Raw genomic sequence first — 276,310 nt, 5'->3', positions numbered from 1 at the left:
TCTCTCTCAAAAAGAAAACATTTAAAAAAATACACAGTGGGAAAGGATCGTCTCTTCAAATGATGTTGGGAAAAATGGATATCCACATGCAAAAGAATGAGATTGCACACTTACTTTACACACACACACACAAATCAACTCAAAATGGACGAGCGACTTAAACGCAAGACCCCAAACCACACAGTTCCTAAAGAAAACATAAGGGAAAACTTGATGACATTGGTCTCAGCAATGACTTCATGAATGTGACACCAAAAGCACAGGCAACGGAAATGAAAATCAACGAGTGGGACTACATCAAACTAAGAAGTTTCTGCCCAGCAAAGGAAACCGTCAACACAATGGAAAGGCAACCTACCCAATGGGAGACAATACTTTCAAACCACGTATCAGATGAGGGGTTAATATGCAACATATATAAGGAACTCCTACAACCAGATGGTAAAGACAGACAAACAAACAAGCAAACAAACAAATAACTTGATTTTAAATGGGCTGAAGACTTGAATAGACCTTTCTCCAATGGCGAGAGGGTATAAGAAAAAAGTGAAATGCAAATCAAAACCACAATAGGATGTTACTACACACTTGTTAGAATGGCTATTATTAAAAAAAAAAAAAAAAAGACGGGGCACCTGGGTGACTCAGTCAGTTGAGCGTCCAACTCTTGATTTCAGCTCAGGTCATGATTTCAGGGTTGTGAGATCGAGCCCCTTGGGTTCTGTGCTAGATGTGAAGCCCGTTTAGGATTCTCTCTCTCTCCCTCTCTCTCTCTCTCTCCCCCTCTGCCCCTCTCCCCAGCTCTCTCTCTCTCTCTCTCAAATAAATAAACGTAAGAAATCTCTGTTAAAAAAAAGACAAGCGTTGGTGAGGACTGTTGAGAAATTGGAACGCTTGCACACTGTTCGTGGGAATGCAGAATGGTGCGGCCACTATGGAAACCCGTATGAAGGGTCCTCAGAAAATTAAGCATAGAACTATCATACGACCCAGCAATCCCACTTCTGGCTATTTTCTCCAAAAGAACTGAAATCGAGATCTCGAGAAGCTATTAGCACACCTGGGCTCCCTGCAGCCCTCTTCACAATAGCCAAGCCGTGGAAACAAGCTGGGTGTCCATCGACAGATGAATGGTTGAGGAAAATGTAGCGCATACATATAATGGAACGCTACTAAGAGGCTAGAGCTCATAGGGAGTGTAAAAAAAAAAGAGAATAAAGATAAAAGAAAATGAAAAACGTTTTCACGGTCAAAACCAAAACTAACACCACACCAAGATGCCACTTCACATACGTTAGATGGGCTAAGAAAATTAGACTGTCCACGCCAAGTGTTGCTGAGGATATGGGGCACCTGGACCTCTCATTCACTGCTAAGTGAGAAGTAAAATTAAAGTAAAATGAAAAGTAAGAAGTAAAAATTAAAAATAAGACAGCAGGGGCGCCTCGGTGGCTCAGTTGGTTAGGTGTCTGACCTCGGCTTAGGTCATGATCTCACGGTTCGTGGGTTCGAGCCCTGCATCGGGCTCTGTGCTGATGGCTCAGAGCCTGGAGCCTGCTTCAGATTCTCTGTCTCCCTCTCTCTCTGCCCCTCCCCCACTGACGCTCTGTCTCCCTCTCTCTCAAAAATAAATAAACATTAAAAAAATTTAAAAAAAAGAAATAAAAGTAAGACAGCAAAATTAAAAAGTAAAAGCAACTACTTTGGAAAACAGTGTGCCACATTCCTTAAAAAATTAAACACGTGATCACCCGCCGCACCCCTAGGTGGATCTCTAAAGAACAGAAATGGAAGCACACGCCCATTTCAAGGACGTCGGGATGGCTCTGAGCCTCATACTTCGGCTCAGATCACGATCTCACGGTTCATGAGTTCGAGCCCCATGTCCAGCTGTCTGCAGTCAGCACAGAGCCCACTTCAGACCAACCCTCCCCCTCTCTCCCTGCCCCTCCCCCTCCCTCTCAAAAATAAACATTTTATTTTATTTTTTTTAATTTATGTATGTTTACTCTTTACCCTTATTTTTTCATTACATGTAGAATTACATAAACTATTTATAGACACACACATATTTTGCTTAAAGTATGGTTGCAAATGCAAAACAGTTACAAAAAGTTTAAAGAGAAAAGTTAGCAAAACAGTAGAATGGTTAACTAAAGGATTTATAGGATTATCAGATTTTCTCTTGGAATTCAGTTTTGTAAGTTGTATTTTTCTAGTGATTTGTCCATTTCAAATTTGGCATATAGTTGTTTATAACATTCCGTCATTACCTTTAAATGTCTGATGTTTTCATATTGGCTAGTTGTGACTTCTCTCTCTCTCTCTCTCTCTCTCTGTTTTTTAAATTTACATCCAAGTTAGTTAGCATATAGTGCAATAATGATTTCAGGAGTAGACTCCAGCGATTCATCCCCTATGTATGATACCCAGTGCTCATCCCAACAAGTGTCCTCCTTAATGCCCCTCACCCATTTAGCCCACCCTCCACCCATAAGCCCTCCAGCAACCCTCAGTTTGTTCTCTGTATTTAAGAATCTCTTATGTTTTGTCCCCCTCCCTCTCCCTGTGTTTATATTATTATTGCTTCCTTCCCTTTTGTTCATTGGTTTTGTATCTTAAATTCCACATATGAGTAAAGTCATATGATACTTGTCTTTCTCTGACTGACTAATTTCGCTTAGCATAATACACTCTAGTTCCATCCATGCTGTTGCCAATGGCAAGATTTTATTCTTTTTGATTGCCAAATAGTACTCCAATATATATATATACATATATATATACACTATACATATATACACTATACACACACACACACACACACACACCCCACATCTTCTTTACCCATTCATCTGTCAATGGACATTTGGGCTCTTTCCATACTTTGGCTATTGTTGATAGCGCTGCGATAAACATTGGGGTGCATGTGCCCCTTCGAAACAGCATACCTGGATCCCTTGGATATATACCTAGCAGAGCAATTGCTGGCTTGTAGGGTAGTTCTATTTTTAATGTTTTGAGGCACCTCCGCACTGTTTTCCAGAATGGCTGCACCACCGTGCAAGAGGGTTCCTGGTTCTCCGTATCCTCACCAACATCTGTTGCTGCCTGAGTTGTTAATTTTAGCCATTCTGACTGGTGTGAGGTGGTATCTCAGTGTGGTTTTGATTTGTATTCCCCTGACGATGAGTGATGTGGAGCATTTTTTCAGGTGTCTATTTGCCACCTGGATGTCTTCTTTGGAGAAGTGTCTATTCACGTCTTTTGCCCATTTCTTCACTGGATTATTCATTTTTTGAGTGTTGAGTTTGATAAGTTCTTTATAGATTTTGGATACTAACCCTTTATCTGATATGTCATTTGCAGATATCTTCTCCCATTCCATCCGTTGCCTTTTAGTTTTGCTGATTGTTTCCTTCACTGTGCATACGTCTTTTATTTTGATGAGGTCCCAATAGTTCATTTTTGCTTTTGTTTCTCTTGCCTCTGGAGACGTGTTGAGTAAGAAGTTGCTGCGGCCAATGTCAAAGAGGTTTTTGCCTGCTCTCTCCTCAAGGGTTTTGATGGCTTCCTAGCTTACGTTTAGGTCTTTCATTCATTTTGAGTTTATTTTGGGGTCTGGTGTAAGAAAGTGGTCCAGGTTCATTCTTCTGCATGTCCAGTTTTCCCAGCGCCATTTGCTGAAGAGACTGTCTTTATTCCACTGGATAGATAAACATTTTGAAAAACTATTTTAAAAAACCCACGCTGCGTAAAGAAACAAACCCCTGCCCCAAACCATATTGTATGATTCAACTTTTAAAAGTTCTAAAACATGCCAACTAATTTATAACAACAAAAGCCAACATAAGGTTTCATGGGACATGGGGAAGGAGGGAGAGAGAGGGGCTGAATGAAGAGAATAAAGAGGGCATGAGGAGATTTTTGAGAGTAAGGGACACATTCACTATGTGCATGTAAGAGGGATTTCTCTGGTGCATACATATGGCAAAGCTTATGAAGTTGCATACTTTAATTTTTTTTTAAGAGAGAGCGCACGGGGTGGGGGAGGGGCGGGGAGACAGGGAAACACAGAATCAGAAGCAGGGTCCGGGCTCTGAGCTGTCAGCACACAGCCCTACCCCGGGGCTCAAACTCAGGGCCAGCTCAAGTCCGACACACAAGGAACTGAGACACCAGGCGCCCCCCCCCCTTTTTCTTATACTTTCAACATGTGGAATTTCTTATATGTCAACTATAACACAATAAGGTCGCTAAAAATTGTATCTACATACGTGAAATATTACTTAAAGTATACTTTAAAAATACAGAACTCAAGCAGGACGTTTTCTTCCACATTTTCCGCATGGTGCAGCAGAGGGCGGCAGAGAAACCCCGCAGCCTGGAGCCTTGGGTAGGGTGGGGGCGGAGGGGGGGCGGCGCTGCTGATGCCCCTTGGCACGCCCACTCCCCAGCAGGGTCTGACCCTCCCAGCCTCACCCAGTCACAGTCCTCCTCGCTCTCCAGGCTCCCCACGCTGACCTCCGTCAGCCCCTCCGGCCAGTCGGGTGTCTGCCCGCTGAGACAGGTCCCTCTGTAGGCAGCTCAGCCCCCCACACCCTCTGTCCTTCGAGGGGCAAAGGCCCACTCACACTTCCGGTCTCAGCCAAAGATTACTTTGTCAGGGGTGCTGACGTGACCCCAGGCCAGCTGAGACCCCGTTACTTGCTCCTGTCACACTAGACGCTTTCCCTTCACGGCTCTTTTCTCCATTTTATTGTACTTTATTTTCAATCTTATTTAAAAAAATTTTTTGATGTTCACTTAAGAGAAAGACAGCCGTGAGCAGGGGAGGGTCAGAGAGACAGGGAGACACAGACTCCAAAGCAGGCTCCAGGCTCTGAGCTGTCAGCACAGAACCTGACGCAGGGCTCGAACCCACGAACCATGAGATCAAGACCTGAGCCAAAGTGGAACACTTTACTCAACTGAGCCAACCAGGTGCCCCTTTTTCCACTTTACAGAGAGAGAGAGAGACAGAGAGAGAGAGAGAGAGAGAGAGAGAGAGAGAGAGAGAAAGTGGTAGAGAGGCAGAGGGAGAGAGAGAGAATCCACGCAGGCTCCACACTCAGCGGGCAGCCGACAAGAGGCTCAATCTCACCGCAGAGAGATCATGACCTGAGCCAAAATCAAGAGTCGGACATTAAATCAACTGAGCGACCGAGGCTCCCCACCTTCCCTCCATTTTAAGTGTGTCCTCAAAGCCATGGTTTTCTCTGGGTGCCTGTGGCCCTGTTTCAGGATCCGTGTCTGTCCTGTTCTCTTTGGAGTCCCCAGGACCCAGCCCCGTGCCTGACACGTAAATACTCGTTATATGCAAGAGGGACACCACACAATGGACGCATGTCACCCTGACATGTGGATCCTGGGGTTAGAGCCTCTTCTCTGTAGACCCAGGGGGACTAGCGTCAGCAGGGAGGAGGCCAGCAAGTGCCCCAGGCTGTCCCTTTAAGGTGGTTGGGCCTTTACCCCTCCTAGATTCAGGAGGGAGGACAGGGGCCTCCTACAGTGAGGGGTTGGACACCCATTCGTTCCCAGAAAACTGACACCCCCTCGCATCTCTACCTTGTGAATGACCTCTCCCCAGAGGGCTGGGTGGGCAGACTGTGTCCCTCCTCTTCTCTCAGAGATCTGACCTGGCACAAATTCTGGTCACCCCAGGCGGAGTGACCATCACAGGAGTTCAGAGACCTACCCTGACCTCAAAAGAAATCGGGAGGCGACTCCTCATCCTGAGGGCCCCTGGGCTGTGGGGACAGACATCTGCTATGGCTCCCTGAAGATTTCTCACCTGCCCAAGGGGTCCTGGGAAGGAGGGGAACTTCCTGTGCAGGATGGGACAGGAGAACCCAGGATCTACGTTTGTTTCCATCTCAGAGGGGCTGAGGGTCTCCTCCCCTGTAACAGAGGAAGCCCTGGGAACCCTCAGCTGAGTCTCCAGGTGGGCTCTGTGGGAGGCCTAGAGCAAAAGCAGGGACACAGATGACACGGATGCATTCCCCCCCCCCCTGCCCCGTGCTGTGATGAGGAAACAGGACATTGTGGTGTCCAGCCCCCTCCCCCCAAGCCAGTGCCTCTTCCAAAGTCTCAAGAGACTCTACTGGGTCATTCCTTGAAACCTCAAGGACAGAGAGTTCCTCCTAAGGGAGCACATCTCTCTGGGCGGACAATTCTCCTGACTCACGATCAGGAATCTTCTGGATGGTGCCTGTCCACTCCCTGGGCTCACCCTACCCTGAAATGGAGTCAGGCAACCCAGGACCCACAGGGACCAGGACCCAGGCTGCCCAGGGCTCAGGGCCCACGCATCCTTTGGAGCCCGGTCAGGATCCCTCACCCAGCATTGCCTCCAGGGGGCGACATAGGAAAACTCGGGCAACAAACAGGAATTAAAATGTGAAGCTGGCTTTGTTTGCCTAAGGAGGTAGAGGAGCCTGATTTCCATCTCTTTCTCCAAGAGACCCTTCTGAGTCCCTCCCATGTGGCTGTTCTGTCCTGCCCATTCCTTCTAGGGGCCGAGGAGCACCCTGATTTGTCAGGGGTCCCTGTGCAGCCCCCACTCCTTGCCTGGCACCAGCCACGGGGGAGGCAGGGTGACCCCAGGAAAGTCCCCCTGGCAGAGCACACGGGCTGCCCAGGAAGTTCAGTAGCACACGGTCGGCCTCTCGGCCACAGTGCAGCAAGCAGACAGGTAGAGGAAGGGTCTCCTTACGATCTTCCCTCGAGGATCAGGGAACCTCCCGCCATCGGACCTCCCCCCACCTCTTCTCTTCCCGGGACACACAGGAAACCGCCTGCACACCTGGAACCTGAGCTCCTGAGACACTTGGTCCCGGGTCTCGGTCCCTGGAAGCAGAGGCCGGGCTGGGGACACCCAGGGATGGAGAGTGGGTCCCTCACCAGTCATCACCCTGCTTGCCCTCTTCTCACCCTCAGAACATTACTGTGACCTTGCTGCCAGGAGTCAATGCAACTTCCCCAGAGCATTTGACAACACTGGGGGGACCCGGTGCCCCGCTGGGCTTCTCTGATACAGATGGAAAGAATCCCCTGGGTTTGGGGCCCCTGGGGCTCTGTGTGCAGTGCTGACAGACTGGAGGCCAGGACTCAGCAGAGGCCACCTCGGAGTAGGGAGGAGGCTCGTCCTCTGAGAGAACCAGGTCCCCGTCAGCCTGGCTATTCAAAGTGTGCCTGGCCCAGGACAACCAGCCTCACCTGAGAGCTTGTTAGATGCGGACTCTCAGGTCCACACCACACTGCTGAGTCAGAATGTGCATTTTACAGGATCTGCAGACCCTCTGTGGGTGCAGGAAAGAAGGAGGTGGCCCCACTCCCACATCCTGGGGTCTCAGCCTGGCTGGCCATCTGCTGAAGCAGCATTTCTAGGGGTCACCAGGGCATTCGCGATCTTTAGAAAGATCCACAGGTGATTCCGATGCCCGGTGGGGGTAACATCCCTGTGACGAGAGTTCCTGGGGTAGCCCCTCGGGCTCCTGCTCTGAAGAGAAAAGCCACATGGGGAGGAGAGAGGGCTGCAGGGGGCTGACTGTGCGCCCCGACCCTGAGCTGCGGGGAGAGCCCAGGACACCAATGCCACAGGCTTGTGCTTGTCCACACAAGGGCATTGTGTGCGCACTCGCATATGGTGGGAAATCCCAGCTGAAGAGGGAGAGGCCTCAGCAGTTCGCAGGGAACCCAAAGATAGACGAAATGAAAGGGGAAGGAGACCAGGAGGGCAGGAGTGAGGGGAGGGGAGGGCAAGGAAGGGGAGGGGGAGGGACCGGGCAGAGACCCCGCCCCCGCCCACGTGACCCGGCCAAGCGCTCCTGCCCCCAGGGGCGGTTCAGCACAGAGGGAGGAAGGACCACAGAGCCAACTTGTCGTGACAGCGGTGCTCCTGAGCATTTCTGGAGCCGAAGCTCTCCTCACAGAGGGAAGGACAGAGCAGGCAGCAGGCGGCATGGAGCCCCCCTCGGCCCTTCCCCGAGGAGGGCGTGTTCCCTGGCAGGAGCTCCTGCTGGCAGGTGAGAGGGACGATCCCCTGGGTTAAGGGTGAAGGGAAGAGAGAGGCTGGCTGCGGTCTCCCAGGGGAGGATGGGGCGCCGAGAGGGGACATGGGAACAGAGCAGGGCAGGGCAGGGCAGGAGAGGGGCTTCCCGGCTCAGCAACAGGAAAATCTCATGATCTGGAAGAGGCGAGCGAGCGACGTGCTGTGTCCCAAGTTACTCATCACTGAGGGCTGAATTTTGGACAGGATGTGAGCAAGCAGGGACCCTAAACGCTGCCCCTCCCACCAACCTGAGATATTGCCAGATCAATGCTGGGCCCTGGGAACACTCATTCATTCATCCACAGGTATTTGCAGCCGGCCCCACCACTGGGGCACAACACAGATCAGAGTCCCTGCCCTCCCTGAGCACACTTCTCTGGGGAGGAAGACAGACAAGCAAAGACACAGAATGGGAGGTCGGGCATTGACAGGCCATGAAGGGAACAGAGCAGGGAAAGGTCAGAATGTGAAGACAGAGGGTCTTTAGAGGAGGCGGTGTGGGCAGGCCTCTCCCAAGGACCCCGTGAGTGTGAGCAGGTACCTGAGGGCAGTGAGGGAGTGAGCCCACGGACATCTGAGGGAGAGTATTGGAAACAGAGGAAATCACAAGTTCAGAAGCGCTGAAGCCATGGCGGTCGTGCCCTGACCTTGACCGGTAGGACGCGTGCGCGCACTCTCACACACACACACACACACACACACACACACACACACGCTCACCCCTGGGCCCAAGGCTGAGCGATTAGGACCTGCTCAGTCTCCAGGGCCCCATCTTTCCGTCCCAATACATAGGCCAAATATTGATCCAGGTCTTCTCTCTTCCCTCCTAGTCTCACTCCTAACCTTCTGGAACCCTCCCACCACTGCCCAAGTCACTGTTGAATCGGTGCCGCCCAATGCTGCCGAAGGGAAGGACGTTCTTCTGCGTGTCCACAATCTGCCTGCCAATCTTATAGGCTTTGGCTGGTTCAAAGGGGAAACTGTTGAGCCCCGTAGTGAAATTGTATCATATGCAGCAGACTCACAAGAAATTACCCCAGGATATGCACACAGTGGCAGAGAGACATTATATCTCAATGGATCCCTGCTGTTCCAGAACATCAACCTGGAGGACACGGGATACTACACTGTACGAATCTTAAAGAGAAATTTTCAAATTGAAATAGTAACTAGACGGCTCCGTGTATATCGTGAGTAATTCCTCTCTCACCTCTGGTGTCGGGTGGAGTGAATTCTACTTCGTACACACAGGATTGACAGGCCTGGACTGTGCCTCCCTTCCCTTCTGCATTTTGTCCCAAATGGTGTTTGAGCATTTAGTGCAGGACACACACAGTAAAGATGAATTTCCTAAGATTGCAACTCCTTTCCTGGAATCCAGACTCTATGACCATCTGAGAAAGACCATGCAGGTCACAGTCAAGGCCAGGCCCGAAGGGGCCCTGGGATCCTCACTAGAGCTCAGCCCAGAAGGCCCTTGCCCAGAACAGTGCCTTGGGGCTCCTGAGTCTCGTGACCCCGGGGACTCTGTGTCAGGGTGGGGTAGGGCTCCTGGGCAGGGCTGACAGGGAGCAATGATTTCCCAGCTGCCCGAGTCCTGAGCCTCTGAGCTGGTCACCAGCCAGCGCTCAGTCTCCTGATCTGCATCTGGAGAGAGGCATGGGCAGCACAGACATAAAAAGGCCCCAGTCCATTAGCCAACTGCTGTGGGGGACTTAGGAGACTCCAGCGGAGGGTCAGCACCCCCAGGGAGGAACAGAGCAGAGAGATGCTCTTGACGGCTCTTCCTCTCCCAAGAAGGAGGCCCAGGGAGGGAGCCTTGTCTTGTGGAGGCAAGAGTAAGAGAGGCCATTTGATTGGCCGGCCGCGATATACCATTTTAAGGCCAGGTATTTAAGGATGGTTAAAGGTTACTTCACAGGCATGGCAGGTGGAGATCATTTAGCATTATTCCTGTTGTATTAGGGGGAAACTGAGGCCCAGGGAGGTATAGTCACTGAATCAGGGTCACACAAGCTGATGGGCTGCTGGGCAGCACAGCCCCGTCCTCTCCTCCATCAGCGGGAAGGGTGCTGGTGTGGGCAGTGAGAGCAAATAGAGGCTCATTCTGTGTTCACTCTCCAACTAATGACCCCCAGCAGCAACCTGAGTCAGCATGCCCCGGCCGCCCCTCAGGTGGCCCATCCTCACCTCCTTGTGCTGGATTTGAAATCACTGAGTGTTTCCTGGTGTGTTGGTGTCACTCCCACTGGGGTAGACTTGCCTTCTCCTTCTGACTCTGCACCTGAAACCAGCACAGGGCCTTGCCTCGTCTATAACTCTGGCACTCGCCTCAATAGGTGCACAGTCAAGACTATCACAGTCTCTGGTAGGTGGATCCCTGGAGCATCTACATTAGGCACTATGGTGAAGGTCCTCCTGGTTTTCAGAAAAGAGCCGAGGTGAAGTTATTTTCACTTGTTGTGACACAGATCTGTCCCTGAACTCTCCCATCACACGTCTGCAGATGCTTCCTCCTCTTGCTCTCTGAATTCTCATCGCAGATCTTGAGATCTGAGATCTCCCAGTCCAGTCTCCAATGTGGGGAGGGGAGTCTGTCAGCTCCAGAAAACCCCACACACATATAAGGGGCCTTTGCAGATGGGGAAGAAAGAAGGGTCCTCAGGGTCAAGTTGCTTTTTGTTGTTGTTGAATTGCAGAAATGCTTTATATATTCTGGATATTAATCTCTTACCAGCTATGATTTGCAAATGTTTTCTTCCAATCTGTGCATTGCCATCACTGTTTGTTTTTTGTTTCTGTTTTTGTTTTTGGTTTTTGGTTTTGGTCTTGGTTTTGGTCGGGAAATTTAGCTGTAACATTAGTTTCAGGTTCAGAGGGATTGGACAACTCTATATGTTATGTTATGCCCACCACAATGTAGCTACCATCTGTCACCATGCAATGCTATTAAAATACCATTGACTAAGGGCACCTTGCTGACTCAGTAAGTAGAGCATGAGACTCTTGATCTTGGGGTTGTAAGTTCGAGCCCCACATTGGGTGTAGAGCTTACTTAAAAATAAAATCTTAAAAAAATTAAAAAAATCATTGACTGTGTTTCTATCTGTGCATTTCCTACCTGAGTCCTGTTCATTCCATAACTGCTACCATCACTCTCTTGATTGTGCTTTTGGTGCACAGAAGTTTTCTAACTCAATACAATCCAATTCATCTATTTTTTCTTTTGTTGTCTTTGCTTTGGGCGTCATATCTAACAAATCTTTGGGAAATACGGGTTCAGAAAGTTTTTGCTTTATGTTTTGTTCTAAGACTTTTACAGTTTTGACTCTTATGTTTAGATGTTTGATCTATTTTAAGTTAATTTTGGAGGGCAGTTATGCTCACCACTATACCACCAAAACATACTATTTTAAGGTATTTCTGTACATGATGTAAGGTCAAGGTCCAACTTTATTCATTTGCTAGGATGCCCAGTGTTCCCAATACCACTTGTTTAAAAAAATTTTTAACATTTATTTGTTTTTGAGAGGCAGAGACAGAGCATGAGCAGGGGAGGGGCAGAGAGAGAGGGAGACACAGAATCCAAAGCAGGCTCCAGGCTCTGAGCTGTCAGCACAGAACCTGATGCAGGGCTCGAACTCACAAACCGCGAGATCATGACCTGAGCCGAAGTCGAATGCTTAACCGACTGAGCCACCCAGGCAGCCCCCAATACCATTTGTTGAACAGATTTTTTTATGCATTGAATGGTCATGACAACCTTATTGAAAATCATTGAACCACATATATTCAGTTTGTTTCTGGGGTACCTACTGCATCCCATTGGCATTTCTGTGCCTATCTTTATACCAAGCCCATGTTATTTTGGTTGCTGTAGCTTTGTAGTCAGGAAGTAGGAGTCCTCCAAATTTGTTCTTTTTTCAAAATAATTTTGGCTATTTGAGGCCCCTGAGATTTCATGTGAATATTTGGAAATTTCTATTTCTGCAAAATATTTCCTTAAGAATTTGATAGGGGGGGCACCTGACTGGCTCAGTCGGTAAAGTATGCGACTCTTGATCTCTAGGTTATATGTTCAAGCCCCACGTTGGGTATAGAGATTACTTAAAAATAAAATCTTTTAAAAAAATGATTTTGATAGGGATTACATTGAATCTGTGGATCTCTTTGGGTAGTATTGTCATCTTAACAATATTAAGTCTTACTATCCATGAACATGGGATGTCTTTCCATTTGTGTCTTCTGTAATTTCCTTCAGTGATGTTTTATAGATTTCCATGTACAGTCTATTGCCTCATTAGTTCATTCCTAAGTATTTTATTCTTTTTAATGTTATTGTAAATTAAATTGTTTCCTTAATTTGGGAAGGGGTTATTTCGTTATTAGTGTATAGCAACAAAAGTGATTTTTGCATGTTGACTTTGTATCCTGCAAGTTTGTTGAAATTGTTGATTAGTTCAACAGTTTTTGTGGAATCATTAGAGTTTTATACATATCATTTCATGTCATCTACAAACAGACCTAATTGTACTTAATCCTTTCCAATTTGATTGCATTCTACTCTTTTTCTCCAAATTATTTCAGCTTGGTCTCCTATACTCTGTTGAATATGGGTGGTGAAAGTGGCATGTTTATGTACTACCTGATCTTAGAGGAAACGCTTTCCGTGTTTCACCATTGAGTATAATGCTAGCTGTAAGGGTTTCATATAAGGCCTTTATTATGTTGCAGTGGTTTTCTTCTATTTATAAGGGTGCGAGTATTCTGTATACCGTACCCGATTCTCTACAGAAGTTTTTCACCCTGAGATTCAATCCACAGATGTAGAAGTAAAAGTCTTCAGAGGGAGAAATCCTATGGATTGAAAACTCTTTGGTTCCTAAGGTGATGAAGACTGGGTGGGCTGCTCTCATTTCCTAATAAATTATAACAGTGCAAATACCTTCCCTATTTTATGTAAAGGTGCCTCAGACTCAGAGATAGAAGGCCCGCAAGCCTTCCTCCCCACCATACGCGAAAAGGTATATAAGGAGTGAGGCTTGATCTATTAAAGTCACTGAAGTTCAAGAAAAGAATCACACAGGAGTCCATGGGAAAAAATTCCACCTGCTGATGAGGATGCTGGACACATGGACTGAGAGGTGTGTGGTGCTGATACTACAGAGATGTCCAGGCAGACCAGGCAGATGACTGAGGGCCAGAGGGGGACCTGAGGGTCAGAGGGAGAGGTACAGCCCCCTCCTTATAGATCGCCACCTGAACAAAGACACTCATCCTTCTGCAGACATCAGGGCCATCCTCTAGGGCACCTTTACAGAGCCCAGTGGGGCCCTCTGAGTGGCCAAGATCTTAGAAGAAGGAGCATGGCCCCAGGCTCCCTCTCATTCTGTCACCTCCTCTGTTTCTCCACAGAGCAAGTGTCCCAGCCTACTGTCCATGCCAGCAACACCACAGCCACAGAACATAAGGACTCTGTGGTCCTGACCTGCTCCACAAATAACAAAAAGGTCTCCATCCAGTGGTTCTTCAATGGCCGGAGTATAAACCTCACAAAGAGGATGAAGCTGTCCCGGGACAACAGGGCCCTCACCATAAGCCCTGTCAGGGTGGAAGATGCCGGGAATTATCAGTGTGAGGTCTCCAACCGGGCCAGTTCCAACAGAAGTGACCCCATCAGGCTGGCTGTGAGCTGTGAGTGACCCTCGACCTCTCCCCCTTCCTCCCTGTATATTTCATGGGCAGGGGATGTGTGTGAAATAGAATACAGGTCTGGGGGAGGTGGGAGCCTCCTTCACAGCCTCTACAGCAATGTGGATGAGATCCCCGGAATTAGACTAATCTTGTTAACATCTTGGTTCTGCTTTATACCAGCTGTGGGACCTCAGACAAGACACGCAACCTCCAGAACCTAAGTTTCCTCATCTGTAAAAGTGGAAAGAAAGGCTGGCTCTTAGGGCTGTTCTGAGGGTTGTCACTATGAAGTTAATGAGATCTTAAATCCTGAGACAGCATCCTACACAGGTTCAAGGCTCAATCAAATTTAGCAGTTCTTGTTCTTTTGTCATTGACGTTGTTGTTATTAGCCGTAATGTCCCGTGGAGCTGGGATTAAGTGTTGTCTCAACTCGGTCCAGTTCTGTGACCTTCACTACTTTACTGAAGCCCTTGACACTCTCAGACCGTAATTTGCATAGTGGGGTTGACACCTGGCCGCCTCATGGAAGCTGCAGATGAGATAAACACAAAGTATTTCCCATGTGCCTGGCCCAGCGCTGACCTCGAAAGCAGTCAGCTAGTGTTATTTTCACTAATCCGTGTTGAGTGGACAAGTAGGGGCCTCCCTCTAAGACCATCAATGGTAATAGAAAGGAAGAAATGTGGAAAGAGGCATAATGTGAGAATAAGAAAGAGAGGCATTAGGAGGAAAATGAACAGGATGTGGGCACTGGCCACAGTTTTGGGCAGAGGAGGGCAACATGAAGATTCAAGTCCAAGGTTTCACTATAAGGATAGAAAGGACACAGAAGGGGGAACCTGGGCAGCTCACTCCATTAAGCATCCAACTCTTCTTTTTTTTTCTTACGTTTTTAAAAAAAGTTTATTTATTTTCAGAGACAGAGAAAGAGAGTTGGGGAAGGGCAGAGAGAGAGGGAGAGAATCTCAAGCAGGCTCTGCACTGTAGGTACAGAACCTGATGTGGGTTTGAACCTACCAACCATGAGATCGTGGCCTGAGCCAAAGACACATGTTTAACCAACTGAGCCACCCAGGTGCCTCAAGCGTTCAACTCTTGATCTCAGATCAGGCCATGATCTCATAGTTCATGGGTTCAAGCCCCTTGTTGGGTTGTGCACTGATAGTGGGGACCCTGCTTGGGAGTCTGTCTTCCCTCTTTCTCTGCCCCTTCCCTGCTCCCACTCTCTTTCTCTCTCTCTCAAAAAAAAAAAAAATACACTTAAAAAAATAAAAAAGAAATGACACAGCAGCCGAGGGGGTGGGGATGCTGTGGAGATAACACACATCATCCAGACCTCGATGGCCATTCCTTCCTCCCTAGCCAGGCCCTTCCCCCCAGCCCTCATGGCTTCAGCAGATATGACTTGGGACTCATTCCTCCTCCCTTTTGCTTCTTATTTCAGATGAAAGAAGCCCCACGGACCTCCCTGTGGGGACCAGTGTTGGCATTGCAATTGGGGTCCTGGTTGGGGTGGCACTCGTGGCCACCCTGGGGTATGTCCTGCTCCGTGTGAAGACGGGAAGGTACGATGGCATTTCCCACACACGATCCTGTCCACCGCCCCTCCCCCACCCCAGCGGACTCACCAGCAGGCAGACGCCGTCCTGACCCAGGATTCTGGGCTGGGTGTCCCAGACCTCCCAACTACCCCCTGGATTTCTCCTCTGATCACACCTGGCTCCTTCCTCACCAGCTGCTGCCCGGGGCCCTTCCTCCACAGCTGCCTCTCTGCAAAATTAGGGACAATCACAGAACAGCCCCTCAGGGTTGTCCTGGTTCGCTCGGCAACCCTATAGCAGTGCTCGGTACTAAGTGCACGGTGACCGGTACTTCCCGTGGTTTGTCAGTCCACATGCCCTAGGATGGGGATTTGCAGCCTCAGGACCGAGGGTGATCCCGGCGAAGGTCACGCAAGGGAGAGTGGAAGACCCTGACAGGCCGGGTGGGGTCGACCCCCAATATGGCACATGCGGGAACCACGGTGCCTGATGTGTGACACTGCAGACCCTGGGCCCCGTCAGGTAGAGGTCCTGGGATGATGCCCCTCGTCCATGCAGATGGAGATAGAGCATGAGCCAATGTCAGTTTTCAGCGAATTCTGGCCTGAAGACTCGAGGGTCTGGCCACAGCAGGGGCACCGCATTCAGGGATCTGACATACCTGGGGCTCCCCAAGCGTCCTGCACACGCAGCTGGCTGCCTTGACCCTTCCAGTCACTCAGACCCTCGTGTGTTTCCTTTCCTGGGCCCTTGATCCCTTTTCGGGACACTTTCTCCTAGGTGTCCGTCCGCTGCCCAGCTTCCTCTCTGGTCCGAGGATACATGTGCTCCGAAGGCCTTTTTTTATCCCTCTCCTGGGCCCTTCCCCTCCTAAATTGACTGGTGGAGAGATGGGGTCTCTAAGCCCTGCTTGGAATGAGGACCCTCCCTGTCCCCTGTTCTGACACCAGAGCTGTGACCTCTCCCTGCCCACCTCACGAAAAAGCCTGATCTTTCCTAGGGCAAGGGGCCGACGTAATCACAGAGAGATGGGGCACCCAGCCTGCACCCCTGGTGAGTATCCCTTCAGCCCAGGCAGCACAGGGAGCCCCTCGACCTGCCCCCAATGTCCACTCCTGCCAGTCACACCCTGGGGCCTCTGACCACGTCCCTGGGGCTTCAGTACAGGGGACCCCAACTGGCCATACTCCCTGACCTATGGAATCTAGGTCACGGCTCAGCACCTCCCAGACCAGCACCAGTGGGTCTCCCTGTGGGAGGTGCTCCTTCCCTGGTTCTCTGAGAGCCGATGACCTGGTACCTCCTGGGAGGGTGGACCCTGGGTGCTAATTCCTGTTTCTGTCCCCAGGTCATGGTCCAGTCAGCAGCACCACATCCCCGGTAAGCCCGCCCCCTCCCCACTGGGGTCTAGGTTGTGCGGGCGCAAGGCAGAGAACCAACGAATTCAGCAGCACAGCACACACCCTGCTTCCCCCAGAGAGCCAGGACAAGGCAGGGCCCGTTCTGCCAGGACTGGGACCGTCTTCAGGGACAGGACCACTCCCCACCCCGTCCTGAGTCTCTCCTGCCACTCTGAGCTGGCCCAAGGGGAACCCTGGAGTCTGGCCAAGGACAGAGCACTGGGAACATCAGCCAGGGGTCCTGGGCTAATAGGAGTGGGGCAGGGAGTTCAGGGAGATCGGTCTGGGTCTGGGGTGTGGGTCAACAGGCTTGGCGAAAGCTGCTCAAGAGGCAGAACGGGTCACCCCTGCAGAGAAATGACTCTCCCTCTGTCCACTGACACCCATTCTCTCCCCCTGTTCAGAGCGCCCTACCCAGCCCGAGGACAGCCGTTCCCATCTACCAGGTGAGTGTGGGCAATGAATGTTCAGGTCCCCCAAGCCCAAGGGGGCTGAGGATCTGTCCCCAGCCTGCCCTGCCTGTGCTTTCAGGTTTAGGACACAGCAGGGCAAAAGGGCACAGGGGCTAGTGGGAGGAAGGAGGGGCCTGGGGCAGAAACCTGCCACCCAGCCAGGTTCCCAGAGAGGTGGACGCAGGACCTGAAAGTCACCCAGACATGTTCTGGGAAGCCTGCGGGGTTCAGAGGCCTCTTTTTCTTTTACAGGAGTTACAACACCCTGACAGGAACATTTACTGCCAGATCAACCACAAAGGACAAGTGTCTTCTTAGTTTCCCCTTCCCCTGGGAGCTACTCCTTCCAGGGGCCTTCCTGAGACCCCAGACCCTGGGTGGGGTCAGGTGCCCCCGCCTGAGCCAGAGAACCAGCTCTAAGCCCAGAGGATATTCAGGGACATGGACCCAGGGTCCGGGCCTTCCTGATTTCTGGAAGCCCTGACAGGCTGCCACGAACCCCGGATGGGCCAGGACAAAGGCCCCCGTGTCCCAGGAAGTGGGGTTTCCCAGGGAAAGTATCCTGGGCCCTGACCCGCCAGGGACAACATGAGGGGATCTGATGAAACAGGACTCTTCCCCCTCCTTGGCCCTTTTTTGGTGAATGGTGATTTCTCTGAGCAGAAATTCACCTGAACCTCTGGGGCCCTTCTCTCCTGGGTCACACAGGGAAATGTTCCCTCTGAGTTCACCAAGCCCCCACCTTAGTCCCCTGAGATAGAGGAGGGGCGAGGGGTGTTGACATGCTGGGACCACGTTAACTAGAAAAGGAGAGATCACCAGAGCTGTGGCCAAACTATGACAGCACTCAGCGGTCCTCACCCTGCTCAGGGACCAAGGCTGGAGACACCTCCAGTGTCTGCACATGTGCACAGGGTTCTCAGGAGCACAGGACATGGGGCCTCTGATGACCACACGAGGAGGAGCTCGGAAGGAGCAGCCATGGGCAGGCACACATCCCAGGTGGGACCCCTTCATAGCCTTTTGGTGTCCTGAGCCCTTTGGTCCTCCTCACCCATCCCCAGTGGCCCTGACTGGTGGCCTTCACCAATAAACTTGCCCTGTCCCCAGATCCAAGATCCAGGGCACTGAGACCTGTCTGAAGCTTTCTCCAGCCTTCGGGATGTCCTTCCTGCTGGGGTGACATAAAGGCAGGTTGTCAGAGGAACCCCAGGGTTTGGGACCCAGAATTCATGCTCTGAGCATAGCCTTCCCGGACACTGCCCATGACGTCTAGCCCAGTACCTCCCAGTATCTCCCTGAACGGGATCTTATCTTGAAACACACCTCCTCCCCATAAATAAGCATGCAGGTCAGAGGCAGAGGGCTTCCCCCACCTAACTCTCACCCAGGCTCCCATGGTGATGGGACAAAGTGTCTCTTCCACCTGGTCCACAGGCCTCGTCCTGCTGTCCCACCTGCAGCTTCCTCCACACACCTGGGCCAGCGGCTCTCAGTCCTTCCCTGAGGCCCCCAGTTGGGTGCCCATGTGGATTCGCTCGCATCAAGGTGCCCTGTTCACACAAAAGCGGTCCAAGCACCAAGGCACCGCACCCACGTTTCACAGGTGGGTTTGCCATCACCCACTTGTTTCTTAGTCATGAGATGAGAGGTAAGAAAAACAAGCTGCAAAGTATCACGTCATTTTTAGCTCTGTGATGCTCCTATCGCAATGCACACTATGTTGGATTAGACAGGGTGACGCCTCTTGTTAGTTTCCTCTTGCTGCTCTAGCAAATTATTGTAAGCTTAGTGGTGGATGTCAACACAAATCAAGGTGCCCACCTGGCTGTCTCTTCTGGAGGCTTAGGAGAGAGTCTGTTTCCTTGTTTTTCAAGCTGTGCCGTTGGAGGCTGCCCACGTTCCATGGATGTGGCCCCTTCCTTCACCTTCAAAACCAGCAGTGCAACATCTTGAAGTCTCTCTGTGTCCTGTTTCCACATCACCTCTTCTTCTCTGGTTCTGCCTCTCCTGCCTCCCCCTGTCACTTATATAAGGACCCTTGTGGGTGCCTGGATGGCTCAGTGGGTTAGACTTCCAACTTTGGCTCACGTCGTGATCTCAGAAGTTCGAGCCCTGTGTTGGGCTCTGTGCTGACAGCTCAGAGCCTGGAGCCTGTGATTCTGTGTCTTCCTCTCTCCCTCTACCTCTCTCTGTGTCAAAAATGAATAAACATTTTTTAAAAATTTAAGAAAAAAGGAAAGAACTCTTGGATTATATTGGCCCACCTGGGTAAACTACCATAATGTCACAATCACATGGTCCTTAACTTAATCTGCTAGTCCCTTTATCATTGAAATAATCACAGATTCTTGACACGAGGGATGTGGGAGTCTCTGAGAGGCCTCTGTTCTGTCTACTGCGCCCCCAAGGCCATATTCACCATAATCGTCATGACAAACTGCTGGTGGGCAGCCTGGACTTGGTCATCTGACCACGGAGTCACTGCCTGCAGGGATGTCCACAACACCATCACTGCCCTGAGCCAGTGATGAAGGCCAGTCCACACTCCCTGCAGCCTTCTCCACCTCTTCCTTGTTAGTAATGCTCCTTGTCAAGAATGCAAAGAGAGTGGACACAACTGGAAGATCACAGCTCCCAAGCCTTGGGAATAGTTCGGTGAGCATCAGCACCTTGGACAGGTGCCCCAGCCACCCTCCTCCCAGGGGTTGAGCAGGGAGGAGGCAAGAAAAAGAGACTCTGGAGAAGCTGCCTATTGCTTTTCTACATAAGAAAGATGTAATGAGGCAGAATGCTATCACGGGGATGAGCTGCTTCTGCTCTAATTTATCAGTCATAAGCGCTTTGCACATGTCTGGATGTTACTGTTGGCACGTTCATCACAATTCCCTGCGTGGCTGTTAGCTGCATCCAGAGGGTGGCCTTGGGGAGTCTGGGAGGCTGCTCCAGCCTCTTGGGGAACCTCCTGCCCCCCGAGATTCAGGCCACTGTCTTGCATACAATAAGGAAGGAATGGGGGCGCCTGGCTGGCTCAGTCAGTACAGAATGAGACCCTTGACCTCAGAGTCGTGAATTGGAGCATTGGGGGTAGAGTTTCCTCAGTAAAAGAAAAAAATGGAAAATAAAAGGAAGGAATGTTTCATGATTAGCTTCTGACCCTTAGTGCCTGACCTTGGAAACACACTCAACACCCGGCCTGGAGCACCCCCTAAGCACAGCATCCTGTTTCCAAGCCCCAGCTGAACCCCACAGGCAGCAGGGCTGAGCAGAGCCCCTGGGCTCTTCTCCAGCTCCTCCTTGCTGAGCCCTGTGCGTGGTGTCGGAGTCCTATGCCATCTGCCTGCCCTTCCCAGCAGAGCAAACATTTCACCCAGGGGACAAGGGGGGACCTGAAGATCTCCCAGGGGAGAATCCAATATCTGAGGGTTTCTGCAACTGCCTGTGACCCCTCAGGGGAAGAGATAAGACAAGGGCGCTCACAGTCACCCCCATCTTCCTTTTTCCCCATCCACATCCCACCTGCAGAACCAACTCTGATGCTACAGACCCAGTCTTGCCCTTCCATGGGCTCGGGTGCATTCTGTCCACTCACAGTGTCCAATATAAGGTCAGCTGGGTGCTCTGTCTCTATTATTTCTTTCTTTCTGCTTTTAGTTGGGTTCATTTTGCTCTTATTTTTCTGGTTCTTCTAGTAGGAACTTACATTATTGATTTGAGATATATCCTTTCTTGTAATGTAAGCATTTTGTGCTAGAAATTCCCCTCTCACTGTCGCATAAGCTGCATCCCATAGATACCCTCAGATACCTTTTCAGTCCGCACGTTTCCCTTCCACTTCTGGTACCCAGAGGGATATCCCATAGATATCCCTCAGATACCTTTTCAGTCCGCATGTTTCTCTTCCACTTCTGGTACCCAGTGGCACCGAGGTTCCATCCTTTTTTTACGGAACATAAGCAGAGGAGGGGTTTTTTTAGTATATTTAATTTAATTCTGTGTGTTTAAATGTTTTTTTTTATTTTGAGAGAGAGAGAGAAAGAGAGAGGCCATGGGTAGGGGAGAGAGGCCGAGAGAGAGAGAGAGAGAGAGAGAGAGAGAGAGAGAACCCCAAGCAGGCTCTGCACTCAGCACAGAGCCTGCCTTGGGACTCAGTCCCACGACCCTGGGATCATGACCTGCCTCAGATCAAGAGTCAGATGCTCAACCGACCAAGCCACTCAGGCATCCCAATTCTGTGTGTTTTTAAAATTTCCTTTGAAATTTGCTTTTTGAACAATAAATTATTTACAAATATGTAGCTTACTTTCCAAATCTTTTAGGGATTTTTTTCAGTTGTCTATTATTAATTTCTAGATTCATTACCATTTTCCGAGAACATACTCCGATTTCAGTATTTTACATTTATTTATTTTTGAGAGACAGAGAAAGAGCATGTGCAGGGGAGTGGCAGAGAGGGAGAGGGAGACACAGAATCCTTAGCAGGCTCCAGGCTCTGAGCTGTTCGCACAGAGCCCGATGAGGGGTTTGAACCCACGAAGCGTAAGATCGTGGCCTGAGACGAAGTCAGACGCCAAACTGACTGAGCCACCCAGGCACCTCAGATTTCAGTATTTTAAATTTGGTGTGGGGTGCCTGGTTGGCTCAGTCGGGAGAACATGTGACTCGATCTCAGGGTCGTGAGTTCAAGCCCCACGTTGGGCTTCCTGCCATCATGCAGAGCCTGCTTTGGATCCTCTGTCACCCTGTCTCTCTGCCTCTCTCTCTCTTTCTCCCTCTCCCTCTCTTCCTCCCTCTCTCAAAAATAAATAAATATTAAAAAAAAACAAAGTAAATTTGGTTAGATTTTCGATATGATACCAAACATGGGCTACAGAGAATGATGAATTATACATCTCCTTTGGCCATTCTTTAATAGTAGGTGAGCTGGCAATACATTTTCATACTCTCCCTTCATCAGGGAATTTCCTTCTTTCCCCTTCACTCCTGAAGCTAATTTTAGCAAGCGCACAATTTGAAACATGTGCCACTTCCTTCTGGCCTCCATGCTTTCAGATCAAAACCTACTGTCACTTAAATTAGTGTTCCTTAGTGCGCAAGGGTGGTTTCTCTGAGTGTCTTTAGGATTTTTGTTCTCTTGTCTTTTATTTTCAGAAGTTTGTTATGTGCCTTAGTGTGACTGCTCACCGTGTGTGGGGTTCTGACTCAGCCTCTTGGGTTGTCATTTCCTCATACCTTTTCAGTCCGCACGTTTCCCTTCCACTTCTGGTACCCAGTACACCGAGGTTCCATCCTTTTTTTACGGAACAGATCTCGGGACTCTGCTCATTTTTCTGTCTCTTTCCTCTCTCTTTTCAGGAGGAATAAATTCTATGGATTTGTCCTCCAGTTCATTGATTCTACCTTGTACATCGTCATGTTACTATGAAGTTCACCAATGAGGGTTTGGTTTTGTTTTTTTAAATATTGGTTACTGTAGTTTTCAGTTTCATCATTTCTATGTTTCTTTTTTTTTTTTTTTTGAAGACAGAGGGAGTACATGGGTGTGGGAGTGGAGGAGAGACAGAGGGAGAGAGAGGGAGAGAGAGGGAGAGAGAGGGAGAGAGAGGGAGAATCTCAAGCAGGCTCCATGCCCAGGGTGGAGTTCGACTTGGGGCCTGATCTCACCACCCTGATATCATGACCTGAGCAGAAATCAAGACTTGGACACTTAGCCAATTGAGTCACCCAGGTGCCCCTGTGTGGTTCCTTTTTATAACTTTCATTTTTTTGCTGTGGTTTTCAATTTCTTTTTTTTGACCAGCCTTGACGCCAGTGTGGCACTTGAACTCGTAACCCCTTGATCAAGAGTCATGTGCTCTAACAACTGAGTCAGCTAGGCGCCTCTCAATTTTGTTAAAGAATTTATTGTCGGTTATTGAAGTGTTCTTTTAATGATATTTACTTGTTAAATCTTCGTTGGATAATTCCACAGTCATTGGGATTGGAGTCAGTAATGATCTTTTCTCAGTCAAATGTGGTTCTCCTGGCTCTTGGTATGATGAGTGATTTTGTTTTATTGTATCCTGGATATTTTGTTATTGGCTTAGTAGATTCGATAATATTTAAATCTTCATGATAAATTTTTTTATGTCTTTATTTTATTTTGAGAGACAGAGTGAGTGTGGGGGGAGGGGCAGAGAGAAGGAGACACAGAATCAGAAGCAGGTTCCAGGCTCTGAGCTGTCAGCACACAGCCCTACCCCGGGGCTCAAACTCAGGGCCAGCCCAAGTCCGACACACAAGGAACTGAGACACCAGGCGCCCCCCCCCTCCCTTTTTCTTATACTTCCAACAGGTGGATTTTCTTATATGTCAACTATAACACAATAAGGTCGCTAAAAATTATATCTACATACATGAAATAGTACTTAAAGTATACTTTGAAAATACAGAACTCTAAAAACACAGAGCAGGACATTTTCTTCCACATTTTCCGCATGGTCCAGCAGAGGGCGGCAGAGAAACTTCGCAGCCTGGAGCTTGGGTAGGGTGGGGGCGGGGGGGGGCGCTGCTGATGCCCCTTGGCGTGCCCACTCCCCAGAGGGTCTGACCCTCCCCAGCCTCACTCAGTCACAGTTTTCCTCGCTCTCCAGGCTCCCCACACTGACCTCCGTCAGCCCCTCCGGCCAGTCGGGTGTCTGCCCACTGAGACAGGTCCCTCTGTAGACAGCTCAGCCCTCCACACCCTCTGTCCTTCGAGGGGCAAAGGCCCACCCACACTTCCGGTCTCAGCCAAAAGATCACTTTGTTATGGGTGCTGACGTGACCCCCAGGCCAGCTGAGACCCCGTTACTTGCTCCTGTCACACTAGACGCTTTCCCTTCACGGCTCTTTTCTCCATTTTATTGTACTTTATTTTCAATCTTATTTAAAAAAATTTTTTGATGTTCACTTAAGAGAAAGACAGCTGTGAGCAGGGGAGGGGCAGAGAGACAGGGAGACACAGACTCCAAAGCAGGCTCCAGGCTCTGAGCTGTCAGCACAGAACCTGACGCAAGGCTCGAACCCACGAACCATGAGATCAAGACCTGAGCCAAAGTGGAACACTTTACTCAACTGAGCCAACCAGGTGCCCCTTTTTCCACTTTACAGAGAGAGAGAGAGACAGAGAGAGAGAGAGAGAGAGAGAGAGAGAGAGAGAGAAAGTGGTAGAGAGGCAGAGGGAGAGAGAGAGAATCCATGCAGGCTCCACACTGAGCGGGCAGCCGACAAGAGGCTCAATCTCACCACAGAGAGATCATGACCTGAGCCAAAATCAAGACTCGGACATTAAATCAACTGAGCGACTGAGGCTCCCCACCTTCCCTCCATTTTAAGGGTGTCCTAAAAGCCATGGTTTTCTCTGGGTGCCTGTGGCCCTGTTTCAGGACCCATGTCTGTCCTGTTCTCTTTGGAGTCCCCACCACCCAGCCCCGTGCCCCGTGCCTGACCCTGTGCAGGATGGGACAGGAGAACCCAGGATCTACGTTTGTTTCCATCTCAGAGGGGCTGAGGGTCTCCTCCCCTGTAACAGAGGAAGCCCTGGGAACCCTCAGCTGAGTCTCCAGGTGGGCTCTGTGGGAGGCCTAGAGCAAAAGCAGGGACACAGATGACACGGATGCATTCCCCCCCCCTCCCGCCCCGTGCTGTGATGAGGAAACAGGACATTGTGGTGTCCAGCCCCCTCCCCCCAAGCCAGTGCCTCTTCCAAAGTCTCAAGAGACTCTACTGGGTCATTCCTTGAAACCTCAAGGACAGAGAGTTCCTCCTAAGGGAGCACATCTCTCTGGGCGGACAATTCTCCTGACTCACGATCAGGAATCTTCTGGATGGTGCCTGTCCACTCCCTGGGCTCACCCTACCCTGAAATGGAGTCAGGCAACCCAGGACCCACAGGGACCAGGACCCAGGCTGCCCAGGGCTCAGGGCCCACGCATCCTTTGGAGCCCGGTCAGGATCCCTCACCCAGCATTGCCTCCAGGGGGCGACATAGGAAAACTCGGGCAACAAACAGGAATTAAAATGTGAAGCTGGCTTTGTTTGCCTAAGGAGGTAGAGGAGCCTGATTTCCATCTCTTTCTCCAAGAGACCCTTCTGAGTCCCTCCCGTGTGGCTGTTCTGTCCTGCCCACTCCTTCTAGGGGCCGAGGAGCACCCTGATCTGTCAGGGGTCCCTGTGCAGCCCCCACTCCTTGCCTGGCACCAGCCACGGGGGAGGCAGGGTGACCCCAGGAAAGTCCCCCTGGCAGAGCACACGGGCTGCCCAGGAAGTTCAGTAGCACACGGTCAGCCTCTCGGCCACAGTGCAGCAAGCAGACAGGTAGAGGAAGGGTCTCCTTACGATCTTCCCTCGAGGATCAGGGAACCTCCCGCCACCGGACCTCCCCCCACCTCTTCTCTTCCCGGGACACACAGGAAACCGCCTGCACACCTGGAACCTGAGCTCCTGAGACACTTGGTCCCGGGTCTCGGTCCCTGAAAGCAGAGGCCGGGCTGGGGACACCCAGGGATGGAGAGTGGGTCCCTCACCAGTCATCACCCTGCTTGCCCTCTTCTCACCCTCAGAACATTACTGTGACCTTGCTGCCAGGAGTCAATGCAACTTCCCCAGAGCATTTGACAACACTGGGGGGACCCGGTGCCCCGCTGGGCTTCTCTGATACAGATGGAAAGAATCCCCTGGGTTTGGGGCCCCTGGGGCTCTGTGTGCAGTGCTGACAGACTGGAGGCCAGGACTCAGCAGAGGCCACCTCGGAGTAGGGAGGAGGCTCGTCCTCTGAGAGAACCAGGTCCCCGTCAGCCTGGCTATTCAAAGTGTGCCTGGCCCAGGACAACCAGCCTCACCTGAGAGCTTGTTAGATGCGGACTCTCAGGTCCACACCACACTGCTGAGTCAGAATGTGCATTTTACAGGATCTGCAGACCCTCTGTGGGTGCAGGAAAGAAGGAGGTGGCCCCACTCCCACATCCTGGGGTCTCAGCCTGGCTGGCCATCTGCTGAAGCAGCATTTCTAGGGGTCACCAGGGCATTCGCGATCTTTAGAAAGATCCACAGGTGATTCCGATGCCCGGTGGGGGTAACATCCCTGTGACGAGAGTTCCTGGGGTAGCCCCTCGGGCTCCTGCTCTGAAGAGAAAAGCCACATGGGGAGGAGAGAGGGCTGCAGGGGGCTGACTGTGCGCCCCGACCCTGAGCTGCGGGGAGAGCCCAGGACACCAATGCCACAGGCTTGTGCTTGTCCACACAAGGGCATTGTGTGCGCACTCGCATATGGTGGGAAATCCCAGCTGAAGAGGGAGAGGCCTCAGCAGTTCGCAGGGAACCCAAAGATAGACGAAATGAAAGGGGAAGGAGACCAGGAGGGCAGGAGTGAGGGGAGGGGAGGGCAAGGAAGGGGAGGGGGAGGGACCGGGCAGAGACCCCGCCCCCGCCCACGTGACCCGGCCAAGCGCTCCTGCCCCCAGGGGCGGTTCAGCACAGAGGGAGGAAGGACCACAGAGCCAACTTGTCGTGACAGCGGTGCTCCTGAGCATTTCTGGAGCCGAAGCTCTCCTCACAGAGGGAAGGACAGAGCAGGCAGCAGGCGGCATGGAGCCCCCCTCGGCCCTTCCCCGAGGAGGGCGTGTTCCCTGGCAGGAGCTCCTGCTGGCAGGTGAGAGGGACGATCCCCTGGGTTAAGGGTGAAGGGAAGAGAGAGGCTGGCTGCGGTCTCCCAGGGGAGGATGGGGCGCCGAGAGGGGACATGGGAACAGAGCAGGGCAGGGCAGGGCAGGAGAGGGGCTTCCCGGCTCAGCAACAGGAAAATCTCATGATCTGGAAGAGGCGAGCGAGCGACGTGCTGTGTCCCAAGTTACTCATCACTGAGGGCTGAATTTTGGACAGGATGTGAGCAAGCAGGGACCCTAAACGCTGCCCCTCCCACCAACCTGAGATATTGCCAGATCAATGCTGGGCCCTGGGAACACTCATTCATTCATCCACAGGTATTTGCAGCCGGCCCCACCACTGGGGCACAACACAGATCAGAGTCCCTGCCCTCCCTGAGCACACTTCTCTGGGGAGGAAGACAGACAAGCAAAGACACAGAATGGGAGGTCGGGCATTGACAGGCCATGAAGGGAACAGAGCAGGGAAAGGTCAGAATGTGAAGACAGAGGGTCTTTAGAGGAGGCGGTGTGGGCAGGCCTCTCCCAAGGACCCCGTGAGTGTGAGCAGGTACCTGAGGGCAGTGAGGGAGTGAGCCCACGGACATCTGAGGGAGAGTATTGGAAACAGAGGAAATCACAAGTTCAGAAGCGCTGAAGCCATGGCGGTCGTGCCCTGACCTTGACCGGTAGGACGCGTGCGCGCACTCTCACACACACACACACACACACGCTCACCCCTGGGCCCAAGGCTGAGCGATTAGGACCTGCTCAGTCTCCAGCGCCCCATCTTTCCGTCCCAATACATAGGCCAAATATTGATCCAGGTCTTCTCTCTTCCCTCCTAGTCTCACTCCTAACCTTCTGGAACCCTCCCACCACTGCCCAAGTCACTGTTGAATCGGTGCCGCCCAATGCTGCCGAAGGGAAGGACGTTCTTCTGCGTGTCCACAATCTGCCTGCCAATCTTATAGGCTATGGTTGGTTCAAAGGGACAACTATAGATCCCTATAGGCACATTGTATCATATGCAGCAGACTCACAAGAAATTACCCCAGGATATGCACACAGTGGCAGAGAGACATTATATCTCAATGGATCCCTGCTGTTCCAGAACATCAACCTGGAGGACACAGGATACTACACCCTACAAATCATAAAGAGGAATGTTCAAGTTGAAAGATTAACTGGACAGCTCCGTGTGTATCGTGAGTAATTCCTGTCACCTCTGATGTCAGGTGGAGTGAATTCTACTTGGTACACACAGGATTGACAGGCCTGGACTGTGCCTCCCTTCCCTTCTGCATTTTGTCCCAAATGGTGTTTGAGCATTTAGTGCAGGACACACACAGTAAAGATGAATTTCCTAAGATTGCAACTCCTTTCCTGGAATCCAGACTCTACGACCATCTGAGAAAGACCATGCAGGTCACAGTCAAGGCCAGGCCCGAAGGGGCCCTGGGATCCTCACTAGAGCTCAGCCCAGAAGGCCCTTGCCCAGAACAGTGCCTTGGGGCTCCTGAGTCTCGTGACCCCGGGGACTCTGTGTCAGGGTGGGGTAGGGCTCCTGGGCAGGGCTGACAGGGAGCAATGATTTCCCAGCTGCCCGAGTCCTGAGCCTCTGAGCTGGTTGCCAGCCAGGGCTCGGTCTCCAGATCTACATCTGGAGAGAGGCATGGGCAGCACAGACATAAAAATGCTCCAGTCCATTAGCCAACTGCTGTGGGGGACTTAGGAGACTCCAGCGGAGGGTCAGCACCCCCAGGGAGGAACAGAGCAGAGAGATGCTCTTGACGGCTCTTCCTCTCCCAAGAAGGAGGCCCAGGGAGGGAGCCTTGTCTTGTGGAGGCAAGAGTAAGAGAGGCCATTTGATTGGCCGGCCGCGATATACCATTTTAGGGCCAGGTATTTAAGGATGGTTAAAGGTTACTTCACAGGCATGGCAGGTGGAGATCATTTACCATTATTCCTGTTGTATTAGGGGGAAACTGAGGCCCAGGGAGGTATAGTCACTGAATCAGGGTCACACAGGCTGATGGGCTGCTGGGCAGCACAGCCCCGTCCTCTCCTCCATCAGCGGGAAGGGTGCTGGTGTGGGCAGTGAGAGCAAATAGAGGCTCATTCTGTGTTCACTCTCCAACTAATGACCCCCAGCAGCAACCTGAGTCAGCATGCCCCTGCCACCCCTCAGGTGGCCCATCCTCACCTCCCTGTGTTGGACTTGAAATCACTGAGTGTTTCCTGGTGTGTTGGTGTCGCTCCCACTGGGGTGGCATTGCCTTCTCCTTCTGACTCTGCACCTGAAACCAGCACAGGGTCCACGTGTAACCAACTCACTTGCTTTTGTTTAGGAGGGAAGGCGTGAGGGGCGCCTGGGTGGATCAGGTGGTTGAGTGTCCAACTTCGGCTCAGGTCCCGATCTGCTGAGATCAAGCTCTACATTGGGCTCCCTCCTGTCAGGGCAAACCTTTTGGATCCTCTGTCCTCTCTCCTTCGATGCCCCTCCCACCCCTCTCTCTGTGTCTCTCTCTGTCTCTGTCTCTCAACAATAAATGAGCCCTAAAAAAATTATTTAAAAAAAATAGGAGGGATGCAGTGAACAGTGTGGGTGCCTCTGTTGCTGGAGAAGGGCCAGGCCTCCTAGGATCCTGCACCAGGATGCCTTTCTGAAGAGATATGGTCATTCATTCGCTCATCACCCCTCCTTCCTGCTCATGCTCTGACTCTTTGCTTGATGTTGGACTCTGCTCTCCCATGTATGGGATCACTGTCTCACAGCAGTCATTATCAAAGCCCCTTCAGGCCCTGGGCCCAAGTACTGAACTGACCTCTGGGCTTGCTTCTGGTGTCCCTGGGTGTCATTTCTGCTCAGATCCCCATCCCCTGGCCAAGCCATCAGGTCTGCGAAGAACCAGGAGAGGTGACGTGTTGGGGGATTGGGGGCTGTCTCTGACTCTGTCCCGCGTCTTCCACGACAAAACTCTGCTCTGTGATTGACATTTGAGAAACTCTGTGCTTGCTCTCAGACACACAGAGCAGGGGGCTTTTCCTTCTGTGAGTCCTCAGATCCTCTCGCATTTGTCTTGAGATTCACAGATCTGCTTTATTCTTAAGGACTCGGGTTGGCAGACAGATGAGAGAAGGCAGCTCTGATTGAAGATGCCTTTGGAGGAATCACAGGTACCACACAGGGCAATGTTCTCTCTGTTGTCTACACAGCGGAGTTACCCAAACCCAACATCACAAGCAACAACTCGGACCCCGTGTAGAACGTGGATTCTGTAGTATTAACGTGTGAACCTCAGACTCAGAACACAAGCTACCTGTGGTCAGTAAACAGTAAGAGCCTCCCGGACAGCACCAGGCTGGAGCTGTCCCTGGACAACAGGACTCTCACCTTACATGGTGTCACAAGGAATGACACAGGACCTTATGAGTGTGAAACCTGGAACCCAGTCAGTGCCGGTCATAGTGACCCATTCACCCTGAATGTTCTCTGTGAGTAACTTGTATTCCTACATGGCCCAGGCTGCCAGCCCAAATCCACGCTGCCAGAGGCCAGGCCACATCTGTCCTTCTGGGGTCTGAGTACCTGACTCTCACCTAGACACCCAGGCTGGCCATGGCTTCTGACCCAACTTAGCTGGACACTGTGGCCCCTATACACACCCAGATCTTCCTCTTCCCCTTCCCTTGGATTACATCACGTGTGGCTTTATTCTGTTTGCTCCAGATGGCCCAGATGCCCCCACCATTTCCCCCACAGACTCCTATTACCGTCCAGGGGCAAACCTCAGTCTCTCCTGCCACTCAGCCTCTAACCCGCCTGCACAGTATTCTTGGATTATCAATGGGAGCCCCCAGCCATCCTCACAGGAGCTCTTTATCCCCAACATCACTGTGAATGATACTGGATCCTATGCCTGCCTTGTTTATAACCCTGGCACTCGCCTCAATAAGTTCACGGTCAAGACTATCACAGTCTCTGGTAAGTGGATCCCTGAAGCATTTACATCAAGCACTGTGGTGGAGATCTTCCTGGTTTCCAGAAAAGAGCCTAGAAGAAGTTATTTTGCATTTGCTTGTGACTCAGATCTGTCCTTGAACTCTCCCATCACATGTCTGCAGATGCTTCCTCCCTGTGCTGTCTGATTTCTCATGGCAGATCTTGAGATCTGAGATCTGAGATCTCCCAGTCCAGTCTGCAGTGTGGGGAGGGGATTCTGTCAGCTCCCCAAACCCCCACACATATAAGGCGCCTTTGCAGGTGGGGAAGAAAGAAGGGTCCTCAGGGTCAAGTTGCTTTTTGTTGTTGTTGAATTGCAGAAGTGTTTTATATATTCTGGATATTAATCTCTTACCAGCTATGATTTGCAAATGTTTTCTTCCAGTCTGTGGGTGCCATCACTTTGTTATTGTTGTTGTTGGTGGTGGTGGTGGTGGTGGTTGTTAGGGAACTTTAGCTGACACACAATGTAACACTAGTTTCATGTGCACAACATAGAGATTGGACAACTCTGTGTTATGCTATGCCTACCACAGTGTAGCTACCATCTGTCACCATGCAATGCTATTAAAATACCATTGACTAGGGGCACCTGGCTGGCTCAGTAGGTAGAGTATGTGACTCTTGATCTCGGGGTTGTGAGTTCACGCCCCACATTGGGTGTAGAGCTTATTTAATCTTAAAATCTTTAAAAAATTAAAATAATAAAATGCCATTGACTATATTTCCTATGCTGTCTATTTCCTTCCTGAGTCCTATTTATTCCTTAAGTGCTACCATCACTTTCTTGATTGTGCCTTTTGGTGCACAGAAGTTTTCTGTTTCAGTGCAATCCAGTTCATTTGTTTTTTCTTTTGTTGTCTTTGCTTTGGGTGTCATATCTAAGAAATCATCAGAAATCCAGTTTCAATAAGCTTTTGCTTTATGTTTTCTTCTAAGACTTTCACAGTTTTGACTCTTACGTTTAGATGTTTGATCTGTTTTAAGTTAGTTTTTGTGCATGATGTAAGGTCAGGATCCAACTTCATTCATTTGCATGGGTATCCAGTGTTCCCAAGACCATTTCTTGAATAGAAGTTTTTCTCCATTGAATGGTCATGACAACCGTACTGAAAATCACTGGACCATATGTATCAGGATTTGTATCTGGGGTGCCTGTTGTATCCCATCGGTCTCTATGTCTATCTATATAGCAGGCCCACATTATTTTGGTGACTGTAGCTTTGTAGTCAGGAAGTAGGAGTCCTCCAACTTTGTTCTTTTTCAAAATAATTTTGGCTATTTGAGGCCCCTGAGATTCCATGTGACTTTTTGGAAATTTCTATTTCTGCAAAATATTTCCTTAAGAATTTAACAGGGGGGGCACCTGACAGACTCAGTACAGTGGATCATGCGACTCTTGATCTCGGGGTTGTATGTCCAAGTCCCACGTTGGGTATAGAGATTCCTTAAAAATAAAATCTTAAAAGAAAAGCATTTGTTACGGATTACATTGAATCTGTGGATCTCTTTGGGTAGTATTGTCATCTTAACAATATTAAGTCTCATCATCCATGAACATGGGATGTCTTTCCCTTCATTTGTGTCTTCTGTAATTTCTTTCAGCAACGTTTTCTAGATTTCCATGTATACTCTATTGCCTCATTCTTTCATTCCTAACTATTTTATTCTTTTTAATGTTATTGTAAATGAATTTTTTTCTTGATTTTGGGAGGAAGGTATTTTTAGCGTATAGCAGCACAATTGATTTTTGCCTGTTGATTTTGTATCCTGCAAGTTTGTTGAAATTGTTTATTAGTTCAACAATTTTTGCAGAATCTTTACAGTTTTGTACATATAATTTCCATCATCTACAACCAGACCTCATTGTACTTATTCCTTTCCAATTTGATTGCATTCTATTGTTTTTCTCCTAATTATTTTGACCTGGACTCCTTTCCTCTGTTGAACATGGGTGGTGAAAGAGTCATGTTTATGTACTATCTGATCTTAGAGGAAACACTTTCCGTGTTTCACCATAGAGTATGAGGCTAGCTGGGGGTGTTTCCTATAAGGCCTTTATTCTGTTGCAATCATTTCCTTCTATTTATAAGGGTGCCAGTATTCTGTATACAGTAACCGCTTCTTTACAGAAGTTTTTAACCATGAGAGTCAATCCACAGTGGTGGAAGTAAAAGCCTTCTTCAGCCTGAGAAATCCTGTAGATTGAAACTCTTTAATTCCTAAGGTGATGAAGACTGGGTGGGCTGCTCTCATTTCCTAATAAATTATATCCGTGCAAATACCTTCCCTACTTTACACAAAGCTGCTGGGGACGCAGAGATAGAAGGCCTGCAAGCCTTCCTCCCCACCATACACACAAAGGTATATAAGGAGTGAGGCTTGATCTATTAAAGTCATAGAAGTTCAAGAAAGGAATCACACAGGAGTCCATGGGAAAAATTCCACCTGCTGATGAGGATGCTGGACATGGGCTAAGAGGTGTGTGGTGCTGATACTACAGAGATGTCCAGGCAGACCAGGCAGATGACTGAGGGCCAGAGGGGGACCTGAGGGTCAGAGGGAGAGGTACAGCCCCCTCCTTATAGATCGCCACCTGAACAAAGACACTCATCCTTCTGCAGACATCAGGGCCATCCTCTGGGGCACCTTTACAGAGCTCAGTGGGGCCCTAGGAGTGGCCGAGATCTTGGAAGAAGGAGCATGGCCCCAGGCCCCCTCTCATTCTGTCACCTCCTCTGTTTCTCCACAGAGCAAGTGTCCCAGCCTACTGTCCATGCCAGCGACACCACAGCCACAGAACATAAGGACTCTGTGGTCCTGACCTGCTCTACAAATAACACAGGGGTCTCCATCTGGTGGTTTTTCAATAACCAGAGTCTAAAGCTCTTGGAGAGGATGAAGCTGTCCCCGGACAACAGCACCCTCACCATAAGCCCTGTCAGGGTGGGGCATGCCGGGAATTATCAGTGTGAAGTTTCCAACCCAGTCAGTTCCAGGAAAAGTAACCCCGTCAGGCTGGCTGTGAGCTGTGAGTAACCCTCAACTTCTCCCCCTTCCTCCCTGTATATTTCATGGGCAGGGGATGTGTGTGAAATAGAATGCCGGTCTGGGGGAGGTGGGAGCCTCCTTCACAGCCTTTACAGCAATGTGGATGAGATCCCCGGAATTAGACTAATCTTGTTAACATCTTGGTTCTGCTTTATACCAGCTGTGGGACCTCAGACAAGACACGCAACCTCCAGAACCTAAGTTTCCTCATCTGTAAAACTGGAAAGAACGGCTGGGTCTTAGGGCTGTTCTGAGGGTTGTCACTATGACGTTAATGAGATCTTAAATCCTGAGACAGCATCCTACACAGGTTCAAGGCTCAATCAAATTTAGCAGTTCTTGTTCTTTTGTCAATGACGTTGTTGTTATTAGCCGTAACGTCCCGTGGAGCTGGGATTAAGTGTTGTCTCAACTCGGTCCAGTTCTGTGACCTTCACTACTTTACTGAAGCCCTTGACACTCTCAGACCGTAAATTGCACAGTGGGGTTGACACCTGGCCGCCTCATGGAAGCAGCAGATGAGATAAACACAAAGTATTTCCCATGTGCCTGGCCCAGCGCTGACCTCGAAAGCAGTCAGCTAGTGTTGTTTTCACTAATCTGTGTTGAGTGGACAAGTAGGGGCCTCCCTCTAAGACCATCGATAGTGATGGAAAAGAAGAAATGGGGGAAGAGGCATAATGTGAGAGGAAGAGAGAGAGGCCTTAGGAGGAAAATAAGCAGGATGTTGGCACTGACCACAGTTTTGGGCAGAGGAGGGCAACATGAAGATTCAAGTCCAAGGTTTCACTATGAGGAGTAGAAACGACACAGCAGGGGACACCTGGGTGGCTCAGTTGGTTAAGCTGGCAATTCTTGTGGGTTTTTTTAAAGTTTTTTTAAGCTTATTTATTTATTTTTAGAGAGAGAGAGAGAGAGAGAGAGAGAGAGAGAGATGGAGTTAGGGAGATGCAGACAGAGAGGCAGAAAGAATCCCAAGCAAGCTCCGTACTATCAGCACAGCATCCAATGCAGGGCCAGAACCCATGACCCATGAGGTCATGGCCTGAGCCAAAGACACATGCTTAACCAACTGAGCCACCCAAGTGCCCCAAGCGTCCAACTCTTGATCTCAGCTCAGGTAATGATCCCATGGTTCGTGGGTTAGAGCCCCTCGTTGGGGCCTGCACTGAAAGCAGACACCCTGGTTGGGATTCTGTCTCTCGCTCTCTCATGCCCCTCCCCCTTCTTGCTCTCTCTCTCTATCTCTCAATAATAAAAAAACTAAATGACACAGCAGCCAAGCGGGTTGGGATGCTGTAGGGATAACACACACCACCCAGACCTCAAAGGTCTTTCCTTCCTCCTTAACCAGGCCATTCCCCCCACCCCCAAGCCCCTCATGGCTTCAGCAGATATGACTTGGGACTCATTCCTCCTCCCTTTTGCTTCTTATTTCAGATGGAAGAAGCCCCACGGGCCTCCCTGTGGGGACCAGTGTTGGCATTGCAATTGGGGTCCTGGTTGGGGTGGCACTCGTGGCCGCCCTGGGGTATGTCCTGCTCCGTGTGAAGGCGGGAAGGTACGATGGCATTTCCCACACACGATCCTGTCCACCACCCCTCCCCCACCCCAGCGGACTCACCAGCAGGCAGACGCCGTCCTGACCCAGGATTCTGGGCTGGGTGTCCCAGACCTCCCAACTGCCCCCTGGATTTCTCCTCTGATCACACCTGGCTCCTTCCTCACCAGCTGCTGCCCGGGGCCCTTCCTCCACAGCTGCCTCTGTGCAAAATTAGGGACAATCACAGAACAGCCCCTCAGGGTTGTCCTGGTTCACTCGGCAACCCTACAGCAATGCTCGCTTCTAAGTGCACGGAGGAGACTGGTACCTCCCGTGGTTTGTCAGTCCACATGCCCTGGGACGGGGATTTGCAGCCTCAGGACCGAGGGTGGTCCTGGCCAAGGTCACGCAAGGGAGAGTGGAAGACCCTGACAGGCCGGGTAGGGTCGACCCCCAATGTGCCACATACGGGAACCACGGCGCCTGATGTGTGAGATCGCAGACCCTGGGCCCCGTCAGGTAGAGGTCCTGGGACGATGCCCCTCGTCCATGCAGATGGAGATAGAGCACGAGCCAATGTCAGTTTTCAGCGAATTCTGGCCTGAGGACTCGAGAGTCTGGCCACAGCAGGGGCACTGCATTCAGGGATCTGACATACCTGGGGCTCCCCAACCGTCCTGCACATGCAGCTGGCCGCCTTGACCCTTCCACTACTCAGACCCTCGTGTGTTTCCTTTCCTGGGCCCTTGATCCCTTTTCGGGACACTTTCTCCTAGGTGTCCGTCCGCTGCCCAGCTTCCTCTCTGGTCCGAGGATACATGTGCTCCGAAGGCCTTTTTTTATCCCTCTCCTGGGCCCTTCCCCTCCTAAATTGACTGGTGGAGAGATGGGGTCTCTAAGCCCTGCTTGGAATGAGGACCCTCCCTGTCCCCTGTTCTGACACCAGAGCTGTGACCTCTCCCTGCCCACCTCACGAAAAAGCCTGATCTTTCCTAGGGCCAGTGGCCAACGTAATCACAGAGAGATGGGGCACCCAGCCTGCACCCTTGGTGAGTATCCCTTCAGCCCAGGCAGCACAGGGAGCCCCTCGACCTGCCCCCAATGTCCACTCCTGCCAGTCACACCCTGGGGCCTCTGACCACGTCCCTGGGGCTTCAGTACAGGGGACCCCAACTGGCCATACTCCCTGACCTATGGAATCTAGGTCACGGCTCAGCACCTCCCAGACCAGCACCAGTGGGTCTCCCTGTGGGAGGTGCTCCTTCCCTGGTTCTCTGAGAGCCGATGACCTGGTACCTCCTGGGAGGGTGGACCCTGGGTGCTAATTCCTGTTTCTGTCCCCAGGTCATGGTCCAGTCAGCAGCACCACATCCCCGGTAAGCCCGCCCCCTCCCCACTGGGGTCTAGGTTGTGCGGGCGCAAGGCAGAGAACCAACGAATTCAGCAGCACAGCACACACCCTGCTTCCCCCAGAGAGCCAGGACAAGGCAGGGCCCGTTCTGCCAGGACTGGGACCGTCTTCAGGGACAGGACCACTCCCCACCCCGTCCTGAGTCTCTCCTGCCACTCTGAGCTGGCCCAAGGGGAACCCTGGAGTCTGGCCAAGGACAGAGCACTGGGAACATCAGCCAGGGGTCCTGGGCTAATAGGAGTGGGGCAGGGAGTTCAGGGAGATCGGTCTGGGTCTGGGGTGTGGGTCAACAGGCTTGGCGAAAGCTGCTCAAGAGGCAGAACGGGTCACCCCTGCAGAGAAATGACTCTCCCTCTGTCCACTGACACCCATTCTCTCCCCCTGTTCAGAGCGCCCTACCCAGCCCGAGGACAGCCGTTCCCATCTACCAGGTGAGTGTGGGCAATGAATGTTCAGGTCCCCCAAGCCCAAGGGGGCTGAGGATCTGTCCCCAGCCTGCCCTGCCTGTGCTTTCAGGTTTAGGACACAGCAGGGCAAAAGGGCACAGGGGCTAGTGGGAGGAAGGAGGGGCCTGGGGCAGAAACCTGCCACCCAGCCAGGTTCCCAGAGAGGTGGACGCAGGACCTGAAAGTCACCCAGACATGTTCTGGGAAGCCTGCGGGGTTCAGAGGCCTCTTTTTCTTTTACAGGAGTTACAACACCCTGACAGGAACATTTACTGCCAGATCAACCACAAAGGACAAGTGTCTTCTTAGTTTCCCCTTCCCCTGGGAGCTACTCCTTCCAGGGGCCTTCCTGAGACCCCAGACCCTGGGTGGGGTCAGGTACCCCCGCCTGAGCCAGAGAACCAGCTCTAAGCCCAGAGGATATTCAGGGACATGGACCCAGGGTCCGGGCCTTCCTGATTTCTGGAAGCCCTGACAGGCTGCCACGAACCCCGGATGGGCCAGGACAAAGGCCCCCGTGTCCCAGGAAGTGGGGTTTCCCAGGGAAAGTATCCTGGGCCCTGACCCGCCAGGGACAACATGAGGGGATCTGATGAAACAGGACTCTTCCCCCTCCTTGGCCCTTTTTTGGTGAATGGTGATTTCTCTGAGCAGAAATTCACCTGAACCTCTGGGGCCCTTCTCTCCTGGGTCACACAGGGAAATGTTCCCTCTGAGTTCACCAAGCCCCCACCTTAGTCCCCTGAGATAGAGGAGGGGCGAGGGGTGTTGACATGCTGGGACCACGTTAACTAGAAAAGGAGAGATCACCAGAGCTGTGGCCAAACTATGACAGCACTCAGCGGTCCTCACCCTGCTCAGGGACCAAGGCTGGAGACACCTCCAGTGTCTGCACATGTGCACAGGGTTCTCAGGAGCACAGGACATGGGGCCTCTGATGACCACACGAGGAGGAGCTCGGAAGGAGCAGCCATGGGCAGGCACACATCCCAGGTGGGACCCCTTCATAGCCTTTTGGTGTCCTGAGCCCTTTGGTCCTCCTCACCCATCCCCAGTGGCCCTGACTGGTGGCCTTCACCAATAAACTTGCCCTGTCCCCAGATCCAAGATCCAGGGCACTGAGACCTGTCTGAAGCTTTCTCCAGCCTTCGGGATGTCCTTCCTGCTGGGGTAACATAAAGGCAGGTTGTCAGAGGAACGCCAGGGTTTGGGACCCAGAATTCATGCTCTGAGCATAGCCTTCCCGGACACTGCCCATGACGTCTAGCCCAGTACCTCCCAGTATCTCCCTGAACGGGATCTTATCTTGAAACACACCTCCTCCCCATAAATAAGCATGCAGGTCAGAGGCAGAGGGCTTCCCCCACCTAACTCTCACCCAGGCTCCCATGGTGATGGGACAAAGTGTCCTTCCACCTAGTCCACAGGCCTCGTCCTGCTGTCCCACCTGCAGCCTCCTCCACACACCTGGGCCAGCGGCTCTCAGTCCTTCCCTGAGGCCCCCAGTTGGGTGCCCATGTGGATTCGCTCGCATCAAGGTGCCCTGTTCACACAAAAGCGGCCCAAGCACCAAGGCACCGCACCCACGTTTCACAGGTGGGTTTGCCATCACCCACTTGTTTCTTAGTCATGAGATGAGAGGTAAGAAAAACAAGCTGCAAAGTATCACGTCATTTTTAGCTCTGTGATGCTCCTATCACAATGCACACTATGTTGGATTAGACAGGGTGACGCCTCTTGTTAGTTTCCTCTTGCTGCTCTAGCAAATTATTGTAAGCTTAGTGGTGGATGTCAACACAAATCAAGGTGCCCACCTGGCTGTCTCTTCTGGAGGCTTAGGAGAGAGTCTGTTTCCTTGTTTTTCAAGCTGTGCCGTTGGAGGCTGCCCACGTTCCATGGATGTGGCCCCTTCCTCCACCTTCAAAACCAGCAGTGCAACATCTTGAAGTCTCTCTGTGTCCTGTTTCCACATCACCTCTTCTCTGGTTCTGCCTCTCCTGCCTCCTTCTGTCACTCCCTCTCTCATGCCTGGGTGGCTCAGTCAGTTATGTGTCCAACTTCAACTCAGGTCATGATATCACAAATTTCAGCCCTGTGTCAGACTCTGTGCTGACAGCTAGGGAGCCTGGAGCCTGCTTTGGATTCTGTGTCTGTCTTTCCCTGCCTCTCTCCCTCTCTCTCTCTGACTAAGCCCTGGGCATAGTTGGGGGACATCAGAACCTTGGACAGTGTCTCAGCCTGGGGCTGAAGAAGCTGCCCATGTCTATTCTCTGTATGAAAGGTGTAATGAGGGGTCTGTTGATTGACCTAGGCTCAGATCATGATCTCAGGGTTTGTGAGCCCAAGCTCACGTGGGCTCTCTGCTGTCAGTACGGAGCCCACTTCAGATCCTCTGTCTCCCCCTTTCTCTCCCCCTACCCCGTGCTCTCTCCTTATCTCTCTCTCTCAAAAATAATACAAACATTTAAAAAAGTGATAATAGAGGCTCCTGGGTCACTCAGTCGGTTAAGCATCCGACTTCAGCTCGGGTCATGATCTCGCAGTCCGTGAGTTCGAGCCCTGCGTCAGGCTCTGGGCTGATGATGGCCCAGAGCCTGGAGCCTGTTTCAGATTCTGTGTCTCCCTCTTTCTCTGACCCTCCCCCGTTCATGCTCTGTCTCTCTCTGTCTCAAAAATAAATAAACGTTAAAAAATTAAAAAAAAAATTTAAGTATACAATTCAATGATTTCTAGTATATAATTCACAGAATTGTTCAACTATCAGTAGAATCAATTGTGAACTATTTTTATACTTACAGCCATTAGCAGTCATGCCCTCTTTCCCCAGATGCCCACAGTCTTAGGCAACTACTAATAATCTACTTCCTGTCTCTACATCCATCTCTGGGATTCAATGGGCAGACTATGATGAGCAGAATAATGTCCTCCCAAAGATATCCAAATCCTTATTCCTGGAACCTGTAAATATACTACATTACATGGCAAAGGGGAATTAATGTAACCAATGGAATTAAGGTTGTTAATCTGCTGCCCTTAAAAAAAAATGGACACTATCCTTGATTATCTGGGATGGGCCTAACGTCGTCATGAGTCCTTAAATGTGAAAGAAGAAGACAGAAGGATCAATGTCAGAGTGAGCTGATGTGAGAAAAACTTGGTCAATTGTTCTGGACTTTGAAGATGGAAGGAGGCCACAAGTGAAGCAGTTATCAGCAGACTCCAGAAAGTGGTAAAGGCAAGAAAACTGATCCACCCCTAGAACCCAGAGAAAGGAATGTGGCCCTGCCAATATCTTTATTTTAGCCCAGCAAGATCCATGCCAGACTTCCGACCTCCAGAATTGTAAGGTAACAAATGTGTTGTTTTAAGCCACTGTGCTTCTGGTAATTTGTTACAACAGTAATAGGGCACTAATATAGATGTCATATTAGTTTACATTTTTGCATTAATATTAAATTTGGGGGGCTTGATAATAGGACTGTGGATGTATAGGAGGAAGTCCTGGTTCTGATGAGATACAGGCTGAGGTAGTTAGGGTGAAGTATTATGGTATCTATAACTTTCAAATGATTCATCAAAAAATCATATATATATATATACATATATATGTGTGTGTATATATATATATAATAAAAAATGTGTGGGTACACGTGTGCACATATTTACATCTATACATCTTACTGTGCCTAATTTATAAATTAAACTTAATTTGGGTATGTATGCATAGGAAAAAACATAGTATACATAGGGCTCAGTACTATCATGGTTTCAGGCATCTACTGGAGATGCCTGAATATATTCCCCATGGACAAGGGGGGCTACTATATAAGTTGGATAAGTGCTGAGAATCTTATGTACAACATGGTGATTTTAGTCAACGATACTGTATTGTATATTTGAAATTGTTAAGAGGGTAGATCATAAGTGATCGCACCACCAACAAAGAATGATAATTATGTGATGTGATGGAGGTGTTAGCTAACGCTGTGGTAATAATCATTTTGCAATACATAGATGAATCAAATCATCACATTGTACAGCTTATGTTGTATGTCAATTGTATGTCAATTATATTTCAGTAAATCTGGGAAAAAACTTTAAAGAACTACCAAAAAAAAGCAAGTAAACAAACAAAAAACAGCAAATATTGTGGGGTGTTTTTTTTTTTTTTGCCTTTTAAAAAAGTTTCTATTTATTTTTTAAGAGAGAGAGCAAGCAGGGAAGGTGCAGAGAGAGGGAGGCAGAATCCCGAGCAGGCTCCGCACTGCCAGCACAGAGCTGGAGGCGGGGCTCGATCTCACAAACCATGAGATCATAACCTGGGCCGTAATCAAGAACCAGAGGCTTAACCGACTAAGCCACCCAGGCACCCCAGCAAATATTGTTGATAGGGAAATGGCAGAATTACATTTAAAATCAACTCAAAGATGTCCAGCATTGTCAGTGTCCTCCTGGGATGTCCCAGACAGCACAGATCAACTGTCATCACTCATAGGTGATTATTGTCTATACAGAGAAGCCCCCAAAGCCTGTAAACATATTGGTAGAAATAATAAAAGAGTATAGCAAGATGTTTGACTTTAAGATAACATAGTGTACAAAATTTATTGCATTTCTATAAATTAGAAACAAATAGAAAATGTCCTTTTTTTCCTTTCTTAAAAATATGTATTTATTTATTTGGAGAGGGAGACAGAGAGGGCAAGAGAACAGGGGAGGGGCAGAGAGAGAGAGAGAGAGAGGGAGAGAGAGAATCCCAAGCAGGCCTCTCACAGTCAGCACAGAGCCCCATGCAGGGCTCCATCTCAGGAACCGAGAGATCATGACTTGAGACAAAAGCAAGACTCAGACGCTTAACCAACTGGGCCACACAGGTGGCTCACCATCGGAGTGCCTTGGGGGCTCAGTCCGTTGAGCGTTGGACTCTTGATCTCAGTTCAGGTCATTATCTCTCTGTTCCTGAGATTGAGCCCAGTGGGGGGCGCTAATGGTGTAGAGGCTGCCTGGGATTCTCTCTCTCCCTCTCTCTGCCCCTCCCCTGCTCTCTCGCTTTCTCGCTCTCAAAAATAAACTTTAAAAAAATAATAAAAAATGAAAAGAAACCATTTATAATAACGAACACTATAGATCATTTTGGAATAAATTAACAAAAGATGTGCAGACTCTTATGCGTAAAATTAAAAAAAAACTTTACTGAAAAATATTAGGGAAGACTTAAATGGAGAGACGTCACATGTTCATGGATAGAAAGGGTCAGCTTCATAAATACATAAAGCGTCTCCTAAATTGGCTATTATTCAATGAAGTTCAAACCAAAATCCCAACAGGGTTTTTATGGAACTTACAAGCTGAACCTAAGTTTATATGGAAAGCCAAGATCCTCCTGAAGATGAACTAGGGTAAGGGGGAAATGACTTGCGTTCTCAGGTGGAAAGATTTAGTAAAAAGTTATAAAAATTAAGACAGTGTAGGGCTGGCACAGGAGTAGATAAATTGATCCCTGGAAAAAACAGGGAGCCCAGAAACAGACTCATGCAGATGTGGAACTCTGATATACAACCAAGATGCCGGTGCAGATAAATGAGGAAAGGTGGAATTATTTCATAAAGGAGGTGGAGCAATTAGTTACCCATATTTTTAAAAATGAAAGTAGATTCCTACCTCAAAGGAGCACAAAAATCAATTCTAAATCGATTAAGAATCTAAATGTGAATGGAATATTGTCTTTTCTTCTTCTTTCCTTTTGAGACTTGCTTTGACTTGCCGCTTGATTTCTTTTTTTTTTTTAATTTTTTTTAACGTTTATTTATTTTTGAGACAGAGACAGAGCATGAACGGGGGAGGGGCAGAGAGAGGGAGACACAGAATCGGAAACAGGCTCCAGGCTCCGAGCCATCAGCCCAGAGCCCGACGCGGGGCTCGAGCTCACGGACCGCGAGATCGTGACCTGGCTGAAGTCGAACGCTTAACCGACTGAGCCACCCAGGCGCCCCCGCTGCTTGATTTCTTATTTGGCCCGTTGGCTGTGCCGTTGTGTGTTGCTTGGTATTTGCATATTAAATATTTAATATTTACATTGTAGATTTTTCAGCTGTTTTTTTTTCAATATTTATTTACTTTTGAGAGCAGGGGAAGGGCAGAGAGAGAGAGAGAGAGAGAGGGAGACAGAGGATCTGAAGCAGACTCTGCACTGGGAACAGAGAGCCCAATGCAGGACGCAAACTCAGAAACGGTGAGATGAGCCTGAGCCGAAGTTGGACACTTAACTGGCTGAGCCACCCAGGCGCCCCCCAGCTTTGTTTTATTGTTGATCTCTAGCTTTGTGCCATCGTGGTTGGCAAATATAGTTGGTATGATTTCCGTCTTCTTAAAAAAAAAAAAAGAACTGAAATGTGGAAAGCCAAACTTAACTTTTTGGAGAAAAGAGAGTATCTCTTAAGCAAGGCACGAGAAGATTTAACCGTAAAACTGGAAGACTGAGAAATTCAACATTGAAACTCTCTTCTTGAAAAGATACCATAAGAAATGAAGACAAATCATCCAACTGACAGACTATTAGCACTTAATATATAAGCATACATAAGGAACTCCTATATATCAATGAGAAAAAGATAAGGGGCACCTGGGTGGCTCAGTCAGTTAAGTGTCCGACTCTTGGTTTTGGTTCAAGTCATGATCTCATGGTTCATGAGTTAGAGCCCCACATCGTGTTCTGTGCTGACAACATGGAGCCTGCCTGGGATTCTCACTCTCCCTGTCTCTCTGCCCCTCCCCTGCTCTCTCTCTCTCTCTCTCTCAAAATAAATAGACTTTAAAAAATAAATTTAAGAAAAAGATAAAGGGGCACCTGGGTGCCTCAGTGGTTGGGCAACCAACTTCAGCTCAGGTCATGATCTCACAATTCGTGAGTTCGAGCCCCGTGTCGGGCTCTGTGCCGACAGCTCGGAGCCTGGAGCCTGCTTCAGATTCTGTGTCTCCCTCTCTCTCTCTGCCTCTCCCCCACTCGCACTCTGTCTGTCTCTCAAAAATGAATAAACATTTTTTAAAAAAGGAAAAAGATAAATAACCCTATAGAAAACAGACCAAAAAACCCCCCCTAAAATAGGCATTTTACAAAAGAAGCACAGCCAATACACCCATGAAAGGAAGCCCAGCCTGCTGAGTATTCGGGGAGACACAAATTCAGACTGCAGGGAGATGCCATTTTACAGCCGCCAGACTGGCAAGAATTAAAAAGTCAGGAAAGTCGGAGGGATGCGGGTCAAAAAGAATTCTTTACTTTGTCACTCGTAATGTATAACTGCTACCACCACTTTGGAAAACAATTTGGCATTGGCCCCTAAAGCTGAACAGACCTTACAGCCCAGCCATACCGCTCCTGGGTGTGTACCCAGGAAAAACCCCTACACATAAGCATAAGGGGGCATGTAAAGGAATATCCATAAGCAGCCACTGCTGGATCAAAACACTGCAGGGGAGGGAGACAGGAATCCAAGGATGATTGACAACAAATGCATGGTGATACAGTAGGAGGTGATACACCAGTAAAAACGGAAGAACAAAAGCATACACTGGAATATTGGAAATATGGGGGTGCCTGTCTGGTTCAGTCATTGGAGTGTGAGACTCTTGATCTCAGGGTTATGAGTTTAAGCCCCACTTTGGACGTAGAGATTACTAAAAAGGCAAACTTAAAAAAGTAAACTTGGGGAGGGCCTGAGTGGCTGTCGGTTAAGCGTCCGACCTAGGCTCGGGTCATGTTCCTGCCGTTCGTGGGTTCGAGCCCCGCATCGGGCTCTGTGCTGACCGCTCAGAGCCTGGAGCCTTCTTTGGATTCTGTATCTTCCTCTCTCTGCCCCTTCCCCGCTCACGTCCTCTCTCTCTCTCTGGCTGCTGGGCATGACATGGTCACTTTGGCGGTGATGCTCCCCACCCCCACCCATCCCCTGCTCACTTCACCGCGCACACTGCCCACCACCTGCCCCTCCCCCCACACCTCCCATGTCCCCACAACCCTCATGGACCACAGGACAAAGCAGAAAGGCAACTGTGTGACTTTACTGGGTTATGGGAAGGGGTTTGTCCAGTCCGGCCAGACTGTCAGTCCCTGAAGGCAAGCAGAAGCCCTGAGAGGATGCCCCAAGCAGGACCCCGACTGGAGGGCTCTACACCAGCAATCTGGGCCTTCTCTAAGATGTTGAGGACCTCGGTCACTCGGATGCTCCCAATATGGTGAAAATCTGCTAAAAGTTTGTGATGTCCACGAGCACAGCCCATGAGGAGGAAGGTGGTATTGAGGAGCCCTGTGAGGAAGACAGAGCAGTTAGGGACACTTTCAAGATGCAAGTGTCCCACCCCTCCTTCCAGACACGCCTCACAAACCAGAACACCCGTTCTTCCACCAAAAACTTGGGTACCAGGCACCGTATTCCTTCCCTCTTGGAGTTCACGTGCCTGCTCCCCACAGCCTCAACCCCCTCTCAGCCCTCCAGCCCCTCTGAGAGATGAGAAGGCACTAACGCAAGTTTCTCTTCTCTCACCTGCCTGAAATTTTAAGGTGGAACTGTAGCACTGAGAGGCGTCATAGGGGCAAGAATCAGTGGTGACAAAACTTGGGAGGCAGCCCTTAGAGTGTTCGCCCACACAGGTTGGGCAACCATGGGAAGAAAATGCTGTAGACCTCGGAGTGTTGGCCTTGAGTTTCACAAAAGGATCCAAGCTGGTGAGGTTGTTGCAGAGATATGACCGGCAGACGCGGCTGTAGGAGGCAACGGACAGTCCAGGCGGTGAAACGAGGTAAGAGACTTGCTGGGGGTAAGAGGAGGCTGGGCTGCAGCCCTTAAAACCCACAACTCCCCTTCTGGACCCTGAGGAGCAGATTAGAGAGCTCTGATCAGTGTCGTTGGTCGCACCCAGAGTTCCCCCTCCCACCCTGCACCCCGCTCTTCTGGCTCATTCTGTCCCATCACCAGCTGTGCTGAGGTGTTCAGCCGCACGGGGCTCAGGTCCCGGGGTCTCCATCAACCCACCCTCCCCACAGGAGCCCCTCTGCTCCTCTCTCCCCTGTGTCCCTTCCTTTTCTCCTCTCCCAGATTGCCCCTCTCCTCCTGGGATCTGCCCACCTCCTTCCTGCCCTCTTATCCAGCCCACACCACACCCCGCTGGAGCCCAGAGCCACTTCCCTTCAGCTGTCTCGATGAATACCAGCGTCTCCTCACAGCCCTCACTCAGCTTACACACCATGCTCCTCATCAGAAGCCATTTCCAGTTATGGAGAGAAACAGCTCTGAAGAGTGAGGATGTTGCTTCGTAGCACAAAAGAGCCCCAGCCCCTAAGGAGAGAATGTCCTTCCAGTCGTGTGCCACTCACGTTGCTTTCTCAGCCCCCAAACTGCCAACCAAGAACTCAGCCTCCACAGATCCTGTCCCCCCGAGGAACCCAAATATCCTGCCCTCCGTCCCCTAGTTATGTGAATCCAGCCCCCCACCCTCTGGGGGCCCCCAAAGCATCTAGCCCTGCAGGACATACGAGGCAGAGTGGAGATGGCCCCTAGAAGGCAGAGCAGATGCACAGGGCTCAAGTGCTGGGGTCCCATGGTCCTGGGTCTGGGTCTCCGGATGCTAGAGGTCAATCTGGAACCAATTTCAATCCAGGTATCAATCAAGGTCAGTTCTAGTTAGCTTCTGAATCCTCTGTTCACTTGCCTCTGGGTCACTGTTTCGAGATCAGAAAGTTGATTGTCAGTTTTTGTGACATAGGCTCCCTGAGACCTTCAGGGACACAGGTCTTCCCATCTCCATAGTCTCCCCTCCAACCTGCCCCGAACCCACCACGTTAGCTTCTCAAGTTATGACTCTCCCCTGCTTAGGTCCTCCCATTTGAGGCTGAGCAAAGATGCTGACTTAATCAGAGTCACCGTTACACAGGCTGCTCTCCAGCCAGAGACAGTGAGACCAGAACAGCAAAGGTGTGTACAGAAGCTCACTGAAATACCACTAAATAGATTTGGGTTTGAAAAGGATATTTATCAGTATTCAGGAGTGAGTAATAATGAACCTAGTACATACCACACACACACACACACACACACACACAAGTGCATGTAAAACCTGGTGAAACCTAATCAGGTCTACAGTCTAGTTAAGAGTGTTATACCAATGTCAAGTTCACGTTTGCATCCTACAGTTCTAGAAGATGTCCCTGTGGGGAAGTGAGAGGAAGTATTTACGGGTTTACAACTTTTGCAACTTCTTGTGAGCCAATAATCATTTCAAAATCAACTGGGGTTTTTTTTTTTTTTCAACTACAAGTCAAAATTTGGGACACAACTGAAGCAGTATTTAGAAGTAAATTTATAGTTTCAATACCTTTATCAGGAAACAGGATCGTTAAAAAATATGATCATGAGTTAACTTAAGAAGTTGTATAAGGAGCAACAAAGCATCCCCTGCTCCCCCCACCCCCCAAAAAAAGATAGAAATTAAGATAACGGCAGAAACCAGTGAATTAGAAAACAGCAGCAACAATAAAAATTATTGCCGGAAACTAACATTCTTTGGCAAGATCCACAAGATAATTCTCCAGCAAATCTAATTAGGAGAAAAAGGACGATGCAAATAAAATACAAAATGAAAAATAGGAAGTAACAGACAGGATGTTTTTAAAAAATAAAAGTATCATTAAGAACTCGACATTTATAAATTTGAAAACCGAGATGAAGTCGGAGTGCCTGGATGGCTCAGTCGGTAGATCACACGGCTCTTGTCATTGGGATTGTGAGTTCGAGCCCCATGTTGGGTAGAGAGATTACTTAAAAAAAAAAAAATCTTTAGAACACCCAGAGGAAGTGGATTAATTTCTAAAATAATATGAAATGTCAAGATTGGCATATGAAGAGTATACGCAATGCCTTAAAGCAATGAAAATGGCCAAGGATCTCTGGCAAATTGAAAAGAAAAAGAGAGTAACCCCAGTAGGAATATGGGCCAAGCATAGGAAGAGACAATTCTCAGAAGAGCAAACCAGAGAGGCTAAGAAATACGTGAAGACACCCGAGCTTAACAATAACCAGAGAAATGCAGTCTATCAAACTGTACATCTATCGGGCTGGCAAAGAACCAGAAAGCCGGAAGAAGATTAAGTGTTGGCAGCAATGTGGGGATGCAGGGACTTTTGTGTATTGCTGCTTGTGGGGTCGTTGGGAGGGGGACAGGACCTTCTTCTGGACCGTGAGGAATAAAGGAGTTGAGAGTTCTGATCGATGTTTCAGCCCCAAAGCAGTGTTGTGGGGAGGAGTCTGGCAATACTGAGTCAAATTAGGTTTACAAATACCCATTACGACTATATCCTAGGTATGACGTAATAAAGAGCTCCACCTTCATCTACAAAGGAATGTATACAAGGATGCAGCATTATCAGGGAGATGGTGAGTCGAGAGCACTGTGGGCATCCCTCCCTGAGACTTAGTGAGCACGCAACCTGCAGCGGATGCCAACCGTGGAATATCATGCAGCAATTAGAAGAAACTGATGAGATGTACGCATAATATGCACGTGGATGGATCAAAAAAGCACAGTGCTGATTATCTTACATAATAACACAATATCGCTTGCGTAAGTTAAAGCCACACGCAGAGGGGCATTGGCTGGCCCAGTTAGAAAAGGAGAGCATGCAACTCTTGATCTCAGGGTTGTGAATTCGAGCCCCACAATGGGTGTAGAAACTACATACATACATACATACATACACACACACTTTAAAAAACACGTGCACATAAGACAGTGCACATATTGCAAGCACACACATGAACCAAAAGATACCCAGTAGCCACCTGAAGTGAGTGCCCACAGGAGGGTTAGGGGATGAAAGTGGAGAATGATGATTACTGGAAAAACTAACGAAAACAATGTAGGTGGTACAAAGTTCATAGGCTTTGGACTCAAAGGTAGAGCAAGGTTAGAATCTTTACCCCTGCACTGACTAGCTGTGCAATCTTGCGCAAGTTGTTGAACTCATCCATAAACTGGATTAATAATACCTCTCATAAGGTACTGTTGAAAATTAGTAAGATTATTAACATAAAGTGCCAGGCAAGAACTAAGCTTTCCATAAATGTCCATTCCCCGGTCTTTCCCTGTCTCTCCACTATCTAAAGGAACAAGGCCAACATCACTAGCTGGCATTCAAGCCTCCCGCACCCCACATTCCCCACCCCAGACTGGCCCCAAACAATCTTTGCAACTTTGTCTAGTACGGCTCCCCTGCACAGCAGTCCAGCTAGAGGTCACATCAGCAACCCTTTTCTGTCCAGAATGCCTGGCACACAGGCTCTGTAACACAGGAGTCTGTGGCAAACAAAGGGACTAAGACTCACAGAAAAGATGGGACACAGGAAGGGGCGATGAAGGCTGATGAAGGAGCACACACAGGGGTTGGGCCAATCAGAAAAGATGGCACACACCAGCCTGGAATGCAAAACGACAGGACCCAAAAATCTGAGCACAGGTGGAGACACACTCAAAAAAGAGTGGAATGAAATCCTCAGGGAAAAAGGATGGAGAGGATAGAGAGGTAGTCAGAGGAGATACTATCCCTACAAAAGAGAAACCATGCAGAGGAGGAAGGGTAAACTGATGGACTGGAACCGTGCAAGGGAGTCAAGAGGTGCAGCAGAGAAAGCACAAGAGGAGAGGCAGGAAAATGAGGCCTGGGGCACAAAGATGTGGTTCTGGGGGCGGGGGGATAGGAGACAGGGCAGGATGCGCAGCGAGAAGGGGACAAAACAGAGGGTGGGAGGGAAATTGTGAGACACACCGAGAAGGCAGGCGATGATTACAGAGTGGAGCCCAGATGAAACTGATGAATTCTGGTGAAATCAGGGAGCGAGATGCACACCGGGGGTGGGTGGAGAGGATATCTATGTCTATGAAGACATAGAAAAACTACAGTGGGCGTCTCAGAAAGAAAGCGAAGGATGGGCGGGGGAGGTGGGGGTGGGGAACTGGGCCAGGCTATTTGGAAATTAAGAACGTGGAGGAAGGGGGCCCGAAAATCAGCAGGACAGACAGGCAGAGAGAAACTCCAAGAGAATGGGGAAAATAGGAGTTAGGAAAATCAACACCGAAACGGACGGTAAGAGAGACACAGAAAGGGGTGGGATAAGGGAAGGAAACGGGAAAATGACAGGAGGGGGAACACATAAAAAAGAGAAGGGTAGATCGGGAGTTGGGGCACAGGGAGAAAAGTGAAAGAAACACGAGCGTCCACACAGCGAAGAGGAAACGCCCTGTCGAAGCCAGGAACGCCAAAAGGAAGGTCGCACTGTGCAGCCCAGAGGGTGAGACTGCGCAAGCGCAGGCAGGTCCCAGTCAACGCCTGGGAGTGGGACCCAGATAGCCGTTTCTTGGGGGGCAGGGCCAGCCTCATCCTGGGAGCAGTACTCGACGCCCCATTGGCCACCTCTCCGAAAAGGGGACTAACAATCCGGGAAGGCAAGCCACAAGGGGCGGAGGAATTGGGGGGGGGGGGGGAGTGTGCCGAGACTCAACTCGACGCGCTATTGGCTGGCCTCACAGTCTGGCGCGGGGAGAAGAGGCCTGGAGGTAAGGGGCGGGCCGTCAGTGCAGGATCTTGAAGCGCACTGGTCGCTTGCCCCGGTGGCGTGAGGCGATGCTTGACGCTCATTGGTCCTTGTGAGAAGGGGCGGGAAAACCGGCGCGAGCTTAGTTCCTCACGCCGCTTCCTCACCGCGTCCTTTCGCGTCCTCCTGACTGAGTCCGACTTTGCTCGCTCGCTCGAGGCTGTGGTAACCGCGGGGCGAGGACGCGAACACGACCCCGCCCCTCCCTGCCCCTTCTCCGCCCTGTCTCTGGCGCTGGGCCCCCTCCCCCGCCTCCCCCTCGCGCTCCTCGCTCCCCTGTCCTCCCCTCCCCCACCTCACGGGGCCCCTCGGCGCGCTCCCCGTGCCCTGCCCTCTTCCTGGGACCCTGGAGCGAGGACAGGCCGAAGGCCCAGCTTCTGAAAGGGGGGTGCACGTGGGCAGCAGGCGCTCGAGGCGGTGGTGCATGCGGGGAGGTGGGCTGGGGGGGGGGGCGGTCCATGAGATGTGGTTGCTGGGAACGGGCAAAGGCGCCCCAAGCACCGGGGCAGCGATCACAGGGTTGGCGTCCGACTTTGGACGCCTGTGGGTGCAAGAGGGGACTCCGTGCCGGGAGGAGGGGGCCTGCGACCGAGATCGGGGCCTGGCACCTGGAAGGGGCTCAGTAAACGTTTGTGGAGTGGATGACAATCATTCCTGAAAGCGGGGGTGGGGGGTGGGGGGGGTACGGGGGGGTCGAGGAATCTCTAAGAAGAAAGTAATCGCGGGGTGGGGTGGGATCAAGAGAGTGTTCTGATGTAAAAGGGGGGCAAGGCGAACGTTGCCTCGCAGGACATACGTGAGGCTGAGAATTGAACGGGGAGCACAAACATTTGCAGGAACTGGATAAATGCACGAGGGAAGGATGATAGTTGCCGAAGATGATGGCAGGAAACATCATCGGATCGGGGCAGTGGGGGGAAGGGGGTATAGAATCCCTGTGGGGGGGGGGGGAGAGAGAGAAGGGGCCGTGAATGAGAATGAACGTGGGACTTGGGCGCGGGGAAAGCACAGGCGAGCAGCATAGAGTACCGTTTGCGTTGAAGGAATATGTAAGAAGGGAGTGAGAAGAGGGGCGCCTGGCAAGACGGTGAGCCTTATGGGAAGGAGGATGCTCGAGGAAGGCAGTGGGTGAAGAAGGGAGAAAGCCAGGGAAGAAGCAAGGCGAAAGCTGAGTCCACAGAGGGTAGCAATGGAAACCCCTTCAGGTGTGGCCTCCCAGGGGCAGGAGGGCTGGTCGGGAGAGGGCCCCAGGGTGTGGCCACCCTGACCTTCCAGTCCTGCCTCTAGATCCATGGAAGCCAAGGAAGTGCCTGCTGCCCACCACTGCGCCGCAGACTCTGCCACCGGGGATGAGCCCAGAGCCCTCCCGGGCACAGAGCTTATCCCCAGGAGAGCTGTCAGTCGCTCTCCAACCTGCGCCCGCTGCCGAAACCACGGCGTCACTGCGCACCTCAAGGGCCACAAGCGCCTGTGCCTCTTTCAGACTTGCGAGTGTCACAAATGTGTCCTCATCTTGTAAGTATGAAGGAGATCCAGGGAAGGGAAGATGATGGGCCTCATCTAAAGGGAGGCTAACTTTTGACTCTCACCCCCCATTTTAGGGAGCGCCGAAGGGTCATGGCTGCCCAGGTGGCCTTGCGTAGGCAACAGGAGGCACAGCTAAAGAGGCACCTGGCTCAGGGACTCATGAGGAGAGGGGCGGCCCCTCCCAAAGTTCCTAGCCATGCCAAGAAGGGAGCCACTCGACCAGGGGTCCCCTGTGAGTGTCTGGCCAGGGATGGGGTGGAAAACAGTCCCAGACCTCCCATTGGATTAGTGTGTGACCTTGGGCAAAGCGTTTCTACTCTCTGGGCCTCAGTCTCTCCAACTTTAAAATGTGATCATTGGGAGTATGTAGTGAGATCTGTGGATAGAAAAGGGTCACAGAGAGGGTCATGGGGAGATAAAAACTCAGTTTGCAGTTGGGAGTGGGATGGGGGTCAGGAAAAAGGGCTCATCAAAACTCCCCCTGGTCCTTTATAGCTGGAAAGGAGAACATAGCACCCCAGCCTCAGATGCCCCATGGGGCGGTCCCACTGGCACTGACACCCCCTGGGAAGGTAAGGAGAACCTGGGCCGTGGTGGGGAGTGACTCCTACACTAGCCCCTGCCCAGGCCCTTTCCTCTGTGCCCTCAACACTTGGGTTCTAGATTTAGCCCTGACTTGTAATATGATCTCCGGGCAAATCACTTCTCTTCTCTGGGCAAAAAATGAGAGAGTGGGATTTTACAGCCCTCCAAGTCTAAAGTTTTGAGGTCCTGCCCCCATCCTAGAGCATACTCATTCTTTCCCCAGGCTTGTACCTGAATCCAACCTGTGCTCTCTGCCCTTGCAGGATAACTCCCAGGGGCCTCTGCTGCTCAGCCGTCCCCCAGAAGCCTTGCCTTTGTCCTGGACTCCAATGCCCCCAGGCCCTTGGGCTCCTGGACACTGGCTTCCTCCAGGCCTTTCCATGCCACCCCCAGTGGTGTACCACTTGCTATACCAAGAACCTACTGTCCCTCTGCATCCCTTTTCTGGTAAGACGAATTCAACATTCAACAGATGTTTAAATGCCATTGTACCACTGTATCAGAAAGAGAAGAGGACAGGGTAGGAAGGAAGATAGAAGCCATGACCTTTAACCCCTGTACCCTCCTGCATTCTCTTACCCTCATTAGACTTTGACCCTGGCACTCCCCTCCGGCTGCCCACTCATGGACCCTGCCCAACCTGCCCAGGATCTTGCCCGATACTGATGGCTCCTCTTTCCAGAGAATCCCAAGGGCCCTCTGCCTTGCCCCGCACGTGAGTAGGAAGGGAAGAACACGTGTTTATCATATGCCTGACCCTGTTCTGGACATCACAGCAGATGATATAGAAGATAAGGTCTTAGACCTTGTGAAGAGGAGCTCTCCTAGCTCTGCCATTGCCTTACTATGAACCTTTGTACAAGTATCTTACTCTCCCTGAACCTGGTTTTCTATCAGGAAGTTGGAGACACAATAATTTTCTTTGTGGGTTGTCATGAGCATTAGTGATAATGTATGGAATGCACCTAGCACAAGCCCTGGCCTTGGACAAATAGGGGCTATTAAATCCTCTTAAACAGATAAGATGGAGTCGAGTTGCCCGCTGTAATGGGGGGTGGGGCATGATGATGAGAGCCTCAGAGGCCTAAGATAGAGGCCAGAGACCATTAGGGAAGGCTTCTTCAAGGGGTCCCAACCTGTTCCTCAAGTTCCATGGGGATTGGGGAAGGAAACTAGACTCTGGTAGGGCAGGAACAGTCATCCCAGTCCCTCCCAATGTTTGGTATGTTTTTAAAAACTGACATCAGTGATTTCCCATAATCGGCACAGTAGTGCTGGAGGAAAGAAGCTGGCAGATATTTTCATTTCATAGAAAACAAAGCAGGCCAAGCCAGGGGAAAAGACTTGCCCAAGTCCACAAAGCCTAATGACCTACCAGGCACTCAGACTCTCAGATCAGCATATGCCAAAATCCTGCCCTTTCTCCCATGTGTACATGTCTGTCCATGTGTTTAATCCCATTGGCATCTTCTCTTCTTCTTTCTAGATGCTCGACTCTGATACTCGAGCCCTGTGGCACCCCAGACCCTCTTCTGCTGCAGCCACAGGTCCTGGGACCAAAGTGGGATCCAGGACCCTGGGAGGAAGTTGAGCCAGGGGAAGGGAACATAGGGGATAGTGAAGTAACCAGGGGCTGAGAGAGCACTTGGAGGGTGGGCAGAAGTGGGGGTTCCCAGTCTGTTTCTCTCCCTTTCTTTTGCAGGCGCCTGCAGCCTCTCGCCTAGCCTGGACCTCTGCCCCCTCAGAGCGGCAGCTGCAGCGGGAGGCAGCTGAGGCTCTTGTGGGTCTGAAAGATTCTTCCCAGGCTCCCCGCCTGACCTCTTCTGTTCCTCCCAACCCTGCCTGGATCTCCCTACTCCACCCCTGTGGCCCACCAGGTAACCTGTTCCCTGAAAGGAGACGATGGGATAGAGATATTGGGAAATGGAGGTACCAGAATTAAGTAGGGACTAACCAAGGAGATCAGGGGGGTCAGCAGGTTGAACATCTTCAGACTCAGGCCCCAAGCTTCTCAACCTAGCTTCTGGAATTGCAGTTGAGAGTTGTTCAGTGGATTAGTTTTATTAGTTTCGTGCTCAAAAGCAAATGTCCAGTGCCCTGATGTCAAGGAAAATGAGGCCCTGAGAGAGGCAGGGACTTGCCCAAGGGCATGCGGCAAGACCGTGGCAGACTTCAGCCCAAGGCTCACTCTCTAGACCTATGCTGCCTGCTGTTGTCTCGAGAGGGCTGAAGAAGTAACAAGGGTCTGGCGTGGAAGGAGATCCGATAACTGCCTTCAAGGAGCTTCCGTTTTACTTGGGGAAACTGGATGCCTTCACAAAGCTCAGTGACAGAGCAGATGGCTCAGTTGGTAGAGCGTCTGACTCTTGATCTCGGGGTCATGAGTTCAAGCCCCATGTTGGGTACAGAGATCACTTAAATAAATAAAACTTAAAATCAGTGACAAACCTGGAAAGAACTAGAAAAATCTTGAGGAATGAGACTTACGGGGACAGAGAGGGAAGGCTGAAGATCTTCTGTCCAAAATGCTGAATTAGGCATGGGTACGAGTGAGGAAAGCTGCATGGAAGAAGGAGATGAAGCTGGAGAGACTTCTGATCATGGAGGTGTGGCAGGCCAGACTTGGGCATCTAGAGCAGCCACTGTGCATGAAGGGGAGCCAGGGTATGTTTCTGAGCTAGGCAGGGACATATTTAGATACCCTGAGCTTTGAAAGACAAGTCTGGTGGCTTGATGGAGGGATCGAGAGACAAAGTGGGAAAATCGGGGAGGAGGAAGTGTTTGCTATGAGCCAGGTGAACAAGGATGAGGCCTGGATTGGGTGGGGTAGAAAGAGGGGATTGCTGGGAAAGGAAATGGATGTGACTTAGTCCCACCCCCTTCCTTCTTGCTTATAGCTCCTGCTGGAGGAAGAGGATTCCAGCCTGTTGGCCCCTCTCTCCGCCCCAGCCCAGCCCCCTCCGTAGCTCTGCATATTGGGCATCTGGGCTCCATCTCCCTCCTAAGCTAGAAGCCCAGAGGTTGAGACCTCACTTGAGCAAGGGGCAAGAGCCTGCAGTCACCGCATATTTGGTATTTTGCCTCTGGATTTATGCATGGAACATAATATAGTGCCAGCTTCCGGCTTTTTTTTTTTTTTTTTTAAGCTTTATTGTGCTTTGTTAGCTTTCGGTTCCTTTTGTAGTGTGGGTATTTCCTTGACTGAAAGTGGATATCCTCTTACCCACTTGGGTCCGGGGACCTTTTTAAATACCCAACAAAGTGAGAGTTATGCAATTTAAGCTAACAAGTATCTAAATAGGTTTTTGCATGAGTTCATGTTCCAGAATATTTGACATGTGATTCTGTACGTACTTGTGCACTTATGTCTGTCTCCATGCGTGCAGAAACAGGAGGGTATTTTCATTTTGTGTCTACGTTTGGGTGAGTAACGGAAAAATAAACCTTTGTTGTTTTAAGCCACTGAGACTTAGGGAGTGTTTGTTGCCAAAGCCTAACCTAGTCTATTCTGATTGACATAAAGGACTTGTTCAGTTCACTTTTCAAATTGAAAATAGTTATCCAGTAACTACCATAGATAAATGGATTTCTTATTATGGCTCGATAAGACAGATTGGTAGAGGGAGATGGGAGATTCAGTGACTCAACAATTAAGTGTCTGCCCTGTGCCGGGCATAGATACTTTCCAGCCGTCCAGAGGGCTAAAAATTGAAATGCATGCAAGGCCAAGCCCATCACTTAAATGAGTAAAGAGGGGTGCTTGGGTGGCTCAGTAAGTTAAGTGTCCAACTTCAGCTCAGGTCATGATCCATGGTTTGTGAGTTCAAGCCTCGCGTCAGGCTCTGGGCTGACAGCTCAGAGCCTGGAGCCTGCTTCGGATTCTGTGTCTCCCTCTCCCTGCCCCTCCCCCGCTCATGCAGCTTTCCTCTCTCAAAAAAAAATTTTTTTTTAATTTAAGTGAGTACAGAAAGCTAGATGAGCCCTAGAAAACAGAATACATGCCATACCAGAGAGGGCAGCCTCCTTTGGGCCTTAGTGGATTGTTGCCAGGCAGGAATGTGACTATTGCCACAATTTCTGATTCCTTAAGAGAAGCTGGAAAACTGAATTTCTATATAAAACATATTAATTTTCAAGTGTTGGCTCAGTTTTCTTCTTTAAATTCTAGGTGAGCTGAACAAAACATATCTTCAGGCCAGTTTTGGCCAAATGGAATACCTATAATGCTAACATAATGTAACATTTTTTAAATGGGGAAACTGAGGCCAATGAGAATAGGAAGAATCAAGTTAGCCTTTTTCAAGGGCTTTATCTGAACTAGGGAGATTCATGTGTCTACATTTTGAAGGACCTATGAAAGGTAAGAGAACATTGTTACCATTTATTAAGTACCCCACTGTATGTGATTCACATACATGCTCACAGCAACTCTGTAAGCCATGCATGATTACTCCCATTTTACAAATAAAGAACACGTTTATTTTTTATTTATTTTTTTAAAGTTTATTTTGAGAGAGAGAAATAGAGCATGAGCAGGGGAGAAGCAGAGAGAGAGAGAGAGAGAGGGAGACAGAGAATCCCAAGCAGGCTCAGTGATGTCAGCACACAGTCTGATGCAGGGCTTGAACTCACAAACTATGAGATCATGACCTGAGCCGAAATCAAGAGTTGGACGCTTAACCAACTGAGCTACCCAGGTGCCCCAAGAACAACTTTAAAGAGAGAAAGTAACTTGCCCAACTATTTTAGGGAAAATTTCTAGGCAAATAAAGGAGGAAGTTTCCTTCTCCTTGCCAAGCCCTAAATCAATTAGGTAATTTTTATAAAACAGAGTGAAAGATTCAGGACTCCAGCAGACAGGCATGAGCCCAAGGGTTTTTCAGAAAGTCTTTTATTTTTCTACTCAAGGTATCCTTAGATAATAAGCAGGTCGTACCTGCATGTTCCTTTGTCCGCTGCTGTCAAGTCCTTCTCCTCGAACCATTCCACACATGAAGACCTCTTGAGCTATTCCAAAGATATGAACACCTGGAGATCCCCATCCCCGTCTCCACTCGTAGAAGCAGCAGACAGAAAGCGCAAGGGACAGGCCTGATCACTGATTCTTTTTCCTGAGGCCACTTACACTCCTCTTTTTATCCAAGATGATTGCTGGTGATGGCATTCAGTCACTGCTTGTTCTTTTGTGTCTGGAGCCTTGAAAAGATGGGCTGCTTCTACTGCCTAACATTACAGGGTAACAAATCTGCAACACTTCTCAGGACTCAACACAAGATAATCAAAGGAGGAAAGCCTGCTTCACACTTTCCTTCCCTCCCCTTGTTATAACTTAGATATATGATTGCTCCTTAATAGACCTGCCTAAGCCTTGCTGGGCCCTGCTCTCTCAAGTGACAGATGACCAAGCCCACATAGTCGCGGAGAAGGGAAGCGTTGCAACAGGAAAGATGCCTGAGACCCTGCTACTCAGGGCTGACCAAAGGTCCCAGTACACCAAGGTCACACAGCTGGGAAGAGTAAATGGGAAAGTACAATGTGGGGTTAAAGGATGACATGAGAAGGTGGGGAAAGAGAGGACTGGGCCAAGGAGCTAGGGGCAGGCCACTCTTCCCTGGCCCTTCTTATTTCTCTGCAGTCCACCTCCCCTCCCAGCCAGATCCTTAGGGCTTTTCACGCCATTGGCTAGGCCTACTTTGTCCATCACATTGTCAGGGCTTCCCCATTGGTGCCTGAGGGAGAGGGTGGAGACTCTGCAGGAGCGAGCCCTGGGGAAAAGGGCAGATTTCAGAATTGTTCCTGCTCCTCTCTGTCACTGCCTCTTTGGGTGCAGCCGTCTTCGTCTGCTGTGGTTGTAGGGAGCCAGTGGGTTCCTGGCCTGTGAGCAGCCCTTAGAGATTAGAGTCAGTGGGCTGTGAGCACTGTTCCATGTGCTGCCACTTTCCCACTTCCCATGGCAAGGCGAGGAAAGGTGCCACCCAGGTCCAATAGGGTACTGCATAATTCATCCCCCTTCTAAGCGCCTTTTGTGTACCACCCTGACGTTCTGCAGAAATAACCAATGAGGTTCCAAATCTGAGGCGCCATCCCTCTGTCCAAACAAGATTGCCCCATCCCACCAGTCACCCACGTATTACTTCAGAAGTTCATTTCACATTCTGCCTTTTGAGAATCGATGCTCCTCCCTTCACTTCAGCCCTACGTGAACCTGGTCCACACGTGACCACAGTCCTTGTTCAGTGTAGAACCGACATCTTATCACCCACCCCATCCAGTTTCTACTCAGACCCTCATTACCTGGTCCATGCAGGCCTCATTCTGCTCCCCCAGCCCCTTGTGTAGCTGGCTCTGCAGCCCCCAACATATGTTCTCAGAAACACAGTCCTATAACCCATACCCTGCCTGGGCCCTAATGACATCCTGAGCTCTCCCCAAAAGCAAGATTCCTCCTTTTCATCTGACTTAATGTCTCCTATAAACAGATCGGGCCAAGTTCCCTACATTCCTACATCCACAGGCCTGATCACCCTGAGCTGTGTCTGGCTTTGTGCCTCTATGTCTCCCCCTCTTAGTACTCTCAGGGAGCAGTACTTATTCTCAGGAACTCTCAGGGAGTTCCTCTCTGGGAACTCAGAATAAATAACTAAATACATTCTGTCTGATTCCTTAGGAATTTTTTTTTCCTACAAAGTTGATAAACTCTAATGTTGCCTCTCCCCTCACAATATGAACAACTTCCTGTCCTCAAACCAGTTTTTTTTTAACAGAGGTTTTTTTAGAACAGTTTTACGTTCACAGCAAAATTGAGCAGAATGTAAGTGTTCCTGTGGTCTCCCTGCCCCCGTACAAGCACAGCCTCCCCCACTATCACCATCCCACACCAGAGTGGTACATTTGTTAAAACTGAGGAGCCTACATTGACATGTCAGTATCACCCAAAGTCCATAGTTTACATTATGGTTTGTTCTTGGTATTGTACACTTTACGGGTTTGGACAAATGTATAATGACCCGTATCCACCATTATAGTATCAAACAGAATTGTTTCACTGCCCTAAAATTTCTCTGTACTCCACCTATCCTTATTCCCATCGTCCTTATCCCCATCGACCCCTGGCAACCAATGATCTTTTTACTGTTTCCATAATTTTGCTTTTTTCCCCCAGAATGTTGTATAGTTGGAATCATACAGTTTGCCTTTTCAGATTGCCTTGTTTCACTTAGTAATATGAATCTAAGTTTGCTCCATGCCTTTGCATGGCCTGATAGTTCCTTTCTTTTTAGCACTGAATGGCATTCTATTGTCTGAATGCACCACAACTCTGAATCATTTTTAAATTTTCTGTCTATAGAGTTATTGAAAGAGGTTAAGCAGTCACCAGTTATGGATTCAAATCCAGTTTGGGCTTTACATTTACATGAGCTTGGCCAAACTACTTGACGCTCTAAAATCCAGTTGCCTACCAACCACCTTACAGAGTTGTTAAGGTTATGAACCTGTAAAAATTAACACCAAGGACACAGTGCTGAGAAACCATGTTATCTAAAATCATAGACTGTCAGAAAGTTTGCTCTTTGAAATCATAGCAATAGTGAGAACGGGACATCTCCCTCTTGCCTGGGGGATCACTTTGACACAGAGACGTAGCCATGATTTTCACCCAGGTGCAGGGCTTCAGAGGAGGGATTTCTGGAGATAACATTGCACATTTATCTTAACCCTATAATTTCCAAACAAACAGGACCCTGTGTCTGCTTCTCAGCCAAGGTATGATGTTGACTCCATTATATAGGACCTGCTTTGCCTTGAGTCCCTCAAACCTCTGCTTAATATAAATTTTACCTACAGTTCTTCTGGAAAGCTTTTTTTAAAGAACTCTTTAGTAAATTGACTCAAGTGGACTAACCTTAAATGATTCAGCACTGATATCAGAAATGTACATCAAAAATGTATAAAAGGAGAACATAAGTTACCTAAGTATATGGACACTTATAGTTACACCTACATACAACTACATATTCATACATATTTTGATTCGGGGTGGGGGGCATGGAATTTGAGATACTAAAACTATTCTTAAGTTTTCAAGACAGTGTAAGATAGGTTTCCACACCATTCTACCTGAATGTGAAGCTCCTAATGTAAACACAAGATGTTATCATGCTAGAAACAGGGTTTGTGTTATAGACTTAGTGCTTATGTCGCCCCTCCCCCCAATTTCCTATCTTGAAACCTAGTTTCCACTTGTGATGGTATTTGGAGGTGTGCCTTTGGAAGGTGATTCACATCATGAGGGTGGAGCCCTCATGAATGGGATTAGTGTCCTAATAAAAAATTCCCCAAAGAGCTCCCTCACTCAAGTAAGGGCATGCAAAAAATAATTGTCTATGGACCTGGAAGTGGGCCCTCACCAGACACGGGATCGCCTGGCACCTTGATTTTGGACTTTTCCCAGCCTCCAAAACTATGAGAAATAAATTTCTGTTGTTTATGAGTCACCATCCATGGTATTTTGTTATAGCAGTCTGAATCAACTAAGATATTTGGTTTTAACTTTTATTTGTTTTAACAGGTATTGGTGTAACACATTGGCTTACTAATAACTAAGGCATTTTGTGTACACAGTATATCACTGTGAAAAAAATAATATTATTCGCTCTGATTTTTAAACTCTGTCTTTTCAACATAAGAAAATAGCAACACGCATTTAAATGTTTCCTTTTGCAGCAAGTTAACCATTTTATCAGACAAGTGTGTCCCTCCTGTTCTTGGTCGTTGGACGTTTCAAGGATTGAACCAAATCACGCATGTAACACTACATAACGTTTACCTGTGCCTGGCACAGAGTAGACACACAAAAAATATTTGTTGATAGAATTAACGTGATAACACCATGTACAACAAAAGGCGCAAAACGCCGGGATTTTGGTGTTTCCATCTAAATTGTGTTTGCTTTTTCTTTTTTAAAAATGTTTTTATTTTTGAGACAGAGAGAGAGCATGAGCAGGGGAGGGGCAGAGAGTGACCGAGACACAGAATCTGAAGCAGGGTCCAGGCTCCGAGCGGTCAGCACAGAGCACCCGCGTGGGGCTCGAACTCACGGACTGTGAGATCATGACCTGAACTGAAGTCAGGCGCTTAACCGGCTGAGCCACCCAGGCGCCCCTGTATTTTCTTTTTCTTAACTGAGAGTCTGAAGCCTTGAAAGGGCAAGTGGACTGCCTAAAGCCACACGGGTCAGTGAGGCAAGTGAGCAAAAGAAACCTAAAGTGCTGAGCGAACAGACTCAAGCACTAGGAGGCAGAGCTGCACTAACTTCCCCGAAGGTCCCGCCTCCACCTCTTTGTCCCTGCCCTGATCTCCTCCCCGCCTGTAGTTCCTCCTTCCCACTGCAGTCGCCTGAGCCGTGATGAAGCAGTTTCCGCCCTAAGAAGGGTGGTGCGGCTCCTTCTGCTCTCGCGAGGACTGGTGATCGACTACATTTCCTCTTTGCACTACCGCAGGGTTCCCCATCACAGTTCCGCCCTTACTACCCCCCACTTCCGGCCCGAAAAGCCACTTCCACCCACAAAGGGGGTCGTCCCGCCGGGTCCCCCTTTCCTGCCCAGCCAAATGCCCAACTTCCGCCGCCACAGTCTCCTCCGCCGCTGACGCAAACGAAGCCGTCCCACCCCACAGCTCAGGACGGGCGCTCGATTACACTCCGGGAGAGGAAAGGGCGGGCAGGACCCAGGCCTCCACCCCCGCCCCCTAAGCTTTCCCCTTTGCGTGCCCGCCTCCACACCACACGCCCTCCCAGCTCGAAGCCGCTTTCGCCCTCAGAGAGGCGGGGCGGCTCTTCTGGCCTCGCTCTCGCGAGAGCTCGCACTTCTCGCGATACCCGACGCCCGACTTGTGCGCCCGGGAAACCCCGTTGCTCCCTTTCCCCTGGCTGGCAGCGCGGAGGCCGCACGGTAAGACGGGCGCTCCTGCTCGGGCTGGGCGCGGGGCGTCAGGGGCCCGACCCCCCCAGTCGGGAGTGCGTGCCTGGGGCCCCCGGGGAGACCGTGTGGGGCCGCCCCGCCCCCTGGAGCCGCAGCCACGTGCGAGCGGCAGGCCCGGACATGCTCGCTCTGCGAGGTCCGGGGACCGAGACTGGGCCAGGCGGGCGGCGGGCATGCAAGGAGGGGGTCCCTAGAATCAGGGGCTGGGGTCATCTAGCGTCTCCACCACGGCGCCAGGCCGTGCTCGTGCGACGCGCAGAGACCGTGAGCGGCGGTGAAGTCTAGCACCCACAGGCGCCGGGGCCTTTAGGGCCCATATCTGAAGTAGGGCCTCGGGAAGGAACGGGAGAGCGGCGGCTGCGGTCGCGTGGGGGCAAGGCCCTGGCCCCTGTCAGCCGTCTCCACCAGTGCCAAGTTCACATGCTTGCTCTTTTTCTCGTAGATGCCTGGAGTTACTGTAAAAGACGTGAACCAGCAGGAGTTCGTCAGAGCTCTGGCAGCCTTCCTCAAAAAGTGAGTGTGGGGCCTCGGGCTCGGTGGATGGGGGTTGTGGTCTTTGCCTGACTCCTCCGCGGACGTTGTTTCTCTTCTCGGGTACCGGGAGGCTCGTGTGAGGTCTCCGTGTGGAGTCTGCTTTTCTGCCTGAGGCCTGGGTTTGGGTTGTGGCCGCGTTTCTGGTCTTTTTATATTCTGGGACACGTGGAGCTCCTGGTAACCTATACTTTTTGGGTTGAGCAGAGGGGATTTGGGGGCTGGAGTTTGGGGAGACTCCTGGATCGTCACTTTCTCACCGTTGGTCCCAGGTCTGGGAAGCTGAAAGTCCCTGAATGGGTGGACACTGTCAAGCTGGCCAAGCATAAAGAGCTTGCTCCCTACGATGAGAACTGGTTCTACACACGAGCTGGTGAGGAACTGGGGCCTCTGGGTAATGGGGGGGGGGGTGCTGGGTGACCCCTGGCACAAACCATACCTCCCTGTTCTCTCTGTGAGCTCTCCCAAGATTGCAAGAGGAGAGAAACTCTTTAAATTGTAGTTGATCTACAGTGTGAGACAAGCACTAGGCTATCGCTACGTGCTTGTGTGATGCTCAGTAACTTCATTTTCTGAGTCTGTTTTCGTTTGTAAGCGGTTGATGTGAGGACCTGTGGCTTCCTCTGAAACTCTAGGGAAACCCAGGGTCAAGTGAATGTTCATAGTTTACTTAGAGGAAAGCGTTTACTGACTCTTCCATGTTTGTGGAGTCAAGACTCTCCCCAGTTCAGATTTCTCTCTGCCACTTAACTGTGTGGCCTCCATCTGCCTGTTCCTCTTTGTGTCCTCTCTGAAATGAGGCTAACGACTGTTAACGCAGGATTGTAGTGGGAATCAAATGAGCTTATGACAGTTAAAACCTGTACAATACCCCTGTGGCAGAGTAGTCCTTCAAGAAACGTCAGGTGTCCCGTTTTTATCGTTCAGATCCATGGGCTGGTTTTCTCCTTGTCTTTCTAGAGAGACCATTTCTTTTAAGTGGTTGGGATCTGGCCGGGTCACTCCTTGCTCTAAATCTTAGTAAGTCCCAAGTACCCAAAACAAAGCCTTATGATCACCCTGTAACCATTTGCCAGTCCCCTCTCTTATTAGTCTACCAGTGATAAGTTGGAAGGAGTGACTTCAGTGTAGTGCCCAATGGCACAGTGCTAATTTTCACCTGTCCTTGACATTTCAAGTTTCTCCCGGCTGTCACTCCATGAAGGCCTAACTTAGGGATGGAGGGGTGGTCAGTGCTAGGTTGTTCAAGGCAGCAACCTCTGCACAGGCCTTCATTAAGGACCCTCAGCTTCTGCAATCTTTTAACCTTCAATCTCTGACCTAGGGGCTCCATCCTGGCCAAAGACTGTCTCCAGACGGGAAGTAGGTGGGAAGCACAGTTTAGAAATAAAGAAAGCTTCAGGGTGACTTTGAGAAGAGTTGGCCTTGGTACCAAGTCCCTTTGGCACTTTGGAATATGATGTATTTTGTAGATTGGTGTTGCCCTTGTGCATCAGATGTCCATGAGGTCCACTCTGTTTCAGGCCCTGGACGGGCAGAGGCCAACATGACTTGGCCACAGCCTCAGACCCCTGAGGATTAAAAGGTCAACTCACAGGTGGGTAGGGTGGGTAGCATATAGCGGGGATCCCCACTGTGCTTTTAGGAAGAAAAAAGGGCTGGGGAAGGGAAGCTGGCTTGATTCCCCCAGGCACACATTAGTGATGGGGCCTGGATGAGACCACCACCCCATCCACCCATCTTGGGAAGCAAAGCTGCCTGGTCCTGAATGTTCTTTGGCAACGCCCCAAGAATCAGTTGGTCAAGGCAGCTTTGGATCTAAGATGAGGAGAAAGTCTACTGGCTTTTCCTATGTGGTCAGGTAAATCTACATATTTTGTTTAATCTGCCCTGTTGAAAACTTCCCAGATAGTACTGGTGGTTTTCTGTTTTATGCTTGTTGTATTTTTGTAGATGGGGAGAGACTAATGTGAAATGAGATCGAGACCACCCTGGGTAGTACACCTAGATGAGCCTTAGACTTTTTCCTGGCCCCTTCTCTGACAACTCACACGGAATGTGCATCCTCTACCTGCCATCCTGATCTCCCTTACTCAAGGTTTCCAAAACTCCCTTTTTGACCTCATTTCCCCAGCTGCCTTAGTGGCATAGCATAGTGATTCTAGACCAAGGTCTGTTGTGCACATTTTTGTTGGGACACTGCCACGCCCATTTGTTTCCATGTACACCAGAGGCAGAGTTGCAATTGTGACGGACTGGTGGCCTCCAAAGCCAAAAATATTTATTTTGACCCTTTACTGGAGAAGTTTACCGGCCTAGAGTGCTCCCACCTAGTTGGGGTTAGCTCATACTCTGGGCAAGTCACTGGAGATACTCAATTACCAAAGAGGAAACAGGTACAGACAGGTGAAGTGACCCTAGGAGAGCATGACACACTGACTCCAAGCTTGGCAGACCCGAGTCTGTGCTGTATTTGCATTTTCTCCTTCCCTGCATTGTGATGTCAAGGAAAGACCACTGTAGGGCTTTGTGAGGGGAGGGGGTGTTGCCGTGTGGCCTTGGACAAGCCCCCTGGTTTCTTCATTGTCAGAAGGTCTTGCTTGGGAGGGAGGTGGGAATCCATTGTGTCTTGTCCAGCAGTGAGTGACTCCTGAATTGGGACATCTGAATGTCTCAAATGAAATCATTGTGGATGGGACCTGGTCTTCTCTGATCAGTGCATAGCGCTAGGCAGTCACATATGTTGTTATTGGAAAGATCAAGGCTTGGAGACATTGCAGGAACAAGTTAAGGGGTGACAATGTCCGGATTCTTTCCTTAGAAGCTTGGCAAAGAACAGTTACTAAGACGCTGACCTGTAGGGGCACCTGGGTGGCTCAGTTGAGCATCGAACTTCAGCTCAGGTCGTGTTCTCACAGTTAGTTCAGGCCCTGCATGCTGACAGTGCAGAGCCTGCCTGGGATTCTCCGTCTCTCTCTCTCTCTCTTTCTTTCTTTCTTTCTCTCTCTTTCTCTCTCTTTCTCTCTCTCTGTCCCCTTCTCCCTCTCTCCCTCCCCTGCCCCCCACAATATAAATAAACTTAAAAAAAAAAAAAAGATGCTGCGCTGCAAAGACATTTGTGAAACTTTGATATACCAGGTGTTCAAGAGCATTGTGACCCTCTCCGCCTGGTGGCCCCTTGGGTGGGAGGATGCTACTGGTCCCTCCTTTATACTTTGAGGTGGGGAGTGACTCCTGGACACTTGGGGCAGGATTTCCAAGAGGAACAGAAAGTCTTAGAGGGACTTGAGAAGCCATTTGTGACCACACCTGGCTTGCTGTCACCTCCTGTGCAGCGCCTAGGATGGCCTGATTTGTGATGTTAAGCTCCACTTCAGAAGGATTGGGGCCTGGGTCTCAGCAGGGTGGGGTGAGAAAAGGCCAATTATTTTGTAGAATTCTGTTATTTTGACTGTAATGCTTTCCGACTTGTAGCATTAATATTCTTTCCCTTTTAATAGGTCAGGAAAATAATTACCAAGAACTGGGGTGGGGGGTACCCTCTATCTGACACCACACCAGCTAGTTTTTTTCAGCATAGGGAAAAATTTACAGCAGCCCCTTCACCTCCTCCTTGAAGAAACTAATAGTTGGACTTTACTGGAGCTTAATCTCTGCCACTCAGTCCTCAGGATTTGAGTAGGCTTCCCCTTGAGTCCTGTGGCCCAGGCCCAGACCGCCCAAATAGGGGGTGGACTCGGCTGAGAGGAGCAGTGTTGGGATTCACACCCTGTGTTGCCAGACAGCTCAGGGGTTGGCCATATTTTTTTATACAGAGCCCGGATTGGGACTAGGCTGAGCATTGGTCCTAGCCTGACCAGGCTTCTGGGCATCTGTGTGCTTGGGACACTGACCCCTTCCTGAGGCTGTTCTGCTTTCCTGAGCCCTGGGTAGAGCCCAGGTGGGAGAGCACACCTCCACCCAGGCCAAAGCATGGCTTGGCACAGGCACAGGAGGAATGGTGGTAGCTGTTGGGCATGCGAGCTGGTCTGGAAGTCTGGACTTTTCCAGTGATATCACTGGAAGGGGAGTTTTGATCCTGGAGGTGGTGTGGAGGTAGGAAGAACCAAAGAGAACTGTTTAAAAAAAATTTTTTTTTTAATGTTTGTTTATTTTTGAGAGCATGAGTGGGGGAGGGGCAGAGAGAGGGAGACACAGAATCCGAAGCAGCCTCCAGGCTCTGAGCTGTCAGCACGGAGCCCGACGCGGGGCTCGAACTCACAGGCTGTGAGATCATGACCTGAGCCGAAGTCGGACGCTTAACCGACTGAGCCACCCAGGCGCCCCCCAAGGAGAACAGTTTCAAAGTGAGCAAAAGCTGGAAGCAGTGAAACCAGGGAGAGGTTGTACAGTGGTCCTGATAAAGGTGGTGAGGGTTTCAGCCATGCCGGGGCCCCCAGAAGCCCAGGACTGTATCTGAAGACCATCTTACAGGGCAGGAGGGGTCTGGGTGGGGACAAGTGGTGTGGAAGAACTTCTTTGGGAGGAGTAGCCCACTTTAGGTGGTAAGTTCCACCCACCCCCAGCTCAGAACCCCACAAGGTCATGGATGTGGCCTGGCACCTGGTTGTTAGGAGTAAGTAGTTACTGGAGGAAGGAATCCTGATTTTTCCCTCTGATCTGTAGGGACTAAAAGTAGTCACTTGGGCAAAACCAGTATGTACTGATCGCTGGCAGCCCTGGAATGACTTGGAGTCCTTGCATCTCAAGCCCTAGTTCCCTCAAATTTCAGTGGCCCCCTGAGATAGAAAGCCAGAACAGTCTGTCCCTCCGTGCTATGTGACATGAGGCCAGTGAGTACCTTCTGGAGCCTGTTTGCTTTTCTGTGAAGGAGAATAGCACTGGACACCCGTGCAGCTCTCAGGTGAGGGTGGGTGACTTACCGAGGCCACACACCATCAGGCCAGGTCGTAAGGCCATCTTACTGCCTCATGGGGGAGCATGAAAAGCAGATGGCACGGGGCCTGGTGGGCAAATGGCCCTGTTGAACAGAACAGTGAGGGACGGGGGACTTGTCCAAGCTGGATAAGAATCCTGTGGTTGCGGAAGGGGTGATGCCCGTTCAGGGTTGGGAACGTTACTGCATGGGGTGTCGGCTCTGACCCTGAGTTCTCCAGGGCCAAGGGGCTTAGGGAGCTGCGCTCAGGTGGCGACATATCCCTGCTTGTACTCCTGCCCCTCAGGCCTGGGTCTGGAGGTGGAAAGTCACGGCTTAAGCATTTGCCAGGCTCTGCCCATAGGACCCTGGGCCCAGGCTCATGGCATCTCAGCTGTGGCAGGCCGTCCAGTCTCCTCAGCTGGGCCCGGGGTGTAGGGCAGCTTGGCTGTGGGATAGCTGGGATGGCGGCCCAGTCGTTAGTCTGTGTATTCTCAGTTTTCCGGGCTATACAATGGGAGGAATTAGCTGCTATGCACACAGTTCATGTGTGTGACCTTGAGCGAGGCCCTTCCCTCAGCCTGCTTCAGCTGTAGAGAGGACTCTACTTTGCTTGAGAAGGATCCTCACATCTCACACACACCCCACCCAGCTTCCACAGCACGGCACCTGTACCTCCGGGGCGGCGCTGGAGTCGGCTCCATGACCAAGATCTACGGAGGACGTCAGAGAAATGGGGTCATGCCCAGCCACTTTAGCAGAGGCTCCAAGAGCGTGGCCCGCAGGGTCCTCCAAGCCCTAGAGGGGCTGAAAATGGTGGAAAAGGACCAAGATGGGTAAGCGGGGTTGGGGGGAATGGCTGGGACGGGGGTGATGGAGGAGACTTGGGGTCAGGTCACCTGTAATGAAGTTGTCTAGAGCCATCCTTCCCCCGTGTGGAGAGGTGCCAGGTCTGTCCTGCCGTCTGCACCTGCCCCTCAGGCGGGCAGGGGATTCTGCAGAAAAGCGAACAGTGAGGGGCCTCACCCCGACCTCTCTGGCTGACTACCCCAAGCTCCAGGAAGGTAATTTAGCGACTGTCCGCTTTCATTAGCCTGCTCGTTAACTTTTCCCAATTGATTTTTCGGGGCTTTTGATCTCATGCTTGCACAAACGACACCCTGGCAGCTCCCAGGGGGGCTCCCACCCCTGCCCCCAGCTCGTTAGAATGCAGCTGACTGGGGCCCTCAGTGGGACTTGGCTGGTGTCATGTGGTCCCATGGCCAGGTGCCTTCTTGGGAAGCCTGGCTTACATCCAGGGTGGGCCTGGCAGTGACATGGTTGAGAGCCTTCACTCATGGGGGGCTGCATGACCCTTCTCCCGCAGGGGACGCAAACTGACACCTCAGGGACAGAGAGATCTGGACAGAATCGCCGGACAGGTGAGGTCTGGGTGTGGGCCAGGACTGGGTCTCTTAGTCACTGCCTGGGCGTTTCCAGAGCCTGGGATTTGTCAGGTCAGAATTTCCTACCCTAGAGGGCACAGCCCAGGCTGGTGGGGTCAGGGGCAGGAGAACATTTCTGACTGACTTCCTGCTAGAGCTGGTTAGAAATGTGGGTGTCGGGACCCCAGGCCTGGCGTGCAGCTGGAATTGTTTCTCCTGCAGGACAGGTTTCTGCACACAACTCCCCTTTGCCCAGTCAGCCTTCTCAGGACTCTAGCTGCAGTGTTTCCTCATTCTTCATGCTCACTGACATCAGCCGGGATGGCTGTGGAGAGCGTGGGGGAGGCAAGCCAGCTCAGAACAAGGGTCTCCATCCACATCCCTGACTGGCTGGACACCTTGGGGCAGAGTCTGTTCGCCTGGAGCCATTCCCATCTGTAGAATGGTCTACTCTTGCCAGCCTCCATAGGGTAGCGGTGAGGGCTCAGTGGGCTACAGCAAGGGGGAGCCCCCAGGGCCAGGCATGAACCCATTGTTGGGTTTTTTCTTTCTGTGTCATTGACTTAGGTCTCCTAGGAGCCTTGGAGGGCTCAATCACTTAGTCAAGTGTCAAAAAAGAGTAGAAGGTGTCAGCCCCCTGGGAGTCCGCGGGTTGCCTGGAAGGAGCCGGTGATCTTTTCTGCGCAGGGCAGGGCATCGACAGTGTGGATAGCAGAGCAGTGGGCAGGTGTTGGAATCCTGCCCCGCCACTCCCTTTCTTTTAGTCCCCATTGACACTTCTGTAAAATGGGGAAATGCCCGAGGCTGTAAGGATTAGATTGGATGAACACCTGTCAGACCACAAATCCAGGTGCCTGGCGTCCCTCGGGTGGGGGGTAGCTGCTCCAAAGCGCCGGAACACAGACCCCACGGCCGATCTTAATTACTCTCCCGTCTTTTCCCACAGGTGGCAGCTGCCAACAAGAAGCATTAGAACAAATGCTGGGTTAATAAATTGCCTCATTCGTAATCCTGGTCCGAGTCTCTTGATTGGCTGCTGTTGCTCTTCCCTTTGGGGGCATGAGGGAGGCGCATTGAGCTTCCCTTCCCTCGTGAAAGGGGGACTAGGGATCCCTAGTGACTGATACCAACAGCCACTAAAGCCTGAGGCCCGGCCCTCCCGGTTCAAGCAGTTCCATCCCCGGTGGGCCTGGTGCCCTAGCTGGACTGGTGGTTGGGTGGGGCCAGGACTAGAGGCCCTTGCACCTCCCCCACATCCTGCCTTTGCAATTCTCAGTAAGATGAGAAACTGAAGAGGAGTGGCTTTCAGGCAGTGGCCCCAGCTGGGGCCTGGGCTACAGAGACTGCATTCTGTCCCTTCCTGCAACAAGGCAGGGCTGGGGCAGCCGGCCTTCATTCCTGGTGACTCCTTGCGTGCCTCCAGACCAAGGTGACTTGGTGTGCACCATTCGTTGGCAAACAGACCACTGACCCTGCCTGAACCTTTGCTCTCTAGAGCTCTATTGCCTTGGGCCCTTCTGGAGTTGGTCGTACCTGCCCCAGAGTTGGGACCCGGTGCCCTTTCCCACCCGCACCCACCATCCTCCTAGTGGAGAGGTGCGAGAGGCACCTGAGCAGAGGTAGAGGGGCACTGCCTCTCCAGTCCTGCAAGGTGACTGGCTCTCAGGCATGAATGGGGCAGGAGCCTGCCCGTGATTGGGCCCCTGGTAGGGGCAGGGGATATGAAGGGCACCAAGTGGGTATGTGCCAGGCCCCAGAAAACAGCCTGGAAAAGTGGCCCCTGTGGGACCAAACCCACTTCCTACCTGGGGAGTGCTAAGATGCTGAGCCTGAGCTGGCTTTGGAAGAGACAGTGCGAATGGGGAAGGGGCAGAGAGGGAGACCATTAGAAGCAGGCTCCAAGCTGTCAACACAGAGCCCAATGCGGGCTCCAACTCACAGGCCACAAGTTCATGACCTGAGTCGAAGTCGGACGCCCAACAGACTGAGCCACCCCGGTGCCCCAACTTAGTTTCTTATTCTTGAGGGATCTGGGGAGGTACCATATAGGTAGATTGTGCCATGGCTCAGAACATCACACCAAGCAGACAACCAGTTACCAGAGAACAGCAAGGCAGAGTCCCTCACCGGGTGGGAAATGAAGCTGGCCTCCCTCCCAGCTTAGAAGTCAGTGCTGGGGGTGCCTGGGGGGCTCGGTTAAGCGTCCGACTTCAGCTCAGGTCATGATCTCACGGTCTGTGAGTTCGAGCCCCACGTCGGGCTCTGTGCTGACAGCTCAGGGCCTGGAGCCTGCTTCAGATTCCGTGTCTCCCTCTCTGTCCCTCCTCTGCTCACGCTCTGTCTCGGTCTTTCAATAATAAACATTTAAAAAAAAAAAAGTGCTGGAAGACTTGTACTGAATAAACAGCCTACCACATGCAAAGGCACTTTGTATCACCTAACACACAAGGCAACCTGCTGAAGGTGCCCAAAAGCCCCCACATTTTAGATCTAGTGAGAGTAAGTCACAGGGTGGGTAATTTGCCTATGTACTATAGGGGGGTGGCAAAGCCGGAATTTGAACCCGGGCAGCTGGGCTCCAGCCACTACGGTGCATTGCCCACCTCAGAAGTACAGGAAATGGGGCAACGAGGTAAGCGGGGTGTGGACGTGCCCGAACAGTCCAGTTCGGCCTCAAAGGCCTGCAATCCAGCAGCTGCACCTCTCCAGCCGCTGGGGGGCAGTCGAGGGCCTGGAAACTGCCTCAGCAGATGCAGGAGGTGAATTACAGGGCTGCAGCTTCTGCCCAGGTTTCTTGAGGGGGGGGCGGGGGGGGGGGCGAGGATCATAAGGAGGAGCTAAAGCAGAGAGGGGCTGGTGACCTGCTACACAGCGAGGGTCACAGCAGAACACCTGGGTCCCTGGAGGGAAGGGGGAGGGCCCCAGGCCAGAGAAGCGGAACTGTGTCCTAGGAACTGTGATAAGCTCACTGTAGTATTCTTGTAGCCTCACAAGGGGGACAAGCGGGGTGATTACAGGGGAAGAAACTGAGGTTCAGACCACCAGTCAGTTGGCAGAGCTGAGATTGAAACAGAACTGAGATTCAAACATGAACTCCGGAGGCCCATGCTCTGTGTGGGTGACAATTGCACTTTCATTTATAAATTATGAAATGCTTCAAGCAATCAAAACAGTATACCTATTAGTGTAAGAAAGACCCACGTACCCCCTACCCAGCTTAAGAAGTAACACAAGACCTAAAACTGGGACAGACAAAGCCTCTGTACCAGCCCTCTGAGGTCACAGCCCTCCTCGCTTGCCCCAAAGGGAACCCCCTCTCAGGAACTGGGTGTCACTCACCTGCATGGGTTCCCTAATTGACTACAGATGCATGTGCCCCTAACAGCACCCAGTGTTGCTTCACCTTTTGAAAACAAGTCAACTGTTTCATGCTACACGTTGTCATTTTCATGTCATTTCTGAGACGCAGCCGTGTTGACAAGCAGAGCTCTGCCTTTTCTCCTGCTGAGTATTACTCTACCGGCTGCCTACACCACAATGTATGCGTCCCATTCTCCTGTAAATGGGCTTTCTGTTTCCCAGTTTCTGCTACCAAAAATCTCCCTGCAATAAATGTTTTCCCTATGTGTCTCCTTAGGTGCATGTGTGACTGTCCCCTAACGGCTCACAAACATCTCAACAACCTCCTGTAATTCCCCACCCCCACTCCTCAGACCTCATTTTCCTTCCACATGACCTAAAATGATGCTCAAAGGTATGTGGGCCCACATAAGTGACTTTGAATTTCTGCTCCACTACTCCCAAATTGTACTACACTGGGTAAGTGATGGCATCTCCTCTCTGGGCCTCAGTTTTCTCCTCTGTAAAATGGGGGGGGGGTGACCTACCTTACCTACTTGTGGGGAGGCTGACTCATGTCGAGAGCCCATCATGGCTCTAACTCCTTGGGTGCTGGGGACATCAGCTCATCTCACAACAGCAGGGAGATATTCTTGTTCTAATTGCTGAGATTAAAAACACCAAGGCTGGGGCTGTCGGCCGGCTCTGTCAATAGAGCATGCAACTCTTGATCTCAGGGTTGTGAGTTCGAGCCCCATCAAGTTGGATGTAGAGATTACTTTAAAAAAAAAATTGTTTTAAATGCCAAGGCCCAGGGGGCACCTGGCTGGCTCAGTCGGTTAAGCATCCGACTTCAGCTCAGGTCATTATCTTGTAGTTTGTGGGTTGGGGCCCCACATCAGGCTCTGTGCTGACAGCTCAGAGCCTGGAGCCTGCTTCATATTCTGTGCCTCCCTCTCTCTCTGCCTCTCCCCTGCTCGAGCTCTGACTCTCTCTCTGTCTCAAAAATAAATAACCATTAAAAAAATTTTTTTTTGCTTTTAATGCCAAGGCTTAGAAAGCCACCACCTAGTCGTAGAGCCGATCAGCCTGCCCCCATTTATTTTCATGAACATTAAGAGCAACCAACATCTACTGAGCACCTGCTATGGGCTAGGCCCTATGTTCAGAGCTGTGCATGCACAGCCCCTTTAAATCCTGGATTCCAACCTCAAGAGGTAAAGACGTGGAGGCTCAAAGAGAGGCTCAGCTTTGCCTAAGGCCAGTGACTGAACGGAGACCGGGCTCAGAACCACCACCCCGACAGGACAGACCTGTGCCTGCACACAGCAGGCACCTCAAACTCTGACTCCCTCAGGCTTCCTTCCCAGGGCTGGCCAGTGGCCGAGCCAGGCTGTGAACTGGTCTCTTTCCCCAACCCAGCAGCCTCCCCTCGGGGGAATTGCGGCCACAGGTGCAGGGAGCGGTTTCTCTCCACTCGGGGCCTGAAGCACACCGGCAGGGGCTGCCCCTGGGCCCACAGCCGAAGGGCCCAGCAGTGGGGCCATTGGAGCCCATCTCCGGCGGGGCTGGGCAGGAAGTGGGGCGGGGCTTGGGGCCAGTGAGGTGGAATCTGGTACCCCAGGACTGCTGCAGCCCAGACTAACCAACCCACTGGGAGAGATGCCTGGGGGTCCCGGAGTCCCCCAAGTGCCGTGTGCTACTATCTTTCTCCTCTTCCTAATCTCCGCTGTTGGTCTGGGTACGTGGCTAACAGGCTGGTGCTGGGGGGCCGGGGGAGGACTGGAGGCTGGAGAGAGGGCTCGGGCAGAGAGAAGGACACTAGGAGTGGGGGGAGAGGAACCGGCAGGTGGGGGGGGGGGGCAGTGCTGGGAAGGCCCCTAAAGAAACTGCATCTGTCTGCTTGACTGTCCCAAGCAGGCCGCAGGTCCGAGGGGAGGCCGGAGGGGGCTCGGCGAAGTTGAAGGGCCGTCCGCGGCCACATGGAAGGAGACAGGGGCGCGAGATGACTTCCCCACCCCCTCAACTCCCCCACAGGTCAAAATAAGGAACTAAGGTCGCCCTTGACTGAGCTCCAGAGCTGGGGGCAGGAAGAGCACTTGGGGGTAGGGCTCAGCTTCAGGGGGGAGAAACAGCTTTCTCCTTCTCTGCCTTGAGTCTCAGTCACCCCCGATGGGCTGGGAGCCCCTTTTCAATGCTAGGGGAGGGGTTCCTCGTTGACACTGTCCTCCCAGCTGTACTGCCCCCCCCCCCCGACCCCAGCAATGCCAGCTGGTGGGGCTGTGACCACCCAGGTTACACTGGGAGCCGGGCTGGGGACTGTAGCCCATGACCCTGAGGTGGCTGCCTCTTTTCCCCCCTCTTCCCCCTCCTCTCTTCCTCACCTCCCACCTCCTCCCTTCAGAAGACAGCTGTGGGCTGGCCCGTGGGGCCGGGAGCTGAGGCCGCCCCTGGCTTCCTTTTGACAACCACCGTGCTGAGTCCCTACCCTAATCCCCAGCCCAGCCATCAACTGAACTCGCTCCTGAACCTTAAGGTTGACACAGGAAAGTTACAGAGAATAATGGGTGGGCGTGAGGGTGCAGGGCAAGGCAGGCCCAAAGACTGGCAGGAAGAGGCCCGGGAGGCTCAGGCTTTAAAAACCCCAGCCACTCCCCCTCCCTGCCCTGATGATGCCAGGCAACAGATTTGCCCTCCCCGGGCCTCAGCTGTCCCACCTGTAAACTGGGATGAGAGAACCTACCTCTGAGGGTTTTGTGAAGATTACACAAGATAAAGTGGCAGGGGCGGGGCAGGGCTGGGGGGGTGGTGGAAGGAGGACCAGGAGGGCCTTCAGGAGGAGGTGATGCCCAAACTGATTCTGGAGGGAGCTGCCTGGGCAGGGGCACCTCTGCCACTAGGGAACCAAATATCCAAATGCCAGTGAATTCAGTGGGGCCAAAGCACAGAGCATGGGGAGGGGGGCAAGAGGGGTTGCTGGAGAAGTGAGTGGGGACCCGCAGGGGTGTGTCCTCCCCTCCTCCCCCAGGGTGTCCTCACCCTCCACAGGTGTGCCCTCCCTCCGCTGCCCTAGGTACAGCCTCAGTCCCCCAGCAAGCGTATTCACTCTAACCCACAGCCTTACTCCAATGACAACACCGTGTGCCCTCTTCCCACCCCACCCCACCCCACCCCCACCCTGCTGGAGTGTCCTCAAGCCCCAGGACACACACACACACACACACACACACACAGGCAGCTGCCCGCAGGGGCAGGGGCTGGGGCCTGTGTCCCCATCCACAGTCCCTGACTCCTCTGCCTCTCCGCAGGCCCCGGCTGCCAGGCCCTGTGGGTGGATGGGGGCCCACCATCAGTGACCGTGAGCCTGGGGGACACCGTCCACCTCCAGTGTCTGCACAACGGCAGCGGGCCGGACAGCACCCTCAACGTCACGTGGTGGCGTGTCCTCCAAGGCAATGCCACGTGGCCTGATATATTCTGGAGCCACGGCGAAGGCCCCAACGGCGAGCTGACCATCAGCACCGTGAACAAGAGCCACATGGGCATGTACAGGTGCCAGGTGGAGGAGAAAGTCCCCAACAGCAAAGTCCTCAACCTCCTGCAGTCCTGCGGCACCTACCTCCGCGTGCGCGGTGAGTGGCAGCCCTGGCTGGGCTCCGGGGGTCTCCCCTCCGCCCCCACCGCTGCCACCCTGCCTGGGAGGTGGGGGACGGAGCCAGTGCCCCCACCATGGGCATATCCTGGCCCGCACTGCCAGATCTCCTCATCTGTGGAGTGGGGGCTTCAGTGGTCTGGCGTTGCGGGGTGGGGGGGGCGGGGCTGGGAGGCCAGGGGTGTGGGGGCAGGGGGCAGCAGCGCTCTGAGCAGCACCCCTCCTCACAGAGCCACTCTCCAGACCTTTCCTCGACATGGGAGAGGGCACCAAGAACAACATCATCACGGCCGAGGGCATCATCCTGCTGTTCTGCGCTGTGGTACCTGGGACACTGCTGCTGTTCAGGGTGAGCCCCCTGGGGACCAGGGCCCTCTGAGTCTGAGGTCACCTGCTAAAATGGGAGACTGACAGCACCCTCACAGTGCTGAGGGGGTAAATGAATTAGTACCATGACGGGAGTTTAAAGAGTGCGGGGGCCAAGAGGGGTATCTTGCCTCAGTCTCCCCTCAGGGCTGTCCTCAACCTCCCTACCCCAGGACATTCTCAACGCCCCCTCCCCCCACCACCTCCCCAGGTGTACCTCCCTCTCCCCGCCACTTCCCCCAGTCATGGTGTCTCACTCTACCCCCACCCCCAACGGGGAGTGCAGTGGCCCTCCCTCCAGGGAAGATGGGGGCTGCGTGTTCCCCCAGGGGCCTCTCACCTGCACCAGCCCCTCTTGAGGCCATGGGCAGCCACTGCCATTTACTATGATTGCTGTTATTTGTGGAAGGACAGTGGAGACAGCCGGGACACTGGCTTGGACCCAGGGACACCTGCCACTCCCCCGCTATGTGGTTTTGGCGTGCCCCTTACCCCCTCCTGGCACCCAGGAGGGTCTGAAAACATTCTCCCACAACCCCCCCCCCCCACTGAGGCTCCCAATTATCCACCCCCACCCCCAGAAACGATGGCAGAATTTGAAGTTTGGGGTGGACGTCCAGGATGACTATGAAGACGAAAACCTTTATGAGGTGAGTGGTGGGTGGGGACAAGTTAGGGGCAGGCGCCTGGGGGTTCTCGTGGGGTCCTCCCTAGGGTCATCCGGGGGCAGGGGCTCGGCCATCAGGGCGCTGAGGCCCGCCACCATGTGTCCACCCCAGGGCCTGAACCTTGATGACTGCTCCATGTATGAGGACATCTCCCGGGGCCTCCAGGGCACCTACCAGGATGTGGGGAGCCTCCACATCGGAGACGGGGACGTCCAGCTGGAGAAGCCTTGACCCTGAGGGCTGCGCCAACCAGCTGTGCCCCCCACCCCACCCCTTCCTGTTCTCTTTTCACAAAATCTTCCCTGGGAGTGTCCTGACTCAACTTCCCCCTTGGGGGTATCCACTCTTTTTCCCTCTCGACTGTCCTCATCCCCTCCCCACACCCCAATTCAGTTCTCCCGCTGCCGCTGCCCGGCCCAGCCTCCCCCTACACCCAGCGGGTAATGAGCCCTTAATCGCTGCCTCCAGGGGAGCTGATTGTAGAGCCTCGTTAGTGTCACCTCCCCCTCCCTGCTCTGTCATGGCCACTTAGTGATAATAAATCCTTCCCAACTGCAGACCTTGGCAGGAGTCATGGATCTCATGGGGATGCCCCCCTCCTCTGGTGGGACCCAGGAGTCCAGGCCTCTGGCCTCCTCCTTCCTCAGACCCAGGATCCTGGGACCCCAGCCCCTACCCATTGTCCACACCTGGGACCAGGTAGCCAGCCTTGACTGCCAGGTGAGAGAAACAGGAAGTGTCTGGGGGAGCATCTTGCCCAGGCTACATCCCAGAGCAGGGAAGAGACACAGGAAGGAGCCAGGTGACCATATTCATTTCTGCCTATTTAAGTCTCACAAACACAGGGGCCTGTCTGGTGGGGCCGGTACCAGACTCGGACTCTGATCACAGCCAGACCGTACCTGTTCTCTGGCAGTGGAGTCCAAGCAGGGGAATTTGTAATCTGTGGCTCTGACTTGGGGATGCTGGGAGCCCCGGGGGGTGGGGGTGGGGGTGCGAATGACAGAAGCAGAGGGACACAGGGTTTCTGGGAGAGGAGAGACAGGCCGAGACACAGAGAGATAGTGATGGAGAGAGAGCAAGTGAAGAGAAAAACAAGGAGTGGACAGGGAATCAGGGAGAGGCAGAGGTACTGGGACAGAGGGAAAGCAGGGAGAGAGAGAAAGGAAAGAAGGCTCCATGAAAAAATGGACCCGGAGAGGCTGACCCCCGAGACTCTAAGGAAAGCAACAGTGGGGGAAATGACTGAGGTGGCGATGCAGAGAGATGCAGAGAGATACAGAGACCCGGAGGTGGGCAGAGAAGGGCTCTGAGGGAGAAGTGACAGAGGGGAGGGACAACGAGGGGAAGCGGTGGGGGGGGGGGGCAGGAGGGAGCGGGAGGAAAAGACCCCAACGGAGAGAAAGTGGCAGAGAGAGGCACGTAAAGAAACACGCACAGAGAGGCAAATAAAAGAGAGGAAGACCGAGAGACCCGGACGGAAAGCAGGGGAGGCGATTGCGGACACCCGGCAGGGGCGAGAAACGTGGGGCCGACGCCCTGCGGATGGACAGACGGACAAAGCCGGGAGGGGCCGGGCGGGGCCGGGGCGGGGTTGGGGCCCGCGGGTCCCCGGCCGAGGGGGGGGAAGGAGGGGCCGGGCGAGCGGCAAGAAGGGGAAGGAAGCGGAGGTGCCGGGCGGGCGCGGGGCGCGGGCAGGAAGCGGGGAGGGGCGGCGGGGCGGGGGCCTCCGGAAAAACGCCCCAACTTCCTGCCCCGCCAGAGTCAGGAAGCGGGAGCCGGGACACAGGGCCCGGGATCGCCGAGCCCGACCTCGGGCGCCCCGCCGGTCGCCTCCCCGCGCGGACACCAGGTACACCGTCCCTGGCCCCGCCCGGCCTCCCGCCCCTCGGCTGCCGGGGGAAGTGGGGAGGAGGAGGGAGGGGGCCGGGGCGCTGCCGGCAGTGGAGGGGCCTTCGCTGCGCCCCACAGAGCCAGCGGCCGCCCCTCCCCGGGCCTCAGTTTTCCCATCTGTCAAAGGGGGCAAAGAGAGGAGAGAGAGCTCATGCCTGCCGAATGCCCAGTAAGTGGGTGTGAGGGGTGCGAGGCCGGGGTCAAGGCCTCCCAATTGTGTAGCCGAGGACGGATGACCACTCCCATTGCACTGCTGGGGAAACTGAGGCTCGGGGAGCGGCACCGACTCTTCCCAGGGTACACACACCGTGAGACCGAGTGGAGTTGGGATTTGAACTTGCAGGTGTTTCAAGCACCTTCCTCCGACTCCACATGCTTTAGGGCCACTTAAAAAGAAAAACGTCCGTAACCACGCCGTAGGCCGCGATGAAGCTGAAAGTTGCAGAGCGCCGTTTGAAAGCAGTTTTGGAAAGCTCTTTTTCTGGGCCATTGGTTATACCCTGAGACATGGGTTGTAGGGGACAGAGCTAGAGACCTTCCCCCCATTGTACAGGTGGGAAGACTGAGGCTCGGGAAGAGGTAATTACTTTTTCCAGGTTACACTGGAAAGGTATCTGCGGGAGAGGTACGCTGGAACACAGGATTTTTGCATTACAGCCCCAGCAGAAAGCGTGCGGCCGGGGCGGGGGGTGGGGAGTGGGGGATGCGGGGAAAAATTAACGTACACCTTGGGAATTCAGCTGGTTCCGGAGTTAGGAAGGCAAGATAGGGTGGGGAGCCCAGTCCGGAGACTAAGGGCCACGGGTGACTCGGAGCTCTCGAATTGAGCCTTGGCCAGGGGGCTGGAACCACTTTCTAGTCGGCCTGGGGGCGGGGCAGGGTAGAGTGACAGGAGCAGTCGAGATACGGAAACGCCAGTCCTCCAAGGCAGGCCAGAGCGGCCCTGCCTGGCCAGCGTGGCGCAGTGAAGAGCTAGAGCGGCCGGCGGGAGGAGTAGAGTCGCCTGGGCAGTAGCCTGGCAGGAGCTGGGCTAGAGTGGCTGGCGGGAGGAGTGGAGCTGGAAGCAAAGGTAGCTTTGGGGACAGCTAGAGCGACTCGGAGTTGGGGGTGGGGGACCGGCGCGCCGAGACTTCGGTTCTGGCGGCTGCGGTGGATACTCCAACGACCAGGAGCAGGTGAGGGACGCGGCCCCTGTCAGGCGTCAAACCCTGACTCCGCAGGTCCGCCCCAGCATCCCTGGCCGTGCATACCGCCACGTCCCCTGTAGGATTTGGGGCCCGTATAGACCCGCCACGTCCCACATAGGATTTGGGGCTGTTATGGATCCGCCACGTTCCATATAAATTACAAGGCCCTACAGGCTCACCAGCTTTCTGCTAGCCCCCCATGGAAACTCGGCTTCTTAATAGATGTAGGCTTCTTAATAGATCAGTCATTAGTGCCTCCTAGAATCCTGGGCCCTGTAGATCCTAGGTCTTGGGACTACCACAGGCTCCTATAGAATCCTGGTTCCCTTTTTACCTTACATAGGTCCCAGGAACTGGCTATTTTACATATGGAATCATGATTGTGTGTGATCCCCAGATCCGTGTAGACCCACCATGTGTCAAATAGAATCTGGGGCCTTATACATTCCAAGGGCCCTTCATGGACTTAATTTGAATACTCTATTTTAGGTTCTTAAAGGCTCCCTCCCAGAGGTTCTTGGAGACCAGGGTCATCCATGCAATGTCTTATAGACCCCAAACCTTGCACAGAATCCAGGCGCCCATATGGTCCCCGACCCATGTCTGCTTTGCTTTAGGACCCTTATCTCTAAGAACCTTCTAAACCTTCCCCAACCAGCACCACCCCCAGTCCCATGCACGCAGCGTCCCCTCTGCTGGACCTTAGGCCTTGTCAGTTGCCTAGAGATCCATCTGACGGCTTCAACCTATAATTGCCCTTTGTGGCAGTCCCTCACCCTGTATCTCCTAAGCAGCCAACCCCTCACCTTCCCTGCCAGCGTCCTCTCTGAGCCCTAAGTCCCTGTGAAGCAGCCTCAGCAGCAGCCTGCGCTCCTGCCCGGGTCACAGTGCCCACATACCTCTGACTTTCCCAGACACCATAAAGAGACCCGATAGGTCTCAGCTTCGGTTCAGATTTTAGTTTCTTAAGGTTGGGGTGGGGTTTCCCCATGCTCTGAAGCAGCACATTCTGATAAATGCATAAACTCTGGAGCCAGACTACGTGGGTCTCAATCCTGGCGCTGTCCCTTATGAGCTGTGCCTCGGTTTCCTCTTCTGTAAAAGGGGGATAGTTATAAAACTGAACTCCAGGGGTCATTTAGGGGATTCAATGAGTTAATACCTATAAAACAGTTACGTTGTACCTGGCACATACTCAGTGGCCCTTAAGCGCAGATCAGGTGTTAGCTATTATTTCGTATTAGCGTGATGAGGAATGAAATAGGTCACGAGCATCTAGTGCATGATTCGGGGTCTGCCTGGCACTGAGCATTTGCTCACATAATGTGGGTCCTTTCCTTTGCCCTTTTGGAACCTCCCTGCCTCTGTTGAACCTTCCCCCGCCGCCCCCCCCCCCCAAGTGGGATGAGCACGGACGTTCCATGTGCGTGGTCATGTTTTCCAGCCCAGAAGTTGCAGCTGGTGGCCTGGTGAAGGTTTTCCATCTCGAACGGGAATACTAATCGCATGGGGTGCTTGTGGTTGTGAGCGTTGAGTTCGTATGTGAGAAGCACTGAGAGCGATGCCTAGCACACTGTAAGTGCTAGGTAAGTTTAGCTTTTGTCATAAATAAGCACTTTTTTTTTTCTTTTTGCCTTGGTTTACAAATTTATTTAAGTGAAGTTTAAACGGTGCTCAAATCTTAAATTAACCCAAACTTGAAGTTGGACAGATACACTCTATGGAAAAGAATAAAAACGATGCGTGCCCTGGGGAACCCACAGGACAGCACTTGAAGACTCCAGAAAGCGTCGCTGTCTGATGAGCCTAATCAAAATCATAGCCACCGTTTATTGAGTGCCAGGGAGGAGGCCTGTGGAGGAGGGAGAAGGCTGGGTCTGAGGCGACCGGGGTTATAAATAGCTTTGGGAGAGGCCCCCCCCACAGCCCTGCTGGTCCACCCCACCCTGTTTCCACAGCTCCTTCCCTCCTGACACGGGCTCGAGTGGCATTAGTCAGCCTAATTAAGGACACAGAAGATGGCGGTGGGAAGACACAGGGGAAGTGGAGACTCTAAGGGAGACAAGATGGGAGAGACAGCAAGAGATGGGAGAGAGAGAGACGAGAGACAGCATCTGACACAGTGACTCGGAGAGGACTTGGGGAGGTGGCTGCAGAGCCAGACGTGGGAAGACAGGCAGAGACACCGGGGACAGGCAGGGAGCAGCAGAAGCAGTGTTAGGGGGAGGTGGCTGACTCGGAAGGGAGGCAGAGATGGTGGGGAAGCGAGACGGGCCGGAAGGGAGGGAGGAAAGGGAGACAGGGAGAAGAGAGGCAAAGACCTGAGGCACATTCGCAGGACAGACAGCCAGGGAGAGCTGGCTGGGGCAGGAGGGCCGACCAGACAGACTGATGCGGGGTGAGGGAGACCGACACCCCTTGGGGATGGACTGGCTGAGGACTGTCCCTTGCTTTTTGGGGTTGGAAGCTGGGGAAGATACCGGGTCCCTGAGGGAAAGAAACTGCTGGGTTTGGGGAAGGAGGTTCAGTTTTGTTTTCTAATGTAGAGCGAGTTGGGGGTTGGGGGATCTGCCATTAGATTTCCTGTCACAGGAAGTGGGGCTGGTGGGTTCAGAGGCAACATCCTGCCCCAAGCCTGTCAGATGGAGGAGAGCCCCCCACACCCCAGTTATCTGCCTTCTACCTCCCTTTCAACCTTCCCAGGTCTGCTTGGCTCCAGGCCCTGCCTCCCTAGGACCCAGCCTGCAGCCCCCTCCTCCCTCAGACCCAGGAGTCCAGGCCCCCCGGCCCCTCCTCCATTAGGGACCCCAAATTACAGGCTCTCATGTCCACAGCTCTCTCATGGACCCACGCTCCTGGGCCCCCATCTCTCCCCCCCATTCCAAGGCTCCCTGTCCTTGGGCTCCCCGCCCTGGCTGGCCTCTGAAGGGCTCTTTGTCGCCACACAGAGGCCCCATTGAGCTGCGGACGCCGGGATTGGGGGTGGGGGGTGCTGTTTACTCACCTTCACACCTGGGCCAGGAATCTGTGAGTAACCGCCCTGTGCCTGTGCCGCTGCCTCCTGCGCCCCCTAACCGTGGCCCCTCCTCTTCCTCAGCCCTGTGGAGCCCATGGAGGCAGACGACATTGCCCGCGGGCTGGTGAGTGGAGAGAGCCTGGGGTGAGAGGACTGGGGGACTGAAGTGAGGAGCTCTGTGAGCTGAAGCCATCCCTCTTCCACAGGCCCCGGGACCACCGCGGCCTGGCCTGGTGCCAGTCAGCATCATCGGGGCTGAAGACGAAGATTTTGAGAATGAGCTGGAGACGGTGAGGGGTGGAAAAGCTTCTGTCCCAGTCTCCCTAGGCCCCAGCCCTCAAGTCCCATCTTCAGGGTCCCCTCCCTCCTTAGGTCCATCGTCGGATGCTGCCCCCTGCCTCCTCTCGCCGCTCGCTCCTCTTTCTCTAATCTTCTGGGTACCACCTTTGCCGTCCCCTACTACCCCATCCCTGATGCCCCATTAGAGCACAGACTTTCACCCTTTTTACTCTCACCCTGGTTTTTGTCACCATCTTCCTTAATTGCGGCACAGACCCCTACTCTGTCTCCTAATGCCTGTCCTTGTCACCCACATGCATAACATTAGATCTCATCCCCTGTCCCCGACACCAGCGCTGGCCACCACCCTTACAGCGTAGACTGCCCGTGGTGGTGTGGGTGGGGGACGGGTCAAGCCCAAGGCTCCCCTTCTCCCCACCGTCTCACCCCCATCCCCACCCTCAGAATGCAGAGGAGCAAAACAGCCAGTTCCAGAGTCTGGAGCAGGTGAAGCGGCGGCCTGCCCACCTCATGGCCTTCTTGCAGCACGTTGCCCTGCAGTTTGAGCCGGGACCCCTGGTGAGGGCAAGGCTGGGTGGGCAGAGGGAGGGGTGGGGCCGGGACAGGCCACAGCGCTCAGAGAGATGGACTAGTGAAGATGAGCTGGGAGGGTTTGGAAAACAGATCCAGAATACACAGCACAAGATCTAGAAACAGAGAGCCAGAGAACTAGCCGCATGATCCCGACAAGATTGCAGGTGCCCCGTGTCCGTCTCCGAGAGCAGCAGGTGCAGGCGGGAGAGTACACCCAGCAGGGGCACCCGGAGGGCAGCAGGGAATCCTGAAGCTGGCAGAGACCGTGCCCCACCCCCGCCTTCCCAGCCCGTGGCAGTGACCGCGACCTTTCCCACTGACCCTGCAAGTGGATCCCCCTCTGTGGCCTCGGCAGGTGCCACCAGTCATTCAGGGCCGGTGCATGGGAGAAAGCCACTAGCCTTCCCAGGTCCAGGTGGCACAGGAGGCCCCGGTCCAGAAATAAGAAGCCACCACAAGCAGCCCACGAGGCAGAGAGAATGCAGTTGATGATCCACAGATATCAGACAGAAATTACCTGGGCAGTGGTGGATGCCCAGAGAACCATGCCGTCCGGAAACATGCAGAGTCCAGAGAACCAGTGGGTGATTTAGAAAGGAAGAGGCCACCGCTTGGGCTGGAGGGGGCTCCAGGCAAGGATCTCCTCCCAAGATGACCCAGGGCAGCCCAGCACAGGCTGCAGTTAGGGGGTAGCCTAGAGCACTGGACTGCACTGGAAATGCATAGTAGGTCCCTCTGGAAACCAGAGACTGATAGAAATGCCAGGGCAGGATGCCTGGGGGATGCAGAAGGGAGGGCGCATTGACTGATCCTGTGGCTTCCGAGATCGGCAGGAATCGGGAAGGTGCCTTCTCTCCAGAAAAGTAGCTGCCCCTTGCCTGTGAATGGAGGCTCTGGCCCTCCAGGCAAGGGGGTCCCCCTACTGAACCTGAGGTTTCTAGAACCTGAGCTCTTGGAACTCAGCCCAGGGTGGTGCTGACTGCCATGGCCTTTTATAGATGTGGAAACTGAGGCCTGGCAAGGGCCAGGGGCTTGGCTGAGGTGACCCAGATGCCCCCCCCTCCCCCAGCATTTGGAATCTGTCCTCCTGCTGCTCCCTCACCTCATCAGCTGGGAAAGCGGCCAAGAAAGAGTTGCGGTCCCGTGGGCTGCTTCCTGGAGCCCCCGTGTTGCGGTCCCGTGGCCTCTCCTGGAGTTTGGGGGTGTGCAGACGCAGATTTGTTGGAAACGGTTACAGCAGAGAAATAGATTCTTGCCCCTGCTGGGGCAAGTCCTTAGCGCAGAGACCATGTCCCTTACCGGATGAGAGACCCCAGGAGTCGGGTTGGAGTTTCCAGTGCCCTGCCAGCATCACCCAGCATGGGGCTGACACACAGCCAGCCTCAGGAAAAGAGCGGTAAATGAATGAGAGAGCCCACTTGTCCACCTGTTTATTTACTCAGCCCCACTGTGCACTAGGCCTTGTCTGGGGCACAGGCGAGTCAGAACCTCACACACACACACACACACACACGCACACACGCATATGCATCCTCAAGTCTCTCGTGGTATTGTGGCTTTTTTTTTTTTAGAGCTAGAGCACCCACCAGCAGAGCAGGGGGAGGGGCAGAGTGAGAGGGAGAGAATCTCAAGCATGCTCCACACCCAGCTCACGGAGCCCCTGAGGATCATGACCTGAGCTGAAATCAAGAGCCGGATGCTTAACTGACTAAGCCCCCCGGGCACCCTGCTCATGGTGTTCCTAGGCAGTAGGGTGTAGTGGAATAGGCTGCCTGGATTCTGATCCCAACTTTGCCACTTACTAGCTGTGTGACCTTGAGCAAGCTTCTTGAGCTCAGTTTTCTTATCTGTAAAATGGGATAACATTGACCAGGTTAACGTGGTTAAAGGGTTTAGAGCAGCATCTGGTACACGCCCCTAGCTGTCTTAGTGTAGCAGGTGACGCCAGGAGACAGAACCGGAGAGAGCCATTTCACGGGACAAAAAATTAGCAAATGCTCTTCGTGGCCCCAGGGAGGCCAAGAGAGGCAAGGGCCTGAGGTGGGGGGGGAGGGGAGGGGATGATGGAAATCAGGGAGCACTAGCAGAAGGTTTGAGCCCCAGGCTTTTTGAAGGAGAATATGGTTTGGGGAGGGGGAAGAAGACGAGTGACAGTCTGTCTCCCCAGCTCTGCTGCCTGCACGCGGACATGCTGGGTTCACTTGGCCCTAAGGAGGCCAGAAAGGCCTTCCTCGACTTCTGCCACAGCTTCCTGGAAAAGACCGCGGTGAGAAACACCTTCGGGGGACCTCAGCCCCTCCCCCCCCCATTCCTTGGTCCTGGGGAGACTCTGTGCCATCCTGGCCCACCCTCCGCTGCTCCCTCCCCTCAGACCGTCGTTCCCAGTGGGCACCTGGACTGCCGTCCCGTGACCCCACCACTGCCCAGTCCTCTCCTTCATTCCGTTCTCTGTTCTCTGTCCTGAGCAGGTTTTGCGGGTGCCAGTCCCTCCCACTGTCGCCTTTGAACTTGGTAAGGAGAGAAAAGGGGACTGTGGGTAGGGGAGAGGTTGGTAGCCAGGGACTGGGGTATCTGGGGAGTCCCAGGGAGGGAGGCCGCCCTTTCTGCTCACGGGGACAGTAGAGATTCCTCCTCCCCTTCCCCCTGGTCGCTGCAGCCCAAGGGTGGGTGGAACTGGCCTCCAGCCCCCTGCCTGTGTCCCTACACAGACCGCACACGGCCCGACCTCCTCTCCGAGGACCTCCAGCGGCAGTTTGTGCAGGAGGTGGTGCAGAGCCAGCAGGCCACCGTCAGCCAGCTGCTGGAGGACTTCCGCTCCAAGAGGCTCATGGGCATGACACCCTGGGAGCATGACCTGACCCAGCTGGAGGCCTGGGTGGGGCGGGACCGTGCCAGCTTTGAGGCCCGGGAGCGGCATCTGGCCGAGCGGCTGCTGACCCACCTGGAAGAGATGCAGTGAGTGGGGCCCGTGCCCTGTCCAGCCTGGTGGCGGGGGTGGGGGGGGGGGGGTGGTCCCTGCAACTTCACGGTTCGTTCCTTAACGTTTGGGCTCTGGGTCCCCTGGCCCTGGCATTTTAATCTGTCTGGTTGTCTGGTTTTGTGTCCTCTCTTCCCAGCTTTAGGGCACCCTCCCAGTTTCCAGGTCTTTCCACAGCCTTGCGTGTGGGCCTGGCGCTTGGGTCCTGTCTTTGCAGCTCCCGGCTGCCCTTGGTGCCCTCAAAAGAGACACTCCTCCCTGCTGTGATCCTCCTTCCCCTCAGCCTTGGCACTCTCCCTCTCTGCCTCTTCTTTCTCTCCTGTCCCAGCGTCTAAGGGAACAGCAACCCAGACATTTGTGCCGGGTAGGCAGGGACCCAGGCCTAGCAAGTTTATCACAAACTTCTTTCTTCTTTTTTACAGACACACCATCTCAACTGATGAGGAAAAGAGGTGATGGAAGCAGAGAGGACAGCAGGAGAGGCATTTAGCCCCCTGGGACCCAGGGAGGAGGACCAGGGGTCTGGGGGCCTGGGCATGGAATGGCATCCCTGGCCCTGTCCTCCGGAGCCCTCTCCCCCTTCCTCAGACACTCACTTGGAAGCTGTTGTGGGGTTGGGGTGGGGAGCGAATGTGGAGGGGAAGCCTTGGGGATAGCGGTGTCCCTGCAGCCATGGGCGTGTGCGCATCTGTGCACGTGTCGGGGCCCTCACCATCCCCTTCCCACAGTGCCGCTGTGGTCAACGCCATCAGCCTGTACATGCGCCACCTTGGGGTGCGGACCAAGAGCGGGGACAAGAAGTCAGGGAGGAATTTCTTCCGCAAAAAGGTGCTTCCCTGAGCGCCCAAACCTGGCCCTTTCCTCCCCAGGGACTCCTGGGGAGCCCCGTGACTCTGGCCTCCTGGGGTCTGATTCAGCTTTGTTGAGGTCTCAGAAATGCACAGCCCCCTCTCCACTCTCCTCCTTCCCTTAGATGATAGGGAATCGGCGGTCAGATGAGCCAACCAAGACGAAGAAAGGCCTGAGCATCTTCCTGGATGCTGCCCGCTGGAATCGGGGAGAGCCTCAGGGTGAGGTGGCTGGCCCCGGCCCTCCCTGACTTCCCCCACACCGCCCCTGCCTCATGGTCCCGTCTTTTCATTTCAGCCCCAGATTTCCGACACCTCAAAGTCGAGGCTGATGGTAATGGTCCTGAAGCTAGCTGGGGGCCTCGGGGAGGGGGTGGGGGGCGGTAGAATGGAGCTGGAGCACAGGCTGCTGTGTGGGTTAGAGTCAACCGGGCTCTCATTTCCACTTTCTCCTGGATGTTTCCCCAGCTGAGAAGCCAGGCCTTACAGAAAGGAAGGGAGGCCTGGGGGTGCCCTCCCGGGACCGGAACACTGGAGCTGCCGGGCAGGACATCCCTGGAGTTTCTCTGCACCCTCTGTCTGGGGACAGCCCTGACCGGGAGCCAGGTGAGTTTCCTGGGTCTCTCAGAGAGACTGCCCCGCCCCCTGCTCCTGGTCACCAGTCTTGTTAATAAAACCACCCCCTTCCCTCAGTTCACCCATTCCACAGCTTTCCTCTCAGGCTCCCACCGCTCTCCAGGTGATGCGTTTCCCACCTGCTTGGACTACGTTTCCCATCAGCCCCCCACAGTGGCATTTCCCAGGACCCTCTCAGTACACTGTCAGTCACCCCCATGGATCTGAGACAGCTGCTTGGCTGGGCCTGGGTTCAGATCCTGGCTCTGCGGCTTAGTTGTGTTGTATCTCAGGAGTCACTCCTCTGTTGGAGACTCAGGCTCCTCGTTCCTAAATGGGACCCCCCCCCCTTCCCGTAAGTCCCGCCTGAGGCTCGGGAGAGGGAATGGACGCGGAGGCATCATGCAGAGCACCTGGTCTCCCCTGCTTCAGTGTTTTCTTCACCGCCTCCACCCCCCCGGCCCCAGCTGCCCACAGCCGTGTTCTCAGAGGCCTTTCCATTTCCATCTGTCCGTCCCCCGCTGAAGCGCAGGGCAGCCTCTGGTGTCTGGCAGGCATTGGGTGGTTTTAGCCCCCGTCCCCCATTCCCCGGGGGTCACGGAGGCCCCCAGAGCATGGGTCTTGCCACGAGGTCCTGGCAGCCAGCCTCGCTCTCCCCCGCTGCCCGCACAGGTGTTGATGCCCCACCAGAGCTGGGGGACCCGCCCCCGCAGGGCCCGGCCAGCCTGGAGCCCGTGGTGCCCCCGGAGAACACGGAGGAGGGTGCTGAGACAGAGAGGTGCCCGGGGCCGGGTGCGGGGGGAGGGGTTGCTGGGAGCAGGACCAGGCTTACCAGGCGGGGGAGGCGTGTGCCGTGTGCCGGGTCGCGCTGCCATCTGCACCTGCTGTCCCCGAACCATCTCCACTCTGCCCTGCTCCTCCCTTTTTCCATTTTCTGCCTTCTCTTTCCTTCTCCAGCTTCCTCTTTTCTCATCTCCTCCTCCCACTTCCTCTTCTTGCGCTCGGAGCCCCTTCAGGTTTTCAGCCCTTCCCTCCTCTTCTAAGCCACCGCCCAGCGCCTTGCTCCTGCCTCCCGGTGCCCTGTCCTCCATCCCCCACCCTGTGTGCTCCATGCCTGGGGGCCCTGTCCCCCTCACAGTTGGGGGGCAGGCTCTGCCCCCTGCCTGTCCTTGTGCCGCTGCTTTGGGGACCCTTTGGTGGGTGGGGGAGGTGAGTTGGGTTCCATTTGGGTCCACCTCTGACCCTGTGCCCCTCTCTCCCCAGAAAGTGGAAGAGGTGGGTGCCTGGGCCCTGGGTTGGGGGAGGGCTAGCCCCTCCCCCACTTCTCCCAGCCCCTCCCCTCTCCCCATGGGCCACCCCCTCCCCTTCACCCTGCAAGGGGTGGGTGGGGACATCACCCTCCCAGCAGAAGAGCTAAGTATTAAAACCCCCTTCCCCACCTCACTCCCAGTTCTGCCCCCACCATCCCCCTGCCTCAGGGAAGGGAGGGGTCAGTCCTGTGCTCCATACTGGGTTTCCCTCCCTACCCCTCCTGACCACCCCCACTGCCCCAGCACCCCAAAGTCCCACTGCTCCTTCTGACTCTCTCCTCTCTTCTGTTGCATGTTCAATCTCTGTCCTGGTCTCCCCTACCCCCGTCCGTCTGTCCCTGTCCTGGCCTCTCCCCTTCTGTCCCTGTCTTGGTCTCTCCCCATCTCTGTCCCTGTCTTGGTCTCTCCCTGTCTCTGTACTGGCCTCTGGCTGACTCTGTCCTTGGCCTCGGGGTCCAGGCTATCGGGGCGTCTGGGGCGCTCGGAGAGCCTGCGGGTGAGTGACCGCCGCCGGCCTTCCCGGGGCAGCCTCGGGGCTAAGGGCCGGGGTGGGGGCCGCTCCCGGAGTGACGTGGACATGGACCCCAGCTCTGCCACGGCCGTGCTTGGCCCTGCCCGACGAGCCACGTAGGTCATTCCTCCCCCCATCCACTGAGGCAGCCTGGAGAGTCAGAAGGATGGTGGGGGCGGGGTTGTTGCCAGAGTGACAGAGAACTGGGTTTTGGATGCTAAGGTCACCAAGGTCACAAGAAAGGTGTGGGACTCTTCTTTCTAGAGATCTGGGGGCATATGGGCTACTTTGGAGGCATTGAATGCCAAGGCCACAGAGGGGGGGTTGGACACTAGGAATGGAGGTCTTCTCCCTGGGATGCCCCAAGCCGGGGCCCTAACAAGGCCTCTGTCCCACAGCCCTGAGCCTGGAGATGAAGGGGACCCAGGTCGGTCTGGACTAGAGCTGGAACCAGAAGAGCCCCCTGGCTGGCGGGAGCTCGTCCCCCCAGGCACCCTGCACAGCCTGCCCAAGAGCCAGGTGAAGCGGCAGGAGGTTATCAGCGGTGAGTACCCCTCCCTGCACCCCCTGTGGCCAGCCACACAGCCCAGTTCTGCCGAAGAGACAGGCGCGGGGAGATGTCCACCCGGGGGTCAATGACAACAGGCCGAACTGCGAGCTGGCCTGTTCCCATTGAGGGCCATTCAGTATGTAAATTGTAGAACAGCCACTCGTGGAACAGGACTGTGGCTGTCAGCCTGTCAAACTGACGTTCGCAGAGAGTTTTTGGTAGTGCGGGACAGTGCAGGCAGGAGCTGGAAATGGTACAGAAAGTTGTATTTCTAGTGCAAATCCTTGTTTCCTTATTTGGGAAACACGGATAGTAATGGTCCTACCCCAAAAGACTGTCACGAAGCGGAGATGTTTCACATGATGTTTAGCGTGGGTGTGGGGCTGGGTAAGAATGTTCCGATGTGACGGTTACTACTGTGATCTTAACCGTTTAGGGGCGAAATGGGCAAGTTTCAGAAGATAATACATCAGTGCTTGCTTCTGGGCGGAGAGATGATGGGAGTATCATTTCTGTCTCGATTCTTTTCTGTGATTTCAAATTGTGCGGAGGGGGGTTTGGCAAAAGTAGAAGACCTTTTTGGAAGCTCTGGTTTGGAAGTTCATTTACAAGTTACTTAGTAAGAAGGGTACTCGTTTGGAATTTTTAGGGCAGTTAGGTGAATCCTTTTTGTATTACAGATCCTACTAGGGACGTGATCCAAACGTAAAGCAGCGCCATCTGATAGCGTTTTCCGGAATCATGAAAACACGCAACATCTGTGCTGTCCAGCATGGTTACCACCAGCCACATAATGGCTCTTAAGCCCTTGAAATGTGACCAGTACAACTGAGAAGTGAATTTTGTATTTCATCTCATTTTAATTAAATTTCGAAGGCCCATATGTGGCTAGTGGCTACCGTAGCAGACAGCACAGCACTTTCTCTAGTCAGAAAAATACGAATAATGTGGAATTGTACATTCGGTCTCCAGGAACTCCTGGGACCCCTGGAATCCAAGCATATGGTCCCTCTGGGGGCGGGGTCCCTGAATCCAAGGCTATCAGCGTGTGTTTGAGGGGTTGTTGTTGTTCCAGAAACCAAGGCTGAGAGACTCACTGGACCTTTAGACACGAAACACAGCTGCAGGCTTGCTGGTGGTGGTGTGACCACATCATCCCAGTTTGCCTGGGAGTTTCCTGGCTTTGGCACTGAAAATCCCACGCGCCGGGAAATGCATCGGTGCCAGGCAAACTGGGAGCCGTGGCCACAGCCTGGCTGGCTGCTGCAGCCGAGGAAAAGCAGTGATGGGCTAAGGAACCCTCAGTGGCTATTTCAGGGGCACATGACTGTCCAGAGAGAGTCGTCCTCATCCCCCTCTCCCAACCTGCCCTTGAGACTGCACCCTGTAGTTTGCACTCTCCCCAGCCATGCTGCCTGTTCTTTGCCCCCCACCAGAGCTGCTGGTGACCGAGGCGGCCCATGTGCGCATGCTCCGGGTGCTGCACGACCTCTTCTACCAGCCCATGGCAGAAGGAGGCTTCTTCCCCCTGGAGGAGCTACAGTACATCTTCCCCAGCCTGGACGAGCTCATCGAGGTCCATTGTGAGTGCAGGGCAGCAGCCCCACAGTGCGCCCCACCGTGGGCCCCCTCCTTCAAGGCCTTGGCGGCTAGACCTGGAGCCTAGCACGTCTCCCTGAGTCCCTACCCCGGCCAGCTTCTTTTCTAGCAGTGGGGACAGCCCCAGACCCCAGAGCTCACATTCCATGGGGCACATCAATAAGCGTGGGGGTGGGGTGGGGGTGGAGGACAGCCCGTTGGCCCCAGGGTGGGGGTGGGGGACAGCCCGTTGGCCCCAAGGATCAGGCAGACACCCTGCAGCCCAGCCACCACCGTCTCCTGACCGGCTCTGCATACAACCTTGCACCCTGACGGAGGTCCTCACAGGGCCCTGACAGAGCACCCCCTTTCCTCACCGCGCTCCACAGCCCAGTTCCTCGATCAACTGATGAAGCGGAGGCAGGATAGTGGCTACCTCATTGAGGAGATCGGAGATGTACTGCTGGCCCGGGTGAGGGTGCCCAGCCCCTGCCCCCTCTGGGAGCCCCTCCTCCCAGCCAGGGACCTGGAATCCAGGCCCGAGGAGGCCAGCTCTCAAGCCTCCCCTCCATCAAGACCCGGGGGTCTGGGCCCCTAGCCCTGTCCTCTTGTCTAGGCCGCTATTCCCACGTGAGGCCCTGCTCTCTCCAATCCTACCTGAGACACCCTCCCTGGCCTGAATCTCACTATAGTTTGATGGTGCCGAAGGCTCCTGGTTCCAGAAAATCTCCTCCCGCTTCTGCAGCCACCAGTCATTTGCCTTAGAGCAGCTCAAAGCCAAACAGCGCAAGGAGCCTCGGTTCTGCGCCTTTGTGCAGGTAAGGGGGAAGCCTGGACCCCGGGGCCCCGGAGGGGGCTGGTGTCCCAGTCCCCGAGGTGAGCCGCCTCCACGCTACTCTCCCCTCAGGAGGCCGAGAGCCGCCCACGATGCCGCCGCTTGCAGCTGAAGGACATGATCCCCACGGAGATGCAGCGCCTGACCAAGTACCCCCTGCTCCTGCAGAGCATCGGGCAGAATACAGGTACCGCGGGCCCTGCTCTCCCATCTCCCGCGTGGCTGTGGGACCCGAGCTTCTGGGGCTGGAGCTCACCGGGGCCGGTCTCTCCTCTGCCACAGAAGAGCTGGCCGAACGGGAGAAAGTGGAGCGGGCGGCTGAGTGCTGCCGGGAAATTCTGCACCACGTCAACCAAGCTGTACGCGACATGGAGGACCTGCTGGTGAGCCCGCGTGTGGCCCTGGGCCCAGGGCACTGGGACAAATGTGTGCAGAGGTTGGCCCGGCCTTTGTCTCGTCCTCCCTGGGGCCACTTCTTGGGAGGTCGGGCCCAGCCCTTGGCTTGTCCCCCTCGGGGTCACTGTCGGTCAGCCCCAGCCCTCGGGTTGTCCCCGTGACTCTCCCTTCCCTGACCCAGCGGCTCAAGGATTATCAGAAGCGCCTGGATTTGTCCCACCTGCGGCAGAGCAGCGACCCCATGCTGAACGAGTTCAAGGTGGCTCTGCCTGCCCTGGCCTCCCCTCCTCTCCTCTCCCTTGCCTTCCCCTGCCCTCAGCCAGCCCTGACCCTCTGGCCCCGGGGAGTCTCCCATAATGCACCCAGGGAGCGAGAGCCACCCCTGTGCCCTGTGCCCCTCCTCATTCCCAGCGGGTTGCCCCTCCTGATGATCCCCGACTACGACCCTGGCCCTGTGAATCATCCCGACCCTCCCCTGCCCTCGCCTGCATCGACCATGACTCCTTCCTGCCTCCAGAACCTAGATATCACCAGGAGGAAGCTGGTCCACGAGGGCCCGCTGACGTGGCGGGTGACGAAGGACAAGGCTGTAGGTGGGTGCTGGCGCCAAGTGGGGCCCAGGGGCGGGGCACTCAGAGCGGGGAGGCCGCTGAGCTCCGGCCTTGCCCTGCAGAGGTCCACGTGCTCCTGCTGGACGACCTGCTGCTATTGCTCCAGCGCCAGGACGAGCGGCTGCTGCTCAAGTCACACAGCCGGACGCTGACGCCCACCCCCGACGGCAAGACCATGCTGCGGCCCGTGCTGCGGCTCACGTCCGCCATGACCCGCGAGGTGGCCACCGGTGAGGCCTGGCCCGGCGGCCCCGGGCACACCCGCCCGTGGAATGGGAGGTGACCCTCTAGAGAGCTGGGGAACGCACGTTCTAGCACTTGGGAGGCCGCTGCGGAGGTTGAGAAGGGGGCGGTGTGAGAGGCCCCCAGCTCGCCATGGCGGGGGGCCGGGCTGGGATGTAGATCTTAGAGCTACACATGCCCGCACAGGAGCAGCCAGCTCTGACCAGCGTTCGAAAAGACACCGTGGCTGCTTCTTGGGGATGGTGGGGGAGCAGCGGTGGGGGCGGGAGCCCAGTGAGGAGGGGTTTGCACGTGTGCTGCCGGGAAGCTGCACCAGGGGCTCCGGGGGTTTGTGTGTAGAGCTAGACTGGGGACTGCCTGCCTGATGGATTAGGGGGAGTGAGAGGGAGGGACGGACTGAGCTGGGGCGTCCGAGGCCACCGCAGTCAGGGGCTTACCCAGGCTCAGGGGAGGCACAAGGTGGGGTGACCCTGGCTCCGAACCCCCCCTCCCTCTTCCTGCAGATCACAAAGCCTTCTATGTCATTTTTACCTGGGACCAAGAGGCTCAGATCTACGAGCTGGTGGCTCAGACCGTGTCGGAACGGAAGAAGTGAGGGGGTCTGGGTTCTAAGCTTGGGTGGAAGAGGAGGTCCAGGCCCCAGGTCTCCAGGGGCAGGGCTGGCGGTGGGAGGCCCTGACACAGGGTCTGGGGGGCTCTGACTGCCCCGGGGCCTGTCTCCCCAGCTGGTGTGCCCTCATCACGGAGACCGCTGGATCCTTGAAGGTCCCTGCCCCTGCCTCTCGCCCCAAACCCCGGCCCAGCCCAAGCAGGTGAGGGGCCTGGGAGGATATTGGAGGGCTGAGGAGCTAGGGGAGACCTCTTTCTGTGCCCCCAGAACCTGAGCTCTAGCCCTGTGTGTGTGTGCGCGTGTGTGTGCACGTGCGTGCACACCCACCACCCCATCACAGCCCATCTGGCTCCTCTCCAGGTCCCTCTGTCTCCATCTTCCAGCCTCAATTTCTCTTTGTCTCTGAACCTCCCTGCCCCCTCCAGGGCTGTGGGGTCACCCAGTACTTCTCCCCACAGCACCCGGGAACCCCTGCTCAGCAGCTCGGACAATGGCAACTGTGGTGGCCGAGAGATGCCCCCAGCTGACGGTGAGCCTTTTCGGGGGGTGCTGGAAGGGGGCAGGATTGCCGAGGATACCCGGCCGGAACTGAGCACCCTCCCTGCTCCCCCACCCAGGCCGCATGGAGAGAATCTTCAGCACCCTCCTGCCCTACTGCAGACCTGGCCCTGAAGGCCAGCTGGCAGCCAAGGCCCTTGAGAAAGGTAGCCCTGTGCCGTCCTGCTGCCAGCCCGGCTTTCCAGCTCACCTCCTGCCCGGGCCTGCATGCCAGGCCTATACCACCACCCTCAGGGGGCCGAGCCCCTCCTTCTGCAGCCTCTGTCCCTTCCTTGACCTTTCAATTCAACCTCTCCCAGGACGCCCTCTTCCATGCCCTCCCACCCTGCCCCAGCTCTAGCCACAGGCTCACCTCTGCACCCCACCCCCCCTCTTTGCCAGTCCTGCCTCTGACTCTGTCCTCTTGTCCCTGGCCAGTGCTGTCCCTGAAGCAACTCCTGTTTCCCTCGGAGGAAGATAGTGGGGCGGGGCCTCCCCGTGAAGGGGATGGGGTCCCGGGGGGTGGCCCCCCGAGCCCGACACAGACCCAGACCCAGGAAATTCAGGAGAAGCTGCTCAGCCTGGAGGAGACCATTAAACAGCTGGAGGTGGTGGCCTGGGGGGAGGGTCAGAGTGGGGGGGAGGATGGGGCTCGGTGGAGGGACGTCACTCATTGATGACCTTTCTGCCCCTGTCCCCCCCAACCAGGAGGTGGAAGAGGAATTCTGTCGTGTACGACTCCTCCTGTCTCAGCTTGGGGAAAACCCTGTCCCCCAGCCTGGCTGTACCTGAGGCTTGCTGCCCCAGGCAGGTGAGTGGGGGAACCAGAGGCCCCAACACTGCCCACAGGGGAGGGACCAGAGTGGGCATTTCAGGGCTCCCTTGTCCACAGCCCCGTCCATCTCTCTCCCTTGGTCTCGCTGCATCTCCCCGTGCCACCTCCTGGCCATCAGTTTCTGCTTCTCGGGCTCTTCTGTCCCCTCGCTGCCCATCCTCTCCCTTCCCTCTTCTCTCTGCCCCCCACCTCTGTCCTCCCAACTCCACACCCTCCCCCCCCCATCTCCCTGCCATCTTCATCTCTCCGCTTCCCTTCTCCAGCCCCCAGGCCTTCCGCAAGACTGAGGGCCACCCGCCCCCACCGCACAGCTGCCGCAGCATCTCCAACCCCAAGGGCCTGAGGAGAGGGAGCCAGGCGTGCCTGGGGGGCCCAGCTGGGATCACTGCCTCCCCCCAACCTCCCATTGGCCTTGGCCTTCTCTCCCTCCTGCCTTCTGCTTGGGGGACTCAGGGCTTCATTCCAGGGCGGACCCACAGTGACCTCCCATTCCCCGGGCCAGCTCTGTATTGCCTGGGCTTGGGCCACCCCTCCATCCCCCCACCCCCAAGTGCCTTTGCTCTGTTTTTATACCCTGAATTGGAGGTTTATTTTTTAATATATATTACCTAAGGAGAGGTCTGTGTGTGTGAGGGTGGGGTGGGGGCTCTGGAGTGGCTTCTGGACCCTCCTGGGTTGTCTGACATCCCCTTCTTCTCCAGTTCTTCATTCATTGATTCCTGTGCTTTAACAGAGACTCCCAAGGCCACTCCTCCCACACCCTGACCCCCGCCGTCACCCATGACACTGGGCTCCCCCACATCTCACACTCCTTTCCATTCTTTTATTTTTGTAGTAAACTCTCTGGAGGTGGCTGTTGGGGGTTGTGGGGAGGGGGCCCTCCTGGGCAGGGGCTGGGGGCGGGGTTATTGCTCTGAGCTCCCTGTCCCCAGGGGGCCTGTGTGGGGAGGGTGTCAGGACTGGGGCTGGCACAAGAGCAGACATGGCCGAACGAACACGCAGGTCACAGCACAGGGGTGGGCGGGCAGGAGAGGCTGGGCGCCATATTGCACTTTCGGAGTGGGGCCAGGCGGGGAGCCCCCTCAAACTGGAGCCTGGGAAAGAGGCTGGAGACCGTTGTGTCCCCTCCCCCTCTGAAGGGGGAGGTGAGACCCCAACCCAGGGTTAGGAAAGAAGGTGGGTGACCATGTGGCCGGTCCTAGGAGGGGCCGAGGGCAGGGCCTTGGCCTTGGGCAGGACATGGAGGGCACACTGGACCAGGGCAGAGGCTGCCCCCCCCCCAAGCCCCCACCCTGGCAGAATCCTTTACCCCTCAATGGTTCAGCTGCCGATCCCCCCTTTGCTCGCCTTGGCCTTGGGGGGCACAGGGAGGCCCTCGTCGCCCTCGCTGTCAGAGCTGCAGCCGCTGACATCAGTGATCTCCAGCTCCGAGTCGCTGTCCTCCTTCCCACCCAGCGCAGCCTCTGGACCCCCAGCTCCGGGCAGTGCCAGGCGAGGGGCAGCTGCCAGGCCCGAGGGGCGCTCAGGGCCCAGGCCCTCCCCCGTCGCAGCCAGCAGGGGTGAAGCTGTGGGGCCTCCCCCTGCCCCTGCTGAGGGCAGGTGGCCCAGGGGACCGGCCAGAGGGTTGGGGTAGAAGTGTGGGGGGTAGAGAGAGGCGGGCAGCTTGGGGAAGGGGCCCGTGAGGTACGGGTTAAAGTTCCAGGGGTACTCTGGGAAGGCGCGGCCATAAGGACCCAGCAGGCCAGGGGGCTTGGAATAGCCGGTGGCACCTGGTGAGTACAGGGGACAGAGGATTAGGCCGGGCACACCTCCACTGCCGGGGCTGCCTGCAGTGTTCCACCCGGTTCTCCCCCTCTCTCCCATGTGACATCTGCCGCCCCCCACCCTGTGGTTGCCCCCAGCTCTCCCCGGGTCTCCCCATTCCTTTGGCGCCCCGAAAGCCCTTCTCCCAGGCTGTTCCCTCTCTAGTTTCCCCCCTCCCTGCCTTCCACGAATCCTCCTGTGGCTTTTAAAACGTGCACACACACAACCTCGCCCCGGGCCTCCTTCCTGCATCCTGTCTCTCCCCATCTTTGCCCATCCTTTCCCCTCAAACACGTGCGGCATCCCCCCCCTCCCCCAGCACCCGCAGGCTCTTACCGGAGCCCAGAAACGGGAAAGGGCTGTCCAGACGCAGTTTGTCTGTCTCAGGGGTGAACAGGGGCGCCCGGGCCCCTGGCTCTCCCAGGCGAGGGGCAGAGAACAGGGTCTGCAAGGTCTAGAGGGGGAGGGGGGAGGCAGCACCGCTCAGAGTGGCTGCCCCGTCCCCAGGGGTTGATGGCTGGCGAGGGGGGGCACCAGACACCCACTGCTGGGACCTCAGTGTCCCTAACTCACCTCAGGGGTAAGGGGAGGAGCATCTGGCCCAGAGGTCCCCCCAAAGGGACCAGGGGTCAGCAAGAGTGGGGAGCCCGTGGTGGCTGCTGCCACATCCAACAGCGGGTAGTTGACCAGCACGACTTTGCTGAAGTTGAACTTGTAGGTGAACCTCTTCCCTTTGGTCTTGTGAAGAATCCGCTTGTTGTAGTAGTAGCTAGAGAGAGAATGAGGGAATGCTGGGCAGGGCCCCTAACTCACGTTCTGTGCCAGGCACGGTGCACAGAACACTATAGTTTGGGGGAACGGAGGCTCACAGAAGTCCCTTCAGCAAGGTCACAAGGCAAGGAAAGGGTGAAGCAGGCTGGGACGCTGGCTTCCGGCCTTCCTCCTTGCTTCCCGTCCGCTCACAAGTAGTCACAGTAGCTACTGCGCGCTGGGATCCGAGGGATTCTGCCCCAGGAGACTGAGGGCAAGCCCCAGGGGGTGGGGGTCGAGAGGGACAGGGAGGGGAGAAGGGGCAAGGTGCCAGCCGGCCTCTCCCCACCCCTCCTCACCGCAGGGCCCGGCTCAGCTTGTCATAATTCATGTGGGGCTTGCACTTGCGGATGCCCCAGAGCCGAGCCACCTCGTCAGGGTCCTTGATGACGAATTCCCCGTAGTCCCCCTGCCAGGCGATGACACCCTGGTATTCCTCCTTCTGCAGCAGCTCCAGGATAAAGTGCCACAGCTGGATCTGCCTCGACCCAGGGGACGACTCCGGCTTGTAGGCCCAATCTGGGAAGGCAAACCCTGGGGACAGGAGGCAGGGGAGTGGCCCCGGGTCAGGACACCGAGGCCAGGGCTCCCGGTCCTACTTGGACTCCAGAACCGAGAGGCATCCGGTCTTCCCCCGACTCCCAGCCTCTGATGAACAGCTAGCTACCCACCCCTTGATGCCTTTAGGGACCCAATTCCTACTCTCTACCCCAGCTGGTGTCTAGTCCCCCATCTGGCCAAAGAGGCAAGAACTCCGTTGTCCGGGGACCCCGGGGTGGCACCTCCAGCCTCATCCTCGACCTTGGCACTTGAAGTCTGCCAGGTTCAGCGCCCCCGGGGTGGAGGTGGGAGGGATCAGTTTCCTGCGGCCTCGACCGTGGGGAGGAAACGGAGGGGGCAGCTTGCAGGGGAAGGGCACCCCCGACACGGGGACAGCCCTCCTCCCACTGCCTCCTCCAGCCCTGCCCTGAGAAGCCCCCCAGTCGCTCCTGCTCTCTGGAACACCCCTGACCCCTTGCTGCATGACCCCCTCCCTGTCCCTTGCCCCCTGCTCCATCTCTCCCTGAAGCCCTCCGCTGACCCTGCCCTGGGGCGGCCAGGCCCGTGTGCCCGTGTGTCTTTGCACCGGTCCGTGTACTTATACTCTCACGTGCCACATCCCCTCCCACACCTGGCTCTGTCGGTCCTAGAGCAGTGTGCATAAGCGTAAACCTGCAGCACGCACACAGCCGTCCCCTCACACTCCAGGGATGCCCAGCTACACCGTGGGACACAGGTGGCCCCGAGGGCGGCGCTCCTGCTGGGGCACGACACCTCGCCCACGACGTGCCACCACGGCGGACACACCAGATACCTGGCATCACACGTCCGTCCCAACACACAATCTTACGTCTCCGGCCCCTCGGAACCAAGACCCACTAACAACGCAGCCATGACGGGAGACGCACAGGACGCCAAAGGCCCAAATCACACACAGTGTGGCAGAACTGGCGGGTGCGGCATCGGGACGCGTGTGTCAGCCTGACAGGCGCACGCGGGCTGAGACCACGCCTGCAGAACGGCCTCCCAAACCCACGAGACGCAGGCACCCGCGCTCTGTAACACCCAGGGCTTGCCCCTCGGCACACGCTTCACACACACGGGTGGCCTGCACCCTACTGTCCAAATGTGCCGAATAAGCTGGATGGAAAGGGGAGGATCTCGCCCACCCCTGAATCTCCCCTCCCATCCACAAGGCCCTGAGCCCACTTCTGTGCTCAATCCTGGGCCACATCCTCTTCCTCCCTCCCTCCTCAGAGACCCGCGGGCCCAGGCCTGAGAACAGCAGGCAGGATCAGCCTACAGAGAACCAAGGTTGGGGAGGAAGACAACGCTAAGCTACCTACTTGCTGTGTTGCCCCAGGGTAGGTCCTTGCCCTCTCTGGCTTAATAGAATTTCAGCGGTAGGAGGCAAGGAGCAGCAGGGTCCCACCCAGGCTGCCTGGTGCTGGTGCGTGAGAATCGGCGCTAATGCCTTCCCGCCGAGGGCTCGGGAGGCGAGGCGGTTTCCTCCCCGAAGGGAGAATTTTTCTCTCAACCCCGTTCTGGGTCTTTCTTACTTCGGGTGATGGGGCTCAATCAGCTCGTGAGGTCCGGCCCATTCCACACCCGCTACTGCATCTCACACACACACACACACGACCCCGAGAGGACAGGGCACAACTGCCCCACACCTGTAGGTACACGACCCAGTCCGGAACCACCACGTGCCCTCAAACACATTTCCTCAGACGGACTGGATCTGTCGGGACCCACAACGCACAACTAGAGAGGACCCGCAACTTCAGCCCGCAGACACACTGTGACAGACCCCCCCCCCCCAGTTCAGTCACAGTGACCCACGGATACAAGGACTCCTCCCCCCACCGCGCACACACCGACACAGAGGCCTGGGGGGGGCACCCACCCGCCCACGCAGCCCGAAGTGCACCGAAACCTCCGTCCCGGACCATGACACGCACCGGGAAGTAATGGTCGAGAGCGCCTCACCCCCGAGGCAGGTACGTGCTTGACAAGCCCACAGACACCCCCAATCCTAAAACGCAGACATGCTGTGCCCAATGCCCCAAAGAAACCCCCCCACCCAGCCCAGAGACGCTCAGGTAGGGGTGTGTGTGTGTGTGTGTGCACGCGCACGAGCAGGCTCGCCAGCTCACACAAAGACAGACGTTGCACATACACTCTCCCAGTGCGACCACTTCTTCCAGAAGCACTGACGTGTGACGCAAGGACACACTCCGAGCCCCCAAACTAGCAGGCACAGAGTCCCAGTCTACACGCACGCACACGCGCACTCCCCATCTGTGGGGCGTGTGACTTGGGCTTAAATGCACGTCCAAGCCGGTCTTACTGTCCACATCCCCAGCTCTGAGTGTCCGCTTCTGAGCAGGCCATCCTCTGTCCCAGGGCTCCGGCTGGCTGGACCATGCTCCACGTCCCCCTGGCCAGGCAGCCCCTGTCCGTTTGCACACCCGCGCCTGGCCTGGTGCCCCCTCTGGTCCCTGCCCTGCTCCATCACTGCCCGGGCGTCTCCAGTACCTGCCTCTCTGCCCAAGGTCCTGGGTGGGAGCAGGCCGAGACCCCAGCACCTCGGATCCCAGGAGCCTACCCCTCTCGGACCCCAACACCTCCCCTACCCTCCAAAGACCCTCACATCCCAGTAGGCAGGTGACAGGGACATCTGGCTGTGAAGTTTTTGGCCAAGTTTCTCATTGGGGGTTGCATTCAGGGGACCGTGACAGACCCGGACAGAGGAGGGAGGACAGGAAGAGGTGCAGAAAGGAGGAGCCAGCTGGCTGGGAGGGGCAGGAGGTCCGGGCCAGTTACCGGGGGTCCAGAGAGCCGGCAGGGCGGGCGGGGCGAAGAGAAGGTCGGAGACGCAGCTACAGTCCATGGTGGAGCCAGCCCTGCAGAGAGGCCGGGACAGACACACGGGGACAGGCGGGGGACAGGCGGGGGACAGGCGGGGGACAGGCGGGGGACAGGCAGGAGAGACAGGGGTCAGTGGGGCGGGCGCTCCCCATGGGCCCTCCCGGCCCGCCACCCGCCACCCTCTCCACCCACATCCCACGGACCCTGCCTCCCAGCCTCTCCTCCCGCAGCCTCGCCCTCACCCTGTGCCTCAGTCACTACCCACGTCGCCCCCAGCCTCCCTCCGCGCTGCTCCCACTCGCTGGCTCACTCACACTCGCTGGCTGGCCACGCCACCCGCCCGCCCCGCACCAGCTTTGCCGCCGCCGCCGCCTCTCCGGCCGGCTCGTGCCTGACCTCTCATCCGTCTCAGCGTCTCTGGGTCTCTATCTGGCCGCCCCAGATTTGTCTCGCTCTGAACCTCACCCCCACCCCCTGGCCCGCCCAGTGGACCCCCCTCCCCCCCGGGCTGGCTCATCTAGCTCCCAAGTGGTCCCCAGCTTTCACCCGCCAGCCCAGAGAGGGCCCCCCGCCCCCGCAGAGCAGACCCCAGCACCCTGAAGGAGGGATCCCACAGATGCGCCTCCCTGATCTCAGACCCCTACCCCTACCACTTGCACCTGCCCCCCCAACCTGGACAGCCCCCTCAGACACCCCTTCCCCTTAGATCTGCCTCCCCCACCCCACAGCCCCCCTCAGATCCCCTTCCCCTTAGATCTTCCTCCCCTCACCCCACAGCCCCCCTCAGATCCCCTTCCCCTTAGATCTTCCTCCCCCACCCCACAGCCCCCCTCAGACACCCTTCCCCCAGATAGCCCCCCCAGACACCCCTTCCCCTTAGATCTGCCTCCCCCACCCCACAGCCCCCCTCAGACCCCCTTCGCCCAGACAGCCCCCCAGACACCCCTTCCCCTTAGATCTGCCTCCCCCACCCCACAGCCCCCCTCAGACCCCCTTCGCCCAGACAGCCCCCCCAGACACCCCTTCCCCTTAGATCTGCCTCCCCCACCCCACAGCCCCCCTCAGACCCCCTTCGCCCAGACAGCCCCCCCAGACACCCCTTCCCCTTAGATCTGCCTCCCCCACCCCACAGCCCCCCTCAGATCCCCTTCCCCTTAGATCTTCCTCCCCTCACCCCGCAGCCCCCCCAGACACCCCTTCCCCTTAGATCTGCCTCCCCTCACCCCACAGCCCCCCCAGACACCCCTTCCCCTTAGATCTACCTCCCCCACCCCACAGCCCCCCTCAGATCCCCCTCCCCAGACAGCCCCCCCAGAACCCCTTCTCCTTAGATCTGCCTCCCCCACCCCACAGCCCCCCTCAGACCCCCTTCCCCCAGACAGCCCCCCAGACACCCCTTCCCCTTAGATCTGCCTCCCCTCACCCCACAGCCCCCGCAGACACCCCTTCTTAGATCTGCCTCCCCCACCCCACAGCCCCCCTCAGATCCCCTTCCCCAGACAGCCCCCCCAGACACCCCTTCCCCTTAGATCTGCCTCCCCCACCCCACAGCCCCCCCCCCAGGCACCCCTTCCCTTAGATCTGCCTCCCTCCAGGAGGCCCCCCCTCAGATACCCTTCTTCCTCGGATATGCCTCCCCTCGAGACAACCCCCTTAGACACTCCTTCCCCTAAGATCTGCCTCTCCCAAACAGCACCCCTCAGATACCACTTCCTCCTTGGATATGCCTCCCCCCTCAGACACCTGTGCCCCTATCTGCCTCCTCCCTCAGACATATTTTCCCCCTTGAATATGCCTCCTCTTTCAGACACCCCTTCCTCCTTGGACATGCCTCCCCTCTCAGGTCCTCTCTCTCAGACCCCTTACTCCTTCAGATACCCCTCTCCTCAAATACCCCCTCCCCCCTCCTCACCCGTCTCTCAGAACCTTTACCCTTCTGACAGCCTCTCCCCCGCGGATACCCCACTACACAGACACCCCCCCACGCGCCCCCAGACCCTTGGACATCTGTTCCTCTCAGACACCCAGCCCTCGGGCACATCCTCCCCCTTAGATACTTTTCAGCCCCTCACCGCTCCTCCCTTTGAGACCCCACCTTTCAGAGAGAGCACTTTTCTCAGACCTCCTCGTTCAGACACCCCCCTCAAATACCCCACCCCCACGACGTGCTCTTATAAGATAGCCTTCCCCGCAGACACCGCTCTCCCCAAAGACCCCGCACGGCTGCTCTGCTCCCCACAAGCCCCACCTCACCCCTTGGACGGCAGACAAGAGTTGGCAGATGGCCCATTCCCTCCAGACCTGCCGGGTCCCCACGGGCACCCAGGCGGCCCCCCCCCCCCCGCCACCCGGTGTCCACTGCGTCTCTCCCACACGGTCCTCTCCATCACTCAGGCCCCCGGCCACCTCATCTGCCTCCTCAGGGTCCCCCCTTCCTGCGGCCACTTTGCCCCCACACCCCCATGTCCCCTGTCTTCCATCCAATCACCCCAACTTTCTCTGTTGCTCTCCCTCCCTGTCTCTTCCCCCCCCCCGCCCCCCCCCCACTCTTCTCTCTCTCCCCTTCTCTGTCTCCTCATCTCTTTTCCTTTTTTCCATCTCTCTTCTCTCTTTCCTTGTCTTCCTCAACCCAGGGGGTCTCCTCCCATCCTTTCCCACCCCCTCTCCCCAACCCCTGTGCCCCCCCCACCTCCCTCGGGTCTCTCCCATCTCTGGCTTCCCCGCACCCCATCCCCTCCGTCCCTTCTTCCGCGGGCTCTCCCCTCTCCCCAGCTGTGCCACCACCCCGGCTCGGCCCCCAGCCCGTCCCGCCTCAGTCTCCCCATCTCCCTCCCGGCTCAGGCTCCGGCTCCTCCGCACCTCGCCGGCCACCTCTCTCCCACCTCCCGCTCGCTCTGCCTCTCCGGGTCCCCCTCCCTCCTGCCTCCGCCCCCGCCCCCACCCCCACTGGCCCCTCTCATTTCCGTGTTGGTTTTGATTTCTCTTCCCGACGCTTTCAACTCCCCGCCGCCTCCTCCGGACACGTTATAACGAGGAGCCGTGGGATCGGCGCTCCGGGCCCTGCTCCCACGCTCCCCCCCGCATCTCTCACGCGTCTCTGCCGTCTCGCCATCTCTGCCTGCCCCTTCTCGGTCCCCGTCTCTGTCCGGTCAGGCCCACAGGGACTGGGTCCCTGCCCTGACGGACAGGGTCCACAGCACCACGTCTCAGGGTCCCCGTGTCTCTCTCTGGGTCCCCACGTCTCTCCACGTCTCTCCTCCCCACGTCCTTGTCTCTCCATCTCTGTCTCTGTCTCCATCTCTGTCTCCGTCCCACTGTCCGTCTCTTGGGGTCCCTTTGATCTCGCCCTGCCCCTGGCGCCCCCCTGGCCCCATTGATCGCCGATCGACCGGTGGAAGGAGCGGGGCCTGCGGGGCTGGGGCTGCAGGGCCAGGCAGGGGCCCGGTTAGGACGCTGGACAGACGGACAGCCGGCCCCAGACCCGGTAGCTGTGGAGGGGGAGCCGCTGCAAACCCCCGCCCCGCCCCGCCGGTCTGCGCCGTGCGGATGGGGACTCCGGGCCAGCTTTAATTTTTAATTTTATTTTGCTTCCTTTACCCCCCCCCGCCCCCCATCTCCACCGCCTGCAGCCACGGCACTGAATGTGTGTGTGCTTGTGCGTGTGCGTGCAGCAGTGTGGGGAGAGGGGCTGGGCAGGCAAGATGCTGCCTCTCCCCTCCTCACCAAGCGGTCACACAGACCCACAATCCGGCCCAGGCACACTTCACACAGACCCACACGGCACCCTCGGCACCCCCCCCCCCCCGTGTCATACGCAACATACAGACACGCAGGTCAAAACAGCCACACGCCCCATGACCGTCACACACACACACACACACACACACACACACAATCACGACGCTCGCAGATATTCACAGAGGAACACACGGTTGTCTAGGGATACACACACCACCTTGATCCCACCCGGAAGCAGAGACACACAACCTTGGACAGAAACACACTGACACAATCGCACGCAGACACACGAGCGCGCACGGACATGGGGCCACACCCACCCGGGACACACACACCAGCACAGCCATCCAGGGACACAAGGGACACACGCGAGGGACACAACAGCTGCACACAGTGCCACACGCACCAGCACCAGAGACCCTGTGTCACACACACGGCGACACAGACGCACACGTGGCACCGATACAGCCACCATGAGACCGCACGCACACACGCACACACACACACGGACCAGCCCACCCAGCAGCACGCTCACACCCAGAGGCCAACTGGGTGACGGGCTGTGTCGCGGCGAGGCGGTCACTCGGAGGTCAAGCCGCCGTCTGTCCGGCTGTCTGTCCACCCGCCCCCCCCACACTTCTCCAGCGCGTGTCTGCGTGTATAAAGCGGGCACTGTCTCAGGCCTACGTCTGCCTCTGTCTCTCTAGAGATGGGGCTCCCGGCCTCAGGCCCACGGGCTGGCGGGGTCCGTCTCACAGAGGTCTTTGTTGTTCCATCCCTCTGTCCGCCTGGAGCTCCAAGAGTCTCAGGGTCTGCGGTTCTTGTCTCTGTCTTAGGGCGTCTCTGTCTCTCTCTGTCTCTCCACATCTCTCCTCGCCTCTGGTCTCCTCACCCCCCCCCCCCAGCACCCCGGCCCCCTGGGCTGGGGTTTAACCAGTTGTCTTGATTTCTCTAAGCTGCTCCGGCCGCCTCGGGAGCCGCCTCGGGCCTCACCCCCCCCCCCACCGCCCCTTCATCCCTCACCCAGCACCCCCTCCCCTTAACACAATCTGCACAAGTGGAATGAAGATTGATTTTTTTTTTAAATTTCATATCTTCTCCGGGGCTCTGTCTAAAGAGGAGAGAGACGCGGCCCAAGACCCTTCTCCCGCTGCCGCCCCCGCACGCGCACACGCACACACACACCAACAGGCACACACCTCACAGCTAGACACACACGCGTATACACCCTGACCTTCCGTCTGCACCCGCGCCGGGGACACGCCCCTCCCTAGGCCACACGCCCACGCGGGACACATCAGTGCACACAGCGGACACACGGCAGACTCTCGCACCACCCTCTCCAGGCCCCCACCGGTAGGCACGCGTCGCGCACCGTGCGCCCTGTCCCCTCCGGCCGCACACGGCCCAGCCGCCCGCTGTCGCACGCTACCTGCGCGCGTGCTCGCACACGCACCTGCCCACATCTGTGCGCACACGGGCCCGAAGGCGGTCTCACCGCAGGCACCAAGGGGGCCTCTGCGGCTGTCCCGAGGAGGACTGGGCCAGGAAGGGGACGGGGGGCTTTCCTGCCTGGACTTGCCCGCCCCCCCCACCCCCAAGGTCACCCCCACTCCCACCCCTGCCCGCATCAACCAAATGCTTCAGCCTGCCCCCGCGCGGGGGCGTCTCTGCGTCTGGGGTGCGTGAGCGCACGTGTACGTACGTTCGCACACCAACACGCCGCTGGCTGCTTCTCTCCGGGCCACACGCCGTCATCCCCACAACAGGCTGGCTCATTTGAGAGCTAGCGCATCTCCACACGGGCACACGAAACGCGCAGGGACAGACGGGGCGCCTGAGCAGCTCGGTCGGTTAAGCATCTGACTTTGGCTCAGGTCATGATCTCACGGCCTGTGGGTTCGAGCCCCGCGTCAGGCTCTGTGCTGACGGCTCAGAGCCTGGAGCCTGCTTTGGATTCAGTGTCTCCCTCTCTCATGATGCCTCTCCCCTGCTTGCACTCTGTCTTTCAAAAATAAATGTTCAAAAAAAAAAATTAAAAAGTTAAAAAAAAAAAATGCTAGGGGCAGGAGCACGCAGGCCCCCATGACAGAGACCCACGGAATATACGCGACACACACAGGGCAGCGCGGAGCACACGTCTGTGCCCGCGCGTCATCACACACACAGCCTCACGCGTGCTGGGGCGTCGGCTCCCACGTGAAGAGCATACGCGCACCAGCCGGATGGGCACACGTAGACACGCAACCACAAGTGCACAGGGCCTTCGACACTCTTCGGGGCACACGCAGGATCATTTCACGTCCGGCCTCGGACTCGGACACAAGCCCACAGGCTCGGAGACACGACGGCACCTCCTTAACACAAAACGCACCGCCACACAGGCTCACACGGCCGGTTTTGACGCGGGTGGGGGTGGAGGTGGGGGTGGGCGAGTGGGAGCTGTGACCACAGCCCCTCCTTCACGGTGTCCCACACCCACACTCGCCAGCCCAGCTCCTGGGGTGGTGCCCGCTCGCCCCCCCCCCCCCCACGCCTCCCTTGGATTAAGCCTTCTGGTCTCCTGGCCTGCAGAGGCGTGGGCCGTCCTGGTCACCGAGACAGGCCAGCAGACTTCAAAAGTCCAGACTCCGCACCACTCCAGAATCGTGGGCAGTCACACCAGATGCCCGCAGAGGAGCGTCACACGCACTAGGCACGCACAGGCTCACAGACACGGCTCAGACGGCGTCTCCCAGCCCCCACGGGCTCCCGCTCCCACGCTTAGTCCCCACTGCCCTGGAACGCACAGGTCTCCGCAGGTCACGTCTGCACGCACTGCAACACTAGTCACAGCCACATGAACCGTCAAGCCCGCCCCCACCCCCCACCCCCCGCAGTGTCACACACACACACAGTTACGGTAGCTTGCGCGTGTGCACACGCATATGCACACACACCAGACTCTCTGTGTGAGACAGGAGGACGGGCGGACAGACAGACGAGGCACCGGCCTCCCGGCCCGGAGAAGGTGTGTCGGAGACGCGATTTGGGGAAGGCGAGAGGCACCAAGCCGTGGCAGCACCAGAGACCTCACACCCACCCTCTCCCCCTCTCTCCCCCTCTCTCCCCCTCTCGCTGGTGTCTCTGGGTCTGTCTCTCTGTCTCCATCTCTCTCGTTCCCTGAGTCCCAGTCTCTGCACGAACATCCCTGGGGCTCTGGCCAGCACGCGGAACCGTGTCAGTTGCGGGGGGGAGCGTCCCCGGGGAGGTGGGAGCCGCAGTGCCACGCACCCCGCCTACCAAACAGCACTGGGGGAGGGGAGGGGAGGGCGGGAGGCGCCACCGCGGATGTGGACCCAGAGCTCAGGCTGCTTCCCTACCCCCTGCCTTCCCCTTCAGAGACCCCAAGAGATGGAGGAAGAGTGGGGGGCGGGTAGAGGGAGGGGGGAGACACCCAGAGAGGGAGGGTGGGGGACAGAGACAAGCAGAAAGCAACACCTACCGGGAGACGGAGGGGGACAGAAGGGGACGAGTTAGGGAAACCTGGAAAAGGGGAGTGAGTCAGAGCCGCTTGGACAAAGTGAATTAGGGAGACAGAGGTCGGGAAGCGAGCTGTTCCAAGGAGGGACCCCGTCAGGGAGAAAGGAGAGGAGGGGCAGAGATGCGGAAAATTGAGGGATTAGGACGGAGGCAAAGGAGTGGGCAAGGAGGGCAGAGGCTGCAGGGGCTACAGGGGCAGAGGAGGCGGGAGCAAGGGGAAGGTACAAGTGTGGGCTCATGGCCAGCACAAGGCCCAGCTGTGGTCTTTGGCAGGGGGGGTCCCCAGGGGCTGACCCAGCTCCTAGCTACCACCCCAACTCCAAAACCCACCCTGCCCCTCCTCCTCACCTCCACCTGGCCAGGTCCCACCTCCTGCCTCATCCTGAACCCCAACCTCTTCCCTAGACTCCTCAGTTCCAGCTCCCTCCCCTGTCTCATCCCTACACCCCAGCACCACCCTCCCCCGCCCCCCCCCCCCCCCCCCCGCCAACTGCCTTGTATCAGAGACAGTGACAGAGGTGCAGGAGCAAGGGCTGTGATCTGGCAGTGCCGGAGGGGTGGAGGAACAGAAAGCTGAAGGCAAGTGTGGCCAGCTAATCCCAGTGGCCGAAGTCCAAGAGGGCCCCTCTGGACCGTGATGGCCAAGAGGCAGGGGTGGGGGCACCAAGTGTCCCACGTGGGGACAGCACAGGTGTCCTGTTCGTGGGGCTTGGCACCAAGTATGTGCTCAGGAAACGGGGCTTAAGTGAAACTTATATTAAAAGGAGGCAGAGAAACAGAGGGACAGACAGGGAGTCAAAGGGACAGAAAGCCAGAGACCAAGGGGCAGTGATGAAGGTGGTACAGCGAGACGTGGGGTCAGGGGCACAGAGATGGGGGGGGGGGACAGGAAGACTGAGGGATGAAGCAGGGGGACAGACAGATGGGGGACTGAGACACAGGAACAGAGGGGGACAGAGAAACAGATGAGGAACAAAAATGGGGGAGGAGTGACTGAGGGTCAGAGAAAATGAGGAACAGATAAATGGGGTCAAAGACCCAGGAAGGCAAACATAGAGGCAAAAAGGGAAGAGAGGCACAGGCGGACAGGCAACCAGGAAACAGAGGGCAGGGCCCCAGAGCCTGGGGCCAAGTGCAGGTCCTGGGCCCATGGGAGCTGGGTGCCTGGGCTGCAGGGGAATCCCACGAGGGCCAGAGAAGGGCCGGGGTCCGGCCAGGCTGGGGGAGGCTCGGGGCTCCAGGGGCATCGCACGGTGCTAATTCAGCTCCATCGATCAGACGGGATGAGAGCAATAAATTATTGTGACAAGATGCAATCCTGGCCCGCGCACTGCCGCCGAGGCGGATCGATCCCTGTCCCCAGCCCCACACCGGGTCCCATGCCCAAGCCCTGGACCGGACGCCTCTGCCCATCTCTCTCTCCGTTCCCCCACCACACATACTCCCACCAACATCCAGGTGGGGCAGCAGCCCTTGGGAAGAGATGGGAGCAGAGAGGAAGCCATGGAGGGAAGATCAGCCCCCATCTGGCCCAGGTCCTCTTGCCTCCCTCACCACCCCATCCTCACCACACGACCTGGGAGGTAGCAAGTGCCGTGATCCCCATTTCACAGATGCGGAAACTGAGGCTCAGATAGGAAAAGTAACTTGGCCAAAGTCCCACAAGGGTGAGTGGGGAGGCCTGGACTCAAACGTGGGTCAGGACTTCAAGCCCCCAAAACCTGTACTTTCGGAGGAGAGAACAAAGGAGAGGGAAAGAAGAGGTGGAAGGAGACCGAGAATGAGAAAGAGACAGAGAATGCAGGACACAGAGAACAAGAATCAGACCCTATAAAGAGAGAAGATACAGAGACACAGAGACAGACGGAGGTGCAGAAACACAGCGAACAAAGAGACAGGGAGGGAGGAAGAGACAGACAGAGATACACAGAGAGACAGAGACTCAGATTCGGGAGACAGAGAGGAAGCACACAGAGGGAGGGCGGGCAGAGAGGCACCAGGCTGGGGAAGACGGGTGTGCAGAGATGGGTAGTTCTGCAGGGCAAGGGGTGTCTGAGGAGACAGGAGCGTGTTGGGAGGAGCTGGGCTGGCTCCGGGCAGCTTCGACGGTGGGAGGGAGTGAGGATGTGAGTGACCAGCTCGGCCCCGGGGAGTGGGTGTCCGAGAGACAGGTGTACGAGCAGCGAGATGGGACACGACTGATGGCAGGAGTGGGGGGGGGGAGCGCGAGGCTGGGGAGCAGGAGGGCTGCTGGGTCACGGAGAAACAAGGGTTGCCAAAGTGACAGGGCGGACAGGTGCCTCTGTGGAGGAAGCAGGTCACCTGATAGGCAGGTGGGGGAGGTAAGGACACCTGGATGACTGAAGTCAGATGGCCTCCAAGAACTGCCAGTTTCTGAGACCTCAGAGAAACTACTCCGTTTCTCGGGGCTCAGTTTCCTTCTCCGTAAATTGGGGACAAGAATAAGGACCTGCCTCCCGGGGGGCCTCGTGAGGAGGAAACGAGACTGTGGTTAGAAAGAACGGAGAACACTGCCAGTCACGGAGACAGGCTGAATAAGCAGTGGCTGGCTGGGGCTCCTGGCTGCCTCAGTCAGTAGAGCGTGCAAGTCTTTATCTCAGGGTTGTGGGTTCGAGCCCCGTGTTGGGTGCAGAGATTAAGGTCTAAAACAAAACAAAACCAAAACGCAAAGAAACCGGGCAGGAGCTGGGAACATGTTCCGAGTAGGCAGGTGCTACTCAAGGAGCGGTCCGCGGGCCAGGAGCACCTGGAGCTTGCTAGAAATGCAGTCTCAGGCTCCACCCCAGACCTGCCGCACCAGGGTCTCTGGGGCGAGGCCCGGAGCGGTATGTGCCAGCCGCCCCTCCACGTGTTTCCCATGCACACTGAAGTCAGAGAGCCTCTGGCTTAAGGGAGTCTGTACGATGCAGAGGGCAGGTGTGGGAACCCCTGGGAACAGTGTTATGTGGTCAGCAAATGCTACAGGTGTTACTTAAGCTCATCAAGGAAGATGTTCCCTGAGGGCTAGATGGCCGGTGACATGTCCTGTGAAAAGGGACAGGTATCTCCAGAGGGGAGCAGGCTGGAGACAGGTGCGAGGGATCTGAAGGTTAGGCTCTCAAGGTGCCGGGGTGGGATGGGGGGGGGAGGGTGACAGGTCGCACGAGCAGGTAGTGAAGACGAGCACAGCTGAGACAAGGTGGCTGAGAGGTGTTGGGGTATGTACCCAATGTCTGTAAAAGTCGTGAAGGGGGGTAGCCTGGCTGGCTCAGTCAGCACAGCATAAGACTCTTGATCTCAAGGTCATGAGTTCAAGCCCCACACTGGGCATGGAGATTACTTTAAAAAAAATTTTTTTTTTTTAAAGAAAAAGCAGGGCGCCTGGGTGGCTCACTGGGTTAAGCGTCCGACTTCGGCTCAGGTCATGATCTCATGGTTCATGAGTTTGAGCCCCGCGTCGGGCTCTGTGCTGACCGCTCAGAGCCCGGAGCCTGCTTCGGATTCTGTGTCTCCCTCTCTCTCTGCCCCTCCCCCACTCATGCTCGGTCTCTCTCAAAAATAAATAAAATGTTTATTTAAATAAAAAAAGAATAAAAAAAGAAAAAGCTGTGAGGGGACAAGAGCTACGTGGACGTCAGTGAGAGGGAAGGGGACTCGAACCTGGTTCACGTCTGTGGGGCAAGAGTGTGGCCAGGAGCAGCCTGGACAGGCTTGTGGACAGGCTGCGGATGCCAGGGGTATGGCAGAGACCCACTTGAAGAGATGAAAAGCAGAGACAGATCAGGGAGGCGACAGGTGTGGAAGCCTCGGTACGTGTTTGCTGCAGGAGTGAGTGGACAGGACATTGGAGCCGGTGATGCTCTGGCAGACAGGTGAGGAAGGGGCAGGTATGGAGAGACGCTGGGGTGACCTCGTGCAGCAAGGAAGGGGGGATGTGGGAAACATGGGGAATTAGTTCTGTGGGGGAGGAAGACAAGTAGGTAGTGCCTGAGGGACGGTGTGGGGCAACAGGTAGCTGCCTGAGGCCAAGGTCAGATTCCCCGTCCAAACCTGTGTACGTATAAGGTGGTGGTGTGAGAGACAAAACAGAAGCAGAGACAGAGAGACAGAAGGAGCCAGATACAACGTGAGCAGCAAGTGTGGACGGGGGAGGGGTGACTTTCAGGACAAGGGCTCGTAGGAGACATCATGGCAGGGGGGAGGCACACGAGGAAGGGTGCCCAGGGCCCACTGCACGTGTGAGCAATCAAGCCATGCCAATTAGGAGACAGGTGCCGGTAGGTGGGTGCACCTGCCGTCTGGGGTGAGTCACCTGAACTGACAAGTGGAAAAGACAGCGGGAAGTAGGTATCTTTGGGCCAAAGGATGGGAGATGGAGTGTGGGGGCGTTAGGTGCAGGCAGGGAGCGTGGTGGGAAGCAGGTGTGTTCTCAGGTGACACATGAGTGGGAAGTGCTTCTGGAAGGAGAGGTATGAGGGTGGACAAGGTTAGCATTGGAAGGGAGGAGTATGGGACGGGAGAGGTGGGAGGGGGCAGGTTGAGAGAATGAGTGCTTATGTGCAAAGGACGGAGTGTGTGTGTGTGTGTGTGTGTGTGTGTGTGTGTGTGTGTGTGGTGGGGGGGAGAGAGAAGATATGGTGGACAGGTACTGTTTGAGACACAGAAGTGAACAGGAATGTGTGAGAAGTGTGTTTAATAAGTGTGTTTAGAGCTTCAGGGAATGGGGGGGTGCAGGTAGGAAAGGGACGATGTGGCATGCGTGGGACAGAGGCAGGGATTCGAATGGAAGGGGCCGATTTTGGAGAATAGGTGTTACCTGGAGAAGCAGGTAAGAGAGGACACGTGTCACCGAGAGATCATAGGCATCTGTGGGGCAGGTTGCAAGGGACACGTGTTACCTGTAAAAGCAGGTGACAGGAAATAGGTGACACCTACAGGGACAGATGAAGAGAACAGGTTACCTGCAGGGAACAGGTATAAGGAGACTAATGTTACCTGGAGGTCCAGATGTGGGGAACTGAAGGGGACACGCTAATGTGACGGGTGTGTTGATACACAGGTGTGAGTGAAAGGTGTTACCTGCGGCCACAGGTGCGCGCAGCATGGCTCTTCAGGGTGATTCACTGCCTTGGTTTCACCTCCTTCCCTCTCCTCCCCTCCCCAGGGGCCAGGGCTGGCGCTGGGATCCCTCCCGCGGCTTCGGCCCCTGGCAGGGCGCGCAGTTAGCTCACGCAGTCAGCTCTGGGCTCAGCGAGGCCGGCCGGGCCTGCCGGGCAGCCGGGCTCCTGAGGCTGCTTGGCGATGCGGAGCGCGTCTGGGCCTCGGCGGGCCGGCCGGGCAGGGGGAGCGGGCGGGGGGGCCGTTTAGCCGTGATAGATCCGCGCGCCGCTTGTCTCTTAATCTCCGGAGCGACCGATCGATTCGCTATTTCCCTTTGTTGCCAGAAAATTCGATCCTGGGCCTGGAATTAGGTCCCCGGCTTAATCTGAGCGGAAACCAGCGAGGGGGAGACAGAGACAGAGATGCTGGGAGAGGCAGAGACAGAGAGATAGCAAGAGACAGAGAAAGGCAGAGACAGAGAGACACTGAGAAAGACCTGGGGAGAGAGAGGCACAGAGATTCTGAGATCGTCCGAGAGTTGGACCCAAAGAGGAAGAGAGAGATGCTCCAAAAGACAGAGATAAAGAGTCAGAGACAGATTCTTGGAGTTAGAGGTGGAGCCAGAGATGCTGGAAGAGACAGAGACACAGTCAGGAGAGACCCAGCCACGGAGGAGATGGCAGAGGTGGCCCAGCATGGCCCTGGGACGGTGGTGGAATGACAGACAGCAAAGGCGTGCAGCATACTGGCCACCTGTCCCCAGAAGGACACAGTCCCTGGAAGGTCAGGAGCTCCCAGCCCCAAAGTGTGCAGACCCATTTATTGGCCCAAATGACCCCCTTCCACCAAATATCCAGACCCCAAATATCTAGAGCTAAGTGTGCAGACCCTCAGCCTTGAACTCCAGCTCCAAATCCAGACCTCCCAGCACCACCAGCACCCCCAGCTAAACCTTCATACTGACCACAGCCCCAAAGGTCCACGCCCCATACTGACTCCAGCCTCAAACTGTCAGCTCTCAACCCCAAATAGCCAGTCTCTTGGCTCTGAACCCCCGGGGCCCAAATTTCAAGCCCTCAGTCCTGGTCTCTAAAACCTCCCAGGATTCTAGCCCCGCACGTCCAGAACCCCCTCAGGTGTGCCCGTCGGCCCCGGTTCCCAAATAGACCCCAGTCTCTGCCGGCCCCCGTCTCTAGCGCTCTCACGCACTCCTCCGCCACCCACCCCCCCCCCCCCCGCCGCCTCCGGAGTCCCTGTCCCGTGCGCGCACCTCCAGCCCTCTCCCCCACCCCCCCACCCCCAGAGCTGGGCGCTGCCCCCACCCCCACCCCGGGCCGCCTCCGCCCGGGGCCGCCGACCCCTCCCGTCTCCCCCGCCCCGGGCTCGGCGGCCCGGCTCCGACGGTCCCTCGGGAGCACCTCCCGCGCCCCGCCCCCCATCCCCGCCCCGGCGCCGGCCCGCGGTGCTCACTCACTTTCCGGGGTTTGCGCCTCCGCTCCGGTCCGGCGAGAAGTGTTTAAAGTTCGGATCCCGCAGCCATGGCCCCGGCGGCGTCCTGGGGAGCGGGCTCCGGGGCGGGGGGCGGGGCCGGGCGGGGGGGCGAGGCCCGGGGGCCCCGGGGGACGGAGCGGGAGCGAGAGTCACTGCGAGACCCGGACGGAGAGACCCGGAGACGGAGGGACAGCCGGGGACGCGGAGAGGGGGGCCGAGCAGAGACCGCGAGACGCGGAGAGAGACGCGCGGGAGAGAGGCGCGCCGAGAGCCGGAGACGCGGGCCGCCGGGGACGGGGCGGGGGTGCGGGCGGCCGGCCGTCCTCCTGAGCTGCTTCCTCCTCCTCCTCCTCCTCCTCCTTCTCCTCCCTCTGCTCCTCCGCGGCGCGCCGCGCGCCTCCGCCCTCGCGGCCGCCCGGCCGGCTCGGCGCGCAGATATATGGAGGCGGCGGCGGCGGGCGCTGCGGGGGAGGGGGCGGGAGCGCGATCGATGGAATATAATTTTCCTCAAACTCGGAAAATAAAGTTCAGAGCTGATCAAATTTGAAAACAGATGTCGAATCGCGACTCTAAATAAGGTTCGATCCCGGGACTGAGGGAGTGGGGGTGGGGGCGGGGTGGGTGGAGAGACCCCCCCCCTTTCTCTCCCCTCCCCTCCCCGCCCCTCCCGAGGAGGACGCGCGGACTAACCGACTGGCGGGCAGGAGGTGGAGGGAGCAACTACGCGGCCAGGACCTCTGCTGGACGCTCGAAACGGACCCGGACACACAGACACACAGGCACCCGGACATGGGGACGCGCGGAGACAGTAACACAGTGCAAACACACGCAGGATACACAGCCTGGTGGGCACTTGGGCACTCAGACACACACAGAGAAGTACATACACAAACAGATGGACCCTGAATCACTGACCCACAAACTGGACACACAGACACACACAGAACCATGGCGACACACGGTCACACTCCACCTCTGAACACACAAAGCTTGGGTGACACACAAGCCCAGGGCATCTGGATAGACACACTGACAAGCACAGAGCCCCGGGGCAGGCAGGCTGACACTCCCCTTCACATGCCCCACGCCTTGTCAGGAGCTCACTCACACCTGCAGGGATAGGGAAGGGCCGGATCTGCTCCCGCTGAAATAACAAGAGCCATGGCCTCAGGCCTCCGAGAGCAGCAGCCCCCAGCCCCAGAGTTCAGCTCCCCTCCAGACTCCCTGGCCTAGCCTGACCATGGCCTTCGTCATCCACTCTCCCCTTCCCCTCCTTCCCCTCACTGCTTCTGCGCGCCCCCCCCCCCCCACTTTTCTCTCCCATTCTCAGGTCAGGCTCTGCCCCACCCCCAAGCACCAGTGACCCTTTCTCAGGGGAACAGCAGCCCTTGGAGTCACCTGCCTCAAGAGGGAGAGGGTCTCGGGGCAAAACAACAGTCCCCAGATGAATATGCCCCGGCCAGGGCAGCTATGCAAGATGTCACCAGCCCCAGTGACCCCTGGGCAGGGACGCCAGAGGGGGTGGGGGGTGGGAGTGAGACGGAAGGATGGAGCGAGAGGATCTGAGAGAACTTCAGCAGGATCCAGCCCCACCACCGCTCGCCAGGCACTTGGGCAAGTTACTCAGCATCTCAACATGAGCTAGTAAGCGTGAGCCTCACTTGGCCCAGCTGCGATGCAGGGCGATCACGACAGCTACCTCCGAGGGAGGGGAGCAGCAGGACGGGGTGGGGGGAGCGCTTCCCCCTGGGTCAAGCACGAAATAAACCACTTGCCACGAACGTCACTACTGTGGAACGATCATATTAAAAATACTAAACGTTCCTCTAGAAAACGAGAATCCCCTCATTTGTTTCCATGTGGACCCACGCTCTTCCAGGGAGCCAGCAGGAAGCCCCTGCACTGGGCGTCTCCACCCCTTCATTAGGCCATTCCGGAGACCCCTCTGGAAAGCCACCAGTCCTCCCGAGTGTCTAGAACCACTCTGGACTGTGTACAGCATCCCTGAAGATAGCTCACCAGCCGGACTTGAACCTCTGGGGTGTCTGTGACCTCCAGCCGACTGAGGAGAACACCCAGCCAGCACCTTCGTGGTCCGTGGCTCTGAATGCCAAGGAGGAGGTTCCAGAACACCCCCTGGGAGGTAGGACTCCTCGTCTGCACGTGATGCCATTCAGGGGAGAAACAACACCCTCCAGGTGTTTCAGGAAAGCTAGAACACTGTCAGGACATCGAGAACACCTACTGGAACGTACTTAATGACCATTAAATACACGAAGGAACACCTGGGAAGAGAGAAGGGACACCTGAGCAGCAAGAACTCCATTAACTGTATGTTACACCCTTCAGTTAGAGAGCCCACCGCTGTGGGGAGGCAACACTTATTACACTGCACGCAGCACCCTTCTGGAAAATAGTAGAACATCCTTGGAATGTTAGTGACAGCCACCCATAAGACAGCAAAGAGCACCAGCCAAGAGGGCTTTCATACTCTTTATCTCTAAATATCTCTTTGTCTCTAATCCCGGCCTCTGGGATTGTCGAGGGCAACCCAGGGCGTCCCACTGTAGGTAACACCTGTGAGGGGCTCGCATTGCCCAACCGGAGGTTATGGCTGACCGCCACCCCCCACCCCCACCCCACCCCCAGGAGAGCTCTGATGCCCTTGATGGCTAGGACCAGATAGGCTGAACAGTCATGCCCAGAGGCAGGCACGCACACACCCGTCTGACCGCTCAGAATCACCCCCCTCCCCCCCCCCAGCCCGGGAGAACACCTTCCTGATTTCTGTGACACCTTTTGGGCTGTGCATCTTTGGACAGTCTGCGTTCCCTCTCTGAGCCCCAGGCAGTTGGCGGGGATCCGTGAGGAGGATGCCGGAGTGAGTGTGCCGCGTCCTGTAGGCACGCAGGAACCCAATCGAAGGGAGAGTTCTGACCGGACAGCCTTCCCAGGGAGGGGCGTGACAGCCATCTAGGCTCACCGTCGCTCGTTAGCAGTATTGCCAACACCTACCTGACCGAAGGAAGCGTCTCGCAGGAGGGGGACCATTAAGCTGTAGTTAACATCCCCAGGGAGGCTGCAGTAGCAGACGACTGTAGTTAACACCCTACTGTGAGAGAACACCCTCAGGGTGTTTAATCCCCCTGGAAAAGAGAGAGAGGACACCCTGGCCAGCCTGCAACAGCCAGTGGACTGAATCTATTACCCGTGAAGGCGAGGACACCTCTGGGGTCTGTAATGTCCATTAGACTCTTTTGAACCCCCAAGGAGTGAGAAGGCCCCTCTGTTGGGACTAACGCATGCGAGGGGGTCTCTGGGTACAGGAAATACCCACTAAAGGCGACCGAGAGTGGAGCCAGGATGGGTTTCAGCAGATCACCCGCCTCAAGAATCCACCTCCTGACCCTCCCCCTGCACGGCTCTCCCTGAACCTCAGGAGTTCAAGAGCAGGGTGCACTGAACAGGGTCCGTGCATAATTACAATGATAACGGTGATTGCTTGGGGCCGGGCACGGGACCAAACTCTGCACAGAGATGAACTCGTTGACTTCGGTCAGTAACAACCCTGTGAGGTGGCTGCGGTCACTAGCATTCTCTCCATTTTACTGATGAGGAAACCGAGGCACAGAAGTCACTTGCCCCCTGTTATACAGCTAGTTAGTGTTGGAAGTGGGACCCGAGCCAGTGGAGCCTGGCCGGAGGTGGGGGGAGTTGGGGGAGGGGGAGCCTGTTTTCCTAACCACCAAGCTGGCTACATCACCTGCTGTATACGCCCCCACTCCACCTGCAGGTATTAGACTCCGGTCCCCAGCTTTGAAGGACACAGCCCCGCCCAGTCTGCCAGCACTTTCTCTGCGCAGGCTGACGTCCTCACCCGCAAACCCAGGCTCGAGGCTCCCTGAGGGCAGGGCCTGTGTCCGATTCCTCTCTGGGTCCCCAGTGAAGGCAGAGCCTGTCGCTCAGGGACCTGGGGAGACCCAGGGAGGGAGGGAAGGGAGGAGGAGAAAGGCGGTAAAGAGGGGTGTGGAAAGGAGGGCGGGGGAGGGGGACTGAAACCGGGCCAGGCCTCACCCGAGGTGTTGGGGAGTGGGAAGGAATCCAGAGCCCAGGGGAGGCAAGTCTGCTGCGGGGGAGGGGAGCAGACAGCATCCCGCCCCTCCCCCACCGCTCCCCACCCCCACCCCCTGGAAGGTGGTAGAGGAACGCCGGCAGGGGATGGGGGAGGACGGACAGACCACCACGCAGGAGGCCGGCCGGAGAGCAGAGGGAAGCGGCCGGCCAGGGCGTGGTCATAGGGGGCTGGGGGTGGGGGGGGGTGTCAGACGGACGGACAGGAGCGGGGTGTGGAGGAGACAGAAGGACAGACGGGGCAGGAGGGGGGTGGTCCCTGAAGAAGGACTAGCAGGCTTGGGGCTTGGGGTTGGGCGGAGAGGACGGACAGACAGCAGGAGAGGGGCCGCGGGAGGGGCGGGCCGACGGAGGGCGGCAGCGACCGGCGGCCAGAGGGGTGCGGAGGGCCGGCCTGCAGGCGCGGCCCGCGAGGCCGGGGCCAGGCCGAGGGCGCGCGCGGTGGCGGCCGGCGCGGGGAGGCGGAGGCCGGGCGAGCGGCGGTGTTTGTGGAGCTGTCGGCTGCGGTGGAATTATGAAAAATAGCAGGCATCGGAGCCGGCCTTCAGCTTCGATTAGGGGAGATGGGACATGACAGGTGCGATCAATACGCAGCCGTTCTATAAAGTGTCAAGTAATGAATCAATTTCGACTAAATTTTCCATTTTTCAGAGGCCGTTCTCCGAGAGAAGAATATCCTCTTTTGTAAAGATATTATTATCGATTTCGGCGGCAATTTGACATCAGGGGTAGTTAATTCCACTCAGAATAAAATTGAAAACACTTGAGAGAGAAAAGAGAGAGGCGAAGAGTGAGACAGAGGGAGAGGGGGGAGGGCGGGAGGGGCGGGGGGGGGGAGAGAGACGGATGGACAGAGAGACAGAGACAGAGACATAGGGAGAGGACAGACGCGCGGGGGGCCCCTGGAGAGACGGGGGCAGAGAGATGTGCAGAGACACGGAGACAAACCGAGAGGCCGGAAAGCCCACAGTTACCAGGGGGCGACAGAGACTGAGAGAGACGTTCCGAGAGAGACTCAGAGAGAGGGGGGCCGGGAAAGCATGACAGAGAGACAGAGTGTCTCTGAGAGAAGCCCAGATGTTAGAGACTTGCCACAGAGGCGCGAAGACGTGGACAAAGACAAATTCAGAGAAAGGGGAAGATGGCAAGAGAGGCAGGGGAAACAGAGGGAAGAGACACAGAAAGTGAGAGCCGGGAGGGGGAGTTAGGGCGCCGGGCGGGGGGAGCTCCACTGACGTTAGGGACAAGGGACCAGATGGGAAGGGGTGGGGCAGAGGTCCCAGGGCCGAGGACGCATGCCGAGATGGGTAGAGCCTGCTGCCCGGGCCTGTGCTGTCCCCCAAAGTCACTCTGGATGGTGTGCGCGTCTCAGTCCCAAACTGCTGGTTGAGGCAGAGTGTGAGTGTGTGTTGTGCGTCCGTGAGCTTCCCTGAGGTGTGATCCAGGCTCCTGGAGTCGGCCTGGGGTTGTGTTTCGGGTCGGGGGGTGTGTGTGCCCTTGCTGTGACTGGATCTGATGATTTGTGTGTTTCCCGGGACCCGTCTGTGTGTGTCCCTATCTCTGTGCCTGCACACACTGTGAGTCCCTGGCCTTGCAGCCCCATGGGTCTCAGCGGCAGGCCGTGGTGACAACATTTCTGGCTAGTGCCTGCCAGTCCCTCAGCTGAAGTCTCCATCCCCCCCCCAGCCCCTCCCCCAGCAGCTCACAGGCTGCCTGAAGAGAGGAGAGAAGGGGCCGGAAAATAGGACCCCTGGGTTCTGAGAGAGAAGATGGCTGGGGACCCCGACTTCTGAGTCTGAGGGAGGAGGGGCCGGTTGGCATGGACACTGCCGAACAGGACGGTCCCCACAGAGGTAGTGGGACTGGCTGGGAAGGTCCTCAGGCCTCCTGTCAGCCTCCCCACCAGAAAAGCCTGTGCCTGCTGCCCCCTAGTGGACGTGGAGATGGGGCCGGCCAGGGACAGGGAGCCGACAAGGTCAAGGGAAGCAGAGGGACAGATCCACAGGGGAGCAGAGACAGAGAGACAGGGACAGAGAGATATGGACAGAGAGTTGAACACAGGGACAGAGACGAACAGGGGACAGAGGTGTAGGCAGACAGAGGAGCAAGGGTTGGGCAGGCAGAGGATTGAGATCTCGGATGAAAGGGAGAGAGAGACGATGTGGAGATGGGCAGAATCAGGGGTGGGGACAGAGGAGGTACAGACTAATGTTGGACAGAGAAAAAAGCTGGGCTGGTGTGGAGACTTGGGTGCAGATAGTAGGAGAGACACACAGGAGCCATTTGGATAGGACAGTGTGACGGGGGATGGCAGATAGCTCTAGAGAATGGAGATGTAAGGAAGAGGAAACCCAAGGAACAGGCAGAGAGAAGACAGGTAGATAGACAGATAAGGAGGTCCAGACCCAGATAGAGACAGGCAGACACTCATGGAGAGACAGTCAGAGAGAGTGAGGCAGGTGGACAGAGAGGTACAGAGAAGCCAAGCCCCCCAAAGCCAACTGGTCACCCTGAGATGGAACAGAAAGTGGGATGTGGGGGGGGGTGAGGCTGAACCCGGGATTGGGGGAGACTGTGGCCCAGTGGGGGTTCCAGGCTGAGGGGCTTCCCAAGGCACGGCTTAGGAGTGAAGCTGGGGAAGGGGCTCCCCTGGCCAGGGTCTTTGCCCGTCACCCCCTCCTAATCCCCCCCCCCCCACCCGGCGGGCTGCCCGGCGGAGGCGACAGATTGAGCGATGAGACGCATTACGCACTTAATCCGCCTGATTGAATGTTTTGCTTTCGCCCAAATTGAAACATTAAACAACACGGGACGAGAAGAGGCGGCCGCAAATCACTCATGAAAGATTCATCTTCTCCCCGGCAGCCGCCACCGCCCGCCCGCCTCCACCGCCGCCCGCCCCAGCTGGGAAGCCTTGAGGGTGGGGGTGGGGGCTGGGGCAGCGCCCCTGCCCACTCGGTGGGGCCCCAGCCCACATGGTCCAGCGAAGTTCTTCCCCCTGTCCAGCCTCCATCCCACAGGTGGTCTGAGAGGGGACTTCAGATCCCTCGACCAGCCCGAGCAGCATGACCTTGGCTCTGTCCCTGTCACTCTGGGGGGGGGGAGCCCTTTTTGCCCCCTCTGGGGTCCGCCTCTCCAGTTCCCTTCTTGGACCAGCTCAGGACCCTGGGGCATGGAGGGGCTGCTCAGTGTTGGTTTGGGGCAGGAGGGGTGAGGTCTGAGAGCCTCCTCTCTGTGTGGGTTCTAGATCCAGGAATGGGGTGGCATCTGGGCTGGGTGAGTCCAAGGGGGTGGCTGTTATGTCAGGATGGATAGAAATAGGGGGGCAGGGAGTGTGTGGCTGTAACTCCATGGGCCTGTGGATGTCTGTCTGCCTGTCTGTGTCTGAGTGTAACTTTCTCTATGTGCAAGTGTCTGTGATTTTAAGGGTGGGACTATGTGTGACTTTATCTGCGGGTGCCCGTGTGTGCCTGTGTCTATCTGTCTGTCTGCTTGGATTTGTGTCTATGTGTTGTTTGCTCTGGGTCTGACTTGGGGTCTGCATTTAACTGTTTCATATCCAGGTCTGTTCTGTGCATCCCCGTATCTCTCTATCTCTCTCAGTCTCTGCGTATTTCCTTCCCTGTCTCTGGTTGCGAGGGCACCTGCTGGGGGCAGAGACCAGTCACCAGAAGGAGCAGGGCTGGGGTGAGGAGAAGCAGGGGAGAGAAGAGGCAAAAAAAAAAAAAAAAAAGACAGAGAGAGAGAAAGACAGGACAGTGGTGCCGCTTGAGAGCAGGGGAGCAGGGAGCAAGCGCGGGGAGCTGGGGGGGGGGGCGCGTAGTGGGCGCCACGGCCGGAGCGGGTGATCAATATTCGATTTAGGTTTTAATTCCGGGGCTTTCGGAGCCTGTCAGCCCTGATGTATGAGCTCACACCGGGGCCGCCCAGCCAGCCACCCCACGGATGCCCATGGCCTAGTGGCCTGTCCTGGCCCCAGCTCCCTGGCCCTGCCAGCTGCCGGCTATGGAAGAGGGGGAAGGGGAGATGGGCCGTCCCGGAGGCAGAGGGAGGGGCTGCCCATGCACGTGTGCACGAGTTCACGGTGGAATTCGCACCTGGCCACCCGCTTACCTAGTCTACCTGCAGCTCTGCTCCTTCCTGCCCGTGTTGGAGGGAAACAGGAAGGAGACCCAGGCCCTGTCCCAAGGGACCCACAGAGCTCCTCAAGCGCGGTCTCAGGGACTCCCTGCTGGAGTCCCACAGCCTGGCACCGGTCACACACATCCAGATACACACACAAGCCCTGGGTTCGTGCATACCTGTGCATGCCCAGACATGAAATTCACGCGTCCACACACACGCCTCTGGGCTCCAACACACATGTGCACGCACACATCCACACGTGTATTCTCTGACATAGGCGTGTCCGCATACAGATTCTGACACACACACGTAACCCCAAGGCACATACAGACACATGATAAAGGTGACACATTCATGGGAAGTAGGAGCAACAGGGGCGACCGTGTTCTGGGGAAAGAGCAAGAGACGGGAACAAAAAGACATAAACACTCAGGGACAGAGACCGACATAGTGACAGAGGTGGGGGAGTCTCAGGCAGGTAAAGAGAGCAACAGAGAAAAACTCAGAGAGCAGAGCCAGAGATGCACAGGATGAAGCCAGGGGAGGCCGCCAGGACAGGTGGGGACGGCCAGTGGACCGAGAGGAGTGTGGGAGGGGGATGGGGGCTCTCCCTTCTTCTCCAGATGCGCCCCCCCCAAACCCTGTCTCTCTTTCAGGAAGATGGATCCACCGCCCTCCCTGATGACAATGCTGTCTGCGCAAACTTTAATTAACACTTTGAGTTAATTAGTTCGAGATCATTTAGGAGTAAAATGTTTTTATTAGGGAGGCTGCGAGCCTGTTGATGGATGGGGCGCGATTCGCTCTTCCGCCCGCGGGGACAGCCGGTAAACAGAAATCAATCAGGGGCCTCCCAACCCAGCCCCCCCCCACCCCACCCACCCCACCCCAGTGCCAAGCTCCCAGCCTAGGGCCCAGGAGTCCGGGCTCCCAGCCCCCGCTGCCTCGCGGGACCCAGGAGTCCTGGTCCCCAACCTTCTCCTCTCTCAGGACCCAGAAGTTCGAATCTCGAGCCCACCTCTCCCTCGGAGCCCTGCTTCTGCGCCCCCCACCCCAGCTCCATCCTCCTGAAGACCTTGACTGCTGAAGCCTCGGCTCCTACACCCTCCCCGGCTCTCGGGCAGAGAGCAAGGGGCTGATTCACTGCTGGGGGTGGGGTGGGGGTTCCCAGGGCTGTGGTGGGACCCTTCCCTCGGCTCCCTCCCCGGGTCCCTGACTCCGCGTCTCCGCAACTTTCTCGGGGCCGCCTGGTCCAGCCCCCTGCCCGGCCGTCCCGGGGTCAGGCTCCCGCAGCCCCGCCCGCCCCGCTGACGGCTTCATCAGGTGTCTGGGCGGCGGGCGGGGGGAGGCCGGGCGGGCGAGGGGAGGCCGGAGGGCGGAGGGGCGGAGGGGGCGGGGGCTCCGGGGCCGATAAATCTTCATCAGGCGGCGGCGGGGGGGCCATTAGGCGCTAATGGGAAGATGGAGGGGCCTGTCGGCCGCGCGGGCCGGGCCTCATTTGTCCTGCTTCCCGCTCCATTGGCCGCCGCCCCCGCCCCGCCCCTCCCCCGCCGCCGCCGCGCGCCCCATTTCCGTCCAAACCTTTGCAGGGGGTGGGGGGGATCCTGGGGGTGGGGGGGGCCCTGAAGCAAGAGGGAGTTGGAATGTAGGGACTGAGTTAGAAATGGAGGAGGGGGGCCGGGACGCGGAGGGGAAGGGGGATCGGTAGCTGAGGCAGAGTTTAGAACGCGGGCGACCGAGATAGAAAGCAGGCGGAGGGGGGAGAAGAAGGCTGTGGGGTGGGTTAGCACGAGGAGAAAGTAAATACAACTCCCTGGAGGAGGGAGGAACTGTGGAGGGGGGACCTGGAATGCGGGAAGGGTGGGGACGGGAACAAGGGGGGGGCGGGGGGGCGGGCAGGAGTGGAATCAGGGGAGAGGGTCGGCTCTCCGGCCCCGGCCTCCAGGGCGGGGGGCGCAGCAAGGCGCGCGGGCGGCGTCCCTCGAGGCAGAGGCGCGGCCCCCGCCCGCCGCCGCCACCGCCCGCTCCCGGACTCGCGCCCCCCGCGCGTCCACTCTGATTTCTCGGCCCATTTTTCTTCCTCTCCTGTCACTCCGGCGCTCGCCCTCCCGCCGCCGGCTGCCCCGCCGCGCTCTGCTTCCCGCGGGAACCCCCCGCCGCAGCCAGCCCCGGGGGCCCGCAGCCGGGCTCTGCGCCGCAGCGCCCCCCGCTCCCACCCCGCCGGAGCCTCTTAGCCCACGTATTCCAGGCGTGTCACCCCCAAATCGGTCACCCCCAAAATGGACTGTCCCCTTGAACACCCACAGGAGGGACCCGGCGGTGGCGTCAGCACTGGGGCTGGAGACCTCAGAGACAGTGGCCAAGTCTTTAGCATTTCTGGGCCCCAGTCTCAGATTCCCCTAGATACCCACAGACCGGGTATGTGAACCCCACCCTCCTTCAGAAATCCCCATGCAGGCTGAAGACCCCTCCGAGCAGACCTCTACTTTGAGCTGAGTCACCCCAGGCCTCATGAATAGTAACCCAGACTCCAAAACAAGGACTGTACTAACCTAGCCCCAAACACCCCAAAATGAGGATTCTGGGCCCCAGTCCCATTCACCCCAGACCTCCAGCCCAGGAAAATGATAGGATAAAGGAGATGGGCCTTAGCTCAGTCACCCCAAAATGAGCACCAGTAACTCCACAAGTCACCCCCAAAATATTCTCCCAGACTCAGTACCCAAAGTTAGGCATCAGAAGCCCCAAAGTTGGCACACCTAAACTAGACTTTCCTTACTGAACCCTAAGCAAACGTGAGGACCCAAGATAAATCATGATCTGGACACATGGGCCTTCAGCTGCTGCTACAACGTTCAGCATGTGACCCTCCCCCATTCTCAACACAAACTAGGAAACGAGACTGACACTCAGTCACCCCTAAACCGAGCAACCCCCATCTCGATCCCCGACTCAATCAATCCCAACTTGGGATCTGGGCTGCCAGCTTAAGACTGCCCCACACCAGGCATCTGGCTCCCCAGACTCATTTCCATTACCCCAGGATGAGGACCCCTCCCTCCAGTAAATCACCTGGATGTTAGTCATTCAGGTCTCTACCATCACCCCAAATGTTGCATTGGACCCAGTCATTGGTGACCCTGACCTAGACATTCGAACAACCAGCCATTTGAACAACTATCCAGAGTTCCAGATGCTTCCCAACTTGGTATCAGCTGCCCTTAAAATACACACCTAAGTTTCTTCCCTTCAGGGCTCCCCCTCATTTCTAAGGGTTAGGAACGTTTCAGTAAGTTAAGCCACCAACTAGTCAGCTAGCCCCCCAACCTCAGACACCCCAATGATAGACTCTGTGACACTGAAGCTTAGCGATCCCCAAATTACACCTTTGGACCCCAAACTTCAGTTACCCCTTTACTAACCATTAGAACCTCATAGACTCTTATCCTTCCAGAGTAGGCAAATCAAGTCAAGAATCCCCAAATCAGTTATCTGGAGCTGACCCTCAAGGTCCATCATCCTAAATCAAACTCAAACTCAGAATTTAGGGTGCCTGTCTCAAGCACCCCTGTAGTGGGTTGATGGTAGCTCCCCCCCGACCCCCAACAAAGATAGGTCCATGTTCTAACCCCAGAACCTGCTAATGTGACCTTACCAGGGAAAAGGGTCTTTGCAGATGTGATTAAGTGAAAGATCTTGAGATGAGATCATCCTGGATTACCTGGGTGGGTCCTAAATCCAATGATGAATGTCCTTATTAAGAGACAGAAGAGGCTCAGTTGGTTGAGCGTCCAACTTTGGCTTGGGTCATGATCTCATGGTTTGTGAGTTTGAGCCCCAATTGGGCTCCCTGCTGCCATTACAGAGCCTGCTTTGGATCCTCTGTCCCCCCCTCTCTCTGCACCTCCCCTGCTCTCTCTCTCAAAAATAAACAAGAGGGGGGCGGGGAACAGAAGAGGAAACATGGACGGAGAGAAGAGACGGCAGGCAAAGCCTGAGGCAGGAGGCCTTGCGGTCGGTCGTGAGCCCAGGAGGGCCAGCAGCCAAAGGAGCTGGATGAGGCAAAGAAGGATCCTCCCCTAGAGCCTTCAGAGGGAGCGTGACCCTGCTGACACCTTGACTTTGGACTTCTGGCCTCCAGAACTCCGAGAGAATACATTTCTGCTGTTCTAAACCACAGGAAACAAATATAGCCCCCACCCCAAAACAAAATTCTGTATCTCTAGACTCAGTGCCCCCCACCAAACTAGGGATGTGGACCCCCATAGTCAAGTGCCCCCAAACTAGCCTTTATTCCCCAGACCAGGCTTCTGGGTCTCAGACCAATTACCCACCATTGTGGCATCGGGGATCCACAGTCACCCCCAAATTTGTCAACTAGATCCTATCATCACCATTAAATCAGCCTCAGGATCCCCCACAGACAGTAACCTCCAACCTCTTTATCAGCACAGCTTCGACAGGCCCCGAACACTGAGCTCCTCTCAAAGGGGCAGCTGGGACCCTAGTGTCATCACCCCCAAAATAAAGTAAGTATTAGAACCCTTCTAGGTGGTTAACCCTAAACTCAGCAGCTGAGCCCCAAGGTTAGTTCACCCCTGAACCAGGTATCAAGATCCCCACATCAAGCCACCCCCAATCAAGGCATCTAGGCTCCCCAAAGTCAGAGGCTCAATGTCAGTCACCCCTATGTAGGTACCTGGGTGATGAGCCTCAGACACCCCCAGACTAGGCAACAAAACCCCAAACTCCCTCACTCCGAAACCAGGTACAAGGAACCCCAGTGACAGTTACCTCAAACCCTGGCAACTAGGCCTTGAGGCTCAGCGAGCCCCAAATCATATGTAAGTATTAGGAAATCTTCATTAGTAACCCCCAAACTAGGCACTTAGTTCCCCCTCTCAAATGCCCCTCCAAAACTAGGCTCCTGTCGGGGCGCCTGGTTGGCTCAGTCAGTTAAGCATCCGACTTCGGCTCAGGTCATGATCTCACCATCCATGAGTTTGAGCCCCGTGTCGGACTCTGTGCTGACAGCTTGGAGCCTGGAGTCTGCCGCGGATTCTGTGTCTCCCCCTCTCTCTGCCCCTCCCCTGCTCGCTCTCTGTCTCTCAAATATGAATAAACGTTAAGAAAAAAAATTTTTTAATTCGAAACTAGGTTTCTGATACACAAGAATGACAACTCCCCCCAGGGAGGCATCTGATGACACGGTCAACCACAGTTGGCCTAGGGAGTCACTGCCAAACTTGCCATCAGAGTCCCAGCTGTCACATACATCTTGGACTCCCAGTTGGTCATCCCAACCTCAACATCTGGGCGACATATAGTAGGCACCCCCAAGCTAGACATCTGAATGGCTCATGTCGGCTACCGCCACCCGTCACTCTCAGTTGGACCGCTGGGTCTCCAGAGGCGCTCACCCCAAACTTGACAGGCAGAGCTCCACAGGCATTGAGACCCCACAGTCATGCCGAGGCAGGCCTCAGGAACCACCTGCCGTCCCCACCTGAGCCTGCACTATCACAGATTCAGAGCCTGGCTTGCGACCCCCCAAATCAGGAACATGGGCTCACAGACACCCAGAACTTGGCAGGAGGGACTCTGGTCACCCCAATTTTGGTATCTGAAACCCAGCATCCCACCTCCCCAAAGGAGGGATCCGGGTCCCCGGTTTTTCTCACCTGCAACCATGAATCTTGACCGCCATAACCATTTGCCCCTGAACTACACTTTGACCCTTGGGACCCTGTTGTGTCTGATTAAGACAGTCAAGGCTCTCTCACGCCCCCTCAGTCAGAAAGCCCACAGCTCATTGTGCCACAGCCTCAGAGACCCCTCAGCCTGGCATTCGGGCCCCAGCCTCAACTTCCCCCACATTGGCTACCTCTGTCCCAGTGTCCGTCGCCCCCACACTCACGTGTGGGGGTGCCCCCAGCCTTGAGAGCCATTGACTCTGTGTCACAGACACCCCCAAACCCAATCAAGCATCCCTCCAGTGGATCCCGGGTCCTGGAGTCCTGACCTCCGGACTCCCAGGTTCCAAGTGCCCAGACTCCCAGCTTCAGTAACTCCCCAACAGGGCTCCACGCCCTTGGCCACGTTCACTCACAAGTGTACGTTTATCCAGGGAGCCCCACACCTGGGTGCAGGAAAGCCCTGACTCCATCACCACAGGAACACTCAGGTATCAGCATCCCAGACTCGGCCGCATTTGGAAGGCCCCAGGGCCCTGCACCCCAAACTAGGAGACTGGAATGACAGTTCCTGCCACCCCAAACTGAGAAGGGCAGTCCTCAGTCTCTGCACCCCCAGTTGTACAACCACACGTCCAGCCTCTGCCCCAAGCCAGTCAGCTGCCTCCCATGTGGCCACGCGCCACACAGCTGGACTCCTGGCCTAAGACCCCACATCAGGCCCTCTGTCATGTGAAACGGGGCTCCCGCTCCCCAGAGCACCAGGCCCTTGTTATGAAACGTGTCCGCAACGAGCATCATCTCAAGTTGTGCCATCAGATCCCCACTTTATGCTCCCCCGGACTAGACCACTGAGCTCCTCATCTGTTACCCCAAAGTATGTACCAGCCTCTGAGACCCTCAACCAGGTACCCCTATTCTGTCATCCGTAAGAGACAAACAGACACCATCCCAGTTCCTTCAAACTACCCACCAGAACCCCCAGTCTCTGCTACCCCATCCCGTCACCCCCAGATAGATCGGGGAACTCCAACCCGTCACCCCAAGCAAGGTGATGGGCCTCACAGTTTCTGAACCTAAACTGAACTGGTGTTCACACAAATGGGCCCCAAGGACACCAGTCTCTGTCACCTGGAACTGAGCGACTGAATCCCCCACTGACGTCGCCCCAAAACAGGGCCCCCGACATCTGGTCTCATCACCCCAACCTAGACAGTTGATCCCAGCCTCTGTCTCCCCCAACTGGACAACAGAATCCAAATCGCTCTCAACCCAAACTGGACAAAAGGACCTCTCAGTCATTGTCACCCTGTACTAGAAAACAAGACCCATAGTTTCTGTCACCCTCTCAAGACGACTAGACCTATAGTTTCTGTCACCTCAAATGTGACAATGGGGGAAATAAAGTCTGTCGCTTCAACTGCCTTCACAAGTTAGCAATCTGAGCCCCAGTCCCCCACCCAGACTACACAGCCAAACCTCCAGTCTTAACTGGTTTGTTACCCCAAGATATCCTGGGACCCCAGCCTCTGTCCTATAAAAGTAGACAGCCAAACCTCCAGTCTCCTTGCCCCAAATGCTCATTAGTACCTCCGGTTTGTCGCTCGACACTAGATAACCAGACCCCCATCTGGCATCCCAAATATCTCAGGGACCCTCATCTTTGTCCCACAAAACTGGGCAGCCAGACGTCCAGAGTCTGTCAACCCAAAGGGTCCCTGGGACCCTGCTTTCTTTTATTTTTTATTAATTATTTTTAATGTTTATTTATTGTCTTGGGGGAGGGCAGAGAGCAGGCAGGGGAGGGGCAGAAAGAGAGGGGGACACAGATGCCAAAGCAGGTTCCAGGCTCTGAGCTGTCAGCGCAGAGCCCGATGTGGGGCTCGAACTCACGGACTGGGAGATTATGACCCGAGCTGAAGTCAGACGCTTAACCCACTGAGCCACCAGGCTTTCTTCCCTACAACAACCAAGCTTTCAGTCTCTATCAAATACTCCTGGAACCCATTCTCTGACCCACAGCACCAGGCAGCTGACCCAAGGCTCTGCTACCCCGAACAAGGCAAGGGTCCCTCTGTCATTCAATATCGAACACCTAGGTGCAAGAAGTGTCACCTCACGCTAGAGATGGGGACCCCCATCCCCTTTAACCTTCATCTGGTCAGGCAGACTCATCTGCCTGAACGGGACCCTGAACGGAACAGACCCCTCATTCCACTCATGCCAAACTAGACCCGAGAACCCCAGACACTCCGTCCCAAAGTGGATTCTTAATCTCTGTCATCCTGAACTAGACAGCTGGTGTCCTAGGCTCTGTCACTCCAAGCCAAGTCCTGACTCCCAGAACCGTAGTCTCTGCCACCCCAATCTAGGCAAATGAACCCCCACTTTGTATGTCCCAAACTAGGCATCCAGATCCCCAGGATCTGGCCTCCCCGTGAGACAAAGAAAGCCCAGGGTCCTCCAAAATCCCAATCATGACAACCACGTCCCTAAGCTCTGCCTTCCAAGCCAAACAACAGACCCCAGTCAGTCCGTCACTGCAACGAGGTGATCAGACCTGCAGTGTCTGCCGTTTCAAACCAATCAAGTGGACCCCAATGTCTCTCACCCCAAACCAAAGCCCCGAACCCCATTGTCATCAACCCAAACCAGATAACCAGTCCCTCGGCAGACTCTATAACCCCAAACTGGACAATTGGACTCTGTGTCTGATACCCCAAATGAGATGACCAGACTGCAAGCCTCAGACACCCTGATGGAGCACACCTGATCCCCGATTTCTGTTGCTCCAAACTAGTCCCTGAATGCTCAGTCTGGCATCCCAAACCTTAAAATGTCGGTGTCTTGGGCACCTGGGTGGCCCGGTCGGTTAAGCATCCCACTTCGGTTCAGGTCATGATCTCACGGTTCGTGAGTTCGAGCCCCGCATCAGCTCTGTGCTGACAGCTCAGAGCCTGGAGCCTGCTTCGGATTCTGTGTCTCCCTCTCTCTCTGCCCCTCCCCTGCTCGCAGTCTGTCTGTCTCTCTCTAAAATATATAAACGTTAAAAAAATTAAAATAAATAAACATTAAAAAAAAATTTTAATGTTGGTGTCTCAGCCTAGCAACTACATACTGTCTCCCCAAACTAGATCTTAGCATCCCAGCTCCATCACCCCAATCCTGACAAAAACCCCCATCTCAGACAACTCCAGTCCCGGTCACTCCCAACCAGACAAAAGAGTCCCTAATCTGTCACTTGACATTTGAGAACTAGACGCACTATGTTCGTAACCCCAAACTAGACAAGCAGACATTCCCCAAACTAAAAAATGTGACTCCCCAGTCACTGTCACTGCACATGGCCACGAGACCCCCCCCAAACTCTGTTGTCCCAAGTTACACAGCAGGACCCCCGGGCTCTTCCTGCTCTAAACTAGACAGCGTGGCCTGTCTCTGCTGCTTCAAGGGGACAACAGACCCCAATCAGTTCACCTCCAGCCAAGGGGACACCCTACCTTGTCATCCCAAGCAAGGGTCCTGGACTCTCAGGGTCATCCCCCCAAATTAGCCACCTAGATACCCACACCCCTTTTCTATCATCGAAAGCTAGATAAATGATCACCTCAAAGCTGATAAAAGATCCCAAATTTCTTTTTTTTTTTCAATTTGAGAGAGAGAGAGAGAAAACTAGTGGGGGAGGAGCAGAGGGAGAGGGAGAGAGAGAGGGAGAGAATCTTTTTTTTTTTTTTTAACATTTATTTTTGAGACAGAGAGAGACAGAGCATGAACGGGGGAGGGGCAGAGAGAGAGGGAGACACAGAATCGGAAGCAGGCTCCAGGCTCTGGGCCATCATCAGCCCAGAGCCTGACGCGGGGCTCGAACTCACGGATCGTGAGATCGTGACCTGAGCTGAAGTCGGATGCTTAACCGACTGAGCCACCCAGGCACCCCGAGGGAGAGAATCTTAAGCAGGCTCCACACTCAGCTCAGCCCCCCACTCATGGCTTGACCCCAAGACCCTGGGGTCATGACCTTAGCCAAAATCAAGAGTCGGATGCTTAACCGACTGGGCCACCCAAGTGCCCCGTCCCCAGTTTTCTATTACCCCAAACTAGAAACTGTCTCCGCAACTGAGACGAGGTGTCCCATCTGAAACCTAAAATGAGGCTTAGGCACTCCCTGGCCCCGTCACTCAGCACGAGACTAGATCCCTTGTTCCTGTCATGCCAAACCTGGACCCACGGGCTCTTTAATCATGAAGTCGACAGCCACATTCCCAATTTGTCACTCCCGGACAGCCAGCTGGACTCCCAGGATCCGTCACCAAAATAGACGACCAGTCCTTTGTCCCCTTGGTGAGACACCGAGCCCTCCTGGTTTTTGTTGCCCCAATCCAAACCTCTCAATGCAAGGTCATTCAGGAGGCATGTCTGGGGAACAGGCTTGACCATCCGGATGGAAACTTCTGGTCTGAGGCATCTCAATAACCCAACATCAGAATTAGGGACCTGTAATCAGTCATTCCCCGCCCCCACCCCCCCCCACCCGGTCCTCGACCTCTGGGCTGGTCTAACCTCTGGACTCTCAACCTTCCAACCCCAACCATAACCCCCCAACCCCAGGCTGCTGACTTGCCACAGTGATCTCTGTCTCGGCCCTTGGGTCCCTGACCTCGTCATGTCCAAACAAGGCAGCCTGACCACATTCCCTCCAGGCTCAGCAACATAAACTGGACGAGGTGGCCACCGACCCCGTGGGCTTGAAGACTGTCTCCCCCAGGAGCACAGGCATCTCGATCAGCAAACAAAACACCATCTACCACCCCAGACCTGGGATTGGGAGCCTGGCCTTGGAGTAGACCCGGGGGGTGTTGGGGGGGGGGGGTTGCTGCCTCCACTTGTGGCTCCCAGGTTTCATCTCCCAGAAGCCCATCTCTGGCTCCCTCCCTGGAGAAAGTCTACAGGAAGCACTTTTCCGCCCTCTGGTGGTGGCCACTGGAAGCACGCCCCCCCAGTGACTGTCTGGGACCAATGTGGACCCAGACACCCAGGCCCCCTGGTCTCCCTGTCTTGCTGGAAACTGAAGCCTGGGGTCATCCTTGCCTGCTCCCTCCCACTCAGCTCCCACGCAGGCGCGTCACGGAGCTCCTTGTCCTGAACCTGTCTTCCCTGTCCCTCCTCTCCCCTCCACGTCCCTGGCTCATCCTTCCTGGCCCCATTCCCTCTAGCCCATCCCCCACATGACCCCAAAGGGATATTTCTAAAACTCACACCTGACCCTGTCCCCCCAGTGTTCAAAACCCTTCTAGAGTCCACATTACCTTAAGCTGAAATCCAAAGACCTTCTCTACGGCTTGCAGATCCTGCATGATCTGGCTCCAACAACTTCCCCACCGTCATCTCCTACAGTTATTCCCCTCACTCCCTTCACCCAGCCACAAGTGCTGCCTTGTCACTGAGCAGGTCCCACCCCAGGGCCTTTGCACTTGCTGTCCTCTCTGGCCAGAATACTGTTCCTCCAGACCTCCAAGGAGCCATCTCCTCCTGGTGCCCAGCAGGGCCCTGCCTCCCCACGCTAAGTGAGCCCTCTCCTTCCACAAGGATTCTCTAGCCTCGTCCAGTCTGGTTTTATTGGTTTCACAAGCTGATCACTTGCTGAGTTTCCTGTCTGCTGGGTGTTTGGTTTGTGTAACGAGCGCCTCTCCCACTGAACGTGAGCCCCGGAGGGCAGGGCCTCGTCTGTTTGTGGTGCTGCTGTTTCCCCAGCATGTCAGCCGGCGTGTCCAGTAACCCCAGGATACGAGCCCCAATGTAACTTTATATTTTCTACTCAGTCACCTTTTTCTTAAAGTAGGTTTCATGCCCAGCACGGAGCCCAATGTGGGGCCTGAATTCATGACCCCGAGATCAAGACCTGAGCTGAGATCACGAGTCAGATGCTCGACCGACTGAGCCACCCACACGCCCCATCTATTTAATCACATTTTAAAAAGCAAGGAAAAAAGTGAAAATAATACATTTACCTCGTCTCTGCAACATATTGTCCTTCCAACATATAGCCAGGAGAGAAAATAATTAAGACATTTTATACCCTTTCCTGCTAAGTCTTTGGAACCTGATGTGGATTTTATACTCACAGCACATCTCAATTCAGACCAGCCACGTTTCTTTCAAGTGCTCACTAGTCACATGTGGCTGGTGCCTCGTGTGACGGAATGATTCCAGAACAACGCGGGGTACGCAGTGGGCCTCGATAAAACACCTGCTGACGGAATGGTGAGTGGGTGGAGTTTGGGGGGCGACACTCGAGGTTGGAGAGGCCAGGGGGTCGCGCTGTAAGGTCTGGGGCCGTGGCTCTGCTCAGGCCACCCCACCCACAGCTCTTCCCAGGGCTGCCTCCATGTCCCCTCGAGGCTCACTGAAAGGTCACCTCCTCGGAGAGCCCTCCCAGACCAGCCCTTTGTGGTAGCCCCGCTTTGCTGTCACATCTGCCTGGTGTTTCCCCTGCCGGGCGCGGTCCTCTTGTGTCAGTGCTCGCAGGTGGCGGAAGGTATTCATGTTACGACGAAACACAGGCTGCGTCACTCGCAACCTCACTCAGGGTAAAACCACAGCCCTCACCGAAGCTGGCCAGTTTCCCGCTGCCCCCACCATGTGGGCCTCCTGGCTGCACCCCCAGGACCCCCAGGCTCGCTGCTGCCTCCGGACCTTTGACCCGCTTCTCCCTCTGCCCAGAGCATTTTCTTAAGGATCTGCAGCTGCCCCTTCACTCAGCGTCACCTGGGGGAGGCCTTCCTCAACCTGTGACTCGTCTCCAGAACTTTCTTTATGCAGGAAAGTGTTAACACGGTAGGCTGTCCTTGCAGAGGGCTGCTTGCATAGCTGGTGTCTGGAAACTGGGATTCCAGAAGGCTTCCCCCCGGTCCTCGATAAGAGTGACTCACTGTGTCTACACTGTGCCCAGGGTACTGTTTATGCCGAACGCCTGCTTTCCTTCTGGGAGCCTGGGCTTCCGGTACACGCTAGACGGAGGGTGCTCGTGTGGCCGCCCCCCAGCAGAAAGCCCGGGCAGAGTCTCTAATGAGCCTCCCTGGCAGACATCCACACCCGCTGTCACAACTCGCCGCTGGAGGAACCGAGCACAGCGTGTGGGAGTCCCCTGAGAGAGGACTCTGGGAAGCTGGGGCCGGGATTTCTCTGGATTCTGCCCCAAGTGCCTTTTCTCTTCGTTTTGTCACCTTCCACGATAAAGAATTACAGCTGTAGCTCCAACTCTATACCGAGTCCTCCTAGCAAATCACTGAACGGGGCGGGGCGGGGGGCGTGGCCTGGGGGGTTACCCCTGGCTGGCTCACTCTCCGCCCCTCCCCAGCACTCACCACCATTTGCGGTCCTATCATAGTTTAGTGGTTTATCTTGCTTGATGAATCCCCCACCGCCCCAGCCAGGGGCCCCCTCCTTCTTGGTCTCTGCAGTCTCCCCAACACCCCCCGCACGGGCCCACAGAAGAGCCCGGGGAGTATCGGCCGAAGGACGACTGTAACAGCTTTATTTCTGAAGCTGGAATCCCTCCCTGCGCCTGTAAGGGGGCTCCGGCCAGGAGTGCAGGGCCGTGCGGGGCAGGGGTGACCAGGGACGAGGCAGCTGCCTCGGGGGGCCCGCGGGTCCTCAGACACCTCACACTGGTTCCATCTGCAGCTCCTCCCCATCCCCGGCCTCGGTCTGGTGGAAGGCGGCATGGGAGCCGATGACCACGAGGGTGGCTCCTGCAGGAAAATGGGCAGATCAGGGCCTCACTCCTCACCTGCCCCCCACCGCCCACCCCGGCTCCCCGGACCCCGTACTCACCCAGGACCCAGAAGACGGCAGAGCCTGCACCAGCCAGCCAGAAGAAGGGAAAGGAGACGGCCCCGGCCAGAGCGTACTGATGGGCTGGGCTCACCTCTCGGCCTGGGGGACAGACGGCATTGGACACTCGTGCCCTCTCCCCGGTAACTCCTGGTGCCCCCCACGCCAGCCTGGTGTCACAAGCTCCGGGAGCCTCAGGATCATCCCAACTCATGTCAAGGGCCCCTCCAGCCCTGGCCTCACCCATTTCTCTGATGTTCCCACAAGAACACCTCCCTCCCTGCCCTCTCCCTGCTGTTCACTGCCCTTCAGCCCCACTCCTGCTAGGGAGCCCCCAGGCTCCCGCTTCCCCAGACTATCGCTCTCCTTTTTTTTTTTTTAAATGTTTATTTATTTTTGAGAGAGAAAAGAAACAGAGTGCAAGTGGGGGAGGGCAGAGAAAGAGGGAGACACAGAATCCAAAGCAGGCTCCAGGCTTTGAGCTGTCAGCACAGAGCCTGACGTGGGGCTCGAACCCACGAACCTGAGTTCATGACCTGAGCCGAAGTCAGAGATTTAACCGACTGAGCCACCCAGGCGCCCCAAAAGTTTATTTATTCATTTTGAGAGACAGAGTGCAGGGGGAGCAGAGAGAGGGAGAGAATCCCAAGCAGGCCCCACACTGCCAGCATGGAGCCCGATGTGGGGCCTGATCTCATGAACCACAAGATCATGACCTACGCCCAAATCAAGAGTCAGACACCCAACTGACTGAGCCACCCAGGCGTCCCTGTGGGCGTGTTTCTTGTGTCTGTACAAAGTTCCCCAAGAATCTGGTTTATGGCTGATGGAGAAACTGAATGATTTCACATAGTAATATAGATTTCTGGCTTCTCGCGGCACAGCGGAAGATCAGGTCTCTGTGCCTCTGTGGCAGCGGGGTCATGGCTGTGCTCCAGGCACTCCCTGCATGCCCTGTGTGTGCCTGACATGCCCCTCAGCCAGCTCACCCCTGTCATGGACGGAACGTGCAAACCCCTGAGGGACTTTCTCTTAGGTCTTCCCGTTTGAACCCAGCTCTCCCTTTTCACCACTCGGAACCGTGAGCTTCCCCCAAGTGGAGACTCAGGCCCCTCTTTCTTCCCAGTGGTGCCTAGGGCCAGTCTGGGACCACATGAGCCACAAACCTCAGCTTCCCTCTCTGAGCAGTCCCAAGATCTTTCTGGCCCCACCCCAGGAAGCAGGAAAGGGCAGGGACACAGATCTAGGCCGGTGTAAGGTCGCCACCTGGTGTCCAATGTGGGTACTTGCAGCTGATGCTTTCTGCAGGGAGGTGGAGGATGGAGGAGGAAAAGTAGGTTTGAGGGACAGGGTGAAGAGTAGGTTCTGGGGTATCTCCAGGCTGAGGAGTACCAACGCGGCGGGGTGGGGGGGGGCGGCTGTCTGAGACTGGGTGTCTGAGATGGGTCGAGTTTGAGGGATCTGGTGTAGATCTAGGCTTGGGCAGACTAGGGTTAGGGGTCTAAGGCTTATGGTCCAAGAACAGGATTTGAAGGATCAGGGAACCGCCTGGGCAGGGGATTTCTCACCAAAAAGCACAAACTTGGACTGCAACGTGCGCAGATAGAGGATGTAACAGGCGCCAAAGAAGACAGCCAGAGCCACCAGCAGCATGGGGGACGTCACCCTGGAGGAGGGTAGGGAAGCATGGGTCAGGCAGCTGGGAATGAGCCAACCAAGGGGACCTTGACCACCTACACCGGTGGATGGCAGGCTACGCCCTTGAGACCAGGTCACATCTGGTCACACTGTGTCCCTGCCAGGCTGACGGGGCCGTAGGGGCCTGGCCAGTGAGAAGACGGACTGGACGCGGAGGGCGGGGCCGACCGGGGGTGGGGTGGGGGTGCGGGGTGGGCAGTGTTGGGGGCGGGGGGAGGGGGCGAGGCCCGGCCGGTGGGGTTAAGTGCGGGGCGGGAGAGGCACTCACACACAGTACAGGATCAGGCCCAGGAACACGAACACATAGTTGCTTTGGTAGTATTCCACGTTGCGTACGAGGCGCTGGCACAGCTCGCCCAGGTTGCGGGGCCGCGAGAAGCGCCGCTGGTCCACGAAGGAGCCCCAGGGCCGGATGGTCGCGCGGCGCCTCTCCAGCCACTCACGGCCCGCGCCCGATGGGATCAGTTTCGGCAGCAGGGTCCTAGTGGACGGGGCCGGGTCAGCGGTAGACCGGGATGGAGCCTGGACCCCCAATCCCCTACCCCCGAGCAATAAGGGGGCCGAGTTGGGGGGCGGGGGGAGGGCTGGACTCTGGGGTGCTACGGGGTAAAGGTCCAAGACTTCTGGATCTTGGGAGGAGGGGCCGAGGGCCCAGACTCCAGAGTCCTCGAAGAGGACACCAGGGGCCCAGACTCTAGTGTCTGGGGCCCGGATTTCTGGGACCCGAGGGAGGAGGGGGCGGGGGGCCAGGGCTCCCGGGTTTCGGTCAGGGGCGGGCTAGAGCCAGCTTGCTCACGAGGCGCTCAGCCCTTCCGGCTCGGCATCCTTCTGCGGGTCCTTCTCGGCCGCCATGTCTGTGTCGTGAGGGGTAGAGCCGCTGTAACGAGCCCGGGGCTCTGCAGACCCCGGCGGCCCCGCGCGAGCTCTGCCCCACCCAGCGGAGCAGACGTGGCGCCGTTCCGGAGCCGCCGGGGCGGTGGTTCTGCCGCCGAGTATTGTGGGAGTTGTAGTCCTGATGACGCCCGGGAGGGTCTGGCTCGCGGAACACCTTGGGCGGTGCAGTCGCGTAAAGCGGCGGAGCGCCTCTGGGCATCGTGGGAGTTGTAGTTTTAGAAGCGGGGCGTTCGGCTTGGGGAAGGTGGGTCTTCAGGAGTCGGGGCGTTCCGGGAGATCGAAAGGCAGAAGCAGAAGCAGTCGTCGTGTACTCACTCCCCTGCAGGGTACAATGGGGATCGTGGAGAACTGTCGTCCTGACTCTAGAGTGCATACAAAACACCCAGAGGGCTTGATAAGACACTCACGTGTTCTGACTCCGCAGATCCAGGGTGGGGCCCGTTAATCTGCATCTCCAACGAGTTCCTAGGTAACGCGGATGCTACTGGTCCATGGACCGCATTTTGAACGGAGAGACTAGACAATTCGTGGGAATCTATTTCTTTCCTGGAGGCAGAGACTGGCGAGAGGGCCACGATCGCTGGAGTGGGTATCTGAGATGGAGGGCAAAGCCCCCCCGACCCCCAACCCTTGAGCTCCCAGGGATGAATGGGTTAGGACTAGGGACCTTGGGACACCCCCTCCTCTCCCATAGGAGAGGGGAGTTGGGAAAGGGTTGAGAATTTTTAAAAGAGGGAGTTGTTGGGGCGCCTGGGTTGCTCAGTAGGCTCTGGCTCTTGACTTCAGCTCAGGTCATGATGTCACGGTTCCTGGGTTGGAGCTTTCACATGGGGCTCTGTGCTGGAAGTGCGGAGCCTGCTTGGGGTTCTCTGTCTCTGCACCTCCCCCGCTCATGTGCTCCGTCTCTCTCAAAATAAATAAACTTTAAAAAATGTTAAATAAATAAAAGAGGGAATTGTTATAAGTGAAAGACCCGGGATTCTGGAGTCAGAGATGAAAGTCTAGGCTGTGTCGACCTTGAACCTCAGTGACTTCCTCAGGGCAGTGGAGATCCTAATAGTACCACACTCATTCATGGGGTTATGATGATTCAGTTAAATGGCCCATATACAGTGCTTCAAAGAGTCTTGACACTTTATTCACTTCAATAAACGGTAGCCAATGTCACTGCCACTACATTATCATAAATGTTTTGATTATTTCTAGAGGTAAGCCTTCTCAAAAAAAAATTTTTTTTTTAGCGTTTTTATTTATTTTTGAGACAGAGAGAGACAGAGCATGAATGGGGGAGGGGCAGAGAGAGAGGGAGACACAGAATTGGAAGCAGGCTCCAGGCTCTGAGCCATCAGCCCAGAGCCCGACGCGGGGCTCGAACTCACAGACTGTGAGATGGTGACCCGAGCCGAAGTCGGACGCTTAACCGACTGAGCCACCCAGGCGCCCCTCAAAATTTTTTTAAAGTTTATTTATTTTGAGAAAGAGAGTGAGGGCAGGGGAGGGGCAAAGAGAGAGGGAGAGACAGAATCCCAGGCAGGCCCTGCCATGTCAGTGCAGAGCCCGACGCAGGGCTCGATCCCACGGACTGTGAGATCATGACCTGAGCCGAAACCAAGAGCTGGACACTTAACCGACTGAGCCACTCAGGCACCCCTCAAATTTTTTTTGATGTTTATTTATTTTTGAGGGGAGGAGGGGCAGAGAAAGAGGGAGACACAGAATCCGAAACAGCCTCCAGGCTCCAAGCCCGACATGGGGCTTGAACTCACGGACCGTGAGATCATGACCTGAGCCGAAGTCGGACGCCTAACCAATTGAGCCACCCAGGCGCCCCAAAAGTAATCTTTATACCCAACATTGGGGCTTGAACTCACAACCCCGGGATCAAGAGTCGCATGTTTTGCCAACTGAGTCAGCCAGGCGCCCCTTGCCTTCCTAAATTTAACAGCCACGTATTAGAAGCTGCAGGCCCCTTGGATGTCCCAAGGTGTGGCTGGTGTCTGAGACATGGCCCCTCCTTTCCCCTAGTTCCCACAGCCATGGCTCCCTCTCAGCCTTTGCCCCTGCCCCTGAGTGAGGGTGGGTTCATGGCCAGAGTTCTAAAGGCGCACACCAGAAGAGCCTCAGGAAATGTGTGTGGAAATACGGGGAATTGTGGGCTCCCTTACGTGGACTGGAGTCTCAGGGCTGGGTGGACCTGATGAAGAATATCCAGCCGGAATATCCAGGTGACTGTTAACTCCACTGTCTCCTAAGATCCACTGTCCCTTTTGGTTTGGACTTGGAGGCCTGCTGGAGGGTGTTCCCATGGGCTGGGGAGACGGCCCCTGCCAAAGGGGCTGGTGAGCAATAAGCCGGAAGGGCCCCTGTTGCGGGGAGGTCCCGAGCTGAAGCTGAATGAGCCAATGAGCTGTACTTTGAAGGTCAGATTGGCCGGTCACGGTTCATCCCTCCCTTTGTCAGCCCCAGGCCTGCAGCCGAATCTTGTTGAGGCGTCCCCCTTGGGTCCGGCTACAAAGGAGGACTGTTAAGGCACAATCAGCCCAGTGCGTTAATGGGGGAAGTGGCACCCGAGTTCAAAGCCATGGGGGCAGCAGGGGTAAGCAGGGGCGCCCTCGAGAGGGACATGAATCTCGGGGACAGTCGGAGACAGAGGTCCAGAGGCCTCCTCCCGTGGCCAACCTTGAGAAATTTGGGTTTGACTTTTGTTATGAGAGCTGTTGGGTTTCTTTAGCGAAGGTGTCGAACAGCATGGGCCACGGACAGTGGTGTCCAGAGGCATTGTGGGGAGTGGCCCTCAGAGGGGTGGGGGGACTTTGAGTCGGGAGATGGGGCCTTGGCACAGGGGCGATGTGGGGGAGGAGGCCCTAAGGCAGAGAGTATGAGAGATGGGAGGGTCCCTGGGGCAGGGGCATGGGGGGAGATAGTGGGGAGAGGGGGCCGTGACGGGGTGGGTCCTGAATTAGGGGGATGGGGGGAGATAAAGGGGCCCCTGAAAAGGCCGTGGAGATGGGCCCTAGCCCTGTGTTCCGTCCAGTCCGAAGCCTCCTTTCGGCCTCTTGGATCTCTGCAGGGAGTGGAGCTGTGAGTACAGGAGGGGCCTTAGCACAGACGATCAGGAGCCTGGGTTATATCCCTGCTGTGTGGCTTCAAGGAAGTCCCTGCCCTCTCCGGGCCTCAGAGTGCGCAGCTGTCTATGGGAGTACAGGTTTCCCCTACTATCCAAAATGCAGCGTTCCTATAAAACCTCTCAAAAGCCAAAATGGTGTAAAGTGAAGAGTATCCCCCGCTTTCCAAGAGCGCATGTTACACTACTTTACTTCTCTGAAAGACTTACATTCGTATCTGTTTTGGCTAACTGAAACAAATCTGAAGACCATTTTCCCGTTTACAGAAAAGACCACTACGTGCTCATGTAGGAAAATGTCATTGGTGCAGTGGGCCTGGGCACACACTCACGTGGGGTCTCGGCATCCTGGTCACCCAGACACCCGTGCTGGGAGGCAGGTGGGCCCTGATCTGGCCCCAGGCCCTCCTCTGATTCACATCTCTGGGCTGTGTTGAGCGTCTGACTCTTGCTTTCGGCTCAGGTCATGATCTCACAGCTCGTAGGTTCAAGTCCCAGATCGGGCCCTGCACTGACAGCACAGTGCCTGCTTGGGATTCTGTGTCTCCCTTGCTTTCTCAAAAATAAATAAACATTAACAACAACAAAAAAAAGGTAAACATAGTCTGTGCCATGGTCAGCAACCCCACTCCTAAGCATGTACCCTGTACAACAGAGATGCATACATGTGTCCTCATCGGAAGACACTGTTACAATGTTCCTATCTCTAGTGGCTCTCAAAGTTACAGATACATGGGACAATGTGTTCAGGACAAGAAGGCAGACACGTAAGACAACATGTTTGTAAGATTTCATTTATAAAAGTCCAAGAACAAGTGTGGGGGCTGCTGACTAGAAAGGGGCAGGAACTTTCTGGGTGGATGGAAATGTAACATAACCTTGATCCGGGTGGTGGTTATGCAATGTATTTTTTTTTTTTAATTTTATTTTAGAAAGAGAGAGAGAGTGGGAGAGAGTGGCGGGGGGCGGGGTGGGGAGGGAAGAGAATCTTAAGCGGACTCCACGCTCAGAGCAGAGCCCCACATGGGGCTCGATCTCATGACCCTGGAATCATGACTTGAGCCAAAATCAAGAGTTGGATGCTCAACTGACTGAGCCGCCCAGGCGCCCTGCAGTGTAATTTTTAAATCATCGAGCTGTGCCCTTAAGAGTTAAGATTTTTGCACTTCACAGAAAACTTATCTCAATAAAAAGAGAGAATAGCACAGCCCTTAGAGGTTGGACATCTTAGGTTCAGATCCCAGATTTGTCACCTCTCAGCTGTGTGACCTTGAGCAAGTCATTTTCCCTCTCTGTGTCTCACACCTTGTGAGGACTGAATGAGCTGATGCACACAGAGTGCTTAGAAGAGGGCAGAGTACAGAGCGGGCACTCAACGGATCACCATCATCACCATCGTGGTCGTTGTCCTTGTCACCGGCATTGCCCCGTCCCTTCCCCATCTACTCTGATACGAGAGGCTTTCGAGACTCCCTTCCTCTTCCCTGTTCTGATCCCATAATCCCATTGCCTGGCCAATTCAAGCTGTTCTCACTCTAACCTTGGTTGGGTCTAAAACCCCATGACTCTTGGACTCCGAGATTCTGTGGCTCCCAAGCTCGTGCCAGGCAAAATTCCTGAAGCTTCGTGAATCACCCAGCAACAGGTGCCAGTGCCCGCCCACACCCCGGGGCCAGAAAGCAAGTACAACACACACTTCTCTCTCCCCACTGATATATTTGATAATTGTCCAGAACCAGAGATGGCATCAGCCAGGGGTGAGGGGGAGTAAAAAAGAGACCAGGGAGGGGGCTGGGTGGGGGCAGGGAGGAAGGGACGAGGAGAGGGAGAGGAACAGAGACACAGAAAAGAGAGGGGGGAAGTGGGGGGGATGGGGAGAGAAGCCAGCCAGAGGGGAGAGAGGGCGGGAGGCGGGAGGTAAGTTGAGGGGGTGAGGGTCAAGGTGGGGCCACGGGGAGAGAGGGCCCCTCCCCCAGAATACAAAATGGGGGGACTGGTGGGGGCTGTCTTGGGCTTGGGGGGCAGGGAAGAAATGGGCGATGTGGGGGGGGTGAGGTCAGTAGTAGGTTTCCTTCTCCACCCAACCTGGAGACAAAGAAAGAAAGAAACAGAGAGAGACATGGAGGCGGGCACAGGAGAGAGACAGAGACGGAGAGGAGGGAGACCAGAGAGCCAGGGAGAGAGAAGTGGGGAAGGGGCGGAGGGGCAGCACAGAGGGAGGTGGGGGAGACACAGAGAGAGGTCAGCACAGGGCTCCGCCCACCTTGCCTCCACCTGCCCCCCTGCCCCCCAGCCTCCCCCCTCCACCTGCTGGGCCCCCTCACCCCCGGGGTTCCTGCGCAGGATGAGTTTGCGGATCTCATCGTAGACGAAGATGAGGAAACTGTAGGGGAAGGCACAGAACCACCAGCTGGGCCTGCGGAGAGGGGAGGGCAGGAGGGCCTTGGTGAGGGGTCATAATGGGGGACACAGCTGCAGAGTCTGGAGAACAGGAATGCCACCCTGGGGGGATCCCCCCTTGCCCTTTGGGCCCACAGGCGAGGGGTGCCCTGGCCAGGGCCTGCAGGCTGCCCCCTGTGAGGACGTCCTCAGGGGGCAGGTTCAGTGGCATCAGAACAGGGCCTGTGGGGAGCCTGGCGGGCTCAGTCGGTGGAGCGTGTGACTCTTGATCTCGGGGTTGTGAGTTTGAGTCCCACGTTGGGTGCAGAGATGATTTAAAGATAATAAAATCTTAACAATAACAATAATAATAAAAAGAACAGGGACTGTGATGGGGGGCACAGAGGTGGGGCCCAGAGAGACACCAGGAGAGGTGGGGCTTGTGAGGATGTCCTGCAGGGGAGGCTCCTCAGAGGCTCCTGGAGCAGGGTTGTGGGAGGGAGGGGCACTCACTTGAGAGGGTACATGCGGAGGGCCACGTCCATGCCTGGGCAGTAGGACAAGAAGGCAGCGAGGGCCGTCTCCTCAAACAACCCGAAGATGAGGATCTTGTTCCTGGAGGCACAGGTAAGGCTGGACCCAGAGAACCTAACCCAGCCCCCAACCCCACAGGGACAGGCACACCCAAAGGCAGACGGAGACAGGCAGACCCGGAGTCACACAGAGACAGAGATGAGAAGAGACAGAGGCAGAGAGACGGCAGCACAGAAAGATCAAGACAGAGACGGGGCGCCTGGGTGGCTCCGTCGGCTGAGCATCCGGCTTCGGCTCAGGCCATGATCTCACGGTCCGTGAGTTCGAGCCCCGCATCGGGCTCTGTGCTGACAGCTTAGCGCCTGGAGCCTGCTTCAGATTCTGTGTCTCCCCGTCTCTCTGCCCCTCCCCTGCTCGCGCTCTGTCTCTCTTTCCCTCTCTCTCAAAAATAAATAAACATTAAAAAAAACTAAAAAAAAAAAAAAATCAAGGCAGAGAGACAAAGAGAGCAACAGACACGCACACAGGCGCGGAGGGGTAGAGCCCGCGACACTCCCGCCCCCGGACACACACATAGAGGCAGACTGAGAGAGAATCTGAGACAGACGGACCACTTGAGAGAAAATCGCTCAGAGGCCAAAGCTGAGACACGGCGCATGAGGGGAGGCACAGACAGACACACAGAGGGGACAGAGAACAGGGCCTCGGGCAGCCAGCCCTCACTTCATGCCCTGCTGGAAGACGGAGTTCCTCCGGGTCTTGCAGATGATCAGGTCGGCCCACTGCACGACCACGATGCTCACAAAGAAGGCCGTGTGGCACGTGAACTCCACCACCTTCCTCTGCTCGTACGTCTGCAAGAGCGGTGACAAGCGGTCAGCGCCCGGGGCCCACATGGCCCCTGCCCGGGCCCCAGGGCAAGCAGCGACTCTCTCCAGGTGGGGCCTCCCCACTTTGGCTCGTGGCCCTGCGGGAAGAGCAGGGGCTGTACGGGGAAGGAGAGAAGTTAATGGTGGCCTCAGTTGTCCACCAGGAACCGGAGACCCTGCGGGGCTCCCGGGACAACGGACACCAGCCAGGCTTTGAAGGGATACACAGGGACGGAGAAGAAGGCGGCGAAGGCGTCCCGCCTGGTGGGGCAGAGCATGGCCAGGGGACACGAGGACCTCGGTGGGCTGAGCCAAGAGTGCCAGGGGGCTCCCAGCACCCGGCAGAGGCCTTCACGGCGCCCCTGGGGCAGAGGGGCCGTCCTAAGGAGCAGCCCTGCGTGGCTGGGACAGCCGGCCCCGGGCTCCTGTCGTGGGCAGGGGCGCTGAGCGCTGACCGGGAGGCCCCCATGCTGCGGGGCCCGCTCACTCACCCACTGCTGCCCGTAACTGTCCTCCAGGTCATTGACGGTTCGGTCATCCCAGTTCAGCCGGATGCCCACCAGGTTGCTGGGCAAGAAGCCATTTTCTGCCAGGATCACAAAGTAGGAAAAGAAGCCACCGAGAGCCTGGATCATTCCTGGGGGTGGGGAGGAGATGAGGAGAAGCTCAGGGAGGGGCCGGCAGCCAGTCCAGGGCACCTATGAGGCTCCGTGAGACTCCCACTGGGAGGTCCGTGAGGCCGCCTCGGAACCCACCACCCGAGCCTCAGCGGAGGCTGGGCTCCCGGATGGCAACCCGAGGGCGCCACCTGGTGGTGGGCACCGGGGACTGGAGCCTCAGGGAAGGGTCTCACCTGGAGGCTCTCTCCCACTAGAGCCAGGCCACCTGATCATCAGGGAATCCCTGAGAAGGCCCGCGTTTCAGTCTAACAGGCTCCTCAGTGCAGGAGTGATCTCCCCAGGCCTCTGACCACCACCATGAAGACTCTGCTTTCTGGAACACTCCTAGCAACGGGGAGCTCAGCACTTCCAAAGGCTCTGCACACATCACCTCCAGCAGCAGGTTGAGGAGGAGGTGGGAGGGGCTGGGGCTCACTCCTGCCCTCAGAGCGCTCACAGGCTGATCTTGTCTTTCCCACCACAGAGGCGGGTGGGGCAGCGGGCTCTGCAGTGGCCAGCCTGGGGCCAACCCTGACCTGCCACTCCGTGTCCCATGTGCTCCTCAGATGCACCCCCACGCCTGTCCTCCAGGTGTACCGGCCCCACCTTGGTGACCAGCACCCATCTGTAAGTCACTCCTTCCAAACCTCCAGCACCAAGTCCTACTCTCTCCCCACTCATCCAACACAGGGTTTCAGAGTGCTCGCTCTGGGCCAGGCTCTAGGCCCTGCACATCCAGCCATAAATGAGGTGCGGTCCCCAAGTCCTCACCAATCTGCCCGTAGGCCATGCTGATGAGCCTCTCATTGACCAGCTTGTCCGTGCGTGGGTTCCTGGGCTGTCTCTTCATGATGTCACTCTCCGCAGCCTCGTATGCCAAGGAGATGGCAGGGACCTGGGCAGGCAGGGCCACATGAGCCGGGAGTGGGGGACCCTCCCTTCCCGGGGCCCGGAGAGTGGCCAGGGCTCACCATGTCAGTGCCCAGGTCGATGCAGAGGATGGTGATGGTGCCCAGAGGCAGCGGGATGTTGGCCATGATGAACAGTAAGAAGGGTGTGATCTCAGGAATGTTGCTGGTCAGGGTATAGGCGATGGACTTCTTCAGGTTGTCGAAAATCAGGCGGCCTGAGGAAGGGGCAGGCTCAGATCCCGGGCACCCTGGCCCTTCACCCCTTCCCTGCCTGGTCCCCGAGTCCTTTCCAATCTACCCTCCCACCTGCCCACCTTCCCGTGGAGACATCCAGCCATGACGCCCTGTTCAAACATTCTCGAAATATAGCCACTTTGGAGAACTGTTTGGCAGTTTGTATTAAAGTTAACCACCCCTCCCCCCACCGTATTGACCTGGTAATCCTACTCCTAGGTGTTTTGTTTTGTTTTTTAATTTTTTTTTTAACGTTTATTTATTTTTGAGACAGACAGAGACAGAGCATGAACGGGGGAGGGGCAGAGAGAGAGGGAGACACAGAATCGGAAGCAGGCTCCAGGCTCGGAGCCGTCAGCCCAGAGCCCGACGCGGGGCTCGAGCTCACGGACCGCGAGATCGTGACCTGAGCTGAAGTCGGGGGCTTAACCGACTGAGCCACCCAGGCGCCCCTCCTACTCCTAGGTTTAAATAAGTGTTTACATCCACCAAAAAGTGCAGGAAGGTCCACCATAGCATTATCACCCTAGCCAAAACCCTGAACCGACCCCAATGCCCATCAGCATGGGAGTGGATAAACCAACGACGGTCCATTCACTCAGCAGGAAAAAGGAACCAGCCGCAGGCACACCCAACTCCGTGGATGAATTTCACAGACCTTACGCTGAGCGAAACGTAACACAAACGCGTTCGTGCGGCACGACTCCATTTAGATGAGGTTTAAAACTAATCTATAGTGCTTATTTTTAGGAAGGGAGATGCGGGCTGGAGGGGACGCGACGAAACCGTAACGGGGCTCTATTCCTGCCACACATGCTCTGCTCTCCCCAAACGTCTGGTGTCTCATCCTGAAGTATCGACGGAGGGGATGATGATTGAAATGTGCTTCGACGCGGGGCCCCTGGGTGGCTCAGCGAGTTGAGTGTCTGCCTTTGGCTCAGGTCACGATCTCGCGATTCGTGAGATCAATCCCCACGTCAGGCTCTGCGCTGATGGTGCGGAGAGCCTATGTGAGATCCTCTCTCTCTCCCTCTATCTCAGCCCCTCCCCCACTGATACTTTCTGTCTCTCTCAAAATAAATACATAGATAGATAGACAAATAGATAGGGGCGCCTGGGTGGCTCAGTCGGTTAAATGTCCATCTTCGGCTCAGGTCATGATCTCGCAGTTCGTGGGTTCAAGCCCCGTGTCGGGCTCTGTGCTGACAGCTCGGAGCCTGGAGCCTGCTTCGGAGTCTCTGTCTCCCTCTCTCTCTCTGCCCCTCCCCTGCTCATGCTCTGTGTCTCTCTCAAAAATAAATAAATAAATAAATAAATAAATAAATACATAAATAAATAAATAAATAAACAAATAAATAAATATGCTTCAACATGATCCAGTGTGTATGCTGAGACGAAACAAGATTGGCCATGAGCTGTCGTGGATGGTGACCAGGCTCTTTGCTCTGCTGTGCGGTCTGCCTGGAATTTCCCCTACTGGAAGTTAAACTTTGTGGGGTTTTTTTCCACCTCAGAGAGGCCTTCCTTGCCCCCTGCCCCCAATCTAGGCAGGACCCTTGATACATAGCATCCCTGCTGGGTTGCTCCTTAGGGCTTGTCACAATTTACAATTAGGTTTACTATGTTATCATCTGCTAATTTGTTAAAAGCTGCCGCTCCCACCTCCTTGAGGGGAGGGACCAATCACGTCTGCTCTGCTCACACTGTCCAGCCCAGTAAATGCCTGGAAAGTGTGAACGGTGTATCCACAGATGTGCGCACTGTGAACACACAGACGACTTGGGGAATAAGAAAGGGGTAACTGTGGCGTCTTCTGGGACAAAGGAGACAAGGGATAAGGGCATTTGTCACTTGAGGCGCAGCTTTACTGTTTACATTCCCCTTGATCATGCGTTATTTTTCGCATTGGGGAACATTTCAAATGTGAGAGAGAAACTGCAAGAAAATGCACCACAGCATGAATAGTGACTATTTCTGGATGGTGAGGTTATGGGTGATTCTAATTTACTGCTTACTGCTTGTCTTCATTTCCTATAATTATCAGGAATGCCTCCGGTGATCGGAATAAAATTAACTGTGAACAAGCCCCATCTGTGGCCACACTGAGGCCCGTCAGGGGGCAGCGCCCTCAGTGTCCCCCACCCCGGACACCAGGCCCGGCCCCACACACGCTCCCTCGCACCACCTCGCCTGTGTGCATTCTGTTCCTCGGCCCAGAACTCCCTTCCCTGCCACTACTCTACGTGAACATTCCAACTCGGCCCTTGGGGCTCCGTATAGTGATCCCTCTCCACTCTGGGAAGCTTCCTTGCCCCCTGACCCCGGGCTGGGGGAGGGGGCTCCACAGGGCTCCCGAAGGACCCTCTGCTTCCCCGTCCTTGCATTTAAAGCTATTTTAAAAACGCTTCCACGTCTACATCACCCACCCAACTGGGCCTGCGCTGGGCGATGTTGGGACCCAGAAATGTGTCAGCACAGCCCCACCGCCAGGGAGCCCCCAACCCCACGGGGTTGAAGGGACAAGCTGAGGCTTCACCGGGGCTCAGGAGGATTCTGGTGTCTCCCCACCATCATTCGGCTGCAGCCGAATGGGTCCCTCTTGCCCTTCTCCGACCTCATGCAGGAAACCCAGTCTCCAGGACCACCCCGGCCAACTCACCCTCTTCTACACCCGTGACGATGGAGGCAAAGTTGTCGTCCAGCAGAATCATGTCCGCTGCCTGCTTGGACACGTCAGAGCCGGCAATGCCCATGGCCACACCGATGTCTGCCTTCTTCAGGGCAGGGGAGTCGTTCACGCCATCGCCAGTCACGGCCACGATTGCTCCCTGGAGGGACAGAGAGTGAGGATGACGCCCAGGGGCCTGGCCCCAGCCCCCTCCTCATCAGAGACCAGAAGTCCTGGCCCCTGAGGGACTTCAGGCTGAGCCCACCTGTCTCTGACAGCCCTCCACAATGATGAGCTTCTGTTGGGGGGACGTGCGGGCGAAGACGATCTCAGTGTGGTTCTGCAGGATCTCATCGATTTGCTCAGAGGTGAAGTCCTTGAGGTCGGTGCCATGGATCACACAAGCCTTGGCATCCCTGGGGAGAGCAGAGAGCTGCTCAGGACTCATGGGGATTAGCGGATGGACAGCCAGGCCAACCCAACCCACGCCACACAGGAGAGGCAGAGGACTAGGTTCTGAAACCGAGGCTCAGGGAGTATAACTGACTTGCCCAGGGTCACACTGCCTGTGAGCAGGAAAGCTGGGACGCGGCCCTGCACCAAGCTGTCTGTCCTCACGTGTGGAGGGGGAGCAGGACCCAGGAGCCGTGTCAACAGGGGAGACCCAGGAGGAAGGGGCACAGGCGGTCCCAGTGGGAGGCCAGGTGGGGGGCAGAAGCCTGAGCCAGCAGGGGCGGGCTCACCGGGGGTTGACCTGGCTGACGGGAATGTTGAGCCGGGCAGCGATGTCCTCCACAGTCTCGTTGCCCTCGGAGATGATGCCCACGCCCTTGGCAATGGCCTTTGCCGTGATGGGGTGATCACCCGTGACCATGATGACCTGCGGGCATGGCGTGGAGACGGTCCAGCCTCCCTGCCGGCCCCTGGGGCCCCGGCCCCGCCTCCCCGGCTGCCCCAGGCCACACCTTGATGCCGGCGCTGCGGCACTTGCCCACTGCGTCGGGGACGGCGGCCCGGGGCGGGTCAATCATGGACATGAGGCCGACAAAGCAGAGGTTGTCCGTGGTAAAGTTCACATCGTCACAGTCAAAGGCAAAGCCCTTGGGGAACTGCTCCTCGGGCAGGTAGTAATGGCAGAAACCTGATGGCAGGACGGGTGGGGGGCATGAGGGCTCCAGCCTCAGACCTCCGTGCTTCCCGCCCACAGCTCCCAGCCATCAGGGTCCCCGCAGTCTGGACAGTCCCAGCCAGCGGGAGAGTCTGTCAACATTTATTGCCTGAAGATGCCTTCCCCTCTCATTCATTCATTCACTCATTCATTCATTCATTCATGGTGCATTCTGGGAGGTGCTATTCTGAGCCAGGCTCTGGGCGGCATCACACCCCTCCACACCCTCAAGGGCCCCCCAGAGCTGGCCCAGCCCCTGCCCCAACTCAGCCCCACCCGTGGAGCGCACCAAGCACTCGTTCGCCCAGGCCGCCGAGCTCGAGGTAGGCATTCTGGAAGGCCTCCTTCATCTCCTCGTCCAGTGGCTGTTCCTTGCCCTGAAGCAGAATGGTGGAGCAGCGGTCCAGGATGCGCTCGGGGGCGCCCTTCATCACCAGCAGGTATCGGTTGTCATTGGGGTCCTCGGTCTCGTGGATGGAGAGCTGTGGATAGGGCGGAGGACGGAGGGTGGAGGGTGAGCATGCCGGGACGTCTCAGGACCAGAAGCTGCCCGCCCCCAGCTGGGGGAGAGGACTCCCCTCTCCACCTCCAACCCCCCTCCAGCTCAGAGCCACGGGTGGTAGGACAGACCACAGCTGGGGCTCCCTCGGAAGGCACTGCCCAAATCTCTCTACCAGAGAGCTCCATCTGGCCTTTGGAGTCTCCCACAGAGATCTCGGCTCACCCCTGCCCATGTCTGTCTCTCCATCTCACAGATATTTCTGCCCATGGGTCTCTCTCACAGAAATCTCAGCCACCCATAGGATGTGTCTCTCTCTCTGCCTCACCCAGCTCCCTCTCACCCCACATCTGACCTGTCACCAAATCTGCTCAGCTCACCTCTCAGATACACCCAGATTCTGACCTCTCCTGACCTCCCCCCTGCCCTCCCCCTCTGGCCACCCCCCATCTCTCCTAGGGAATATCACAGCAGCCTCCATACTGAGTCTCTGTGTCTGCCCACCCCAGCCCTTCATATCGCCTCCCCAAGGCAGCCAGGAGGCTCCTTTAAAAAACGTGAGTCAGGGGCATCTGGGTGGTTCAGTCGGATAAGCGTCCGACTTTGGCTCAGGTCACGATCTCGCGGTTTGTGGGTTCGAGCCCCACGTCAGGCTCTGTGCTGACAGCTCAGAGCGTGGAGTCTGCTTCAGATTCCATGTCTCCCTCTCTCTCAGCCCCTCCCCTGCTCACGCTCTATTTCTCTCTCTGTTTCTCAAAAATAAACATTAAAAAAAATGAAAAGAAAAAAACCACAAAATGTGAGTCAGTGGAAAATGGTGCAGCCACTTTGCCAAAAGGTCTGGCAGTCCCCTAAAAGGCTCAATGTAGGGGTCCTATCTGGGCCAGCCATTCCCGAGACACAGGCAAGGTCTGTACGTCCACACAGAAACGTGTGTGTGAACATTCCCAACAGCGTCAGACACAGTAGCTCAGGGGGGTGAACAACTCGTATGCCCATCAGCAGGGGAACGGGATGAACCAAATGGGGAGTATCCAGACGATGCAACATTATCCCGCCGTGCAGAGGTCTGCTTGCACACCCACTACAACACGAATGGACCCTGAGAACGCTACACTAAGTGAAAGACGCCAGTCACAAAAGGCCACGTGTCATACGATTCTGTTCCTATGAAATGTCCAGAATAGGTCAACAGAGAAGAGACAGAAAGTAGGTTAGCGGTTGCTTAGGGATCGGGGAGATGGGGGATGGGGGGGGGGAGGTGGGCAATAGCTAAGGAGTGATGGGGCCTCCTTTCGAGGTGATAAAATGTTCCGTGGTCGTGTAGTTGATTCCACTTATCTGTGAATATACCAAAATGCGGAATTACAGACTTTACGTGGGTGGCCTATGGTATGTGAGTTATACCTCGATGAAATGCTTTAAAAAACATTTTTTTAAATGTTTATTTATTCTTGAGAGAGAGAGTCAGAGCATGAGCAGGGAAGGGGCAGAGCGAGAGAGGGACACAGAATCCGAAGCAGTCTCCGGGCTCCGAGCTGTCAGCACAGAGCCCGACACGGGGCTTGAACCCACGAACTGTGAGATCATGACCTGAGCTGAAGTCGGACGCTTAACCGACTGAGCCACCCAGGTACCCCTCAATGAAATTCTTTTAAAAAACATGAGTCAGGTCCCATCTCTCCTCTGTTCAGAGCTCCCCCGTGGCTCATGTCCCTCTTAGAGTCACAGTTGAGTCCTCCCCACGGCCCACAAGCCCAATGGGACCTGACCAGGCACCCACTGCCCTGGCTCACTGCTCCATCATCCTGGCTGCCTGGCTGTTGTTCAGACACATCAGGAAACCCCTGCCTCAGGGCCTTTGCACATGCTGGGCCCACTGCCTAGCACAGTCTTCCCCCAGACACCTGCAGCTGGCATATTCTGTATCTCCTCCTGCCTTTGTCATTGTCTGTCTTCTAGCACTAGAGTATAAGTTCCATGTGAGGGGAGACTCTCCTGCTTCACTCACTGCCTCAGGTACCAGCACCTAAAACGTATGTGCCTGACATGCGGTGGCTGCTCAAAAAAATGTATTTGTTGAATGAATGAGAGATCTCTGGCCGGCACTCACTCCCTGCTGCAGGATGACCTCCATTCCTCTGCCTCCCACTCTGGCAGAGACCTTACTCTCACTCTTGGGTCTGCCTGTTCCTTACCTAACCAGGTCGATACTATCATTCCCATTTTACAGATGGTGAAACCAAGGCTCTGGGAGGTTAGTAACTGGCCCAAAACGAGGGGGCAGCGGGGCAGGGGTGACCACCTATAGGCATTAGAGACTGCGGCCCAGGCTCGCTCTCCCGGGCGGCCCAGAGTACCTGGTATTTGTTGGTAGAATTGAAGGGAATCTCGGCCACTTTCTTGTTCCGTTCACGCATCAGCTTCACGGAGCCGGAGGACAACTCAATGCACTTGAGCAGGGCAGACTCTGAGGCATCCCCGGCCACGTCCCTCTAGGGGAAAAGAGGGCTGTGAGCGCGGAGCAGCGGGCAGTGGGTGTGGGCAGGGCCGAGGCGAGGCGGGCAGCTGGACCCACCTTGAGCACAGGGATATTGTCCTGACCTCCCTTGAAGACGGCACGGTTGCAGAGTCCGGCGATGTGGGACAGGGCTACCCAGGTGTGAGAGCTCTTGTCGAACGAGGTCCCTGAAGGAGGCATGTGTCACAGGTCACGGCGTCTCGGGGGCCAGACCCCCCCCCCCCGGTCCCTGCCTGGGCCCCACTCTCACCTGACTGGTCCTCAGTGGTGTCGGCCTCATGGATCTGGTTGTCAAACCACATGTGGGCAACCGTCATGCGGTTCTGGGTGAGGGTCCCCGTCTTGTCCGAGCAAATGGTGGATGTGGAGCCCAGGGTCTCCACGGCCTCCAGGTTTTTCACAAGGCAGTTCTTCCGAGCCATGCGCTTGGCTGTCAGCGTCAGACACACCTAGGGGACGTCCAAGGGCTGGCAAGTTACAGGTAGAGACCGGCCGCAGGGCTGGACCGGCAACGTGAGCACCAACAACCCACCCGCCCGGCCCAGAGACAATCTGGGATGGCCCGTGGAAGAGTTAAGCGTCAGTGAAGCATCCGACTTCGGCTCGGGTCATGATCTCGTGGCCCGTGAGTTCGAGCCCCGCATCGGGCTCTATGCTGACCGCTCGGAGCCTGGCGCCTGCTTCGCATTCTGTGTCTCCCTCTCTCTCTCTGCCCCTCCCCCGTTCATGCTCTGTCTCTCAAAAATGGACAAACGCTAAATCATTCCATCGATATGAAATACAAAAACTACACTGCTTAGAAGCCGGGGTAGGGGTTACCTTTGGGCTGGTGGGGGGTGCAGGGGGAAGCCGAATAAGGTCTCGAGGGGGTTTCTGGGGAACTCGATCTGGGTATGGCTGACACAGGTGCATGCTGACTCAGCAGCCTGTGCATCTGTACGCGCACCCCCAGGTATGCACACGCCATGTCTATAAAAAGCCTTTGACCTACCCTAGCTTTGAACACGCTAATATGGAAAATGCTCCAGGATATATTAAGTAAAAGAATTGGGGCGCCTGGGTGGCTCAGTCGGTTGAGCGTCCGACTTCGGCTCAGGCCATGATCTCGCGGTTCGTGAGTTCGAGCCCCGCGTCGGGCTCTCTGCTGACAGCGCAGAGCCTGCTTCGGATCCCGTCTCCCTCTCTCCCTCTCTGCCCCTCCCCTGCACTTTCCCTGTTTCTCAAAAATAAATAAGCGTTAAAAAAAAAGTAAAAGAATCAAGGAGCAGATCAGGATTCCTGGGACAGTCCCTTCTATGCACCCACCTTCTATGCTGTAAAAACAGCATTTACCCACACGCTGTGATATGCCCACACCTACTGGGCAGCGGGAGGGTGGGGGGAACCGTTACTTTCTTTTTTAACTATTTCCGTGTATCCTTTAGACTTTTTACCGTGAAAGTGTACTTCTTAATTTTGTACGTGAATTTAAAAAGGGCCAGGACCGCGAGCCCCTTGTGCCTTGCAATGTGTCTCAAGATTCTTATGTGCTTGTTTTGTGAGGCAGGCTTTCTGAGTCCCCAGGCCCTGTCGTCCAAGGTCTAGGAGGCTGGGCCCTCGGTGTGCAACCTGTCCTCATCAGGAAAATTGCAATCAGGCCCCCCGCCCCCCTCTTCCCTCAGACGTGGGAGTCCGGGCCTTACAGTGACAGTGGCCAGCAGGCCCTCCGGGACATTGGCCACGATGATGCCGATGAGGAAGATGACAGCCTCAAGCCAGGTGTATCCGAGGATGAGGGACAGGATGAAGAAAGAGACGCCCAGGAAGACAGCCACGCCGGTGATGAGCTGGATGAAGTGCTCTATCTCAATGGCGATGGGCGTCTTGCCCACCTCCAGCCCCGAGGCCAGGGTGGCAATGCGGCCCATGACAGTGCGGTCACCCGTGGCCACCACCACACCTCGAGCCGTGCCTGTGGGGTCAGAGGGGGTTAGGCTGAGGTGGAGATGGGGTCTCAGTGAAGTTCAGAGGAACCCCGAATCCCAGATGCACAGCCCTCCGTGTGGCCCAGCCCTGCCCCAAGCTGGGTGCCCCCGGCACACCCTGCCTCACCTTCCACGCAGTTGGTGGAAAAGAAGGTGATGTTCCGAGTCTCCAAGGGGTTGTCGTGTGTGCAGTCGGGAGAGCGGGTTTGGGGCTCTGATTCGCCAGTCAGGGAGGAGTTGTCCACCTGGGGGTGGGTGAAAGGAAAAAGGGCTCAGCCCTGGGATCAGGGAGCATTTGTCCAGAGGACACCGGGGCCGAAGCCTGTATCCCTGGAGGTCACAGCTAGAAGCCTGGAAACCTGGGCGGGTGAGTGGTGTCTGGGGGGCTAGAGGTTGGGCTCTTGAAGGTGGGAAGCAGAGGTTTCTTGCCAAGGTCTAAGATATTGAAAGGTCTGAGGGGTGGGGACCAGGGGCCTGGACTCCTGGGTCCTGCGGGAGGAGGGGATGTGGGCTTGACCCCTGAGTCTGAGGAAGGAGGGGCTGGGGGCCTCGACTCTTTGAGATGAGGGAGGAGTGGGCTGGGGGCAAGACTCCTGTGTCTGAGGGGGCAGGGGCTAGGGGTCTGGACTCTTAGGTCTGAAGGAGGAAGGAACTGGAGGCAGGAATCCTGGGTCTAAGGGAGGAAGAGCTGGGGGTCTGGACCCCCAGGTCTGAGGGGCTGAGGGCCTGGACTCCTGGGTCTGAGGGAGGAGTGGGCTAGGGGCTTGACCCCTGAGTCTGATGGAGGAGGGGGCTCGGGGCAGGACTCCTGGGTCTGCGGGGGGAGGGGCTGGGGGTCTGGACTTCTGAGTCTGAGGGAAGAGGGGCTGAGGGCCTGGACTCCTGGGTCTAAGAGAGGAGTGGGCTAGGGGCTTGACCCCCGAGTCTGAGGGGGGAGGGGCTAGGGACCTGGACTCTTAGGTCTGAAGGAGGAAGGAACTGGAGGCAGGAATCCTGGGTCTAAGGGAGGAGGAGCTGGGGGTCTGGACCCCCAGGTCTGAGGGAGGAGGAGCTGGGGGTCTGGACTTCTGAGTCTGAGGGAGGAGGGGCTGAGCGCCTGGACTCCTGGGTCTGAGGGAGGAGTGGGCTAGGGGCTTGACCCCTGCGTCTGACGGAGGAGGGGGCTCGGGGCAGGACTCCTGGGTCTGCGGGGGGAGGGGCTGGGATTCCGGACACTTGAGCCGCTCCAGGGAGGACAGGCCCACCTTGCAACCGTGGGCTGAGATGATTCGCAGGTCGGCCGGGACTCGGTCTCCACCCTTGATCTCCACCAGGTCCCCGACCACCACCTCCTCAGCGTTCACCTGCATCTTCTCACCCTCCCGGATCACCAGGGCTTGCTGGGGGCAGAAGGGAGAAGAGTCAGCATCCTGGCTCTCTGCCTAGGGTTGTATGGCACACCTCACCCCCGCATTCTGACTCCCCGCTGGCCCCTTCCTGGGCTCCACTCACCTGGGGAACCATGTTCTTGAAGGACTCCATGATCTTGGAGCTCTTGGCCTCCTGGTAGTAGGAGAAGCAGCCGGTGATGATGACCACGGCTGCCAGCACGATGCCCAGGTACAGCTGTGGGGAGACACAGGGTCACACCCCAGAGCCACTCGCCTTGACATTTGCAGAATCCGGGAAGGGAACGATGAGTCAGTGGGGGGAGGGGGAAGGGTCTGTATCTGTGCGTCTGGCCGCAGGCTGCGTGGTCCGTGTGTCTGTCGGCCCGTCCGTGTTTGAGACCTTCTTTCTGCACATGGGTGTGTTTGAGTCTATGGGTCAGTCCGTGTCTCTGTTTTGCGTGTCCATCTATCTTTCCGCCTATGTTAGAGAGTCTGAGTGTATGCTATTATCCATCCACGTGTCTGTCGGTGTTTAGGTCAGTGTGTCCGTCTGTCCGACTGTCTGCATGACTGGCTTTAAATGCACGGCGCTGTGTTTGAGACTTTGTATGTAGATCTCTGTCTTTCTGTCTCTCTCTGTCTGCCTAGGTCTGAGACTCTGTGTCTATCTGCCTGTAGGTTTCACTTTCTTCTTTTTTTTTAAGTTTTATTTATTTATTTGTTTGTTTATTCATTTATTCCTGTGTCTGTCAGTCTACGTCTGTGTGTCTGTGTGCCTGTGTGTCTGCACTAGGCAGGTGTGTTTGAATCTCTGTCCAGGCGTGACTGTGTTGACTTCACATGTGTTTGCAGGCATATTGTGCACGCGTGTGCGTGCATGTGCATGTGCGAGGATCTCTACATAGCCAGTGTGTGGCTCTGTGTTTATGGGCACAGTGTCTATTGAGACTGTGGCCCCCGCTGTGTGTCCCCTGTGTTGGGTGATGGGTCACGACAGACCAGCAGGTAGGCATGCCTGGCTCTCTACATGGGTGTACTCACTTTTTGGGGTATCTTTCAGGCCATGACCACCTGGTGGAGCCTGTCCCCAAGGCCACTGAGATCACAAAGCCTTAGGATAGCACCTTAGCTCACGCATCTGGCTGTGTGACCTTAGACAAGTTACCTGGCTTTTCTGAGCCTCGGTTTTCCTCATACCTTCTCTGGTTCCCTCACTGAGTGATGATGAAAGTCAGATGGGAAAAGAGTTGGAGACTGGGCTCTGAGAAGTCTGGAGGGGTGGGAGAGGCAGGGTAGGATGCGTGCCCCTAAATGCATAGGCCCTTGCGCAGGGCCGGGGGAGGGCACTCACGTTGTCGCCAGAGGGATCGTCCTCTGTGCCGGCCTGGATGCCATAGGCCAGGAAGCAGAGGATGGCTCCGATCCACAGCAGGATTGAGAAGCCCCCGAAGAGCTGGCGGCAGAACTTGACCCATTCTGGGGTGGTGGGTGGTGGTGTGAGCGCGTTAGGCCCATCCCGGGCCAGGATCTCCTGGGCTTTGCTGTGGGTCAGACCCTGGGAGACACAGGATTCACACAGAACCCTCCCTGAGCAACCCTGGCACCCCCACCTGCACGAGTACCCCAGGCACCCAGGGGTCCTGGCCCCCAGCCCCCTCCCCCCTCAGGCCCAGCCGCACCTGCACGCAGTCTGTGTTGTACTTCCGGCAGACCTCTTCCACGGACATCTTGTGCTCTGTCTGGGGAACGAGAGTTTGTGGGGAGGCGGTGAGAGCCTCTCCGGGGAGGAGCAGGACCTGAGAGCCTCAGGCCCATCCCCGGCCTGGATCTCCTGTCTGGGAGGGTGTGCGGGCACAAAGGGTGGGGCTTACCATAGCCACCTCCTTCTTGAGGTCATCCAGGTCCCTGCGGTCTTTGGTGCCCTTGCTCTTCTTGGGCGAGCCCTTGTCATCTTTCTTGTCCTGCGAGGTGGCGACACGATAGCTGTCAGAGCCACCAGACTGCGGGCGAGAAGGGGTTACAAGGGGGACACCGGCCCTCCATGCCCCACTCTCACCCCTGCCTGCTTCTGTGCGGGTCTGGGGGTCTCAGTCTGTCTCCCAGGGCTCACCTGCACCTCCCTGTCTCTGACCTGTGTCTCTGTGGGGGTGTCTCTCAGAACCGTGGGTCTTGTCTCTTGCAACTGGCCTCACCATCTCTGACTCCATGTTATCTCTGGGCCTCTGTCCCCCAGGGTCTCCGTCTGGGTCTGTCTGTGCTTCTCTCTGTTTCTGTGCCTACTCCTGCGGGTCTTTCCCCCTCTCTCTGGGCCTGTCCAAATTCCCCGAGCGTCCATCTCTTGCTACATCTGTCTGTCTCTGTCTCTGGATCTGTCTCTCCAGGTCTCTGTGCCTCTCTTGTCTTATTGCTCTGCTTTGTCTGTCTCCTGCCTCTTCATATTTCCATCCGTCTCTCTGTGGCTGTTTCTTTCCCTGATCTGTCTCCCTTGTCACTTTATGTCATCCGTCTCTCTTCCTCTGAGTCTCTTGGCATGTGTCTCTGTATAGTTTTGTCTGTCTGTCTGATCTCTGGCTCTTTATGTCTCTCTGTCTCATATAATGTCCGTTTCTGTCTCTTGAACCATCTCTCCCCGAGCCTGGCTGAGTCTCTCTCTGGGTTCTCATATCTCTCCAAGTCGAAGTGTTGTGGGATCTCAGAAGGTCTCTGTGTATCAGTATTTTCTGTCTCCGTGTCGTTCTCCGTCCTTATTTCTGTTCCTCTCCTTCTTGTGTCTCTGTCTTCATCTCTTGAGCTGTCTTTTTCTCTGGAATGCTGGGCGTGTCGCTTCCTATCTCCTGTTTCAACCACCTTGTCTGTCTACCTCTCACCATCTCACTCTGCAACCTTCCCGTCTGCCTCTTTCGGGTCTGTCATGGCATCTCTGTCCTTCCAGCTCCAGATCTCCCCACTATGTCATTCTCCCTGTCTTCTCTACCCGGCTCTTTTCCTGGGCTCCTTTCCCCAGCTCCATGGATGTCTCGGCCTCTGTCTCTCAAAGGACCCAGCAAATCTCAAGAGGCCTCACAGGCTTGGCAGGAATGGAGAGGAAAGGTGCAGGTGTTGGGTCACAGCTGGGACAAAAGCCCAGGAAGCAGGCTGCTATGCACAGGGATGGTGGCCGGCTGGATATACAGCCAGTCCTGAGGGCCTTAACTGACAAGCTGTGGACCCTGGCCTCCCTCTTGGGGGTCGGTGGGAGCCATGGACAGCTCTGTACAGGCGATGGGCAAGGTCAGGTCTCTGGAGGACAGACTAGGAGGTGGCTACGATTTGGGGTGCAGAAGGGCAGGACGCAAAAGCTCCAGGCCTGGTTTGAACTGGATGCAGTGTGAGGGGGTGAGTGAGGTTCTAGTCCAGGAGCCTGGGCGAATGGAGAAGGCAGTGTCCCTGGAGGCTGGCAGGAGAGGCGGGGCCAGGCCAGGTGCTGGAAGAGGGCTGCTGACGGATCCTGCGGGCCCAGAGCCAAGCTGGGATCCCAGGCTCAGGCAGCTCAGCGCTAATCCCCTCGTGACCTTGTAGAGGGCTGAGCTGCCTGCCGTCTGCCCCCAGACCCAGAGGCTGAGCCTGGGGGTTACCGCGGCCTGAAGGCCCAGGAGCCTCTGAGAGAGTTTCGGGGGGTGGGAGGGAGGCTTGGCCCCGGGCCAGCCCTGCAGCAGCACTGCGTCTGACTCAAAAGCACAGAGGCCTGGGGGACAGGGAGGGCACATCTCCATTCCCGGAGCCAGGAGGGGTCTTACCTCCCCACAGGGGGGGACCCATGGATGGAGAGAGGTGGGACAAAAGGTCATGGGGTCAAGGTAGAGAAATGAGGGGGAACACAGGAGAGGAGAGAGATGGGGGCCTGGCAGGAGTTGGGGAGAAAACCAGCAGCCCACCCCAGAAACCTCAGGAAAAGCTGGGAGAAAATATTTGGAGGAAGGAGGGGCTGGGGACCCTGGACCCCTGAGTCTGAGGAAGGAGGGGCTGGGGGTCTGGATCCTGGGTCTGAGGGAGGAGGGGCTGGGGGCCTGGACTCCTGGGTCTGAGGGAGGAGGGGCTGGGGGCCTGGATTCCTGGGTCTGAGGGAGGAGGGGCTGGCGGCCTGGACTCTTGGGTCTGAGGGAGGAGGGGGTGCAGGGCTGGAGTCTGGATCTGAGGGAGGAGGGGCTGGGGGTCTGGATCCTGGGTCTGAGGGAAGAGGGGCTGGGGGCCTGGACTCCTGGGTCTGAGGGAGGAGGGGCTGGGGGCCTGGACTCCTGGGTCTGAGGGAGGAGGGGCTGGGGGCCTGGACTCCTAGGTCTGAGGGAGGAGGGGCTGGGGGTCTGGATCCTGGGTCTGAGGGAGGAGGGGCTGGGGGCCTGGACTCCTAGGTCTGAGGGAGGAGGGGCTGGGGGTCTGGATCCTGGGTCTGAGGGAGGAGGGGCTGGGGGCCTGGACTCCTAGGTCTGAGGGAGGAGGGGCTGGGGGCCTGGATTCCTGGGTCTGAGGGAGGAGGGGCTGGGGGCCTGGACTCCTGGGTCTGAGGGAGGAGGGGGTGCAGGGCTGGAGTCTGGATCTGAGGGAGGAGGGGCTGGGGGTCTGGATCCTGGGTCTGAGGGAGGAGGGGTTGGGGGCAGGACTCCTGGGTCTGAGGGAGGAGGGGCTGGGGGCAGGACTCCTGGATCTGAGGGAGGAGGGGGTGGGGACACCCCAGTCCCTGGCAGGCGAGCCTTGGCTCCTGCTTGCCCTTGCTATGACCAGACTCCCTTGGGGGCGGGCTTCCATCTGCTGGAGGGGGAGCCGAGGCTTTCCCAGTCAAGGCAGGAGGCCCAGATGGGCGCACTGCGGGGCGGGAGCGCCTCTGAGGGTGGGGGACACGCCTGTCTCGCCGCAGCCAGTCTCTGCGTCTCCTCACCGTTTTCCGCTGTCCGCCTCCCCCTGACACCCTTTAGCTCACGCAGCTTCTGCACCTTGGCCAGCCTCCCCCCCCTCCCCGAAAAGGGTGTCTGGGGCCTTCATCTCTGAGCATCTCTTCCTCCACTTCCCCTTTTGCTTTCTGCCTCCTCCTCCCATCCTTCAAGCTGACTTTGGTCATGTCTGGGTAGGAAATGTCTGTCCTTGGGTCTCTTAACGTCAGACTCAGTTTCTCTCTTTGTCTCTGTATGCCTCTCCATGTCTTTGTCTCACCCATGTCTCTGCATGTCTCTCTGACCATGTCTTTGTCTCTGTGTCTACGTCTCTTTCTCTCTGGCTCTTTCGGAGCATCTCTCTCTGTCTCTGCCTGTTTCTTTCGCTCTTTCCATATGTTTCTGCCTCTCTGCCTCCAATGTCTAAAGAGCCTCTCTTCTGTTCCCTTCTTTTCCTAATGCCTCCCTTCCTTCTCTGGGGCACGCAGCCTCAGTCCTCTCCCCTAATCTGCCCACAGTTCCCCTCCTTCCATTCCACTTACCTGGAAGCCATCACTGACTCTCACCTCCCCCCTTCTCTCTCCCAGTCCTCTCCCCATCCAATTCTTCTCCATCCCCCTCGCCCACCCCAAGTCACAGATTTGCAGCCCCACCCCCACCTCCATCCTTGGGCCCATCAGCCTTCATCCGCCATCTTTCTCCCCATCCCTCATACTCCCTCTCCATTAGTCTCTCCCATCCGGACCCTCTGTCTTCATCCTACCCAGCCCAGCCCACCCTCCTCCTTCTCCCACTCTCCCCCACATGGCCCCGCCCCAGACACGCAGGGAGGAATCCAGGGCTGCAGAGGGGATCAGGTGGTCAGCCAGGGAAGGAGGCGGCATCTGCTGGAGAGACTCACAGACAGACAAGGACACACGGACACAGAGGCAAGGGCATAGCCAGACATGCACGATACACTCCCCCCACCCCCCACCCTCCACCTTTGCACACATGTGCCCTCAGCCAGGCACTCAGTCTCCCTGCCATGGCTCTCCTGCTTCTCCCAGCCCCCCCATATCAGCTTCCCCAGATTAGGGGCTGGACACACACCACAGCCCCAGGCCACGCGCCGCACTGCGGAGCCCCCCCATCCAGGCCTGGAAGGAGAAAGAGAGGTCATCTGGTGTTCATCCCATAGCCTGGGCCTGTCCCCACCCGGCCAGGGAAGCGGAGGGGTTTCAACACCCCCAGACACAAACACCAGCTCTCAGACACACCCAGACACGACTGCAGACAGTCAGACACAACCTGGGGCCGCCGGATCGCCGGCAGACGGTGCTGGCAGGACCTGACAGAGCCAGGAGCTCACACACGCGCACACGCACACGCACACGTACGATGGAGCATGCCACCACACCAGGTCAGGCAGAGATGCCGAGGGCCGGTCGGTGCCCCTCGGACCCCGCACACAAAGACACGCCAACATACGCCACAGACCCCGCGGCCCCAGGCGGCCCCGTGCACACGCTCAACCGGGGCACACCGGACGGACGGGCCCGGTCACGCAGACCTGGCCGCGGAGCGCAGGGGTCCCGGAGCCCCAGCCTCCCCCTCGCCCCCCGCAGACACCCAATGACACTGGACCCACAATGTCGCACACACGCACGGCCCGGCCGGCCCGAGCACCTACCCCCATCTTGGCGGCTCCGGGGGAGAGGGGCGGGCGGGCGGGGCGGGGGCCGGGGCAGAGGCCTCAGGGCGGGCTCAGGCGCGGGCTCGGGCTGGGGGGCCTCTGCAGCGCCCGCGCCTCGGTCCGCGCGTCCGTCCGGCCGGCAGCCCTCCCGCACTGAGTCTGCGGCGGCCGCCGCCTCCACCTCCTCATATGCCCGCGCCCGCGGGGGGGCCGGCGCCGGCCAATCAGGGGCGCCGCCGCCCTGACGGATGGCCCGCGGCCCCGCCCCCAGTACTGCAGCTGTCCTCCCCGCCCCCCAGCCTCCGCAAAGTGGCGGCACCTCCGAGGAGGGGGAGCGCTGCGGAAGGGGGGATCCCGGAGACCCCGCAATGAGGGGCTTGGAGACCCTCGCGGTGGGGGGTGGCGCTTCCGAGGAGGGGGCGCTGAGGGAGAGAGAGTCCCGAAAACCCCCTCACGGTGGGGGTGTTGCCACCAGGAGGAGGGCTGCGCTGTGGGAGGTGGACACACCGGGTGGGGGGAAAGCCCCGCAAACCGCCACGATAAGGCAGGGGGCCCAGAGCCCCTCCCTCCGCAGTGAGGCGGGGGCGGGGGGCTGGAAACCGTGTGGGGGTGCTGTTCAGGAGGGGGAGCTTGAGGGAGCTTAGGAGGCAAGGAAGACCTCACACTGAGACCCCCTCACCCTTTGCCCCGACACACAACTGCACGGGTCCACGGCAGACACGTCACAGCCAGAGGCCCCCACCAAGCCTCGTACTCACCCATAACTGTCACCTAGATAGCCCAGATGGGGAGGACACACAACCCCCCCCCCCCACAGCTTCACAATCACATTCCAGAACACACCAGCTTGTACCCTCACGTGCCCACTACACCACCCCATCACACAACCCTAGAGATTCACCAACGCGTGGAAATAAAACACACGCCCTCCCATCACAAAACAGAATCACAATCACAGTCATAAAGTGCCACGTAGATTAACACACACCCTCAGAACACTACATCACAGACATGCCTATCACACACTCCGCCATACCTGGCCCCGTCCCATTTCACACAGGGACCGACAACCACGAAACCCGTAAATCCATAGACCAACACATATCCACACTCGGCACCACTGCACACACATAGGCCTTACGCAGCCTCACACACCACACAAGCCTTTGTTGTGGACACTGCTGCAGAATCACACAACAGCACACACATCAGCACACACGCCCCTCCCCAGTGAGCAAAAGCCCACAGGGCACAATCGCCAAAGCGTTGCTAATTGTGAATGACAGGCAAAAAGGTGCACACAGAGTGACACACAGCACAATAATTCACAGAAATAGATCACGCGACACCATCCCACACACTTCCCACACTACACACATCATATAGTATAGTGCGATCACATACACCTCTGCTGTACCTGCAAACACAACCCAATGCCCCCACCCACATGCCACACACATCCCATCTCAGTATGCACACACACAGTCTTGGCTAGCACACACACCTTGGCCTGCCACACACACACACACACACACACACACACACAAACACCCCATCAGTCACCCACTGAAGCCTAAGGAGTGTCACAGCCTCTCACCCCCACCCCTTGCTCTATGAGGAACACCCCACACTTTCCCTAGGGCCTATCGAAGGGGCAGAGAGCAAGGGAAAGCTTGTCTCTGTAGTTTTCTCGGAAAGTGGGAGTGGATGTGTGGGGGACACAGGCAAGGGGCACAGAGTGAGCCTGGTGTGTATGGGGGGTGGGTGGGTAGTGAAGGTTACGGACCTGGTCAGGGAAATATGTGAAAGGCTAAAATAAAGGCTAGAGTGAGACACACACAAAAAGATAGAAACAGAGAGACAGATATTCAAAGCCGAAGAGAGACAAGCGTGGACAAGGAGACAGGGCCAGAGAGTAAAGGGGGCGTAGGGAGTCAGCTTCTTTGGCTTTCCCCAGCACCCAGAGCCTCAGCCCAATCCTGTACTCTGACCCATCCCCATCCCTCCCTGCTGTCCCTTGTTGCCATGGTAATAGGGAGGCCGAATATGCAGCAAAGGAGGCTGGGCCTGCAGACCTGGCCTGTCTCCATGGAGACTGGGGAAGGGGGGGGGAGCCACATCTTCTAGCCCAGGTGGTTGGCACCCAGGTCCCCTCTGCAATTCTGCCCCCTTCCTGGGGGCGTGTGTGGTGGGGGGAGGACCCATATCATCCCTCCCCCCCACACACCTTGCCTGTTTCTGGCAGGGATGGGCCTGGACCATGGGGAAAGGGATGGGGGGACAGGGACAGAGATGCCTAATAGGGTGTTTGGATCCCTGGAGATTCTAGGCCCTCTCTCCTCCATTCTCCAGTTGTGCTGGGGGAGACCTTGGCCCCCCCACATGACACCCCAGATACAGGCTACGTCCCCCCCTTATGCACTCCCTCCTCAGACACTAGCCTGGTGAGACTGATGACTGTGCACCGTGCTCCCAGCGCGAGGCTCTGCGGAAGTTGAGGGGGAGGAGGGAAGACTTAGGAAGGTCACAGGGATGGACAGGGACAGGGGAGCTCAGTGAGAGAAACATAAGGAGAGACTTAAGAAGAAATAGACACAGTTCAGGAACAGATAGAGGCCGATACAGACAGACTGACTGACAAAGACAGAGAGGCCAGCAAAGTCAGATGAGAAAACAGATGGAGGGAAACAGAGCAACAGAATTGCTCAGTGAAGGTGACAGAGAGACACAGGGACATAGAAAGCCAGGCAGAGACACATTTGGCAAACTGGGGAGACTCAGAGATAAAGACCCAGGAGATACTTGGAACAGAAATGGGGACAAGTAGGAGGACTCGGAAATGGGGAGAGACCTTAGAGATCAGCTGCATGGTATTGGGATCGAGAAGTGGAGAGACCAGAAATCATATTCTAGTCATCTCAACACACAGAGTTCGGCCCAAGGGCAGAGACCTTGATTAAAGTCTGTGCAGTTGATGTGCGGACCAACAGAGACACTGAGACCAGCTCGCCCCCACACCTGTCCCGGAGGGGCACACACACAAGTGCCAGGGACACAGAAGGGTCCAGGTGGAGACTGGGGGGGTCCTGCGTGTCAGGCGGGGTCTCCTGGGTGTGGCCTCCCCAAGGACCGAGAAGGCAGGCAGGCCCTACAAGGGAGACAGGGCAGTGCGCTACAGTCGCGCCGGGTCGGTGCTGAACGGACAGCTCCCGGCTTCCGGCAGCGTGCCCGAGAGGAGGGCCCAGCCTCTCCTCTCCCCCACGCTGTCCCACTCAGTCTGGCTTCCCTCACCGCTCCGGCCCCCTCCTGTCTCCAACTAGTTGTCTTTGGCTTCTAGTCTCCAGCCTGTCTCTGTCCCACCTCATCTCTCCTTCTCTCAGCCCCAGTTCCCCAGGGTCTCTTAACTTTCCTGCTTCATCTGTCTCTCCGTCTGTCTCATCCCTCTCGTCCCCTTCTCCATTCTACCTCACCTCATCACGGTTTGTCTCTGTCTCTCCCCGCCTTTGCCCGACTCTCTACTCCTCCCTCTGCCCCCCTCCTTGTCTCTCCCCAGCTCTCCCTCTCCCCCACCCCTGCCCCATCTTTTCCTCACCCCACCTCTCCATCTCTCCCCCTTCTACTCGGCCTCGTTATGGCTCTCGCTGTGTGACCTTCACTCGTCCTTTCTCAGCTGCAGTTTCCAGTGGAAACCTCCAGCGGGGCGGGGGAAGGCGGAGACAGAAAGCAGACCCACCCCTCTCCCCTACTCAGCCAGTCCTTCAGCCACCCCCAGTCTACTGGGATTTCTCACTTCCTCTCCTGGGGACTGGGGAGGTACATTTTCAGCCGAAACACAGGGTCACAGTCACAGACAGGTGGAGATGGCCCCACGGACGTATGTACACACACAGGCACACAATTAACAAGTTACCAAATCACCCTGGCCCAAGCACACACCTGCCACTTGCGTGGCCACCCCAGGCAGGGTCACATTGAGCAGTTCACTCACCCTCCCCTTCCCCCAACCCCATCTGGTTTCTGTCTTTCTGTGTCTCCGTTCCCTGGTGTCTCCTCCTCTCCAGATCCCTGCATCTCTCTCCATCTGTCTCAGGGTCTCTGTCGCAGCCTCCTTTTGTCCTGAGAGAAGGTCAGTGGAGAGGGGCCAGCTGCCAGGACCTGGGCTAACCTGCTGGCTGAGGGCAGGGCCCAAGGGTGGAGAGAGTCCAGGAGTGACCATCCAGTGTGTGGTTCTCAGCAGACTCCCTGGGGAGTCCGAGCCTTTAATGCCCTCATACCTCCAGGAAATGAGACCCAGGTATCCCCAGTTTTTGGGGTTTTGTTCTTTTTTTATTCCAACAGGGACTGGGGTGTGGCAGGGGGAGGGACGGGGGCCCAACTGACCTCCTCCCTGGGGGGTGTCTCATAGAAATTCCGAGGTTTCTCCCCAAAAAAAAGAGAGAGAAGAGTTGAGGGGCGCCAGGGGACACCCATATGCCCAGAGGCCCTCCCGTTCTCCAGAAGTGGGGAGGGCTGTGTCAAGTCTTGGGGAGCCTGAGCAGTCCCAGGATGGGGCTCTCCTCGCGGACTGCTTTCCGCTTCCGGAACGGCCCCGCAGTCCCCGGCCCCCGGAGTCCTCGATTCCTGCGCTCCTCCTGTCCGCAGTGGGGGGGAGGGGGGGGCGCAGTGCGGGGTCCGCGGCACCCTCTGGCAAGTCCACTAGGGGGCGCAGGAAGGCTCCGGAGCCCGGCCTCGGACGACACCGTGAGCCGAAGGCAAAATCGCGGCGTCCGGAGCACCGGGGTACAAGTCCCGACCCTCGCCCGCTGGGGAAGCGGGGGCGGCCCGGGCTCCGTCCCTGCGGTCAGTCCCGCCGCCAGCCCGGCTCCGCCCGTGGTCACTCGTGTTCGGCCAGCTCGCGGGGGCCTGCGGGGCCTGGCCGCGGCCGGGGCGGGCTGGTGGCTTCGGCGGGGGCGCCTAGGCCACGCGGGGGCGCGCCGGCCCCGGACGCCCGCAGCGCCTGGATGCGCCGACACTCCTGGCAGACGCGCACGTGGGTGCAGGGCGTGGGCGCGGGGGGCCGGGCCCCGCCAGGCGGCCCCGGGTCGTCCAGGAGGCGCTGGGGGCCCCCGTGCGCGCCGCCCGCATCCCCGCCCGCGCCGGCCGAGTAGAGCTTGCCGTTGCTGAGGCGCATCTCGCGGACCGCGCGCAGCGACAGCAGGGCCCGGCTCGCGCCGCCTGGGCGCCGGCGCCGGCGGGAACGCGACGTCTTGCGGCAGGACACCGCGTGCCGCAGCTCCTGCAGCATCTCCTGGCACACCGACACCTGTGGGCGGCGCAGGGCGGGGCGCGGTGGTCACAGTCCGTCGCTCGCTGTCCTCGCCGCCGCCCCCTCGCCTGGCTTCTGCGTCCTCTTTCCCTTCTCTGCCTCGACCTCCCTCACCCCGCGCCCCCGGGCTCCACTCCTCCCCTCCCCTCTTAGCCTCCGCTTTTCGGGTGCTCTGTCTCACCTCTCAGCCTCTCTCTCTGCTTCCGTCCTCGGGTTTCTCCCTGAGCCTGCCCTCGCCTCCTATCCAGGCCCCTGTCTTTCCCTTTCTTGTCATTCCAAAGTCTCTGACTCCCTCCTGCTTGTTTTCCATCTTCTGCCTCTAACTCATGCATGCTACCAACTATGGCAAGACCTATTTACTGAGCGCCTGCTGTGTGCAGGGATCAAAACAGGAAGTCCCTGCCCTCATGGAGGTTGTATTCCAGTGCAGAGACAAAACTAACAAAAATGTAAATGCAGGGAGTATGTTAGCCCGTGATGAGTGCTGGGGAGAATAAAATTGGCAAGAGGTGGGGAGCGATACTGCATCTGGAGTAGGATATTAGGGAAGACGCACCAGGAAGACCTTCAGTAAGACTGCAAGGCTGTGCAGGACAAAGGTGCCGAAAGGGACCCGGGTGGTTTGTGGGAGGAACCACAAGCAGGGGCAGGGTTGCTGGAGTGAGGTTCCCAGGGGAGAGAGAAGACAAGGTCGAAGAGCAGTGGGGCCCACAGGCCACTGTAAGGGTCTGGCTTTTATTCTGAGTCAGGTGGGAGGCACTGGGGAGCTTTAAGTAGAGGACTGCTGTACACAGGATCTCCCTGGTGCTGTGCTGAGAACAGATGGAGGAGGCCAAGGGCGAGCTGAGTGGCAGTGGCCAAGGAGGTGAGAAGGGGCTGGATTCTGGGTGTATTTTGAAGGTGGAGCCGAGAGGACTGGCTGAGAGATCCAAAGGAGGCATGAGACAGAGGGCAGAGCCAAGGGTAATCACATCTTGGTCTGAGCAAGGAGAATGACAACATTGCCTGGTGTGTGGGCAGGAGCTCTGCCTTGGCCACGTGATGTTAAGTGGGTTACCTGTCAGACATCCATGGGAAGATCAGAGTTCACAGACCCTGGGTCCAGGGAGAAGTCCCTGTGAGGGATGCTCACTGGGGGTTATGGCAGGCGGCTCCCTAGAGTCCTGCCCTCCAGTGTTCCCACCCTGTGTGGTCCCCTCTGCCTTTATATCAGGGCTGCTGTGTGACCAACAGAATATGGCTGGTGGCTTCTGCCGGGTTGGCCCTTGGATCACTTGCTCTGGGGCAAGCCAGCCCAGCCGCCACGGCGTGAAGACACCCAAGGAGCCCTACGGAGAGGTCCGTGTGGGAGGAACTGAGGCCTCCTGTCAGCTGCCATTGAGTGTGTATGTTCCCCATGTTCTTTATTCTATCCTAGGATGTTTTGACACAGAGAAAACCTTGCTGGTCAGGAAGAGAGGGGCCTTTCCACAGCTAGATTCTTAGGGATAGCAGAGGGCTGAGAGCCCACCTCTCATATGCAAACCAACCGATCCCAGCTTGTACCCCCACCCTCCAGCTTAAGCTGACTCTCACACCAGGCTGCCCTAAATCACCCAGGACCAGGTACACACAGCTACAGACCACCCTCTAGCCCTGAGCCCACCGACATTATCCACACTAGCCAGTTCTAAGCTGTTTTGCCTGCCCGGTGCCCCAGTGCCGTCTGTGGCCTAGCCTTTCAGCTCCGGTTCCTGACCAAAACCTGGTGCTTCCCCTGTGGCCCTACGTGGGTGGCATCACCCCCCTCCTGGAAAATGTAATAAGAATCTTCTTTCGGTGGCATTGGCCTCTCCGTGTCATCACTTAGTCACCTCCATAAATCAAAAATCCTGCAAGTACATTTGGAGACAATATGCCACCTTGGAAGTGGACCCTCTGGGTCCAGGTGAGCCTTCGGCCAACATCATGACCATGACCTCACCAGAGACCTTGGCAGCCAGAACCACCCGGCTAAGCTGCTCTGTAAACTGATGTAAGTTTGCTGTTTTGAGCTGCTGAATCTTAGGAATGTTACGTGGTAATAGACAGCTAATAAAGGTCATCAGTATAGCGGTGGTCTTACAAACCATTTGGCTGGATGGGGTCACCAAGGGGTGGAGAAAGACACAGAAGAGTCCAGGACGGAGCCCTAGAACCCCTCAACAAAGGACGGGCCACAGAGGAAGGAGAAAGGGGGGGGGCGTAAGCATGAAGAGAGGGTTTTGAGGCGAGAGCTCAGCTGTGCCAAAGCCCATCACTACCTCATGTATGACGAGGCCTGAGACCTGGGCTGGATTTGGGCCTGGGTCACTGGTGACAAGCAGCTTCAGTGGGGATGTGGATGGGAGTGTGTCGGAGACTAGATGCAGCACAGGAACTGATGCAGCAGAAAGATACACTCTTTCAAGGTTCTACGGTTAGGGGAGGAGTGGGGGTGGTGGCCAGGAAGGGAAGCGGGGTCAAGAGAAATTTCTGGAAGATGGGAAAGCTGATAGCACGTCTGTATCCTGACAGCCTTGATCCAACAGAAAGGAGGAAACTGATGGTGGGCGGAGGGAGCAAAGAACCGCTGAGGGATGTCCTTGGGGGGGGCGAGAGAGGAGATGGGGGCACAGGGGAGGGTGCCTCAGCTGGAATTATGGGTATTCCCTCGGAGTAACTGACAGGGCAAGTGGAGAAAGACAGGTGCCTGGATGTGGAGAGGTCTGTATGCTCTCCTCTAACTCCTCCGCTTTTCTCAGGGAAGTGGAAGTAAGGTCAACAGCCAAGGTGAGGAGGGGGAGGGGGCTGGGGCCTGGAGAGGCGGAGGTGGACCCGTGAGGGAGCAAAGGGGCACGAGTGGAAATGGAGGAGCGTCACTGGGCAGCACCGGCCCTGTGGAGCTGGGACCAGCCAGCAAGCCCGCTGTCTTCCAGCCGCACCCGCTGCCTTTTTGTCACTTCTCAGTTCTCCTTGCTTTACCCCCTGCCCCTCCCCACTCCTTCTCCCCAGCCCTTCTTTTCCCCTGCATCCTCACCTCTGCCCATGCCCGCTTTCCCTCCTCTGGCTTTCCTCTCCCTTCTGTCCATACGCACCTCTCCTCGGACCCCCTTTGCCCCTAGGGGCTCTCGGATCCTCTCTGTGCCCTGCTCCTGGCCCCTCACTGCTCCTAGGCCCCCTCCAGGAAGGCTACCAATGCCACAGTCTCCATGCCCCTCCGCCCCTGACACTCCCCTTCTCCCCCACGCCCTCTGCCAGCCTCCTCACCTCTTCGGACTCTGCCGACCGCCGTGTGGACCATATGAATTCCATGACCGCCACGAAGACGGCAATGATGAGGCCACAGATGAGCACGACAAAAATGCCACCAATGTTCTCCATGCCCAGACCTGGGAGTCGAGGGGGAAGTCACAGGGTGGGGGCTGCGTGGGCACGGGGGCTTTAGAGGGCTTCGGGATGGGCGTGGGGTGTGGGGGAGCTGACCTTTAGCTCGATGATCCTCCTCCTTGGGGCACCGGCCCCCCTCCCACCACTTGCGCTTCAGGATCTCCAGCCGGTTGTTCTCCTGAAGCTGCAGGATGGCCAGGGTGATCTCATCCCGGAACGGGGAGCCTGCACCGGATGGACAAGGGGGTGGACTGGCCGTCGGGGCCGCGGAGCCCTGCCCGCCCAACCCCCAAATCTGCCCCCTCACCACGACCCTTCCTCCTGCCTCCGCCGCATCCCCGGGGCTCTTCCCCCTCTACCTTCAAGTCTGACCACTGCTTGCCACCTCCGCTGCCACCACCCTGGGCTGGGCCCCCACTAGGCCTCATGTCACATTTGTCACCGTCCCCTCCCTGCCGTGCCCCTCACCTCCCCCCACCAGCCAGAGGGACAACTTCAGAAACAATCATAGAGCTCGCCTCTCTCGTGCTCAAAATTCTCCAATGGCTTCCCGATGCAGAGAGCACCAGGTCCTTCCCTCGGCCTCGAGATCTGGGGTCCACTGGCCCCGCCACCTGAGGCTCCTGCTGCCCCCGAGGCTCTCTGTGCCAGCCACACCGGCCTCCCGGCTGTGCCTCGAGTCCTCCAGGCACAGTCCCACCTCAGGATCTCTGCCTGGAACGTTCCTTCCCTCCTGTCACTCAGGCCTCTGCTCGCATGGTGCCTCCTCAAGGGGTCTTCTCCAATGACCTTCACTTAAAATGGCACCAAGCACCCCCTCCCTGTCAGTCCCTTCCCCTTACTTCACCTCAGAGCAGTTATCACCACCTGCGTGTTTATTGTGTCCTTGCCGTCTGTGCCCCTGGTCGAAGGCAGGAGGCTGGGGGCTTCGCGGCCCCCTGCTGTGGTCTTCCAGCACAGTGCGTGCCACAAGGAGGGCATTAGGCAATCTGCTCAGTGAATGAATCTCCAGCCACCTCTCTCCTCCCTACCTTCGGATCCTCTCCTCAAACCATCCTTCTGTCCCAAACACCCCACACGTGTCCCGTCCTGTCATTTCCTCAGTCACCACACCTCTTCAGCATTTCCCAGGTGCCAGAAACTGGGGACATGGGCAGGTGGAGTCATTAGTATTCAGCAGCCCCTATGATGTGCCGGGTTTGTAGACCCTTGGTTAACGGACATTAATTCAAGTCCCTCATGATCCTGGTATTACCGGGTGTTACCACCCCCATTTTCTGGACCAGGCAGGTGACATTCCTGCCTAAGGTCATGCACGGAGTCGGGGGGGTGGTGTGGAGCTGGGATTTGAATCCAGGTCGGTGTGACTCCAGAGCCCGTCCCCCCGAAGCACCGGGCTACGTGCTTCCCTGGCACAGGGAAGCTGCTAAGACTGGAGGTCATTTGTTACGCAGTAATAGATAACTAACACAGCAGTCATCAGCAGATAGATGGATTTAAAGGTCAAAATGTCAAGATTTGGTGATAAAATTGCTGGGTTTCCAGCACTGAGCCCTGAAAAAGCATGTCCCAAGTCTCCCAAGTAGACCCATCCCTGCCCCCGTCCCTTTCATCATCTATATTCTGAGCACCTGCTCTGAGCTGGGCTGTGGGCTCCGTGCAGAGACTGTAAGGTACATAAACCCAGGTCTTCCCCCTCAAGGGGTCCTCGGGCCAAAGGGGAAGGGGGCAAGTGTCATGGCCTGCAAGTACTGGGCTGTGCACAGTCACACGGGATTCTCCCAACAGCCATGGAGGGCTGGAAATGACTGCTGCCAGGCCCGTGTTTGCGGGTTGAGTGCAGAGGCTCAGAATGGCGGTGACATCTGCCCAAGGCCACGCACAACATACCCGGCCTGCCACAGGGAGGGCCTGGCCCAGTCCTGGGCCGGCTCACGTGGCTTGGTTTCGGATACCCAGCGCCCCCTCCACATTCCCCAGCCCCAAGGCTGCCATACCCAGTGGCATGCCGATGCCGTAGCCCTTGGTGTCGAGGAGGCCCCCGATCTGGGTGAGGTTGCAGTTGAGACGCCGGTGATACTCGTTCATGGTGGACTCGAGCAGGAAGGCGTAGCGGGAGTTGAGAACACGCGCGATGCCTTCTTCCGTGCTCTTGACAAACACACTGGGCTGCTTCGACTGCATGTAGTTCCACATACGCTGGTACGTCTGGTACCGTGAGTTCTGGGAGGAGGAGGGGACACGGGGAAGTCAGGTGAGGGTCTTTACACCCCCTGCATTTCCCCTGAACCCTGTCCCCTGCCCTCCAGGAAGTCTCTCTCAACTGGAAAGAGTGAGGAGACCAGAGGAAGGCAGGAAGAGCCAAAGTCAGAGGAGAGGGACAAGACAGATTGCTCAAGGTCAGTTCCAAGCCATCTGCACGCCCACCAGGCCAGCGAGGGCCCTGAGGACAGAAGGCTTGGGAAGAAGGAGCCATGGTCTATTCTTTAGCCCCTCTTCTCTCTTCCACCCCTGGGCCTGGCTCAGCCTGACACCCAGCCCTGTCTTCCGAGCACTCCCAGGCCTTATGCACAGCAACCGCAAATTTACCCAGGGCCCAGCCTGGGTCGGGGAGACCTGCAGCATGCCAAATAGGACCATTTACTTCCTTTAGGCCCTGCAGGAACCTTCTGGCAAATGCCCCACCCTGCCCCAGATAGAGCCCCGAGGGAGAGGCCTGTGGAGGCCAAGCTGGGGATGACCACCCCCGTCACTACTCCTGACACACGCCTTCCTTCTCTGATCTGATGTTCAGACGCTGCTCTTCCTATGTGCCCCACAGGCCCCTCCCCAGGGCTCAGCCACCTCCCAAACCTACTTTTCTATTTTTCCCAGCTGCAAACTGGTCCCACAACCCACCAGCGAGACCCCCTCTCCTTCATGCTTCAACCAGTGGCCCCTGCCCAGCTCCAGCCTCCCTCAGACCATTAGTCTACCCCTGTTTGCCCCAGAGGGAACTTTCAGCTCTAAACAGGTCACCCCTGCCCAGTAACTATTCCCACCTCCCCACTTCCAGGTCCTAATCTCAGCCCTATCTTGGCATTTAGGGCCTCTACGGTCACTCAAGCCTCCTTGCCGGGCTTGCTTTCCTTTGATTCTTTCCCACCACCCCATAATACACAGGGACGCACACCTTTCATCTTGAAGGGCCTTGCCTTCCTCTCTGCTGGCCCATTTTCCCAGGCCTGACCCTTCTAGCAGCCTCCATGACCCCATTTGGCCCATCTAGCACTGATACAACATTAGATCCCATATCTGCCTCCCTTCTGTTCCCTGGGGGGAAAGTCCAGTTTCTCCAGCCAGACAGCAACACTCCCTGTGACCCCACAAGTGTGTCTTCTGCTTCTCAGCTTCCCTGACTGTCATGACAATCAATCCCTCTGACCCAGGAGGCCCTGCCCAGCCCCACCCTGGGCAGCTATGCACGATGGGGATACCAACACCAAGCCTGGGCAACTTCAAAGGCCCCCACCTGAAAGAAGGTCATGGTGGAGCCAGCATGGATGGTGCCATACTCAATGTTGGTCTGATCTGCCAGGTCATCAGCTGACTCCACGGGCACCTCCATGCGCTGCACGGTGAGGAAGGCAGCCAGGTTGGCCGTGTAGGAAGAGATGATGATCAAGGTGAAGGCCCACCTGAGGGGGAGAAGGAGCGAGCTACAGTCTGGAGGCCCTCGCCCCCTGCCACCCTCCCACTGTGGCCATGCACCCTGTTGGTGGTGCCACTCTTAATGACCTCAGCATCTAGAAGGCTCAGTGACTGCTGACTAGTGGGAAGGCTGGAAGCACCGATTCTAGAGCCAGACTCCCTGGGTTTAATACTGCTTCCAGAGATTTCCACTTTCAGATATAAGAGAATAAGATATCCTGAAAATACCCTCCCACCATCAACAACTAGAAAATTAGACAGAATATAGAAAACTATTTAAAGACGTAGGACAATAGGCATCACAGGACTGTAATCCCTGAGGAAAAAAAAGCAACGAAGTGAGACTTATCGTTGCCCAGGCTGTCTGGCTGAATTTAGTTTATAGAGTGAGGTGCCAGAAAGCGAAACCCAAACAGTCTGGCAATCTCATGAGTTGCAGAGGTGGAGACCGGAGAGGCCAAGATGGCTAAAATTTGTGGGACAGGGAACCTAAGAAGAGGGAGCTGCACAGAGAGAAAGGATTCCAGAAATGTGCACAGAGTCCCCTTGAGTCTTTGGCTGAATATCAATCTGTGTACACATAGGGTGGAACTCTAAGGGGCCAGAGAAGAACCGCTTTCAAAGACAGAACAATTGCCAGGGTTTGCACAGGGCTGGGAACCTTGTGAGATCTCTCCAGCCTGAGGAGCGAGATCTGACCGAACAGATGAGACATTCAGTAGAGACCCCAAAGGACAACATATTACAAATAGAGTTAAGTCAGCCCTAGAATAAAGACTATGCCAGATCTCTAACAGCTTTAAAAAACAGGCCTGGAAAGGATCAAAATTATCCACAAGGAATTTAACTGCCCGCCAGAGAACGTCCAAGACTCTTTAAAGTAATACATTCGACAATGTAAAACAATGTAAAATTCAAAATGTCTGTTATCCAATAAAAAATTACCAGATAGGGGTGCCTGGGTGGCTCAGTCGATTAAGCAACTGACTTCGGCTCAGGTCATGATCTCACGGTTTGTGAGCTCGAGCCCTGGGTGGGGCTTTGTGCTGACAGCTCAGAGCCTGGAGTCTGCTTGGGATTCTGTGTCTCCCTCTCTCTCTGCCCCTCCCCCACTCACACTCTGTTTCTCTCAAAAATAAATAAACATAAAAATTTTTTTTTAATGAAGAGATTTTTAAAATGAGGAATATGTCTTTTATATTTACCCACACATCTACTATTTCTGGTATTCTTTGTTGCTCCATGTGCATCCAAGTTTCCATCTAGCATTAGATGGAAGAACTTTTACCTGAAGAACTTCCCGTAACTTTTCCTTTGCTTTTAAAAAAGATTTCATTTTCATTTAAAAAATTTTTAAACATTTATTTATTTTTTGAGAGACAGAGACAGAGTGTGAGTGGGGAGGGGCAAAGAGAGAAGGAGACACTGAATCCGAAGTAGGCTCCAGGCTCTGAGCTGTCAGCACAGAGCCCGACAGGGGCTCGAACTCACCAACCATGAGATCATGACCTGAGCCGAAGTGGGAAGCTTAACTGACTGACCCATGCAGGCGCCCCAGAAAGATTTTATTTTTAAGTAATTTCCATACCCAACGTGGGGCTCGAACTCACAACCCAAGATCAAGAGTTGCACACTCTTCTGACTGAGCCATCCAGGCACCCCCATCCCCAAAATAACATTTCTTGAAGCGCAAGCCTGCTGGCAATTAATTCTCCCAGCTTTTGTTTGTATGAAACATTTGTTAGTGGATCTTTGAAGGATCTTTTTGATGGATATAGAATACTAGATTGACAGGTTGTTTTTCCCTTTCAGCACATTTGTGCATTGTCTCCTGGCTTGCATACTCTCTGACAAGAAGTCTGTTGTCACTGTTATTTGATTCTTGCGTGTGTCGTCCGCCCACCCCCACCCCCCCCCCCCCGCCTTCTGGCTGCATGAAGACTCTCTCTTTATCACAGGTTTTCAGCAGTTGATTATAATGCGCCTTGAAGTGCTTTGTGTGTATGTGTGTTTATCCTATGTGGGTTTTATAGAGTTTCTTAGATCTGCAAGTTTATAATTTTCATCAAATTTGAAAAAGTTTTCACCATTACTTCTTCAAATATTTTTTTTTTCCTGTTACTCCCTTTTTCTCCTCTCCTTATGGAACTTCAATCACTTATGTAAGACCACTTGCTATTTTATTCCTCAGGCCACTTAGACTTTGTGCCCATTGTCAGTCATTTTTTCCCACTGTGACTTCCATTTGGATTCTATTCTGTCTATTCTATTCTATTGCTGTCTTCCAATTCTCTTTTCTCTTCTGCTGCAGTGTCTGATCTGTATAAACCATTCCAGTAAAATTTCCCATTCAAATGTTGTATATTTCATCTCTACAAGTTCCACTTGCTCCTTTTTTATATTTCTCTCTGCATTACACTCAGGTTTTTCTTTATATCCTTGAGCATTCTGAATATATCTATAACAGCTCTTTAATACCCTCATCTGCTAGTTCCATCATTCTGCCAATTCCGGGTCTGTTTCAAATGAGTGACTTCTCTCTCACAGTTTCCTGTACCTTTGTATATCTGGGTTTTTTTTTATTTAAAAATTTTTAAATGTTTATCTACTTTTGAGAGAGAAAGACACAGATTGTGAGCAGGGGAGAGGTGGAGAGAGAGGGAGACACAGAATCCGAAGCAGGCTCCAGGCTCTGAGCTGTCAGCACAGAACCTGACATGGGGATCAAGTCCATGAACCATGAGATCATGACCTGAGCCTAAGTCAGACACTTAACTGACTGAGCCACCCAGGCACCCCCTCTTTATTTTTTTAAAGATTTTATTTTTAAGTAATCTCTACACCCAATGTGGGGCTCAAACTCACAAACCCGAAATCAAGACTTGCAAGTTCCAGGGGTGCCCAGGTAGCTCAGTTAGGTCTCCAACTTCAACTCAGGTCATGATCTTGCAGTTTGTGAGTTTGAGCCCCGCATCGGGCTCTGTGCTGACAGCTCAGAGCCTGGAGCCTGCTTTGGATTCTGTGTCTCCCTCTCTCTCTGCCCCTCTCCTGCTCATGCTCTGTCTCTCTGTGTCTCTCAAAAATGAATAAAAGTTAACAATTTTTTAAATAAATAAATAAACATAAAAAAAAAGACATTTACTGTTTAAGCAAATACACACACATACACTCCTAATATATTATGGGGCTCGTAAGACAAGTAGAAGTAATCTATATGACAAGAATAGCTCAAAGGATAGGAGGAGAGATGGGAGCATACTGTCATAAGGATCTCCATCTTATGTGAAGTCATACAACGTTACTTGAAAGTATTTTGTAATCAATTGAAGATGCGTATCGTAAACCCAAAGCAGCTACTAAGAAAATTTTAAAAAGAAGTATGCTGTTGAAGTATGCTTCAATGGTAGACATGAAACAGAATCCTAAATATCTCAATAAATCCAAAAGAAGGTAGGAAAAGAGGGAAAAAGGAATCAAAAGAGATGGAACAAATTACAAATAAATAGCAAGTTGGCAGATTTAAACCCAACCATCACAGTAATTACATCAAAGGTAAATGGTCCCAACCAAGGGCTGGCAAACGATGGCCCACAGGCCAAATCTGTCTTGCTATCAGCTTTTGTCCAGCCCGCAGGCTCAGAATGGTTTTCACATTTTTAAATGTTTAAAAAGAAATTGAAGAGTATTACTTCAAGACACATGACATATAAAATTCTATTTTCAGTGTCAGTGTCCATAAATAAAGTTTTATTGGAACACAGCCACACTCATTCATTTACGTATCGTCTATGGCTGCTTTCACAATACAGTCAGAGCTGATTAGTTGTGACAGAGACCGGATGGCCAACAAAGCCTAAACTATATACTATTTGGCCTAATACTGACAAAGTTTGCCAACCCCTGCTCCAAGACCTAAGTACATGCTGCCTATAAGAAACTCACTTTAGGGGTGCCTGGGTGGTTCAGTGGGATAAGCGTCTGGCTCTTTTTTTTTTTTTTTAACATTTATTTATTATTGAGAGACAGAGAGAGACAGAGCATGAGCATGGGAGGGGCAGAGAGAGGAGACACAGAGTCCGAAGCAGGCTCCAGGCTCTGTGCAAACAGCTCAGAGGGGCTCGAACCCACAAACTGCGAGATCATGACCTGAGCCGAAGTCGGATGCTTAACCTACTGAGCCTCCCCGGAGCCCCATCTGACTCTTGATTTCAGCTCAGATCATGATATTGTGGTTCGTGGGATTAAGCCTCTCATCGGGCTTTGTGCTAAGTGTGGAGCCTGCTTGGGATTTTCTCTCTCTCTCTGTCTCTCTCTCTCTCTCTGCCCCTCCTCCGCTGTGTGCACCCAGGCACCTGCTGGCTCACTCTCTCTCAAATATAAATAAACTAAACAAACAAAAAAAAGAAACCACTTTAAATATAATGATCTGGGGCATCTGGGTGGCTCAGTCAGTTAAGAATCTGACTCTTGATTTCAGCTCAGGTCATGATCTCATGGTTTGTGGGTTTGAGCCCTGCATTAGGCTCGGTAATGACAGTGCAGAGCCTGCTTAGAATTCCCTCTTTCTCTCACTTTCCCTCTCCCCCTCCCCCACTCATGTACCCTCTCTCTCTCCCCCTAAAAAATATACATACATACATACATACATACATACATACATACATACATAAAATGATCCAGGTAGGTTGGAAGTGAAGGGATGGGAAAAGATATGCTACACCAACACTAAGCACGAAGAAGCTGGGGTAGCTATGTTAATATCAAATACAGGTAACTTCACAGCAGGCATATTACCAGGAATAAAGAGGGGGCATTATACAATGACAAAGGGATCAATTAATCAAGACAACATAACAATCCTAAACATTTATGTACCTAATTACAGAGCTTCAACATTCATGAAGCAAAAACTGTTAGAACTGAAAAGAGAAATAGACACGATTTCTCCACAATTACAGGTGGAGATTGCAACACCCCTCTCTCAATAATTGATAGAACAGGCAGACAGAAAATCGGTATGGATATAGAAGCCTTGAACAACGCTATCAACCTACTGGCCCTAATTGCCATTTATAGCACACTGCGCCCACTGACAGCACGTTCTATGCAAATGCACACAGAACACTTACCAGGATAGACCATATGCTGAGCCATGAAACAAGTCTCAATAAATTTCAAAGGATGAAAATCCTACAGAGAATATTCTGACCACAACGGAACTGAACAAGAAATCAATAACAGAAAGATCTCTGGAAAATCCACAAATCCTGGTTCTATCACTGCCTAGCTGTGTGACCTTGGACTCACCTGTGAGCTAAGACAGTCACAGGCTGCCCCTCACAGGGCTGTGGGAAGAGTGAGCCACATCTGACACAGAAGGAGCACCGTGCGTGTGTGCGCTCACTATCTTGGTGACTTGGGAGAAGAGGCACCCACTGGCCTTGCTATGGAGCCCAAGAGCAACCACTTGTCTTACCCTGACCCTTTCTGGCCTCCTGCCTGGCAGGTGAGCGTGGCCGGGTTCCCTGCAGATAGTCCAGATCTGTGGGGCATGAAGACAGGGAGAGGCTGGGAGAGCCTCCCACTCACCCCCTCCAGCAGATAGTAACAAACACAGCAGCTAACCTCTGCTGAGCACACATGTACAGCGCTGTGCTAGGCCCTGGGGTGGGGGTGGAATAGAGGACAGAGGGATGAATAATACAGCCTCCCGCAAAAGAAAATCAAAACCCGACATGCAAAGACCCAGGGTCTGACACAACTCTCCAGAAACGAAGTCCCTTCAAACCCACTGCAAGGGCCAATGTCATTCACTCAAGACAAAACTGTTCAGTGCCTAATACATAGCAGGTACCACCTTGACCCCAAGGATACAGCATGGCTGACTGGTGATAATGACTGGGCAGGGGTGGGGGGAGTGCTCACTGGGACAGAGCAGGGGGACACAGATGGGGAGCCTGAATTGGAAGCAAGGATGTGCACTCCATTTTGGACAAGCTATTTTGGGGATGCCTGTAGAGCACACATGGGGAGGGTCTGGAGGTGAGGACTTGGTAAGCATCAGTTACAAAATGCAAGGGGAACCAGGGCTGGATGAGAAGGCCTCGGAGCGTACAGAGTGGTGGCCCCCCGGCAGGGAGAGCCCCCTGGGAGGCGTCTGAGGAAGACGCGTGGTTAGGTGTTGGGCACCCTAGTGGCTCCTGGTGTTGTTGGGTGGGGGCAGGTGTCCAGCAATGCAGTCCAGTCTAAACAACAGGGAAAATCCAGTACCCGACTCTCTGACCCTCACTCCTTGGTAGACAAAAGCCAAAAAAATGTCTGCATGGTTATAACAGAAACCGAAATTTCTAGAAACGCATGCATTGTTCAGATTGAGGAACAACCAGATGTTCTTGTGTTTGAAAGTTTTCCAAGAACCCCTCACCGGTTTGGAGCTCAGGCCTCTGACACAGCAGCCCTGCTCATGGTATCTGAGTCACCAAATCAAGACTCTTGGAACAGTTGTGTTAGTAAATCGCCACGTGCATGGTGATTTGTGTTTGTGCAAACACACTCATTTACCGAATAGCTCAAATCGTCAAGTCTCAGGTGTCCACATGATTCTATTAAATGGTCTCCCTTCTCGTAATTTCCAATGTACCCATTACAAGCGAATGCAGCCACCTGACTCCCGCGTTCTGTCTTCTAGCACAGCCCCGCCCAAGCATTTATGCATCACTATCCTATTACTCTATCATAGATCACTCCCCTTTCCCCCCTTTGTATTGCGATTAGGGCGTATTACCGATTTGTTTCAAACACATGTGTACGTAGGTGTGTAAGGAGATATATTACCCTTGAATTTCATCAGGGTAGGAAAGCAGATGTTACAAAATGTTTGTCATAAAATGAGGGCGCTGGGTCTGCAGGTACTGTCACGTCACTGGTGTGGAATGAGGAGCTCCTTGTGAGAGACGGCGAGGGTGGTCACCACCACCCCCCCGCCCCCCCGGCCCCTGCGAAATGAAACAGAGGATCCAAAGCGGGAGAAGGGAACCAGAGGGCCACTACAGCCTGGAAGCAAGGAGTTTCTAGAAGGAGGGTAGCCTATATGCATGTACTAGATGCGTCAGTAAGGGGGTCCTATGTGACCCTGGTGGGGCCAGGGGAGGGAGAGCCAAGCTGCTGGCTAGATCTGAGGTTGCCAGGAGGACTCTGAGGACAGGACGCCTTGAGGAGGAGTTGAGGAAAACAGCAAATGAGTGGCTGAAGACATGGCCTAGAGCCTACCTGAGGTGGATGGACCTGAAAGTACGCAGGGTTCAGGGAACAGGAAAGAGGGAGCCCCAACGACTACTTTGCGAGAGTGACCAAGGGGGAGCCCGAGAGGATGGGGCTGAGGTCAGGCATAACCTCAAAAACATGGATTTTGAAGGGTGCCTGGGTGGCTCAGACATTTGAGTGTCTGACTTTGGCTCAGGTCATGACCTTGTAGTTCGAGCCCCACATCGGGCTCTGTGCGGTCATTGTGGAGCCCACTCTGTATCCTCTGTCCCCCCCTTCTCTCTGCCCTTCCCCCACTCACGCTCTCTCTCAAAATAATTAATTAATTAATTAATTAATTAATTAATTAATAAAAGAAAACACACACACACATTGCTTTTGAGGCAGAGCTGTCCTGAATGATGACGAGGCCTTGGGTGTGGCCGTAGGAGGCTGGGACCCCAATGCACACTGAAGATGAGGGGCTCAGGAGGTGGGTTCAGGGCCCTCCGGCAACCCAAGTCCCCTAGGATACTGGCCCCGGACTGCCGAGTCACCGTGTCGGGGTCACATTTGAAAACTAACAAACATCTATTGAAACATCCACTCACCGAGCGAATGTGTGGGAGGGCTGAGAGTGAAGACGAGAGTGAGCTTGGGGTCAAAGTCTCCAGTGAGAGGGGGCGTGACTGGGAGCTTCCAGGATGACGGTGATGGGTACAGGCGGAGAACGCCCAGCTGAAGAGGTCCCTGCCCCAGGAGCAGAAGGGAGGGCCTGCAGAGAGGAGGTCACCGGTCCGCCACCTGGCCTGAGGATGTGGCCGTCTCTGTCACATCAGGTCTCTGGCCTGTCTGGAATGTTCCTCCCTCTCCTGGGCATGGACACCTCTGTTTTAGCCTTTAGGACTTAGCCTAGGTGTCCCCTCCTCAAAGGGGCTTCCCGGAGTGACCACGTTCCCTGCTGTTCTCTCTCACTGTGCCCTGTTTGTTTCATTTAGTAGTTTGCATGCATGTTGATACGTATGTGACATTGACAATGTCGGTAGGTTGCAGGTGGGGTATGTGGGAGGCAGAAGAAAGCTCCTCCTCTCGCCCCGCCCCTAGAGATGTCTACATCCTAAGCCCTGGAACTCATGAGGTATTGTCCCCTTATAGGGTAAAAAGATCTTTGCAGAAATGACCAAGTTAAGGAATGTGAGTTGGGGGAGATTCTCCTGGATTATCTGGGTGGGCCCAGTGGTATCACAAGAGTTCTTATAAGTGGAAGAAGGAGGTTAGAGCCACAGAGAGAGATACGAGGATGCAATGCTACTGGCTTTAAAGACAGAGAAAGAGGCCACAAGCCAAGGAGTACAGGTGGCTTCTAAAAGCTGAAACAGGCAAAGAAATGGATTCTGCCCTGGGCCTCCAGAAGGACCCAGCCCTGCCAAAACCTGGACTTTAGCCCAGTGAGATTTCCGATTTCTCACCTCCAGACCCATATGATGTTTATGGGTTTATGTTGTTTGAAGCCACTAAGCCTGTGTAACCTGTTGCAGCAGCAATCGGAAACTAATACAAGGTATGTAACACTTGAAATGATGCCATTCCCAAAAAATGTCATCGAGACCCAAAAGGGTCAAAGACAGTGGGCCAAGCGAACTGCCGACAACTTGCTCTGTGGTAGTTCGTCCCACTCAGTTGGGACAGAAAAACCTGCACCCATTAAAGGTTAGTCGGGAACAAGTTTTGAATGAGACAATGTCTTTGGGATTCACTTGTTCCTGGAACAAAATGGGACGTTCCTGTGTCTGTTTATTTGCTTAGCTATTTATTCTGGGTTCCTCTGCCTCTCGAGGCCGGATTCTTCACCTGAGTGCCTGGCACAAGGAGGGGCCTGAGAAGCATCTGGTGAATGACTGTCGATGCGTGAATTCTAACTGACAGGGAGGAGGGGAGGAAGAAACGCTCTTCCAGAAGGGCCTGGGGAGGAGGCTGGGCTCAGGTGGCACCGGGGTGAGTGGCCCCGGGGAGAGAGCCCGCTCGGCCTGGCCCTGTCTCGGGAGGAGTACGTGGTCTCAGCCCTCTCGTGCGTAAGACCAGGAAGATGCTGGCCTATCCGGTGCTCCTGAATTTTCAAGAAGAGTGAGAAGTCTGGATTTGTGAGTGGATTTGCCCAATTTTTAAATGTTGCTAACTAATTCAAATGTTTAAAAAACCTGGGTGGCTCAGTCAGTTAAATGTCTAACTTCAGCTCAGGTCATGAGCTTGTGAGTTCAAGCCCTGTGTCAGGCTCTGTGCTGACAGCTCGGAGCCTGAAGCCTGCTTCGGATTCTGTGTCTCCCTCTCTCTTTCTGCCCCTCCCCGGCTCTCTCTCTCTTTCAAAAATAAACAGACATTTAAAAAACCATGGTCCAGACACAGGTTGACAGTGTCTGGTCTCTGACATGTGACTTCTTGGAGCTTGTGATGGGGGCTAAATAGGCTCTGTCCAGGTTACTGGGGTCCCCAAGGGACTCCCCAAGGAGTATGTGTCCCTGGACCGTGCAGGCTGCCCCAAGTCTCTGTGACTGCCTGCGCGTGTACGAGTCAGCAATAGCCATGCGTATGCTGTTCCAATTATAATTCTCACGTCAGAAGTACTTTTCTGCAACAGCCCAACTGAATCCTGCGGCATGGGGATTTTATCCCCAGTTTTCAGATAAGGAGACTGAGGCATGGAGAGAAGATGTGGCCTACGCAAGGTCATACGGCTAGTAGCGGGCAGAGCTGGGGCTCAGCTCTCTCCACCCCATTCCCTGCCACACAGTTGCCGGAGGGGGACCAGAATCCTCCCAGGCTTGGAAGGGGCCCTCCCCACCCAGGTTGGGACAGACAGAAGGCCTCTTACCAGACTCCGCTGACGCAGCGTGTGGACAGCGCCCGGGGCATGATCTCCGAGCCTTGTTGCATGAAGCCCCCTACAGGGAACCAGAGGCTGTTGCCCAACGTGTACTGGTTCTCCAGGATGTGGGGGCGTGCCCGCAGGCACGGGTGTGGGTTATACCACTCGTAGGGGCTCAGCCTGTGAAGAGACATGGGGGCGAGGGGTGTATGGAGCCAAGGTAGAGAAAAAAAGGAGAGGAACAGAGGAAAGCGACAAAGACACCATGATGTGAAGAGATGGGGGGGGGGGAGGCAGTGAGAAAAAGGAGGGAAAAGAGAGACAGAGAGAAACAGAAAGAGATACACACAGAGGGAAGAGGAAGAAAGAAACACAGAGAGAGACACACAAAGAAAAGGCAGAAAGAGATGTATAGAGAGACACAGAGGGAGAAAGAGAGAGAGAGAAAATGGAAGTGGGGGAAGGGGAGAGGCCCAGACAGAATGTGCAGGTCAGTCACGGAGGCCCCAGCCCACGCCTCTTCCCCGCCTCCTTTTCACGGGCAGCAGGCAGTGGACTCACCTGGCGGCCAGGAACAGGACGCAGCTGACGGCCAGGTAGGCGAGAAGCATGAAGAGCCACACGGCAGGGGAGAAGGGGTCCAGGAAGGAGAAGTAGCCAGGCTTGCGGCCCTGTTGGGGGAGGGAGTGAGGCCCGGAGCCGCCCTGACCTCAGCTGCATCCCCAGCCCCCGCCTCGCCAGGCGCCCATGAGCCCGAGTGGCCCATCAAGGTCCAGCCCGCAGCCTCTGCTGCCCTTGGGGACACAGGTGTCGTGCCCACCACCAGGCTCCTGCCCCACAGCCTCCACGCCTCCAGGGGAGCCCTACCATGTGCACTCGGTAGAGGATGCTGATCCCCAGGGTCATGAAGGGTTTGGAGAAGTCGATGACCTTCTCCCGCTCGGCTGTGATGGTGAATGCGGCCACAGCCAGGTCTGCCTTCTGCTGGAGGGGAAGCAGGGCGGGGGCAGAGGGGTGGGCCAGGGAGACAGACGGGCAGTTAGGGAGAAACGCCCCAAGAGAGCTCTCGAGAGAGAGAGAGATCAGCAGAAGCTGAGAGACCAGCAAAGAGAAAGGATGAAGACAGAGGGGCCAGGAGCCTACACCAGGTCCAGAATGGCACCTTGGGCCCAAAACTGGAACCCTGTCATCTCACGTCTGCCGAAGAGGCTCCCGAGGCCCCTTCCCGGCCCAGCCGCCCCTCCCCATCCTGTCAAGTTCATTGCTAAGGCCTTGCTTTAACAACACCCCCCCACCGAGCCGCATATCTCCCACCTCCCCCACCACCCAGGTCCTGGAGACAGCCTGGCATTGGTGTTGAGACGCCCAGATGGTGACCCATTCAGGGCCCTTGTCAGGCCTTGGTTTCCACTTCTGTCTTCAGAGTCAACAACTCGGAGCACGTACTATGTACTGACTCTGCACCAGGCTCCACACTAGGTGACACTTTCTATAGATTACTTTGAATCCTCCTTCCAACAGCTCCCAGAGGGCCACTGCTAGCCCCATCTTATAGATGGAGAAACTGAGTCTCAGAGAGGCAAAGGTACCAGTCAGCAAAGGCAGGAGCTGGGGACCTTAACGCAGAGGTGGGACCTCTACTCTCCTGCCACCGGCAGGCACTGGCGACCTACGTGTGTGCATGAAGGCGCCCCCCAGACACAGGACCAGCGTCCAGCTCGATGGAGGGAATGACCTTGGGGGGAGCTGCACGTGGTTTCGAGTGGGGGAGGGGCGCCAGGGGTCTGGGTCTGAGGTGGCAAGGGTGGGGAGCGGGTGGGGTGGGACGCGCAGAAGGATTTGGGTTAGGGTCTGGCTGGCACGTCCAGAAACCCTGATCCGAAAGGCTCACTTTGCTCCAGCTCAAGAGGACTCGGCCGGCCTTCAGCTGTGGGCTGGACACAAGACTGGGGAAAAACCCAGCACTCCACACACCCTCCCCGCCACACAGACATACACACGCATGGCACCCGTGAGCACTGTGCACAGCCGTGTCTCTGCCACCACTGACGTGTGCACACCACACCACACCACGTCCACACACACGTGCTAAGACACAGGCTGACCCAGGGACGCACCACCCACACAGGTGCAGGCGGACAGACTCATGCCCTGTCCACAGTGCGGGGAGGGGCGGAGACACATGGCGGAAGGGCCTCCCTGGGAGGCGCGGGGCACACACTGGCACACGCGGCCCTCACATGCGTACATACATGACGGAGCAGGCAAGGCAGGGCGCTGGGAAGGGCCCGGTGCGGGAATGGGGAGCCCCGGCTCTGCCCTGAGTTCGCTGGGTGACCTCGGGCAGGGGCTTCCATGTCTCGGGGCCTCAGTTTGCTCATCTGCAAAATGGGGATGAGGGTTGGGCAAGATGTCTCACACGGCTCTCCTGGTCCTGGGATTGGGACCCGGCTCCCAGGATATCCCTTCCAGGCATACTGACTCTCCTCCAGGCCTCAACCGGGCCCCAGAATTGACTCCAAATTCAAGCAGAGACCACCCGCAGGGCTGAAATAAGAGCAGAGGTCCCAGGAGACTGGCCCAGGAGGAGACACACACTCACCCAGGAGGGGCTGAGACTGGGCACACACGAGGTAATACAGGTCTGGACAGAACTGGGGCGGGGAGGGAGATGGCACCAGCCTCAGGGTGACTTGAGGGCAGGGAGAGGGCACAGCCCCAGAGCAGAATCCAGAGGCGGCGAAGTGTGACAGGGGCCCAAAACCTGGCTGGATTGGGGGAATTCCTCGATGGGGACAGTAAGGAGCATTTTGCCCCTCCTTATGCACTTGCCACTCTTCTGACTAATACGTGAACTGCCAGGAACAACGTCAGCTCACACAGGAATCCTATTACTTATAGGTGCCCATGGGAGGTGTGCCCTGGGAGGGCCCTCCACGGGGGGCCCGAGTCTCCATTTCAGGAGGCAGTGGCTTCTCGGATGGGCTCGGGAGGGCACTGGTGGTCCCTGGGTCAGGTGCCAGGACCCCACTTCCTCCCTAACGGGCTCCCAGCTCCTTTCTGTCCTATCCCTTGCTCTGCTCACTAGCCTCCTCACCCACTTGGAGACCTCACCTAAGGCTCACACCAAGGCCAAACCTGCTCCTTCCCTTTCCCGAATTCTCCACATCTCCTCTAGCAGCAAGAGCAGTGGTTCTGCTGCAAAACACAACTCAGATCTGTCCACTTCTCTCCATCCCCCCTCCAGGCCCCCACCATCGATGTGTCTCTCCTGACAACCTCATTAGCCAGCTCACCAGCCCCCCAGCCACCACTCAGAACACCACAGTCCAAGGGGTGCCTGGGTGGCTCCGTCGGTTAGGCGTCTGACTTCGGCTCAGGTCATGATCTTGCGGTTTGTGAGTTCGAGCCCCATGTTGGGCTCTGTGCTGACAGCTCACATTCCGATTCTGTGTCTCCGCCCTTCCCTGCCCCTCCCATGCTCATGCTCCATCTCTCTCCGTCTCTCAATAATAAATAAATGTTCAACAAATGTAAAAAAAAGAAAAAAGAATACCACAGTCCAAAGGGAAAGTCCTATTTAAAACTCTTGGGTGGCTTCACACTGCACCTAAAATAAAGCCCTTTTCCAGCCAAGAGGCCCCAGGTGATGTGAGACCCACCTGCATGCTGGCCTCACCTCATGCCCTTTCCCCTCACCCACTTGGTTCCAGCTACAATGGCCGCCTTTTGTTCTTCAAAATGCAGTTTCATCCCCCTCCTCAGGGCTTTTGCATGTGCTCTGTAGCTCTTCCTCAATATTCGAGGCTTAGTTCATACCTCACTCTTTCAGCCCTCCCCATAGTGGCATCCAGATCGCACTCACCTCCACCCCGGGTCCTCTTTCTCATATTACCCATTACCCTGTTTTTTTGTTTTTTTTTAATGTTTATTTATTTTAGAGAGAGAAAGACAGATTGAGCACGCAGAGAAGGGACAGAGAGAGACAGAGGATCTGAAGCAGGCTGTGCACTATCAGCGCACAGCCTGACTCGGGACTTGAACCCACGAACCATGAGATCATGACCCGAGTGGAAGTTGGACGCTTAACCGACTGAGCCACCCAGGTGTCCCCATTACCCTGCTCTATATCCTGCTTAGCACTAGTGAAGATGACCCTGCCATTTGCTTATTAACGGACTGTCTTTCCTACTAAATTACAAGCTCCTTGCCTATCTGGTTAGGCACAACCTACACGGAGCTTCCCAACAAATACTGTTGGAGCTTGGCCAAGCCTCGCCTCTCTGGACGGCACCCAGGGCTGCTAAAGTTCCCACCATATCCCTGGGCCTCTGGCTCCCTCTCACGCCAGCTGCTCTCTGGCCTCTGCATCCCTGAATACACCACTTCCTCCGCCCGAGGCACCCCACTCTGCCCTGCAGAACTGGACCCACCCACTCCTACAGGGTCCCCTTGCTCCCTCCCTCCTCTGCGGCACCTTCTATGGGCTCCCCACATGCCAGGCCCCCCTTGATCTATCACAGCATTGAGCTCAGTTTGGAAAAGATCTGTTTGCTTTTCGGCTTCTGCTACCAAACCTGCAAAAGCAGGGCCAGCTGGATGCATCGTTGTCTCCTCTGCTGAGAGCCTGGGAATGTCACCCCTCCTCAGGGAGCCTCCCAGAGCCTCCCAAGCAGAGATAGCTCTCCTTCCGTGTTTCATGGAGCCGCACATGGGTCTAAAGGCTCACACTTACACAGCATGTACCCCATGGACACCATTTTGGGGCGTCCCCTCCCCAGAATAGTCCCCAGAGGGACCCTGTCCTTCCCACCATTGAAGAAACAGAGACATAGTAAGGGTAAGTACCTGGATGTAGCTGACCCCAGGATTCAGAACTGGTCCCCCTCTGAGGAGTGTCACCTGTCTACTGTCCCCACCCTCCATGGCCGGGGGCATCTCAGGACAGGGTCCAGGTGTGCAACTCCTCTCTGGTCCCAGGGAGCTCAGGAGATGGGTGCTTTGCAAATGACTAGAGTGAGCAGGTCCTTGAACTTCTTGTGAACACACAGCAAACTCGGCCCCCACCCTGTCCCCAGCGTTGTCCCAGGCTTCTGCCTGGGGTCCCCTTCACACCCCCCACCCCTCACTTCTGTCCCAAGCTGTCCTGATTCTGCTCCCCTAACACCTCTGGAATCGCTTCCCTCCTCCTGCCCAGATGCCAGCATCTCAGGACTGGAAAGTCCAGCCAACGGCTCAAGGGACCCCAGAAACTACAGCCTGGTCACAGCAGTCCTGCTTAAACCCAGCAACAACTCTCATTCTCCTTCCTCTGCCATCCAAACTCCTCACCCGGGCCCCTGAGGCCCTGCCCCACCCAGCCCCTCACTACCTCACCAGCCTCACCCCCTGCTATATATTGAATGTTTGTGTTCCCCCCACAAATTCACATGTTGAAATCTTAACCCCTAACATGATGGTGTGAGGAGGTGGGGCCTTTAGGAGGTGAGGGGGGCACGAGGGTGGAGTCAGTGCCCTTATCCCATTCCATCCAGAGAGCTCCCTCGCCCCTTCCACCATACGAGGCACCGCAAGATGGCTATGAGCCAGGAAGAGGGCCCTCACCAGACATCAACTCTGCCAGCACCTTGATCTAGGACTGCTCAGCCTCCCAAACTGACAGAAATAAATGTCTGTTGTTTACAAGCCACCCCATCTGTGGTATCCCGTGACAGGAGCACAGACTTAGACACCCGCCACCTTGCTCCGTGTACCTCCCGCGGCAGCCACGCTGCCCATTCTGTCTGTCCATCCATTCATTTGCCTACTTGACAAATGTTTGCAGAACACCCACCACCGACCAAGCACGATTCCAGCTTTGGGAATCCAGCAGTGAATGTAAACCGATAATGTCAGGTGCTATGAAGACAAAGCAGGGCAACGTGATCGAGCCTGCTGGGAGACACTGGTTTGGATGCACTCCCCACTGCGGGGAGGTCTGGAGTACAAACGTGGTGGAAGTGTGGGGCGAGGCCCGAGAAGAACTAGGGAGAGAGTTCCAGGCTGAGGGACAAGCACATATAGCCCCCGAGATGGGAAGGGACTTGCAGTGTCCAGGGTGGCCAGAGCCCCTGGGAGGGGCCAGCAATGCAGCAGAGCAGGGAACAGAGCCCTGCTGGGCCGGGCAGGCATGGGATGGGGGCTGGATGCTACTCCAAGGGCAACAGAGGACGTTGCATCGAGGGTGTGAGCAGGAGGATGACGTGATCTGGTCACCGTAAGAACAGACCACAGGGGCGAGAGTGGAAGTGGGCGTCTTGGAGGCTAAGGAAGTCCGTGGAGATACTTGGGGTGGGGCTAGGTGGTCAGATCTGGGTTTCACTCTGGAGGACAGACCCATCCTTAAACTGCAAGCTCCTTCTAAGGTCCTCTCAGAGCCTTTGGAACTCCCTTTCCTACCTCTTCCTCCTCGCCCTCAATTTCCTAGCACAGTCACTGATTTCCTAAAGAAGATTTTCCTCCACAAGGGTACCCTGACATTTAATCTCTGGAATGAAATCCGGAGAAATCCAAAGGATGAACCACCTGTAGAAATGATGGGATAGATAGGGCTGTCTAAATGCCCACAGGCCAACCAACCAAAGCATTCGTGATTGTCCCCCAGCCCCAAAAGCCCTCTATCCCAGCTGTTTCTGTTTTGCCATCGGCTCTCTGTCAGACTCTGCCAATAGGGGGCGATAGCGGGACGCTGCAAGGCTGGAGGAAGAAGGGACCTGCCTGCTCCTTTGGGCTTGCTCTCAGTGGATCCTCCCAGGGCAGCATTTAATCCAGTTTGTGGCTTCCCTGCATTTGTAGAACCGGCCTCACCGGCCTCACCAAGCCCCATTCAGGGAAGCCAGCGCCAGCCAGCAAGCACCTGCCTCTTAAGCTTCCAGCAGTTTCGGTTCTTCTCTCTAAAGGAGAGTTCCTTCAGAGCTAGGGAAGCAGCCATTTCCCGCCTTGCAACCTCCATGACACCTGGAGAGCAAGGGTGTGCAAACTGCGGCCCTCAGGCCAAGTCCGCTCCATCGGCCTGATTTTGTGAATAAAGTTTTATTGGAACACCCCCAGGCCCAACTGTTTAGGTATTTATTGCCTATGACTGCTTTCCATCTGGCACAAGAGTTGAGTAGTTGTGACAGTATGGTCTGAAAGCCAAAAAGACTTCCTATCTGGCCCTTGACAGGAAAAAGTTTGCTGAGGCCTGCCTTGGAATTCAACTTTTACCCTCGTAGTTACCTAGTTAACAACTTGGTTCCTAGTGAATGACTCTCGGGGACAACCTGTGTCCTGGGAGGACCCTGACTGATGCAGAAATGACGACAGTCAGGTCACGAGAGCACTCGGGCCGCAGGGTCACGCACCGTTCAGCCTTGAGGAGGGCCCAGTAACGAGCACTTTCTCAAAACGAGAACAGTTAATCTGCAGAAGAGGGCACAATCCGCTCCCAAACCCCAGAGGTCTGCACCGTGAGTCACCTCCAGGTGCCAGTGTCCCTATTTGCCACCAGCACTCTGCACGTCCCTGATCTGCTGGGTCATCAGGCCCAGGTGGTAGATCAGCTTGCACACAGCTGGCACCTGCAGCGGTCTTCGCGTGCTCTGGGCCTCCCTCAAAATGAAAAGCCGTGTGGGTTTCTAGTAAATGGGCTGAACCAGCACACAACTTATCCCCAAATCCCCAAGCCCCACCTGACGTCAACAGTACCAGACAAACAGCACCCCCTCCTCAGAAGTCTGAGTTTCAGCTCCGTGGGGCCCTTTGTCTGAGTTTCTAAGTGTTAATCTTTCCAACTTCTTCCCCTGTCCCCTTAGGCCCTCAGGATGGTGGCTGCTTCCTGCCACCCTGTGATCCCTTAGTTCGCTTTCTACCCTTCCAGTTATCTGGTTAACAACTTTACATTCAGGTAACAATTCTTTACACCAGATCCTCTCTGTTCAAGTAGCTGTTGGGATTCCATTCAAGTACCTGGTGCTATTTTTGTCTCCAGATTGGATCCTGACCGGCTGATGTCAACAGCACGTTGACTGCCAACCCCCTTAAATGCGATTTCCTGCTCACGAGATCTGATCGGTGTAATGTTGCCAGTGGAGCGGACCAGCGTGACCCCGGGTGCACTGTCAACATCAAGTTCTCTGTGGCCTATGTGATGGCAGAAAGCAAGGAAACAGGTATCACCCGGAGGCAAGACTGAAGACTCCTGGTGGACCTCAAAAAGCGTTATGGAGAAAAAAAGCATTTGCCAGGTCAGTAGCTCACACCAGCTGCCAAGGGCTGTGTTGACTTCCTCCAGCAAAGCTACTTAATTTGGTCCGGCCACCGCAATCGGAGTCACCCCCTGATTACATTCACAATAATCCACAGTCCTTGTCCAAGATCCATTTGCCTTCCGCACAGGCCGAACCGGCCAGTTGACTGGGGATGAGATCACTACCTCTGCTTCTTTCAAGCCGTTAATGGCGGCACTAATCTCTGCAATTCCCCCAAAGGACGTAGAATTGCTTTTGGATTACTATCCTGGGAAGGACGGGGAATTCTAGGGGCTTCCGCTCGGTTCTTTGACGGTAACGGCCCCGACTCCACGGGTCAGCGAGCCAGTGTGGGATTCCGCTGGCTGCAATTATACGAATGGGACCACGGAAAACACAGGGTGGGTCTGAGGACCTATCGGACCCATTCTGAGTGGAGCTTGGCTCAGACTCCATCTATCACCTGACCACATAAGGCCTGCTGTGGTCCACCAGGAAAAATCAAAGTGATCCGCCATCTATAAAAAAAAAAAGTGGGGGACACCTGAGTGGCTCAGCCGGTTAAGGGTCTGACTTCGGCTCAGGTCATGATCTCACGGTTTGTGAGTTCGAGTCCCGCGTCAGGCTCTGTGCTGATAGCTCAGAGCCTGGAGCCTGCTTCAGATTCTGTGTCTCCCTCTCTCTGCCCCTCCCCGGCTCACACAGCTTGCTCTTTCTCTCTCAAAAGTAATAAACGTTAAAAACTTTAATTAATTAATTAAAATGACAGCAGGCAGCAGGGCAGGGGTGGGGGTTGTCTATCTAAAAGCCAATCACAACCCTCTGTGGGAGGGGGAGCCTGTATAGAAACTGCTGTAAGCTTTTCCGGAAAGTGGCTGGATAATATAGAACAAAAGCCATACGAAGGGACCTCCTCTTTTACCTAGTCACTCTATTCAGAGAATCAGTTCTAATCAGCTGCAATGCAGACCGTGCTTGGGTGCATAAAGACAAATAAAAATACCTGAAAACAACTAAATACAAAAAAAAAAAAAAAAGGCTTCGCTAAATCACAGTCTCTCCACATGGGGATTAGTATACAGCTATGTAACACTCTGTTTAGGTTGAAACATTTAGGTATTATTTTTGGCCTTTCTGATCGGTAGAGGTTTTTTGGGTTTTTTTTTTTTTTCTTTAAAGATTGACAATACCTCTTGTTGGCAAAAGTGTGGGAAATCTGACATTCTCGTGCACTTCTGGTGGGAATACAAATTGGCGGAACGTTTTCGAACATCCATCTGGCAGTCTCCACTTAACCAACATCGTTCACGCTCTCTGACCTGGCACTTCCACTGTTTGGAGTTTATCCTCCAGGAAGACACCCACAGATCCACAGCCCAGTTGATGGTGGCATTGTCTACACTAGCAAAAACTGGAAACCACCCAAACAGGGGATGAGTTAAATAATTCATGCTCAGCTGCACAATGAAATCCGTATTTCTCCTCTTGAATTTCAGAGAGTCACCTCCAACAACCCATGCCCAGAGACAACTCTTATTTCCCCAAACCCACCAAACAGCTCCCCCCACGTCCTCCCCATGGGGGAAACCAGACTCACCACCCACCCAGCTGCTTAGGCCACATCCTGCAGTCACCCTTGACTCTTTCCCTCATGAGCACACCCAACATGGCCAGCACTGGAGTATAAGCCACCTTCTTTCTGCCTTCTGAACCCTCCAGTGGAGGGTTCTAAATGGACCATCCTGGGTCTACTCTTCTCCCATTACGCTCTTTCTCAAGAGAGCAGCCGGAGTGATCATTTTTAAATGATTCGAAAATTAAGGTCATACGCCCGTACAATGGAACATTATTCAGCCCTACACAGGAATACGGTCCTGATCCATGCTACAACATTTTTGAACCTTGAACATGTGGCGCTGAGTGAAAGAAGCCACACAAAAAAGGCCACATATTGGATGACTCCATTTACATGAAATATTTAGAATAAGTAAATCCAGGGAGACAGAGAGATTGGTGGCAGGGATTAGCAGACTGGTGGTTGTTGGGAGCTGGGGAAAGGGGGAATGGGAGCTGACTGCTTCATGGGTATGGGGTTTTCTCTGGGGGTCACAAAAATGTTTCAGCACTAGGTAGAGGTGGTGGTTGTACAACATTGTGAATATACTAAATGCCGCTGAGTTATACACGTTAACATGGTTCATTTTACGTGATATGAATTTTACCTCAACAAATAAAGCAGAAACAAATGAGATCACATCACATTTCCTGCGTCAATCCTTCCACTGGCTTCACACACAATGAAAATAACGTCCAGGGGGCACCCGGGTGGCTCAGTCGGTTAAGCGCCTGAGTCTTGACTTTGGCTCAGGTCATGATCTCACAGCTCGTGAGTTTGAGCCCCACATCAGGCTCTGCACTGACAGCACAGAGCCTGCTTGGAATTCTCTGTCTCCCTGTCTCTCTGGCCTTCCCTGGCTCGCACATGTGCGCACACGCTCTCTCTCTCAAAAATAAATATCAAAAGGAAGAAGAAAAGAAAACAGAAAATAACACCCAAACTCCTTACCCGCAAGGCCCCGTGATCCAGGCTCTGCTCTGGGACCTTGTACTCTCCCTCACCCACTCCCCACAAGACTCTGCGACAGCAGTAATTTCATCTCCATTTCAAGAGAGGACACTGAGTTCAGAGAGGCGACCTGTTGCGCGGGGATCACGTGGGCACCTGAGGCTGGCTCCGCCTGACCTGTAACTAGCTCCCGGCCGTAGTGGGTCTCCCCTACGGGGTAGCGGAGGCCACCCCGACCATCCCTCAGGATGGGGCACTCGCTGCCCCAGCTGCCAAGGGTGCTGGTGGCTGATCCCTCTCAGCTCTGTGGGTGGAAGAGCTTCCTCGCCCAAGGCACTGACCCTCCCTGAGGACAGCCCCTTCCAATGACAGGCCAGTGGGGCATATAAAATCCTGCCCCTCACTTCGGGGGGCTGTCTTTGAGGCCATTCCGGCTCCAGAGCTCCAGCTCCGCCCCCACAGGGCCAGTCGTAACTGCAGAGCCTTAACTCTGCCCAGGCCGGCTCCTTCACTCCCTCACAAGGCTGGTTTCCAAGGGGGCCTCCTGCTTGGTAATCTCCACATCAGAGTCTGCTTCCCTGGACCAACCTAAGATATCTGCTTTGCCCTTGAGGGCGGGGCCTGTGGGCACAGACTTTATGGTGTGGGGCACTGTGGCTACAACGTGTGAGTGACAGGTCAGACTGGCATTGTAGAAGATCCTACTGGGGGACAAACCAGAAGGGAGAGAGCTGGGAGGCCAAGAGGCCAGTGAGGAACCGAGGGGCCAGGGCCTGAACTCACGGCCATGACAGTGAGGACAGGGAGAAGGCCAATTCCAGCAGTGGCCACTGGGTGGAATAAACGGACCGGAATTCAAGACTGGCCTGGGGACAGGTGGGGTGACTGGGAAGATTCCGGTGCCCCGGGCTGGCTTCCATCTGGAAGTCACTCATCAGTTCTGGGCCAGCCTGTTGGGGGCCAGCCCTGGCTCTGCCAGTCACTAGCCGTGTGGCCTAGACATGGGACCTTGGTGCCTCACTCTCTCCATTAGAGAAAACTGGGCTGAGACCAGGCCCTCCTCATGGGGTGGGGTTAATACAGTTCAGAAAGCCAGCATGAGTGGGCATCAGCCTGTCCACTCTGAGCTTTCCAAGTACCTGCTGGGTGTCTGGGAAGGACCTGAGGTCAGAGGCACCTGGCTGCAGCCCCGTGGGAGGGGAGGGTGGTGTGGAAATCCCTTCGCCTCTGAGCCCCAGAGCAGCAGTGGGAGGACAGTGATTGTTAGGATCATTAAGTAACACTTGAAAAGCCTCCGGCGTGTGGTGTGGAGTCAACAAAGGCTGCTGCTGTGGCTGCGGCCGGGAGAACCCGAGTACCGCACGAATCTCCGTGTACTTGGCCATCCCACGGCAGGCAGGCATGCAGCTGAGCCTCTGCAGGGCCAAGCCCCGCCCACCCTTCGTGTTCCCAGCCTGCTCCTCCTCCAGTGTTCTCTCCCTAAATGTCACCGCCGTCACCCAGCTGCCCAGCAACAGAGAGGCTCAGTCCTCTCTCCTACGTCCCCCGCCCCAGGCAGTCACCAAGCCCTCCCCCTGTCCCCCCCTTTGCCATCCCCCTCCCCCCCTGCAGGCCATCCTGCTGACCCCTCAGCCCAAGTGATTCGGTTTCCTCACTTGAGCCAGTTGAAACCTTGGGGACACATACCAGGAACCTCCTACTGACGGCCCAACTCTTAACCTGCTCAGTAATAGCAACGCCAGGCCTGGCCACTGTATCCCCAGGGTACAGCACAGGCCTGGCACACAGTAGGCCCAGGTATATGCTAGCTGGTTTGAGAACAAACACGTGAATGTATGCACGTGCTGACCAGGCTGGTAGGAAGAACGTTAATAAGAATATAGAATAGAAAGGTGCCTAGGTGGCTCAGTCGGTTGAGCGTCCAACTTCGGCTCTGGTCATAATCTCACGGTTGGTGAGTTCGAGCCCCACATCGGGCTCTGTGCTGACAGCTCAGAGCCTGGAGCCTGCTTCAGATTCTGTGTCTCCCTCTCTCTCTGCCCTCCCCCGCTTGCGCGCTCTTTCTCTCTCTCAAAAATAAAATAAACATAAAAAATTTAAAAAGAAAAAGAATACAGAATAGAGCACATGCTTATAGTACCCACTACCTGCCAGGCCCTATTCTAAGCCCCAGGAATAACTCATTTCATGCTTGTGACAGCTGTGCGTACTAATGACTATTATTTCCTCAATTATACTGTTGAAGAAATGATGTTACAGAGAAGTTGAGTAACTTCTCCGAGGTCACACTCGGAGGTCACACTTTGCAGCTAATAGGCTGCAAAGCCACGATTCAAACAGGACTTGGGACCACAATCACAGCAGCCCATCAGAAAAGCTCCTGGCCTCTGTCTTATGCTTGCCCCAGATGACACCATCAGGCCAAAGCCTCCTCCCCTCAGGTAGGCCTGAGGCACTGGGGGTTAAGTCAGGGGCTACTCTCCTAGAATCTGCTTATTTCTGGGGACACCGATGAATGGATGGTTCTGAGCCTACATGACTGAGGACCAGGATGTGGAAATGGAAGTCATGGGGAAGCAGGCCAGTCTGGTGGGAGCTGGGCCACCAGCTCTCCTTGCCCCCTGTCTTCTCAGTTTCTGGCCTCAGGCCCTTCAAACCCACCCAGGACAGAAGCTTTCAAACAGGCTAGCAGCTGTGGGGCAGTGCCTCGGGCCTGCCCCTGGGGTGAGGCGGGGAGAGACCTAGCCACCAGGACTCCAGGGACACCCCCACTCTGCCTCCACCAGAGTTATTCGGCTTTGTCCAAGGGTTCTGAGAATGCTTTCAATTGGGAAAAAAGGTTCTGCAGTCAAAACAGCTTTTGAAAATCAGTGCCCTGAGGAATAAATGCCCTTGTTAAGCAAAGTGGCCTTCTCAAGTCTACCCTGGTGACATTCAGGGGTTTGGATGCAGTGAATTATGGGATGGAGGAGACAGGAGGGTGAGGATCCTGGATGTCCTCAGCCAAGTCCAATGTCAAGGCTTCCGTGACTATTCGTGGCCACAGGTCCCTGCTCTGTGCACTTGCCCTAGGCGAGCCGCAAGCCTGGGGCCTGTCTCCCAGGACACAGTCCTGCCCCCAGGCGTTCACCTACATGGTTTCTCCTGTCTAGAATAAATACAAGGAGGGACCACATATTGAGTCCTCCTGCCTCTGACAAACAACACGTGCGGTACTGTCCCTGTTTCCCAAAACCCTCATGACAGACCCATGAGGCCTCCTTATCCCCATCCTAGGCAGGGAAAAACAGAGGTTCAGGAAAGAGAGACAACTCACCTGAGGATTCAAACCCAGACTGGTCTGACTCCAACAAAATACTCTTTCCACAGCACCCTTGCCTACCACCTCCCACACCCCTGCCTCTCTCCCCTCCTCCCCTTCATCCAAATCCCACCCACACTCAAGGCCCTTCCAGGGGACCCCATTCTCTCTCACCCTGACTCCCCTTCTATAAATGCCATTTCCTCTTCTCTGAACACATTCCCTTCTTCCCATATCCCCTCATCTTGCTGACTGCCTCACACACCTTGGGAATCTGCTTGGGTGTCACCTCTTCTGGGAAGGCCTCCCTGGATGCCTGGCTGGGTCGGAAGCCTCCTCTGGGTCCCTTCTCTGAATTTTCTCCGTCACAGCCCCAAAGGCTGTCTTGTGGTCATCTGCGTTCCTGCATCCTAAGGACACCCTAAGCTTTTGAGAGCAGGGTCCAGGCAGGTCCACTGTGCTTACTGCTATAGCCTACGCCCAGCATGGTGCAAGGCACACAGTAGGTGCTCAATAAATGAGTTCAACAGGCAGCCCTGAGGTCTGCCATGTGTGAGGCCCTCCCAGCGGGTACGGGGCACAGTGCACCAGTGAGCGCTACCCCTGTCCTCCTGGCCCAGCCCTGCCTCCTGTAGGAAGCCTCTCTCGACCTCCTCAGTCTTTGTCCGATTCCAGCTCCATGTCTCTTTTTGTTCACCCAAAACATCTCTGAGAGCCAGCTAAGCCAAGGTGGCGTTAGGGGAGCATCTGGCAAGGCAAAGCAGGCCACTGGAGGTGACACATCGCCTCTCATCCCCCACACCGCGCCTGCCCCATGGTGCTCACCAGGCACAGCAACACGGCGCACCTCTTGTTAGGCGCTAGGCTGGCTGAAGTGCCACTGGCTGGTGGCCTCCCCACACCCACCTGGGCCACGCCCCGTTCCCCAGACCCGGCCCGGCCGTACCCGGTTGATGAGCTCGCCGACCATGCCCGTCCAGGAGCCGTTGGGCTCGGGCGCCCCGTACAGCCCGTCTTCCACCAGCCGTAGGCGGTAGCGGAAGCGCAGCAGCTCAGCCAGCTCCCGCAGCATGTCCACGCAGAAGCCCTCGAAGCGCTCGTTCCCAGACAGGGCCTGGAAGTTTGGCCGCCGCATGACGTACGGGTTCTCCTGGGAAGCAGCAGAGAAGCAAGGTCAGGGCCCGGGCGTCCAGGGGCTGCTGGGGGAGCGCGGATCAGGAATCCACCGCGCTGCGGGATGGAGTCACCGCCTCCGTTCCTTGCGCACAAACGCTCAGGGTGCGGAGTGGGCCTGGAAGCTAGGGCCACAGACGCTGGGGGCTTCCCCTCTGGCAGATCACGGGGAGCTGTTTTAATCTCCACCAGCCAACCTGATGCTCAATCGTCTCAAACTCAAATGCCTACCAGGGGAGGCGCGTTAGTAACCTAAGAGTGAATCACACTGTTGGGAGATTATGCCAAACTGGAACAGGGGCTTTCAGATTTCTGACTAGGACCTCATAGTAAGAAATACATTTTACCTTCCAATGCGAGCCACACATGCGTGCGCGCACACAGGCACTTAAATAGACTTTGTTCCTTGAAATGGTCCATACCCTTAGTGACTAAGAGCAGCACACCCTGATTATTTTCTGTCCTGCTCTACCTCGCTTTCATACACGACCAGTAGCGACCCATTGAACTGACTTGATGAGCTAGCACGGGATCAGAGGGCCACCAGGACTTAGCTCCAGCCGACACCACTACCACCACCACCAGGGAAGCAGGCCTGAGATGCCATATGGCCCAATGTCAAGAATGTTGGAAACCTCGGCTGTTTTGTAAAACGTCCTGATTATAAAGGTTAACAACCACACACATTCAAATACCAATCCTTGTGATGCTTTGCAGGCTAAACAAATAACCTGAGACTGTGCAGAGGTTTGCTACCTTGATGCTTATTTCTGAGGGGTTCCAGCAAACCTTACTGACCCCCAGTGCACCAAATAAGCACAAAGGCAGAGGAAATGTGCCAAAGGGCTAGTAAGACGAGACATATGAAGATGATGTCAGCAAAAAGGGAATCTTATCTTGACACGGTTATTGTCTGAACGGGTGTTTGTATAGTGTCACTTCAGACTTAGGCAGAAAGGAAGTTAGGACTCAGGACACAGCGGCGGGGGTAGGTGGGGGCGGGGGGGGGGGAGGCCTTGGCAAGAATCTCCACAATGGTTACCTCCCACGGAATCCCTGCTATGTGCCCAGCCCCTGCACTGCATGTGCTCGCAGGAAAGAATCGCTTTAACTCCTGGCACTGACCTCACACCGGAGGCATCATCAGACTCATTTTACACATGTGGAAACTGAGGCTCACAGAGGTCAAGTGAGGCGACTGGTTACACGGCGACAGGGACGATGAGGCCAGGTCTTATTATAGGCTCTGGATTCCGGGACCACACCAAGCCCCACAGCTGGGGGGTAGTGGGATGGAGGGAAATCAGTGCTTCTCACTCTCCAACGAAGCTGCCTTTCCAAGCCCAAAACTGTGGAACTGGGAGTAGGAATGTGAGATAATCCTAATAATAGCAGCGGTAGCTAGAATTTCTTGCAGGCTTGCTGTGTGACAGCTATTCTGTCGGCGTGGGAAGTCGATATTATTACCTCTGTTTTAGAGATGAGGACACTGAGGTCCCAAGAAGTGAAGTAGTAAGCGGCCAAGATGGACAAGCTGGTCTGACTCCAGAGGTCTGCTCTTAAGCCCCGTGCAAGACAGAACCAAGGTGGACAGAACCAGAGAGCGGCATGGGAGAAGCCAGACAGATGGAGGACCCAGGCCGGACCCAGCATTAGAGCTGGGAGGTTCTCCCCAAGCTCTTTCGATATTCAGAGCAGGGAAGCTCAGGGAGGTCATGTGTCTTGTCCAAGGCTACGCAGCGGTGAAGCAGGGCAGTGGGGAGGGAAGGTGGGCGAAGTTGGGGCTCAAAACCCGGTTCCCGGGCACGTTCAGTGAAGCCCTTGTTCCTTCCACCAGGGCTCAGCTGATCTCCAAATTCAAGGCTGAGGCGCTTGGGTGGTGGATCTGGGTTCAAGGTCTCAGGATCAGGGTCTGAGCTTAATAAGGTCAGAAACAGAGACTGGGGCCTGTGAACAGAAGTCAAGATCAGAAAACAATGATCTAGGACTCAGCAGGGAGCCCCAGACCATCAGAAGCAAGGGTCTTATGGAGCCGCTCATTCAGGGTTTTCAGACTTGTTCAGAGCCTTCTGCGGAAGTACTGCAGACAGTGGGCTGGTGCTAAGTCTGATTCTAAGAATCCATCCCACAAATGGCTGCGCATCTGTACATAAAATGTACGCCCGACAGAATCATGGCAGCACAGCTCCCGGTGGGAACAAAGACTGCAACAGCCTAATTTGGGACAGGTTAAAAAGATTATTGATGTCATCAAAGACTCCTAGGCAACTACTAAAATAACAAGTTCTATCGGATATATTAAGAGAAAAAAAAAAAGCCACAGAACAACGTGTACAATATGCTACTCTTTGTGAAGGAAAGACTGAGTGCTTGTACATGCATAGAAGCTTCTGGAACGATGTGGCCTCTGAGGGAAAAAATGGGCGCCTGGAGGGAGAAGGAGCCTGGCTTTTCACTCCCCACCCGCATGTGCTGTTTGGATTCTATTTTACATAGGTTTGTATTAACTTGTGTGTCTTCCTTGATATGATGAATTGTTTTAATTAAAAAATTTAATACTAAATATTAAAATATTAAAATTTTTTGAAGTAGGATATCTAAATGTATACAGAAACACAAATGGTCAGGAAAAGCCAGAGCAATCCTAAAGAAGAAACTGGAGAATTGACCCTATTGGGTATTAATTAATACTTAATTTACAGCTATGGTATTTGATGGGGCACCTAGGTGGCTCAATTAAGCGTCCGACTTCAGCTCAGGTCACAACCTTGCAGTTTGTGGGTTCAAGTCCTGCATCGAGCTCTGTGCTGACAGCTCAGAACCTCGAGCCTGCTTCAGATTCTGTGTCTCCCTCTCTCTCTGCCCCTCTCCTGCCCGTGCTCTCTCTCTCAAAAATTAAAAAATAAACAAACAAATAAATAAATAAATAAACATTAAAAAAATAAATAAATAAAATAAGCTTTAAAGCTTATTTAAAGCTATGGTATTTGAAACAATGTAGTATGGGACCAAAGATAGACAAACTGACAATAGAACAGGGAGCTTGGAAACCCACACATAAAGAGATACTTGAGGGGCACCTGGTTGGCTCGGTGGGTAGAGTGTGCAATTCTGGATCTCGAGGTTGTGAGTTCAAGCCCCACACTGGGTGTAGAGATTACTTAAAAATAGTAAAATCTTTACTATTAAAAAAGAAGATGCTTTATCACAAAGGTGAGACTGGTGAAGGAGAAAGAATGGTCATCTTTAATAAATGTGCTGCTCAATTGAACATCCACGTGAAATAAATATTCTGAGCCCTTGCCTCACATGGTACATAAAAATCAACTTCATGTGGATTGTAGCTCTAATCGTAAAAAGTAAAATGATTAAGTTTTTAGAAAACGAATAGAAGACTATTTTCATGACCTTGGGGTAGGCAAAGAATTCTTAAATTCTAAAAGCATCGGGGCAACTAGGTGGCTTAGTAGGTTAAGCGTCTGCCTTCGGCTCAAATCATGATCTCATGGCTCGTGAGTCTGAGCCCCGCGTCAGGCTCTGTGCTGACAGCTCGGAGCCTGGAGCCTGCTTTGGATTCTGTGTCTCCCTCTCTCTCTACCCCTTCCCTGTTCACACACGCACACACACACTCTCTCAAATATAAACAAACAGTAAAAAAAATTATAACTTCTAAAAGCATTAATCAAAAAGGAACAGAAAACATGGATAAATGGACTTTAGTAAAATTAAAAATCTTCCCCTTTCACCAAAAGATTGAAAGTGAAGAGGCAAGCCACAAAGGAGAAGATATCTGCAATATACGTATCTGGTGAGAACTTGTATCCAGAAAATAGAAATAACTCACAAATCAGTAAAAAGGTCATATATCCCCATTTTTTTTAATTAAAAACAAAAAAAGACTTGGATGGGGGACTTTCCAAAAGAAGACTGTTGGGGCGCCTGGGTGGCTCAGTTGGTTGTGTCCAACTCGTGATTTTGGCTCAGGTCATTACCTCACAGTTTGTGAGATCGAGCCCCGTGTAGGGCTTTGCACTGACGGCTCGGGGCCTGCTTGGGATTCTCCCCCTCCCTGCCTCCCTCCTCCTCCCCCCCATTCAAAATAAATAAATAGACATTTAAAAAGAAGACAATTGTCAAATAGCCAATAAACCGCAAAAAAGGTGGTCAACCTGCCTGTTAGGGAAATGGGAAATGGAAATGAAAACCACAATATGGTGGGCATGAGGGTCAGAAGGGTACCGAGCTCAGGGCTGTCGGGAAGACTAACAGAAGCCAAGAATTGGCACAGCACTGAGATATCAGCCAGGGCGAGTGCTATCTTATCAAGGATGCAAGGAGAGCATGCCTTTCATGCTGGGAAAGCAGGCGGCTTTCTTACCTCATGCAATCCTCCCACAGGCCTTCAAGGTGGGATTATTAGACCCATTTTATAGATGAAGGTATAGACTACCTGAAGCGGTAGGGGGTGAAGTCAGGAGGAGAGTGAGGGCTGACCGACCCCAGAGTCACCAAAGAGAAGGATGAAATGTCCCAGCTTGACGAAGACCATCACAGGGTCCACCAAGTGTTCTGGGAAAACTCTGCAGGAGGGAGAGGGGCTGGAGGCTGAGGGAGAGCCCTGCACAGCCTTGCCTCATTGGGCCTTTTTGTTAATTTTATTTTTATTTATTTATTTTTCCTTTAAAGTTTAGTATTTTGAGAGAGAGAGAGAGAGAGAGAGAGAGAGAGAGAGAGCATGGAAGTGCAAGAAGGGCAGGGAGAGAGGGAGAGAGGGAGAAGGCTCCACACTGTCAGCACAAAGCCCGATGCAGGACTCGAACTCACGAACCGTGAGATCATGACCTGAACTGAAACCGAGTCAGACACTTAACTGACTGAGCCCCCCAGGCGCCCCGCCTTGGCCCTTCTTTTCCACCCTAGCTTCCCTGTGGGGCCTCTCTCAATCGTGGTACCAGCCACCCTCTCGGCTCCAGAGCAGTGAGACCCCACCCCTGGGACAGCCTCCCCTCCATCTCGGACCTCCCCCTGTTCCCCCTGCTCCCTCACACCCAGCCCCTCTGCCAGCCTCAACCCCCACATCAGCTCCCCCTCCCTCCCCACAGCCCCTGCTGCGGGAATACAAGTCAGAAAACACCGGTGAACAAATGGGCAGGCCCAGCTGTGCACATGAGGCCACTGCCTCCACATCCAGTCTGGCAAACATTTCCTAAGGCCCCCTGCTCCTATAGCTCATGCTTCTGGGGATGTCCGGCCCTTCCCTCTGTGTGCTCCCCACTCCTATACGGCTTCTTTTTTTTTTTTTTTTAGATGTTTGTTTATTTTTCAGAGAGTGAGACAGAGAGAAAGAGAGAAGAACACAGAATCCCAAGCAGGATCCGCGCTGTCAATACAGAGCCCAGCTCGGGGCTCGAGATCATGACCTGAGACAAAGTCGCACGCTTAACCGGCTGAACCACCCAGGTGCACCCCCTTCACAGCTGCTGAAGCCCTGTCTAACGCCACCTCTTTTGTGACGTTTTCCTCAAACCTTCTGAAGCTGAATCAGTTCCTTCTTTCTTCGGGGGGGGGGGGGGTCCCTTCCTTATTCTGTGTTGGAATTATTATGTCCAGGTCTGTCTCCTCCATCAGACTGGGATCCCCTCCCCCAGTGCCACCCAAGAGTAAGGAAACCACAAGACCATCTGTGACTATTCATGTGTTTCCGGCATTTGTGTAAGGTCTGGTGCACAGTAACGTCAGTAACTATTTGTGGAATGAATGAATGGTGAATGAATGAATGAATCCATCAAGAGAAGCCTAAGTGTCAGCAAGAAAACAACACTGGCTCTTGGACAAAAGGGGAGACAAGTATGAGAGAGAGACGAGGCCTCCAGGGTCATGGCTCAGCTCTCCTGACATCCCCTCCCTGACCTCTGTCCCTGCTTCCCACCTAGGGCCCTGTCTCTTCTGGCCCCAGGAAGCCTCTGGATCTGACCACACTCCCCCACGCAGGGAGGTGTGGCTTCTCCCAGCCAGCCCAGCCTGGCCCTCAGGGCCCCTCAGTGAGGCTGTTACAAAGTGTCTGGTTTCCCGTCTGCGGGCCATCTGTCCCTCCCCAGCAGGCTCACTGGCCCTTCTCCAGGGGGACACGAGGTCCACATTAGATCAGGAGTCCCCTAGGGGCAGAGAGAACAGCTCTGCACTGCGCTGCTCGAGGGGGGCCTCTGATGTCCTGCGGAACCTGTGGTAATCCTCTCAGCCTCCGCGTCCACGGCTAGGAGCCGGCCCAGCTCGCGGGCTTACTGAGGGGCTCTCATAGATGGCACGTGCCAGCAGGCCAGGGACTTGGCTGCTCTGAAGGGCACGGCTGCCTGGCACACCAGCCTCCAGGCCCAGCTGCTCTGGGCCGCCTCCAGCTCACTAGGTCCTGTGCCTCACCCCCTGCCGGACCCCCCGGTGGCCCACTGTGCCCAGCGTGAGGTGGCAGGGTGTGGGAGAGGGGGCAAAGGCTCCGAGCAGGTTGCTCGGCTCCAGCTGGGATTTGTCCTGTGACCTGTTTCCTTACCTTCAAAATGAGGAAAATAAGACAAACCTCATGGAGCGGCCGAGAGGTTTACAGAGCAGTGCCTGGACAGGGCCCAGCACAGCGGCTGGTGCAGAACAGGGTGCTCTGTAAATTGTCGCTGACCCACAAAGCCCCCCCCTCCCGCCCCGGTCTCTGATCTGCTAAGCACAGAAGCAGCACCCACGGGGGCCACAGGACCACGTCCTTGGCTGGTGCTCAAGTACAAAAGGACTGGAGACGCAGAGCCCGGCGGCTACGGATCACGCTCTGGAGCCTCAGGGACGTGACTTCCGCCCTGGCTCTGCCACGTACCTGCTACGGGACCCGGGGCAAGGTGCCTCACCACTCAGAGCCCTGGTTTCCACATCTTCAAGATGGATATTAAGTTGTCACGTGTCAACACACTCAGTTGGCAAGTGTGGCAAAATGACCACTCTAGCGGCCGTGACTTCTGGGGGCCAGACACTGTGTGAGGCGCCCTACCTGTGCAGCCTCGTGGAATCCCCACGACCGCAGTCATTCCTATCTCTGCCGTGCGACAGCCAGCTGGCGGAGCCTGTGCCCTCCCGTGTTTCAGCAGCATTAGGCCGGTGACATCTTGGCCACAATCAGGATTGCTGGGTGCATGGGTCACATTCCCTGCTGGTCTGTGTGCGGTGTGAGCCAAGGGATCCTCCTCCTTCACTAGGACTGGGCTGGGGCACCGCTCAGGAAAGGCCCCTCCACCTACTGCCCCACCCCCAGGGCCACTCACCAGAATGGTCGTGACCACCAGTGTCTTGTTGGCCAGTGTCTGCGACAGGTTGATGTCCAGGGTGGTGGCGTTCATGGCCAGGGTCCGGTTAGAGTACCATACCCCGATCTGGGGCAGAGAAGGTACCATCAGCACACGCCGGCCCTGCCCCCACCCCATCAGGACTCTGGAGCGTCCCCGGGTCTGCTCACCTCACGGTGGCCTTGCCGGGACTTCTCCAGGATGCGCAGGGTGTAGTTGGTCCTCTGCCCTTTGCTGTTGAACTCGACCCGCCCGGTCAGCCCGTCATACTCTACCTAGCAGGGCGGGAGGCGGGCAGAGGGAGGGGTGGCAGGGGCCCAGACGTAGGGCGGGAGAAGCCCAGAGAGGTGGAGACAGAGAAGAAGGAGACAGAGAAGAAGAAGAGAGGGAGAGGGACCAGGAAGGACCGCGGTTAAACGAGAAAGACAACACGCCAGCAAAAGAAAGGAGATGGGACAAAGATGCAGGGGGAGGGCAGTGCAGACAGGGAGAGGGAGGTCCAGAGGGGAGAGATGGAGGAGAGGAGGAGGAAGAGGCCCAGAGACAGCAGGAGGTGGGTGGGGTTGGTAGCGGGGGAGAGGGCAGAGGGGCCACAGGGTGGACACAGTTAGTGTCCCAGCCTGAGAAGGACGGCCCTGCCCCCTCGGCCCTCCCCGCTCCCCGCTCACCATGCGCAGGTAGTTCATGAGGCTGGTCCCATGGGGCCAAATATTGGCCGACGTACAGGCCAGTGGCTTCACACCGATCTCTTGGCTGCGGTTCAGCTCCCGGACGGCACTCACCACCACGTGCACGGCGTCAAACATCAGGGCCGCCGACAGCTGGGGTGGGGGGAAGAGGTAGAGTGAGGATGAGGAAGAGGCAGCTCAGGCAGGGGGCCCCAACGCCCCCGTGGTGCTACCCACAAGCCCTCAGACAACTCCCGTCTCTCCAGGAGCATGAAACGGTGCAGGTCGGCAGTGAGGACCGGCCTCTGAGTGTCTTTCTCAGGGAGTCAGGTGGCAGCGGGAAAAACGTGCATGCTGCCCGTAGCCTTGTGGGAATAGCTCCTCCTGAATCATGCAGCCCTGCGTCTGTTTGGGGACGGGCTGGATGGCCAGCCGCGTCACCTCCACAGGGGGATGCTGGTGGGCCTCAGGGTGTGCCCGGGAATCCGCATCAGCATGGCTGATGCAGGATGCAGGGTGTGGGAAGAGGGCCACAGCCTGATTATGGCTGGGCGCACGTGTGTGGGGGCTGGACGAAAGTGCCTGTTTATCTACACGCAAAGTGCCAGGGTGGGCGTGGCATCTAGGAGGCAGGCGAGCATAAGGGCTGTGAGCCTGCGCCTGGGAAGCAGGCGGCTCTGAGCTGGAGACCCGGCTCTCCTATTTCCTACGGGAGGCCCAAGTCCCCACCCTGCTCGGAACCTCAGTGTCCTCCCGTGTAAGATGGGGATGGTTGTCATCTCTGCCTCCACAGGCTAACGTGGGTACCAAAGAAGGTAATACATGTCAGAGTTCAAAACTGCCCGGCACACAGTGAACGCTTGATACAAATTGGGCACCGAGCTGTGACTGAGGACATGGGGCATCTGTGTGTGTGTGTGTGTGTGTGTTTGCGGGAGTGTCTTCGCTGGGTTGGTGTGAAGGTCTGAATATCTGTGTTGTGTAGACAGCTGCAGGGGCACACACAAATGTACCTCTACCCACGTTATGTCTGCACCGCCTGACTGCATGGCTCAGTGTCCATGTGCGTTTCTATGCGGTAGGAGTACCTTGGTATCTTGGCACAGGACTAAACGTCTGTGAACAAATACACCTAAGTGTGTACCTTTTGTATGTTTGCGTTTATTCAACATATATTATTGGACACCTACCCTGGGCCAGGCTGATTTAGGTGCTGGTGATACAAAGGTGAAGAAAACAGAAAGAAAACCCTACACTCATGGAACTTACGGTCTAGATATCCGTATCTGTACCTAAGCAAAACATAGAGCATTAGATATGCAAGGACAGGTACTGTGCAGAAAAATACAGTACGGAAGGGAGCTGATTAGCAGGCAGTTTCTGGTTTTTATGGTGGCGACCAAGGAAGGTCTTATAACTGAGGGAGTGTTTGAGCAATGACTTGGCAATGAGGGAGTGAGTCGCTAGTTCTCTGGGGAAGCACATATGAAGCAGTGGGAGAAGCAAGTGCAAAGGCCCTGGGGTGGGCGTGTGCTAGGGCCATAGAGGCACCTGGAGGAGGCCAGTGTGGCTGGGGCAGCCTGGGAGGTACAGAGGAGGAAACAGATCAGACTTATCTTGGGGCCACAATGTGAGGCCTCACAGTATGTACTTGGAAAGCGAGTGGGGGCGCTGGAGGGTTCTGGCACCATCTCACCAAAGTACAGAAGAAGTGCTCACCGCGGGACCTGGATAGGTGCTGGCTTCACAGTTCTCCCTCCAGGACATGTTGAGGCTGCGCACAAACTCGGGGTAGAAGGGATGTGAGGTGTTAAACATGGAGAAGCCCAGGATGTTGGAGGTGTCCTCCACGATCCCGTCCAGGTGCAGGATGGGGAAGTCCTGGGGCCAAGAAGAAGGGGTGAGGCCAGGGGCCAGGCCCCACATGGGGCAGACACCCTGGGAGGGGGGTGGGGGCCGGAGGGGCCGCGTTGGGGTACGCACCATGGTGGTGAGGATGTATTTGTAAAACGCTGAGGTCATTCCCAGCTCTGAAGCCTGGAGGACATGGGGCGGCACAGAGGCGACAGGAGGGGCGGAGGCCCACAGGCAGAAGCAAGGAGACGCCAAGAGAGGAAGAGAGATTTAGAGACAGGCCTAGTGAAGACACCCATGGGAAACACAGTAACAGACACCCAGAGACGGAGACAGGGAGAAGGAGCTGCGCGGGGGCAGAGGGAGACCCTGCTCCCTGATGCTGCACCAGTGGACAGGTGACCTGGGTGGAAGGAAGGCCTTATTGGAGAGAATGGCACCCCCAGATGCCCGCATCCCCCTGGAGGGCACTTACAAGACTGCCTTCTGGAGACAGACAGGCAAAGGGACGCCTTAGAAACAGGACAGGCTGGGAGGGTAACCTCAACTTTAAGCTTCTCCCCGTGCTGCCCCAAAGCCAAGTTGGGGCTGCTACTATGTGGGGCCCAGCTTGGTCACAGGCCAGATACCCCCCCCCCCCCCCCCCGCCATCTTTACAAGCACTTCGCAGCGAAAGGCAACCGACTGGAATCTCAAAATGCCTGTTTGGAGCCCCTTTCTTCACAGTCCTTGAGGCAAACAAAACTAGAAGGCCTCTCCTGCCACGGTGTCCGAGCCTGTCCCCGCTACGGTCATTAGAACATTACATGGCACCAGCCAGCATCGGCCGAGTGGCAGGAGCTGTTATCGTGAGGCTCACAGCCCATTCCACGAGAGGAGAGTGACCACGGGTCCCTCGGCTCAGCTCGCGGGACCCCAGCCCAGGCCTGCCTGCCTTCCGAACACGAAACCTTTTCTCTAAAACTTCTTGCCTCAAGGGCCCTATGGATTCTGTCCACGCTTCTTCCTGTACACTACAATCAGTAGTGACATATGGTTTTAATTTAAAAAAAAAGAAAAAAGAAAACTGGAGAAAAATAAATAATACAGATTAGATTACGAGGACGAATTAAGACCAGGGAAGCAATGAATGATTAATGAATGTGGGTCACTGCTGGAGGGTGTGTGGCAGGCCCCAGTGCTACCCCCTCCCGGGCGCCCTTGAGCCAGCCTGTTTAACTCCAGCTTCTTAATCCACAAAATGGTCATCACGCCTGCCCCGCAGCCTGGGTGGGAGCCAAATTAAAGAGTCCGTGCAAGTGCCTCCACGCGGCAGGACGGGCACTCAGTGCAGATGACAGGGAGCTCCCCGCACCAGCATCTATTCTGGGCCAGGACCTGTCTGTCCCAAATGCTTCCCCACCATTCACTCACTACCCCTCATGGCAACCCACCGAGGCAGCAACTGAGCACAGAGAGGGGAGGCGACTGTCCAAGGCCCGACCACCGGTGCGACCGCGAAGTGGCCAAGCTGAGACAAACCTCACGATTATCATCCGCTCGTAGGAAGCGGGTCTCTACCGTGTGACCCCTGAGGCCCGTGGGCATTGGGCGACTTGCTCTGTCACCCAATGCTTCTGCCCCGACCCTGTAGAGAGACAGAGACTGGAGGACTCACTTTACGGAGGATGAGGTGGGAGATGGACGCATTGGCATCAATGATGATGGTGGACACCTTGTCATCGCGGATCTCCTTGAGCAGCGGCGTGGGGTCCCGGCTGTCATCCAGCATCCTCACTGACAGCGTCTCCTTGGAGATGAGGAAGCCACGCACTAGCTCCTCCAACCGCAAGAGGCCTGGGGGAGCAGGAGGGCCCGGGTTAGGGTCCCTGTAAGTGTCCCAGGGTGACTTCCTCCTCCTCCAGTGTAGGGGAGCCCAGGAGGGAACGAGGGCTGTACTGACCAGAGCGTGGTTGGCTCTCTTGGGATACTGGGCCCGTGGACCCTGTGCTCGACCTCCACACACCTGTCCCCTGCCACCTTTCCGCCGCTGGGACGTGTGACGGGGATCTCAAACTTCACTCACACAAGCCACATTTCCACTCCTCTCACCCAAGCCACCACCTGCCTGCCAGCCACTCAGGCCCAAACCCGGACAGCAGCCCGGCCTCCTCCCTCCCTCTCCCTCTCTCCCCCTCTCCCTCTCTTTCTCTCTCCCAGCTGTACCCAACCCACCCAGGCTCTATCTGCAGAGTGCAGCAGACCCCACGTGCCGCACCACCGCCACCACCCTGGCTTAAGCCACTGCCTTCCCTCACCTGTTATGACAGCCACACTTGTCCCCACGTCCGTCCCCGTCACAGCAGCCACAAGCGCGTAGAGCAGATGTGTGCCTCCTCTGTCCCAAACCCTCTAACAGCTCTGGCCCATTGAGAGTGGAGGCCCGCATCCTCACAGCCCCCGGGCCCCACTCCACCCACCCACCCCTCGCCATCCCCTTGACCTGTCTCGCACACGCCACGGCCACGCTCCTGCCCTGTGGCCTTTACACTAGCTGTTCCCTCTTCTCCCTGGACCTCCATGCGGCTCCCTCCCTCTCCACCTTCAGATCTCTTACCCAAACATCACCACCTCGAGGAGGCGATCACCATCCCATCTCGAATGGGAGGACTTACTACTTCCTAGCTTCTCCCACAAGACAGCAGGCCTGACAAGGACAGGGGTTCTGGCCTGGCTCGCACACGCACCGCTCTAGCCCCAGGACCCAGAACAAGGTCTGGGCCGTGGCAGGTGTTCAGTAAATACCTTTTGAAAGACGAGTTTCTCCTGGAAGTTACTGAGCACGGCCCTCTCTCTTTTTCCAGCTGTGCACCCCACCCACAAACCCACCGGCCTTCTGGACATCTCCACTTGATGGTCTCCGAGACGCCTCGACCCCAACTGCACCTCCACCTGACCGTTCTGTCCTCCTCCTCCTCCTCCTCAGGCGGAACCCAGTCACCACAGCGACGGCGCCCTCTCTCTTCCCTCGTGGCTCCTCAAACCCATCCTGGCCTCTCCGGCCTGCCACCACCACCAGATACCTAACCAGTGCCCCTTCTCTCTGCCCGTCTCTGGCCTCCCGGCCATAGCTCGTGGCATTCTCCGGTCAGTTCTCTCTGCTGCAGCCAGTGCTCTTCCTGCAACACACACCCGGCCTGTCCCCTGCCCCGCCCTGCGTGGGAACCTTGCACCACCGCCATCATCTTCGGGCAGAGGTGCAGGGCCCTGCGTGGTCATGCTTCCTGCACGCGCTGCTCCCCTGTTCCCACACTGGACACCGGGCTCCCTGGAAGCATCCTTGAGCCTCTCAAAGCGGCCACGTTCCCTGGGCCCTCGGCCCCCGCCCTGCCACACCCTCCCCTCTTCCTGACCCCAACTCCTCCCCAACCTTCAGGTCCAGCTTAGAGGCCCCTTTCTCGGGGACACGGGATCTGAACTTTCAGACCCGGGTAGGATTCCCTTCTACGTGCTCCGACGGCACCCCGCCTGCCCGCTGACAGAGTATGGATCACTCTGCATTACAACCGCTCGGCCACAGCATCCCCCACGGACCCTGGAGTCCAATCCGGGACCACACCTAGTGCGGAACCGCCAGGGCCTCGCAGGGGCCTGGCACATAGGTGCTAGTTACTATCTGCTGACTAAATGGTCTCTCGGGGGAGGTGGGGGGGTCTGGGTTCCTGACGGGGAAGGATGGTGGGGACCAGGGGAGCCTGTGCCGTGCGGGAGACCAGATCTCTTGGGCAGGGGAGTTTGGGGGAATAAAAACAAGACACCCAGTTCTCCCTCACACTCGGCCTTGGCGCAGATGAGGCTGGCCGAGGGGTAGTTGAAGGACTTGAGGATTCGGGAGACGGCCAGGCTGACGTCCTCGTTACTGGGGTACAGGCTGACGGACGCGAAGCGCAGGTACTGCAGGCGGGGTGTCTCCTCGGGACCCACCTTGATGTGGGGGATCTGGACAAAGAAGGAGGCTTTGCTTCTATCCTGCGGCCTCCTCCCCAGCCTCGCCTCCCAGGGACCCACCCCTGCCCTGTCCCACACTCTGCTCACCTCCTTCTCTCCACAGATATGGCTCACGGTGGAAGCAGACGCAGGGCTGGACGAGGGCCCCAGGACGGACACGACCCCCTTGGGCAGGATCTGACACACTGCGAGGGGTGGGAAGAGACCGCAGTCAGGGACCTTCCTCTCTGTCCCCACCTGGCCCGGGAGCACATCCGATCCTTGGAGCTGCCCGATCCCCCTTGGCCGCCCCAGACCCAGAGGACCAATCCCCGGTCCCACCCACTGCAGTGGACAAGACAGAGACAAATGGGGAGAAATGGCAAGAGGGATGGGTTAGACCATGAGAGAAACAAAGAAAGAACAAAGAGGAAAAACCAGGGACCTCCTGGCTGCAAAGCTAACGCCCGGCTCCTCAGCCTCTGTCTCACTCCTCCTTTCCAACAACGCCTCACAGCCCCTCCACCCCACAACCACAGCGAGGGCCCCTCTCCACCCCACATCCCAAACACCGCTCTCCTGTGGCTTTCATTTGCTCCTCTTTCTTTTGTGTTGTTTTTTTTTTTTTTTCTTTTTTCCCCTTGAACTTGCACGCGTCTCAAAGACTGGGAGGCAGAAGCTGTTTTTTCTGCCTGCCCGGTGCCCATTCTCAGGGCAAACCCTAACTTCTCCTCAGGGAACCATATGTTTCCCAGGACTGGCTGGCACCCAAGCCAGGATCACAGAACCACACTGTCCTGGCCACAGTGATTGGTTCAGAGATGGGGACGGGCTCAAAGCAGGCCATCAAGAGCCTTCCCCAGGTTTCTGCTACAATTATTACGTAGTTTGCTAAACAGGTAAGATGTAAGCTTTGAGCTACTGGGGCCGTCTTGCCACCAGTTAGGGAGGGTATTCCTGAAAATGAACCTAACTTAGAGGAAAACAGGACCCACGGATGAAGACAGAGAGCTTCCTGGGACATGATATGAGTGCCTGGATCTAACCATGCCTGAAATAGTCCTGGGACATCATTTGAGTACCTGGATTTAGCCATGCCTGAAATTAGTCCTTAGGCCTTTTCGTATTATAAGCTGATAAATTCTCTTTTTCCCTTAAGGCAGACTGAGTGGGTTTCTGCCACATCCAACTAAAAGCATCCTAACTAAATGCCTTACCTTCCTCTAAACTTGATTCTTCTGTGCCTTCCACATTACTGAAGGCCCCGTTTGTGCAGACCAAATATCTAGAAACAATCCTTGCCTTTAATCCTTCTCTGAATAGACAAATTAGTCACCAAGTCCTGTCTCTTTTGTCCTCAAATTTTCTCATATCTTTCCCCTTCTCTCCCCTGCCCTACTTTTTAGGGCTCTCAACTCAGGCATGCCAACTCAGGCATGATCACCCAAATCTAGCCTCCAGATTCACCTTCCAGAAGCCCGCTCCCTGACCTAAACCCACTGGTGGCTCCCTTCTGCCTACAGGTGAAGGTGACATCTTTTAGCCTGCCACTGTCGCCTCTTTGAACTGGCCCGCCATTCTGCCCAGCCTCACCTCCCACTGCTGTCACACTTCAGCCCCAAAGTCTCTCATGATCTCACCAAGCATGTCCTGAGTCCAGGTAGCCAGGACAGGTTCAACCCCACACCCTGTTCTTTGGCTCCATATATCCCCCTCCTCTGCTCCAGCTCCAGACTATAGCATATGCCTGGAACACCATTTACCTCCTCACCCTCCATCCCAGCTTCTCCCAGTTTGTGTTCTGTGCTGCGCCAGTCAGAAAAGTACAAGAAACACTGTACCCCATTCTCCCTCTCGCTAATATGAAACACACGTGAATATAACAAAGGCTCTGATGAGGCCTGTAAGAAAGAAAACCAATCTAAAACACATTGAAGACAGCATCTCCTGAGGTATACGACCCCAACACATTTGTTCAAGAGATACCCATTAACATTTGCTCAGTCTGTCAGTATCCGACAAATACTTATACACCCCTACTATGTGGCTGCTGTTCTACAGGGCATACTTTGAGCAATGCCACTTTTTCTATATCCTGCTTGCCTTTCAGACCTCAGAACTTTGGTTTAGCCTTCTCCAGAATGCCTTCACTGTTCCTGCCCCTGAGGCTCCCTGGCCTCACTGTCCAGGCCCCTCATTACTCAGCTCTGGGCACTGTGTCCCCAGCCAGCCATGAGTTTATCTTTCAAATGAGGCTCTCAGCTCTTACAAGGCAGGACCGGGGCTGGCACCCTCCCTACCTCCCCATGCTCGGCAGCACCATCTCTGGAAAGGAAAAAGCAGAGCAGACATGAAGGAAGGGGCAGGTGGAGCTAGAAAGAGACAAAGCAAGCAAGCTGAGGAGGCCAGGAGCTGAGGGACAGACCGAGGGCTACCAGCCTGCCCTGCCTCACCCCACGCCCCCTGTGGCCCTGCTCACTGGTGTCCGTGGTCTCGTACTGGCTGTCCCGCTGAAGCTCAAAGATGTCTACTTCCACCCGGGCCTTGGCTGGGACTTCGATGATCCCGTTGATCTGCTCCCGGGCCAGAGCCAGGGCCAGACGTTCGCCGCGGCCACACACTGTCTGGTCGTCCAGGATTGCAGCTGAGGGGACACGGGGGTTGGGGACCAGACTCCTGGGTCCTGAGAAAGGAGAGGCTGGGGTCCTGGACTCCTGGGCTCTAAGGTAGGGGTGGGGATGCTGATATGGGTCTAGACTCCTGAATCTAAGGTTGGACACAGCTGGAGAACTGGACTGCTGGGTCCGGGCGGGGGGAGAAGGCGCTGGGGGCTGCTGTTCCCTGTTGCTGAGGAAAGCTGAGACCTGAAGCCCAGATTCCCGGGTCCTGAGGGATGGGCAGGCTTGGGAGGGTCTCTGCAGAGGCGGGGCAGGGGCTGTAGGGCCTCACCCATGCGCAGTGATGAGAGCACCTGGCAGCTGGGGCTGGCGAAGGCAACAATCAGCAGCAGCAGCAGCTCAGCCGGCATCTTCCTCCCCTCCTCATGGGGACGCAGCTGCCGCGGCCCCCACTCGCCACCTGCAGGGAGCCCCCCACCCATGGGGAGATTGCTGAGGTGGGGGCCTCAGAGCCCTCTGGAGGACTGCTAGATGGGGTGGTGACCGGAGACCCCGGGTCATTGTGAGTGAGTGCTGAAAGGCCCTGCCCTTGTCAGAAGCTGACAACACCAGAGGCATTGATACGAAGGAAGCTCAGGCTCTGAGGAGCACTACCGGGGAGGAGCTCACGGCACTGAGTGGGACAGGCATGGCTAGAGGACATTCACAGCTACCAAAATGGGAGGGATCTCAAGTAAGAGCAAATTCCAGGGACCATCCCCACCCCAGTGGGAAACCAGGAAGTGCCACCCCCCCACCCAGTCCCGCCCCTGTCTCTGGGCAGGCAGTGGTTACTAGGCAACAGAAACTGGCTGGAGAGGATGCGGTGGTTGCTAGGCAACCCCATCCCAGGCCTCACTTGCCACTTTCCTGACGTCCCTGGTTCCCACAATCCCGTGGGGAGAGTGGCCTGGACATCCGGGGTCTGGAGGGGAGAGTATCCGGGAGTTAAGGAAACTTGAGGAGAGAGGGAATGATGGAGAGAGACAGAGACACATGTGGAGACACACAGACGGAGACAGATGGATGGACCCAAGGCAGCTAAGGAGCTAAAAAAGAAAAGAAAAAAAGAAAAAAAGAAAAAAAGAAAGAGAAAACAGAAACGGAGACAGAAATAGGAAGAGAGGCTTAGAGAAAGAAAATACAAAGACACCCAGGAAAGGAGAAAGAGAAAAAAGAGACAAAAATACAAGGGAACAAGAAGATAAGAAGACAGGGGGAACAGAGATGAAGAGGACAAAGGAGTTTCTGGGTAGGGAAGGACAGGACTAGGAGCAAGGAGGAAGGATGAGGCAGGAAGGCAGGGAGCCATGGAGACGGAGGAAGGTCAGGGTGGGCAGAGGAGCATAGGGCAGGCAGCAGAGAGGGAAATCAAAGCATAAGAGAGACACAGAATAGAACAGGAAATACAGAGAACGGAGAGAGGACACAAGCCCACTTGAGATGCCACCAGAGAGAGCTGGAAGGGAAGAGTAAGGCAGGGAGTCTGCTGTCTGCCAAAGCAGGTGCCAGACTACAGCCCCCCACCCTGCTCAAGGGAGCTGAGGATTAGGGGGAGACAATGCATCTTTGCTTCCCAGAACGGCTCCAACCCCAGTGAGTTAGAGTCCTCCAGGTACCCCAGCCTTCTATGGGGCAACCCCCAGGCAGGGATGAGTTTGGCTGGATGCACGGCTTCTCCTGGCCGAGAGCCGTGCCCCAAGAGAAGGGGCGTTGGGCTTCCAGGAGAGAGCATTACTGTGAGGCCCAGAGTGCTGTGAGGTGAGCCTAGGGGTCTCGTTGCACCCCACCTGATCCCCATGGATGGAGGGCTTAAGGTAGTGAGACAGCAGAATGAAACCTGCCAGGGGAGGGTAGAGGCACAGTGCAAGATTTTGGACCATCCTTCTGGCCAGGAAAACCTAGGCCATGGCAACAGGAGACCCAACAGTCTCTGCTCTGCCCCTGACTCCCACATGACCTTGAGCAGCTCCCTCTCTCAGGGCCTCTGGCAAAGGCAGGCTGAGGGGTGGGAGGGCATCATGGACAGGCTGGGGGCTGCAGATGGTAATCCGGATCTACAGTGAAGACTTCAAGGGTGGAGGAGCAAGGGAAGTTGGGGGACCAGGAAGAACTCTCAGGGGGAGGATTGTGGAGAGCGGGGCTTGGAGAGAGGCAAGAGTTGAAGGGGGGTCATCCCGAGACATCAGGGGCTTCTGGGGACAAACCAGGGAACAGAGACTAGAGGACAGGGAAGATGGAGGGAGAGACAGGGACCAGAGGGCAGGGTCCCACAGGTGGCAGACATGGGTGGGAGCAGAAACACAGAGTGTAGGGCCAGGGTCTGGGACAGCACATGGACAAAGACATACAGGAAGGCCCAGATAGAAAGACAGACCGAAAAGAGGTACCTGGGGCTAAATGAGAGAGAAGGACCCACACAGGTCGCCTAGAACTGAGACACCAAAGGAAACGGAGACAAGACAGAGAGCGCGAGGTAGCAGAGGCAGGGAATCGGGCAGGCCTGAGCCCCACAGGCCCAGACACTTAGGCAAAGCCAAATAAAGGTGGAAGCATAGCAGCCAACCAGGCAGAAGGAGCCGAGTGAGGGGCCCTGCCAGGGGAGGCAGACAGACAGGAAGGCAAGACATCACCAAGGTGAGAAGGCAAATCGGTGAGACAAGTGGGGTGAGGGAGAGGGCAAAAACACAAGAACACAACAGGTGCAAAGACTGCAGGAAGGGGAAAAATCCGCAAAACTCTGCAAAGGAAGAGAGCTAGTTGGAAAGAGAGCCGGAGAAAATGTATGCAGGAGCCACACAGCAGATCTAGAGAAGAGGGAGGGGCGAGTGGGGCAGACACACACTAGAAGGGGCAGTGAGGGCCAGGGAGGGAACTGGAGGCAGGGAGGAAGAGCGAGGGGCACAGGCAGGGACAGGGTGAGTGCCCACATAAGGGGGCCAGTCCACACAGAGATGCACCCACCAGGGTGTCTTGAGGAGGTGGTTAATCCCAGAGCCCACAAGCCCCGAGGCATGGGGAGAGATGAGTACAAAAAGGCCAGGCCAGGATGTAGAAGTGAGGAGAGGATGGGGGGTGAGTGAGACCACCAAGGAAAAGACAAAGTAGACCACAGAGTGGCTGTGGCTGAGGAGAAAGGAGCCGGACCCAGAGTGGATCTGGGGGAGGAAAGCAGAAAAGTGAACAGGAAGACAGGCTCCAAGTGCAGGGGCAGAGGACAGGGGAGCAGGGGCACAGGCAGAGCAAAGCGTGGATGGAGACAAGTGGATAGAGGGCCAAACCTGTGGGTGCTTCCAAAAGAGCCAGATGAGATGCAGGGGAGTTCTGAAAAAGGGAGAGAGAGAGAGAGAGAGAGAGAGAAAATCAACAGAGACACAACAAGAAAGAGTTAGGCTAACAGCAAAGGAGAGAGAAGTTGGACAGAGTCAGAGAGAGGCCTGAGAGACACATGAAATGGAGATGGAAAAAAAAGGAAAGACATTTCCAGGAGACGGACAGCGGATGGGACAGGGATGGCAGGCAGAAAGGATGAGAAAAGAAGAGAGGCGGAAACAGAGGGAGAACAGAGCCGGTCACCGGTCGCCGTGGGACCGCGGCTGGAGAAAGCAGGGGCGGAGACTGGCCAGGAGTCCCAGAGAAGGAGTGAGCCCGCAAGTAAGAGCCAGGCAGCCCCTCAGGACCCCAGGGGCTGGGGACAAGGCTGAGCTGTGCACCCAGAAGAAAGGTGAAGAGAGGCTGAGGTGAACAGAGGTTGGGAGACGGGGGAGGCACAGGGCAGGCCCCTGCTCGTGGAGGGGGGCAGGGGGAGGTGGGGGCCCCACCAGACGGTCGTGAGCCCAGCCTTCCAGGACCCAGGCTGGCCCGAGCCCAACCCCCGCCCTGCAGACACTCACGGATCCTGGTGGGACGGAGGGCTGGGCTCCCTCGAGGCCCGAGAAAGACAACGGGGAGATGCTCTGGCGCTGGGTGGTGGTGTGGCCGGGGGCGGGGGGGAGAGGGCAGTCCACGGGGCCCCCTCCCCCGCCTCCGGCAGTGGCCCCCAACTAATCCAAAACGGGGGCTCCCCGGAGCGGGGAGGAAGGACAGGTGGAAGAGGAGAGGGCGGGCCAGGGAAGGGAGGAAGGGGAAAGGAGAAAATGGAGGAGAGAAGGGGAGAGAGGAGAGGGAGAAGGAGCAAATGGAGGGGAAGGAGGGAGGAAAGGAGGAGAGGAAGGTGAAAACGGAAGGGAGGGGGGCACAGGCAAAGCCGGGGGAGGGGGAAGCCGGCCCAGGAAAGGGCCCCGCCCCCTCCCCTAGCCGGGCCGGCCTGGGGGGGCCACAGGGGGCGAGGACTGGCTGGAGACAAGGAAGCCGGCCATCAGGAGGAGTGGGGGAGGGGAGGGCTTGATTGGGGGGAGGGGGCCACCCCTTCCCCCCTCCCCCCTGGAGCCTTGGCCCTGCCCTGGATGAGGCAAGGGCCTGGAGTCCTCAAGCCCTCAGCCCCCACGGGAAAAGCATGCTAGGGGCGGAGAGAAGCCGAGGGGTGGAGGGGCTGGGGAGGACGGGGTGTTGGGAGACCCGGAGAGCCGAGAAGGGGGCAGGCGGCGAGGTGGAGAGATGGGGAGGAGGGAGAGGAGGAGGGAGGGAAGGATGGAGAGGAGCAGGTGGAAGAGGAAGGCAGAGGAGGGTGGGGTGTCCCGGGGGTGCCCGGTGCAGGGCCTCAGTGGGAGGGCCTGGCCACGGACTCCTGGTCCCCTGTGAGGCGCAGCCGCCGGCTCTGGGTCCCCAGCTGGGCCTGCCTCCCTGCTGCCGGCCACCGCCGCCACCGCCACTGCTGCCACCGCCACTGCCGCCAACACTACCACCACCACCACCACCTCCGCCGCCGCCGCCGCCGCCACCTCTCCTTCTCCCCTCCGAGGCCGCCGCCTGCCTGCCTGCCTGCCCGCCCGCCCGCCGCCCGCGCTGGGTCCTGGAGCGCGGGGCGGGGGGGAGAGAGATGAGGGAGGGAGGGAGGGAGGGAGGGAGGGAGGCAGGGAGGAGGGCGGGCAGGAGGAAGGGAGGGCAGCAGGCGGAGAAAGAGGAGGGAAGGGAGTGGGGGGGAGGGGGAGACCGTATTGGTCGGGGCTGGGGGGCCTGCGAGGAGAATGCTGATGAGGGGAAGGCGCTGCATTGGCTGGAGGGCCCACCCCCGGGCCACCCCCTCCACCACCATGCCACCGCCCTGCCCAGGAGCCCACGGAGATGAGAGGCCGGGAGACCTGAGGAGAAGGCCATGGAGCTGGGGGGAGAGGGCTACAGAGATGAAGAAAAATGCAGAGGAAAAGCAAGACAGCCATCAAAACTCACAGAGGTGGGCCAAGGCCCACAAACCCCACAAGGACAAGAACAGGGGAAAAGCCCAGATAAAAAAGAGAAAAGCCTATGGAGGCATGGGAGCAGACCAGAGACAGCGACGGACCTCAGAGAGGAGGGCAGCTGGTGGACAGAGAGAGAGTCCCCCAGGAAGACGGAGAGAGGCCCATGAGAACAGAAAGCACTCCCTGGACATAGGGAGTGGTCCACGGGGACAGGAGAAGGCCACGGACAGGAGGAGAGGCCCGCAGAAATGGAAACAAGAATGCATATCATAGAGACAGGGAGGCGGGCCAAGCAAAGTGGGAGAAGGTCACAGAAATGGGGAATGGGGATAGGTGGACACAGATACCAGGAACCCGTAAACACAAGGACGTGTGGACACAAGAGGTCCCCTAAGGCGGGAGCAGCCAACTCCTGGAGACAAGGGAGAAGCCCCCAGAAGTAGAAATAGCCCCATGGAGGAGAAGGGATGGGGCGGCAAGTATGGGAATTCTCTATAATGCATAGAGACGTGATGCACCCAAGACATGAGCGGGTGGGGCGAAGAGGCCTTCCTTCTCTAGCTACCACTTGAGCAGAGAGGCAGTGGGAAAGGGCAAGGAACTGGAGGGCAGAGCCAGAAGTGGGAGACTCCCTTCCAGGGAGCCCACTGCAGCATCTCAGAGGGAGCTGAGCAGGACAGGGGGATGGAAGACAGAAGCAGTGACACAGATCTCGGAGTGGGGGTGGGTGGTGCACGGCTGGGTGGGGGGGTGAAATTTGGGGGGAAGGAACATGACAGTTGGCGCTGAAGGCTGAGCCCGTGACTCACCACCACCCCCAATGCTCGTGATGGGGAGGAGACACTGACACACTCACGTGCAGCCCCCCAGCACACGTGACCATATGCCTTTCTCACACACACACACACACACACACACACACACACACACACACAGCACATGGCAACCCTTACACCAGCTGAGCATAGGAAGCCCTCATCTCATATGGAGCATCCCTGACATACGTCTGACACATATACAGCATCCTGAAGGACCACCAACTTTGCATACACTTCCTCACCCTACGTGGGCAACACCCATGGTCCCCCAACACCCACCCTCAGCTCCAGCTAAGCCTGAAAGCCCAGACTCATGCCAGCCTATAGGCCTTTGTTTATGCAGGCCCCCCCCCCAAAAAGAATGCCTATCCTCTGTAAAATAAACCTACCCCAGAAATCTAGTCCCATGCCACCACCTGCACAAAGACTGACCCAGGGCTCAGCCTACTCATGTATCATCAGAAGAGAAAGATCCTAGTCAACCCAGATAAACTGGAAAGTCCAAGCAGAAGGTCTGAGCAGAAAGGGGCCTGACACGCCAAGCTGGACCCTTGCATTTTCAGGCAGAAAAGGGGGCTTTGGCAGGAGTGAGAACCTTCCCAGGTGCACGGGGCCTATCAAAGCCTGAGTCTAACTTCCAGGTTCTCTGGCTCCCACCCCAGGGGATTTCACCCTGATGGCAAACGCAGATTACCAGCTTTGGAGCTCACACATTCCCACCAACTTCTTTCTTCTGCTTCTTGCATTCATCCATTCAACATGCCCCGCAGGACAGGACATCCACCTGCCAGGCAGTAGAGCCTGGGGGGGGGGGGGGGGGACCAAGAGCATAGACCAGGAGTCAACTCCTGGGTTGGAACCCTGGCTCTGTCTCCTCCAAAGGACAGGCAAGCTACTTAACTTCTCTGGGCTTCTTGAGGTCCTAATGAAAACAATTCCCACACAGCTTTTACTCTGTGCCCCACAACCATGAGGCAGGGGTTAGGGCCTTCATTTCACAGATGAGGAAACGGAGGCACAGGGGATTTAGCTTGTCCAAGACAACAGCTGGAAATGGCAGGGTCAGGATTTCAATCCAGACAGCTTGGTATAATTATATTGGCTTGGTGTTAGGGATTTCAATTTAGTGGAAAGTTAGGACAGCCAGTTAGAAATCAACTGAAGGACACCACAAAGGTGATGGCTGAGAAGTCACACCTAGGTCCTACTCAGTGCTTGGGAGTCCCTCAGTAGCTTTTAGCTTCAGGAAGGTAATGACCAACTCCTCGAGACTTAGTTTACTCCTCTGAGAAATGGGGTGGGGGGGGGGGAAGCAGTTAGTACAGAGAATCTCTTGAAGCTCCTGTCCTTGGGTTGGTTCAGAGGGTAGCTCTGGAACGTAACAGTGTGAGGCCAATGCCCTGAGGGCCAAAGGGGGAGAGTAGTGATGGCCAGAACCCCTGGGTCAGCGCAGAACGAAGGCACCTTGGAAGGAAGCAGAGTCCGTCTCCTACAGGGTCACTTTCTGCAGGTTTTCATCCTAGTCGTCCTTCAGGTTTTCTCCCCCCACCCCGCCCACACTCCCCGTTTCTTAAATGAAACTCTCTTTGCTTTTCGTTTTTCCCCATTTCCTCCCCTCTCCTTCAGGTTTTCCTTGTTCCCTCAGATTCCCTCGCTCCTCGCTTCTCCTTTGACATTTCCCTTCCCCCCCTTCCTCAAGAGTCCGCCGGCTTCTCTCCCCTTCCTTCTTGTTGCTTCCGTTCCTCTTTTTAATGAAGCGAGTCTGGAGCCTCAGTTTCCCTTTTTACTCCATGTGCTCGCTGCTGCAGTTTCCCCTCCCCATTTCGCGCTGACTGATGATGCTTCACTTTCTCCGTTCGCTCCGCCGCGGTTCCAGGGCCACAGTTCCTCCGCCCCCACCCTCTGGGTGTCGTGTGCCTCAATTTTTCCGACTTCCCTACTCGACCCCGACCCGACTCCAGCACGGCGCCCCCAAGATGGCGCCCGCAGTCTCGCTCCGCCGCCTGACGTCACCGCGCGGCCCTCCCTTCTTCAGGCGTCAGGCGGAGTCGACGAGGACCTGGAGGAGGCGCATCCTCCAGGGGCCTTAAGGGGGCGGGCACTATCAACCCCGGGGCTGGCCGGTGAGGGAACATCGCTAGAGGATTGGTTGGGCACTGAGAAGGATCCCGACGATCCATACTATTGGCCCAAAGCTCAGAGACGTGAGCGTCGATTGGTCGAACGGCAGGAGCCAGTCAGGCGCTGATTGGGCGCGTTCGGCCGTTCGCGGAGCGGCCGAGCAGGAAGGTAGGCGGGGCGTTGCTGAGGGCGATTGGGGGCGAGAGCGAGGCTGCGGAGCAGACGAGAGGCTACGGCGGGAGCTAGAGAGGGCGCAGCGCTAGGGTGGCCGCGCGAGGGGAGCTGCGGCCCGGGCCTGGGCCCGGGGCGTGCGAGACGGCGGAGGCGGGTGAGTGCGGGCGGGCGCGCGGAAAGCCGGCCTGGCTCCCCCTCCCCCCTCCTGGCCTCCCCGTGCCACCCCGCCTGCGCACTGAGGGCCGGAGGGGACGCGCGCCGGGCGGGGAGGGCGGAGCGGCACCAACGGCCGGCCGGGCGCGCGGGCTGCGGGGCGGGGGCCGGGCCGGGGGCGGGGGTGGTGAAGGGGGCTAGAGTCGTGTGACGGTCCCAGTGAGGAGGGGCGAGGCTCGGGCGAGGGGCTGGGAGGGGCCTGGGTGGGAAGGGAGGCGTTTGGGCTGCCTCTAGGAGAGGCTCCAAAGCTCATCGGGGCCACGGTCTGGCCGTGGGCCGTCTAGGACCGGAGGGGGGTGGGGTGGAAGGTTAGAGGCGGCCTGGGTGTCCGGGGAGGGGGGTAGGGCGTGAGGAAAGAGGTAATGAAGTTAACATAAAGAGAAAACCTAGTTATGCTTGTAAGGAATCAGACCAGTGACAGGATTTGGTGTGAAAAGATGGTAGCAAATGGACATCCTTGGAGGGGAGATGTAGAGTTGAGGGCGAGGTCCGAGTGTGGAGAATGGGGTTACGTTAACGTGAAAAGGAGTTAAACCAAAGGGGGGTGGATACCACTGGAATGGGCTGAGAGGAGTCTCTGTGCATAGGGTTATGTTATGTAAAAAGGGTGGGTGTCCCCAGGGTAGGTTGGGTGGAAGTAATGTTTTGAAAAGTAGGGAATTCGGTCAGATGAAGAGTAGGAATTGGGTATCGGTGTGCTGGATGGGGGAGGGTCTTGGTATCTCTGGAATGAGAATGAGATGTTAGGTTGACAAGAAGTTGGGGGTCTGGGTATCCCCAGGGTAATAAGCTGGTGAGAGGGTTCTGGGTGTAAGGAAGAGGGGTTTGGCTATCCTCTGGGTTGGGGGCTGGAGGGATTCGTCATAATAGTATGATAGGGTCTGAGTATTTCTAAAGGGGTTTTGGGTAGTAGGAAAAGTATGCGTGAAAGTTTTAAGGGTCTGTGAGGGGTAGTCTGGATATTCCTGGATTGGGTTATCTTTCTGCAAAGATCTTTCTGCTGGGATCTTTCTGCAAAGCAGAGAAACTAAGTTGTTAATGAAGAGGGGGTCTGATTATCGCCAGAGTGGGTTAGGGTGGGGTTTGGCCTTTTTGCAAAGAAGAGGGGCTTAGATTGATATGAAGAGGGGATCTGGGCGTCCCTAGATGGGTTAGGGAGGGAGGGTGGGGTCTTTTTTGCAAATAAGAAAATACTAGGTTAATAATGCGAAAGGGGGTCTGGGTGTCCCTGGCGTGGGTTTGTAAGGAAGGGTTTAAGTTGATGTGAAGGTGGTATGTGGGCATCCCTGAGATGGGTTAGGGTGGGTCATTTTGTAAAGAAGAGGAGCTGAAGTTGCCATGAAGAGGGGTGTGGGTATCCCCATAGTGGTTGGGGTGGTTGTGTATGAAGATGAGGCATTTAGGTCAATGTGAAGAGGGGATCTGGGTACCGGAGAGGACATAAGGATTGTAGGTGAGGTCTCAGCATAAAGAAGAGGTAATTACGGTGAAGTGTGTCTTGAATTAGGGTGGTGAGTAGAATCCAGGTGTGAAGAAAGGGTTAGGTGTTTTTGAAATGGGGCTGGGTAATCTGGATAGGGGGTTGGGTTGTAGGAGAGGGCTTTGGTATATAGAGAGAAATTTGAAGTCGGGGATCTGGGTATCATGGGGAGTGGTGAAGGGGGAAAAAGCGTAAAATGTGATGGGTTAGGCCAACATGAGACAAGTTGATTGAGGGAAGGGAGAGTTTGAGGAGTCTGGGCACCAGAGGGAGAGACCGTGTATACTAGATGTTGGGGGTAAAGGAGAGGGACTGTACCCTGTGAAGGCCCTGAAAGTGGCCGGCCCCTGTGGCAGTCCTCTGGGTGTAAACAGAAGTCAGGAACCTGGGGGAGGGAACAAAGGGGGAGTGAGGCTGGGAGAAGTGGCAGCGGTCAGGGCCTGTGAGGACGCTCCCGGGCACCTGGGAGCGGGAATGGGGTAGCGAGTTGGTAAGAAGAGGAAGTCAGTGGAAGGAGGTTTGAGTGGAGAAGACACGGGCTCCTGTGTGATGTGCGTGGCTGTGGGCCAGCTGTGAGGCACGGGAGGTGAGGGGTTGGACAGGTTATAAGGATCTGGTGGGTGGAGTTTGATGCGTGTTGGTTCAGAGGTGAGAAGGGTAGATTCTGGGAAGGGACCGCTGGGAGGTGTTGCGCTTGGTCTTGTGTGTGCAGGAGAGGAAGGATTGTTAGGTGGGGGGTGGGAGTGGAAAACGGAGACAAGTCCGAGGGTAAAGTACATCTAAGGTTTCGGTGGGTGATGAAGGGAAGGAATCGTCCCTGGGAAGGACTGAAGAAACGCTAGTTTAGCTGTGCTTTGTCTCCACCTCCCTCTTTTCACAGCCCAGGGCCTCACTGCCACCATGACTGAGGAGTCGGAGGAGACGGTCCTGTACATTGAGCACCGCTATGTCTGCTCTGAGTGCAACCAGCTGTATGGATCCCTGGAGGAGGTGCTCATGCACCAGAACTCCCATGTGCCTCAGCAGCACTTTGAGCTGGTGGGCGTGGCTGACCCTGGAGTCACTGTAGCCGCAGAGGCAGCTTCCGGCACGGGCCTCTATCAGACCCTGGTGCAGGAGAGCCAGTACCAGTGCCTAGAGTGCGGGCAGCTGCTGATGTCGCCCAGCCAGCTCCTGGAGCACCAGGAGCTGCACCTGAAGATGATGGCTCCCCAGGAGGCAGTGCCAACTGAGCCACCACCCAAGGCACCTGCCCTGAGCTCTAGTACCATCCACTACGAGTGTGTGGATTGCAAGGCTCTCTTCGCCAGCCAGGAGCTCTGGCTGAACCACCGGCAGACGCACCTCCGGGGCACTCCCACCAAGCCTCCGGCCCCGGTTGTCCTGGGGTCCCCGGTTGTCCTGGGGCCCCCTGTGGGCCAGGCCCGCGTGGCTGTGGAGCACTCATACCGCAAGGCAGAAGAGGGTGGGGAGGGGGCCGCTGTCCCTTCTGCTGCTGCCACCACCGCTGAGGTGGTGACTGAGGTGGAGCTGCTCCTCTACAAATGCTCTGAGTGCTCCCAGCTCTTCCAGCTTCCGGCCGACTTCCTGGAACACCAGGCCACCCACTTCCCTGCTCCTGCCCCGGAGGCCGAGGAGCCTGCCTTGCAGCAGGACACCCTGACTCCGTCCCCTGCAGAGGTGCCCGCGTCTCAGCCTGATCCCCTGCCGTCCTCTGACCACAGTTACGAGCTGCGCAACGGTGAAGCCATTGGGCGTGATCGCCGGGGGCGCAAGGCCCGCAGGAACAACAGCGGAGAGCCGGGCGGGACTGCTGCCCAGGAGCTCTTTTGCTCCGCCTGTGACCAGCTCTTTCTCTCCCCTCACCAGCTACAGCAGCACCTGCGGAGTCACCGGGAGGGCGTCTTTAAGTGCCCTCTGTGCAGTCGTGTGTTCCCCAGCCCTTCCAGTCTGGACCAGCACCTTGGAGACCACAGCAGCGAGTCTCACTTCCTGTGCGTGGACTGCGGCCTGGCCTTTGGCACCGAGGCCCTCCTCCTGGCCCACCGGCGAGCCCACACCCCGAATCCTCTGCATTCGTGTCCGTGTGGAAAGACGTTTGTCAACCTCACCAAGTTCCTGTATCATCGGCGTACGCACGGGGCGGGGGGTGTCCCTCTGCCCACAACACCAGTCCCACCAGAGGAGCCTGTCATTGGTTTCCCTGAGCCAGCCGCAGCAGAGACGGGAGACGCAGATGCTCCGGAGCCCCCTGTGACCGAAGAGAGCCCAGGAGGGCCCGCCGCCCCAGGCACCTACCGCTGCCTCCTGTGCAGCCGCGAATTTGGCAAGGCGTTGCAGCTGACCCGGCACCAGCGTTTCGTGCACCGGCTGGAGCGGCGACACAAGTGTGGCATCTGCGGCAAGATGTTCAAGAAGAAGTCTCACGTGCGTAACCACCTGCGCACGCACACGGGCGAGCGGCCCTTCCCCTGCCCGGACTGCTCCAAGCCCTTCAACTCGCCCGCCAACCTGGCACGCCACCGGCTCACGCACACGGGGGAGCGGCCCTACCGGTGCGGGGACTGTGGCAAGGCTTTCACGCAGAGCTCCACCCTGAGGCAGCATCGCCTGGTGCACGCCCAGCACTTTCCCTACCGCTGCCAGGAGTGCGGGGTGCGTTTCCACCGCCCCTACCGCCTGCTCATGCACCGCTACCACCACACGGGCGAGTACCCCTACAAGTGTCGCGAGTGCCCCCGCTCCTTCTTGCTGCGCCGGCTGCTAGAGGTGCACCAGCTCGTGGCCCACGCTGGGCGCCAGCCCCACCGCTGCCCATCCTGCGGGGCCGCCTTCCCTTCCTCGCTGCGGCTCCGCGAGCACCGCTGCGCGGCTGCTGCCGCACAGGCCCCGCGGCGCTTCGAGTGCGGCACCTGCGGCAAGAAAGTGGGCTCGGCTGCCCGGTTGCAGGCGCACGAGGCGGCGCACGCGGCTGCCGGGCCCGGAGAGGTCCTGGCTAAGGAGCCCCCTGCCCCTCGGGCCCCTCGGGCCGCTCGCACGCCTGTGGCCGCCCCGACCGCCTTGGGGGGTGCGGCCCCCGCGGCCCCCGCGGCCCCGGCCCGACGCCGGGGCCTGGAGTGTAGCGAGTGTAAGAAGCTGTTCAGTACAGAGACGTCGTTGCAGGTACACCGGCGCATCCACACGGGCGAGCGGCCGTACCCGTGTCCGGACTGCGGCAAGGCCTTCCGCCAGAGCACCCACCTGAAGGACCACCGGCGCCTGCACACAGGCGAGCGGCCCTTTGCCTGCGAGGTGTGTGGCAAGGCCTTCGCCATCTCCATGCGCTTGGCAGAGCATCGCCGCATTCACACGGGTGAGCGGCCCTACTCGTGCCCAGACTGTGGCAAGAGCTACCGCTCCTTCTCCAACCTGTGGAAACACCGCAAGACCCACCAGCAGCAGCATCAGGCCGCCGTGCGCCAGCAGCTGGCAGAGGCGGAGGCTGCCGTGGGGCTGGCCGTCATGGAGACTGCGGCAGAGGCGCTGCCCCTGGTGGAGGCTATCGAGATCTACCCTCTGGCTGAGGCCGAGGGGGTCCAGATCAGCGGCTGACCCCGTTCCTTCTCCCCCTTCAGCACCGCCATGTCCCGTTGCTGAAGAACCTCCTCCAGCATCCCCTCAAATCTGTAGATACCGTGCCCCTCTCTCCATCTCTCCCAACAGCCGTGTAAGTTCTGTAACTGGATTTATTCTCTCTTGTGAGGGGGTTGCTCTGGGGTCCTTGATGTGCGTAAAGGTGCCCCCCCCCCCCCCACCTTCCACCTTTTAGCACTGGTGGTCCCAAGATGGAACAGTCAATAAAGACTGAGTTGGACGTTTATGTGTTTCTGTCTGGCCCAGCTGTGTGGGGTGGGATTTGGTAGCCACGAGCCCAGGTTCTTGGGTCTGAGCTTTTATGGCTGTGTTCTCAGCACCTGGAACAGGGCCTGGCAAGTGGTAGGAACTCAGTGGACATTTGCTGAGTGGAAAGAGGACGTGGAGTCCAAGGGTGTGGCTCAGGGAGCTGGGATATCACCCTGGTGCTCCAGGGGAAGAAGCGTAGCTGTCTTGCCACTAGAGGTCCCCACAGCCCCATAGAAAAGCCTGAAGCTGTTTCAATTGGTGGCAGGAACATTGGGAAAAGTCTTCAGATTTGTTTTTGCCCCTTCTGCACCCCCATTCTTGGCCTGATGTGAGCCATCTCCCTCAAAGCCATCTGGTTGTCTCACTGGATCCCTGAGGGCAAATGCAGGTCCGAAAGGTATGATCTCCAGGGCAGAAGAAGGTGGCTCCTGGGACCAGACCCAGCTGTGGAGTTGGAGAACTCCGATTCTGGGGGTGGACAGCCTCATAAGGGGAGCTGCCTTGACAGCTACCTAGAATGGGTTTCTGTCTTAACTAGTAGACGTGGGGAGAGGGGTGGTTGGAGTGACTGGCTGGTATTTGAACGTCTAGTTTGCTTCTAGTACTTACATGTTTATCATAATTATACTCCTCTTGTGAGGGGAACATTTTGCAGGGAAGGAGTCTGAAGTCAGAAGCAGTGAGGTGATTTACCCAGGGTCATCCAACCCACATAGGATAGAGCTTGAATTTAAGCCTAGTTTCATCTGGTTTTATCACCCTTCTGCTTTTCTCCACAGTCTAATGCCTTTTACTTAGGAGAGGGTGGTCGAGAAGGATGATGGTGACTGGTGGGAATGTCCAGTTGCTTTGCTTGAGCCGCAGCCCAAGAAAAATAAGCCCCGCCAAAGTCATTCCAGTCTTTGTGTTGGAGAAAATTCTTATTTGGGACCCTAATAAATGAGAGGTGAAGGGAAACCGTTTGTATGGAAACCAGGAAGAGGGAGACCTGAGAGCTGTCCACTCAGACCCTGTTACTCTGAACACCCCTTCAACAGCCCGTCGCCTCTGGGCACTGGGCTCAGAGACCTACACTGGTTTTGCCTTATGTTCAGGTGAAAACGAGGGATTGAGAGAGGGAAGACTTATCAAGACCACATAGGTGGTAGACCAGAGCTAGAAGCCAAATCTCCTAACCAGTAATAGAGATTTTACTACATAAGCCCCATTTTATTGAAAAAAGTTCAGGGACCCCTGAAGGTGGCTCAGTCAGTTGAGCGTCCGGCTTCGGCTCAGGTCATGATCTCGTGGCTCCTGGGTTCGAGCCCCACGTCAGGCTGTGTGCTGACGGCTCAGAGCCTGGAGCCTGCTTCGGATTCTGTGTCTCCCTCTCTCTCTTTTCCTCCTCTGCTCACGCTGTCTCTCTCAAAAATAAACATTAAAAAGGAAAAATAAATAAAAGTTCAACCTGTTTGACAACCAGACAGCTCCTAATGAAGAGCAATTATGTGTTAAGTAGTTGTTTCAGAGCGTGTTGCCCGTGGGCACCATCTTTGAGTGACCTCATACCCTGCAGAAAGGACTCAAGCCATCTTAGCCCAGCATGCTAGATCCCCTTTAATCCCCACGTAAAGGTTCATTCTCCAACTGCCTCCTCAAGAAGAGCTGCAACATCCTGAAAGTCATATCGAATAAGTGCTTAGAACAATTGGAGGATTTATCCTTGCCAAACCAGATAAAGATAAGGTTAAATCAAAAGGGACAGGGTGGGGGTGGGGGCGGACCCGGAGAGTGCTGGTTGACTCCAAGATTCAGCAGAGAAGAATGGCTCTGTGACTGTGGGATGATCACCCTTCCTCAATTGTGGTTCTTTTTCAGAGCTTCTAATGAAAACAAGACTCATTGTTCACCGTCACTCTGCTGAAACTCGATGGTCCTCAGTTGAACTACTGTCTTAAAAAGGGTGGCATGGGACGTCTGGGTGGCTCATTCGGTTAAGCTTCTGACTTTAGCTCGGGTCATGATCTCTCGATTTGTGGGTCCGAGCCCTGCGTTGAGCTCTGTGCTGACAGCTCAGAGCCCGGAGCCTGCTTTGGATTCTATGTCTCCCTCTCTCTCTGCCCCTCCCCTGCTCTTGCTCTCTCTCTCTCTCTCTCTCTCTCTCTCTCTCTCTGAAAAATAAATAAAAATTAAAACGGTGGACTAATCAAGCCCTTGTTGGATGCTGGGTTTTGAGTTAGGCAAAGTTTCTTTTTTTGGTGGGGGGCACAAGTGAGCAAGGGGCAGAGAGGAGGGAGAGAGAGAAGCGGGGCTCACTCGGGGCTTGTATTTTTACCCGAAGCGGGGCTCAAGCTCATCCAGTGTGGGACTCCCAACTCACCAACTGTAAGATCACGATCTAAGCCAAAGTCTGATGCTTAACGACTGAGGCGCCCTGGGCAGGCAAAAGTTCTTGAACTTTAATGTTTATTAGGCAATTCCCGTAGAGATTGATTTTTTTAATGTTTATATTTGAGAGAAAGAGGGAGACACAATCCGAAGCGGGCTCCAGGCTCTAGGCTGTCAGTCAGCACAGAGCCCATGGGGCTCGAACTTGTGAACGATGAGATCATGACTCGCGCTGAAGCCAGACGCTCAACTGACTGAGCCACCCAGGCCCCCCTCCCCTAGAGATTCAGATCCAGCAAACGGGTGGATGAGATCCAGGAATCTGCATTTTAAACACACCAATTCTGGGGTGCCTGGCTGGCTCAGTAGAGCATGTGACTTGTTAAATTTATTTATTCTGAGAGACAGAAAGCGCAGGGGGAGGGGCAGAGAGAGAATCCCAAGCAAGCTCTGTGCTGATAGAGCACAGAACTCCACAAACCGCATGATCACGACCTGAGCTGAAATCGAGCCGGACGCTTAACCAACTGAGCCACCCGGACACCCTGAGTGTGCAACTCTTGATCTCAGGGTTATAAGTTCAAGCACACACTGAGTGTAGAGATTACTTAAAAGTAAAATCTTTAAACGTAAATAAAAACAATTCTGATGCAGGCGACTTGCTGATCACTCTAACGATCCTGAATCGTCTGTTTTTAGTTGGATGTGGAAGGCTTGCCTATGCAGAAATGTTAAGGGAACAGAATGGTGGTCCTCTAGTGCCCGCTATGTTCCTGACAAGAGGCCCGAGTACGACTGTACAAGGGAGGGCATGTGGTGCCATCGGGCACATTCACGGGGCTGCAAGTGGATGCAATTCAACTCTAAAGAGTGCTCTCAGGTGTGCTGTCTGTGCTCGTCACTGGATAGCCTGGGTGACAAGGAACTTAAGTCTGTATGGTTCTGACCGCACGACCCTACAGGAAGGGGCTGGACCAAATGACCTTCCTCTGTACCAACATCCCACTTCCCCATCCTTCAGACTTACCTTGGGAACCGGGGAGGTGCTTTTTTATTCTTTCAGTCTTGCCCAAACGAGGCAGTGCTAATTAATACTTTTCGTCCAAGTGATCCAGCCCCTCTTCAATTCTTCCTTTCTCCTGTCTCCCCCATCCCCTACAGTTGAGTTTGCAGAATACCAGCGTCCATATGCCAAGCGTACATCAGAGGATGGAACAATGACAAGGTGACATGGTGCCAGTGAGAAAACCCAGTTGTTGACACCGTTTCTGATTTTCAGTGGTGAGGTCGTGGGGATCAGCCCGTGGCCTGGCCTGTGAAGCCGTTGTTCTTGCCAACTGACGTAGTCAAGCTGGGCACAAAAATTTGAGTGAATGAGTTCATGTCACTCTGAAGAAGAGCGTGCCCTGGACCACCAGACAACTTCGAAGTCGACTGTTTTGAAAGGGTCTTGCTGGTCCTCTGGGGATGGAAGTGGAGGAGGACTCACCGGTTTCCTGACTTTCCCATAGTTCTCATCTATTGAAGACCATGTGCTAGAGATCTGTCCTAAGCACTTATTACATCATCATCTCATTTAATTCCACAAACCCCACAGGGTAGGTATTGTCCCTACGTTACAGATGAGAACGACATCGAAGGTTATATATGAAAAGTCACATATCTATAAAATGGCAGAACTGAGAAACAAATCCAGACGTTTGAATTCATCCTAAATTCTGAGACTTAGGTCTTCTGATTTGTGAGAACCTGGCTTGGGCCCTCCTTCTGAAACATTTACTGTTTGGACAGAAGTAAAGCCCTCCCCTCCATAGCACACATGTACCCACCACCCTTCCCAGAACACAGAGGAGACCAAGGGAGAGCAGGCAGCATTTCTCTCTGTACAGTTTTTACTTTTTTATTTTTTGATGTTGTTCAGATGAATGACACACTCAAGTTACAAAAATGGGGCCTTAAAAGAAGCACATTGTACAATGAACAAGCAGATTGGAGTTAAGAACACTGAAACGCTAACCCGCTACCACGAGAAGAGACAGGGTGGGGGGGACAGGATGGGGAGGGAGGGGCTACCAACACAGGGGTCAGACAGAACTGAAAGTGGGGCTAACTTGCTGAGAACGGATGAAAGGCAGGTCTCCTCCAGGGCCTACTCAATTTCCAGATGCCCTTCCTGGTCTCCCTTGCCCACTACTAGCCACCTCCACCCCTCCCCATTCCAACCTGGTCATCTGAATGAGTAGGTGAGAGACACCCACCCCAGAAAGGGCTGAGCCACTCAGATCTTTGCAAGGTGGGTGGTCATCTTGCCCTATTCCAGGCTTGGATTTGGGAGCTGGTGGTGGCAGCAGTGGGATAAGAAGCCAGAAAGGAGCTAGCAGAGAGAGGAGTTGATCAAAGATCAGGCCCCTGCTTTTCCCCCAAAGACTCCTTGCCCCTTTCCCACCCCACCATGATCCAAAGGCCCTCTCTACAAGTGGAGAGAGGCCCCCAGTCACCCTGCAATTATGTAAATAAATAAATACTGAGCCCCTGGGCTTGGAGGACAGGCTGGGGGAGGGGCAGCAGGGATAGAGGAGAGGATGGGGAGGCAGTAGGGAGGGGTCACAGACATAGTAAATAGTTGTCTCCGTCCCAGCAACACTTCTCTCTAGATTTTGCTCTCCTTTTTGTGTTTGTTTAACAAGGAGCTAACATTTCAAGGACAAATACTTAAAAATATACATTATTTTTTCTTTTTTTTTCGCCTTTGTCATCGTCATCTTGCTTTGGAGACTGCTGAGGTCAAAGTTCAAACCGCACGCAGGAACTGCGGCTTGGAGTTTTTGTGTATTTTTTTTAATTTTTATTTTTTAATTTTTTTCACTTTTTTTTCCAACGTATAAAAAGGTAGCGGAGTTGTCTGTGGGTTTTTTTTTTTTTTTTTAAATGGTTAAATCTTTGGTTTGTTTCTTTTTTCTCTTGGAGGCCTTTATCTCTCGCACTTGCCTTTCCCACTCAGAGGCCAGTGGGGGCCCGCGTGTCTCAATCTTGCTCAGTCTGTCTCACTCTCTCTCTCTCACTCAGTTCCCCCTACCCTGGGCTAAAGGGAGAGAGAGGCACCCTGGGATTCGGGTGGGCCAGGAAATTAGTCAGGCCAAGAGGTCAGTCGCCTACTTGGCTAATCCCTTACCCTGTCTTCCCAGGGCAAGGGGCTTGGAGACCCTCTCTTGGCCCTCCCAAGGGAGAAGATGTCTGGGAAACTCATACCCTTCCCCCACCCCCCACTCCTGATCTTAGCCTCAACTCATACAGGGTTTGGGTTCCCCATTTCCACCCACCCCCACTTATACCCCCAAGCCCCTCCCTCCCATTTCCAGCCCCCACCCTCCCAGAAGAGAACAGAGAGAGGTGTTTTAGTTACTGGCATTTCTTTTTTTTCTTTCTTTTTTTTTTTGGCACAAAAGGCCCACCATTAGGGTAGACCCATTCTCTGTCCCTCCCTCAAGTAGGAGGTCAGGGCTGGGGAGAAGAGAAATTCAGAAGGCTCCCCCTTTCTCCAATCCACTCATCTTCCTCTCTTTCTAGCCCAGGCCCCTGGCCCCCCACCTCAGACATCTCACCTAGCCCAGAGCCTGGTTTGGGGTCTCCCTCCCCATCCTCCACATAAAGTCCCCCAACCCCCCAACTCTCTCGCTCACACACAGACACACGGACACAGGCTCTGTACAGACCACAAAATAAAAACGATGAGATAGTTTTGTTTCCCGGAGTCGAGACAGGGGGTACTGGAGTGGAAGGGGCAGAGCGGGGTGGGGGGCATGAATTCCCCCATTACCTTCCCAACCCTGGCTCTCTCCAGCCCCCCAGCCCCTTGCCCTGGCTGGCCCCCAGCCAACGATATTTGGTTTCCTTTTTTTAACATTAAAGTTCTATGAGGTATTTGGTGCCTTATCTCGAGTCCTCGGGGGAGGGGGGCCCAGGGGGGAGACCTGGGGCACACTTGCCCCTCCCTCCCTCCCACCCCCTTCCCAATATTTGGTTTCACAGCTGTAGTTAAAGCTTGGGATTTGGTTATTTTTCCCCTCCCAGGAATTTTCTTTTTTTCTTGTGTTTCTTTTCCCAGTTATGGGGGTTGGATGGGGAGGGTCCCCACCACCCCCGGCTGCACAGGGGTCCCTCCACCAGTGTCAGGGCATCGGCCCCATCCCTGCCCCCTGCTTCCTCCTCTCCTCTCTGCCCCACTCCCCCCACATCGGGGTGGGGGAGAGGTCCCAGGTGGCAGGACTTGATGGGGAGGAAGCAGGATGAAGTGGGTGGTGGTGAGTCCTGGATTTTCTTTCCTTTTTTTTTTTTTTCTTTTTCTTTTTTTTTTTTTTTTGGTTTTTTTTTTTTTGTGTGTTTTTTGTTTTTGTTTTTGTTTTTTTGGTCTAGAATCATAGTTTTTGTCTGAGTCATCTCCACCATGCCTTCCATGCTGCCTGTCTTCTCGGAGGGGTTTTTGGTCGTAATTCCTTTCACTTTGCTCTGCTCAAATGTCCTTCCTATCTGTTCAGGAGCCCTTGGCCCCCCTCTCCACCCTTGGGCTGGGGCCCAGGCCCTCTCGCCAGTCCCTTCTCTTCAGGAAATAAAAATGGACACACTCAGAGGTAGGGTAAGGGCAGGGAGTCGGTTCAGCGGAGAAGTTTACATTCCGGCGAGGACGGGTCGATGGCACGCCAGGCCAGGCGGTGCCAGGGCGGGAGGGGCGGCCACTCCGCCGCTGCCCAGACAAGGCACCCCGAGACCCCCGAAACAGCCGAGTCTCTGCCGTCTCCGTGGCCCAGCCCAACAGTTTCATCTCCCGGGTGGGAGAAGGGAGACAAGAAAGAAAGGGAGAACGCTGAGGCCTCGGGGCCCAGGGCGGCGTCCGCCTCTCCTCCGAGTGTCCAGCGGCACCCTCTGGCTCCCGTGTGCGCTGCCCGGCGGGGGCCAGGCCTCTGATTTCCATGGCTCGCGTCCTTCACAGCAACACTTTGGTTTGAGGAGAGACACAGCAAGGTGGGGATTGAGAGGGGTGAGAGGGAAGCGAAGGAAGAGGGAGAGAGGGAAGCAGAGAGAGAACAGACTGAAGAGAACAGAAAAAGAAATCAAAGGAGGAATCAAACCGCCCGAAAGTTTGTTCGTTTTCCTTCGTCCATTCTTTTTGCTTTCTCATTCCTTTCTTCCTGTTTTTTTTTTTTTTTTAAAGCTTTTTCAGTTGATTGGGGGGCAGGGAGCTTGGGGCTCTTCACCCCTGTCCCTGACCGCCCTCTCTCAGCCCTGCCCACCCGCTTCCATCCGCCCTGGCTGAGGGACAGGCCCTGCCCCAGCCTCCCCCTCCGGCTTTCCCGAAGACGACGTCCATGAGGTATTTGTGAAGAGAAAGAAGCGTCTGTCCTTCCATCCGCCTTGGGGACCAAGGGCCTGGACCACTGGTGCAGGGACTTGGTTCCACCTCGCGGCTCCTTCTTATTCTTGAAGAGTCCTCGTCTTCTTTCCCTTAAATATATATATATCTATAAATTCTTTTTTTTTCTAGTTTTAATTTATTGTTTGTTTGGTTTTTTTTGTTTTTTGTTTTTTTTTTTTTTTGGTTCAAAACTTTGTTGGCCTCCACAATAGCAGGAGGGCAAAAGTGGCTCCCAGCGATGTCTCTCCTCTGTCCGTCGAGATGTGTCCAGGGCTGGGCAAACGGGTCCAGCCAACACTCGAGGGAAGTCTTGTGGGAGTGGTGGCCACCACAGCGCCCTCTCGGATGGGGACCACAGATCATGGCACTGTCCCCGCCACATGGACCCTGATGGGGATGCCACCTCGAGGAACCCCACCACTGGGGTGCGTGCGTGTATATATGTGTTGGGGGGGGGAGGAGAGGAAGAGGCATCTGCCAGTATCAGAGGGGCACAGGGTGGGAAGAGCGAGGTGAGTTCTCTTTTTGGTTTCTGGTCAATGTCAAAGAACGTGAAGGATCCCACGGATAGGCACTGGAATATGAATTTTTTTTTTTTTCAGGGAAACTGACAGACGAGGATGGAAAAAAAGACAACTTGAATGCCCTCACCTCATCCCCTCTTGCCTGAAGCTTCCACCTTCCCCTGGGCTGGGGAGGGGGGTAGATTCCAGAGCAGAGGAGGGTGACAGAGTTGAGGGGGGACATGTGAGAGCTAGAACTTCGCAAAACAGCCTAGCCCACCCTTCAAAGGGAAAAGGGGGGAGGTACAAGGGCTGAAAAGTCATCCCAGGCCTGCCCCTGAACTCTCCCCTGGCTGGGGGAGGGGAGGAGGTTAAAGCGAGACCCCCTGCCCAGGTGGGGAGAGTTGGGGGTCGAGGGAAAAGGGGGACACATGGTAGGGACACATTCTGTTGAGCGCAACGCTAAAAATTCTGTACATCCTTTGGATGAAGCTACTGAATATTTGGTGTAAGGTTGTTCAGGCCCTTTCTCTTTCACCTTCTGGAAAAGAACATTTGGCGGGTGGTTCTGGGCCCACCCCATCGGCCCCAGGCTGTGCCCCGTCTTCACTGGCCCGGGGCTGGGGGCTGGGGCTGGAGGCTGGCACATTCTCTTTTGCCTTCTCTGGCCCCCACTGGGGGAGGCAACGTTGGGGGTTGGCCCCACAGCCAGAGGCTCGGCGCGAGGTCCTCCCTGCAGAGGCTTCTCTGCCCCTGGCTGGGGTTCGTATTTGGTGTCGTAGCGGTGAGGGTGAGCACACTGAGGTCTGGCTCGCAACTGGTTTTTGGTTTGGTTTTGTTGGGGGATTTTTGGTTTTGGTTTTTGTTTTTCACCTCTGGTTCCTTTGGGGCAGCTGGTTTCTGTTGTGATTATTTTTGGTTTCTTTTTTGTTGGTTGGTTTCTTTCATTTTCTTTCCTTCTTTCTTTTTGTGTGTGTGTTTTGTTTGGGTTTTTTTTTTTTTGTTTTTTTTTTGTTGTTTTTTTTTTGGTTAGTTGGGGTTTTTTTGTTTTTGTTTTTGGTCTTTCCTCCCTTGTCACTCCTGTCCAAGGACCCTCCGCCCCACCACTGCTGGCCTCCTCGCCCTCTTCCCAGGCGGGGGACTGAGGTGGGGGTCAGAGGAGTAGGAGGGGAGGCAAGGTGGGCCCTCACTCGGGCTTGGACCCTGCCTCGGGGCCCCCAGGGCCTCCAGGGGTCTGTGCTGCCGCCTCACTGCAAGTGGAGGAGGAGGACGAGGACGAGGAGGAGGACGAGGAGAGGCCTGGAGACTTGCTGGAGATGGAGGCTGCCACGGCCGCAGCCGCTGCCGAGACCAGGCCCACGCCAGGCGGGGCGCTGAGCAGGGGCAGCCCAGCGTGGTTCAAGAAGAGCGGCGAGGTCACCAGGCCGGGGCTCCCCGGGGCCGCGCCGGCCGCCCCCAGCACCAGGTTCCCGCTGCCGTCAAGGCTGGTAAGGGGCAGGGTTCCACCAGAGGCCAGGGCTGGTGGGGAGAGAGAGAAGCTGGGCTGGGGGCGCCTTCTGGCATCCTGCCCACAGCGTCCCCTGTCTTCCCATCTGCCCCACTGATCCCCATCAGCACCCCTCACACCTTCCCCAAAGGTGAGATGGGTATGAAGAGGCGAGCGATGCAGTGAGCAGGGGCAGGATGGCATGGCTGGAGCAGCAATGGGGGGGGAGGGGGGGGCTTGAGGCCCCAGGGGGCCAGGCTGGAGGCGATGGGAGTGACATGAGGCAGCACGCACCTTGGATAGTGGCCAAAGGGTTGTTGCTCATGAGGGCTGGACTCAGCCCGGAGCTCAACCCCACCATTGTGCTTCTGCAAGAGGCAAAGCAGAGGCGTTAGCAGGGGCAGGGACCCGCCGGGCAGCAGAACTGGGGCGCGGCTCCCACCCGGGAAGCAGCGGGCGGCGACCCTGCTTCTCTCCCCACAGCCTCCCTAACTGCAGCCGTCCACTTACCCCGTGCTGGGGTTCAGGCCCGACAAGCCGATAGCCGAGTGGCTGCCTTGAGGGCTGGGATTTGTGCTGTTGGTGGTGGCCGGGGGTGGGGGAGTGACAGAGGGGATGGAATTGAGGGGGGGCGCGGCCCCGCCCCCGCCCCCACCCCCTCCGGCTGTCCGGCTGGGGTGGAGCGTCCCCACAGCTGAGGATAAGGTAGTAACTGCCAGAGAGAGACAGAGAGATGGAGACTTGAGCTTCCACTCGTCCTCCTCAGAGGACCCCGGGTCGACTCCGGCTCGTCTTGCGGCCCAGCTCGTATCTCCTCCGGAGGAACAGACAGGCCTCCCGCCCTCTCTGCCCACAGCCCCGGTGACAGCAACCGCTAATCGCAGTGTGAGCAGCTGCCATGCACTGAGCCGAGCCCTGTGCCCAGTGCGCTCACACGGTGCGAACCCCGCCCCGAACCTCAGCGCCGGCTCCCCCTCTCCGGCGGACCGAACCGGGCGCCCTGAAGACCACGCCCTGTGGCTCCCTCTGGGGGCCAGGCAGGGGGTTGCGGCTGTGCGCGCCGAGAAGGACGGGGCTCGGAGCCCAGACTCAGGCCAGACAGCCAAGGCAGCAATTTCCTGACTGTTATGCCCCACCTGTACCCTTGGACGAGTGCCTTTACCTCTCTGGTCTTCAGTTCCCTGATGTGGAAAATGGGCATAATAATAGAAGCTACTTCATTAAAAGGGTGTGAAGATAAAGTGAGTTAATATTCTTTCTAATGAGTTTAGACAGTGCCAGGCACACCCTTACTACTTTATAAACTTCCACTTATTATTTCTTAATGTGAGAAAAATCAATATGGCGTTTTTTTTTAATCCCTTTTTTACTTTATTTATTTCAGTAATCTCTACACCCAATGCGGGGCTCGATCTCACGACCCCAAGATCAAGAGCTACTCTACTGCCTGAGCCAGCCAGGCTCCCATTACACATGCCCTGCCCCAGGAAGGCAGCAAGGGGGGCTTTATGCACAAGTAGCCGTGTGTATATGTATGTGTGTATTACACACACCCAAATACTTATACATACTCTTATATGTACATATTCACGTATATAGCTTTGTAGGTGTTATACATTCACAATCATTTTATAAAAAACTGAGGCTCAGAGAGGTAAAGTCACTTCTGGAGTTCACATAGTTTAAAATGTCAGGAACAGAACCCAAGTTCAACTTTCAGCAACCCCAAGCTTTTCTCATATGAAATCCTGGAGCAGATGAAAGCTGAACTGCTCCCGCAAGGAGGGGTAAGGTCACTCTCTCCCCTCTGTGCCCCCTGCCTCCCTCATCCCCAAGCTCAGCCTTGAGGCCCACAGGCACCCTAAGCCACTAGAAAAACCGGTGCCTGCACTGTGTCCTCCCAATGCCCCCTCACAGGCTTCTGCCCTCCCTGACCTGTTGTGCTCAGACTGCTGGAAGCTTGGGACAATGGCAAGGTCCCGGCGCCCCCTTGGGGTGTGACCTGGGGAGAGAGGAAAGAAGGCATGGTTAGGCCACTTTCCCAGCAGCCCCCATGATACTCTCTGACGGTAAAACCCCGTTCATCTGCCCCCAGGCTGGGGAGAGAAGGGGCTTTGGGCACAATGGTATGCTTGTATTATGCCAAGTTCTTTCCATCATATCTATCTTAGCATCTTCCTAAGTGATCCTGAGCCACAGGGAGGAAATAATCATCAACTGAGAGTGTTCCCCCACCTCTCTTCTGACACCAACCAGTTGCAGGTCTGAAGTGCACGCGTGCACGTGTATGTGTGTGTGTGTGTGGGGGGGGGGGTTATGATGACCAGGGTGTCTCTGCATCAGAGTGTTGGGATGTCACATTGCCTTGATTTTCTGGAACCACCCAGCAGCCTCCTTCTTGGCCTCCGTGCCTCCAGTCTCATGCTTCCATCAGCTCTAGAAACCTCACTCTTAATGTGACCCTCTCCCTCCTCAGCTCAAAACTCTTCCTCAGCTCCTCACCGCCTAAGGTTCAAGTTCGAGCTCCTCAGCATGTTACTTGGGAGTCTGGCCCCCGCTTATCCCCTACCCCTACTCATATACATATACATTCCCACTCCAACCACATTAAATTGCACTGGAGTTCCTCAGATTGGGCTCAGCACACCCAGGCTTCCAGGCCTTTTTGCACAGCAGCCCCTTGCCTGGGCTTCACGTGGCTGGCTACCTCTCCCTTGTCCTTTATAACTCAGCTCGGATGGTCCCTTCTTCCTCCATACCAGGGAGGGGTGGGACGCTCCTCTGGGCCCCTTGTTCCTTGCTGTAGTGTCGCAGCCCTTTCCACACTAGATGCAATGAAAGGGTGTCCCAGTGTGTCTGATCCCGAGTGGGTCTGCGTGCTGTGGTGGGCCTGAGTGTATACTCAGTATGTAATGCTGTCCCTGCCTGCCTCTGTGTGGTTGTGAACCTGTGTGTGTGGGAGTACCTCCATCCCCTACCTGGGATCCATCCCCGTGAGGCCCCGCCCTGTGATAACAGTTTTTGGCTATGTCGGTGCGTGTCTGCGGGTGCCTGCATCTCTCACATAAGACTGCAGTTCCTTGGAAACTGTGTCCCTGTGTGACTATGCTTTATCCATGTGACAGACGGTCCCCAAGGGTGAGTCTTCCTGCCTCCGTGCCAGGCACTGTGGACAACCAAGTAGGCCTGGCTTCACAGAAGCGCCTGCCTAGGGGCGGGGATCTCCCAGAGCCTGCCAGAGCTTTATGCCCCCACCCCCCAGAAGCGTTCTCGGTACCAGATGGGGGCTGTAGCTGGCCGGCTTCCCCGGGCTGGGCAACATGGGGGCTGCGCTGCAGGGGTTGATGCGTTTTTCCTTCTGGCGCCGGTTGCAGAACCAGACGCGGATCACCTCCTTCTCCATGTGCAGCTGCTCCGCGATCAGCAGGATCTCCTCTGAGGTAGGCTTCTGGTTCTGCGGGCAGAAGGGCTCCGTTAACCGCAGGTCCGACCCCCTCCCTCCTCGGCCCCCATCCGTGCCGGCCGTCAGGGCCGCCCTGGAGGCCGGGGTCTCACCGCTAGAAAACTCTTCTCTAAGGCGAAGCGGACGTTTGTCTCAATGCTGGTCCTCTTCTTGCGTCTCCGGCCGGGGAGCCCGTCGAAACCCAGGCTGGGGCTGCTCAGCTGGTTGGGACTGGGCAGACTTGAGTCCACAGACATAGTCTCTGTGCCCGGGAGGAGACGGGGAGCATGAGAGGGCGCCTCCCGCGCGCACAGCCGGCCGCCCGCCCGCGCTGGGAGCCCCAGCGCAATCCCAACCTGCGTCATTGAGCCACTTCTCCAGGAGGGGCTTGAGTTTGCACATGTTCTTGAAGCTCAGGTTGAGGGCCTCGAAACGGGAGATGGTCGTCTGGCTAAAGTCGTTGCCGTAGAGCTTGCCCATGGCCAGGCCCACGTCACCCTGGCCCAGTGCGGCGGGAATGGGAAGGCGGTCAGGGCCAGACCTCTGGGCCACACCCTGGCCCCGCCCACCAGCCGACTTCGGCCTCTCGTCCCGCCCACCACCTGGCCACGCCCCCCGGCTCAGGAGTTGGGTAGCCGGTGCCCAAGAGAGGCGTGGCCCGTGCCTCACCCACCACCTGGCCAGGCCCGGTCACCCTCTGCCCATAGCCCGTCCTGCCCGGTGGCCCCAGACCTGCGTGAAGCCCAGCTTGATGCGGCGCTGCTTGAAGGTGCGGGCGAACTGCTCCAGCTCCTCCAGGTCACTGGGCTCCTCGGGGTGGGATGGTGGCTCCAAGCATTTGGGGGGCTGCGGGTGCGAGAGGTGCGGGTCGGGCAGCGTGGGGCGGGTCACGGCCTGGTGGGGTCGGCAGGAGGGTGGGATGCAGGGCCGAGGACCGGGATGGGGCTCAGCAACGGCTGCGCGGTTCCCCCTCCCTCCCTCCCTCCCTCCCTGCCGTCCAGCCTCTTCCTGCTCACTCTCCTCTACCTGTCCTCAGGAGGCTGATCCACACTCATTGTCAGTCCCCAGTAAAGAGACACTCTGCTTCTCCACTAGGGTCCTCTCACTGCCTGGAACTCTCTGCACATACCCCCACCCCCAGCCTGCAAACTCCCAGAAAGGAGCAGCCAGCTCCTTTAATAATAATCCTTCATGATTCTTTACGGATTTCAACGCTCCCTCCTACCCATTTTTTTTTTAACACCCCTTTCAAAAACTATGAACTATTTCAGGGCTTTTTCCCCCCGGGGGGATGGGGGGTGGGATGCGCCATGGTTTTATCCTTCTCTCAGGCAGGGAATCAAGCACTGTGCTACCGAATTCCAGGGTAACTCAGGCAAGTTTCTTAAAATCTCCCTGGGCCTCCGTTTTCCCTTCTGCAGGATGGAAATAATCGTGGCTGCTCTACTGAACCCATGGGGTTATTGGGAGAATCCGGTTCAAGGTTGCAAATTAAGTGAAAGTATTTTTATTTTTACTTTTTTAAAGTGAAAGTATTTTTTAAAGTAGATGGGGAGGGTGACTGGGGGATTTACAAAGAAGCAACTGCTCTCTCTCTCTCTCTGGAATGCTTCACTTCCCTAAAAATAAAAGATCTGAAGCAGGTGGTGAGTGCAGCCACGTTGGTCACAAAAATCCTTGATCCATTACCTGAATGCTGGGGCAAGATGTGTTTTGGAATTCAGAAATTTTGCAGATTTTAGAAAGCCTACATGGGCACATATCAGAAATAAGGTGACCCCCCCCCATCAGGGTCAAGGCATCACCCCATAATTGAACACATTAACAGCCCCCAGCAAAGCAGGACTATCACATAGGAGGGAGGAAGGAAAGCCATACTCCTTGCCCCAGGTCTAGAGGGGTTTGGCAGCCAAATGACTTCTGGTCTCACATTACAAAAACAGCTTGGTTTTCCAAGTATTTTGGATTTCAGAATTGCAGCTCAGCCCTGTATTAGTCCCTACATTTGGGGGGCTTTCTGAAATTGTTCATATTTTTTGAAAGGACTGTTAAAAAAATGGGTAGGAGGGAGCGTTGAAATCCGTAAGGAATCATGAAGGATTATTATTAAAGTCTAGAAGCCAGTCAGCAAACTGAAAGGCCAGGCCACAGCCTATAGGTTTTTTGTGTACTTAGACACGTGTGCATTTTGGGACAGCAGGGGTCAGATCAAAATCATTCATCAGGTTTCTCAAAGGAGTCCATGTGTCTGAAAGGGCTAAGAGCCACTGGCCTGGCTGACTCCCCTCATTCTGTGGAGGAAGAAGCTGACCCAGACAGGGAGAGCAGCTTGACTGAGGTCCCATAGCAAATCAGTGGCACAGCAGGGCTGGACCCCAGATCTCCTGACTCCTGTCCTGGCCCTGATAGTTGTGGGGAGGGTCAAAGGGAGAGGAGGCCCTCTCCTTCCCACCCCTGCTCACCCAGCCTGGCACACGCGGGGGGACATTCTCACCTGCGTGGGCAGCCCGGCCCGGGGCTGGGAGGTCAGAAGAGCTCCCTGGGTTTGCTGAGGTAGCTGGAAGAGATTTGGCGTCGGTAGCAGGCCTGGAGAGACAAGGGGAATGCACGGGGTGAGGGGGGAGGGAGAGTTTTGTGGAAACATCGTCAGGGACCCATCCTGGTGGGACCTTACCTGGCTGACTCTGCTGGGCCTGCGGCAGCAGGAACTGAGCGGGTGGCTGGAGGTGGTGACCCGGCACAAGCACCAGCTGCTGAAGCTGGAGGAGCTGCTGTATGTCCTGGCAGGGAGGGGGGTGGACAGAAAGACAGCCTGAGTCCCGGCCCGGCTCCATCTGCACGGCCTGCCCTGGCTCCGGGCAGCGGGCAGCGGGCAGCGAGGGATAGAACCTGGTCTCTGAATGGCGCCCCTGAGCTAAGGGCACCCAGGAGGCTTCCCCCAACCCCGTGGCTACCAGAGCGTCCTATCTGGGCTGTCCCGGGAGGGCTCACTCTTTATTTACCTTTTCTTTCTTGAAGAAATATTTGCCTTGTCTTACATTCCCACAGAACAAATAGCATCGTTTAAAAATGTAAATCAGACCAACTCTTCCCTCCTTTTAAAACACTCAAGGCAAATGATAATCATGTCTGGAATTACCTTTAAAATACTCCAGCAAATAGTGAGTGAGTAAATTGGTTCAACCACTTTGGAAGACTCTTTGGTAATGTTACGGTTTGAATTGTGTCCTCCCCTCAGAAGATAGGTAGGAATCCTAACCCCCAGAACCCTGGAGGGGTTCACATATATGTGAACCACATATATTTGTGCTCCATGTATATTTGTCAGATAAACCAACACTGATGCTTCATAATTTATTCAACAACTTTTATGCGCAGTTGAAAATTATGTCACTTAGAGTGACATTATTTTGCCTTCGGGGAAACAGAGGGATGACTCATGCCCCTCAATTCCTCCCAGTGCTATTATTATTCCAAAGACCAATGTCCTAGGAAGTAAACAAGCTGAGGAAAAGGTCAAGATGATCAAGGTAGAACTAAGTCTTCAGGATGGGTCCTAATCCGATATGACAGGTATCTATAGGGTAAGGGGGAGTTTGGACACAGAGACAAACATGCACAGAGGGCAGGCACTGTGAAGAGACCCAGAGAGAAGACTGGCCAACCTGCCAACACACTAGCTTGGGACTCGGAGCTTCTAGAACTGTGGAATAATGTCTACGGTTTGTTGTTGTTGTTGTTTTTTTTAAACAGGCTTCACGCCCAGTGTGGAGCCCAATGAGGGGCTTGGACTCACAACCCTGAGATCAAGACCTGAGCTGAGATCAAGAGTCCGATGCTTCACCCACGGAGCCACCCAGGCGCCCCTAAATTTCTGTTAAGACAGCCAGTTTGTAGTCATCTGTTAGGACAGCCCTAGCAGACAAATAGTGGCACTGTTTATGAAAGCCGAGCCTACGCCTGCCTCATGACCCAGTGGTGCCACGCCAGGGTATAAGCCCCCATAAGTGCATATGTGTGCTCACCAGAAGACATGTATCATAATGTTCACGGCAGAACCATTTGTAATAGCCAAAACCTGAAGAAAGCCCAAGTACCCATCAAGAATCGAATAGGTTGGGGCGCCTGGGTGGCTCAGTTGGTTAAACGTCTGGCTTCAGCTCAGGTCATGATCTCACTGCTCGTGGGTTCGAGCCCCGCGTCGGGCTCGGTGCTGACAGCTCAGAGCCTGGAGCCTGCTTCGGATTCTGTGTCTCCCTCTCTCTCTGCCCCTCCCCTGCTCATGCTCTGTCTCTCTCTGTCTCTCAAAAAATAAATAAACGTTAAAAAAAAAGAATTGAATAGGTAAGTAAACTGATTCACTGGAACAACAACGAGAAGGGGCAGTCTACAATCTATAAGAACACACAGCACTATAAACTTCCCAAACATGATACGTGGAAGAAGTTAGACATGATAGAGAACATCCTGTATGGTTCCATTTGCATGATAGAAGTTTGGGAGGTGGAGGCTAGAAGGCATCCCAGGGGCTCCTAGGGAGCTGGCCATATACAGTTCTCAATCTGGGTGCGAGTTACATGGGTGTGCTCAGTTTGTGAGTGTCAGTGATCTGTGCACTTTTAGTATTTGTTATACTTCAATGAAAAAATTTCAAAACCTTTTTATGCTTATTTATTTATTTTGAGAGAGAGAGAGCGAGCGAGCAAGGGAACGGCAGAGAGAAAGGGAGAGAGAGAATCCCAAGCAGCTTCCACACTGTCAGCATGGAGCCCAGTGTGGGGCTTGAACTCACAAATTGTGAGATCGTGACCTGAGCCGAAACCAAGAGTTGGACACTTAACCAACTGAGCCACCCAGGTGCCCCCTTTTTTTAAGGGAAAGAGGGAGAGAAAAAAAAATCCAGCATCTCCACCAAAAAAGTGAGGAGATAGACGAAACAGGATTGGCAAAATGTTGATATCTATTGAGCTGGGTGAAGATACATGCAGTTCCTGATATCATACTCCCTACTTTTAGGTTTGAACATTTCCAAAAGAAAAAGCAAGACCCCCTTACACACACATACACAGCACTCCAGTGGCTTCTTGTAGCCAGAACAATACAATAAAAACTATTCATCTGATCTCTATGGTCCTTAATACTGAAACCTGTCCTAGTCTTCCTACCTCAGGACCTTTGCACGTGCAAAGGTTCCCTCTGCCAGGCAGTTCTAGTTCTTATATTCCTGGACCCTTCTTGTCACTCAGGTCCTCATGTAAAATCACCTCTTCAGAGATATCCTCCTTGATCATCTAATCTAAACCAGCCACCACCATACCTCCTGTTACCTCCATTTCACCTCCTTTATAAGACTTATCACTATCTCAAGGTACCTCTTTTTCTGTTTACGCTTTCACAGTGCATCTCCCTCACTGGTAAGTCAGCTCCACGAGAGTGTGATCTTGATGGTTTTGGTCATCATTATAATCTCGGCATCTAGAATAGCATCTGGCACCCAGTAAGTACTCCACATATATTTGTCGAATGAACCAACACTGATGCTTCATAATTTATTCAACAACTTTTATGCGCAGTTGAAAATTATGTCACTTAGAGTGACATTATTTTGCCTTCGGGGAAACAGAGGGATGAGTCATGACCCTCAATTCCTCCCAATGCTATTATTATTCCAAAGACCAATTTAATGTCCTAGGAAGTAAACAAGATGAGGAAAAACATAAGTAACTTGACACAAATGGGTTCATTTCTTCAACATATAAAGAGTGATTACAAATCAATAAGAAAATAACTAACAATCCAATAGTAATCTGGCCAACAGGTCTGGTGATTGCCCAGCAAATACAAAGTACATTCAATACAAATGAGTGAAAAAATATTCAGATTCACTCACAAGAAGAGAAATATGGCTACAACTGCACTGAGATACTTTTTTTTTTTTTCTCTTATCGGATCAACAAAGAGAACAGCAGCAGTGCATAACATGCTGTGTCGGGGTGTATGAGGAAGCAAATACTCTTAGGTGTCACTGGTGAGAAGATAATTTGGCAATGTCTGTCAGAATTACAAAGGCATATACCCTTTGACCCATTCCACTTCTAGGAATTTATCTTAGAGATACATTCACACTTGTGCAAAGTAATCTCTCTAGAAGCATATTCCTAGCGGCCTGCAGTGTTTTAGCAAAAGAGTGGAAACAAGCTGAATGCACAGCAGTGGGGAATAGGTAAATGAATTAGGGTGGATCTTTATGGTGCAATACTATGCATTCATGAAAAAGGAGGACACTCTTTGTGTCCTGATATGGAACAATCTCCAAGATGTCCTGTTGAGTGGAGAGCTCAAGAGGCATGACAGAGGGTATGATGTGCTGCTGTGTGTGTGTGTGTGTGTGTGTGTGTGTGTGTGTGTGTTTTAAAGTATATCTAGGTATTCCCTGGGTATGCGTAGACTATACCTGGAAAACTACACCAGAAACTGGCAAGACTGTAAATCCTTCCGTATCTCGAGTTTTGAACATTTACCTAGCCTACATAAAGAAATAAAGTTGTCCCACACCCACTGACCCAATTGAACAGTCACTTCTGCCCAACATCCCTGTTTCTCCAACCATTCCTGTTTCGACTGTTCGAGGCAGTTCCCTGTCTACTGCAAAGGCTTCTGCCTTCTCCTGGTGCTTCGGAAAGTGGACAGAGTACCCAAATGCTCCTGACCTCTTGCTTTGTCACTCTAGCTGCCAGTCATCTAAGAATTCGGCTTAAGGGGTTTGAAGTCCCAATACTCTGTCCTTTGAAACTGTCCATTCTGCCTTCTCTTCCAAGACTCCTCCACCTGATAACTCACATGGCAGCCTCCCTTCCACATGAGGCCTGGCCCCCAAGTGAGTGAAGCTTGGGATTCAGCCCCTTCCCTTTACAAAGAACCCTTCCCAGTCCCCATACCTAATTTTGGTTTCATAATTCTGTCTTCTTTTTCTCGGAAAGGCCCTGTACACCTGGGTGGCTCAGCTGGTTGAGTGTCTGACTTCAGCTAAGGTCACGATCTCACAGTTTGTGGGTTCAAGCCCCATGTCGGGCTCTGTGCTGACAGCTCAGAGCCTAGAGCCTGCTTCAGATTCTGTGTCTCCCTCCCTCTCTCTGCCCCTACCCCACTTGAGCTCTGTGTCTCAAAAAAAATAAACATTAAAAAAAAATTTAAGGCCCTGTAACTCATATAAACATCAGGCCCCACAAACTGAACCCACCCTGCTCTAAACTGCAATGCATTTGCTTATATACAGTTTTCCCTCTGCTACACTGAAACTCGAGAAGGCAGAGGCTATGTCTTAGTTTTCTTGCATCCCTGTTCCTCAACACAGTCTGGCAAGCCCCCATTAAATGCACACTGAACTGAATCCAAGAATAAAGCCAGAAATAAAGTCTTATTACCAGTGTTCTTCTGATTAGCTTGCTGATTGCAATATTTGTTAACTACTCTGTCTCCCTAGTGTGACTCAGTGAAAATCCCACTTTCTCCCCAGACGTCTAAAAGAGAGGTGTCTGCAGATTTCTTTCTGAATCAGCAGGGAGAAGAAAAGGGAGGGGGAAATGCACCCAATTTGCAAAAGGTCTCATGGTAAGAAGTCCAAATGAAAAACCCAAACACACCCCCATTCACTGTTACTCAGACCAGAAACTTAGGGATCAGTCCCGACACTCTCCGTCCCTTCCTCTCCACCATCCGATATACCTTCAAGTGCTAAAAGTTCTAAACTTTTTTGTGCTCTGAATTATTTGGTGTCTGACAAAACCTACTGGCTCCTTCTCAGAGTTAAAAAAAAATGCGTGAAACGGGGAGCCTGGATGGCTCAGTTGGTTAAGCGTCCGACTTCAGCTCAGATCATGATCTTGCGGTTCGTGGGTTTGAGCCCCGTGTTGGGCTCTGTGCTGACAGTCGAGAGCCTGGAGCCTCCTTCGGATTCTGTGTCTCCCTTCCTCTCTGCCCCTCCCTGGCTCATACCCTGTCTGTCTCTCAAAAATAAATATTAAAAATTTTTAATAAAAAGTGCATAAAATGAAATACATAGGATTTCATAGGAAATCAACTGTATTGAAAAAATCATCAAACATTTTGAATAGATAATAATAATCTTTGGGTTTCTTTACAGCACATTAAATAACAAGGTCAAGCAGTACATCTGATGACTACTGTAATTTCAAAGTGATGATGAACGAAAACAATTATTTTAAGGGATCTGTGACAAGTGTATCGAAATATCTTTGTATTCCATTGTCCAAATACTTATACAAAGTCCAAGTACTGCTAATGCTATTGTGGTCTGCTGTCTATATTCATAATAGAAGGAAATTCAACATTTGCAGTTAGAGGATAGAAAAAATTGAGACATAAGCTTTTCCCATCCAAGTTCACGGACTCCCTGGAATTCTATCCACAGCCCCCTCCAGGAGGTTCCTGTTCTGAAATGTTAATTGAACAATAAAGCTTCTACTGGTTTTTATCACATTTGAAACAATTCAACTCCTTGCCCTGACCCTGCATGACCCCGCCTTCCTTGTCTCTCACAACTCTCACTCCCTAACTCTAAGCCAGTCACACTAGTGTCCTTCCTGTTACTGAACCCAGAAGAGGTTCCCACCTCAGGGCCTTTGCACATGCTGTCCATCCCCCCCCCTTCTTGATCTGCACATGACTGGCCCCTCTTCATCATTCAAGTCTCTGTAAAATGCCCCCTCCTGAGAGAAGCCTCCCTTCTCTACCTGCTTTGATGAGTCTTCTTCTCCTCAATGTCTATTACATCATACTCTTTTCCTTCCTTTATAGCAATTATCAGCTATGAGCAGGCACCAGCCTGGAGAGGGCACAGACTTGTCTGCCTTATTCCTCACTGCATTCTCCATGCAAAAAGGCGCCCGGGCATAGTGGATGTTCACTAAACATTTGCTGACTGAAGAAATTACAGAATGGGAGAAAGAGAGAAGATTCTGGGTGCTGTGCTGTCTCAGGACTGGGGTTAGCCAGTAGGAGGCCCCATTTCTCCACAATCTACAGGCAGCGAGCAATCTGAAGCCACTTGGGGGCGTGTTACGACCAAGTCAAGCTGGTAGAGAGGTTAGAGGAAGTGGAGAGAACCGGGGAAGGGCCCCTGGCCAAGATACTTAGTGGCTCTGTCCCTAACCTGTGAGAAAAACTAGCACACCCCGCCAACGCTGAAAAGGGAAGAGATGGTTTCTTGGGTTTCTTGTTCATCACTGCGTTCTGATCACCTCCACCCTAGTACAGGCACCCAGCAGGCCATCAGTGAATTTCCAATGAGTGAATGAGTAAAACCTAGGACAGACTGGTGGAGTCTCAGAGCAGACTGGCTGCGTTTTGACGCACTGAGATCTTGGCCACAGTTGGGCAGAAAGACTGACAGTTTACGTGACTCACGGGTGAACCGGAGGGCAATTGTCCATTTTCCCGTTTGGACTCAATTCCACCTGGGGGTGGAGGGAGGTGGAGAGAAAGCCTTTAAAAGGAACTGGGCCGCGTGGGCCCAGGTGCAGCGCCTCACTCCAGCGCACAGGGCAGACTCCCCATCCCCCAACTGCAGGCCCCCACACATGCTCTGGCAGCCACCCAGCCTGGGATGGTGTCTGCGTTTCACTCAGCAGTCACCCCTGAGATGGCAAACCATGGCCAGTTCTGGACACCCCATTCCAAGACATGGACAGCTGTCAAGTCCATAGCAGGGAGGACAGGAAGGGGGTGTCTGGGGACCACGTAAACTACATTATCATCAGTCGTGTTCAGCATGAGGATGGGCTTCCCGACCCTCTGAGCCGTGTCAGGGCACCCGGTGGTGGAGTGGGCTGCGTGGGAAGGCAGAGAACACCTGTCCTGGGAGCCACTGGGGAGAAATTGCACCCCCACTTGCCCGGAACTGTGCCGCGGGAGCTCCCACATCGGGTGGGAGGGAAGTCAGAGGGGTGCAAGGGTCCCTGCCGGCTGGGAACCTGGGGGTTCTGAGTCTCAGCCCTGTTGCCTGCTTCTAGCTGTGTGACTCGGGGGAAGCCAGCTCTTTCTTCTGGGCCTCGGCCTCCTTAACTATATAGGGGGACAGTGCACAGGCCTGGAAACCTGACTGTCCTTCACACACTGTGGGACCCTGGGCACCCCTTCCCCTGTTTAAGTCTCAGTTACCCCACGGGGCTCTTAAAGGAATTCAGTGTGACAATGCACATAGCGTGTTTAGCCCGATCTCTGTTCACTGAAGTGGGCCTGCGTAAATGGTAGTCATTATTACTGAGTCACACCTTTCTCAGGGCCTCGGTTTTCTCATCTACAAAATGGGGTTAATAATGTCTAACTGTTTACAGGATTGCTCTGAGGCCCGAGTAATATTAGCATCTGCAAGGTGTCTGGGAAATCACAACATGCTCCCCGAGCACAAGCATTTGCTAGCCCTGCACCCCCATGTCACTCCCCCCACGTCACCCCACCGGATCATGAACTCTCAAGGGCAGGAAGCCCCATCCTCTGCCCGGCAGCTGTGAGCTGTCCACACCCAGCCTCTCCACTGAGCTTCAGCTTCAGATGTCCGTCTGCCTATCTGATGTCTCCACTTGGATGATTAATAGACTCTTTATACCCTGCTGTGTCCAAAGGGAAACTCCTGGATCCCTACTCCAGCCCTCCAAATCACACTGTGCCTCCCCTGTCTTCCCCAACTCAGGAAGCTCCCTCACCACCATCTGATTGCTGAAGCCCAAATCCTAGGAGTCATCCTTCATCTATCCTATCCGTATAAAATAGCATCCCAGACCCCCATCATCACCCTCATCTCCACCTGCATCGCTGCAAGGATTTCCCACTGGGCCCCTCGCTTCTACTCTGGTCCCCCACAGTCCATTCTCCCCGTGGCAGCCAGAGGGAGCTGTGGAGAGGGTCAGTGGGGTCATGCCACCCACCTGCTTAAAACCCCCAACAGCTTCCCGTCAATGTTTCCCTGGTAAACATTCCAAACTCCTTGATCTGCCCTACAAGGCCCTGCAAAACCTGGTCCCACCTGCCTCCCCCTCACCTCTTAACTTGTCCTCCACTCACTTGCTCTGCTCTAGCCATACCACTTTCCTCTGTGCCCTGATGTCAAGCTGCTTTCCACCTCAGGACCTTTGCATTTGCTGTTGCCTTTTCCTAAGTTCTCCCCATGGCTTCTTCATGACTGACTCATTCAGACCTCAGCTTTCAAAGGCCACCCTGTCAGTGAAACTTTCCCTGGCCACCCCATTAAGAGTGGCCTCCTCCCTCTCTGACACCAGCCCACTTCATTTTCTTTAGTACGCTTCCTCTAAAATGGTCTTGTTTTGCTCATTTGTTTACCTGTTTACTCTCTGCTCCCTACTAGAACATAAGGTCCTCAAGGGCAGCCACTGCTGCCTTGTTCACAGCTGTCCCCTTGGGGCCACAAACGGGCGCCTGGCATACACAAGGTGCTTAATAAGTGCTGGATGAATGCGTGAATGACTCTGTCATTCCAGGCACTTCCCTACAGGAAGCCCTAAAGTTTGGGGGGAAGGGACATGGACAGAGGTGGCCTGTCTCTAGCGTGGGATTCTCTGTGTGCTCCCGTCCCCCAAAGGTTGGCCCTGCCACGTGGAGCCCAGGAAGTCCCAGAGATTGGGGCGGGACACCAAAAAGCTGAGACCCATCTGACGGGGAGAAGAAACACCTACATGCACATTGTGTGTTACATCCCGTGCTGCGTCCTGTTAAAATTCCAGGACAGATGAGCAACAGCAGACCCCGACCAGTTGTGGAGTGACTGGTACGCCTCGGCCCAGCTCCTGGCCGCCAGGGGCCTGTGGGTACACTGACGACACGCCTCCAGGTTTGGCTGCCCTGGCACCTGCTGCCCCTTCTCCAAGCCTCAGGAGCCATCTCTTCCTCTTGGGGACTGGCCCTCCCCCATTCTCAGGTCACATGGCCCAAGTGGGCTGACCCTACCTCCTTGGGGGGCAGTGGCTGAGGACACTGACTCAACCCTGGTCGGCGGGAACAAGTCTAAAAGTGCCGGCACCCATTCTGCCTGCCTCAGAATGAAAAAAGAGACAGAGTTTGGGGCTGGGCCTCTTCAGTGATCTGAGCCAAATATCCCCTTCTACGTCTTCAGCCACCTGGAGGGGAGTCTGGTCTAGCTGACACCCCTCCTAGCTCATCCTGCGCTGTCTTCCACTGCCGGCCCCCCACCCCCGCCTCCCAGAGCCCCCCCCTACTCTCTCATTTTACCTCCCATGCCTGAAACAGCTTTCTCCACTCCGTATACCTGGTAAACTCCTACTTGTCCGGGCTCAGGTCAGGCACCACCTCCTCCAAGAAGCCTTCTCTGATTCCCTCAGGCACAGGTCACCTGTCTTTTCCCACACTCCCACCACACCCAGTCGGTTTCTCTGGGAAACCTTTGTTCAGTAGGGCCTGCTAGCCTAAAAGATCTTGTGGAGCTTTATTTGCCATAGTCATATTATGAAAATAGGGATTTTTTTTATTCCCTTCCAAATACAAAATGATGTTTTAAGAGTTAATGTAAATTTTCAATCAATGTCTACCCCTACCCCAGACAGTCTGAATTACTCCCCTGGAGCGATGTCTTCCCTACCCTTGATTAAAAAGCTGCAGCAAAACATCCCTCATTGATTCAGTAAACATCCAGGTGGCCCCTTTGGTGGAAAGCATCATGCTGAGCGCTGGACACACAAATTATAAAAGTGTGTTATAATTGTCCCTTTCTCTGTACTAGCTAGGAAAATGCAGGGAAGATTCCTGCCAAACTGTTTAACTGACACTACTTTGGAAGCTGGTGTTACAGGGACGGATGGGGGACTTTCCCTTAGTACATTATGTAATTTTAAAGTGATAGGGTTAGGGGTGTTTTTTACTTTCTTAGTATTTTTCAAGTAAAACATTTCTTGGTGGTTCATTGGTGTGTGTTTCCCTACAAGACCGGGAGGCTTTAGGGGGCAAGGAAGGGTCTGAGTCACTTCTAAGTCTTTAGCTTCCCGCCAGGGCCTGACACACAGCGGGCTAGGAAATGTCTGTGAAATGACCATAGGACAGAGCTGAGCAGTCATGGGAAGTAGAATTGGCAGGCCCAAGAGACATAGACTGGGGAGAGGGGTCAAGCCCAGGGGTGGAATGGCTGTGGATGCAGGGAGGCAGTAACACAGGAGGAATGTGGTACCCACGTTCCGGGTTGTTCCTGGTCGGCATGGTGCCTGGAACTGGGGATAAACATTCGTCTGTTGGGGAAATGAGGTCACAGGGTGACAGAACTCCCAGAAAACAAACTCTTGGTCCTGGCTTTGCAATTGCAGACAACAGGACTGAGCAGATCAGAGCTGGGGAGGGAGGAGCCAGAGGAAGGGGTTGGCAGGACGGTAAGAGGAGGCGTCCTTGAGAATCAGAGACTGGGCGGAACAGCAGGTGGCAGAGGACTAGCTTGCTACAGCCTGGGTCGCTGGGTCCTTGGGTCACAGGGAACTTGGGGGAGGTGGTTCTAGGAGTTTACAAACAGAAGGAATGCCTCCTGCTCCCAAGGGGGAATGGCTTGGCCGGTTTGCACTGGGTGGCTCTCTCCCTCCCCCTCCCTGTGGCCTTTGTTCCTTCCACAGATATTTCCTCAGGCATCTTCAGACACAGCACTGGTGATTAGGGCCAGAAGGAGAGGAAAGGGCTGGGGACCCTCAGAGGAGGCAGGAGGCAGGAGGCAGGAGACAGGAGATTATAAACCAGCTGGAGGGAGGAAAGTCATGGAAAACTTCCTGGAGGTGTGGACTCCCAAGCTGAGGCTTAAAGGCTGAAGAGGAGCTGTCCAGGTAAAGGGAGGGAGCCGACTTCCAGGTAGAAAGGAGAACAGAGCAGGGGCACTGATACTTGAGACCTAGTGAGGAGCCCCGAGCCTTGGTGTTGCTCCGTGAAGAACTAACTGCATGTGCTGTGAGGCAACCTCCTGCTGCTGGGGTCTCTGGTGGCCAGAGTGGGAAAGCTGGGGACAATAGCTAAAGGCAGCGGCCCCGCATCCTATGGTTAGAGCCCTGGACTCCCAGGCCTGGCTGCAGGGCTATCCTGCCCCTTGTGCTCACCGGGTGACCTCGGCCAGGATGAGGATTTGTGGATTCAAGGAGGTCACCGTTAGTACAGCACCTGCCAGACTCTAGTTACAGTCACCATGGCGAGCCAGCCATTGTGAGGCCAAGTTTGGAAGAGCCGTCACGGGGCAGCGGGCACAGATTGCTGTGTGTGTCTCTACAGAACCAGGCCCGGAGGCAGGAAGCCCTAAGAAGGCAGATACCAGCTCAGCGTTAAGGACGGTCTCACATGGAAGCGTTGGTAAGTAGTGGAACGGGCCTTCTGGAAGCTGAACTCTGTCAAGGGAACAACCTTATGGGTACTGGACACCTCTGTGTAGACAGCATCTGGCCCTGGGGTTTCATGGAAAGGGGTGGGTAGAGAGAAAGAAAAGCAACCCAAGGAGCAGCCATTGTGGGAAACACAGGGCTGAGGGAAGTCAAACAAGGTTCCTTGCTGCAGGACTTCTCAGGACCTTCACTGCCCTGGAACACGGGCTACAGACTCAAATGTTTACAGAACCCAGGCAGACAGCACAAATGGGTGACAGGGGCAAGTGTGAATGGGGTGGAGAGTGCAGGCCTGTCAGGAGGGGAAGCCTGCTCAACTCCTACTCTGTTCTGCCGACTATCCTTATGGGAAATTTTTTGGCCACTATCATGGGTTGAATCAGGGCTCCCCAAAAGATACGTGAGAAGTCCTAACCCCCAGTGCCAGTAAATGACCGTATTCGGAAACACGGTCTTTGCAGATGTAATCAAAGTAAATGAGGTCATTGGGCCCTAATCCAGTGATCGGTGGGAAGTGTGAACACAGAGACAGACGTGCACAGAGAGAAGGTGGCCATATGACCATGGAGGCAGAGATTGGAGCGATCCAGCTATGAGAACACCAAGGATTTCTGGTACTTCCAGAAGCTAGAGGAAGCAAAGAGGGGTTCTCCCTAGAGCCACCCAGTTTGTGGGGCTTTGTCATGACAGCCGCAGGAAACAAATACAGCCACTAACTCATGATTCAGTGTGTACCCAAAGTCTCCAGAATGGCCAGAGAGGACACAGCATTCCCTGACCCAGTGGCCACAGGCCCCCATTCTGAGAGTCTCTCACTGGAAGGGCACACATTTTCGGGCACTAGTTCAGAGTCTCAGCCTTTCCTTTTTGTGCCCACATGGGCACCCTTCCACGGGGGTGAGTCCCCTGGTTTCCTCAGCTGTAAACCGAGGACGAACCCCCACCAAGATACACAGAAAGCGCTTAGCTGGACACTCCATCACACGGGGGATGTTCTCCCTCTGAGCCTCGCTTTCCCCCACCGAGACATGGGGGGCAGCATCCCCCAAGGCTTCCTGGGGTTGCTGGGAACTGCCTGGCACACACCGGTGGTCCCAACGGTCGGCCCCTGTGGACCGGCCGGCCCCCTGCACGCCGGGCTTCTGTGCATCGTCCGCTGGAGGCCGTGGGCCCCCCCCCCGGGGCTGCCCTTACCTGTGCTGTGAGCTGGATGGGCTGGGACAGGGTGAGCTGTGGGGTCCCGGGGGGCTGGCTGGCAGGCTGTGGTGGCGGCAGGTCGCCTCCCCCAGAGGAGGCCGGGGGCTGCGAGGTCGAGGAGGAGGCAGAGGAGGAGGAGGAGGAAGAGGAGGAGGAGGTGGAGGAGGCGGCGGCAGCGGCCGCGGCGGCATTGGACTGCTGCACGGCTGCGGCCAGGAGCTGGGCCTGGGCTTGCTGCAGGAGGAGCTGCTGCTGAGCCGGCATCAGCGCCGTGAGCTGCGGGGGTGGGGGGCGGGGGGGCGGGCGGCAGGGGGGTGGGGTGCCGGGGGAGGGGTGTGGGGAGGAGCAGAGAAGGCAGAGAGGGGTTAGTGCCTGAGCCAAGCAGGTTAGGGCACAAGTCTTGCAGGACGACTGAGGGGGACAGGAGGCAGGCGCGAGAGCGCGGCCGCAGTCCTGGCGGGACACCCCATGCCACCGGTCCTGTAACAGGTGGGGGTGGCTGGTCTCTGCCCACGTGCCCGTGCTTCCCCGAGTACTTACCCCGGCTAGCTGGCTGCCTGTCAACATGAGTTGGGCCTGGGGCAGATGCGGCTGGGCTGGCTGGGGGGGCGGGGGTGCTGCGGGGGCTGAGTCGCCACTGGGGTCTTCAGCCTTGATCTGGGGGGGAGAGAGGCAGGGTCCGGGACCCCAGAATGTTAAGTGGAGGCCAGAGAGAATGCCCACCTGTGAACCAAAGAGAGGGCACGTGTGTGGCAACAGCAGCCTGGGGCTGGCCGGCAGAGGAGGAGTGGACCGGGGTATAGAGGCAAGACCCTGTACTGACCGGCCGGGGGTCTTAGGCCACCTTTCTGGCCTCAGTGTCCTCAGCAATCACATAAGGCTAACACACTCCCTGCACCCAAACCCCCTACAGGAAGAGGATCACCTTTGGGGCGCAGTTTTCCCCTCTGGGGGGTCAGCTTCCCCATCTGTAAAATGGGAAATGTGCCAGCAGGGGACTCGGAACATCAAAGGGCAGAGTTCTGGGTCCCACACCCCTCATCTGCATTAGCTACAGGTGCATCTCTTATTAATGGAGTAAGACTTCACTGGAAGAAAGGGTCTCAGGTTATTAAAAAAAAAATCACCACCTTAGAACATGGGTCTGGAATTCAAACGAGTGTGGAAACAGGCAGACAGTGCAAATGGGTGACCCGGGCAGATGAGGATGGGGTACGCTGGCAGGGTGTGCAGCCCTCCCGAAGGAGAAGCTTGCCCAGCTCCCGCTCTGCTCCCACCAATCACTCATTTTAAAATCGAGAACAAAAACACAGGGCGCCTGGGTGGCTCAGGGGGTTGAGCGTCTGACTCCCGATTTCGGCTCAGGTCATGATCCCATCGGTACTCTGCCGTTGTGCAGAGCCTGCTTGGGATTCTCTCTCTCTATCTCTCTCTCTCTCTCTCTGCGCCCCTCCCCCTGCCTGTGCTCTCTCTCTAAAATAAAAATAAATAGATAGATAGATAGATAAAATCTAAAGCAAAACCAAAAAAAAAAAAAAAAACCCTAAAAACAAACCAAAATCGCTGGCAAGACCAGCAAAGCACATATGAGGGCCAGATGTGGCCCAGATGCTGCCACCTTTCAGCCTCCACCCCAGAAGTCCACTGAGCCCCTCCTTCATCTCAGTGTGGGATGTGGATGCCTCTCGCATCAAACGCATAGGACAGACCGACACAGTCCTGGCCTTCCTCCTCTCCTAGACAGAAAGCCAGACCACGGTGGACTTGCCTGATTGGGCTGTTGGTAAAGGACGTGTGGGGGTAGGAGGAGGTATGCCTTGAAGAATCACACGCTCAGGCCCAGAGGGGACACCGGGCTGAAAGGATGATCCCTAATCCTTCAGCCCAATGGCCCAGCACCATTTTGCAAAAGGGAGTCCAGAGAGGGAAAGCAACTGCTGCGAGGTGACCCAACAGCTTGGCAGGGGTGTGGCATTTGGAATGCAGACTGAGACAGACAGAGGTCGGGGAAAAGGCCAAATAACAGAGGGTGAGTGGAGTGTCCCAGGGTACGGATACAAACGTCAGGAAGTTTAAGGGGCGCCGAGATGCATCAAACCACCGTGAGCGTTAGAAGCCAGGCCAGTGGCCGTCCCCGGCAGGGAATCAAGGGCCTCTGGAAGTCTGGTCATGTTCTGCTTCTTGATCTGGTGCTGGCTGCATGGGTGTTCAGTTTGTGAAAATCCACAGAGCCGTACATTGAAGATCTCTGTGTATGTCACATTTTAATTAAATGTTAAAAAAAACAAAACAAAAACAAAAAACAAAACCCTCACCAACATGGTCAGAATATTGGTCCTCTTTCAGGTTTCTTTCATTCATTCCTTCTGGTTCTCTTGAGAAAGTCTCCATTAGGTGCTAGGATGGCTCTAAGGCCTTGTCCCCAGCATGACTCATCTCCCTTTTTAAGGAAAGAAGGAAAGCCCTCAGGCTTACACCTGACAGGCAAGAGTCTCTGGGTACATTTTAATAATCGTTGTATTGGGCACCTGGCTGGCTCAGTCAAAAGACACTGAGTCTTGATCTTGGGGTCATGAGTTCAAGCCCCACATTGAGCGTGGATATTACTTAAAAAAAAAAAAAATCACTGGGGTCCCTGGGGGGCTCAGTCGGTTAAGCATCTGACTTCGGCTCAGGTCATGATCTCACTGTCCGTGGGTTCAAGCCTCGCGTTGGGCTCTGTGCTGACAGCCCAGAGCCTGGAGCCTGCTTTGGATTCTGTGTCTCCCTCTCTCTCTGCCCCTCCTTTGCTCACGCTCTGTCTCTCTCTCAAAAATAAATAAACATAAAAAAATTTTTTTTTAATCACTGTATTTATTTCCATGGCAAGTGATTCTGGTTTTCCATTCATGAAATTTCCGCTAAAAAAAATGTATTTCAGCTGTTGAAAAAGCAAGCCAGTTCATGAGCTGAAAATTGTTGAAGCTGATGGATGGGTACCTGGGGGGTTATTTTCATGCTACTCTTTTTTTTTTCCTCCTTTGTTATCTGCTTCACATTTTCCATAATAAAATATTTTTTTAAATGAAGCCAATTAACAAAATTGTGATGTAAGTAATGGTACACAGCGGTGTATGGATGTGTCTGAAATCGTGATGGGAGCACATGAATCACTGCAGTTGGGGAAAGACTAACACAGAAGAGTCCGAGTGAGATGGAGAATAGGACGTAGTGTGGACAGAGGCCTGGAGTCAGAGGCCAAAGCCCTCTCTGCCTCGGGCTTTCTCCGGAAACCAGGGTCCAGGCTGGGGAAGAGCAGAGAGAATCCCTCCTTCCCAGGGCCCCACTGGTTTCCCCACGGAGAAGCAGGGCTGCGGTGGGACTAGGAGAGGCTGCAAAAAATGCAGCTGGGGAAGGAGAGGGTGGGGGTAATGGACATATGCTCTGCTCCAAGAGCTAAGGCCAGAACTGTGCCCGAGATCAGAGGGAAGGAGGCCAGAGCCAGACCCCTTCTCCCCTGGGCCCTGTCCAACTCACTCAGCACGAGATACCCACCCACTAAGCTGCACCCGGGGCCCCAGAGCCCATCCAATCTGATAGCCCCCATGTTAGAGAAAAGGAAACTGAGAAGCCCAGCGGTGGTGGCGGGTGGGCAGTGATTTTCCCATGGTCACAGAGTAGCTCTCGGCTCCCAATGCCATCCCTCTGCTACCTTTGGCCAGGGTCAGCAGTCCTTCCGAGGACCACCCGGCGCGTGCCCTCCATGCTGCCTTCAGGCCTCTGGACCTGCGACTGCCTCTACCAGGCTGGAGCGTGGAGACCTGGGCCCCAGACACCTCAGGAAGCCCAACGATGCCCAGCAGCAGGCAGGGCCCCATGTGGATTAGGGATTTGTTCTGTCTGGCACGTCCAGATACCCCATCATCCTTAGCCATTCTTACTGGGTCTGCCCCCCCCCCTTACCCTCCTCCATTGGCTGGCCCCTGAATGTGTGTGTTGGGGGGCTGGGGTGGGGCAGGCCCCTGTCAGGGAAGTTGGGATGGGGGCGGGGCCTCAGCTTCCTGTTGTTCATCGCCCTGGGGCTCTGGGGGGGATTTCCCTGGCCACCCCCACCCCCCCAGGGAAGGGGAAGGAGCCTGGGTGAGTCACAGGCCTGGGGCGGGAGCCTGAGTGTGAGAAGGAGCCAGAGGAGCCTTGTCACCGAGTTATTGGGGCTCCGTGCCCTTCAGGTCCCAGGCCCACAAAGGTGCGTGGGACCCCGTCCCCGATACCAACCACCACCCATGACAGGACACCCTCCCGGTTCCCCCATCCTGGCGGTTCTGATAGGTGCTTACCTTGGTGCTGGGGCCAGTTGGGGACACGGAGAATGGGGAGGTCTTATTCTGAGGGTTCTGTGAAGAAAAAGTTGGGTTGGGGGAATGGGACGAATGAGATGAAGCAGCTTCTGACACCCCGCCCCTCGCCCACAGGGGCCACCTCTGTTCCCTTCTCCCCTTCCCCACCCCTCCTGCCCATCCACTCCCTCCGGACCTGATGGTTAGTGTCTGGTCCATTTCTTTCAGTGTCTGCAACAAGAGGGAAAGAGTGAGGTGTCACCTGTGCCCCCCACGTCCCCGCAGCTCCCCCACCACGCGGGGCTTCTGCCCTCTCTGCTCCCCTCCCCACCCACCTGTGTGCTCTGCCGGGGAGTCCAGACCTTGCTTCTCGGCCTCCAGGGGCTTAGACATTCTTATTTCTGGGGACAGAAGAGGCATGTAAGTGGGGTGAGAGGGGGGAAGCCAGGAGGGCTCTCGGGCCCCCCCCTCCAGCACCACCCCAGCCTCTCCCCAAATCCCCCGCACCCCCTGCCACCTTGCAAGTGCCTCTTTGAGGAGGCATGCCCTCCTTACTGGGCCTCTGCCCTCCTCTGGCAGGACAAGAAAGGGCCTTCAGGCCTTGGGGGTCTTGCCTGATCCTTTTCACCCCTGCAGAAGGTGGCACAGGGAGGGCCACCTCCCGTGAGGCCTGGGGCGGGGTGGGAGGTAGCCGGTGGTCGTGAGAAGGCTTCGGTGCCCAGGAGGAGGTGGGTGATGTTCCACAGGAGCGAGTCAACCTTGGGCCTCCTCCCGAGGCGCGCCCGTCCTGCCTCACCAGGTTTCGGGTGAGACATGTTTTCCACTCTGAGTGGGGCCTGGGGGTGTGAAGGACTGCAGCGTCCCCAAAGGAGTGAGTCTTCTGATCTCTGCCCCTCCTCCAGCCCACAACGTTCCCGTCCACACCTCACTCCCACCCGGCCTCCCGCTCCTGGCCTCCCTTCTCGCATTCGGCACACGGGGCCCAGCAGCCCCATTCTGACCTCTGAATTCTGACTGACTCCAACTGCATCCGGCTCTGCCCCTGACCTAGTCCTTGGACTTAATCCTAGGCCTCACCTGGACTTCAGCTTTGAATGCCAACTGCACACCCCAATCCAGCCTGGGTGTCCCACTGTACAAATGCAATCCCATTCTACAGTCCCATAAACCCAGGAAATGACAGGAGGTGACGAGCAAGCTAGCACCGGGGACAGAAAGCAATGGAGGCAAAGCGATGCTCTGTCCTCACAACACTCTGATGCTGGCAATGGAAAGGTGATCGTTTACCAGTGCTAAGCACAGTGTTAAGGATGATTCAGGGCTCACAGTAACAGTTGGTGCTGATATTACCCCCATTTTATAGACGAGGAAAGTGAGGGCCCAAGAGCCCAGTGAGACAGCAGAGGCGCCCTGACTGGACACCTGTCTGCATGACTCCAGGGTTCACGCTTCTAATCAGGACTGCTATGGTCTACTGGACCCCCCCCCCCCGCCCCGCCAACACCCCACTGTGACTTCCGCCCACCTCATCTCCAGCTGTCACCCCTATTCAAGTTCACCCTGACTGACACTGACTGGAAACCCAACCCGGGTAGACCCTACATAAACCGGGGCTTCTGCCCTATCCGTTCTCAATCCCCTTACCCATCCTGAATCCCAACTCCTATCCCGATGGTCTGAGTCCTTCATCTGACCTTGACTCCCAGCTTGACCTCAGACCTTTCTCCTGACCCTGAATCTGACTAGCAGGTCTCCCCCACAACTCACTCCACATCCCTGCCTTAAAACACGATGCCACCCTATCAAAGGGGCTGTCCAACTCAAGTGGGTTCTGCACCCAAGGTATTTTAAAAAGGCCAGCTACAGTAGCTAGGACATCCTCAACAACTGAAAAAAAAAAATGTCCAGGAATTTTGCAATTGAGGGTTACTTGACATGAAACGCTGCTCGGCTTTAAAATTCCTGATTAAAAAGCCAGGTCACACACTGCTGGTGGGAGTGTGAATCGATATAAGCACAATTCAGGAAAGCTGGGGAGGCGCCCCCCCCCCCCAGGACCCAGCACATCCACTCCCGAGTGTCCATGTGAGAGAGAGGGGCATCCTGCCCACCAGGCCCATGGGCACATGTACCCAGCAACCCTTTCGAAATGACCCCAAACTGGCAACAACCCAAAGGCCCATCAGTTGATCAACACAATGTGGTATGCCCATACAACAAAACACTCCCCCGCAAGAGAAAGAACACGCTCCGGAATCACACGCACTGCTGAATCTTGCAGGCATGACACCAAGGAAGAGACATCAGACACAAAAGCAGACAGACAGTAGGATTCCAGTTACGGAAAGCTCAGAAAACAGGCCAGATGATATCAGGTGACCAAGGTCAGATTATGGGTACCTTTGGGGGGATGCTGATGGGGAAAGGGTGTGGGGAAGCCTGCAGAGGGTTGGAAATGTTCCGTATCATGATCTGTCGGGTGGCTCTGTGGTTCTATCTATACATATGTAAAAATTCATCAAGCTGCACCCTTAAAATTTGACCACTTTATTGTATGTATGTTTGCACACACAAAAAAGAAAAAAATTAAAAGCTAAAACAAACAAACAAACGAGTACACAGTCCTACTAAGGCATAGGTTGGTGAAGGAGGTGTGGGGAACAGGTGCCCAGGATGCCACGGGAGCTCAGGTCCTATTTCCAGGCACTAGGAGGGGCATGAGTGGATAATGATCTTGAGAGACACAGGAGGACGCAGCAGGTGCTGGTGCCAGGCGCGGAGACCCCACTCCTGACTCTGAGATATCAAAGGCAGAGTTCCAGCCTAACCCTGCCTCTAAAGGGCCCTGAACTTGGCCCAGCTCCAGGCAACTGCTAATGCTAGTGTGGCCCGGCATCCCACCCCGTCTAGCATCCCTGAAACCCCTGCCCCAACCCCCTTTCCTGGCCAACTAGTGTCGTCCATCTTTCCCCAGGGAGATCCTGCCTACAACCTGGCCCTGAACCTTTCCACAGCTCCCTATCTCCTCAAGAAAAGCCCAGATAGGGTCTTTAAAGAGGTAATTAAGTTAAATGAGACCATTAGGGTGGGCCTTAATCCAATATGACTGGTGTCCTCATGAGAAGTAGATATTGGGACACAGATGCGCAGGAAAAAGACCATGTGAGGACACAGGGAGAAGATGGTCATCCCAAGCCAAGGAGAGAGGCCTCAGAGGAAACCAACCCCACTGACACCTTGACCTTGGACTTTCAGCTTCCAGATTTCAAGAAAATGAATTTCTGTTGTTTAAGCCACCCCATCTGCAGTACCCCATTATGGCAGCCCTGGGAAAATGATACAGCCTCCCACGGTCATGCCCTCCCACTGTCCTAGCCCTGAGCCCACAGGGCTGTGACCTTCTGTGTCTTAGTCCTTTCCCACCAGACCAGAGGGCAGGCAGGCCGGGTCTGACTCACTGCTAGGTCCCTGGCATCACCCAGCTTAGAAGAATGGGTTATAAATGTTGGCCGAACGTCCCTCCCTGCACCTCTCTCTCTTACTTGTTCCTGCCTCTGTTCTGTTGTCCCTCTGCCATTTAACACATTTCCTGAGGCCTTGGTGTGGGCTGGTCCCTCTGCCTGGAAGGCTGTTCCTCACTCTGGCCACCTGGCGACCTCCTACTCATCCTTCAGGACCCTGAACAGGTTCTGTCGTCTATGGCGGTGGCTCCCTCCACCCTGGCTCCTGCTGGCCCAGCGTCTCCCCTTGTGACTGTCCTAGAGGCTGTAGCCATCTGGGCCCCAACAGGTCTCCCCCATCAGACTGGGAACCCCTTGAGGGCAGGTCTGACTCATCTTGGGGTCCCCAACACTGCCCAGCCCAGGACGTGCGGGTCGAGTGAACAAGGGGGGCCCGAGGCCCTGATCTCCCCCATCGCTCCAGGCTTTTGGCTCTGCTCTTCCCCCACCTGGTGACCTTTTCTTCTCTAAGAGCAAACCCCTGCTCCTCTTTAAGGTCCCAGCTCACACGTCACCTCCTCTGTGAGGTCCTCCATGCCTCCTCAGGTGGTTGGTGTCTCTTGTCTGAGAACCCCGTGCCCCTAACACACCCTGACTCCCTGGGCAATGGCCTCACCCTGCCCCAAACTGTGAACTCCTTAGAGCCCAGGCTGGTGTCATAATAACACTAATGCATGCAAGAATCTCTGACAGGCCAGGACCCAATCCTGTCCCAGACAAGCCTTTCTCCCTGCTGCCACCTGCCACCTTGACCTTGAGCCCCAATCCCCAAGCAACTCCCACCTAAACCTTTAAGGTAACATCTCCTCTGCAGGGACAGTGGCTGAAGAGGCAAAGATGGCTTAAGGAGAAATCTCCACCACTCTGTTTCCATAGTTGTGCCTAATTCTTCCCCGACCCTGACTCCCACACAGCCAGGCACCCCCACAGCATTTGGCTGGGCTGACAGCAAAATGGCCAGTGTCGCCCTTCACCCAAGCCTGTCTCGCTTTTCTTTCCTCCCCCATCAGAGCCCAATCTGAGAAAAGGGTTTCATAGAATCATCCCCACCAAGCATGAATAGGGGACTCCATTTCCACTACAGATCCAAAGCCAAATGATGCCTTAACACTCTAGGACACTGGCAATCCCCTTAAGAGGCCCGCTGAGGCGCCCATCCTACAGGCTATCAGCCTCGGCCCAGGCCCCTCTCTCCTGGCTCTGGAGAAATACTGACGCCTATTCCCACTCAGACACTCTGCTTTCACTGGGACAAGGTAAGACCGGGGCATCTGGATTTTGAAAAGCCCCCACTGCCACCGCCACCGCCACCTCCACCAGGTGATTCTAATATGCTCCAGCTCCCTGCACCTTCCAAAATCCATCTCAAAGCCTCATTCACACAGAAAGGCTGCTTGGTTATATGGCCATAGCCACCCCTCCCTTCTCTCATCCCTGGCAGTGTGTAACTCTTTAGAGGGCCAGGCAGGAAAAAGCGATGCAGAATCCTAGTGGGCCCCTTGAATCCTACCATCCTGGGGTCAGACACACCCAGGGCTACCCACACCCTTGGGGTCACACTCGCTTGCCCCACTGCCTCAGGCCTGGGACTCTGGGTCCCCTCCGCCCTCCCCACCCCTCCCTTACCCCTCCCTCTCCGGACTTTCACTTCTCCTCTGCATTTCCCCCAGCCGGTTTTAGCAGACTTGGGCCAGCTTCTCGTTAGCACTTACCGAAAATGGGGCTAAATATAGAGGGCCCAAGGGCTGCCCCTCACCCCTCCTGGCCCCTCTTGGCCTGTCCCCTGGGTCTCCTGCCTTCACAGCCGGCTTCAATCAAGGCTGTGGCCTGGGAGCCCCTGTGGGCAGGGTTTGCGCTGCCGGGAACCTCTGTGGGCCCAGCTGGCCCAGTCCCTGCCTCCGCAGGAGCAGCACCGCACCTCCCCCCCCCCACCACCCCATGTCTGTCCCCGAGCGAGCGGCCTCAAGGGAGTGAACACTTCTGAGCTGTCAGGAGGGAAGGATGGAGATACAGGCAGCAGACACAACAAGAGAGGTGGCCCCACAGCTGTGCCACGGAACACACACACCACAGCCTCAGCCAGGCAGGGCCCCAGACAAGGATAGAGATCATGCAGACACACACAGGGACAGGTGTGCAGAGATCCTGGGTCGGGATGTTTGTAAAGAAGACATATGCCCAGACACAATGACATGGGTAGATATGCAAAACACACACCCAGACATGCGCATGCACACCTGCGTTTACATACACACACACACACACACACACACACACACACACACAGAGTTCCTCAGATACACACAGACATGCACACACTCATACATCCAGAGTCACTCACAGACAGATACACAGATAGACACACAGACACACATAGCTGTGCATACATATCCATACCCAGGTCACTCAGACAGACATACACACATACGTGTAGACACTCACATGCCTAGAATCGGCTCATCCTGGGAGATGGCCAGGGGGGACTCCCAAACCCTGAGCTCAGACAGGCCAAGTGATCTGGCCAAGGCCACGCAGTGTATTCATTCATGTCCAGGCAGGGAACCCAGGCGGGCCTCCCAGGCAGGGCAGTTCTGTGAGAGATCCCAAGTAGGGGGTCTAACTCAGTACCTAGCACACACGAGGCCCCCATTCAACCCCAGACAGGGAGGAGTCAGTGGTGGAGCAGAGCTCGGAGCTCTGCATCTACACTGCACGTGCACCCACACATATACATAATTGCACATAGAGTCACCCCGATAAATAATCATGTGCCATCCTGCAAGTTGTCTTCCCTCCGCGTCAACCCCCTCCCTCACCTCCTTTGCCTTGCTCATACCCACTCATCCTTCACATCTCAGCCCAGACATCCCCTCCTCCAGGAAGCCCTCTCTGACACCCCACTGGCCCAGCTGGGCAAGTCTCCTGGGCTCCCACAGTTCCCCGTGCCTCCGACCCCTCTGCCTGTGCTCCCTCCGCTTTCTGGCAACAGGTCCATCTCTCCCACTGGGAACTCCAGGAGGACAGACCTGCTTCCGTTGTGTTTCCAACACCCAACACGAAAGTGCTCAATAAATACACGTTGCTGAAGGGCCACAGGGATACCTGCACATACACTGATGCGCGTAGGATGGCACATGCCAAATCAAGACCCATCCCCACGGACACTCGCAAATGTGACACAAGCCGATAGTCATGCTTACATGGCCGCAAATGAAACAATCACCAAGTACTGACGCTTGCTGTGTTCCAGGCACCGTGTTAAGCATTTACACGTATTACCTCGTTTAACTCTCCCGTCAGCACTGCTGAGAGAGATAGCTATCATTATGCAGAGATAGACACATTTCACCAAAGGAGCCAACAAATACAAATCACCTTGTAGGGTGCCCGGCACACAACATTCACTCAGTCAGCTGACACATAATACATTTTTGCGTGGTGATAAGTGCCATAAAGAAAAGACAGAGCAGGGCAAGGGGTCCGAGAATGGTGGGATTGGTTGCCAAGTCAGACGGGGAGATCAGGGAAGGCCTCCCTGAGGAGGTGATATCTGGACAAATGAAGTGAGGCAGTGAGCCAAGAGGTCATTGCCAAGGCTAGCCCACAGTGCCACACACAACAGACCCTCACACACAGACACATGAGTCACACTCAGAGGACTCAGAACCACCACTCACATATACACGCACAGAAACGCACATACCAAAAGCCCTGCAGCTCAGTGTTCCCAGCCCTTCGCAGCCCTCACCCACTGGTCCTCCTTATAAGAGCCTGCTACCAACACTGGGCTCCATCCTCCCTCCCCTAGAGCCCTCAGAACACTGCAGCGGAGATAGGTGGGGGGGGGGGGGAGGACAGAAGCCCCCAGGTGTCTGGAGTGGAAGGGAAGGGGAAAGGAGAGCTGAGGGCGGGGACCCAGGGTGGGAGCGGGGGAGCTGTTGAGGTACAGAGCGAAAGTGCAGAGGAGACAGCTAAGGAGGAAGGGCAGGGCCGGCAGCGGGTGCTGGCCCCAGGCCCCTTACCTGGAGCCCCCATGCTGGAGTGAACCGTGCTGCCCGCCCCGCAGGGCTGGGGGAACAACTGTGTCATCTCCCCGCCCTCTCTGGGGGCCAAGCCCTCTCAGCCGGAAGTCACCCAGGGAGGAAACCACAGGGTCCGCCCCCTTCAGAAGGGAAAATACTCTGGCCCCAAGGCCCACCTCAGGAGGCGGTGGACCCCAAATCATGTGTGTGTTGGGGCAGTGGGGGTAGTGGGGTGGAGGGCAACAGACTCGAGGAGCTGAATCCTCCCACTGGGTCTCCAGGAGGTTCCTGCAACAGCTGCCCCAGCCCTT

General features: G+C 55.3%; 12 protein-coding genes across 47 annotated transcripts; 6 read left to right on the top strand and 6 right to left on the bottom strand.

The window, feature by feature from the left end:
* Window positions 1–7,870: 7,870 nt before the first annotated feature.
* Window positions 7,871–39,875, top strand: LOC106973682 (uncharacterized). The gene is given in 19 exon segments (XM_053210096.1): window positions 7,871–8,066; window positions 8,923–9,282; window positions 13,508–13,786; window positions 15,234–15,354; window positions 16,331–16,383; window positions 16,679–16,710; window positions 17,135–17,176; window positions 17,435–17,499; window positions 17,661–17,739; window positions 26,546–26,852; window positions 27,693–28,052; window positions 30,064–30,342; window positions 30,578–30,832; window positions 33,603–33,881; window positions 35,342–35,462; window positions 36,441–36,493; window positions 36,789–36,820; window positions 37,245–37,286; window positions 37,545–39,875. Coding segments are annotated over 19 exon segments (2,889 nt in total). The 5' UTR covers window positions 7,871–8,002; the 3' UTR covers window positions 37,611–39,875.
* A 5,464-nt stretch (window positions 39,876–45,339) lies between these two features.
* On the bottom strand, window positions 45,340–51,338 carry LYPD4 (LY6/PLAUR domain containing 4). Of its 6 annotated transcripts, none has more exons than XM_053210749.1 (4): window positions 51,237–51,338; window positions 46,831–47,016; window positions 45,842–46,168; window positions 45,340–45,604 (listed from the first exon to the last, which is right to left on the bottom strand). In XM_053210749.1, exons 2-4 carry the CDS (start codon window positions 46,895–46,897, stop codon window positions 45,402–45,404), a joined length of 597 nt encoding a protein of 198 aa, XP_053066724.1. In that variant the 5' UTR covers window positions 46,898–47,016; window positions 51,237–51,338; the 3' UTR covers window positions 45,340–45,401. The 6 variants fall into 6 exon arrangements, with proteins under 6 accessions (XP_053066724.1, XP_053066725.1, XP_053066722.1 ...); XM_053210750.1 differs by lacking the exon at window positions 51,237–51,338 and adding an exon at window positions 51,049–51,070; XM_053210747.1 differs by lacking the exon at window positions 51,237–51,338 and adding an exon at window positions 50,850–50,995.
* On the top strand, window positions 50,957–56,515 carry DMRTC2 (DMRT like family C2). Of its 5 annotated transcripts, none has more exons than XM_053210733.1 (10): window positions 50,957–51,106; window positions 52,229–52,456; window positions 52,543–52,700; window positions 52,964–53,040; window positions 53,317–53,500; window positions 53,642–53,768; window positions 54,540–54,600; window positions 54,756–54,930; window positions 55,591–55,659; window positions 55,951–56,515. In XM_053210733.1, the coding sequence occupies exons 2-10, from the start codon at window positions 52,233–52,235 to the stop codon at window positions 56,061–56,063; spliced, it is 1,188 nt and encodes a 395-aa protein (XP_053066708.1). In that variant the 5' UTR covers window positions 50,957–51,106; window positions 52,229–52,232; the 3' UTR covers window positions 56,064–56,515. The 5 variants fall into 5 exon arrangements, with proteins under 5 accessions (XP_053066708.1, XP_053066706.1, XP_053066707.1 ...); XM_053210731.1 differs by having other exon boundaries at window positions 55,591–55,717; XM_053210732.1 differs by lacking the exon at window positions 50,957–51,106 and adding an exon at window positions 51,157–51,375 and having other exon boundaries at window positions 55,591–55,717.
* A 6,402-nt stretch (window positions 56,516–62,917) lies between these two features.
* Window positions 62,918–70,912, top strand: RPS19 (ribosomal protein S19). Of its 5 annotated transcripts, none has more exons than XM_027037677.2 (6): window positions 62,918–63,003; window positions 63,476–63,546; window positions 63,837–63,937; window positions 69,060–69,315; window positions 69,846–69,900; window positions 70,668–70,912. In XM_027037677.2, exons 2-6 carry the CDS (start codon window positions 63,476–63,478, stop codon window positions 70,686–70,688), a joined length of 504 nt encoding a protein of 167 aa, XP_026893478.1. In that variant the 5' UTR covers window positions 62,918–63,003; the 3' UTR covers window positions 70,689–70,912. The 5 variants fall into 5 exon arrangements, with proteins under 5 accessions (XP_026893478.1, XP_026893476.1, XP_026893477.1 ...); XM_027037676.2 differs by having other exon boundaries at window positions 62,919–63,003; window positions 70,850–70,912; XM_027037678.2 differs by having other exon boundaries at window positions 62,920–63,003; window positions 69,132–69,315; window positions 70,850–70,912.
* Window positions 70,913–74,825: 3,913 nt separating this feature from the next.
* Window positions 74,826–78,485, top strand: CD79A (CD79a molecule). Its single transcript, XM_027037674.2, has 5 exons — window positions 74,826–74,983; window positions 76,551–76,874; window positions 77,125–77,243; window positions 77,842–77,910; window positions 78,040–78,485. The coding sequence occupies exons 1-5, from the start codon at window positions 74,905–74,907 to the stop codon at window positions 78,157–78,159; spliced, it is 711 nt and encodes a 236-aa protein (XP_026893475.1). The 5' UTR covers window positions 74,826–74,904; the 3' UTR covers window positions 78,160–78,485.
* A 1,142-nt stretch (window positions 78,486–79,627) lies between these two features.
* Window positions 79,628–97,968, top strand: ARHGEF1 (Rho guanine nucleotide exchange factor 1). Of its 2 annotated transcripts, XM_053210729.1 has the most exons (31): window positions 79,628–79,780; window positions 82,453–82,583; window positions 84,106–84,148; window positions 84,231–84,314; window positions 84,769–84,882; window positions 87,065–87,163; window positions 87,366–87,408; window positions 87,606–87,852; window positions 88,297–88,326; window positions 88,603–88,702; window positions 88,848–88,944; window positions 89,021–89,056; window positions 89,191–89,328; window positions 90,010–90,115; window positions 91,107–91,274; window positions 91,557–91,702; window positions 93,145–93,291; window positions 93,676–93,758; window positions 93,979–94,104; window positions 94,194–94,308; window positions 94,404–94,504; window positions 94,699–94,776; window positions 95,035–95,110; window positions 95,191–95,358; window positions 95,875–95,962; window positions 96,097–96,183; window positions 96,440–96,510; window positions 96,599–96,685; window positions 96,957–97,126; window positions 97,227–97,329; window positions 97,617–97,968. In XM_053210729.1, the coding sequence occupies exons 2-30, from the start codon at window positions 82,570–82,572 to the stop codon at window positions 97,308–97,310; spliced, it is 2,946 nt and encodes a 981-aa protein (XP_053066704.1). In that variant the 5' UTR covers window positions 79,628–79,780; window positions 82,453–82,569; the 3' UTR covers window positions 97,311–97,329; window positions 97,617–97,968. The 2 variants fall into 2 exon arrangements, with proteins under 2 accessions (XP_053066704.1, XP_026893473.1); XM_027037672.2 differs by lacking the exon at window positions 91,107–91,274 and having other exon boundaries at window positions 79,629–79,780.
* Window positions 97,969–98,153: 185 nt separating this feature from the next.
* On the bottom strand, window positions 98,154–117,543 carry ERFL (ETS repressor factor like). The gene is made up of 6 exons (XM_027037673.2): window positions 117,212–117,543; window positions 103,333–103,412; window positions 100,266–100,500; window positions 99,730–99,925; window positions 99,493–99,610; window positions 98,154–99,122 (listed from the first exon to the last, which is right to left on the bottom strand). The coding sequence occupies exons 2-6, from the start codon at window positions 103,397–103,399 to the stop codon at window positions 98,674–98,676; spliced, it is 1,065 nt and encodes a 354-aa protein (XP_026893474.1). The 5' UTR covers window positions 103,400–103,412; window positions 117,212–117,543; the 3' UTR covers window positions 98,154–98,673.
* Window positions 117,544–138,694: 21,151 nt separating this feature from the next.
* On the bottom strand, window positions 138,695–141,710 carry RABAC1 (Rab acceptor 1). The gene is made up of 5 exons (XM_027037670.2): window positions 141,505–141,710; window positions 140,977–141,189; window positions 140,579–140,676; window positions 139,011–139,112; window positions 138,695–138,928 (listed from the first exon to the last, which is right to left on the bottom strand). Exons 1-5 carry the CDS (start codon window positions 141,558–141,560, stop codon window positions 138,840–138,842), a joined length of 558 nt encoding a protein of 185 aa, XP_026893471.1. The 5' UTR covers window positions 141,561–141,710; the 3' UTR covers window positions 138,695–138,839.
* Window positions 141,711–146,422: 4,712 nt separating this feature from the next.
* On the bottom strand, window positions 146,423–167,223 carry ATP1A3 (ATPase Na+/K+ transporting subunit alpha 3). Of its 3 annotated transcripts, none has more exons than XM_027037654.2 (23): window positions 167,079–167,223; window positions 162,374–162,463; window positions 162,182–162,241; window positions 161,854–162,057; window positions 160,624–160,737; window positions 160,377–160,511; window positions 159,260–159,377; window positions 158,851–159,119; window positions 157,419–157,617; window positions 157,226–157,335; window positions 157,008–157,142; window positions 154,438–154,630; window positions 153,946–154,121; window positions 153,724–153,860; window positions 153,246–153,396; window positions 152,972–153,140; window positions 150,139–150,293; window positions 149,939–150,062; window positions 149,000–149,145; window positions 148,363–148,493; window positions 147,619–147,720; window positions 147,051–147,142; window positions 146,423–146,811 (listed from the first exon to the last, which is right to left on the bottom strand). In XM_027037654.2, the coding sequence occupies exons 1-23, from the start codon at window positions 167,082–167,084 to the stop codon at window positions 146,783–146,785; spliced, it is 3,045 nt and encodes a 1,014-aa protein (XP_026893455.2). In that variant the 5' UTR covers window positions 167,085–167,223; the 3' UTR covers window positions 146,423–146,782. The 3 variants fall into 3 exon arrangements, with proteins under 3 accessions (XP_026893455.2, XP_026893452.2, XP_026893454.2); XM_027037651.2 differs by having other exon boundaries at window positions 162,374–162,502; window positions 167,079–167,099; XM_027037653.2 differs by lacking the exon at window positions 167,079–167,223 and adding an exon at window positions 166,066–166,086.
* Window positions 167,224–171,331: 4,108 nt separating this feature from the next.
* Window positions 171,332–229,297, bottom strand: GRIK5 (glutamate ionotropic receptor kainate type subunit 5). Of its 6 annotated transcripts, none has more exons than XM_053210728.1 (21): window positions 228,961–229,297; window positions 221,632–221,760; window positions 221,162–221,326; window positions 218,791–218,888; window positions 218,529–218,694; window positions 216,374–216,552; window positions 214,846–214,899; window positions 214,582–214,743; window positions 212,863–213,015; window positions 212,365–212,469; window positions 212,174–212,281; window positions 204,649–204,852; window positions 191,821–191,949; window positions 190,436–190,549; window positions 190,130–190,239; window positions 189,575–189,748; window positions 179,285–179,450; window positions 177,771–177,996; window positions 175,870–175,998; window positions 175,654–175,775; window positions 171,332–172,383 (listed from the first exon to the last, which is right to left on the bottom strand). In XM_053210728.1, the coding sequence occupies exons 2-21, from the start codon at window positions 221,708–221,710 to the stop codon at window positions 171,955–171,957; spliced, it is 3,072 nt and encodes a 1,023-aa protein (XP_053066703.1). In that variant the 5' UTR covers window positions 221,711–221,760; window positions 228,961–229,297; the 3' UTR covers window positions 171,332–171,954. The 6 variants fall into 6 exon arrangements, with proteins under 6 accessions (XP_053066703.1, XP_053066700.1, XP_053066702.1 ...); XM_053210725.1 differs by lacking the exon at window positions 228,961–229,297 and adding an exon at window positions 228,191–228,930; XM_053210727.1 differs by lacking the exon at window positions 228,961–229,297 and adding an exon at window positions 225,233–226,277 and having other exon boundaries at window positions 171,333–172,383.
* On the top strand, window positions 224,770–236,768 carry ZNF574 (zinc finger protein 574). Of its 8 annotated transcripts, none has more exons than XM_027037663.2 (2): window positions 224,770–224,993; window positions 232,365–236,768. In XM_027037663.2, exons 1-2 carry the CDS (start codon window positions 224,852–224,854, stop codon window positions 235,073–235,075), a joined length of 2,853 nt encoding a protein of 950 aa, XP_026893464.2. In that variant the 5' UTR covers window positions 224,770–224,851; the 3' UTR covers window positions 235,076–236,768. The 8 variants fall into 8 exon arrangements, with proteins under 8 accessions (XP_026893464.2, XP_026893470.2, XP_026893465.2 ...); XM_027037669.2 differs by lacking the exon at window positions 224,770–224,993 and adding an exon at window positions 229,492–229,785; XM_027037664.2 differs by lacking the exon at window positions 224,770–224,993 and adding an exon at window positions 229,792–229,945.
* A 4,373-nt stretch (window positions 236,769–241,141) lies between these two features.
* POU2F2 (POU class 2 homeobox 2) lies at window positions 241,142–276,086 on the bottom strand. Of its 8 annotated transcripts, none has more exons than XM_027037640.2 (16): window positions 276,000–276,086; window positions 268,813–268,878; window positions 268,674–268,708; window positions 268,478–268,534; window positions 264,702–264,818; window positions 264,159–264,437; window positions 251,249–251,354; window positions 251,069–251,160; window positions 249,307–249,468; window positions 248,931–249,072; window positions 248,688–248,836; window positions 248,410–248,586; window positions 247,068–247,134; window positions 245,643–245,844; window positions 245,427–245,500; window positions 241,142–245,164 (listed from the first exon to the last, which is right to left on the bottom strand). In XM_027037640.2, the coding sequence occupies exons 1-16, from the start codon at window positions 276,064–276,066 to the stop codon at window positions 244,833–244,835; spliced, it is 2,124 nt and encodes a 707-aa protein (XP_026893441.2). In that variant the 5' UTR covers window positions 276,067–276,086; the 3' UTR covers window positions 241,142–244,832. The 8 variants fall into 8 exon arrangements, with proteins under 8 accessions (XP_026893441.2, XP_026893442.2, XP_026893445.2 ...); XM_027037641.2 differs by having other exon boundaries at window positions 249,307–249,420; XM_027037644.2 differs by lacking the exon at window positions 264,159–264,437 and having other exon boundaries at window positions 276,000–276,085.
* Between the last annotated feature and the right edge of the window lie 224 nt (window positions 276,087–276,310).

This window comes from Acinonyx jubatus, chromosome E2, assembly GCF_027475565.1.
Source record: "Acinonyx jubatus isolate Ajub_Pintada_27869175 chromosome E2, VMU_Ajub_asm_v1.0, whole genome shotgun sequence".
In the NCBI taxonomy this organism is placed as follows: Eukaryota; Metazoa; Chordata; class Mammalia; order Carnivora; family Felidae; genus Acinonyx; species Acinonyx jubatus.
This window is presented reverse-complemented; position numbering and strand designations above follow the sequence as displayed.

Bases quoted from the DNA above. Each gene is read 5' to 3' on its own strand.
- GRIK5 (XM_053210725.1), bottom strand. From the start codon at position 228,242: ATGCAAGAAGCAGAAGAAAGAAGTTGGTGGGAATGTGTGAGCTCCAAA. The intron at 216,553-218,528 runs GTGAGGGAGAAC...CTGCTCCCCCAG, and splicing joins CATCTGCGCCAAGGCCGAGT to GCCTCTTGCGGTTGGAGGAG. The intron at 212,282-212,364 runs GTGAGCAGACCC...TCTCTGCCCCAG, and splicing joins CCCGGCAAGGCCACCGTGAG to ATCGGGGTATGGTACTCTAA.
- CD79A (XM_027037674.2), top strand. From the start codon at position 74,905: ATGCCTGGGGGTCCCGGAGTCCCCCAAGTGCCGTGTGCTACTATCTTT. The intron at 76,875-77,124 runs GTGAGTGGCAGC...CCCTCCTCACAG, and splicing joins CACCTACCTCCGCGTGCGCG to AGCCACTCTCCAGACCTTTC. The intron at 77,911-78,039 runs GTGAGTGGTGGG...TGTCCACCCCAG, and splicing joins AAGACGAAAACCTTTATGAG to GGCCTGAACCTTGATGACTG.
- ZNF574 (XM_027037663.2), top strand. From the start codon at position 224,852: ATGGCAGGCAGAAAGGATGAGAAAAGAAGAGAGGCGGAAACAGAGGGA. The intron at 224,994-232,364 runs GTAAGAGCCAGG...CTCTTTTCACAG, and splicing joins GAGAAGGAGTGAGCCCGCAA to CCCAGGGCCTCACTGCCACC.
- POU2F2 (XM_027037640.2), bottom strand. From the start codon at position 276,066: ATGACACAGTTGTTCCCCCAGCCCTGCGGGGCGGGCAGCACGGTTCAC. The intron at 248,837-248,930 runs GTTGGGATTGCG...TCCCGGGCACAG, and splicing joins GAAGTGGCTCAATGACGCAG to AGACTATGTCTGTGGACTCA. The intron at 245,845-247,067 runs GTCAGGGAGGGC...TCTCTCTGGCAG, and splicing joins CAGCAGTCTGAGCACAACAG to TTACTACCTTATCCTCAGCT.
- ARHGEF1 (XM_053210729.1), top strand. The intron at 94,505-94,698 runs GTGAGCCCGCGT...TCCCTGACCCAG, and splicing joins GCGACATGGAGGACCTGCTG to CGGCTCAAGGATTATCAGAA. The intron at 95,111-95,190 runs GTGGGTGCTGGC...CTTGCCCTGCAG, and splicing joins GACGAAGGACAAGGCTGTAG to AGGTCCACGTGCTCCTGCTG.
- RPS19 (XM_027037675.2), top strand. From the start codon at position 63,476: ATGCCTGGAGTTACTGTAAAAGACGTGAACCAGCAGGAGTTCGTCAGA. The intron at 63,547-63,836 runs GTGAGTGTGGGG...CGTTGGTCCCAG, and splicing joins CTGGCAGCCTTCCTCAAAAA to GTCTGGGAAGCTGAAAGTCC. The intron at 69,316-69,420 runs GTAAGCGGGGTT...CCCCGTGTGGAG, and splicing joins GTGGAAAAGGACCAAGATGG to AGGTGCCAGGTCTGTCCTGC.
- DMRTC2 (XM_053210731.1), top strand. From the start codon at position 52,233: ATGGAAGCCAAGGAAGTGCCTGCTGCCCACCACTGCGCCGCAGACTCT. The intron at 52,701-52,963 runs GTGAGTGTCTGG...GGTCCTTTATAG, and splicing joins CACTCGACCAGGGGTCCCCT to CTGGAAAGGAGAACATAGCA. The intron at 54,601-54,755 runs GTCCTGGGACCA...TTTCTTTTGCAG, and splicing joins CTCTTCTGCTGCAGCCACAG to GCGCCTGCAGCCTCTCGCCT.
- RABAC1 (XM_027037670.2), bottom strand. From the start codon at position 141,560: ATGGCGGCCGAGAAGGACCCGCAGAAGGATGCCGAGCCGGAAGGGCTG. The intron at 139,113-140,578 runs GTGAGAAATCCC...TCTGTCCCCCAG, and splicing joins GTCCAAGTTTGTGCTTTTTG to GCCGAGAGGTGAGCCCAGCC. The intron at 138,929-139,010 runs GTGAGTACGGGG...ATTTTCCTGCAG, and splicing joins TGCCGTCTTCTGGGTCCTGG to GAGCCACCCTCGTGGTCATC.
- ERFL (XM_027037673.2), bottom strand. From the start codon at position 103,399: ATGGACTGTAGCTGCGTCTCCGACCTTCTCTTCGCCCCGCCCGCCCTG. The intron at 100,501-103,332 runs GTAACTGGCCCG...TCCTGTCCCCAG, and splicing joins GCCGGCTCTCTGGACCCCCG to GGTTTGCCTTCCCAGATTGG. The intron at 99,926-100,265 runs GTGAGGAGGGGT...TTCTCTCTCTAG, and splicing joins AAGCTGAGCCGGGCCCTGCG to CTACTACTACAACAAGCGGA.
- ATP1A3 (XM_027037651.2), bottom strand. The intron at 160,512-160,623 runs GTGAGTGGAGCC...TTCTGCCCCCAG, and splicing joins TCAAGAACATGGTTCCCCAG to CAAGCCCTGGTGATCCGGGA. The intron at 148,494-148,999 runs GTGAGTGAGCGG...CCGCTCTTGCAG, and splicing joins ACAGTTACGGGCAGCAGTGG to ACGTACGAGCAGAGGAAGGT.
- LYPD4 (XM_053210749.1), bottom strand. From the start codon at position 46,897: ATGGGACCCCAGCACTTGAGCCCTGTGCATCTGCTCTGCCTTCTAGGG. The intron at 46,169-46,830 runs GTATGTCCTGCA...TCTGCTCCTCAG, and splicing joins GGCCATCTCCACTCTGCCTC to GGTCCAGAAGGGGAGTTGTG. The intron at 45,605-45,841 runs GTGAGAGAAGAG...TCTTCCTCACAG, and splicing joins CACCTTAAAATTTCAGGCAG to GGCTCCTCAATACCACCTTC.